The sequence below is a fragment of the Oryctolagus cuniculus genome, chromosome 12 (genome assembly GCF_964237555.1).
Source record: "Oryctolagus cuniculus chromosome 12, mOryCun1.1, whole genome shotgun sequence".
Taxonomy (NCBI): domain Eukaryota; kingdom Metazoa; phylum Chordata; class Mammalia; order Lagomorpha; family Leporidae; genus Oryctolagus; species Oryctolagus cuniculus.
Window position 1 is genome coordinate 21,675,798 of NC_091443.1, and position 265,686 is coordinate 21,941,483.

General features: G+C 48.5%; 1 protein-coding gene and 1 long non-coding RNA gene across 5 annotated transcripts; one reads left to right on the forward strand and one right to left on the reverse strand.

Annotated features, from left to right (window-relative positions):
- Positions 1-8,016: 8,016 nt before the first annotated feature.
- SAMD4A (sterile alpha motif domain containing 4A) lies at positions 8,017-236,681 on the reverse strand. 4 transcript variants are annotated; one of them, XM_008269681.4, is made up of 13 exons: positions 236,541-236,681; positions 234,724-235,374; positions 93,870-94,388; positions 56,513-56,776; positions 45,172-45,281; positions 42,848-42,934; positions 36,844-37,177; positions 33,653-33,738; positions 29,247-29,365; positions 24,980-25,181; positions 23,230-23,356; positions 16,050-16,133; positions 8,017-11,809 (listed from the first exon to the last, which is right to left on the reverse strand). In XM_008269681.4, the coding sequence occupies exons 2-13, from the start codon at positions 234,917-234,919 to the stop codon at positions 11,781-11,783; spliced, it is 2,157 nt and encodes a 718-aa protein (XP_008267903.2). In that variant the 5' UTR covers positions 234,920-235,374; positions 236,541-236,681; the 3' UTR covers positions 8,017-11,780. The 4 variants fall into 4 exon arrangements, with proteins under 4 accessions (XP_008267903.2, XP_051678832.1, XP_051678833.1 ...); XM_051822872.2 differs by lacking the exon at positions 56,513-56,776; XM_051822873.2 differs by lacking the exons at positions 234,724-235,374; positions 236,541-236,681 and adding an exon at positions 110,158-110,296.
- Positions 123,049-124,418, forward strand: LOC138844612 (uncharacterized). Its single transcript, XR_011380702.1, has 4 exons — positions 123,049-123,312; positions 123,478-123,609; positions 123,744-123,954; positions 124,192-124,418. It is a non-coding gene; the product is annotated as an uncharacterized lncRNA (long non-coding RNA).
- Positions 236,682-265,686: the final 29,005 nt, after the last annotated feature.

The following is a 265,686-nucleotide window of genomic DNA, read 5'->3' on the forward strand; positions in this document are numbered from 1 at the left end:
TGGGGGAGGATACCGGCTTTCCCGGCCTGGTACAATCATCTCTGCATGCTGCTAGCTATTTATTCATCGCCGGTGACTTGTGCGGAGAATGAGGTGGGGTCACGTAACCTAACAAGTTCCAGCCTGCGCCTCCCCCAGCCCCGTGGTCTTCCCCCGCTGAACCGGGCCCCAGCTCCTCAGCTGCCCAAGCCAGAGCCTTCGGGAGGCATTTTGGCCGCTTCAGTCTCTTACCACCCACGTCTGCCCCGTCATCAGTCTTGGTGATGCTACTCCCAGGACCTCACGGCTCTGTCCCACCCTCCCTGTCCCTCGGCCACGCCCTTGAGCTGGGGGCTTGTCTCCACCCTTCCACTTGGACCGTTCTCAACTCCACTTCCCAAAGTGTAACCAGAGTGATCTCTTTGTAAGATAGAAATCTCCATGTCTGATATTGAACGAATGGTAAAGTTACAGTAATTAACATGGTGAGGGTACTGGTGCCTGAGCAGACAAATGTGTGGATGGGAAGAAATAGAAAGTTGAAAAATTGTTCTAAATACAGAGAGGAAGTTTGTAGATTACAAAGGTGGCTTAGTGGCTGGCACCGCGGCTCAATAGGCTAATCCTCTGCCTGTGGCGCCGGCACACCGGGTTCTAGTCCCGGTCGGGGCGCCGGATTCTGTCCCAGTTGCCCCTCTTCCAGGCCAGCTCTCTTCTGTGGCCTGGGAGTGCAGTGGAGGATGGCCCAAGTGCTTGGGCCCTGCACCCCATGGGAGACCAGGAGAAGCACCTGGTTCCTGCCATCAGATCAGCGTGGTGCGCCGGCCGTGGCGGCCATTGGAGGGTGAACCAATAGCAAAGGAAGGCCTTTCTCTCTGTCTCTCTCACTGTCCACTCTGCCTGTCAAAAAAAAAAAAAAAAAAAGTGGCTTAGCATGAAAAACTGGTGATTGAACCGACAGTGCTGAGTGGGCGTCTTGACGTAGAAGTGTGGTGGGGTCGGTGACCCAGTTATGCCCAGGACGGTTCAGAGATGTAAATGCAGATAAGTGGATCCGGGCAGGGGCCAGAGGAAAACATACGTTAAAGTGAAGAATGCCTATGAAAATGGGATTCAAAGTCCAGGGAAGACTAAGAAATTCAACTACATAGAACTTTTAGAAAACTTACCATGGCAAAAATTACCATGATCTAAATCAAAAGACAAACTGAGAAAAATATGTATAAATCCTATCATGACAGTTACCTGCTATCATACACAAAGAATCTACAAAGACTGGGCCGGTGCTGTGGTGTAGTGGGCTAAGACTTCACCTGCAGTGCTGGCATCCCATATGGGCGCTGGTTCATGTCCTGGCTGCTCCACTTCCAATCCAGCTCTCTGCTTTGGCCTGGGAAAGCGGTGGAGGATGGCCCAAGTGCTTGGGCCCTGCACCCATGTGGGAGACCCGGAAGAAGCTCCAGGCTTTGGCCTGGCTCAGCTCCAGCTGTTGTGGCCATTTGGGAAGTGAACCAGCAGATGGAAGAACTTTCTCGCTCCCTCTCTTTGTCTGTAACTCTACCTCTCAAATAGGAAAATCTTTTTTTTTTTTTTTTTTTAAAGATGACGACGACCAACAATCCAATGGCAAAATGGGCCAATGCAGGGACAGTTAAAAGGAAAAAACAAATGGTTCTTAAATAAAAAATGCTCAACCACACTCAAGAGAAATGCAAAGAAAAGGGGGTGCTGATAGTATTTTTCAATTTTTATGTTAGCAAATATAAAACAGTTTTTGGTGACAAAGGAGTTATAGCACAAGGACCAGGGCACTGTCATCCCTCGCCACTGGAAGTGTGCATCTGTAGAAAATAATTCGGCAATGGTCAGCAAAACCAGCCTGCGGTGGTAAGCGCCCTGTGTCACCCTGACGAGGCCTCGGTCCTGGTTGATTCCGCAGATCTAGGGGCTACTCTGAAGCTGTTTGCTCGATGTACCTGACATCTGTGATCACGTGACATGAAGGAGCTTGTTGGCTTGGGGGGACCTCATTCCAGCAGTTGGTTTTGGGGAGAAGGGAAGATTCTGCCTCGAGACCACAGCGTCACCTCTTGTCCTGGGTAAGAGTTCCCTGGCCTGCCACACAGACCTCCCGGACTCCCTTAAAAATAGAGGCAGGTGGGGGTGCATCCCACTAGTTCTCCCCTGGGGATCCCTGCCGGACAGGATTCCCTGTAAGCCGGCAGTGCCTCTCCCTGGGGCGGTGGGGGACCCCTGCACATGCGTGAATCGAGCCTGTGCTGCTTCATCGGCGTGTTGCCTGCAGCCCAGGGAAGGCCTGAGTGCCTGCCAAGAGGTGACTGCTGAAGTTGTGTTAACCCACAGCAGAGCCCTCGGGGCTCATCTCGGACATGAGGCCATGGGGGAGCCACGTGGGCCCCTGTGTCTGCCTGTGGGGGCTGGTGCTGGAGGGTCCTGGTAGGTGCACAGCACACCCGTCCCTGATGCCCCAGGGAGGGGAACTGAGTGCCCGCAGCATGAGACAGGAGGGAGACGCCGCACACCTGCCCTTCTGTCTTGCAAAACCAAAATGTTTGCAGCTTCTGTTGGGAGTCCCGTCGCGGTTTTCACCTGGCTTGTGAGGTGCTACCTGACCCGGTCCCACCCCGCCCCAAGCTTCATTCACATCCGGGTCCAGCTCCTCTCACTCCCAGGCTTCCTCTTGCCACCCTCCCCGCCCCCCACATCTCCAGGGCCCCAGGGCGCTCTCCCAGAATTCCAGCGTTTCAGCCCTGCTGGGGCGCCTGGGCCGATTCCCTCTGGGGTGAGCGGTGAGACTTTTCCAGGGAACGGCCAGGCGGAACGCTGTCTGTGGGCTTCCTCCGGGTGAGGGGGGAGGCCCTGCAGTCCTAATTCTCCTGCACCGGGACACACTCCGTGGGCCTGTGGGCCTCGCGCCGAGGGACCCAAAGGGCGGCCCATGCCTTCTCGGGTGGGCAGGGGCCTCGCGGTGACTCTGGCCCTCTTCACGTCGCAGCTCCTGGATAGGTCTCCTGTGTGGCCCCAGCAAGCCTGGTGCCTGCCCCTGTCTGGCCCTTGAGGCCTGGTTAGATGTGAACCCGCCAGGAGCACCCCTGGGTAAGCCCTGTGAACCGCGGGCAAATGAGGGAGGGCTTGCCTTCGGGGTCTTGGGCCTGCCAAATGTGGTGGGGTTAGGAGCTGAGCTGCCAGACCCGAGCACACGGGAACAGGATGAGGTGGGCACACGCGGCCGTGGATGGGGCCCTGGGTTGCTCCTGTGTGTGTTTTGGTTCTGTCCTGCACAGCTGGCTGTCATGTACATGTCCCATCTCGGGTGAGGGACAGTGCTCGAACAGACGTGGGCCCAGAACAGAACTCGTGTTGGCGATGGCTCTGGCATTAACAGGACAGAGGGCAGAGTGCGGCTGTCCGGCAGAATACAGTATAGGGTCTCGGAGGTCCGTGTGCTCGCTGAATTCCATCAGGAGTCTTATGGCATAGAAAGCTGGAGCTGGCTTTGGAGGACCCTGGAGAAAACAGAGGGACCCCGAGGGCTGCCTGGGTTCCCACACGAGGGCTTGGCCGGAGCCCTCGGCTGCGCCAGGGCCTGGCAGCTCTGCTGGGGCGGCTCCGCTCACTATAGCTCTGATTTTGTTTCTCTTGGATCAGCCTTGAAAGACAAAACGTCAGAAAACTGTGCAAAAACACTCCTTAAAAACATGTCCTCTGAGGCAGACGCAAACACAAAGTGGTCTTTTTAGAAAGTACGAGCTTTATGAGGTTGCCAAGATGTTTCTCTATTGGTTTGAAAAAATTGCAGTTGAAACCACTTAAGAGTGAAAAATATTCCCCTGAAGACCCTGGACGCCTGGGTTTCCATCCCGGAGCGTGGGGATCGCGGGGCCAGGGAGGGCGGAGCCCAGTGCCCCAGGCAGCCCTTCCCGTGGGCTCCTCCGGGATAGTCACCTCACCGCATTGCGTCCAAGTTCCCCCAAAGTGCTTCCGGTCCCCAGTCACGGGGCACCCTGTGTCCTAAATGTGTAGCCAGACACACACCTAGGAGATGTCCTCTGTTCTCAGTGCATCTGGGCCAGACGAAGAGAGGGTTGCTCTGCAAACAGCGCCCTGTTGACCCAAAGCCAAAGACTTCCGGGTCAGGCTCCTATCTCCCCCAGCAGCCCCAGTGCCCATTGGATGAGCCCCTTCGTACCTTGCCACCCCTTTCCCATTTACTTTGTTTTCAGCTCTTGTAAGTGGCTGGGGAACAGATGACACACCATTCTTTAAGGTTTATTTATTTGAAAGGCAGAGGTGGGGGTGGGAGACAGAGGAGAGAGAGAGAGAGGAAGAGATAGAGATTTTCCATCTGCTGGTTCACTCCCCAAATGGCCACAATGGCTGGGGCCGGGCCAGGCCAAAGCCAAGAGCTTCATCTGGGTCTCCCACATGGGTGCAGGGGCCCAAGCAGTCAGGCCATCTTCTGCTGCTTTCCCAGGCCATTAGCAGGGAGTTGGGTGGGAAGTGGAGTGGCTGGGACTCAAACCAGCACCCATATGGGATACTAGTACCACAGGTGGCGACTTTACCTGCCGCCACAGCTGGCATCTTGCAGACCCAAGGGTCACGTCTCTATCCTGCTGAGAGCCTTGTTGGCCTGGGCTGGGGGAGGTGGGCATCCGGTCCCATCAGCACATCCTGAGGGTGAGCGTGCATACTGCTGACACAGGCTGACCCCAGAGCTCAGGGAGGCAGAACAGGGCAACTGGATAGGTCTTTGATGCGTAATCTTGTCTATTGAATATAGCAAAGTATTGCAGGGCTGTATGTCCTTGTCATTTTATTGTGCTTTATTGAAGAACTGATAAACAGCAAGCAGCAACCCTCCTGGAATTCACAGATGGCTTGAGCCACCCTGAGGGAGGGAGGGGATTCCAGAGGTGGAAGTGCCTGGGGAAGGCACAGCTTTCAAGTGCTGAGAATGGAGACTGGGGGCGCTCGTGGGAGACCACGGGACGTCCGTGAGATGCTGCGGGGTATGATGTGGATGTGCTAGCGTTGCCCCCTGGGAGAGGGGGCTGCATGTTTCCCCAGAGAAGGAATTATGCTCTGGTCATGGATGAGATTTTTGGCTGATAAAGTGCTGCTCCCCAACCTTAACCTCTGGGGACAGTGGCTCGGGCTGATGGGGAGTTGGGGCCAGTGATGTCCAAGTGAACAGACCCTGGCGCTCCCACCAGTCTGGATTCTCCACTTCTGTCTCCATGTTGAGTACACGATGAGTTGATTAGAAGCTTCCGGGCCAGGGCTGGTGTTGTGGCACAGCAGGGGTAAGCAGATGCCTGTGATACGCACATCCCATGTCAGAGCGCCTGTTTGAGACCCAGCTGCTCTGCTTCCAATCCAGCTCCCTGCTAATGGTCTGGGAAGGCAGTGGACAATGGCCCCAGTGCTTGGGCCCCTGCCACCCATGTGGGAGACCTCATTGGAGTTCCTGGCTCCTGGCCCAGCCCTGGCTATTGTGGCCATTTGGGGGAGTGAAGCAGCGGATGCAAGATAAGTCAATCAGTCCTAAAGGATCTTCCGGGCCCCTCGGGATTCTGGCTGAAGCCCCTGCTGCCTCTTCCAGGCTGTTCTATGGTGTAGACAGTAATCATTGTCCTTTCATAGATGGGATCAAATCGCTTTCTGGGAGGGAGCTGTTGGGGCAAGAGTCGAGAGCGTCAGGGCGTGGGCCACTTTTCTCCAGGACTGGCCCTTTCGTCGCACAGGCTGCCGGCTCTGTTTTTGCCGACGGCAGTGGCTAACCAGCCACGGCAGGCACCACGCCGAGCCCTTCGTGCTGCCTCTTGCTCAGAGCGCTCTGCCCTCATTCAGACATTTCAAAGCAAGGCTCGGATTTGATCACTTCTCTCTCTCTCCCTTTACGGCACCCGTCATCCCGAGACACAGCTCATTTGGGTTTTAGGAATTCTGCTTTCTGAGAAATGGCATCTCATGTCTCCGCAGATGGTGCAGTTCTTTGTGTCACCATGGACCAATGTGGACTGTGCTTCTCCGGAGTAGCTGAGCGTAGCGAGAAGGAAAATATATGTGTGTTGACTTGAAAGGCAGAGAGAGGGAGGATGAGAGAGAGAGACTTCCATCCACTGGATCACTCCCCAGCCAGGGCTGGGCCAGGCTAAAGCAAGGAGCCAGGAACTCCATCAATTCAGGTCTCCCAAGTGAGGAGCAGGGACACAAGCACTTAGGCAGACACCTGCTGGTCCCAGGTGCATTAGCAGGAAGCTGGCTCAGAAGGCAGGTGGCCAGGACTCACACCAGGGACTCTGATATGGGATGTGGGATCCCAAGCATAATCCGCAGGGCCACAATGCCACCCCCGCTGCGAGCTCATTGTCACACAGCTGTGGTCATCTTAGAGGACTCTCAGGTTGCTAAGTTATGGTAGTGATAACCCTCTGTACCTTATATATTTTATTTTATTTTCACTGTTTTGGATTAGAGGTTTAATTACATAAACTTTGACCGAAAAACAAACAGGCCAAAAAGCAAAACAAAAACCATTCAAGGCTCAGATAGGTTAAGTAACTTGTCTATGACCACACAGCCAGAAAATGCTGGAGTCAGAATTCAAATCCAAATCGCTCTCTCCAACCTTATGCTTAACTGACACGATGTTTATATGAATGTATGTATTGTACTGGAATCAGAGTTGTTAAGATGAGAGTCAAGCTCCAAGCTTTCAGGAGGCTGCTGTCTATTTTTCTGCTGTGATTAAAGGCCAGGAGGGTGGAGAGAAAGCAATGAAGCAGTCTGCAGGTTGCGATTTATTTAGCAACTGCAATGGCTCCAATGCCATTGCCACGTTTATTGGATATTCTGGGCACAAAGCAAACTGCATACGTTTCCACACCCCTCTTCCCACCATTTTGTTCAAAAAGCAGCTTGTAGTTGATTTTTAAAATATTTGGGGGCCAGCACTGTGGTGCACGTGTTAAAGCCCCAGCTGCTCCACTTCTGATCCAGCTCCCTGCTAATGTGCTTGGGAAAGCAGCAGAGGACGGCCCAAGTCCTTGGGCCCTGCCACCCATGTGGAAGACCCAGAAAATGCTCCTGGTTCCAAATTGGCTCAGCTCTGGCCATTAAGACCATTTGGGAGAGGAAGACCTCTCTCTCTCTGAGTCTACCTCTCTCTGTAACTATCTTTCAAATAAATAATCTTAAAAAATAAATTGAAAGGAAGTGATGGGGGTAGGAAGAGAAGGAGATCTTCCATCTGTTGGTTCACTCCCAGGCTGAAGCCAGGAGCCTGGAGCTCCATCTGGGTCTCCCACATGGGTGCAGGGGCCCAAGGCCTTGGACCATCTCTGCCTTTCCAGGAGCATTAGCAGGGAGCTGGGTTGGAAGTGGAACGGCCAGGACAGGGAGTGGCACTCTGACACAGGTGCCGATGTTGCAGGCGGGGGCTTTACCTGCCGTGTCACAGCACGGGAAGATGTGTGTTGTGTAGCAGGGCCAAGCGGAGAGACCTAGCAGGACTCTCTTGCTGCTGTTCCTCCCTTGCTAGCTGACTTCTTTTTTTTTTTTTTTTTTTTTTTTTTTTTTTTTTTTGACAGGCAGAGTGGACAGTGAGAGAGAGAGACAGAGAGAAAGGTCTTCCTTTGCCGCTGGTTCACCCTCCAATGGCCGCCGCTGCAGCCGGCGCACCGTGCTGATCCGATGGCAGGAGCCAGGAGCCAGGTGCTTTTCCTGGTCTCCCATGGGGTGCAGGGCCCAAGCACCTGGGCCATCCTCCACTGCACTCCCTGGCCATAGCAGAGAGCTGGCCTGGAAGAGGGGCAACCGGGACAGAATCCGGCGCCCTGACCGGGACTAGAACCCGGTGTGCCGGCGCCGCAAGGTGGAGGATTAGCCTATTGAGCCACGGCGCCGGCTCCTAGCTGACTTCTAAGACTCTGGTCTTAGTTTCTAATTGATCGTGTTCAGAAGGAAAAAAAAAAAAAAAAAAAAAACAAAACAAACCACCACACACACCAGTGTTACAAAACCTTGTATTAATCATTTCCCTTCACTTTCAGTATAACATTGATATGAAATATAGCCATGATTCTCTGTAGTTACATGGGAGGAAATGAGTAATAAATACATTGTAGCAAGTTTCAACCACAAGGGTGTTTCACTGGTAACAACATTTGAAAACTGTACACTTGCAAAGAACAGCGTCTTCACACATGAGTATATCTGTATATCAGTAAAGCTTTGACATGTAACAAACATGCTCTTTCCATATATGACAAATTTAAAAAATATGCATTGCTTGGCAACATGAACTAGGCAAAAATATTTCTTTGTTCACTAACTTTATACAGGAGAACAGGACAAAAGGCATGCATGTACAATACGGATGCCTGCACAGGGCATGCAACAAAAGGAAGCTTTGAAAAGGCAGCTTATACGGGGCATAAATACATGGGGGCTATATATTAATAAGGGAGGAAGTCTTCTGTTGGACATTATTAACATTCCCGTTTTTCTTCCTATTCCTCCCAGAGGAATACGCATTCACCTTTAAGTAAAGATAAAGGAATTACAAAAAGAAAACAAAAAACTTGCTTTGCAACATCTCTGATGACTGTTAAAAAAAAAATCAACATTAGTGTTATCACAGCTCCAATGTGCAGGTGATCCCTCCTGCAGGCTCTCCTGGCGAGGGGTGGTGTGGGTCAGGCTGACGGCCACCGCCACCTCTGGGGGTGGGGGCCAGGCTCTGGGGACTCCACGTTTCCAAACCTTGCACTGGTTGTGTAGCTACAAGGGGTGTGGGAGGACAGGTGACCCAGAGAGGGCTCCCATCCAGAGAAGGCAGCCCAAGACCCCTCAAAAGAAAACTTTGTTTCCCTCAGAGTCTTTCCAGGTGGATGGGAGTGGGGGCCCAGCTGTAGCTCCCATCCTGGGTACTCACCCATCCCCCGAAATTAAGAATATACAACACACGGAACTCGAGAGCTGGGTGCAAACAGCCGCGCTCAACTGGCGGGCCCGTGGGTGTCCAGGTTTTGCTTGCTGGCTCTCGCTGACAAAGTGAAACTCAAAAGCGTGTGGAAAAAAACTGTAGCAGCAGCAACGTTTGATGTCTTGTACACAGTTCGTGTGTTTCTAACCCTACTGTTACTGGTAAGAAACCACTAATGAATAGAAAGCACCAATAAAACCTCATACATGATACCCATCTCGCAGACGACCGCCGCCGCTGGGACAGCGCGGAGATGCCGAGGACGCACTGTTGAGATCGGGACGAGGGGCATGAAACACAGAGCGAAATAGATTTTAACTCTGAGATTTTGAAAGCATTGACTATGTACTTAATATAAAACAGTTGCATCTGAGGGTTAATGGATCAATACAAAAAAAGGCACTGCCGCTTTCTCGCCGAGTCTCTGACTTCACAGCCTGATGCATGCAACTGTTTGATTCTTTTATATATAAATAAAATTCTTTAGGATTTTAAGATTGAGCTGTATACCTGCAGTCAACACAGGACACACAAGAGGGTGGGGACAGGCTCCTGAAATTGATCAGAACACTCAATGTAAAAAAAGAAAAGGCTAATAGAGCAGAATGCGACTCAGTGGATAAATCTATACACAGTCAATGAAAAATAAGCTTTTCTGTTTTTTAAAAAAGAATCGTTATTAATAACAGGCTTTCTCATGGTTCCCAGCCATCGCAAGTTCATAAGGAACATCTCCAAAATAATCTCTCTGTTAATCAGACAGCCATTGTTTCTCGATGCAGTGAAGGAATAAATAGAAATCCCGATCCGCAGACTCCTGCAGGTCTCCCTGGAAGGACCCCACTCCCGTGCTGCGTTCACGCTGTGTTCTTTGGAGTCTTTCGGCTGCTCACTTGCTTTCTCCTTTCCCCACGAGACCTGCGCTTCCGCTGTTTTTCCTCCTCTCCATCACTTTCTCAGCATCCCCAAACCACATCCTCACACCCTCTCATCTTACCTTGGGCCTTCGACACCACGCGCTCCCCTCGCTGCCGCGCTTGTGCGCGGCCAGCCCCCCGCATCCCCTCTGCAACACGCGCTGCGCTTACAAACGGGATGCGAAGGGTGCGTGTTAATAGCACTTGGTTAAAACAACTAAACAAGTTCTGCCTCTTTCTGCACGTGGGTTTGCGTCTTTAGAACTCGGTCATCCGAGGAGAGATCTGAATCTTTCTTAAAAAATGCACTGCCTGAAACAGTGGGTTCCAGCCATTGCTGGCTCCCTGCAGGTGGCTGGGGCTCGGGCGCTCTCCTCTCCCCAGGATGGGCTGGGCGTCTGTTTTTCATCTTCCCAAAGAACGCTGCTGTGGGGTTTCATTAAGGCCTTCCTTCATCCGTTGTTTCTCAAGAGCCATCAGCCATTAATCAACAGACCCTCCGCACGTCCCTGAGCTGGCCTCCGGTGCAGCAGCCCTGCCATCGTCTACGGGACCCGGCCTCCCGGTGCCAGCCCCAGGCCGCGGCTCCTTCTGATGTGATCACATTCCACGGCGCAGGCTGCCTTGCCCTTCAGAGAACTCTCCCTCCGTGGTATCATGGCTAGCGGATACCTCGCGGCGTCGCGTGCTTCTCGTGCTTCTCCCCTCCTCTGTGTGGACAGGTAAAGCAGCCAGCGCCACAGCCCGTCTCTCACTTAGCCTGTGTAGATGGAACTGCTATTTCAACACGAATGCCCACCTGGGCTGCAGGCTCCCAGCATCTCCGTCTCCATGCACCCTCTCCTCGCTCAGCGACCCGGGGGTGGGACCCAGTGCCACATTCAGGCTGCTACGAGCAGTCCCCCGTGAGGGTTTGGCCGTGGTACACGGGGAAAACCATCCGTGGAGGTCACACCCCACTGTGTTTGCAGAGCAGGGCTGGGGGTCGCAGGTGAGTATGCGTGTGGGGGTGCTGGGAGGGGAGAGGGGTCTCTGGTAAAGCAGCGAGTGTGGCCCAGAGAGAGAGGCTGCCAGGTTGGTCGCTGGGAATCTCTGGGCGCCCGGGAGCTCCCCCTTGACTGGTCGTAGGTGCCGGCAGCCTTGCGCCCTGCTCTTCTGGGCTGTGGCCTTGTCTTCCCATCTGCTCCTTCTGCCAAAGCATCTGCACCCATCTTCACAAGCAGCAGTCGCTGCTCTTACAGAGACAGAGGAGACACCAGCAGCATCCCCCCTAACAGACCCCTGCCCAAAGCCCTGGTGGGAAGAGGCACTCCACCAGACGTGGCGCACCCCAAAGCTTGTCCTGGAAATGATGCTCAAGTCCAAGCTGGAGGGGCACCTTCCTTCCTGCTGCCCTGGCCACGGGCCAGCCTGGTGCAGCTCTGTTTCAGGCAGGGGCCTGGGGGACAGCCAGTCGGGGGAGCTACAAGGGGAGCTGCCATCTTGCAGTGGCCACTGGCACCCATGCCCCTGCCTGGGAGCCAGCCTTGGCAGCAGGCACCTGAGGGCTGTGGCACTACTGGTTCCATCCGGGAAGCCACCTGCGGTCCCTCCACCTCCCTCCCTGCCCCCATGTTTCCCTAGAGAACCCCTCCCCACGGCGCACAGCAAACCATCCCATGACACAAACAAATGACAAAGCAATCGACCCCAGGTCTATGGATATGTTTACAAGGATGACCTACGCTCTCACAAAATCAAAACGGGCGAGGGACCGGGGCGAAAAAGGCTGCGCAGCATCTGGGAGGACTCCGTGCAGCCCTGGAGATGGCTGACTCTGGGCCCGCAGCAGTCGGGGTCACGGCCAGCGCGGTCACTCTCATCTTCGGCTTCTAGATTGTGGAAGTCCGGTCGACCCCGTCTGTGAAAGAAAGCAGCACACGGTGGGCACAGGTGAACAGTACGGTGCCATCCCTGGCACCGATGCCACGCCGGTTGGGCTTCCTGGTGTCTGATGACAGATAAGGACTTCATTCATTCATTCACATTCATTCGTTCGTGCATGCATTCCCATACTGACCTACTGAACCTCTGGGGTCAGTGCCTTTTTTTTTTTTTTTTTTTTTTTGCCAGGAGCCATGTTGAGCTTTGGGCTGAGTTATGATGAAAAGCTGGAGTCCTTGGGAGGATCCAGGTCTGGCAGGATGCGGACATGCAGCAGGCATGCTACGGGGAGAGCTGTCATAAAGCAGTAGCTACCAGACAGCAGGAGCAAGAGGGAGACTTTTTTTTTTTTTTTTTTTAAAGGTTTACTTTATTTGAAAGGCAGAGTTAGGGACAGACAGAAAATGAGAGTTGTCTTCTACCTGCTGGTTCACTCCCTAAATAGCCACAAAGGCTGGGGCTGGGCCAGGCTGAAGCCAGGAGCCTGGGATTCTATTTGGGTCTCCCATGCCAAGCCTGCCTGCCATCTTCTCCCCACAGGGGGCTCCGTGGGCGGGGGACCAGGGCCACCAGAAGCAAGCAGGGGCCCAAGCACTTGAGCCACTTTCCACTGCCTTCCCAGGTGTATTGGCAGGGAACTGGATCAGAAGTGGAGCAGCAGGGACTCGAACCGGTGTCCCTAAGGGATGCCGGTGTCATAGGCGGCGGCTTAACCTGATGCGTCACAGTGGCGGCTCTGGGGGAAATGTGTAAGTTGGTCTCGGAAGTCGAGGGCAACTTCATAGAGACACAAAATGACTTTTGCAGGCAGCAAGAGAGTGTTCTGAGTAAGCAGGGAGAGGAGGAGGGGGAGGGGGGCGTGGAGGGCACATGGCACGTGCACAGGGCGGTGCCCGCACGCGAGGGTGTCTGTGGGGACCTTCTGTGTGTGTGTGGGGGTGCTTGCACAGCTCCCTCCCTTGTCTGCAGAAGCGTGATGCCCATTCTTGCTGATCCTCCCCGCCCCCCCGGCCACTCATGACTGCCAGGCCTTCACGGCCGTCCAGGCAGGGAGCCGGAGACACAGCCTCAACGAGCCCCACCCCTCACCATGAGGTGCCTTTTCACTGAAGTCCAGCCTCGTTACATTCTCCAAGGGGGGCGGTGGCCCTTGGGCAAGTGACCACCCAAAGCCCAGACTCTGCCTTGACACGTGCAGGCTGCGCACTGCACAACTCCAGGGGGAGCCATTCCTGTGCAGCCTTCGTGGTTATTACGGTCAGCACAGCGGCCACGAGGGAGAGCCTTCCCCTAATTTGTACCAAACCTGGGAACTGGCTCAGGGTGGGGCTGGTAAACCCCCAGAAAGTGGGGAGTGGCGGTGGGGAGGAATGGCCAGGCGATCATCCCTGCTGTGAACCCTGAGCTGCTGGCCCTGTTGGGAGGGGCTCGCTTCTGGTGGCCCCCGTCCCCCACCCGTGGAGCCCCCTGTAGGGAGAAGATGGCATGCAGGCTTGGTGTGGCCTCTTCCAACACCCGGGGGCCACTCTGCAGGCGCAGGCCCAACTGAGCTTGACAGAAGCCCCCAAGGGAGGCCCCCAGAGCAAGGTGGCAGAGATGACCTACCCCTGGGCCCCTGGGACAGAAAGGGAGGGAGACGGTGGGCGAGACCTGGGCGGGGACGTATCCTGCTCCGGTCCTGAGTTGCACGCAGAGGCACCTCTTGGACTCCACTTCCCTCGCCTGTGGGGAGACCCTTCCTGCCGGGGAACCGCTTGGTGCGCGGGCATGCTGGCCTGGCTCCCCCATTCTGTGCTAAGCAAACTGCTTCCCCAGCGGTGGGTGGGGGGTGGGGAGGAGAGAAGGCTGAGGAAAAACAGAGCAGTGAACAGCCTGCAGAGACGAACAGGATGGAAAGGGGAGCAGCGAGAGGCTGGTGCAGAGGTTTTCCGCACAAACAGACGGGCTGGCTGCAGTGGTGAAGCCTTGCCCAGGGAAGCCTCCCTTTAGTCAAGGCCATTTGGCGTTCTGGGCGAGTGGCGGTAGCAGCGGTACTTGGTGGTGTGATGAGAGCTGGACGATGCTGGCCATCCGAGGTGGATCAGGCCTGGGTGGTGGGTAGGTGGGGGCTCAGCCTCCCTCCCTGGAGGCCGTGGAAGGGTGTCACCCCCCCCCCCCGTCTGCCGGGTCCGAGGTCCTGGGACGTCACAGCACCCCTGGGGTGCCTCCCACTGCCATCAGGCACTGGGGCCAGGGACACTTGTGACACCTGCAGTGGGCTGGGCTTGCCTGACAACCCGGGGACCGGCAGGCCTTCCCTCCCCGTGTGTTGGGGCTGTGGCAGGTGCCAGGCCTGGGGGCTCCCTCACTAGCTGCTGCCCATATTCTGGCCTCGTGCAGGCCCTCGTTATTTATTTTTTTTTAAAGATTTCTTTCTTTGAAAGGCAGAGTGACAGATGGAGAGGGAGACAGCTTTCATCCACTGGTTTGCTCGACAGCAGCTTGTAATGGACAGGGCTGAAAGCCAGGAACTCCACCCTGGGCTCCCACGTGTCTGCACCATCCTCTGCTGCCTTCCTGGGTGCTTCAGCAGGGAGCTGGATTGCAAGCTGAGCAGCCAGCACTTGTGTTGGCACTCAGATGTGGGATTTCGGTGTTGTAAGCAGAGGCTGAACCTGCTGGGCCATGCCCCCCACCCCCTGGCCCTGTTACTCCTTGAAATACACGTAGATCTGAAATGTCACCCCCTTTAGGAATATAAGTTCAGTGGCTTTTAGTATACCATTTGTACAACTTGTGCCACTAATTCTAGAACATTCTCACCATCCCCAAAAGAGACGTGCTTGCCAGCTGTCACTTGCGACTCCCACCTTGCTCCAGCCCCTGACAACCACCAAGGTGCCTTTTGGCCCTAGCGATGAGCCTACTGTGGACACTGCACACGAGTGGCACCATGTGCCGTATGGCCTTCTGTGTCTGGCTTGGTGTCTTCAGGGTAACACTCAGGTCCCTCCATCCTAGAGCACGTGCCGGGATGTGCTTCCTGTTTAGGGCTAGGTGCTGATGCCCTGTGCGGCCAGACCACGTGGCATAGTGCCGCATTCGTCTTCCTCAGTCTCCCAAGGTAGAGACAGGGAGCTGGTGCACCTGCTGCCAGAGGTGCCAGGGGTGCCCCAGCAATGCTGCAAAGCTAGGAACTGAACGGCCAAGGAAGAGAGCAGTGGTTTGCAAATGGGGGTTCCCTGGAACCCTGGGGGGGCAGGACTGTGCCTTCCCATTGTCTTGTCTGAAGCCCTGTGATGTCGCAGCAGCCCTGGGTGTGTGTGTGGGGGGGGCTTCTGCTCCCTCTGGTGCTGAGGTCGGGCGGCCTCCGGCCTGGCCCTCCACTCTGCTCTATGCAGGACATCGGCTGTTTCACTGTTTGGTTTTGGGCTGAGACTATGTTTGCAGAGACCCAAAGCCTGAACCCACCAGTCTGGAGGACAGCGGCCCTGTGGAGCAATGGCGGACGGCAGCTCTTGCCCCCTGGCCTCCTCTGGGGAGGGCCAGACTGGATCCTGGCACGCTGCTTGGGGCCGCTGTGACTCCGCCGCTAGCACGCTGGCAGGCAGAGGACAGGAGCCATCCACAGGGATCCAGGCCTGTTGGGTCCCCGGGGGTGCAGGCACAGGGCAGGACTTCAGACCCAACAGAGGGAGGAAGCAGTTGTGTCTGTGAGGCCCCACAGGGCTGCAGCCCACACCCCTCACTCGACTCGTCCCTGCCCTACGGTGAAAGACACCTCCGACTGGGGCTCCGGGCATCAGGGAAGCCGTGTGCAACAGGGACACAGAAAAACAAGCAGGGATTTTTGTTTCTAAAATTCTATCTTTAGAACATGTTGGGCTATGCTTGGCCTGCACCAGGGGACCAGTGCCGAGCAGGAAAGCAGCCAGAGCCGGGGCAGACGCTCGTGCTGGAAGCTGTGTCTGTGTCCCTGACTCCTCCGGCTCCTGGCCTGGGACAGATGCGGTGGGGCCGAGCTTTGGGCGAGAGACGGGGCTGGCATCGGTCTCCAGGCCCCTGACTCACCTCCCGGAAACGGGGAGGGGCAGCAGGTCTCAGTGGCTGCTGGGTGGGGTGAGGGCCCGACGGTGCCCCTAGGCCACACTCTGCCCGTGTCCCTCCCTGGACCGCAGGTGGCCAGCCCCCTCCCCGACGTGCGTGGTCACAAGGGCATGCAGGAAGCACACACTCACCTCCCAGGGCGTGCTCGGTCATACTGAGGCACAAGGACTCCAGCCTGTTGTTGATGTCAGGTTCAGTCACGGGAAGCTGGAATTCTGCAGGGGACAAAGAGGGTCGTTGGTGGCGGACTCTAAGGACGGGGCACAGAGTGCCCCCTGACCCCACCTCTCAGGGGACTGCCAGGGCCCATATGGAGTGTGTTGTACTCAGGTTCAGCCAGCTTCCGAGGTCTCTTAGACACAGGAGCCCAGTGCGACCCTGGGTGGCTGGAACAAAACCGGTGATTAAAAATAGCCTGTTGCACTCATAGTCTATGGCTCCTGCTCACAGAGCTGTCCAGCGGCCTCCTGTCAGAGCAAAGGCCAACCTCTGGCTGCACCCTGCAAGGTGCCACATGACCTGGCCCTGCTTCCTCCCTGTCCTGTATAGCTGCTCTTGTCTTTCCCTCCACCACAGCCCTCTTCTGCCCCAGGGCCTTTGCACTGCTAGTCCCTCTGCCTGGAATGCCATCCCCACGCTGGCGTCGGGGCTCGCTCTCTCCCGGCTTTCATGTCTCTGACTCTGCGGTCTCCCTAGAAAGGACTTCTTGGGAGATGGTGAACATTGCCTCACCCCAACCCCCTTCCCTTGCTTTGTTCCTCATAGTCGTCACCAGCCTCCGCGTGCCATGTTTTCATTTTCTGTTGCCCTAGAGTTGAGGTGTCATTGGAGCAGGACTTAGCACTGCTCCCTGTGCCTAGAGCCAGGCCTGGGACGTTTTTGTTTCATTGGGAGGGGGCAGGCAGGGAGAGCCACAGCACGGGTCAGACCGCTTCTGAGCGCAAGGCTGCGCCGTGTGCCCCAACTCTGCCTGCGCCTGCCTCGCCCGGCCTGGCTCCCATGTGGGCTGCAGAGAGGCTGAGCTGCTCCATAAAGGTGGCCAGCACCCACAGAGCTGGGCCGGGCTGCGTGTCCTCTTCCAGGGCTGGGGCTGTCCACACCGTGGGTGGCTTCAGAAGGAAGGGCCTGGTGCCTCCTCCATGGGCAGCAGGGGTCAGCCACCGCCCCTCCAGCATCCGGCCCCTCGCCAGGGCCCCTGGTGGGTGGCAGGCGGCCCCGAGTGCTCACGTCTTTGAGTCTTGTGTTTAGAGTGGAGAAAGAGCAGGCAGGAACGGACAGCTACAAACTGTGTGAGCCCACGGAGGCGGGCAGCAAAATGTCCTGGAGTGGGCGTTGGCTGTGGGGCGGGCGCCAGGCACCCAGGGAGCCTCTCCCTCGCCATGACCTTCCTCGGTGAGCCCTGAAAGCGGTGCCTTCCTGTGGGCCTTCGCTCTTCTCCCTGCCAGGTGGGGGCCCAGAGTCAGGCTGCTTCCCTGCTCCTTAGGCCTTTCCGAGGGTGCACGGGGCCGAGCGAGGTGAGGCTGGTGGTGTGTGTGCACGCATGCGTGGTCCTCCATGAGCCATTGGCCGAGTGCTTCCCAGCGATGCATGCTTCTGATCACCAGCCAGTGCACGGCGGGATGTATGGAGTCACTTAAAATCCTCCAAGACAAAGCTGGTGAGCTGGATGGGTGTGGGAAAGCAGTGGGGTTCTTTGACACAGTTCTGGCAGTGGGGGGGGGGGGTTTGGCAGACACCTGCGCTGACTCCCGGGTGGACGGAGGCCCAGCACAGGGGTCCAGGGAGTTGGGAGTTGGACCCCGCAAGAAAGGCAGGGCGGCTCCTGGCCCCTCTCTCCACAACCAGTTGCTTTTAGAGTAGGGTCAGGACAACTAGCCGATCCCGGAGGGAAGATTTTTAGCATTTTCATCCATTCATGTGAAAGTCATATGCGTGCAAAAATTAGCAGTCTTTGGGGTGTAAAATCTATGACATAGAAACACCATTTTATATATAGCTAGTTAGCAAATACGGGCAAAGAACCCTCCGCAATTATAGCCCTCCATATGCTCATTGTAAGATTTCGTTTACTCTCCAGCCCTCCCCTTTAAACAAACACTGTGGAGAGATTTGGATAAATAAAGATGCTCGGCATTTGGAGAGACGCTTTTCAGCTGCAGGATTCCTTGCCAACACGTGGCAAAATGCCGTCTTCCAAGCGTGGGACCGCGTGCTCCAGGAGCAGGGCTGAGCCGTGCAGGGCTCCTGGCTCCCGAGTCTCCAACGCTTCGTGGCTGCTCTTTTAGGTGCTGTGTGGGTGTGCCGGTGTCTCCTCGCCCGGCTCCACGTTCTGATCGCCGGGGAGCCGTGACCCGCACCGCCCTCGGAGCGGCTCCGAGAAATTCTCAGCCTTGGGAGAAGCCCATATGTTCACACTGCAGAGTTTCCTAATAGTGTGCCTTTTTAATTGTGTATTTGATAAAAACAGATCTGTGGCATCAGATAAGACGGAGGGAGACAGTGGCTTCCATCCCAGGCAAGAAACTCTCAGCCAGGCAGAGTGGTGGGCAGCGTGCTTGTAGAAGCCCGGTAGGGAGGCGTCGGGGTGGCCCCTGCCCCACGACTGGCTCCTGCTGGACCCAAGGCTGCTGCCACAGGCAGGCAGAGTTGCCAGTCCTCAGAAGGGGAGAGCAGAGATCTTCCCCCCACCCCCTCACCATGGGCCCATGGCCTCAGCTCTGTGGTTTGTCTGGGTGCCAGGAAAACTCTTCCTCACCCTCAGGCCAGCCTGGTTCTAGGATTTTGGTTCTAGGATCGTCAGGGTCTAGATTCGCTTGGGACTTTTGTACCCTCTGTGTAGAGTAGTCACATGCTCAGGCCCACAGTGGAGAAGGTTCTAGAAGGAAGCGGCTACCCATCTCTGAGAAGTGCTGCCGCAGGGCCCTCCTGGGAGCCTGCGTGGCTTGTCCTTGGCAGACTGGATGTCACGCCCATGGCACTGCAGGTGTGGATCTGCAGTGCGTTCTCTCCGAGGCCGCTGGGGCTGAGAGGCCAACCTCAGAAGAAGAAACAGGCGGGGGCATTCCAGGGAAGCCCTCAGCATCTCACTCTGCAAATGGCCCCTCGGCTGAAGAGCTGGCAGGGCCCTGGGCCGTTGCTGGAAGGAGAGGGGCTGACCAGGAAGGGGACAGAGGACAGAGGAGGGAGCTGGGCTTCTGTGAGGAAAAGGGGGACCGGGGAAGGTGGAGACAAGCAGGAAAAGCAGCCGAGGGCAGAGTGGCAGGCGGGCTGATGGCCACAGCCATGGTCAAGGTGGGAGGCAGGAAGATGCGCCCAACCAACGGCTCCTCTGATCAGCGGCGGGGAACACATCTCTCTGATGGCATCCTCAGAGTTCTTCACCTGCAGAGGGAAGCCCTGTGGAAGCCTGCGGGGACCCAAACTCACATGCAAAGTGGCGGGAGGACATGGACTAAGCGGATGGGGCACCATTCTGCCCCAAGTTCACGCTCAGAGGCACGGGGGCGCTAGCCCTGCTGGCTTCTTGGCTGTGACAGCACTGAGTTCCCAACCTCTCTGCCTACTGTCAGCCAGTTCTTGGCCCATCAAAGGGCAGGCAGCACGTGTTTAGTAGGCATGGCCGTGCACAGCTTCGTGACGGCAGAGTTCTGAGAAGCGTTGTCTTCAGGGGATTCTGTCACGATGTGAACACCAGAGGGCGGGCGCACTCACGCAAGTAAGGTGCTATGTTGTCAGCAGGCACTGGGGTCCACAGGAGACTGTCGCTGACCCAAATGCTGCTCTGTGGGGCTTGACTGAGTGAGTTCCTCTTCAGGTCTCTGTCTCTCCTTGACACTGCATATATTTATTTACAAGATTTATTTACTTGAAAGTCAAGAGAGAGCAAGATACCTTCCATCCATTGGTTCACTCCCCAAATGGCTGCAAGGGCCAGGGTTGGAGCTTCATCTCTCCCGCGTGGGTGCAGGGGCCCAAGGACTTGGGCCATCGGCTGGTGCTTTCTCAGGCGCAGTAGCAGGGAACTGGATTGGAAGTAGAGCATCTGGGACTCGAACTGGTGTTGATATGAGATGCCAGGGTTACAGGCGGCGGCTTTACCTGCTGTGCCACAGTGTCACCCTCATGCCTCACTCTCGGTAAAGACAGTTCCCCCAAGGAATCAGACTTTTTCCACAAAGGAGGGAAGGCATGGCAGCGGCCTGAGCCCTACAGCCCTTGACGGCAGGAGCGCTCCCATCAGGCTCTGGCGTGAGGGCAGCTGCGCTGTGCTGACCCACGAAATGCTGCCACGGGGGTGCCCCCTCCCCCACCTGGCATCTCGGTGGGTTTGCGTGTGGCTTTGCGCACGAGGAGGAGGCGATTCCTGGAAGGCAGTGTGGTGGGTGCCCAGCCTGCCCTTCTAGTAGCTTTTTTTCGAAGTCTGTTCTGCACCTCTCGGCCCTTTCCCGCCAGGTGGTGAGCAGCCCCTGTGGCCTCCCAGCGTTGGATGAGAGCCACAGCAAGATCCTCGCTGACCGGTGCCCCAGGGCGACTGAGCCTGGCTGGGTCAGCAGGAACGGAGCTGCTTCCCAATGAAGGCTCGCGTTCCCCGAGCAGTTTTCCGGGCGGGTTTTCCACCAGGACAGGAGCTGCCCTGGTGAGGGACGTGAGCATTCTCATCGGTGCCATACGTGCTTGGGCTCACTTCCCTTCTTGTCCCTCATGCTCTGGGAGGACCAGATGAGTGATTCTTCGTCATCCAGAGGCCACCCAGCGCTCCCCGGAGACATCCAAAGCCTGTCTGTGTGAGAAGGAAGCGACCCCTCCACCCCCCGGGGAGAGCCTCAGATGGGGAGTGGATGACTCGGATCCAGGAGAGGGGAGCATCTTGCAGACTCGAACACTGGACAGCTGGCTCTACTCCCCGATCTCTGGGTGCTTCGCAGACAAATGAAGGCTTCCGTTGTCTTGAGCGAATTACTTTTATGCGTATGGACCCAACTTCCGTAGAACGCATGGTCTTCTGGGTTTGCCCCTGTGTTTGCACATGGCTGCTATGAAGACCTGTGACAGCCAGGAGCACGAGGCATCGTGTTGCACGTGGGTTCTCCGAGTATCTAACGCTGCAGAGGGCACGCATCGCCATCGTCACTGCTGTTTGTGTCAATCTGACGGCTGCTTCTGGCTTTTCCGACTTCTGCCCTCCCGATCTGCTACTTGGTGTCCAGTGCCCCCAGCAGTCTCCACGGCTGGCCAGGCGGGGCAGCTGTGTGTGCAAGGGCCTGTCTGTGAGACCCTCGTCTCTGGTGGACCAGCCTTGTCTGGGCCGGGCCAGCGGCTCAGAGGTGCTGTCCCTGTGAAGGGGGAAAAGTCCCCCCGTGACCCCTCATCTGGCCAGCTGGCCTCTGACTGGCAGGGGATGCGCTTGGGGCCAACCCTTTCTGCAGCCCCCCTTTGCCTTCAGTGAGGGCTCCTGGGGCCCAGCACTGCCCAGGAGGAGCCTTCAGCCTGGCAGTGGACACGACGGGCAGGCCCTGGGCCACTCCTGCCACCTGCTCATGGAGTAGCCTCGTTCCCAAGCACTGGCCGCTATTAGAAACATCATCCGGGAAGTCTTCCTGGAGGTGGGCCTGCGAGGCTTGGGCGAGCGACACGGTACTCAGTTCGTGATTTTAGACGCTCTAGGGGACTCCTTTGTGAGAAAACCCAAACCTGTTCTAAGCAGAAAGGGACGGGGAGGGACGGTCACTCGGGCTCACAAGCCCCTCTCCATCATTTGATTCTCTAACCCTGGGAAGCAGAAGATTCCTATGAAGTGAGAGAGAAGCCTGTTAGGCTCACAGATGTCCTGAGCACGCGCCAGCCAGTGCGGAGGGCAACAGGCGTGGGCCGAGGACCCGCGTCGTCACCAGAGCCTTGGAGAGTGGCCTGGCTGGCTGCTCCTCCCACCACGGCCGGGGACGACGTGATCACCAACGGGGAGGACGAGGACCTGGGGAAAGGGCCACACGTGTGTGAGGACGAAGGGGAGGGGGGCCAGCGGCGCTAGGGCTCCTGGGAGGGTGCGAGGTGGCTCGGTGGCAGTGCGGGGACTGGGGTCAGGGTGAAATCGTCACTCAGAGTGCAGGATCTCCTCATGCCCACGGCGTCTCCACATCTTGTCCAGGTGCCCTGCTGCTGGGAATGGTCCACCCGTGACTCCGCACGGCGACAGGGTGGGACTGTGTGACCCGGGGCGAAGCCCTTAGCAACCTCTACGTTTTACGGCATTTGTTCCCAGGAAGAAGAAGAGCTGCCCAGTGTCGCCACAGAGAAAAGGAATTTTACAACCGGAGCGAGCAGGTGTGGGTTTTAGACGTCAAGCAGCGATCCCCACGCGATCCCCACGCGATCTCCACGCGGCACCTGCCCTGGCCTCACCACCGCCCCTCACTCCTGCTTGCCTCCCACCTCAGGGTCTCCCACAGATCCCAAGGGGCCAGGGTGGAGCTCCTTGGCTTTGGATCAAAGTGCCCCACCCTGGGTCCACTCTCCCCTACACTGGAGGGATCTGTCAGCCCAGCCATGGCCTCCAGGAGGCGCCATGACACGGCACCTGCGTGGGCAGCTGCCTGGGGCTCTGCTCCCTCCTTCCACCTCCGCACCCTCGACCCTGCCACTGGGCTCCAACCCTGTTGCTGTCCTGAACTCCAGGGCACTTAGCCGACGGCCTTCCTACCGCCTAGGGTGGCTGTTTTCCTGCAGGCAATCACACGCCTCTGGTTTGCCTGTCTGCAGGGTGGGAGGGGCATTCAGATAGATCAGTGTAGCGACTGATTGCGGAGCTTAGTAGGAGGGCAACCCCAACAGCTGATGGCAATTGGAATTTGATAGTTTCTAGGTGCACAAAAATTGAAACCCATGCGTCATTTTTTGATATTACGCATTTTCCATAGTTTTTGAAGACCATCCGCATGCAGGGGTCTGAACATTTTTATGTCGCCAAATACACTTTTAATTCCCTTTGCTACTAACTTCCTGAAGTATCCTGGCATTGCTCATGGCGTCGGAGTGTAATTCCCAGTACTGCCTCTTGGGAGGCGTGGCGAAGCACCAAATGGACCTGAAGCACGGTGGGCTCCTCTGTAACCAAGTGCAGCGAGGATGGCTGTGCCACGCCCGGCACTTTGCCAGGCAAGCCCACACCAGGGACATCTCTGGCTAAGTCTATCTAGAAAGATGGCCGCCATCGAAAACACCGCTCCAGGTGCTGGCTCCCAGGAAGGCCTGGGGAGGGCGAAGGCTGAGGGCTTCCTGGCGGGGGTGGGGCCCCCGTGTGCCGGAGGGGCCTACCTGGTGGCTGGAACATGAGCAGATTCTGCGGGGAGGTGTGCACGGGCAGCGAGCGGGTCCTCTGCACGGAGCTGTGGGTGCGGCTGGGCATGCTGTTGCTGCCCCCCGGGTTGGCGAACCACAGGTTCTGGTGAGAAGCACAGAAGGGGGACCCCGTGAGTGCAGACGCCCTGTGGCGGGGGAGCAGAGCCACCAGCCAGGATTCGGGAGGCAAGGATCCCGGGAGAACGCCCTTCTGTAGTGCACTGTGGGTGCTGAGAGGGGGGGTTTCAGTCCCAGCCTCCTCAGCCCCACGCGATGCCTCAGCTTGATGTAGACCCCCCCCTCTCTCTCTCGCCGGCCCCCACTCTCTTCAGGAAATGGAGGAGGTTCTAGAAATGTTTGCAGCAAAGGGCACGCAAGAGTACTCAGTTTCTTTCTGAGGTTCTTAAAATTTACTCCAGGGGCCAGCGCTGTGGCAGAGGTTAATCCTGCACCGGAAGCGCTGGCATCCCATAGGGGCACCGGTTCAAGTCCCGGCTGCTCCACTTCCGATCCAGCTCTCTGTTACAGCCTAGGAAAGCAGTAGATATGGCCCAAGTCCTTGGGCCCCTGCACCTGTGTGGGAGACCCAGAAGAAGCTCCTGGCTTCAGACTGGTGCAGCTACAGCTGTTGTGGCCATCTGGGGAGTGAACCAGTGGATGGAAGACCTTTCTGTCTCCCTCTCACTGTCTGTAACTCTACCACTCAAATAAATAAATCTTTTTTTTTTTTTTTTGAAAAAAGTTTACTCCAAAGCCAGAGAGAAAAAGAACTGGTGGTTCGAGTCGGCTCGTGTGTCCCAACAGTGACTGTCTCAAGTCGATCTGGGGGCTGGGGACCATGGGCAGAAAGTCTGGGGCATGAATCCTGCCTCCCTCTCCTGTAGCAATTTTCTTTCTTTCTTTTTTTGACAGGCAGAGTGGACAGTGAGAGAGAGAGAGAGAAAGGTCTTCCTTTTGCCGTTGGTTCACCCTCCAATGGCCGCTGCGGCCAGCGCACTGCGCTGATCCAATGGCAGGAGCCAGGTGCTTCTCCTGGTCTCCCATGGGGTGCAGGGCCCAAGTACTCGGGCCATCCTCCACTGCACTCCCTGGCCACAGCAGAGAGCTGGTCTGGAAGAGGGGCAACCGGGACAGAATCCGGCACCCCGACTGGGAGTAGAACCCGGTGTGCCAGCGCCACAAGGCGGAGGATTAGCCTAGTGAGCCGCGGCGCCGGCCCGCGATTTTCTTTTTTAATTAAAATTTTTATTTGAAAGGCAGAGAGATGGATCTTCCACCCACGGTTCACTCCTCAAATGCCTGTGGCAACCAGAGCTGGGCCAAGGCCATTGCAGCAGATCCATCTGGGTCTCCCATGTGGGTGGCAGCAACCCAAGGGCTCAGCCATCACCTGCCGCCTTCCCAGGGTGCATATCAGCAGGAAGCTGGATCAGGAGCGGAGCTAAGATTTCCTCCGATGCAGAGTGCAGGGGTCTCACACAGCCACGGGCGCCCCTGCATTTCCGGTTTTTAAGGCCCTCTGTCACCGAATCTCAAACCCACTTGGAGCCCAGCCTGCAGAGCAGGTGGAGAGGCAGGGACAGGTCATACAGCCGGGACCGAGACATCTCCAGGACTGGGAAGGGCTCACCTCTGCCAGCCTCTCTCTGACCCCAAGGTTAAAGCTCTCCCGGGGCAGCCCGAGCACAGCCCTGCGGTCCCCTCCGCCGGCCTGGGCCCAACCTACCTGCCGGCCCTGCTTCATGATGGTGGGGTTGGCTGCCGTGCTGCGCTGGCTGGAGCTCACGAATCCGCTGGTGCCCAGCAGGCCGAGGCGGGCGGAAGGGACGTTCCGGGAGGGGATCTGGTACTGGCGCGGGTTCCGCCTGCCCACGCCGCCGCCCACAGGGCCGGCCGTCGGGAGGGAATTGGACTGCCCAAAGCCACGGCTGCAAGAGGGCACAGGGAACCAGAGGCCGCTGGTCACCACGAGGACAACGCTGTGGAGCGGGCGTCCCACCCCCATCCACAGCCCGCCCTGCAGAGAGGAGGCACCCCGTGGAGCCGCGTGCTTCTCCTGGGTGCGCGTGGGGAGGCGGCGGCCTCGGGTCGGGTGACCTCAGCGCTGAGGAACTCGCCGTCTGCAACGCGCCTCAGGTTCTGGGAGGTTCCACGGCAGCCAGCAGGGTTTCAGGAACCAGCACATTCTTTCCAGCAAGAGTCAGCTTTAGTTACCGCCTGCGCCTCAGCCCGGGGGGTGGTGTTCCCCCGGGCGGCCACGAGGTGGCGCAGCCTCGCTTCCCCGGCCGCACGGGCAGGGTTTGCACCGAGCCTGCCAGGAGACTCCGGCAGACAGGGCTGACGTAGTTGAACCAGCGCAGGATGAGGGCGGCCTGCAAAACAGTCGTTTCCCGAGAAAAGCAGGGCCGTGCGTGTGCGCGGGGGCGGGGACGCCGCGCTGGCCGCGCCGCAGACCGCAGGAGCCGCGTCTCTCCTCCCCAGAATTCCGCACTGTCCGAGGGAGGGGAGAGCAGTCGAGGCTCGCGGTTTTTTTTTTTTTTTTTTTTTTTTTTCTCCCTACTTTTGGGCTTTTTTGGTCATGGACAGTTCTAGATTCCAGGGTCAGAAATGTGGTGACAGGGGACCACGCCCTGGTTCTTGGTCTCTTTATCTTGTCCTTTAAATGGGGTTGTTACATCGAGATACATGACAAGTCTGTTTACAAGAAATTAACATGGATCAATGAATCTTTAGCTTTTCCCCTTCTTTTTGCTAAAGCCTAGGATTCTTGGGTTTGAAAGAAGAAGTCGCATCGTGATCAGAGGACGACATGGTATGTGACAGGTGGACCCAAGGGTGAAGCGCTGTTTTTAAATTCTGGAAACCGGTCTTTAGGGTTCCTCGGTTGGACTGTTGGCCACCTGGGAGACGATTCAGTATTTGGCTAAGACTTTTCCTTATTTAGCGTGGATAGCTTTTTCTCGCCATGTTGGTTGGGTTTTTTAGAAAGTTACTTCATGTGCAAAATGCCAGCAGTCCATGAGACATGCTAAAGCGGGTTGTGCTTCCAGGAAGGCAAGCTGTGTGCTTCCGCACTGTCGCGTGGGTGGAGGGCTCTGCCTTGGGACACTGAGTCAGTGGACAAGCGAGCGGGATGGGAGGGGGCGGCTGGTGAGGCTGGCTGTCTCCTGGGGTGGGGGTCCCTGCTGGCGCTGTCCTTGGCTGGTCACTAGGAAGCCAGCATGGCTGAGGGCTGCTGCTGCCTCTGGCCCTGTGCCTAAAGGCGTGGGTGGCTTAGGGGTGCCTGACTTAAGGAACCCATCCTGCCTCTGGGCAGAGACCACAGCCCCACCAGTGAGCCTCCAGTCCTCATTCTCTCGCTCCGCCTGCCCCCCCTGCACCTCTCCTTCTCTGCTTTCTCAGTCCGACAGGGCTCAATACATGGAAACACATGAAAAGTCTTTGATAACACAGCATTATAAGGACCAATTAACCTGAGTTTTGTGATCATTCAACAAGAGGCCGGGCTACAGTTACCCCTGAATTATTGGAGATACAAGATTTCAAAGCAAACCCATAGCATCAAGAGATCCCAGAGGACATACCCAGGAGAACAAAATGTTCTCTGGTACTTCAGCGATTCTCAGTTAAACATCTACAACTGACGACTGAATTCATTCTCATAGAAATCAGTTAAAAAAAAAGTTGTGGCTAACGTCATGGTGTAGCAGGGTAAGCCACCGCCAGCAATGCTGGCATCTATACTGGTGCTGGTTCAAGTCCTGGCTGCCCCACTTCCCATCCAGCTCCCTTCTAATGTGCTTGGGAACGCAGTGAATGATGGTCCAAGTCCTAGGGCCTCTGCACCTACGTGGGAGACCTGGAGGAAGCTCCTGGCTTTGGCCTGGCCTAGCCCTGACTAGTGCGGCTATTTGTAGAGTGAACCAGCAAATGGAGGATCTCTCGCTCGCTCTCTTTCTCTCACTCTGCCTTTCAAATGAATAAATCTTTTTTTAAAGTCCATTCAGGATGCCAACCTGGGAAACCTTGGGTTAGCCCAACCCAAGCTTTCCTCAGACCTGGAGAAAGGGGTCTGTGACTGCCCTCTGCTCTGGGCCGAGCAGGGCTCTCTGATGTGCAGCAAGGACACAGCAGGCTGACAGGCCCTGAGCCACAGAAGCCTTCAGGGTGCACAGGTGGGGGCCCACCCACCAACGCTGGCATTCCCAGAGAGCTTGGGGCCAGGGAGCTGGCAAGAAAGAGTGCTGCTGTGCCTGACCGCACTGTCTTTAAAAAATATTTTGGCAGAGAGACACAGAGATCCTTCATCCACTGGTTCACTCCCCAGAATGCCTGCAGCAGCCAGGGCTGGGTCAGGGGCTTAAGCCAGAAGCGTGGAGCTCAGTACAGTTCTCCCATGTTGGTAGCAGGTATCCAAGTAGCTGTGCCTTCCACCCACTGCCGCCCAGAATTCACATCAGCAGTAAAGGTGGGATCGGAGTGGAGCCAGGACTTGAACCCGGCACTCTGATATGGGAGTGGGTATCCCAAGCAGCAGCTTAACCTCTGTGCCACATGTCTGTCCCTGGACCATCTCTTGCCAACATCAGCCTGAGGCTGTGAGAGGTGCCTGGCTCTCTGGAGCTGGCCTGCTCGGTCGAAGTCCTGGTGTCACTGCTGACCAACTCATCTCTAAACTCAGGCTAATGTAAGGGAACTTCAAAAGTTCATGGAAATGGCATTGAAAGATTCATTTATTTTGGTTCAAAAAAGTTTTGAAATACATACATAGTTTTTCACAATACATAGTTTTACTGGGCTTTTCAAAGACCCCTTGTATGCACAGATTTCCAGAATTTTTCACACCAAAATAAAACTGATCTTCTCATTCCATTTTTCCATGAACTTTTTCAACTACTCCCATAACAGCAGCCCTCCCTGGTAAGGATACTGCAAGGATTAAATGTATAAATGGTCTGAAAGGGCTTGGCTGCCACTGGGCACGCAGTAAGTGCTAAATAAATGTTTGTTTAATAAATAACAGTGCTATATATGCTGGGAAGGGACCAACACGTCAGTTTTAAAATTAATCTTTCATGAATACTCTTCACAAACTCCAACAGGCCTTATCTTCCTTAAATAATACAAAACAGTGGTGTTTTAAGGCATACTTATGCAAATAAATGCCAAAAATTTTTCACAACACAGACAGAGCTTCTATATATGCGCTGGGAAATGAAATGAATTCAGAGCCTTTTAGGTGCAAGCGAAGAAATGATTATCTGCCCATGTTTTAAAATGTAAAATAGAATGTTGCCTTCTCTCCCCTGGGATGTTTGCATTATCATTCTCTTATTTCCAAACAACTCCCTATCATTCAAGGCTTAACTCAACCCTTGCCCCAGCCTTAATTTTTCCCTCAAAGTTCCCTCACAATTCACCTTTCCCATGCCATGCAATCGGATTCCTCCATTGGAATCCGTATCAAGGGAAGAGTTTCAGAGTCCAGGCTGATTTTTAGCTGTGTCCAGCCGGCTACAGCACTAAGATCGATCAAGAACGGTGTTGTTCCACTATTCCACGCAGCGCAGACCAAAATAGACCAGCGCTGGGTGCTTCACCCTGCCACCCACTATAATTAGCTTGTCTGCAGCTTGGGAGGAGAAGCGTATACTACTCCTGGAGGCGCCCAGAGAGCAGCCAGCACTGTCCTTTCGAGCCCCGCTTGCGGGTAAACCGCCAGCGTTTGCCTGGCATTTATTCGGTCCCCCCTCACTCTGCCCTTGGCTGCCCATCCAGACCAATACATCATTTGACAACGTAAATTGAGTTAACAAAGCTCCTCTGGGAACGCTCACTCTCTTACAGCCTTTTTCCAGCCCCACCTGTTTAGGGAATGGGCTTGTCAACAATGCCTGACGCCTTGCCCCTGGCCTGATTCCAGCCCCAAGAACCCAAGCAGGCAACGGGGTACCCAGGCACCCACTGTGCAATACCAAGAGACCCCAACGTACTTTCTTTGCTGTCGATATCCTGATATGTCTAGAAGGGTTTTCCGAGGGAAAGACCGAAAGAGCTTCTGCACCTGCTGTTTCCATGACAACAATCTTTTTTTCTGTGTCTCCGTGAATGCCTGCAAAAACAAACAGGACTTTTAAATGGGTGGTGCAGCCTGGCATGAGGAGGAGGAATGTGCAATTAATAGGGGGAACACGTCAAAGTCTTGGAAATTGCCTTCTGTCACCTGTTTCCAACCTGGTCCAAACAGCAGTCTGTCTAATTCAGAAGCCACGTGGACTGAAAATTCAAGTTATTGGACACGGGAGGTGCCTGGTAAGGTACGTGCAGTAAGCTGCGACAAGCCTCGTTTCTGGGTGCACGTCTGGCAGATCCAGACCTCCCCCCACCCCCTCCAGGACTCTGGACTCAAAAATGGGTTGTAAAACAGATTGTTGAACACGCTGGCGTTTGCAGGCACCCCTGAATTTGCATAATCAATTGAAATTCAAAACCACTCCAAAAATCAATGCGTTTGATGGCATGTGGTCACCCGGGAGAGGTGAGCGTGGCTTTGGAGAATGGAGTCCATTCTCTGAGCCTCAGGGCTTTGCTGAGAAAGCTCCAGGAAAGAGGCCCTGTGCGCCGCCCCCCCCCCCGCCCCCCCCAAACCTCCGTGCACCAGTCTGGACTTCAACCTAAAGTTTAGGAAAATAAGAGACCCAATGTATTTACTTTCAAGTATAGCTTAATAAAGTTGGAGCATGGGACATTTTGCCTGAGCGAGCAGGCCAGGGAAGAACCAGACAGGGCTATGGGTCCCCAGTGTGGGCAATTCTCAAGTTCATGCTACGTGACAATCACCCCAAGGGACCAGTCCAGTGCAGCTCCCCAGGCCCCTCCCTCCGGCCCGGAGCCTGACAGAGAACTAGAGGGGAGTCCGGGGAGCCTGTGTCTGACCCAGGGCTTCTCCCTGGTGATTCTGCCACAGGCTGAGCACAGACATGCGGTGTTCTAGATGGCGAGGACCCCAGGAAATGCATGAACCCCTGCAGAGTGCCCAGAACACACTGTGGGGAATCCATTGGTTTGGCTGATCAGCAGTAAAAAGGACAAGAAAATATTCCCAGGACTTTTGTCAACCAGGCCTGGAATCTGTTAAGGAGTAATAAAATATTTCTTAGAGGAACATACTAAATGGCTAATTTCCTTAAGTGTGTGTGTGGGGTGACAGCTTAGTTTCCTCCTCACGATACTTCATCTCAAAGGACCTACATGCAGGAGAGCGCTCTGTTGTCAAAAGCCAAGACAATGCGCATGATGGATTCCCATGTTGACCACTGGGAGACCCCTTGCTCCTGGGTGACTCGGCTTCCAGCTGCCACCAAGGTGGGTAAGCAGGCTGAGTGGCCAGCAGAGACGAGGTCAGAGTGCCTGCAACGCAAGGCGGCAGGGTCCCGTGGCTGCAAAGTGAGGATGTGGTTCTCCCATTGTCCCTCTCACCGTGGGTGACGGCTACCAGTGTCCACCCACACGGGCCAAGGCGAGAGCTTCTTCCAGATCAGTAAACGGGGGGAAGGAACTCTGCTTTTGATTGGCTTACACAGCCAAATGTGGAGTGAGGACACACGATGTGATCATGACGGATGGGAGAAGAGAGTCCAGCCCAGTGGGTGGGATGAAGGTTCTGGAGGAGACAGGCAGGGCTCAGCTCCCTGCACACCCTTAAATAACTTTTTCCACCCAAGACTCGGCCCCTTCTGGAGACAGGTGAGTAACTTCTCTCTCAAAGCGATGTTGTGAGGACAACACCCGAAAGGCACGCAGACTGCGTAGAACGTGCTGCCTCGTCGGAAGCGGCTGACCCCTGTAAGAGTTCCTGGTTGCACAGAGCAGCCGTCCTCTCCCACAGTGGCAGACAGCAAACAGTGAGGTCAGCTCCCTCACTCAGCACCTGCGGCAGCAGCTCCTGCCATCCGGGGTCGTGGACAGGAGCCAGCCCCTCGGCAGAGCTGAGCCAGGGCTGCGAGCGAGCAAGCCGGAGCTAGGTCGTGGCTGGCTCCAGGGATCTGGAAACTGGTTCCTGTGCCTGCAGAGCAGCCCTCTGTGGCAGGGGATCCACTAGGGGCTCGGCGCCTGGTGCCTCGCTGCAGCACCATGGCGGGCTTGGGGGACTGGCGAGAAAGGGAAGATTCCAGCCAATAGATGGCCCCGTCCGGCCCACACCCACGCCCTCCCCCGGGCCCTGCTGCAGCTGAGACAGCAAGGGGCTGGAGCCTGGCTCCCAGCACCAGCCCGAGACAACGAGGAGCCGGGCGGCCTGCGCCTGTGGCTCAGGAGGTGCAGGAGAGCCCAGAGCTCCGCTGCCCTGCCTCTCACCGCCTGGACAGGAAGGGCAGCGGCTCAGCTTAGTCAACACCTTACCGGCTCAAGCCGGCTGCAGAGCAGCACGCGCAGGTGCTCAAAGGGAGGCCTGTTCGGCCCAGGCCAGGCTAACCTCAGCCAGGACGGAGCCGCTGCCTCACGCTGGCCTCCCAGGGCAGGCGTGTTCTGCCCACACACAGCAACCCCAGGCTGTGGAAAATTATTCAGACGCCTTTCCTCTTTCTCCAACTACAATAATAAGAGGAGGCCTTGAGCAACATTTTCCCTTGCATCCTGACGGGGAATCAACCTAGCAGATGCGTCACGAGCTCTTTCCTGCCCATAACCACCCTGGCCAGAGCCCCCTCCATGGATGCCAGCAGGAGACGAGACCACATGGTGCCATCTTGGCCCTGGACTGCTAAGGAGCTGAGCTAAGGAACAGGCCTGAGTCTCACGGTGCCTGGGGTGGGGAGGGGTGGGGTGGGGAGGCACAGGTTGAGTGTAGGGGCTGGTGTAGGTCGAGAAGCTTGTGCAGTGTCCCACAGAGACAGCTGGAGAGCCTAAACAGTTGGTTTAGTCTGAGGCTCAGCAGAACCAAGGCCAAGTGGAAAGTCCCTTGTTCTCCATTTCAAAGCTTCCATGCCGAGAGCAGGACAGGGAGGAAGCAGGGTTCTGGGTCGCTTTTTTGGGAGGTCATCCCCTGACCTGCCCATCTCAGGACCCGCTATAAGTGTCCTCCATGCAACCGAACACGAAGCCCACACTCTGGGTCCTGGGCTGCCCTCGCTGACCAAGTCTTTCCTTCCCCAGCCCTTAGCTGGCCTCCCGGGCGCCGGCCTGCAGCAAAGGCCCTGCTCTGGCTCTGGCTTAAGGCCCCGTGGCCCCTGCTCTGAGCCCTCGCCCTCACGGACAAGTGGCCTGTGTTTTCTGTCTCGGCCACTGTCCTCACCCCGGGAGCTGTGCAGCAGGACCCATGGCATGAATGAGCTGAAACCCACTTCCACGCCTTCATTCTGCCGCTCCTTGCTGCTCAGGCATGTGCAGAGTCAGGCTTGGAAATAAAAAAAGCGGGCCTCGTGCCTTCCAGAAACCACACACACACCAGCCCTCAAGACAGTGCCTGCTTGCTCTGGGAGCGCCGACGTGGAACGTGGGTTCCATGAAAAGCCAGTACTATGCAGAGCTGGAAACTGCAGAGATGGGCCGTCTGCCTGAGTACCCAGCTACAACAGAGAGCCTGGGCACACAAGAACTCACTGAGAAGCAACTAAACATGGAGGATTGGGGGTGGCAGGGATGGCGTCCCACAGGGAGACTGCAGCCTGTGTGTGAGGAGTGGGCAGCGACATACGTCGCCCCTAAACCACAAGGGACCATCAGCTGCGTGGCGGCCGAGGCAGTGGCTGCACTGCTGCTCAGGGCGTCTCCTTCCCTGGGGTCCCCGCTCACATTAAAACCCTGCAGAAGGACTTCCTGACCCTCAGGGTCTCCGAGCTCCTTGTGGGGGTGCTGTGTGCTCAGGGAGCCACTGGAATCCTGGGCCTGAGGCGCAAGCCTTTCTCCCTACAGGTCCCTCAGGGGCAGCCACCAGGGCAGATGCCGCTCAGCTGGGCCCAGGGGACAGCCTGGCCCTATGCGTGAAGGCTGTGCCTGCGAGTTGTGCACCAGCCAACCTCAGAGCAGTGCAGCCGTCCGTCCACCCACATGCTTGTTCTCCCTAACGCACTGTCCCTCCTTTTTGTTCAGCCTCCAGTGTCCCTGCACTAGAAGGCAAAAGGTTTCAACACTCCCTCACCCACCTTCTCCACGCCCTGGTCCCAGGCTGGGCCACTCAGGGCTCCTGGAGTCAGGAGTTCACCCTCTCCTGCTCCGGCCCAGCCTGGGTGACCTTGGGATGCTGTGTGGGAGGTGGGAGGCTGCTGTAGCTGTTCAACTCAACAACCGTCCACTCCCCAACAACAAGGTGTTGGCCACCACAAGGATCGCATCCCAGAAACTTCGAGAAGCATTTCTCAGCCCCGAGGAAGACAGTGTCGTGAGAGCCGCCCGCACTCACCTCGTGAATCAGACACTTGTCTATGAGTTGTAAGTAGGAACTTATGTTTTCCTCATCAGGCCTGCAGACCAGGAGCTGGGTGCACACTGCGAATCAGAGAGAGAGAATCAGAACAACGCACACCGCCGCCACCCCGCGAGATCTGCCTCTGATTGATTTCCTTTCGGGACCAACGTTTTGAGAGGTATGTGTGCCCGTGGCTTGCCATCAGGTTCACGAACAAGGCCAAGAGGCTCCTCATTCCCCTGGAGTCACAGGCCCCGCGAAGCCCCTTGGGTTGCGTCCAGGCATGCCGTTCTATATTAAGTCTGCTGCGGCCGAGTGGCGTCGGAGAGAACAGCCGTGAGCACTGCTTCCCCCAGCCCTGGCCCTGGAAGAGGCACCGTGAGAGGGGCCTCCGAGCCTCCCAGGGGGCAGGGCTGTGTGTGTGTGGGCGTGCACAGGAGTGGGAAGTCTATTCTCAAAGTGAGGCTCCCGGCTACACGCACACAGCTTCCGACACACCCAGCCAGTGTATAGGAAGACGGAGAGGGTCAGTCTGGGGGCAGAGCGGAGACACTGGATTCCTCCCGGCCACAGGAGGGCAGCCGTTCTGCTCGCGTCAGAGGCCATTGGCTGCAATTTGGTGGTGGTCTTTACAAGGCCATAAGCGTGTAGGGGGAGAGATGACGGGACACAGAAGGGAACCAGAGCGAGGACGCTGGCCCCTCCAGCTGGACACCTGGCATCACCCTTGACTTCTTCCTTCCTCTCCCTGGCCCCACCTGACCAGTGCCTCACAGGATCCCATTGATTCTGTGCCTTGGCATATAGATTTTCAGTACCGCAGTGTTTGCAATCACACCCACTTGTCCATTTACGGGGACCCTGGTAACCAATTATGGTTCATGCATACAGTGGTGGTAGAAATATTCAAAGTATATAGTGTTTAAAAAAAATTAAAAAAACCAAGCTGCAGACAAGAATGAAAAGACCACCAGTGTGTGTAAAAATGGACATTCGCGCACTCATAAGCGATGATGAAGTCCTGCAGGAGACGGCCCCAAACATCACAGGGCCACCTCTGGAAGAAACAGTGCAGGGATCACCAGGGGTGGGGGGAGGGGGCTGTCGTTCCCTGGGCACTGTTTTGTTTAACGTGGAGTGGGAACTGGTTTGTAATTTGTTGTAAACCAGCTACAGTTTAAACAGAAGCAGTAGCAGAGGGTTGGCAAGGGGCCAGGGCCCCTCTGTCACACTACTGCCTCAAGACGGGCTTGGCAGAGCTGTGTCAGGCCTGGTCCCATACAGCCCAGGGGTGGGTGGGGCGGCAAGCAGGGGACAGCAAGGAGCCCCCCGGCCATCAAGCCGGAAGGGAAGCTAGGAGTTATCTCCTGGTGCACCAGATTTTCATGAATTAAAGTCTTTTTTAGGAGACCCATGGAGGGTGGGGGCTGTGCACCTATTGCAACTCTAAAGGTCAGATGTCCATTTCTTTTGGTGAAAAATTTGGCTCTGAAAGAGTGACAACACAGGGGAAAAACTGGCTTCCCCTGCTGTAAGAGAAAGGGGCAGCATTCGCCGCATTTTTTTTTTTTCCAAGTCAAGACACATCCATCAGGCACAAGTTATTTTAACACTGGACATTTCCAAGGATGTGGACATAAGGGTCAGGACCACGGGGAAGGACCCCGCTGTGGATTCCCGCCTGCCCTACAGACAGCCGCCCAGTGCGGCCGCGGTGTGCTTGGCTAGCCCAGGGTCGAGGCTAACTTTAGGTACTGGTGTCACCCTTCGGCCTGTGCCCACTACTTGGCCGGCACCTAGCACAAGCAAGGTGCTGTGCTACAGGCAGGGTGTCCTGCGCCTATTAAAAGTAGTCTGAGAGTGCTGCCGCCGAATGGAGAGGGTGAAGCAGACAATGGCAATCCAATGTAAACCGGGTACAGACAAGGAGAGGACAGGGGCTGGGGGCCTGGGAGAGGGGCACCCTACCCCACCCAGGGGATCAGGCTTTGTTACTCCCTTACTTAGACCTGGAGGATGAGGAGGCATGGCGTGAGTGAAGAGAATGGGGCGAGAGAACTGTCTGCTAGGCAAGGCAGTCCAGTATGGATGTGTAGGCTGTGCACTGCACACAGTCCCAGGTGAGGGCCTGCAGTGCTGCATTCGCCCAGAGGGTGGGAATTAAGAAATGGTACCCTGGGCCGGCGCCGCGGCTCACTAGGCTAATCCTCCGCCTAGCGGCGCCGGCACACCGGGTTCTAGTCCCGGTCGGGGTGCCGGATTCTGTCCCGGTTGCCCCTCTTCCAGGCCAGCTCTCTGCTGTGGCCAGGGAGTGCAGTGGAGGATGGCCCAGGTGCTTGGGCCCTGCACCCCATGGGAGACCAGGAGAAGCACCTGGCTCCTGCCATCGGATCAGCGCAGTGCGCCGGCCGCAGCGGTCATTGGAGGGTGAACCAACGGCAAAAGGAAAACCTTTCTCTCTGTCTCTCTCTCTCTCACTGTCCACTCTGCCTGTCCAAAAAAAAAAAAAAAAGAAAGAAAGAAATGGTACCCTAAGATTTCACGTGGAACAGTGGGGACCCTTGCTCCATCGTGAGCTTATAAGAAAGCACAGATGGTAGACTTCAGGGTTGAAATCCCAGCCATCTACTGTATAAGCTGAGGTGGGCTACTCAGCCCGTGTGCCCCAGTCTCCTCTTCTGTAGAATAGAGGCATCTGGGTGACTGGCACGGAGACCCGTGCCTGGCACACACAAACCCGAGTAATCCCATGCTAGGAGTCCTAAGCGCTTCTGGTGGTGCAGCCACCCTGGAGAGTATGAACATGACGGCTCTGTGCAGAGAATCCTCACCGTGGGGCACCTGGCAGAAGACTTGAAGCGGTGAGGGTCAGAGGCCTCTGTCATGGGCCTGGCCCCTCCCACACAGGGGGCTCTTGGGCTCTGGGCCAAAGGACCAACCCCCCATTTGGCTGCCCACCTGCTTCTGCCATTCCGGCTTTGGGGAGCGGCAGCACGGAGCCAATGGCTTGTTTGTGAAATCACGGTTGTCAGCCTCCCCCAAGGACTACTGGGAGGGCTCCATCTCCTTTAAGGCCGAGGGGGTCAGAGAGACGGGGTTGGGGAGGCGGAGCCCAGGGCCTGGACGTCAGTCCAGGTGCCTCCACCCTGAGCTGCTCATCCTTCTGGGGCTAAGGAGGACAATACCTTTTCCCATGACGCGTGTGAACTGCCCAGGGAGGTCCCCCTCCGGCAGGGGGGCGACGGCCAGCTCCCCGTCACAGCTGCTCAGCTGGTGTGGCTGCAGCCCGCCGCTGGCCCCGGCCGAGGCACTGGCCGAAGCGCTGCTGGCCGTGGCGCTGTCCTTGCAGTCAGCGCTCTGACTCTCGGGGCCCATGAGCGAGGGCTGCTGCGAGGCCGGGGGCTCCCGGCGGCGAGCTTCCGGGGTGGCACTCGGGGAGCTGTAGGCCTTGATGGGAGTCAGGATCATCTGGTGCAGCTCCTGGAGGGGGACGCGCAGGCTGCCCCCCTCAATGATGTCCTGCATGGACAGAGGGAGAGGCCTCGACATCAGGCTCAGGAACAGGGTGTCCCCCTGCCACGCCTGCCCCTCCCCGACCCCGGCTGCTCCCACCCAGGAGTCCCGGCTGCCTGTTCATCGGAACGCTCTCAGGGAAAGCAGCCGCTGCCACTGTCCCACTGCCATCAGCCCCGGAGAAGGCCTGGCGGATACAGGTGTGTGCAGGGAGGAAGACACCCGGCCCCAGGCCACGAGTGGCACATTCTTCCCTGGCTTCCTCCAAGACGCGTTCCTCGACTTCACCCCACGCTCTTTAGAGGCTGGGTCATGGGCTGGCCTTGCAGCCCAAGTGCGACTCCTTACGCGTGAAGGAAGCCATCCACGCCCCATCTCTCAGCCCATGCCACCAGCAGCCCAGGGTGGCGACTCAAAGTATAGACTCTGGGTCAGATTCTGGCACCATTTCGTGACTGTGGGCCAAGCTCTCGGCAGCTTGGTGTGTGCCTTAGCTCCTGCTGCAGCAGGTGGCTATGGAGACGCCAGTCCTGTACAGCTGCAGGTCAGTGTCATGATGCTCTGTGTGTCTTTGATACCCGAGTCAATGGGTGCCTAGTGCTCCAGGTTTTTGGGGCTGTGTACTAGGCCAGGGGGTCTGTATCCCACTGCGAGATGAAGAGACCATGCCAGGGGCTGGGAGCCGGCCAGGGCTGCTGTGCAGGGCAGCTGTTGGCAGGGATGGCATGGGAGCAAGGACCCAAAGGCGCATGGGCACAAGGCTTCTGGGACAGAGTGGCCCAGGTTGAGGGTACGCTTGGAGGTGGGAGCATGGGGAACTTCGAGGAGGCCTGTAGTGGAGCGGGGTGGGTGCAGGCAGAAGGGTGGGGCCGAGGGTCCCGGGGTTCACCATGGAGGTTGTGGGCTGGGTTGGGGTGAGAAGGGAAACCAGGGAAGGTTATGAGTGGGGAGGGATGTGTTTTGGGAGGCTCATTCTGGAGGGAAGTGTGTAAGGAACAGGCATGCTCAAATACGCATGTGCATGTAATATATCCAGGTCTTCGCTGCAAAAGACTGGAACATTGTGCGTGTACGGCTTGATATACTGACATTACTAATTAGGAAAAGGGAAGCTGATACAGTGCTGTCTATTCCAGAGGGTCACAGGGCCTGGCTGCTTGTAGGTGGGGGCCAGGGGCTTTTCCCTGGCATGGGGGAGGGGTGGGCACTGCCCCACTGCTTGTGCAGATGGAACTATTGCTCCGACAAAGAGGAAGGACACGGATCCTCCAGGCCCTGCCTGCTAATGAAGTATTTAACTTTCTGGACGCCAGTGCCCTTCCCGGGACCCCCTCTGACCAGCAAAAATGCCTCGATGACGTCGGGGAACGCAAGCACACGGAACACGATCGTTCCCGCCCCACACGTTTCCAGCCGGCCTGTCGGGGGCTGGACGCTCCACAGGGCAGCCTTGGAGGAGGACACCAGCAGCCCTGCCCTGGCACTGCTGCATCTGGGGGTGGAGGGGGTGGAAGCAGAGCCTGGATGGGGCCTTAGCCCAGCTGGCACGAGGGATTTCTGAAGGAGGTGAAATTCTAATTAGCCACTGGGATCGTTGCAGCCCTGGCCAGAGCCACTGGGCAACCTGTTTCAGGGAAGAGACAGTCCCTTTCTTTCAAAGAGATGGGCGTCCAGGGACCCACGCTGCCTCTGCAGCAGCAGCAGTGCCTCAGCGGGAGCAGCCACACCGGTGCTGGCAGCCCAGGGTGAGAGCTGGGCCGGGCCCTCCTCGTGCCTGGGTTTCCTGTACCTTTTTCCAGTGTCTGGCCATCAGCATGCAACTGGCTTGCCTTGACTTTGGACCTGGGGATTTGACCAGGACAGGGCACTTGGAGGCAACCTAGCAGGCCCCATGCCAGGAGAGTAGTCACAGCCTCTCCTGACACAACTGGGTGTCAACCCGAGAACCCTGGCCCCTACCGTGAGTTCCTGCCAACTGTCTACCTGGCACCGGCATTGCTAGGATACTGACCTCCTGGCCCAGCCTATGACTGGAGGAGGGGATTGAAAAGGGAGAAAAGGCATGGGGCTCCCCCATGAAGGAGCCTGGGCAAGCAGAGTTGGGGGGTTGCTGTCCCCATGCATGGCTGAGATACTGTCACCTGCCACTGAACCTCTGCCTGAATTCTGTAGCTCAGGCAAGGGAAGGAGAATTTGGATCTGCTAAGAGCTGAACTCTTGAGAACAGGAAACACACATGCCCTGAGTTCAAATCTTACGTATCCTTCTGTTGGGGGCAACCACACTAAGCACCGTGAGGAGTGTTGGCCACTTTCTGTACTCTGCAACCTCCCAGGACTCCTCAAGACAACACCTGACTTACTGCCCATCTGCCAATCCCCTGCCTGTGTCCACACTGGGAGTGGCACTGTGGTCCTCTCCCAACTCAATAAAGTGGATTCCTGAACTCGGCACCCGGTATCCACATGGAGAATGAGGCAGGCAAACAAGCTGAACAGAATTCAAGGTAGCGTCCTCGACCGCTGTGGAGCTAATTTCTCCATGGTGACAGACAGGGAATGCACCCGAGTCTCCACTGATCCCACACAGCCCGAGTCTAACACAGCCCCACACACGCTGGGAGCGTTCTCACACCGCCAGCAATGCCAAGCTCCCAATCGCTTTGAAAGCCATCTGTTGGGGGCACAGCGGCACTTGTCAGACCAACAGGAAGCCAAGTCCTTTCCGACTAACACAGTCCTGGCCAGTCTTTGGGTCTCTGGGGAGGCCAGGTCTGCCCTTCCTGGGCCTGCAGACACCTGGAAAAGGGCTTCAGGCAGCTCCAGGAGGTGACTCGGGCCCCACCCTTCCTATAGCACCCACTTAAACCCATTCTCTTTTTCTTCCTTGCATTCGTCAGTCAGTGGCGAGGCTCTGCCACTGGCCAGGCCACGCCAATTTGGGGACGTGGAAACAAGCTGAAATCCTTGTGCTAAAGAGGATCTGTGTGTTCCGACACACATGCCAAGCTCCCCATGGTCAGGGCCTGGATTACTCACGCTTAACCTCCAGTGGACAGGGCAATCGAGCCCAAGCTAGCTGCTTGGTCAGTGTCCAGTAGCTGAATGGAGGAGCTCACCTGCAGCCACACCTGATTATGAACTAGCTCGGGTGGGGTCCGAGCGATCTCCTTAGAGATCTCTGGGTTCTGTGTGACGTAAGAATGCTGCAGGCTGGCAAGGGCATGACGACAGCACTTCCACCTGCACCATGGGGCCAGGGTGGTCTCAGGTGCCGGAGACGTGGCTGCTCTGGGTCTGCCTCTGTGGTGCCCAGTGATCACAGGTCACAAACAGCCCCTCCCTTGAAGGGCAGGAGAGGCAGGGGTCCCAGAGGCTGAGAGCCTCACCCCCACTCCATCAGCTCCCGCAGGGACAGCATGCAGGGGTTCTGACCACAGACGGATAAATGCAGCACGGCTTCCCTCTTGGCCATTAGCCGCCATCACACCACATATTAGGTTTAGGCACCTTTTTTAACCTCCCCATTCCCGCGAACCCGGGATAAAGCACTTTTTTGTGAGTCTGTATTATTCTCAGTGTGAAATCAGACACAGACAACGTTACTGATGCACAGAAGGCTAGACAGTAAGGCAGAGCAGGGCCACTGCGCTCCCTCGCTGGCCTGGTGCTCCTCATGCAATTTTAGCTCAGGGCTCCGGGGAGTAAAACAGCAGCTCCAACCCTTTGCCTCCCAGGGGTGTGCCTTTCCGCAGTGACAGAGGATGTGAGTTGGGGAGAGATGCCCTGGGAATATGGGGTGGGGAGCTACTCTGTCACCATAATGCTTAGCAACCTAATCCTCAGACACATTGGGGTGCAGAAATACCTCCTAGAGGATAAGGAGAACACTGGCATTTTGAATGTTCCCCTAAAGAGAATGTTTTTTATATTAAAAATGGCAATAATCACTCTGTTACACAAGCTGTTTGGTAAGGGAGTTGGCATAGAACTAAGACTAACAATAGTAACCTCAAGTTCAAGTTGGATCTTTCACTTGCAATTTGTAATTCACTTGAGTTAGGAAAAGGCCTTTAACCATGACTGTGCATGTGTATAGCTTCTACTTGTCTAGCCACCAGAGGGGTGGGGGTTTGCAAAAGCAAGTTTCCTCCCTGGGGCAGGCATTTGGCCTAGCAGCTAAGATGCCCGTGTTCTACACCAGGGGACCTGGGTTCAATCCCCAGCTCTGGCTCTTGACTCTACCCTCCTGCTAACCCAGACATTGGGAGGCAGTAGCAATGGCTCAAGTAGTTGGGTCCCTGCTGCCCCATGGGAGACCAGCACTGAGCTCCCAGCTCCCGGCTATTGTGGGCATTTGAGGAGTGAACGAGCAGAGCTGGGAGTTCTCTGCCAGATTTCATGTAAATAAATAAAAATTCAAGAGAAACTTATTTTATCAATTTACATATGTTATGAGGGTACTTCAAAATGTTTGTCCAAACATGGAATGAAAAGGATTTTATTTTGGTGCAAATATTTTTGAAATCCATGTGTATGAAGGATCTTCAAAAAGTTCATGGAAAATGCATATTATTTAAAAAATAAACTAGGCATGGCTATTTTTTTTACACCAAAATAAACTTACCTTTTCATTTTGCTTTTCCATGAATGTTTTGAAGCACCCTTGTATATCATATATATATGACATACAGAATATACATTAAATATAACTATATAGTGTATTTAAATTTATACTCACATATCTCTGTGAATAGTTAAAAATATTTCCACTCCACTAAAAAGTCTATGTGCTAATAAACCTGCTGTGGACCTCCTCCCTTACTACTCTGCAGTCACCTTCTAGAGGTTTCCTGAGTCTCCAGAAGAGATACAACAGAGCTCTGCAGGCTGCAGATGCCCCAGCCCCCAGCATCCATGTGCATGGGAGCCCAGCCCCAGGGTGGGATAGCCCTGGGTCGCCTGTGTGTGGGACAGGCCTTCTGCCTTTTGCACCTTAGGGGAAGTCATACTGTCACCGAGTCCTAAAAATGACACCATTACCAAAGTGACATCTAGAGCCAAAGGTGAGATGGGATCCGGTGCAGGCAGCATATGAAATGGGATAACGAGCACACTGAACTCTTTTCCTGGCATTTAGCATTTTGGAGACAGTTCCTATCCACGTCATGGGAACCCATTCTGCCCAGGTAAGGCCTCAAGTCATTCTCTCAGGAGCCCACTGCTGCACCTGGCTGCCACTTGCCTGCGGGCCCTGGAGTGCCCCTGTTGGTGAGGGCTACAGATCCTCCCATGGGAGAGCCCTGGGAGGAAGCACACAGGCCTGTCCCCTCCACGGCTGGGTCAAGAGTCCCACCTCTGACTCAAGTGAACACCTCACTAATTTCTACAAAGATGCACAAGACAGAGGCAGATATAAAGGTAAAGGGTGCGGATGGCACCGGAGTGCTGGGTGGCGGTCACTGGCAGCCGGGGGCCAGGGAATACCTACCTATCAGCGACAGGGTACAGACGGGAACCTCACTTCTGAATCATTCTATTTTTTTTTTTCTGACTTGGGTAAGGAAGAGGCAAAATGCACCCTGTAAAGCCTGCCCATGACATTCAACTGAGAATTTTCCTTGGTGTCTTTGCACCTGCTGAAGGCCAGAACGTTCCTCACCTGGTGGTCACTTACCCTTTCCAATGACTTGAGGAGATTCTGTCTCTCTTTGAGCTTCTGAATGCTGATGACAATTTTGTGTCTCGCGCCTTTGGTGACGTTCTGTAATGACAAGTGGTTACAGTTCTGAAGATCATTTCTGAGAGCAGCTGGCGACCCTCAGAGGCTACTTAGAGCTTTGTTGGCCTTTCTTCCTACGCACTCTCCGACGCCTCCACACGCACCAAGGCTTCTCCTTGGTCTCCTCTGTACTGGACCTCTTCTCCCGGGACAAGCTGACTCCACATTTGCCTTCTGGCCATGACCTTCAGGCAGCAGCAAGCCAGCACAGACAATTATCCCCCTTAAGAGATAACTTTTAGGTCACACGTGGCTCTCACTTCAGTCCCCCAGTTTCCCTGATGGCACCACACCCATCGAGACACCGGCTGCTTTCTCAACACCTCCGTGGGTTTATCCCTCACGGGGCGGTGGGAAGCCCAGGCATTCATTCCACCTGTGGCGTCCTAGGAAGGTTGCAGGGGACAACCTGTGCCCACAATGCAGTCGTCCCTGCAGGCAAATGTGGACGAGCCTGTCGTGGAGAGCCAAAGGCTCCCAGTCCAGCACTTGATGACAGAGACAGTGAACTTCCCAGGAGGCTCTTTTTCAAACCAAGTCTCTTATGTGAAGTCTGGTGACCGTTTGTCACTACTGCGTGGAATTCAATGGGTATACCAGCAACGTCTCCCTTCCTTAGGCCAGCGATGCTGACATCTCACGTGGGTGTGTGTCCCAGCTGCTCCGCTGCAGCCCCCTGCGAATGCGCCTGGGAAAGCAGAAGATGGCCCGAGCGCTTGGGTCCCTGCCACCCACATGGGAGACCCGAATTCTGACTTTGGCCTGGTCCAGCCCCAGCCATTGTGGCCATCTGGGGAGTGAACCAGCAGATGGACAATCTCTCCTTATGTGTCTCTCTCTGTAATGCTGCCTTTCAAATAAGTGAATAAATCTTAAAAAAAAAAAAAAAAAAAAAAAAAAAAACAAGATTCAAATGACTACTGAATCCACTCAGATGAAATGCTGGGGTTGTATTTCTGTTTAGCCTTTACTTTGGGTGTCAGTAAATTAAATTCCTCTGAGAAGTCTGTGCCGGACTCTGGCTTTAGCCTCTGGGTCAATTTTTTTTTTTTTTTCTCAAGTTGAACAACTGATGACACAGATCTTTTTTTTTTCCTCCCCCAACTCTGACCCAAAAGCACAAAAATGCTCTTAGAAACGGTATTCATCAATTTCTGGGATCACAAGCAGCAAACGAGATCCAAAGAGCGGTGGGAGAATGTTAGGAAGTTGAAATTAGTGCCTTTCACTCGGAGAAGTCGCAGTGACTTCGGGCTTTGTCTTGTCTCAATGCTGGTATTCAGCCCGGCCTGCGGAGGTTAAGTGAGGGTACAGAAAGCGCACTGGGAAGCCAGGGATCCGCAGGGAGCTATGCACACACACCAGCCACGCCCCAAACGCTACAGTCGCCTCTTCCTGTGGGTGAAATATTATTAGCCAGGCCAGACCATCAATTCTTTGAAACCATGGCTCAAAGAAACTAAGGTCAATTTGAAGCATGCAAATAGCATTTTAAACAAGGAAACAAAGACACCGCTCAGATCTGTTTCCTTGGGCACGGCATGGTAGGAAATGGGGCTCCTTTTAGGGGCTCCACTCACTGTCTTAGACGAAAGGCACCCTGTCCTTTCCCAGGCCGCAGAAGCAAGTGACATCTAAGACCTGGGAGACTCTCTTTCTTGATGGTGCCTGGTACTCAAGGTGTTCAGAAGAAACAAAATATTTTGTACAATTTACTGCCATCTCAACGAAGGCCAGCCTGAACCTGATGTTGGAAAAGTGCTGGGGCAGGTTTGAAGCGTGACCCGGTAGCTTCTACTCACCGGTCCAGTTAGAAGTTAGCCAATTTGTAACCAAACTGGACAACAGACAATGGATCTGTCCCTCCTGACACAAGCACCAAAGGGGCACTGGGGAGAGAGGCACGGACTCTGGGAGGCCTTGGGCTGCTGTTTGAGGCCTTGGAGCTGGCACTGACTCCTCCCTGGAACATCGGGGTGCACCCAGGTCCTGCCTTTTCGTAGTGCTATGGAGCTCCCTCTTGTTCCTCTCTGATTATCTGCTTGTCTTCGTCTCATGGGCTCTGCAGGCAGGAGCCCAGCCTTACTCATCTGGCAGTTGCTGGAACAAGGCAAGCTACCGGGTGGGACAGGCTTGGGTTCAGACAAGGTCTGACCAGGACTCGAGCCTCAGCTCCGGCTGGGGCAGCCTCTCCCCGAGCAGTCCCCTCGGGCACGTACCTGGGCCTCCAGCTGGCACTCGGTGAGGGCCATCATTTCCTCGTAGGTCATCTGGGAGAAAAGCGCAGCGTACTTGTGCAGGCGGAGGCTTTTCAACCAGGCTGGAACATCTGCAGGGCAAAGACGTGCGAGAGATGGGGACAGGAGTGACCGGGAACGAGAAGAGATGACGAGATGTGGGGAGAGACAGAGGAAAAGCAGGTGATGGTCAGAGGAAAAAAAAAAGAGAGAGAAAGCTTTATGTTACTTCTTATTCAATTCTGGCAGCCAACGTGGGGCTCAGCTATCTCAGGCTAACTGTAATGGTCCCGCTGGTGAGCTCCTTTAGTCCACTTTCCACTAGGGGCTGCTAACCTGCGGGTCCCTGGGCTTCAGCACATACAGGAATTCTCTAAAATTGTATCTCAAGTTGTGAATGTATAGTTTTCCAGAAGGAGAGTCACCCATTGCCTCTGTAAGAATCCCAAAGGTAGCAGGGATTTGGGGGTGGGAGGCATTTAGCCTAGTGGTTAGGATACCTGCATCCCCCATGGGAACACTTGCACTGGAGCCCCAGCTCTGCTCCCATCTCCAGCTTTCTGCTAATGCCCATCCTGGGAGGCAGCAGGTGATGGTCTAAGTAGTAGGGAACCTGCCACCTATATAGGAGGTCTGGATTGAGTTTCCAGCTCCTGACCTCAGCTTGGCCCAGCCACAGCAGTTGAAGGCACTTGGGGAGTAAACCAGCCGATGGGAACAAATGCGCTCAGATAAAATCAATTTTAATACATCGCAAAGGACTTTGGGACCAAAAACCAACAAAATAGCAAGGAATCTCTGCCTTAGACCTCTTAACTGTTGATTTGGAATGAAATCAACAATTAGGATGATGCCTCTCTGGCCTCAAGACCATCTGTAGGGTAAACGCAGACCTGCACATGCCACTTGCAGAGTGACAGGAAAAGCAGGCAATAGTTGCACACTAAGGGTGGAGTCACTGTCATTCCTAACCTGGACTTTCTTCTGTCTCTCTGTAGCCCAGTGGGAAAAAGGCACCCTGGACCCCCAAACTCACTCTCATGGGAGTAGGTCTCCCAACCATTTCTCCAATCTATGGGATGTATCTGGATGTACCTTTAGACTTTTTCTCAAAAGTCAACGAAAATTATATCAGGACATGAAAGGATCAGGTTTTGGCTACATCATAGGTTAGCAGAAATTCCAAACACATCCAGGATAAGCCCCAAGTTTGGGATTCTACAGTCGAGAGTTAAATAGCAACTGTATTAAAACTCCACAAGAGAATTATCTTGCAAAGCACAACCCAAATACCTGCCTGTATTCTTTTAGGTCAGAGTTTTTGGGCTGGGAGAATGTTGAAGAAATTTCTAGAATCATCTTCCTGTACCCCTGGCTCATTCTACAGAGGGCTAAATTAAGTCATTAAACCTAGAATCATAGAGCAAGTGTGTAGTGAAATCGGAACTAGATCCCAGGCCTCCAGATCCCTAAATCTTTCCTCCTCTGTATCATTTCCTGTAAAATAAAGAGCAAACAGCCCATCCGTGGTAGGGCTGAATAAACAGTGCTGGCAAAGTTTCTGAAATGCTAAAGTACTGAAGAAATGATATTCCTGCTTTCTGTGATACACTAATCCATTACTAATGGATCCAAGATCCTCTGGAATCAGGCCCTGCCTCCTGGATGAACCAAGCCTAGGTTTAGGGAACACAGGTAGGGGATGGGCTTCTGAAACTCAGAGGCAGAGGAAGGGGTGGTGGGCCTGCTGAGGTTACTTCTTGACTGATGGTGAGGGATTTCTAGAGACTGAGACTTGGACATCTGATGGCATTTTAAGAATATAGTTACCTCCGGCTAGAATCTATTCCATCCTGTGCTTAGAAGCCCTTCGTTCTCCTGTGACAGGCACAGGGTCCCTCTGGGAGCATCATGGGACCATCATGAACCACAGTCAGACAAGGCTTTCCCAGACACATGGCATTAACCCCACACAGCCTCCTCAGCTCCAACTGCCACTGGACCAGGAATCCAGGGCGGGCCAGCTCAGAAGTCTGGTATGTTCCCACGAGCGACACGCTGGAATATTTCAGATTTTAGTCTGTACCATGTTTCTATTTTTGTTGAAACAATGCTAAGGCTTCTGCAGAGTGAGCGGCAGTGACCTTAAGGACAGTCCTGGCTTTCAGGCCCACTCCATGCTCCCACTTTGTTGCCATTTCGTGTTTGCTATTTGGAAAGCCTCAAGCTGTTGCTCAGAAAACTCAGTGACCATGACTGAGAGAAGTCTAGGTCAGTCAATGCCACACGAGGGCACAATTCATCACAACAGTGTGTAGTGACCTCCCAGACCACTCATTGGGTGACCCACAGCTTGGTCACCAGGTCTACTGATGATTGACAGAATCCTGAGCTACTGAATCATGTTGCAAACTGGTGCTTTGCAAGCCACCGTGAACAGTCAGCAAGTATGGGGTGCAAGTCTCAGATTAGAGAGCCTCAATTAGTGTTCACTCCTTTCTTTATAAAACTAGCGTGACAAGTAGAATTCCCCTGTTAGAGACATGAGAGTCTGCCTTGCTCTTTGAGTCTGAATGAAGGTCTTGGGAGTAGTTCTCCTGGGAAAGGCTCTTATCCAACTTGAGAACTCGATGAGCTAGGCCTTCCTGAAGAGTTATTTCTGGATGCATTCCTAGGAACTGGAAGCTCCAGTTGACCATCCATCCTTTGATGTATCTGAGTGCCTAGCTCAGTGCCATGTGCCTTAAGAGCTCTCCTCCCTGCAATGTGAGTTGATGAACAAAGAAAAGGAAATCCCAGTTCTTAAGAACACCCCCACCCCCCACCCCAGGTTGGCAGCAATGCATCTTGCCTTGCCAGGGATTAAAACAAAACTCCATTACAAAGGAAACAAACCAGAGAACTGAGAGCCTTGACCATTTCATTCCCCAAGCCAGGAATTTCAATGACTTGGATGCTAGCTCCTGTAAGATGTTGGCCAGGGATGAACTCCGACTACAAGCTCAAATCCTTTACGTTGGTCCAGATGCCCTCATTGTTGCATGCAATGCCAAGAACCGCAATCATGGAACCTCAGAACTTCCTGTCTCATTCTGTGAAGCTGTGGCTATGGCTGGAAGAGAGAGATGAGCAGGGAAGAAGCAGCGTTGTTTCTGGGAGGAGCGGACACGTAACTGAGCTCACGCGGGCCTCCTGGACTCCCAGCTTTTGTCAGGACAAATCTGTTCAGCCTCATCCGGGCTGCTCTTGACAGACATGCCAATGGGGGCCCCAAGCCAGAAAGTCACTTTGTTATGGAGGATGAGAAAGACAAAGATGCTTTTGCTATAAGGGTGCTTCAAATGGTGGAAAATGCATCCTATGAAAAAATTACGCATGGAATTCCAAATATTGTACACCTAAAAAGCTTCTCTTTTCATTCAGTTTTTCCAAGAAGATCTGGAAATACCTTTATATGTGCTAGAGTGAATTCTTTGCCAAGTGTAGAGATCGTGATATTTGTTCATGCCGCATTTGCTGAACACCTACAATGGGGGACAAGCTCTGTGAAGACATGCCCTGGCCGTGAAAGAACTTTCAACCCAGAGAGACTAATGCACACAGTTATAATAGCTGCATGACAAATGCTGAGTACACTGCAAGTTTTAGGGGAGCGGGGAATAAGCAGCATTTGAGTTTCCTGAGGGAGGAATGGATAGCTTCAAAGTAGCAGCAACTCGGGTTCCACTGGGCAGACCGTATTGAGGAAGCATTTCAGGAAGCAAGAATGGTATGGAATTAAAACACAGAGGCAAAAGAGCATTCAGGGTAGAGCAAATACTGGCTGGTAGAGAACGACTGGACACACGATGGGCAAACAGGCAAGGGTGAGATGATAGAGCCGGGAAATGCAGAACAAGGAGTGGGTATCAGCTTGTGGCTGGAGAGAGGCTGTGGACACTGATCAGTGGAAGTGCCATCAGAGGAGTGTGTTAGAAAGATGGCACTGCCAATGTCAAGGCTGGGCTGCAGGATGTGTGTAGAAGCCAGAACATGAGCTGAAGATTGCTTAGGTGGGTGGCAGAGGAGAAAGGAACACTATAACCCGACAGTACTTTAAGATCAGGAAAGAGCAGTGAGAGAGAGAGACCAGCTACAGAGTCTCATTTGGTTCAGGTTTTTGATGAGGCAGAAAGCACAGGGGGCAGCAGTATTTGGGCGAGAAGGGAGAGGGGGTGAAGTCCATTTTAGATCACCTCATGTCACTGCCTTTGGGCCATCCCAGGGGAGAAGGTAGCCAGCCATGATCTTGGAAGAGAGGTGTATGCCGAAGAGCAAGTTGCCTCGTCGGGAGGTCACAGTGATGGTTCTGGCTATAGAGGTGATGAGATCACTCAGACTGCGGTCAGAGTAGAAGTGAGCCACAGGCGAGCCCTGGGAGTGGCAGGCTATTGTGGGAAGGTATAGGAAGAGAAAGAGGACAGGTAGGAAGTTTCTGCAAGAAATCAGCACTATCCCTGTGTGTGACAGTGGCCCCATGCCACAATTGCCATCCTTCATGAAGCTTCTTCAGCTGTTGCTGCAGACCACATTGGTTTATCTTCTCTTGGCCATTTTTGATAACAGTGCCACAACCATCTTGCAAATGTTCCATATTTACCTGCTGGTCATTACCATGGCATCCAGTTTTAAATTATGCTGATTTCCATACTCCTCGTAGAGTGTGGGTGTGTCAGCCAGAGAGGCCTCATGGAACGTAAAACAGCTTGCACATACGTTGGGCTCCAATTAGATCTTGGGTCACCAAGGCGTGCAGCACTCAATGTACAAGCAAGGACATTCCAGAAGAGTGGAAGATGGGACCGATAAGGGGAGAAGGCCCAACATGGGAAGCCCTGAGAAGGAAGGAGTAAGGCATCCCTGGAAGAGAGAAACATGAATGAACCTCCCCACAAAGAGGGCTCACAAGGGTTGCTCCTGCCTCCCTTAAGTGGAAGATCAACTCCCACTCACCAGAGAGCCAGGCTGATCTCAAAAAGCCGTCTCCCTCCAAGGCAAACAAGACTGTATGTAGAAGTGAGGAGAACATTCAAGACCAAAGAGTGGAGGTTTAGGGACACCATCAAGACTACAGAAGCCTGTCTATTTCTGGCCAGAGCAGAATGAGCAGTCCCATTCTGTCCCCGCCTCTGAGCAGGAGAAAGAAGGAGCCTTGGTCTTTGGTCTCTTTGGAGTCAGATCCTCTTGAATGAGCTCCTTGACTCTGGGATGAATCCATCATGGGCTCCTTGCTTGTGGGGACCTACGCCAGGGTCTTCAAAATGTTCATGGGAAATGCATATTATGAAAAAACTATGCATGGGTTACAAAACATTTGATATCAAGATAAACCATCTTGAAGTTCTCTCAACTGTGGATTTTGGAAGGTACAAAAACAGCCTAGTTTTGGGGTAAAATACCCACTTTGAAGTGTTAGATGCAAGAGAGAGACTAAATTTCTCCATGCAGTTGTCAGTTGCTGTGACGAGTGCTGTGCTACAGTCAGCCTGCCCTGCATCGAAGCACAGAGGCCATGTCCCTCTCACACACTGCCCACTGTGTGCCAGCACAGTCCTTAAAGCAATCCGCTGAAGAGCCAAGTTTGGTGGAGTGGAGGTTCAACGCCTCAAGACCTTTACAAATGGGGGAATTCCAGAGATTTGCTTTTCAGGGAAATTGGGGCTCTCAGACTATCTAAGAAGAGTTCACTGAACCCCAAGCCCACAAGGACCCATGCATGCATGTCACATGTTGGCTTTTGGGAATCAAGAAAATGAAGCAAATTTGTGAAGTCCCAGCCTGCCCGCTAAACAGATTCAAGACAGCTCCTAAAGTCACCATTTAGAAAACAATGACTAGTTTCGATGACAGCCATGCTGAAAAGTGTCCCAGCCACTCACTGTGCCGCGTCACTCCCACTCCATCACATGTCCCTCTGCAACCCCTGGAGGTGTGTGTTCACAACCTTTCCTACCAAGGTTTCTGACAGGTTCCTTTTTCTTAAGAAAGATCTCACCTCTGAACGATTTTTCTAATCTCATTCTGAGAAAGGCACAGGTTCACAGGTTTGTATTTCAAAAACAACTCCAAACCCCAAATTGGTGATTCCAGAGAAGATAATAGATTTCTTTTGCTACAAAGAAAAAAATTTTTTTTTACCTAGGATTCATCTGTGAAAGATTCCTTACAAAAGACAAAGTGAAGGTATTTCACAGTCAACAGGACCCCTCCACTCTTAACTGCTATGTTTCTATCAAGGTTTTCTGCAGCCAAGGATTTCTTTCTTCCTTTTCCACATCTACATGCAAATCATCACTCGGTTTCAATCACCTCCGTATTTTTGTGCTAACGCCACACATCAGAGGCATGACCAGTAATATTAACTCACAGTGGTGAGGCTGACAGTCATATGGAGAGAAGCAGGTTGCCATCTCCCCCACCACAAAGCAATTACCACATCCCAGGTGCCCACATCTGTGGACTTTTTGGCCAGCTATCTGGAATGGAGCCCCCCAAAGTAACGTTGCTTCAGGTAAGCTGAATGCTGAGTGCAGGTGAGGAGGGGAAGCTGGGAGGGTGGGCCAGGGAGGCACCTGGGCACTGTGGGAATCACTGAAGGGCTTGTACACCTTCACCGGGATGGCCTACAGGTCTCAACACTGTCCTCTTACAGGCTTTTGGCTGTCCTTGATAAGGCAGGCTAGCCGGCTGTCCCAGGCAGAAATTGAGGGCACTGCCCTAAATTCCTCCCAGTCCATCACTGTCTGCATTCAGTTGGTTACCAAGTCCTCTTAATCTCTCACACAGGTCCCATGAACACACTCCTTTGTCCCTGTCTAACTGCCACTTGCCTTGGTCCAACTCAATTGCTGAAACATCCTACACCTTTCTTCTGGCCTCCAAACTGGATCCCCTATTCCCTCCTCACTTTGATGAACCTTCCACACTACTGCTGGAGGCCAACTTTCCATATGCAAATCCAAGCAAGGCATTCTGCTGTGGAAATTCCAACAGCTTCCAGATAAAAGACAAAAACTCCTTCATAAAGACCTCTCTCCCATGTACCCTTAACAGTCAAACCATAGGATCAGCTTGGCTACCCCCTCTCATCATCATGGGTTCATGCATGCATTCCTCTCTGCACAGAAGGCCCCTCCTTTGCATTTTATACTCAGCGGACCTGTGATCACGCTTGGAGACCCAGCTCCAGGCCTCCCTCCTCTAGGAACTTTCCTTGACCTTCTACCACTTTGAATCAGGGCCCTCTCTGGTGCCTGCCCTGACCCAGGTCAAGCCTCTGAAACAACATATTTTCTCATCAGTACACCTGGAGCAGGAACCTGTTTGTTGCTCATAGGCTAGTGATCCCTGGAGGCAGAAATGATATCTCTCATCTCTGTCTCCCTGGAGCCTCCCTCAGCAGGTGCTCAAAAAAGTCCACTGACTTGAACAGGGACAAAAGTGGGCCTGTGAGTCAGTCATTCTTCCTTTCTCTTTCCTCCCATGCAACAGAGCTACATCATTCATCAACAGCCTTGGCATTTTGACAAGTCTTTAGGTGTTGGGTTTGAATACCTCCTGTGAGGACAGGATGCTAACATGTGGGGCCTGAAGGCTTTGTACAAGGGAAGAGGTTTCAGAGTATACTTCATTCACAAGTCAATCAGGGAGAGATAGAATCAAGAATTTTACCCCCAGGACAAGTCACAGCAAAGTTTCTGAAAAGAACAAGGACAACTGACTTTAGAAACCACAGCCATCATATTTAGTCCAAACATATATAACCAGTAGCCTCTACAGAAAACAGTCAAGGTGGAAAATTTCACATTTCAGCTCAGTTGCCATCTCTATGGGTTAGTTTGGAGTTGAGCAGCTAGTCTCGTTTTTTCTTTAGTTTGAGTTAACAGCCCAATACCCCTAACCCAAGGGACATTCAACCTGTACTTTGGACCCGTCTTAAACCATCATGGTGGTATTCACCATACACAAGGAGGAATTAATTAACATAGGCAGATGATGTTGATCCTCTGAGAGCAGGCATTGGTCTAGCTGGGAAAACACTAGCTGGTTAATGCCAACATAAATCATACACAGGAAAAAACAAAGAACAAGACAGGTTCTGTCTGCATTTGTTACCCAAGAGGTACATTCCTAAGGGAAAATTAGCAGTCAAGTCTGGCTCATCCATTTAGATGGAAAGGAAGGAAAGGGTAAACAAGTGTTTTGGCAAGGTATGCACATTGAGGCCAGATGGATGAATCCACGTGAAATCAAGTTCAGTTATGGTGACTTTCTATTCCTTTCCCAGGGTACAAGGTGAGGGGGACACACATGCCCCCAAAATTTGGGAACTCATTCAAATTCTGTAACAGCATTCTAGTTCTCATGAGTTGAATGTTTGCAAATTAAAGGGGCCGGCGCTGTGGCATAGTGGTTAAAGCCACCACCTGCAGTGCTGGCATCCCATAAGGGAGCCGGTTCAAGTCCTGGATGCTCCACGCCCGATCCAGCTTTCTCCTATGGCCTGGGAAAGCAGTAGAAGATGGCCCAAGTGTTTGGGCCTCTGCACCCATGTGGGAGACCTGGAAGAAGCTCCTGGCTTCAGATGGACTCAGCTCCAGCCATTGAAGAGTGGAGCCAGTAGAGAGTGAACTTACAGATGGAAGAGCCCCCCCCCTCCCCCGCACTGATTCTCTGTAACTCTGCCTTTCAAATAAATCTTTAAAAAAATTAGAAAAAGAGCAGCTACACAATGACACCCTGGACAAGGAAGTAGCTAAAAATGACTGATGCATCTGCCCATGGGCATGGGTCACCAAGAAGGAAATGAGTCCAGAAGAAGGAGCAATTCACTTGATTTCACATTTCTTTTCTCCAAACATATGACTTAATTTGAAATTTAAACCCAGCATCTACTCTTAGACAGAAGGTCAGGTGATAACCCCTGGGGATGGGCTATCTAAGGGCTGCTTCTTGGCTGCTCTCCTAGGAGGTCACTTGGAAGGACTCTCGATGGCAGAAGAGAAGAGTCCTTTGACAGTGGCTGCCTTGCAGCAAGGCTAAGGGTGGGGGCGTCTGTGTTGAGCAAATGCTGGTCTGTGACACTGGGAATGTCAGTGTGGTCACACGGGGACATTTCTGCCATCTGACCTGGCAGCTGAACTGTATCTGCTCCATAAACAGACCCCTTCTTCATCTATGATGGTCCCTCTTTCAGATAGTTTTGCTGTTAATGTTGCTGATACCTTTAGACTTTTCAACCCGACTGAATTCAGTGGGGCAAAGTCCAATAGGTCAGTAGAAGATGGAAATACCCAGAAAGGACCATTTGTCTCCTCCAGCCACCAAGTGGCCCATTTCCTGACCACATCCCCTGGGTCTCTACAGAAAATCTTGGATTGAGGATCATGTCTGTGTCATTTTCTGACTGAATAAGCTTCAGGGGACAATTCTCACCCATTCTAAAGAAAGAAATGGAAAACAAAACATATAGAGGCTCTTCCTTGAACTTTGGAACATTTTGGTTCTTATCCTAATATAGTGATGGGAAAGTTACTCAATATTTCTCACTCATTTCCCTTAAAAAAGTGTCCTTACTCATTTCTCACCTTAAAATGCCAGAATACAAGAACATCTTTACCTATTTTAGAAGAATGTCTAGGTGTGCATAAGACCTCAAAAAACTAAACAAAAAGGAAAGAAAGTACAAGGAAGGAAGAAAACCCATGTCCAAACACCTGACAGTGGAGCCAGCGTTTCTGGAAGGAATCGTATCATGGTGCATGGTCTTTACCCAGGGTCCTCCACGCCCTTAAACACCAAGGCCAATGTTGATTAGAGCTGCAGTTTAGGCTGTCGTGGACGTGTGCCTTTCAAACACTGATCTCCACCTGCCAAGAAGCTGGTCAAAACCAGTGCCTCCCTTGGTCCTTTAGGTCTCTCCATGCTGATGACAGATACTGAGCCAGGCTTACCCAAGCACTGTGGAGCCTCACCAGCAACCTGTCACCTGGAGCCCCCAGCTGCTTGACTACACACATAACTATGTAGCATACACTCAGAAATGCTTTTGCTAGTACTGCAAAATTATGACACACCACTGAAAACTGGGAAAAAGGAAGACGACACACATCCTCTCTACCCCCAAACCCCAAAAATGTGCATCACCAGAGGAGCACAGCAAGACACAAGGCACTTGCTCTGAGCTAGCAGCACAGGTTCCGTCATGGACGGGAAGGACACAGGCCCACCCAAGGAGCCCAAAGGAGGCTTTGGGGGAGAAGACAGAAGTGCCTTCCAGCAAGCTCCATTTCCCCCGCTGACCGGCTCTGCTCTTCAGCCTAGAGCTCTCGCATGACTGGCATGTGGGCAGGCGTGGGCACGCCTTCTGGGCCAGGCTTCCGTTACAGAGCCTCTCACATCACCAGTGATCGTGTTCAAGGGAAATATCAGGAAGAGCCGTGCCTGGGGATGACTGGGTAAAGCCAGCACAGCGCTGCCCCTGACATCCGGGTCCCTAAAGCATGCCTGGTTACTGTCTCACCATCCAACACTGCTACTCAGGCAACTCTGATGAGCATCTGCCCCGAAGGACCTTACAGCCCTGGAACAACTGGAGTCTAAAAATACACAATGCGTGCATCCTCTGTGAGCCTGTTGGGTGTAACCTGGAAACCTCTCTCTTCTGATGAGTATCTTTAGAAGAGGGTAGATTTATGGGGCAGCCTAGGAGCATGTGTGTGCTGCATTATCACCTGTATGCAAATCTGCTATCAGGCTTACACCACTGCCACACTCTCTCATATCCCTTAAACAGATGTGGAGAAAGGCGTTAAAGTTTTCTTCAGATAGCAAAGAGGAAGGGAGCCAGAAAGGATGCATGACTGCAGTTACGCATTACGAGAGCTCACAAAGAAAAAGATCCTGTGGTTTGTTTTTCGGAATTACTGACAGGTATCTGGCCATGGCAGCAAAGTAGAAGGTTGGAGCAGGTTAGTGTCTTTATGAACCAAGGATCCTAACATCATGAGCTCTGATGCATTTGACCATCTGCAGGTCAGTGCCTTGAAAAGAAGACACAAAGAGGGCAATGACTTCTCTTGCTCAGGTTCCTGCTTCCTGGGTTTGGGCAAGAAGCAGAGGGAGGGGGCCGTGAACCCTTCCTGCCGTGGTCAACCCTGGGGTTCTGTTAGGGAGGGCATGGAGCAACACACACAAAAAAGCCCAGGGACAGGGGCTGGCTCCTCAGCGCTTGCTGACTATCTCTTGGTACCAAATCCCAGTGGTTTCTCGCATAGTCACTCACCTTTCATACCACTACCTTCTTCTTGGAATGTGTTACGAGCAGCAGTCTGATCTTCTAAGTGTTCACTCCCACCACTTCCTGAAGAGGCTACACTGCTTTGTGGAGACAGGGGGGCATGATCGGATGGGAGGCACTGGGGGCCTCTAGCTCGTAAGTCCTCATGAGACATCCATCCATGTCCTAGAGGCTGGTTTGGCACATTCATGGGTGGGGTAAGGGACACAGATCGTTTCAAAGGGCTGTGATGTGCCTGGCCTGAGAGAACTGGAAAAAAAAATAAAATGAAATAGGTTATTCCCCACCCCCCTTTAGCCTGGGACGCAGAACCCACAAAAACCTCTTAACCCTGAGACACACCACTGTCTTGTGACTCCATCCGTGGGCACGGCTGGTTGAAGACAGGCCTGGCAGGGCCCTTCCCTTGGGGTGCCTAAAAAGGATGCTGCCTGGATTTCTCGGTGGGTTTGGTTTCTCCAAGGAGGCCAGACTTTGAGTGTTTGCACATCTGACAGTGGCCTTTATGGGTCTGGGTCTATTCTTCATTCCAGCTCCAGAAAGCAGAATTCAGAACAGTGGGCCCGTTAATCAGACAAAGCCTGACAGCTGGGCACGGTGGCCATCAGCCCACAGTGGCAAGAGCATGTGTTGGATGATCCTGGTTTTTTGAAACACGAAATCTGAATTACTCTCTGTGTTTGGGGGGGGGGGTACCTCTCAGAGGCAGGCTGGCCGGCCACCATTTGGGGTCTTTGCAAGCAGACGAAGGAGACGGACTGGTCCTTCCAAACAGGAGTCTGGGGGATTCTCGGCTCTGAAGAGTGGTGCAGGCTCAGTGAGGGGCCCTGTGCTAATATGACCTCAGGCTAGGGGACAGTGGCAGCTAGGGGTGAAAGGGCCGATTCATTCCCTTGGCCTCACGGGTTAATGCCAAACTCGATACTGCAAACACTCTGAGGTAACAAGGCTTCCATTCAGAAGCCACAGGGCGCTTTCCTAAGCTGGGAATGGGTTCTACCAGCATGTCCAGCCCTTCCACACAGTGGGCACCATCTGTGCAGCCCCTATGCTTACTTTCTTTTCCAGAAAACGTAGGAAAAAGCAACAAAACTCACATCCCTAGCCAAATTAAATTGAAGTTGTTTCAAGGGAGGGATTTAACCAAAATGAATGCCGAGAGAGTCCATGTTACCCTTGGTTGGTTTTTCTGGGTGTGCGAAGTGACAACGTCACAAAGTAAGTCTATTCATAATACTCTCTTAGGTACCAGTTGCTGACAGGTTCAGTTTATTTTGACTGCTGCTACACTAACATGAAATTGTGCCACATGCATTTTTAAACATTTTTCAGGGAAGCCATTAAATTCCTTCTCAGGCTCTGTCCCCACCAACGAGGCGTTTGCTCTCCCAAGTTTGGACTAGGACTTCTTTGCTGGCATTCACCTTTCTGTGTGTGCATGTGTGTTGCAGGAGGTAGACCAGACACCCCAGTGGTGGAGGTCCTCTGCTTTTGGTTAACCTGCATTTCTGGTGGGACCACACCTACTTAGAGACCTAAGCAGTAGATGACTGTGCACCCACTTTAAAAGATGAAAGACCAGAGTTAACAGGCTAGGTGTTTCCAAGGGGGCAGTAATGGTGTAGGGAGGCTGCGGATGGTCCCTGGCAGGAACCAAGCCCTGGGAGTGATGCAGCTCATTCCTCTGTGGTCAAAGTTTCCACTTGGCCTCATGTGGCCAGAGCGGCGGGCCTTCCTTGAGTGAGAAGGACTAGAAACTTCTTCATTAACCAAAAGGGAGGCAAACAGGGAGTTTAGTGTTTGTAACCTGAAAATTTCCAATTTGGATAGAGTCTATGCCAGGCAAGGACTTCTGATCTAATATATACATATGCAGAAGGGACATCCTTTGAAAAACACAAGTGACACGAATAGGCTGAAAGAACTCACATGTTCTTTAGATAGACAGATTAGGGAAGAAACTATTTCTAAAATGCTCCCTGGAAAATGCATTGCTACCTGGATGGACCACAATTAGCAAGAGAAAAAGTGGGGGGAAGTGGAGAAGGAAAAAATGTATGAAAGCAGCAGCAGCAGCAGCAGGAACGATGGAGAGAGAAGCCGATAGGAAGGAAAGCCAGACACCCAGAAAATCCATTTCATGCCTGTCTAAGTATTTGTACAAAATCAGGCAGACCCATTGAGAGCTGCCAGAGTGCTGGGACCTCCCAGCTCAGACATCTTTGCTTCCTGGGACCTCTGCATCTACTGCAGAATCTCTGGTGCAGGCTTTGAATGGCAGCAGCCAGGTGTTCCCCCCATGGAAGTGGGGGAGCCTCAGTACCCCTGGGCTTGGACTGCATCTAAGACCTCAGAAACAAGTCTTGCCCAAGAGGGACACACAAGTCAGAGCCTGTGGGACCCTCAGCACCTGCACTGGTTTGGGGTGACCACTGAATGGATAACTGATGACCATGAGAGGTTACCACTAGGTCAGTGCCCATCTCTGGATGTTGGGAACAGTGCAGTGCATAGGTAGGACTTGAATTCCATTACTGGATGGAGCTAATTTCCTTCTATCTTAAAGTTTTCCTAAAGTCCATGCCACACTCCCCTTGCCCCATCACTGAAGGACATTCTTGGGGAGGAGAGATGCTGGTTAGTCTAGGAGGACTCTCCTGGCTGGGTAGAGATTGGAAGTAACTTAATGGATTTATAGGGACTTGTACATAGAAACCTATACTCTTTTCTTCTCATTTTCCTGTGCTGAACTGGAAGTCACAGCGGATATGGCATGAACCCAGCCTCTACCTCTGTCTAATGAAAAAAATCAATTATACTCGAGGTGCCAGGGACTTTTGTACAAAAGGCCCACACCCTCTATATTCCAAAGGGAGCCCCTGGAGTCCCATGGCTACTGTCCAGCTCAGGCCTGTCTTCCTGGGAGTCAGCCCACTGTCTCGACCAAGCATGGTGCCTGGCACCAAGCAAAGAGGGCCATGGGTTTAGAGCCTAAATCAAAGCAAAGTCTGCTGGACAAATGCCTACATTTCTCCAAAGAGAGCCAAGGCTGGCTGGCAGTCCAGGCTCGTGTTCCCATGGGGAGCAGACTGAAGCAGGTGACAGTAACCTGCCAACAGTGCTGCTCTAGGGGGAAGGCATAGCTTCAAGTTTAAACCATGGGGTGGCCACAAAGCCGACTCTGGTGCCATCCACTGTGCTGGGGCCTGAGTGGCAGAGGAAAGCACAGGTGTCATGGGCAGAAGCTCTGCAGTCATATAGGCCACGCTGCTGCAGAATTCACCAGCAGCCAGTGCAGCGTGCAGTGGCCACCCTCATGCTGTTGAGCCAAATAAACTCATCTCAACTGTGGACGTCCAGGCCATCCCCACCTTTCCGCCCCAAATCTCAGACTTTTCCGGAGTAGGGAGGGGAGAACAGTAAAAACAGGCTTTCCCATTGCCTTAGTGCCTCACAATGAGTCCAGCCAGAGGCCTCTGAATGTTTTTGCTGTTGAATATCGTGCAGTGGCCAATGCTTCCTTCGGACTTCCGTCGCCCCGAAGTAATATTCAAACACTGCAGAATGAGATATGCCTTAAAAAATCTTCACGTAGATTAGAAATTGGCACATCCCAGCAGAATTGAAGGCCTAAATTTATACTGCATTTGTGACTTTTAGAATAGCCTAGGTGGAAGGACAGCATATTTCAAGATGGATTTTTTTTCTATTGAAAAATCAGACTAAAAATCACCCAGAGGAGCAAAATTGTGCCTTTTCTGATCTTGAAATACTGAAATGAAAACTTAATATTGTATACCACATTGACTCAATATTGCTTATATTTTTAGGAATCAGACAAGAAATTACAGCTCTATATACTTATATACATATGTTTGCATAATATACACATATGCCATTAGCAAACTATAATTTCTGGATCATTTATAAATGCAAGTGAGCCAAAAATAAATACTAACTATTAAGTAAGTCTGCTCGGAATATGGAGGAAGCAGCTACAAGTAATCTAGTAGTTGAGCCGTGTGATCGAAGTGCAGAGGGTCTTCTAATCCAATCTGGCAATGAGACTCGGCCATACCTTTCAGAGTCATTCAGCTTCTCTGACCTCATCTGACCTTAGGATTTCTTTTTCATCTCCCAGCATCTTTAATGAGGCCCCTTTCAACACCTTTTTAGGGGGATATTTGATGCCTGCTTCTGGATTCTGTTAAGTATTTTCTCGAAAGTCTGGAGTTTAGCTTTCCTTCCCATTTCCTTTGACCAACCTTGATTTCACCTTGATTTTTAATGATTCAAATAAGATTCATACAAAGACTTTTTTTAGGACACTTACTATTCTTTTAAGAAAAATTTCTACCCTCTAATATGAGTATAATAGTGCTTGTGGATAGAGGAAGGTTTGAGATACCGGCTACCTCCTTGGTCCATTGTCAGGTTCAATATTGTACTTCAATGTCGAGTAGAGAAATCACTGGCAGAAGCAGATAGTCCACATATTGAAGCTTGGCGCTCACACCAAAGCTTTATTCTAACAAACTTTGAGATCTTTCAAAGATACATTACATATTTTTCTGCTGTCTTTAAATTTATAAATTACACAAACTTATGCTTAGTATTATTTTTATGAGGTGGCAGCATTGTGGCACAGCAAGTTAAGCAGCTGCCTGCAACACTGGCATCCCACACGAGCACCGACTGGAATCCTGGCTGCTCTGTGTCTAATCCAGCTCCACGTTACTGCACCTGGAATAGCAGCGGCAGATGGCCCAAGTACTTGGGTCCCTTGCCATCCATGGAGGAGACCTGGATGGAGTTTCTGGCTCCTGGTTTCAGTTTTGGCCTAACCTCGGTCATTGTGGTCATTTGAGGAGAGAACCAGCAGATGGAAGATCTTTTTCTCTCTCTTTCTCCTTCTCTGTAACTCTCTTAAAAATAAAAATTAAATAAATTTAAAAAAGTGTTTATGAGTGGAGAGGTTTGAGTTGGAAGCCTTCTGATATATGCTATAATCAATTCCTAAACTGTTAGCTGTGAGCTCCTGGGTAGTGGAAAGATTTTAAATTCCTATGAATACCAATCCTTGTTACTATATGAGATACTGTGTTATAAATGATTTCTATATATACATAAAGAGCATTAGAATTAATACAATATAAATGAATAGAAATAAAGTGGATTTAAAAGATCCATTCTGAGTACACAAGTATTTTTGATCAGTAGATGTGAAATACAACCATAGTTTCAATGGGAATCCCTATTTTTAAAATCTTAGTTATGGAATCTCATGGTTCACATTACTGTTGGTGTAGTGCTCTCCTATTTGATGGCGATGACTTCTGTACTACACTGTCTCTGTTGAGGGAGGCTTCCATGGTTAATATAGGTAGCCTCAGGAACTCACGTTCCTTTCATAGACATAACATCTTCCCAAATTCAAGCTAACCATTACTTCTCTTTGCAATCACTATGTGTTTCTACTTATTTCCAGGCTTAGTGTTGTGTCCTGGACTCTAGGATTCAGATGGCCAAAGCTGTCAGAAATTTGACTTCTTTTGGAATAAGAGCATTAAGTACTCCCACATTCTTCATACCACTCTCTTTAACCAAATACCCTGCATTCTCCACCCGAGGCTGGGTTCCGTATCCTCATCATATCCTCCAAGTCCAGCCACAAAGATCTGATCTGCAAATGTAATCTTTTCCTGAGCCAGTCTCGTCATTTTTCATTTGAGAGCTTGCCCTTTTCACACAGGCAAAAATAGGCTTTGTGAAATTTTTAAATTTCTAGATACTCACATGACCAAATTCAAGCCAAGAGCTAGCACAACGAACTTCATAAAAATAAGTCATCCAAATTTCGGGATGTTAGAAGGTAGAATGAGAAGACTAAGTATTTGCAGGATATTTTAGAAGGTTAACCTAGAGCTTCTTTCCTTAATTAAAAGATTCTGTCCAATTCCCTATGATATTTGCCATGTGTGCACATACCTGTGACAAAGCAGGGCAGTATTTTCTTTACAGGTGGCTAATATTTTCTAGACTCACTTCCAAATGAAATTCAGAAGTGCTATTAGACTCTGGCAATACCAATTTGAGGGTTCGTAATACATACTGCTTATATTTTGTGCAGGAGACGGTTCGATACTTGTCAAGTTTAAAGATAAAAAGGCTCTCATTTCACAAGAATTGGGTGCAGGGGTCCATTCCCTTAGGTTTAGGCCTGCTTATCTGGCATGCTTCAGGCTCCATCCCACAGATGTCTTCTGAGAACTCTGGCTTCCTCTAAGAACTACTACTGGATGCATTTAGTTCTCAAAGAGGGGAGTTGTGTGAATGATTGCAGGCATTTGCTTCAAAACAAAACAAAACCAAACCAGCCAACATTTTAAGGAAGGCACAGTGGTGAAGTGACATTAGACCCTGGATTCCTCTTCTGTAGTTGGTTTTGTGGTACCACAGCCAGTAATCTCAGGCCCTGTGGTGGGAATCTTTGGGGAAGAAAAGATTAACAGTACTCCAAGAATACATTTTGAAGAATACAAAACCACAGTAGTATTTAAGCAGTGACATCATGCAAAAAAACAACACCAGTTGCATTTATGACCGCAAAGAGATCTGTGTAAGTAGGGTGGAGGGGTGGGGTAGAGGGAAAGTATTCATTACTAAGGTTAAAAATTAACATGCTCTGCCATCGCTGCTACAGGGAGCAGATTAAAAGCAAATCCAGAAGGTTAAAAACCTCAACTCCACATGCTTGCTCTCCGCTTCCCGTTCAAAGGTTTGGAAAACCAATGCTCAGGACATCTGGACGCCAGAAGATGGTTTCCCCAAGCTGCTTCCAAACTCCACCTCATTCCAGTGGGAAGAGGAGAGAACTTGCTACAGAGCGAAGACGTGGTTGGTGGACGGGATGTCCCCTACAAACCCAAGGAAGCCCCATACTTTGTGTACATTTGCCTGTGCAAAATGGAACCAAATAAAACAGAAGAGGAGCCTGCGGAGAATATCTCGAGAGCAATAGACGCACACAGCTACATCTCTCATTCACTGAGCCTCTTCACACAGCCTGGAATGGAAGCATTGAGATGCCCGCAGAGCACCGGGAGAGGCCTTTCCGGCAGTGTGAGTCCTTGTCACTGGGGTCAGCGCCTGTCACTCTCAGGACCGAGCAGCCTTTGGGCAGAGCAAAGATGTATGATTCTGCCTTCACAGTATCACTTAAACACTTGGGCTTTTCCGAAATACATTAGAATGTTTCTGGCAGACTTTTATTACTGCATTAATCTTTGGTACATTTCATTTGTCCTCTTTTGTCAGTGTCTATAAAGGCAAAACTGGGTGTCATCCAGTAGAACATCTATTTTAGATAACTGCTGTTTGACTGTATATTGCCATTATTTACAAAATAAGTTCGACGTGCAACCCATGTCTACTTTTTATAGAAATCAGTAGCATCTCATGATTTTAACTCCAGATCAAGCTTTCCTGAAAGGCAACTACCCAAATCCTCTTATTCCCTTCTATCAGAACCAATGACATCAACCATGGAAGTGATTTAATACCCTTGAAGCAGATGTTTAGGCCAATTCAAAGGACTGTGGGATCAACCCAGTCATTTCTAAATCTCCTGCATCTTGGGTTAAATTCTATATTCCTGCACTGTGTGTGTGTGTGTGTCTATAGCCATGCCTATGTGTATTTAACTCATAGGTTTGTCCAAGAACTGCTCTCTACATAGTGAAGAGATGTCCAGAAAATGAGTTTAGATGGATCTACAGAATTTCATTCATTTTGCTTATGACACCAAGTCAAGAAATCAATGAGGTAAGTGACTAGCAGTACAGTAAAGCAGAAATTTCCTCTAGTTTTTCAAGGTAGCTGTAAAAACGACTCTAATCACTATTTAAGAAAGATGGTACAGAAATTCAGAGTTGTTTGATGACAAATCTTTCCTCCTACACCTTTTCACCAAAAACAACTTTGGAACTGGAACTAGAATCGTAATGGTGACGTCAGCTCACAGGCCTCCCAAGGCAGTGCATCTGAGGCTCATTCAATGCAACATGCATCCTATGCTTAACAACTTCCAGACTGTTACTGAATGCGGGGACCAGCAAGGCAGCCCAAGTTCAGACGTGCAAACAGCCAGGATTTCATGACTGAGCAACCAAGACCCTCTCACAGCATCAGTTCCAAGGCCATGGCCAGAACTTCTGTACCCTTCATCAGGGTATCCTTTTACACCTGGTCACCACCAGCAATACTTGTCAAGAGAAGTGGGTCAACAGTTTGACAGGCGCAAACCACTCCACTAATCCCTATCTTGAGCTGAACTGCAGGCAAGGACTTCACTTCTGCTGGAGTTGAAAGGCTTCCAGATAACTGAAAAAGGTGGCTCTGTCCCCAGAGAAGCAGTGTATACATGACTGCTCTCAGCCACCAATCATGGCCCTGAGTAGGCAAGAATGGGCATTATTAGAAGATGCCTAAATGGTACGCCAACAGGGTATCCACATGAAAACCTAAACTTTTACCTTCATCAAACAATTTTTTCCTTTTCTTTCTGGCATTAGGAGAAGGGTTACAAACAATTAGAAATGCATTATGTAGTCTTAATTCTAAACTTAGCTCCTTGTTAAAGAATGGGACTGGGAGTTTCTCAGCATGATGGCCAGAGGGGCAATTTACTGATTATGGAACTGGCTCATCTTTTCATCAAAGCATTCTATCTAAATGTCAAATGTAACAATACACATACATGATCATTCCAAAAAAAAACCCACACAATTTGGGCTTACACTAATTAGATGATTTTTTATTGTTAATTAGAAAAATTGGAAGATGTAGGTTCTCCTGGCTTCTTAATTATGTTTGATTGAATCACCATGTGATTCAAGACAAGATCTTGAGGCTTCACACATCCCAGTTCCCACTTGCACTTCACCTTCAGCCTCTTCCTGAATTCTAGACCATCAGAAGTTGACTCTGTGTGGTGTTGGAGCACGATGAGGTTGGTACTGTGTGTGTACAATTGATTTACTGTGGTCTGTAATTACACATAACGATTTGAATTTTTGACTTGGTACAGCATTTTTCATTTAAACCGTTCCGTTCTTCTGGACTCCAGAGAAATAGTGTTTACATAATTGCTCTCAACTCATCTGTGTGGGCCCTATACATCTGTCCTGCGATAAGAGACTTTCAGGGATGCAGCAAGCTCACGGTTCCTGGCATAACTCAGCCCCAGGACTGTTCCAGTTTAAGGACAGGAATTGAACAGCATTCATTTCCTATTGGAACAAGATAGAGAGGGCTGTCTGGAGCCTCAGACTGTGGCAGCAAACAGGCTATGCAGGCGGTCAGGAGGGCTGGATCAAGCCCAAACACCAGCTGTGACCCAGAGGTTGGGCTTCCTTTGATCCAGGCTCCTGCCAGGCCCCCTCACCTGTCCTGCAAGCTGTGTCTCGTGTCTAGTGTATGTCTCAGACACCCCTTATTTATAGATTACATGTTTCTGAATTCACCTACTTGTGAAAACTTATTTGTAGCCTAACTCAATATTCAGAGTGGTTTTTGGTCACTCAGAGACACAAACATAGTGACAAAAAGTCAAGTTTCTCTCGTACACGCTCCTAGCTGATGTCCGACAAGGCAATGCTCTGGCTTTTCCCATCAACTGTCCTATTGACAAGTGCCCTTTCCTGTGTTCTACTGATTGCAAAGTTACAGAGAGAGGTGAGAGACAGAAAGATCTTCCATCTGCTGGTTCACTCTCCAAATGGCTGCAATAGCCAGGGCTGGGACAGGCTAAAGTCAGGATCCAGGAGCTTCCTCCAGGTCTCCCTTGTGGGTGCAGGGGCCCAAGGACTTGGGCCATCCTCTGCTGCTTTCCCAGGCCATTAGCAGGGAGCTGGATGGGAAGTGAAGCAGCTAGGATTTGAACTAGCACCCTTATGGGATGCTGGCATTGCATGGGCAGCTTAACCCACCAAGCCACCGAATGCCATGCTTTTTGTGTATTTGTACCTTTTGTTGACAACTTCACTGTTAAAACTGTCCCTAAGTGCAGTGTGAAGTGCTGCCTCATTTTTCGAAGTGCAAGAAGAGAGGCCATTTAGCTTATTAGTGCTGGATACGCTTCATTCAGGCATGAGCAGAGTGTTCTTGTTATGATTTAAATGTTAATGAACCAATAATATGTGGGGTTACTGCAAAAAGTTCATGGAAAATGAAACTAAACGTTGTTTTCCGTGTTAAGCTTTAAAATCCATGCATAGTCCCCCCCCCCTTACCCATGAATTTTTTAAAGACCACTGGAAAATGAAACAAAGCATCTTTAAACAGAAACACACAAAACAATGGTACACACTGACTGGGCTGTGACCAGAGGCGCATGGGAACCTAATGCTGTATTTAACTTGGGAGCAATTGTGCAGTATTCGCCAATTCAGCATTCACAGCAACTTTATAGAACTACTGTGAATAGCAAGAACCAGTTATACATCTATATTGATAGAGACGCTTCATTCCACCTGACATCTTGTGACTAACCACATTTTTCTCCTAGCCAGTGGTTCTCAGTCTTGGCTGCACATTTAACCCCTCTCACAGCCTGAAAAATAATCATGTTGCCCAGGTTCCACACCAGATCAAAGAGTTGAGAATCCCGGCAGTTCGATCATAGAATGCCTATTTTTAGACATACTAGGTGTGTGTGTGGGGGGGGGGGGGTTTAATGGATAGTCAAGGCTGAGAACCACTGTGTTAGGTTATCTTCCTTGCCTCAATCACCCCCATCCAAACTTTGCCTCACATCCTGGGCATTCCAAACCAGCCCACATCAGCTGCTGCTTCTGCCTGGTGTTAGTAAGATGCCCCTGAAGAATGAGCTTCTTGTTTATTAAGATGCTTTTAAAGGATAAAATTCCAATCATTGCTTCGCCCACCAATCAGGATCTTGCTTGCCTTGGGTTTGCTTTGGGCTACAAAGGTTGATCCTTGGGCTTCAGCCCAGATCTACTGAATCAAGATCTGCATGTTAGCAAGATCCCAGGGGACACGTGTGCCCATTCAAGATTAAGAAGCACAAACTCCACACCCAGCTCTGCCTTGCTGGTTTGATATTTGCTCCACCAACGTCGAGGTAGGCATCAGCCAAAGCCAAAACACCTGGCAGAAGTGAGAAGCACTGGGGATTTGAGTGGGAATTCCAGCGACACTTCTGTGCTTCAGTTCTCCCATTAGTCCTCAAAATCTACATCAAGAGATTGTTGGGAAAACGTTTAATGAACACTAACGTATTTTTTTTTCCAAACTTTAAGCTGCTATAGAAATCTTAGTTACTAGTTGTCCAAGTAAGAATAGCCCAATATAAACCAATGCTGTTAACAGAAAAACAGCACAAATTACTGGCTAATCTAATGACAGAACTTTTAGTGCATTACATGTGGCAAGAAAAAAATGCCTTCAACTACTTGATGGTGGTTCACAGATGCACCAGAGATGAACTTCCACCATGGGCTCTCATATCGAAGAGAATGTCCACCTTGCCCCTTCAGAATCTTTACCTATGCTGACAAACTTGTCTCCACCTGCTCCAATGTCCCTCTCTCCTGAGCCAGACTCAGCTTGGCCTCTCCCTGCCTCTACACATTCATAGTCTTCACATTTCATGTCTATTTTCTGGAGGGACATGGCCTATAAATCATCTCCTTACACTTCAGTGATCAAAGTGCCTCATGACACTTTCTCTTCATCCTGACAGTGGTAAGCAATACTGATTCACAGAAATCTTTACGAAAGAGTCTGGGTACCTCCATTATGTTGAGAAATTCAGACTGAGGACCTGTTACGTCAGCAAGCACCAATGTGGTCCTCATATGCAAAGCAATGGGTGGGAGTAGGCGGGTTAATTCATTCATCAGATATTTGTTGAGTGGTCCCCATGCACCATGCTCTGAAAGCCCTCCCAGGGCCACTCTACGATGCTATGATTCTCTCTTAACATCCCAGTTTGTTTGGACAAGATACTAATCTCCCCACATCATTTATGCATTTATTTATTCCTCCGTATTTTTTAAAAGTCTTCCTTGCAATACCAACAGAAGAGCCAGTCAGGGTCAAGGAGCCAACCAGCTGCTCCTCCAGGAGCTAGATTCTGGAGAAGGGAGTGCACAGAGTGGTATCACCCCTCGGGGTGCCTGGCGCATCCCCACGTTTTCATTTCTCCTGCATTTTGGGACTCAATGAATTTTCCGGCTATCTGTCCCATTTCCTTCTTACTGGCCTGGACTGGGGATACTGTGCTGTCACTTCCACACATGTAACCTGAAGACCCACTCTTGAGGACCCATTTCCCAGTCCTTTGCCCTCTGAAGAAGGGGCCACGTGGTAGTGACCACAAGGCCAGCATCAGCTACCATCTGCCAGTGCTATATGTCAATTGCAACTACACGTGTACATAGTGTTCCGCATAGTCTTCATTTAATGTCTGTGAGGCAGAATCCATCATTATGTTCCCTGTACGCCCATTTCACAGACAGGAAGCTGGGATGCAGAAGAGATGAGGGGACTTGTCAGAGATCGGATGGCAAGGAAGTGCTAAGAATCAGAGTTCAAAACCCAGGGCCTTGCAAGCTTGTCCTTAAGCCCAGGGCTACACTGTTTCTCATGGCAACAATCCACATCAACCAGTCAATATCTACACCCCTGAGCAAGTGTACTATTTTCTCAGGGCCTTGGTACACTCATCTGGAAAATACCTATTCAACCCACCCCAAGAGTTGCTGTGGGCCCACAAGAGCATGCAGGCGGAAGCCCTGCATGATTCAGCCAGCCAGCATCTGCCTGTGTGTTGGGCATATGCTCAGCACCAGGAAGGATGATGGTGCAGGCCCTCTAAGATAGTATACAGGAAGATGCCTTTAGACATGAAAAAATATTACTGTTACCTTCCTGGGAAATGAGTTTAAGCTAATCTCCTTATTTATGTACTCATTCAACCAACTATGTGCACCTCTCTGCATAGGACACCATGCTAGTCTCTAGGGCGGCAGATTCCAGAGGTGGCGCTACACAGAGGCCAACAGTGCCTTCTATCATGTATTAAGCCATCACCATCCATTACTTGGAAACACACAGCAGCCAGGTGCCTCAAGGCAGCGTTAATATTCCAAGTAACATTTTACATGAAGGTGAAGAATTGCTGAAGGAAGTAAAAATTTTACATGATTTCAATTTCAATTAATTTTCTAGCATATCTTGAGGACTAATAATTATTTTAAAAGATTTATTTATTTATTTATTTGAATGGCAGAGTTAGAGAGGGAGAGTTAGAGGGAAAGGGAGAGGGAGAGAGATCTTCCATCTGCTGGTTCACTCCCCAGTTGGCTGGAGAGGCTGGGACTGGGCCAGGCCAAGGCCAAGGCCAAGAGCCTGGACCTCCATCCAGGTCTCCCACATGGGTACTGCAGCCCAAGTAGGGCCATCTTCTGCTGCCTTCCCAGGCACATTAGCAGGGATCTGGATCAGAAGTGGAGAAGCTGGAACTCGAGTGGGTACCTATATGGGATGCCTGCATTGCAGGTGGGAGCTTAACCTGCTGTGCCATAAAGCCAGCCCCTAATGAGCGTTTTCTGAGGAGGCAGTGAGGCCCTGAACCAGGATACCTCTCTACATCCTGGCCTTTAGAGTGCTGGAATCAGGGGAACTCCATGATAAAGTCTCAGAAGCTGTTCTCCTTTGCTTCTTGTGTACATATTGTGTCCCCTTCTGCAGGGTGGCTGTTCAATGCAGTCATTTAAAATCCACGGCTCTGAGTAGCATCAAGATTCCCTATGACCAAATTAGAAATCACCTGCTGTACCACATGGCAAGCATCTCTATTCCATTTGGGCTTTCCCCAAATGGCTCACTAAGCTTATGGTTTTGGTCTTGCGTGGGCATCCCAAGGGCAGAGTTAAGGAGGCATCTGCACAAAACAACAACAAAGCCAAACCAGCATCTCTGCATTTTAAATTAGATGCTGGTGGCACAGCCGACTAAAGAGAAACAACCTAGAAGATGTTTCTCCCCTCACAATGCTGGGAGAACCATGTCCCCCTAAAGGCAAAGCTGAGCTTAAAGAATGGCTCCCTTGAAATGAACACTCTGACTCACCAGGTACCAGATGGGGTCGGTAGAGAGCTTTTCATGCCTGAGCCGAGCCTTCCAGAACGGTGGTAGGGAGTGACGCCGGCATTTTAGCTGGAAGTGGCTGGGACTGCGGTGACAGTGCCTGGTAGCATCGGCCCTGATGGATCTGAATGACAGCGCTGTGTTTCCCAAGTTCTTCCCCAGGAACATTATTTTCAGAACACCGGCAGGTGTTACTAACCCTGTACTCTGTTCCCCTCACTACTGACTCCTCAATTATCTCAAAATTCCAGAACTTTAAAGCAGGAAGGGATTTCACAAGGGTGATTAGATGAATCCCATTTAATCGACCCCCTCAGCCTCTTATCAGTGAAGGAATCTGAAAAGCGGAGATACAGCTGCCCAGAGTCACTTAACAAAGTTGACACTGAAACCAAGACAGAACCCCAGCGTTTTTGGTCTTCCTTGTTCATATCACATCAATGGTCTTTCAGCTGCCCTCTGTACGTGACTGATAGAAACATAGAAAAGCTGTGATCTAAGACAAGTAATTCCTTGTTTACCGCCAGCAATATGCATTGTGGAACCTAACTGATGTGTCCTATAGATGTGCACACTGCTTATGGGGTGTTGTCACAACACAGCATCAACAAAGACCTCACCCCACCCCAGCGCCCCCAAAACAACAACAACAAACACTGTATTCCATTGAGAAACTTCTGGAACCAAAGCTATCATATCCTCACACTGGGCTGGAATTTTCTAAGCCTAACCACTGTGTGGGCCTCTCCTAGTCATGTGAGCCATCCCAGCTGGTCAGACAGACTGCCACCACTGATGTGAAAGCAGGTGTCATTGTTGGATTGGAATCAACAACGTTTTCTTCAGCCAAAGTTCCCATTTGCAGAAGGGAGGGAGGGGGAGACTGATTTAGAGATTCATAGATATTGATTCATGCCACAAATGCCTACAGAGCTTGGACCAGGATTAAGCCAGGGGACTCAAGCATTTAGGCCATCATCTGCTGCTTTCCCATGCACATTAGCAGGAAGCTGGATCAGAAGTGGAGCACCCAGGGCTTGAACCTGCACTCTGGTGTGGGATATAGACACTACAAGTGGCAGCTTAACCAACTGTGCCACAATACCAGCCCCAGAGATTTTTTAAAAAATTTACTGGCACTTTAAAACTAAACAGAATTGCAGAATCTATTATTTTAGAGCCTGAAAAGAAAAAGAAAAACCCTTCAGGTATTATTTAATCAAACTCTCTGTTATCCACAGCTGAGTTTCCAGACGAGACAAAAGAAACTGAGGGGAGGCAGGTGATGAGCTGAAGGTATGGTTGGGAATAAGAACTGAGCTCTCCCCTTCTAGGTCTGCTTCCACTGGCAATGCGATCTTTAGCGGTCTCTTCCATTCTAAACACAGAGCTGACTCTAACAGTGAGAGACAGCCCACTTCCTATTCATAATGGAGTTGGCCAGGAACAACGAGCACTTGAAGAGGAAGCTATAGGGGAGATGAAGATATTTCAGACACTCCCCATTAAATTTTTTCTGAGACAGATTGAGTCCCAATGAAAATCAGTTAAGTTTCATATTCTATTCCTCAAAGATTAATTATGGGCAGTTATTTATTGGGCTATAGGCACTGTACAAACAGATCTGCATACATGTCACTCATCCACGCATATACTCATTTATCCATTCAACAAGTCATTTATTGAATAGATATGCATGACATGCCAGGCAGTGCTTTGGACAACAGGAGTACTTTGGAGAACAAGACAAGGTTCCTGACCTCTTGGAATTTATATTCTAATGGGGGTAATAGACAATAAACAAGTAAACAAATTAAAATAGCCAATTCCAGCTGTTATCTCTGTTCCTTCTGGAAACACTAAGATGACAGCAAGGGCAGAAAGCAATGAGGACAAAGAATGCAGCAGAGAAGATCTAAGAGATGTTTGAGTTATCAGGCGACCACTGAAGTCAACGAAACATTGGAAATTGGACAACAGAAGTACAAGGGGGACTTGACTCAAAGAAGGGGAACGGATGTCCCCGCAGCAAGGGGAAGCTTGCCAGTTCATGCTGTAGAACACCCAAAGAACTCAGGACTTAGAGACCAGTTATCTCCTGGGGTGGGTGGGACCAGCGGTGTGGGCAAGGGCCAAAAAACAGGCTCAGTAGAAGGTGTGTATGTCTAAGGTACAGGGAGATCCTTTGATTCTATCCCTAACCCCAAACAACCAGATGACTGTCAGCACCTTTTTTTTTTTTTTTTAAACAGGCAGAGTTAGTGAGAGAGAGAGAGAGAGAGAGAGAGAAAGGTCTTCCTTTTTCCGTTGGTTCACACCCCCCCCACCCCAAATGGCTGCCACGGCCAGCACGCTACGCCAATTCGAAACCAGGAGCCAGGTGCTCCTCCTGGTCTTCCACGCAGGTGCAGGGCCCAAGCACTTGGCCCATCCTCCACTGCCTTCCCAGGCCACAGCAGAGAGCTGGCCTGGAAGAGGAGCAACTGAGACAGAATCCGGCGCCCCAACCGGGACTAGAACCCGGGGTGCCGGCGCCACAGGCAGAGGATCAGCCAAGTGAGCCACGGCGCCAGCCAGCACCTTTCTCTTAACAGCCCCTAGAGCCCTGACAGCCAGGCGTGTATCTCCCAGAAGCAGGTTCCAGGATTCCTCTAGTGGAAATGGGCTAGATCAGGAGATAAGAATTATGGGCTGTGATATGTGTGAATGCCTCCAAAACAGCCAGGCCAGGCTCCTCCCTGATCTTCCTGTGATGAAATCTGCACACACAAAGTTCCGGTACCTTCCTCTTAAGTGAAAGGATAAACCAAGGGTCAACAGATAACGGAGGACTGCTTCTCGCTTGAGTCCAAAACAAACAGGAAAGCAACTCCAAGGAAGCACAGGCAATATTGGGAGCATAAAACACCAAAAAAAAAAAAAAAATCAAATGGAAAAATCTCCAGAGATTAGAAAAGATTTTGTACCCATGAAACAAGAACAGGATGAAGTAACAAAAGAAACATTCAAAGAACAAGAAAGCACCTTAGAATTAGAAAATATGACAGTACAGATTTAAAATTATATGATGGGTTTGGAAGACAGCTCTGGGAATCAGAATAAGAAGGTGTTCTTGAGAGAAGAGAGAAAATTATCATTTGGCAAAATTTCCTAGAGCTGAGGCAGCACAAATTTTTTAGATTAGGAGACTCAAAAGGTGACTGGCATGGGCTGCAGTAGAAGACAGAGGTTCCAAGAAGGCGGTCTTAAGAAAAAAGACTACCTATACCCAGAGAAGAGTGGCACTTGAGGAAATCAAGGCAGAGAGGTTAACACATCTCTCCAAGGCCACACAGCTGGTTATCAGGCCCAGGCTGGGCTGACTGCAAAGCATTAACTCTGAAAGGCAACTTACTATTGCCTGCGACTTTTCTGGACTCCGATTCTGCCATCTGGGGTCTTAGTGAGCCTGCCATAGCTGGCCACAGGCACGTGTCCCTGAAGGAACTTTGGCAGAACAATGAAGGGAAGGTCCAGAGGTGTGGGTCACTTGTCCCAGCTCTTCCTTCAGTCCTGGAAACTGGGCCACCTGCATTGCTAGCCTTGGGGACTGTGGATCTGAACGGAAACAATTCTAGCAAGTCAGATTCATCTTGGAACTCACTCCAGGACTGGAGGAAGGCAAACTACACAGCACCAGAAGAAAATCCCAACTGTACTTGGTCACAGGCTTAAGGATATGATCCCCAGTGGGACCCTCATATGGCCATGATGGGCTTGTTTGAGGTAGACATTCTACCAGTGTTCCAACTGGATAGACTTGGCATTGAGACCCTACATTCTTTAAGCTGAAGATAATCTGTGTATTGAGCATCTCCTAGAGTTCTGAGCTCAGCCAAAGGCCCACCCAGACCCTTGCTTCCAAGAGACTCAGTCTGAACTATTTAATCTAACAGAGGGAGGACAGAGGTGAAAGGTATTCCTCTGCGCCATTTTGTCCCCCAAAACCAAGATTCTTAAGTGACTTAAGTAGATGCTTTATTTCTCCCAGTCCACCTTGTTTCAGGAACAGGGTATATGATGGGGTGAACATCCTTTAAAGTAAACAGTTTACCCAAATGATGAAGTAGAGTTAATAATAATAATAATAATAATAATAATAAAAAATCCTGCAGGCAAAAGCAAGCTCCTAAGCCAAAGAATTTCAGCAGCCCTTTGGCTTGGTGTCCCATGGTTGAGAGTTTAACCCCTGAGTGTACGAAGTTTCTTGCTCCTAAGCCATTGTAGGGGCAGCCAAAAATACAGAGCCTTGGTTACAGATAAGGATCTCTCTCTTTTTATTGACATTTTGTGGCTATTTTTCTAGGTGTGAAGACCCAAGAAGTACACGTGAAATCCTTTCTTTGCTATATTCCTTAGCAAAAAGGATTTCTTCCTGTGTTGACCTTTCTAAAAAGTTTGTGCACGCAACTGCAGAAGGATGGAACGCAGCTCACAGGCAGACATGGAGACAGAATGAGGAGATGGCCACGAGCATGACCTGGTACGGAGCGCTCTCAGTCAAGCACTTAAAGAGCTCTTCTCTGGGCAACTGCTTCGGCAGTACCCCTTAATTAGCCTGTGCTCTCAACTGCATACAGATTGAGTGGCTGGGGGAAGAGGAGCAAGAGAAATGCTCTCGAAGCAAAAAATTATGCAGATGTCTGCTAGAGAGACAGAGATCACCACCAGAGAGTCGGGGAAAGAACTGTGACCACACAGAACTTTACATTCTTTTTTATGCATCTCGTAGATTGAAAACAAAGTCTCGAAGCAACACATCCTCTGCTGGCTAGACATTTACTCTTCTCTGAGAACTGACAACGAAGCTTACCTGGAGTTCAGGATCTGCAGCTCAGATCCCTCTTGAGGAACTGGTTGGCCTCACCCACACTGGCAGTCTCCTACCCTAAGTGGACACTCTGTTGGGAATCAAGAGTTCTCATACTGTGAAGGTCAGCACACAGTGCTTTCAGATTCCAGGTGAATTTGGAAAGCATACAGATGTGCAAAAAGTGGTCATTTTTACCCAAAGTCACATCAGTATACCAGTAGTGGGCTCTGACTTTTAGATTAAAACTTGTACATAGCATTCAGTTGGGGTGTTACATTATGCTGCTAAGCCTAGCAGAGCTAAAGACACTTATCACAGGCATGAAAAAATAGCTTCTCAAATAATGATGAACATACGTGAACAGTACCCTTTCTCCCAATCTAGCTCCCTAAGGCCTAATGACTACACTAAAATCCTTCCCACTTCCCAAGCATGCTGCGGAGTTGAGCATCCCCTCGCTACAACCCAGTAGATACAGACCCAGGCAGTATTCTAGCCAAGCCCTCCTGGCCGTCTCTCTCAGCCCTGACTGCATCCAGGAAGACCATGTTCCCCACATCTGGAAACTCAGCTGAGGGGTACTGAAAGTCACCATCGCTCTACCCATCCAACTTCATATAAATGGGACTTGTCAAAGACAGCTGAAGTCACACATGTAATCCCGACACCCAGACAGCAATCAGAGGACTACTACATTCACTGCAAAAAAAAAAAATCACCTGCAGAAAACTTCTCAGTACTTGCTATTTTAAATATTTTATAGATCAACTTTGACACAGGCTCTCAGGAACTGAGGACCTAAACCCCACATCTTAAGACTTCCTGCCAATGAGGATTAATTAGCATCTAAGACAATTCATGCCCCAAATCATAGTTTTAGTCAATTGTAAAATTATTTTAAAAAATGGACATTTCTGGCAACTTTTTAGAACACCCCTGCTGCATAAAATGAGATGTTTCTATGGTGTGCATTTTCTTTTATGTATGTCCATACATACTACAAACAGGTAAGGAATTCACTCTGTTTCCTTATAGTCGGCCCCTCCATATGTGGGTTCTGCATCCAAGGATTCAACCAATGGTGGATCAAAAATACTCAGGATAAAAACTGTACCTGGGGCCGGCACCTCGGCTCACTAGGCTAATCCCCCACCCACGGCGCCGGCACGCCGGGTTCTATTCCCGGTCGGGGCGCTGGATTCTGTCCTGGTTGCCCCTCTTCCAGGCCAGCTCTCTGCTGTGGCCCGGGAGTGCATGGAGGATGGCCCAAGTGCTTGGGGCCTGCACCCCATGGGAGACCAGGAGAAGCACCTGGCTCCTGCCTTTGGATCAGCGCGGTGCGCCGGCCGCGGTGGCCATTGGAGGGTGAGCCAACAGCAAAGAAAGACCTTTCTCTCTGTCTCTCTCTCTCACTGTCCACTCTGCCTGTAAAAACAACAACAACAACAACAACAACAAAACACTTGTACCTGGGGCTGGCAATGTGGTACGGCAGGTTAAGCCACCTTCTGCAGTGCTGGCATCCCATGTGGGCGCTAGTTCGAATCCCAGCTGTTCCACTTCCAATCCAGCTCCCTGCTAATGCAACTGGAAAGTGGCAGAGTATGACCCAAGTCATACTCCCATACCCACATGGGAGACCTGGAAGAAGCTCCTGGCTCCTGGCTTCAGTCTAGCCCAAACCAGAGGATGGCAGATCTCTGTCTCGTCTCTCTGTAACTCTTTCAAATAAATAAGTCTTAAAAAAACAAAACAAAACAAAACAAAACAAAAACAAAAAAAAAATTGGGGGCCGGTGCTATGGCATAGTGGGTGAAGGGGCAGCCTGCAGCAACCCATATGGGCGCCAATTTGAGTCCCGGCTGCTCCACTTCTGATCCAGCTCTCTGCTATGGCCTGGGAAAGCAGTAGGAGATGGCCCAGGGACCGACGCCGTGGCACACTTGGTTGATCCTCTGCCTATGGCATTGGCATCCCATATGGGTGCCTATTGTTCCTCTTCCAGTCCAGCTCTCTGCTGTGGCCTGGGAAAGCAGTAGGAGATGGCCCAAGTGCTTGGGCCCCTGCAACTGCACGGGAGACCGGGAAGAAGCACCTGGCTCCTGGCTTCGGATTGGTGTAGCTCCGGCCATTGCGGCCATTTGGGAATTGAACCAATGGAAGGAAGACCTTTCTCTCTGTCTCTCTCTCTCTCTTTTATTTATTAAAAAAAAGATTTTTTATTTATTTATATTTATTATTTATATTTTTTATTTTTGACAGGCAGAGTGGACAGTGAGAGAAAGAGAGAGACAGAGAGAAAGGTCTTCCTTTGCCGTTGGTTCACCCTCCAATGGCCGCCACAGCCGGCGCACCGCGCTGATCTGATGGCAGGAGCCAGGTGCTTCTCCTGGTCTCCCATGGGGTGCAGGGCCCAAGCACTTGGGCCATCCTCCACTGCACTCCCTGGCCACAGCAGAGAGTTGGCCTGGAAGAGGGGCAACCGGGACAGAATCCAGCGCCCCGACCGGAACTAGAACCCGGTGTGCCGGCGTCGCAAGGCGGAGGATTAGCCTGTTGAGCCACAGCGCCGGCCCCTCTCTCTCTCTCTCTAACTCTACCTATCAAATCAATAAATAAAATCTTAAAAAAAAAAAAAAAAAAAAAAAAAAAGAAGATGGCGGCCCAAGTCCTTGGGCCCTTGCACCTGTAGGGGAGACCCAGAGGAAGCTCCTGGCTCCTGGCTTTGGATTGGCCCAGCTCCAGCCATTGTAGCCAATTTGGGAGTGAACCAGTGGATGCAAGACTTCTCTCTGCCTCTCCTCTTTGTGTAACTCTGACTTTCAAATAAATAGTCTTTTTAAAAAAATTGTACCTATAACTGAACATATGTTAATGAATAGAGAAAGGGGGAAACAGGATATGTATATACGTGCAAAACTATGCCATTTCACACAAGGGACTTGTACATCTACAGATCTGGGGACCTGCAGAGGGCCCTGGAACCAGCACTTAGGGACACTTCATCGAGGCCTAACTGCTCTTCCCTCCAGTCGCCTTTTTCCTTTTAAGGAAATTTAATCTCCAGGCTCTGTCAGATGGTGCTGGGTACCCTAGTTACCCACTGATGCCAGTCAGAGACCGCCTCTTGGGAAACTGTAGCTGAAGGATACACATCTAATTTTGTTTGGACTTGGAAGAAGCCAATGTTTTTTTGATCCAAAAAGGGTAGTAGTTTTTGAGACAGCCCTGAAGTTGCGTGTCCCTGCTCCCCCATGGAAATGTTTGACCTGGTGCACAGGGTGAGGATCAGTGACATGCAGATACTTCTCAGACCTCTGGAAACAGCCTCCACACAGTCCACTTTCCTCCCAAAAGACTCCCATCCCTATCAAGCCACAGCCACAGATCAAGACTGCTATGCAAGTGGCCTGTCCTCCGATTTTTCTCTTTGGTATGTGTGTGGGGTCCACATTTGTAATTGACGCATGCTCTGCAATTTCATAATCACCGAGACTGCAACTGTTATTTTTTGCCAATTTTCTTTTCTTTCTATATGGTAGAGAGTAAGGAGTGAGTCTCATGATTCTGCCTTTGCTATTAATACATTTGAGTATATTTCTAAATTATCAAAATCACTCCTTCATTAGCAGTATTATTCCAGGATAAATCATGCTGTCTTTTGTTTTTTATTTCAGGATATGTTCTTTTTCCCCTTTCTCTATTCATTAACATTTTCCTATCTTTTTCATTTTATATGCATGTGTATTTTAAAGATTGGTTTATTCATTAGAAAGGAAGACAGGGAAGAGGGGAGGGAGGGAGAGAGGAAGGGAAGGAGGGAGGGAGGGAGGGAGGGAGGGAATATCGATCTTCCATCTCTCCTGGGTCATTCCCCAAATGGCCACAATAGCCAGGGCTGGGCCAGGATGAAGCCAGAAACTCCATCAAGTCTCCCACATGGGTGGCAGGAGCTCAAGCACTTGGACTACCACCTGGTTACACTAGCAGGCAGCTGAATTGGGAGCAGAGCAGAGACCCAAGTATTTGAACCATCAACCTTGGCAGGGTGTGCAATAGCAGGAAGCTGGGTGGAAAGCACAGGAATCGAAATTCAAAGCAGGCACTTTGATATGTGAAGCAGGTATCTCAAGCAGTGTCCTAACCTCTGTGCCACACACCCATCATGCCTATTTTTATTTAATAGGTACTTCATGGAACGAACATGGTACGCACTTCAAAAGGTAGACGAAAAGTCTACTAGATTTTCTGTTCACATTCCTGGAAGCAGTTACTGATCTTCACATTCTTTTTTTAAAGTGAGGAAACCAAAATCCTATCAGATTTTCTACTGAATGTGTAGTTAATGCTGAATATAGCGGTTTTGACGTCCCCCACTTCTCTTAGACACATCACCCTCCTTCCCCTACTCTCCCCATGTGGTGACGATAAGCCCCATAGCCTCACCATCAGCACTCTATGGGTTGGAGAGTGCTGCCTTGGAAGCTTAGACTGAAAGTGCTAAGAAAGATCCTCAGGGACTGTGCAGCCCCAGGCCTTCATAAAAAAGTAGGGGCCCCTGAGAGTTCAAGGTCACGCACTGAGTCAGAAGTGGAGGGAATTTGCTAATCCACTGCTTTTTTCACCACGGCATGTTATTTTTCTTCCAAGCACTTTGCACTCTTGGGGCCAACCACACTTCCCTGGCCTATATCTTTATGCATAGCTTTCTTTATCGCTATGTAGACCCATTCTGTTACTTAAGGCCCATTTCTATAAATCTGAATAATATTTCTACACTTACTACTTATTTAAAAGATTGTTCCTGTTAGCAATGGATCTCAAAGAAGCAATACCAAACAAAATTTTACCTTACTCTTCATTCTTTGTGCTTTTAAAATTTGGTCCATTTTAAGGTATTTAATAAGATCTATTACAGAAACAGTCCGTAAAAGGGATCCTGGTATTTGTGGAAAGCTGGCTCTTAATGGAGTTGACTCAAGGTATCTTGATTTCAACTTAGCATATTGGCTTAGCTTTGTCATAGGGCTGTCCTGCCACAGGGATTTCATTCTACTATAGTTGGTGAAAGACAGCACCCCTTACTATCAGTAGTAATAAAAAGGGACATAGTAACAATAAGTGCTATCATTGGTTGAGCATCTCCCTACTGGCAAGTGCTTTCTATACACCTGAATTAAATTTAAATCTCACAAACACCCAATGCAACTGTCCGAACTGGAGTCTTAACCACTAGGCCAAATGCCCACCGTTTTCATGTGTCTTAGCCACCTTGCTGGATCAACCAGCACTCTCCATTCCCTTTAAACTCCTTATTGGTGCTCATGGTTCACAAACTCCTCCAGGACTGTGATTTACTTGTGCTTCTGCTCCAGCTCGCTGACTGGTAGGTGTACCAAGGGTCAAATGAATTTCTTCCCAAACCCGTTTATGACAGTTGTGCTCATTGTAAACATATATTTTTAGAACATATAACAGAAACAATGACCTATGAGTTACAAAAAGTTAACTGCATAAAAACTTGGTTACATGCCTTACAAATACTCATATTCATTAAGTGTTTTTGCTTAAAAATTTGCTGAATTCAGTGAGAGTAAGAAAATAATCTCAATTATTGAGAAAACTCAGAATCTACAAAGATTCAATGCTCTGATTGTTTTTGCAAATGTCTTCAAACTCTTACTGTATTACAGAGCAACCAGAGAAAATAACACACTAAGGATATATTTTATGCAGGCCAAACAGCAACCTGCCAGGGACCCCAGCCTCAAAGAAAGGGCCATCATGTCATATAAGAGGCTGCAAGCAGATGTGAAAACTTATGCTTTAAATTAAAATAATATATTTAAGATCTTGTTCTTAATGATTCTCTTCCTTAAGCAGCTATTACAATGAACTTATGAACTACCCATCCTGATTCAATCAATCAAGAGATCTACTGAAATTTGTTCCCATTGTGTACATGACAAAAGCAAGTTATAGGTCATGTAACTTGTCCATGGCCATGTCCCTAGTTATTAGTGGAGCTGGATTTTTAAAAGCCAAGTTGTCTGACTCTAAAGCCACGTTCTTGACTTTGGTCAAAACCACCTCATTACTGATGCCTCAACCTTGAATATCAAAAACACCACTCACAGCCCTTTATTTCCATTTGTATAGCACTGTCTTACTGTGCAAAGTCAAAGACTAAAGCAGAAAGTCATCTGTTATAACTGTTAGCTCCGTATCAGCTTGGCTTAGCTCCATATCAGCTTGAAAGGATGCATCTCAATGAGGTCGGCTGTGAAACAGATATCTCAGGTACACTCTGTGCTCTCATTGGTTCCACTCTCTGGTTCTAGCCATGGAATTTGTCTATGGAAATAGTCCAACGTTTTGGCAAAGAAGGCTGTCCCAGAATAGTGTGGGAGTTGTAGCCTTTCTCCAACCCATAAAAACCCCTTCTAGCACTGTCCTGATTTGGGAACCACTTGCCTATCTTGCTCTCCCATCTCTACATCCTTCTCTTAATGGACTCACGCTGGAGATCTGCTGGTATCCTGTTCTTGCCTCAACAGAATGCGGAGGGCTGCTGGGGGTGAAGGGATGTAGGAATGGTCCTTAGTGTTTAAGAGGTAGAAAATCTACCCCAAATTGACAGTAATTGCTGGCACTAAGATTTACATGAAATTCAGGCATTTAATTTGCTCGATATTAAGGATCTCTCTTTCTTCTGAATTTTCCCACTGGAAATCTTAAAAGTGAGAAGAGCAAAACCTAAGTCAGTGCAGACTTAGAAGTTTTCCATCTGTTTGTATGCAGCTGTTGTCAGATTCAGATTCTGCATTTTGTAAAATGATAGAAATCCTAAGACCACAGGGTTCAACAAGTCTTTGGAAAACCATTTTGTTAGTCTCCCCCTCTTCTCCTCCCCTCTTCCCAGCTAGGCCTACTTAAGCCATTTATTCCAGCCAGAAGCCATCCTATTTTTAAAGCGTGGTGGAGAATGTGAACACAACTGCCTTCCTCTGCCGCTCATCTGGTGTTTAATAACCCTCACTGTCATTAAAGTCTAAAATAATCCTCCCACATGGGGCCGGATGGCAAAGGCCTCATGACCCAAGGAACATGGAGTCTGCGGTGTCTGCACCATTTCCCAAGCAGTGGGATTTCCACAGCACAAGAAATGCACAAACTTCTTGCCTGCAACACTGCCTTTTCTGATTGTCCCCACCCTCTCAGGCTCCAGAAAACAAACACAAGTCATGGTGAGGAAAACTGTCCCTTTGGGGGGAAAAAAAAAAAGCTCTGGACTCTTGCACAGGGGAGAAGGATTCGTCCGTGGCGACATCAGGCCCTCCGAGGCCTCACCGAGCCATCTTGACAATGCAGTGTGGGCTACGAGGGCCAGTGCCCTACTAAAAAAAGTTCCCCCAAAAGGGGAAGGAAGCTCATGCTAAAAATACATCGTGCCAGCTGTCATACATGCTTCCCAAAGGCGGCAAACCAACTATTTCAACAGATACTTCTCTGGAGAGCAAATAAGGGGTTAAGGAAATAATGGAATTTTTCAGTTATGTGCCAGGTTAGCTAGATTTTTGGGAGGAAGAAATTTTCCACCGAGAAAAGTCTGTTGGTGAAAGACAAAATAATTCCATAAAAATTTAAAAGGAACTCCAAGTCATTCCAGTGACTGCACAGACTGAGGGAGAGATGGCCTGCAGCCTCCAAGACAGAATCAGGTCTGTGGGGCCTTTCTTTTCCTTGTCATTTCTAAGAAGCCATGAGCAAAGGGGTCTTTTCTCAGCAAGCCACTCTCCTTCCCTTAAAAATCCATGTTCTGCTGGTTTCTTGCAGACTGACTGGCATTAGCCTGAAGTGGCTGGAGGCCTGTATGATGATATGAGAGGAAGAGGGACAAGGACGGACGTCAGAGCAAAACAGATTTCTGAGAGAGCTGGCCCCAAACACCCAAACGGGGCCAATGGAAATGGGGGATTTTCTTTTCCAGTTGCAGACTGGGGCTCCCAAAGGAGTGAGCCCTTCCTAAGACTCACTTCTGCCGTTCACCTTGCTGCTCAAGTAGTTTTGCTTGGGATGTTGGCTCTGTAGGATCCGGTAGCTTTCTACCATATATGGAAGGACCCTCCCACCACCCAGGAAGGCTAAGGAGACACGGACCATGCCCCTTACCCTCCCTGCCTCCAATCCACACACTGAATATCCCAGTAATTTCTTAGTTTTAACTCTGAAATAATTCTAGATTTATAAGAAAGTGCAAAAATATTACAGAGATGTCTCAGGTGCTCATCACCCCACTTCCCTCAAAGTAATATTTTACATCATAATAGTACAAGATCAAAATCAGGAAACTGATGTTAAGACAACTAACTAGATTCTAGGCCTCACTCAGATCTTGGCAGTTTTTACACGTCCCACTTTTTTATATGAACTTGTGTATAACTCTCTGGAATTTCATCACATGTAAAACTGCATACAGCTACTGACACCTTTGTAATCAATATCACAGTACGTTTGAAAAGTCTGTTAGAATTGAGACTGACTTGGTAAGATGAGTCACAAAAGCAACAAGAGTAGTAATAAATGTCACTATGATGATTATGACATAAAGCTAAGGGATCAAAATTATCACCAAAGAGTGAATTCCTAGGGACATTTTCTTGTTCAATTTGGAAATGCATTATTTTCATGAACATTCATCCAGCGAGCCCAGGAATTTATTAAGTTCCTACCGCTCAGCAAACACTAATGGAGGGGTGGGCAGGCAGGCTCGGGCTCACATGGCAGCTCTTACTGAATTACAGGAGTTGCCAGGAGAGGCATGTAGGGGAGGCCTGGGAGGCCACACCTGGGTGTAGCAGGAGACAGCCATGACCTAACAGAGATGCTCTGCTCGGAACGTGCAGCTGAGTGCATGCCAGGGCGCTGCCAACTCCAAAACCGCTGTGACTTTTTGAGCCACACAGTGATCCTGGTGCTGGGACACAGGGATAAAGAAGACTCAAGTACCTTCAAGAGTTTATCATCAGGGAGGTGACCAGGCTGATCAAAGTCTGCAACCCAGAATATCAATAGCTGACATGGAAGCATGTGGGAAAGCCAGCACCTGAACGGCTCCTCTGCTTCAGGGAGTCAAGCAGAAGCAGCTATTTGGGCAGGTCTTAATCTGTGGCTTGTGGAGACCATAAGTTCTATAGGGTGGCTTTCCCGTCTGGAGGCAACTGAATCAGAGAAAACCAAGAATCAACTATTCATTGGTCAAGTTCTGAAGACAGGACTAGGAGGCAGAAGCAGCATAACAACCTTGAGTTAAGAGCTAGACACCAAGACTTGACTGCTTGGGTTCAAATCCTAGCTCAACCACGTAGTTGGTCTATGACATTGGTCAAGTTACTTAACCTCTATTTCTGCATCTCAGCTTCCTCATCTACCAAGTGATGAAAACAGCAATGGCCATATCATGGAATTACAAGGATTAAGTGAGCCAATCTCTTTATAAAAGGTTTGCAACTGCATGCGCTATGTAGTAAATAAACACAGTAGGTGTGTGCTACCATTGCTAATTTACTTTGTATGGCATTTATCATCAGAGATTAAATGAATCAACATTAACACAACAAATACTCAAGTTACAGCTGAACCATGAATCTGTTAAAGGGGACACATGAAATAAAACATTTTGGAAGCCAAAGTTTTTGAGTTATTGCCTCATGTTGAGCCACCAAAGGCCAGCAAGTTTTCAAATCCCAATGTAAAGAATTCTAAGATAAATCACCTATTGCAGTTCTCTGAATAGAAACAAGTTCTTTTCAGTTGGGTTGCAGCACAGTCTTCTCCGACATCCAACACACTAGTGAGGAGTAGGAAAGGGTCAGGCAATCTGGGGCAAAGTGGGTGACACTGATCTCCACACAAGGGAATCCTGCAGGCTCTCAAGAAAGCCAGAAAATACTTATTCTTTCCCTGACTGAACAACTTTTTCTATAGTGGACAGGAAGCAGACCTCGAGATGCTAAGTTCTATGCACCTTGTATTTGGAATCACTTGGAATGGCTCAAAGTTGAGCAACTCTTTTGTAGGGTTTGTGACAACTAATACTTTGGTCCCTTCTGGTCCAATGGACTCAGGAGAAAGAACCATCACATTCTCCATCTTGGTCATCAGACCCCTGAATTGCCTCACAAGGAGAATGAGGTATACATTTCAACCTGTCCCAACCCATTCTTTTATCTTATGGAAGAAAACGGCCAGCTTGAAAGTCCTTGAGATCGCATGATTTAACTTCTGCAATCAAGAAAAGATACTCTTCCCTCTGGACAGAAGGAAAGGTTGAGTCTCATTAGATTAGGACTTAGTTTTTGTCCCCTCTCTTAGCCCCTTCCTTCAAAAACTTCTGTGGCTCTATCACCTACATTTAATGCTTCTAAACATTATTTTCTTCCAAACCAATATATTTTTTTTGACAGGCAGAGTGGATAGTGAGAGAGAGAGAGAGAGAGAGAGAGAGAGAGAGAGAGAGAGGTCTTCCTTTTGCCGTTGGTTCACACTCCAATGGCCGTCACGGCTGGCGCGCTGTGGCCGGCGCACCATGCTGATCCAAAGGCAGGAGCCAGGTACTTCTCCTGGTCTCCCATGGGGTGCAGGGCCCAAGCACTTGGGCCATCCTCCACTGCCTTCCCGGGCTACAGTAGAGAGCTGGCCTGGAAGAGGGGCAACCGGGAAAGAATCCGGCGCCCCGACCGGGAGGGACTAGAACCCAGTGTGCCAGCGCCGCTAGGTGAAGGATTAGCCTATTGAGCTGCAGCGCCGGCCCAAACCAATATTCAAACATCTTCTCAAAATCAAAAACATCCAAAAATCAAGCTTGTGGATAGTCTGTTTCCCTATCTTGCTTCTTAATCTCTTTGGAATCATTAACTCTCTTCGTCTCTTAAATGCCTATCACATGCTAAGTGCTCAATTTATCACAATCTCCCTGCTTGATAAGTCCAACAGTCAATTCCTGGCCCTGCTCTTATTAGACCTATCCATAATACTTTCATTGGTTAACTGTACTTTTTTCCTTGACATATGTTCTTCATTTGCCTTGCAGGAAACATGCCTCTGAGTTTTCTCCAACCTTGATGGTTTTTCCTCCACTTCCCTTGCCTTTTTGCCTTCTTTCCACCAGTCTTCAGGCTGAAAAGCCCAGACTCAAGGTATTTAGTCATCTTTATTATTTCTCTTCCTTGGTAATCTCATTTAGTCGTACAGCTTCAAGGACCACACACATGCTGGTAACCCCCTAGTGTCTACCTCAGATCAGGCTTCTCTCCAAGACTGCATTGTCGTATACCCAACTGCCTACTGAAATCTAATTGTCTATCATATCTGCCAAACTCATCCTACATGAACCTGAGCTCCTGATCTTAACCAAAACCTACTGTACTTGATGGACACTTTCCCCAATAATAGTCATACCTCCTTCCATCTGCTCAGACAAAACCAACCAACCCCCAAGATGCTAGAGTCATTTTTTATTTTGTAAGGTGGTATCATCTTTTTAAAGATTTTTATTTATCTATTTGAAGGACAGAGAGAGACAGCAAGTGAGCACGTGGGTACTTCATCTGTTAGTTCACTTCCCAAATAAGAACTCAACCTGGGTCTCCCACATAGGCACAAGTACCCAAATCACTTGAGCCATCACCACCACTCCCATGCATTAGCAGGAGGCTAAATCATGGGCTGGAGCAGGGAACTGAACCCACATATTCTGAAGTGCAATGCAGGCATCTTAACCAGTAGTGATTCCTGAATCCTTTCTCTCATACCCCTTTATATTCTGTCAGGAAATCCTGTTGGCTCTGCTTTCAGAATATATCTAGCCCCTAATTGCCTTTTTTTTTTTTTTTTTTGGACAGGCAGAGTGGACAGTGAGAGAGAGAGACAGAGAGAAAGGTCTTCCTTTTTCCATTGGTTCACCCCACAATGGCCACTGCGGCTGGCGTACCTCGCTGTTCTGAAGCCAGGAGCCAGGTGCTTCTCCTGGTCTCCCATGCGGGTGCAGGGCCCAAGGACCTAAGCCATCCTCCACTGCCTTCCCGGGCCACAGCAGACAGCTAGCCTGGAAGAGGAGCGACCTGGACAGAATCTGGTGCCCCGACCGGGACTAGAACCTGGGGTACTGGCGCCACAGGCAGAGGATTAGTCTATTGAGCCATGGCGCCGGCCTCCCCTAATTGCTTTTCACTCTTCTACTGTTGTCATCTTGGTTTGAGCCATCATTGTCTCTTGCTGAGATCACTGCAAGAGCCATTTATCTGGTCTCCTGTTTCTGTCCTTGCCCTGATATAATCTATTCTTTAAAAAAAAATGTTTAACACATAATACTTGTACATTTTCATGGGGGTACAGTGCAATATTTCAACACCTGTATATTGCATAAACTGATCAAATCAGGCAATTAGCATCTCGATTTCCTTATCTTTCCTTTATGATAGCTGCTTATCAGCTCCTCTTGGTACAGTCTATTTTTAAAATAGCAGCCAAAGAGATTCTTTCAAATGTGAATCAGATCATACAATTCACCAGCCAAAAATCCTCTAACAGTTTTCCTGGTTAAGTGAGAGCAAAGTCCAAGTCCTTGCAATGAGGACAGACATTTAGCCTGGCAGCTAAGATGCCATGAGAAGCTGGTGTCACATCTTGGGGTACCTAAATTTGATTCCTGGCTCCCGCTGCAGTTTCCTCTACTGCACACCATGGAAGGCAGTAGTGATGGTTTAAGGAACTGAGTTCCCGCCACTCACATGTCATTGCTGCATTGAGCTCCCAGCTCCTAGCTTTGGCTATGGTGTAGCCCTGGCCATCTCAGGCATTTGGGGAGTGAACCAGGACATAGAGGTTCTTTCTCTGTCAAACAAATTAATTTCAAAATACTACTAATTAAGAAGTCCTTGTATTGGCAATGGCTTACAATGCCCTATGGAGTCTGTCCCTCCTCTGATCTCTTCACATTCTCCCATCACATTCTGTCTCACTCCCTCCTTTTTAATCATCAGCCTCTTGCCTTTCCACAGACATGAAGGGCACTCTTGTATCTTGGGGTCTTTGCTCTAGCTTTTTCTCTGCCTGGCAGACTTGCCCCCGAGATGACCACTTGGCTAACTCCCATACCTCCACCAAGTTTGCACTCACACGTCACCTCCTCAGTGAGTCTATCCTGCCCAGCCTATTGTACACCACAACCACCTCACCATCCAGGCCCGGTCTTCCCTTCTCTGTGCTTTTCCATATTTCCATGTCACTTATTAACCTTTAAAGAGCCATGTGATTTACTACAACCTATATACACTAGACTGCCAGCGCCACGTGGGAAATCATTTTTGTCTGTCCATTGACGTGCTGCAAGTGCCTTGGCCAGGCTACGCATATGACGTGAATGTAAGTGAATGAATAAATGAGTGACTCAGTAACATCGGTCCACACCAAGTCCTAATCCTGACAATTCCACCCTAGACCATTTCTAGGACCCATCCCTTCTGCTCCGTACCTGCTCCTATCCTCTCGATACTTTTGCTACTTCACACACTTGAGTTTTGGAAACTTGTGGACACTGCATTTGTGCCTTGCCTCCCAGCTGGTTTGCCCCTAGTCGATCTCTCACACAGCATGGCTCACGTCACCCCCATGCTCACAGCATAAATGCTGGGCCTCTTTAGGGGCTCTCAGATCCCTCTCCTTGGTCTACTCTGTCTCCCTCAACTCCCCTGCTTCCCTTCAGGAACCACTCCTTTTCTTTCCTCTCCCCACACCAGTCCTCCATGCCTTTGCTCCCAGTGCCTGTTCTCTCCCCGAGGGCCCTGCCCCAGCCAATTCTCCTTCCCCTTTCCAGCCTTGCTCACTTCCTGTTTGCTCTGCTAAGGCTTTCTTGACCCTTCAGCTCACACAGATTTCTACATTCACAGGATCAGAGTGGAGAGCCTACTATGATTTGAATGTGTCCCTCAAAGTTCATGGGTTAGAAACTTAGCCTCAGAGCAACAGTGCTGGCAGATGAGACCTTGGGGAGGTGATCATGTCATAAGGGCTCTGTCCTCATGACAGACAAACGACATTACAGTGGAAGTGACCACCTGATCGTGACAACGGCTTTGCTGTAAATATGAGCCCAGGCCGGCGCTGTGGGTCACTAGGCTAATCCTCTGCCTGCGGTGCCGGCTTCCTGGGTTCTAGTCCCGGTTGGGGCACCAGTTCTGTCCTGGTTGCTCCTCTTCCTATCCAGCTCTCTGCTGTGGCCTGGGAAGGCAGTGGAGGATGGCCCAGGTCCTTGGGCCCTGCACCCGCATGGGAGACCAGGAGAAGCACCTGGCTCCTGGCTTCGGATCGGCGCAGTGTGCTGGCCATAGCGGCCATTTGGGGAGTGAACCAATGGAAGGAAGACCTTTCTGTCTCTCTCTCACTAACTTTGCCTGTCAAAAAAAAAAAAAAAAAGTGAGCCCAGTCCTCTCCTGTTCTCTCTCATACTCTCTTGCCATATGATACCTTCCTCCATGCATGGCAAAGAAGGCTCTTTGCAAATATGGGCCCTGCATCTTAGACTCACAGCCTCTAGAACTATGAGCCAAATGAATTTCTATCATTGAGAAATTACCCCTCATTTGTGGCATTCTCTTATGACAGCATACAAAGAACCAAGACAGACCCCTACTCAACTATCAGCCCTCCATGCCTCATGGAAGCTTCTAGAGTGAGGGTGGAGAACTTTTTTCCGCCAAGGGCCATTTGGATATTTATAACATCATTTCTGGGCCATACAAAATTATCAACTTAAAAATTAGCCTGCTATAGGTTTATTGAATCTCAAGTCCCATCTGTAGTTGCCTTGGCAGGGCCAGACCAAATGATTTCATGGGCCTTATACAGCCCATGGGCTGGACGTTCCTCATCCATGCCTTAGAGTATGATTCCACTACATATTTATAACTCATGATTTAGTTGCATGAAATTTCTATGGATAAGAAGCCTGGCAAAAAGGAATATTGAATTTTAATTGTGGAATTGATCAATATGTATCTTCTCTCTTCAATTTTAAGTTCCCTGAAAGTAGAAACCATTTCTCAAACCTCCTCGTATGAGAGATCTTCAAAATTTCATGGAAAATCTGCATTATCTTTTAATTCTATTTTTTCATGAGATTTTTGAGGCTCCCTCATATTTCCCACAGATTCACACAGTGTGGGGCACACAACAGTATGGGGCAAGTGTTTCCTGGAATCCCAGACAGGGAGAAAGGCAGGAATGCTAAGGGACTTTGTGGAAGGCACCATAACCAAAGGAATAAACTATCAATGCATTAAACCAAAGTTAAAAAAAACAAAAAACAAAAAGACCATTAACAAGCTGGATTGCTAGTTAACTTTCATTAGCTGTCATTAATGTAGCCAGCAATTTGAAAATAGTACTAATTGACTTCAGTTTTTATAATCATGTATTGTACAGCTATTTCCTTCCACCTTGAAAACAGTGAGAAACGCATCTCCTCAGTACAGCAGAAGCAGCCATAAGTCCAGTGCATTTTCTATTGTGACGGAATGACCCAAAGTCAGAGCATATTCAAGGATCTCTGGACTACAGACGGTCCCTAACTCCTGATGGTTCAGCGTCATGACTCTCCAACTTATGCTGGTGTGGGAGGACACCCATACAATCATTGTTTTTCACTTCCAGTACTGCATCCATTCAGTTACATGAGATATTCATTATTGTATTTATAAGGTAGGGTTTATATTAGATGATGTTGGCCAACTGTAGGCCAACTGCTCTGAGCACACTTAAGGTAGGCTGGACTAAGTTACGATGTTCATTAGGTTAGGTATAGTAAAGACATTTTGACTTGCTATAACCCTGTTGTAAGCTGAGGAGCATCAGTATTCTACATGGCCATGGGCTCAGGGGCAGGTGCATCATCAGGTGGCCATCAGAATTGCAAGTGAGGGCACAGACTCTGTATTTCAGGGTTGTACTTTGCTCCCTGTGGTCCTCATCAGTTTCCTTTATTTACTCATCTAGCAAAGACAGAGAGCTTATTGCTGCTACTCTGGCAAGTGCTGGACATTTTCCATAATCTTATTTATTCTCACCACAACCCTCAAAGGTAGTTAGCACAAATGTTCCCATTTTACAGGTTGGGGACCTTGTTCAGAGAGGTTTAAGAAAATGGCCAGGCTGTGGTGAGCAGATTGTAGCTCTGGGCATTGACGCCAATCACTCTTCTTTCTTTGCTGTCAGCTTGCCTCCCAGGTCCTCAGTATGTGTCTGATAGAGGCATGAGTGGGACAGTGGTCCAAAGACTTAAAAAATGCAATTTGCAAACACAGGTTTTACAAATGCAATTGAGCCACCACAGATGATGCAAAGGAGTAACGAAATGATGCTAATATTTTGGGACAGAGTCATTACTGAAATACAAGTATTGGTGGCCCGAGTGTTTGAATGAAATTTGCTGGAAGGAAATCTGAACTCTTCTTCATGATGCTCTTACAGAGGGCTCTGACTCCTTTCGTCTTGCACGGAAATGGAATCCAGTCAGCTGGCTAAACCTCCAAGGCCTTTCCAGTTCAAGGATACTTGACCTTTGAACCAGGGCTCAGAAGTCAGGAAGGCCGTGACAGCCATCTACAAGTGTCCTTGCTTCGGCTGGGCTGGGAGGTGACAGCAGGGGGTGAGCCTGCTGACTACAATCCGATCACCATGCTCCAGCACTAACCTTGTCAAGGCCAACCCTGAGTCTGTAAACCAGCAGGTGAAAATGGGTGATGACCGGAGACTAACTTCCAGACAAATGAAACACAAAACGCCAAGCTGTGAGGGAAGCTAGCTCAGAGCTCACATCTCTCCCACTTATCAGTTGCTTGGTGACAATTACCAGATCCCGCTGCTGACCGGGCAACCCGGGGCCATGCCACTCCGTCATCTGCCTTCCGGTGTCTGCTGCCACTTCTGGACACATATAGACACATATACTGAAAACTGCCCTTGGCTCAATGACTGGTTTAGGAAAGAGACTGACTGCCATTGGAACCTCTTACATAATCAATGAGTGATGCCATCATTCCCAAAATGTTACCCGTATCTAAATGTAAAAGTAGAAAAAAAAAGAATCACAGAAAAAGCTCATGTTGTAGTGATATCAACAGAGTATCTTCAGTATTTATTTTATTCTACTAAGGTATTATTTCAGTTACTGTACAATACAACCGTCCTATGTATTTCAGGAAGCCATTTAAAGAGGCCCAGTAACCAATGGATCCAGGTGGAGGGAGAGGCCCAGAGGGTATCACTGCTAATTCTTCACTGCCTTATCTTTTAATCGGGGGCATCCGCGTGTTGACAGGCACAGTAGGTCTAACCGCAACAGCTCCCACTCACCCCCTCGGCCCTGCCCCAGGAAGCGATCTCTGTGATGCTGTATCCACCGACACATGCAAACTAGCATCACAGAATACTGTTTGGTGATGGGCCACTCTCCCACATGGCTGCTTTTTATGGGCATCAATGGCATGCTGCTCTCTCACCCCACCTAAGCAGGGAGCCACAGAGGGGGCCTGTGCGCAGTGCGGGTGGGCACGGCACTTTGCTTCAGTGGTGAAGAGAGACAAGGCCTGACCTCTGCTCTCTCACTGCCACCAAGCAGGTCCTGATCAGGCCTCTCCTAAGGGGTTAGAGGGAGGGAGAGGAAGCCCCCAGCCTCACACCAGGCCACAGCAGAGAGCAGCATTCTCAGCCAGCAATCCTGCTTTTCTGGCTCTGGAGCAAAAGTGGCCCCCACCGCTGGGGATACAACCAGGGAATGCAATGGAAGGGGCCATTCCAGGGCAGAATGTTAAAAAAAAAAAAAAGAAAGAAAGAAAACACGCGAAGCCCACAAGGCTGGCTGGTTAAACATGGGTTAGAATCAGGTTTAGAGAACCACACGCTAACTCAGTGTCTCAGCAAATCCAAACCCAGGGTGAAGATGTGAATGAAAGGCATTTCTATCCGTGGAAACAGGCTGGTTCCTTCTTTCCCCATTAATTCTCCCTCTCTTTTTTTCTTTCTTTTTGCTCTGGCTGAAGCCCAAATGTGGACCACCCATCACTTTTACCTGCCCAGAATTTTTATCTTTCCAGGGTCAAAGAGCAACAAATACGGGGTCTAAGGCTCCCTTTCCCGCAGCCAATGCCAATCAGCCTCGTTCTCCCAGGGTGCTCAGAGCAGACACTGTCAGCAGGACATGCCACACACAGCAAGTCGCCAAACCAGACCACGGGAGAGGGCTTCCACGGCACTTACTTGTACTTGTGCTGGTTCCAATCGTATTGATCGTGGTGGGGACGGACGAGGAGGAGTAGAGGGGCACGTGGCCGTTCTCACACCCCAGGTTTTTGTCCTGCCAGTTGGAGGCGCTCATGCAAATCCCAGAATCCCTTGAGTTCTGCCACCCATTGAGCTTGTCATCGGAGTTCTGTCTTTGGTGATAGTAGTGCGTCTGCCCATAATCCACTGAGTCTGAGCGGCTTCGGTTTTGGCCACCAAAGCTGGCCGACGTGCGGTCCTCCAAGTGGTTCAGCCACATGGCCAGAGCACTGCGGTCCTCCAGCGATGTGGCCGGGTGTATCAGAGCATAGGACAGCAGCTGCCTGCTCTCCTCGATGTGCTGACTGTGTTCAATAGAGTGTGCCAGGATTTGGGGCAGCAGTTTCATATACTCTACTTTTGCATCGAGGTTTCCTGGCTTCAGCAAAGGCAGGTGAGTTAACAGGAGGGAAATCACTTTATCCTTGGATTCCTGTTGCCATTGGTTAATGATTCCTGCAAAAGAAAATACGCAGAGCAAATAAGCAAACACACCCACCATGACATGCAACACCAAGCTAAATATAGAGGATTTCTGCGGATTAGAGTCCCAATCTATGTATCCTGGCTACCTTTTCTCAAAATGGCCTTGTCCACCAGACTGGCTAACTGACCTCTGGTTTTCAGGGGCCAAGGACTTCCACTAAACAGAAGACCAAACATTCTTAGATGGCTGGGGGGGTCTCGATGCAACCTTCATGCATATGTCCCAAGAGGCCACAGCTACTATGGTTCAGCCAAATGGAATGCGACGCTGTGTTCCTTAGGAGAATCTAGATCCAACCCCAGAGACACATGGGGCTCAGACCAGAGAGTCTCCTTAGCAGAACAAGTGTAACCAGGGTTCACATTCCCAAACTCCCCAGCTCCCACCAGCCACCACTCTGTCTTCTGTCTGGCTGAGCCTAAGTATTGCAGAGACGTGGAATCAGACACCCTTTGTAATTTGTCAAGCTTCATTCACGTGAACATCTAACTCCGAGGATCCCTCCCACTCAAAATGCAGCCAATGCTGCCTTGATTGGCCTTTGAACAAGTAGCCTGTTCTGGAAGCTGATCGTTATCCACAGGCTCTGGGACAAGCAAGCAAGCTCCCTTCCAGAGAAGTCTCTCCTGAAACCTGGAGACCTCCCCATTCTGGCTCACAAACGACCCCACAAAGGCCAGGGCCAGCAGTCGTGGTTTTCATAGTGTCTTCGGGGTGAGGAGGGGTTTCTGGAATTTAGCAGGACTTCATTCTTGTAGTTAGACACAAACATCACAGAACAAGCCCCAGGGCCAGAAGTTACGAAAGCACCGGCCTGCACTGTGAGGTCCCTCGAGTGCCACGGGAAAGAATTCTGTCAAAGAAAAGCTCCAGCAGATGAAGCAGGGGATCCAATGAGAGAGCGTGGGCTTTGGGGTCAGGCAAATCCGGGCGCAAGTCCCAGATCTGCCACGTAAAGTGTGGTGGAATCTTGGTAAGTCACTTAACTTCTCTGAGCCTCAAGTGCCTCCTTGGGCAAGAGTGGTACAAATAGCATCTGCCCCTCCTCCTGCTGTTGGATTACATGAGGCTAAGGATCAATCACGGACTTGATGGTGGAAGTCACTCCTTTCATCCGTCTCTACATGAGTCAGATCCCCGGTAGAGCCACGAGTGCTTTTAGATCCCAAGTTTTAAAAATTATATAGAGAAACCAGAGCCCACCTGGGGGAAATCGTTAAAAATTACCAATAAGTTGGAAATGAAGTAGAAAGTCAAAAAGTGAAAGGAAATGGGGTTATTGAGCTGACAGCAAAGAGAAGAGAAGCAAGGCTCTCTTTTTTTTTTTAAGATTTATTTATTTGAAAGAGATACAGGAAGAGGGGGAGAGGGGTGGGGAGGGGTGGGGAGAGGGGGGAGAGGGGGGGAGAGGGCGGGAGAGGGGGAGGGGAGGAGGGGAGGGGGGAGGGGGGAGAGGGGGGGAGAGGGGGGGAGAGGGGGAGAGAGGCGATCTTCCATCCACTGGTGTACTCCCCAGTTGGCCACAACAGCCAGAGCTGTACCAATCTAAAGCTAGGAGCTTATTTTGGGTCTCCCATGTGGGTACAGGGGCCCAAGGAGTTGGGCCATCTTCTAGTGCTTTCCCAGGCCAGAGCAGAGAGCTAGATCAGAAGTGGAGCAGCCGGGTCTTGAACTGGCACCACAAGCGGTGGCTTTCCCTGCTATGCCACAGCTCCCCGAGAGGCTCTCTTTACTTAGGGATTTTACAAGGAGATGCTGAAGAGTCAGTATCTGATGCAGAGTTCTTCCAGTTGAAGAGGAGAGCTGTGGAAAAGCACTGGACCACCAAAGGCTCAGACTCAGAGGAGTCACCAAGGCAGGCTCTAGACGCTCCATCTGAAAGTTTGAATAACAGAGCAACATGGTCTGCAGCAGCTCCATCCAGGGGTAACATAATGTGGGCCACACGAGGAGTTTTCAACTTTCTAGTAGTCACATTTAAGAATAAAAAGAACAAGGTGAGGGGCAACACTGTGGCGTAGCAGGTATAAAGCGACTGCCTGTGACACCAGCATCGCATACAGTTGCCAGCTTTTGTCCCAGCTGCTCCACTTCTCATACAGCTCCCTGCTCATGGCCTGGGAAAAGGCCCAGGTGGGAGACCCAGAGGAAGCTCTTGGCTTCAGCCTGTCTCAGCCCTAGCTGTGTGGTCATCTGGGAAGTGAACCAGTAGATAGAATATATCTCTCTCTCTTTCAAATAATAAAATAAAACAAGGTAAAGTTAATTTTAATGTTATTTAATTCGGTATATCAAAACATCATTTCAACATGTAATCAATATAAAATGATTCCAACATGTGATCCATAAAAATTCAATATAAGAAGGGGTCTTCATGGAAAATGGGCATTATGGAACAAAATTGTGTGTGGATTTAAAACTTTTTGCAACCAAACATCTTTTAATTCCATTTTCTACTTTTTTTTTTTTTTTTTTTAATGGAGAGAGCCAGCAAGAGAGAGAGAGAGCAAGCTCCCATCTACTAGTTCACTCCCCAAATGCTCACAACAGCCTGGGTTGGGTCAGGCTAATGCTGGGACCTGGGGACTCAACCCAGGTTCCCCACATGCGCAGCACAGACCCAGATGCTTAGGCCACCCCTGCTGCCTCCCACGGTCTGCATTATCAGGAAGCTGCAGCCACAGCTGGTAGGGAATCCAGGTATTACAACATGGGACATGGGCATCTTAACTGCTGGGTCAAACACTCACTCCTAGGTGAACTTCTAGAAATCCCATGGAAAACTATGAATGAGATAGTGTACCTTTTTATTTATTTATTTAGTATCAAGCATTTGAAACCCAGGGCCTACTTCATCCCTGGGAACAGACCTCAACTTGGCTCAGCCACGGTTATAGGGCTCCAAAGCCATGTGTAACCAGTGGTTACTGAACAGGTTACAACAGGGCTGGAGACACTCTGATGGGACAGGCAGGCAGGCGGCACCGATGACCTCAGCAGGTGCCTCCCAGCTCCCTGGTTCTATATTTAGCTAATTGCCACCCGACACAAGACAACCCTTATGCATTCCACAAGGAATGATTTCCCTTTTAAAGCAACTCCAGTTGGAAGACAACGCCAATCCTAACTTCCTCAGCGATACATTTTCAGCAAACACCAGGCATGTTTTAAAAAGACGGCTATGCTTAGAATGGAGCCAAAAATCAATTCATTGAGCCCAGGAGGCCTTGGAAAGAAGCCAAAGGGGCCATGAGGAAGATGAACCCAGCGCTGTGTGAACGCTGCTCGGAGCTAGTGAGGGTTCGCCTTTGAACAGGTACACTGAAAGATAAAACCCGGGAAGAACATTTAATAAAAGTACACGAGGCTGCAGGACTCCCCAGCTCTCTGCTAGGTCACCTCCCTGTTTGGATACCCTACCCTTCCGCAAAAGGTCAGCCTGAAAACACACAAAACAAAAACACCCAGGAACAAAAACAAAACGTAAACAGGCCTCAGAGTACGAAGTAAACATGTATCTCCAGGTACCACGCTCTGCCAGGGATTACACGGGATTCAGCAGAGGGACAAGAGCGGCAAAGAGGAAGGAAAATGAGAGGCCACAGAGCCTGCCAGGCCCAGACGCCGCTTTCTCCATCCTGACAGAGCACGGGAGGCGGGGCTTTCCCAGAGGAAGCGCTGGCCACGCCTACAGCCACTGCTGCCGTCTGTCTTCAACCTGCCAGGGGCTCCTCTAAGCCCTGTGTGTTTAATTGCTCTTTCAATCCTCCCAAGAAGCCGTGAGGTTCTGGCGTCCACCCTGGGCTACTGTATTTTATACAATGGGTCTTCAAAAAGTTCATGGAAACACGTATCATGAAAAAACCACTTGCGGATTTCAATATTTCTTTAAACCAAATCAAACCCACGTTTTCACTCCATTTTCCCATGAACTTTTTGAAGTCCCCTTGTAGCTGAGGACTGAGGCACAGACTGGCCAAGGAACTTGTCCCAGGTCCCCCAGCCAGCAAGGTGGCAGAAGGGAGGAGCCAATCAGTGTGAAGATACATAATAGTTATCACGCCAGAAGGGCTTGACCACACGCCAAATATATTAATGACATAGAATGTACCAGGATATGTCAAAAAGTTTGTGGAAAACAGCATTGCTAGATAAGTTTATTTTGGTGCAATTACATATAATTAGTATAATTATATATAAAAGGTACCTCAGTGTGTAATGGTCATAAACATAACTAACAGATATTAAAATATAAAAATTGAGACTACCTGGATCAGGAGAGGGGTCGGTCAGACATGGAAATGTTAAAAAATAAAGGAGATGGAGACAACATAGGTGAGACTTATTGTGGTTTTAAAATATGCCCATCGTTCCTTTGACACGCCCCCCTCTGAAAGGTACGGGTTTCTGTCCCTTGCCCTCCGAGAGCAGGCTGGATTTAGTGAGTCACGTCTTGCAAACAGAACGTAGCAGAAAGGACGGTGTGATTTCACGGGCTAGGTTATAAGAGGCAGGCCAGGTTTCCCGTCCTCTCTCTGGGGGTGACTCACTCTCGGGGAAGCCAGCTGCCATGTTGTGAGGTCACTTAAGGAACCCAATGGAGAGGCCCTGGTGGTGAACAGAGGCCTCCAGCCCCCAACAGCACCAGCGGACCAGGTGAGAGGGGAACCAGCTCTGAGCGGATCACCCAGCCCAGGTAAGCCCGGACATTCCAAGGCATGCACCGCGGGTCCTATCCCTCATCTCCCTCATCCACAGAGCCTACGGGCTCACATGCTTCCTAAGTGCTAACTTTTGGGTCATGAGTTATGTGGCTGAAGGTACCCTCTCTAGGCATGCAGACAAAGCAATGGCGGTCATTTGGCTCTGAGGAGTTCAGCCCTTCGGGTCAAGTGATTCCAGTGTTGAGTGTGGAGGTGGACCCAGGAAGCTAACTGGCTGTCACCACCCCTTGCCTCACTTAGCCTCCCCTGCCCTGATCACCCACTCAGCAGACTGTGGGGAGCAACTCGGACTAGACTAAGTTACTGGAATTAAGACTTATTCTATGCATCTGCTCTCCCACAATATGGCGCTGGGAGAGGAGTAAACAGCTTCTACGCAGCTGCCTCTCGCCAACTTGAGTGATGACCTGAAGGAGCTGATCCTGCTCCTGATTGGAGGAGAGCAGCATACTCGGCGTGTGGGTAGCAGAGTTGGGATTGGTGGAAGAGGACTATAAAGGAGGAGACAACATGCACCAGGAACACCTGAGGAACATCTGAGCAGCCCCCGAGAGAGCCGGCCGGCGGTGTGCCGCTCCCCCACGGAAGTGGGGAAAGTGGCAGGGGGAACCGCCCTTCCACGGAGGTGGAAGGACGGCAGCCAACCCGGGAAGAACCAGCAGCAAACCCGGGAAGGGCCGAGCAGGCAAAAGAACAACGCAGGGTCCTGTGTCGTTCCTCAGCGAAGAGGGGGAGCGACAGCAGACCACTGTGGAGTATGACTTAGCTCCCAGGCTCCTTCAGGGAGACAAGGAGCTGATCACAGGGACTCAGGCTATTCCAGATTCGGTGGCATTTTTCTGGGCAGCTTAATAAACGGTTTCTGATTAGGATGTGGCTTCAGGGAGAACATGTGCTGACTGCATGGGCTTTGAGTATGTCTGGGCTCTCTGATGGTGGCTCCTCATGGCAAATGAACAAGTCCACATGGCAGGGTCTACCTCCAAGTTAGTGCCAGTCGGGCCCTGAGGAGGAGCAACCCCGGGGCACACTAGGCATCTCCACCTTCACATAGCAGCCATTTCCTATGGGCAGGGACTGGGGACGCAGTTGGCAGGGTCCTGGCCAGCTGCCCGCTGGCCTCCTTGGTGGCATCCATCACCTTCCAGGGAGCCAGGAATCCTTACCGAGATTTATATTCAGTGGATTCTCTTCCATGGAGAAGACCCAGGAACATTCAACATTCTTACTTAACTGGTCACTTGTGCAGTCTCCACCATTACCCATCCCATTCAGGGAACAATCTGGAAAACTGAAGTCCAAGAACCACAGGGTTTGGCGGTTCCACCTCACCACTATAAAAATATTCTCTGGAGGTGGGCATTTGGCCTAGTGGTTGATGCCTGTGCCCCATATTGGAGGATGTGGGTTAGATACCGGGCTGTGGTTCCTGGCTTGTTTCCCGTCAATTCAGGTCCTGGGAGGCAGTAGGTGATGACCCTAGTAGTTGAGTACCTGCCACCCATGTGAGAGACCTGGACTGAGTTCCTAGCTCCCAATTTTGCCCCACCCTAGTTGTTTCCTGAGTGATGAACGAACAGGTGGATGGGAGCACTCCCCCTGCCCCAAAATAACTGCTTATGAAAAAATTTAAAAATACTCTGACTGTTCTCTATTATTTCTGTGAATAAGGAGCAGAGATGTAAGAGTTTGCTGGATTTTTTATGGGAGCAAAAGTTAATGATTTATAATTTGTAAACCAATGACAGAGGAAAAGTAAGAAAAAATTAAAAGAGCTATGATTAAAGACTACAAGGATTAGGAAACTGTCCCAATGATTCTTGGAGTGACAAAGAGTGTATTTAAATACCAAGTCTGGCATTATCACTACACAATGGTATGTCAATGTTTAAGGGCTCCGGTTGTTAGTAAATTACCCCTAAATTACTATTTTATTATACCCTTGTTTTCAGTTTAATAACATTTACCATAAAAGGCTTTCTCACAAGTGCATTTAGGCAATTTGCTCATGCAAGAAATGGCTGGGAATTAAGAGCACACACAGAAGTAGTACTGGCTAAATAAATGTGTTAAAAGGCAGGAGAACTAGTGGTCTTAAATGGTCAAATACTCCTTATAAGAATTTATATTAACAAACTCATTTCTAGACACACCATGTAGTAAAGGCTTCTGGATTTAATGTAACTCTGCACTATTAAAAATGGGTACCATCACCACACACAGTGCATTTGCAGGGATGTGAGCGGACAAAGGGCACCTGAAACGTCAGGGGGAAATGCAAACACCAGCATGGTAAATGAAAGGATTCCTGTGTTGGCTCCTGCACTTGCTGGAAGCCTCACCCGGTACAACCTAGGGCTAAATGGCATTCAGAGAAGCGTCCCCATAATTTGACAAAGCCCTGAAAGTGAGGCAAATTCGCCCCGTTACGCCAAGAGACCCAGGTGATCTGGGAGCACTAAGCAGATACAAAGGACTAGGCAGACACAAACCCACTGCCTACCTTCAAGGAGGGCATGGCTGGCTTCCAAAATGGCCCCAGCGACCCTGGTCTCTTGGTATTCACAATTGTGCATGCCCCTTCCACACTGATCAGAGCACGACTCCGTGACCAACAGAGTGTGGTGGAGGCCTTCGGATATGAGGTCCTGTGGGCATGGCAGCTTCTACCTTGCTGTCTTGGGGGATGCCCTCGATGGGGGCGGGGAGGGAGCCAGCCGCACCAATTGTGACGTGCAGGAGGAACTCAGGCCTCCTGTCCACAAATTGCCAGCCCTGTGAGCGTGCTACCTTGGGAGTGACTTCTCCAGTTCCAGTCAACATCCTGACTGCAAGCTTGGTGAGAGACTGGGAGCCAGACCAACCCAGCAAGGCGGTTCTGCGTTCCTGACCCTCGGAAGACTAGAAGACAAAGGGCCATCATGTTAAGACTCCAAGTTTTGGGGTCGTTTGTTACACAGTAATACTCCACGAATAAAGGAGCTTCATGCTCCTTGGAAGAATCACTTGCTGATGCCTGCTTCCTTTGAGCTCACCAGAAAAGGGCTCTGCGCAGTGGACCCCATGGCCCAGGGCAACCATTATCACACTTTGATAGTAGGGAGGCCAGTGGGTGCTGGTCATCCATTAGGTACCTGACCATGCTCATAGGGCATGACCTAGGTTCCTCTGGCCCCAGCAGACGCGTACAAGGACCCCTTCCCCATGCCACGGCCATCTGGCCATCTCTTCCATGGGGACCTTCCACCCATAATCATTTTTCTGCCAGTGCTGGCAGAGCTGGGTGCTCTGGGGTGGGGGGTGGGGTCTCCTTTGTCCCTGAAAGGCCCAGGCCAGCCGTGAACTCCTCCCAAGATCTCGGCCAGGGGCTCAAGGTAAAGGTCAGGATTCACCTTCAGGCTTCCAGCCTCTGCCTGGCTAGGACTGACTCTTGCAGGTCACAGGCCAGCTCTCTCAACTGCTTGCCTCAGTCCTGACCTCTGGCCCATTTCCAGCCCAGCTCACTACCCCGAGAGCCAGACACACAGCCCAGCTGTGTCCTGTGCACCTCTAGTGGAATGACCTCAAAGTCATTACAAACCGACGCCTGCTCTCACTCCCACTAGTCCTGCTCCCTGGCTCAGGTCAAACCTTGAAGTATCTTTGACACCTTTTTCTCATGGCCAGTATTTAATCTGTCAGCAAACCTTGTAGGATGAATCTCCAGAATACATTAAAAATTAATAATAATAATAATCGGCCTTTCACCTGGTTTCTGCATTCTACCCCTCTCCCAAGACCTGTGAGTGACCACTGCTTCCATGATAAAAGTGATGTTTTAAAATTGGAAGATGGGCCTTGTTGCTCCCCTGATCAAGTGATCAGAATAAAAGCCACATCCTATAAGGACTTCTGAGACCCTCGGAACCAGCCCCTACCCTACTGTCTCTCTCATCCAGTCCATCCTGGCCTCCTTGCTGTTCTTTAACAGCCAGATACACATTACAGATACAAGTAACAGCCAGATACAGATTCACGCCTGTCTCAGGATCTTTGCACTGGCCATTGCCTTGGCCTAAAATGCTCTTTTCCCAGACCCATATTTGCACCTCTAAGTTCCATCTTTGTGCCAATGCCACCATCCTATCAGGACCTTCTTTGTCCACATGATTTAACAATCTATTTGTTTGGAAGGCAGAGTTACACAGAGATCTTCCACCTGCTGGTTCATTCTGCAAATGGCAGCAACAGCTGGAGCTGGGCCAGGTGGAAGCCAGGGAACCTGGATCTTTATCCAGGTCTCCCGTTTTGGGTACAGGGGGCTCAAGGACTTGGGCCATCTTTCAGCTGCTTTCCCAGGCACATGAGCAGGGAGCTAGATTGGAAGTGGAACAGCTGGGACTCGAACTGGTGCCCATATGGGATGCTGGCATGGCAAATGGAAGCTTAACCCACTACACCACAATACTAGCCCCTGTCCATGTGATTTTTAAAAAAAATGATTTGATGATTTTATATACTCAGTTTACTTCAGTGTGTTCATGTGATTTTAAACTGCCCAGTCAGTGCCTGGGCCTGGCTTCATTTTCTCTATGGCACTTACGCCCATGGGACCTGCTTCACATATAGCTTGTTTTCTGCCACTAGAATGGAAGCTCCACAAGGATGGTGTTGGCGTCTCCATTTTCCAACACTGACCTTGCCTTATTAATCACATTTTAGTGGCTTTATAAAATGATCCCATGGAATTATGTTTGATAATATGTAGCTAGACATTTGATTTCATACTCAAAATATTAGGTAATTCCTAGAAATGTCCTTCCAATGAAGACTGACAGACTGACCTCACAGTACTCACACTAGGTACTGCCTGTCACACAAAAACTGTCTGGTCAACCCTCTTGGTAGGCTCTGTAGTGTTCTAATTACTTTGAGTCTTTTTTTTTTTTTGGACAGGCAGAGTGGACAGTGAGAGAGAGAGACAGAGAGAAAGGTCTTCCTTTGCCGTTGGTTCACCCTCCAATGGCCGCCATGGCCTGCACGCTGCGGCCGGCGCACTGCACTGATCCGAAGGCAGGAGCCAGGTACTTATCCTGGTCTCCCATGGGGTGCAGGGCCCAAGGACTTGGGCCATCCTCCAGTGCACTCCCTGGCCACAGCAGAGAGCTGGCCTGGAAGAGGGGCAACCGGGACAGAATCTGGCACCCCGACCGGGACTGGAACCCTGTGTGCCAGCGCCGCAGGCGGAGGATTAGCCTATTGAGCCACGGTGCCGGCCACTACTTTGAGTCTTATAAATAAAAAAGTAGGAATGTGCAAAAGAGGAAAGTAAAATGATTAGCTCAGTTTTCAAAAGCGTCCCGACCACCATGTTCTCAATATTCTGGGTAACATGGGAAATGGCCCCACGAGCTGGCAAACAGGAAAATGGGTGTTTTCCTGCCTGTAACAGACACCGATTAAAGTAATCTTTACAAAAAAGTCGAGAGGCTGAAGCAGCAAAATGCAGTGTATTTTATACAACTCTTCTTGCAAATATCTGTTGAAGAATGAAAGAAATCCATAGAGTTATACGAAGACTATTGTGTGTCCAAACTTGTTAGGTGCTGAGTGATGTTTTAATAAAACTTCAAACGAATCAGTCTCATGCAAGTCATAAAAATTAGAGGTGAAAAAACACGGTACCTTACTCAACACATGCTTGTAAACCATATTTTGCTATTTCTTTTTTTAATACCAAAAACCTCTCCGAGGAGAGGCTGTAAATGCTCTCAAAGCAGGAAGCTTTCCCACTTTCTACTATTCATCTTCACACTCCCAGACCATCCCCTGCCCCATGCCACACACCGCTAAGCAACTCTCCAAGCGCAGTTTAAACAATGAATTAGTGGGGTCGGTGCTGTGGCATAGCGGGTAAAGCCAGCATCTGCGTCGCTCCCCCTCTTCGTGGAGGAACGACACAGGACCCTGCGCTGTTCTTTCGTCTGCTCGGCCCTCCCTGGGTTTGCTGCTGGTTCTTCCCGGGTTGGCTACTATCCCTTCCACCTCCGTGGAAGGGCGGTTCCCCCTGGCCACATTCCCCACTTCTGCAGGGGAGCGGCACACCGCCGGCCGGCTCTCTCGGGGGCTGCACAGGTGTTCCCCTTAGATGTTCCCCTTAGATGTTCCTGGTGCATGCCGTCTCTCTCCTCCTTTATAGTCCTCCTCCGCCAATCCCAACTCGGCTGCCCACACGCCAAGTACGCTGCTCTCCTCCAATCAGGAGCAAGTCCTACAGTTTATTAGCTGAACTGGAGGCAGCTGTGTAGAAGCTGTTTTCTTCTCTCCCAGCGCCATATTGTGGGAGAGCAGATGCATAGAATAAGTCTTAATTTTCCAGTAACAGTCTAGTCCGAGCTGCTCCCCACAATCTGCAGTGCAGGCATCCCATATGGGCACCATATGGTGCTGGTTCGAGTCCCAGATGCTCCACTTCCAATCCAGCTCTCTGCTATGGCCTGGGAAAGCAATAAAAGATGGCCCAAGTGCTTGGGCCCTGCACCCACGGGAGACCCGGAAGAAGCTCCTGGCTTCAGATCAGCTCAGTTCTGGACGTTGTGGTTATTTGGGGAGTGAACCAGCAGATGGAAGACCTCTCTCTCTCTGGCTCTACCTCTCTCTGTAACTCCGTCTTTCAAATTAATAAGATCTTTGGAAAAAAAAATGAGTTAGGAGCCCTCACATCAGAGGAAGCCTTGCCTTGTGCAACTTCGCTTAGATGCAGGCCTCCTTCCATCAGAACCACTAGAAATGAGAGCCCCAGCAGTCGTACACTGTGGGCCAAGGCCAACATCTTTGGAAACATCCAGACACCGTTACCAGAGGAGTATTTGGGGAGGACTGAAAACACAGGTCCCATCACAAAAAACAGTTCATGTTCCATCCAGTGGGCCCAAATGAACATCAGCCATTTCCCGCAACAGGTTCTTAAACCTCAGGAAGCACGGGAAGAGCCAGAGCGAATAAGCTCCACTCCTGACACGTGGGAGCCATTCTCAGGGTCCCACACTTTCTAAAATCAACGAAGAAGTTGCTCAACAACTTATAGACAAAATTTCCCATTTTGAGAGATGGGAATCCAAAGTATAAGTGTGAATGTGACAGCCTCGTGTGGTATGTTGCATAATTATGTAAATATTGTCACCGAGGAACAGCACAGAGTGAGTCCCAAAATAGACATGTTGGAAATGTTGATAGTAAAACTTATGTATCATGCATTTAGGTATGAAATCAGAAACCCTTTCACGTGTAAGTCTGGAGATGAGAGAATGGAATAATTTTGTTGAAGTGAGATATTTGAATGCAAGAGCACAGATGAACTAGGGACTGTATTTGAGAAGAGGGGGCTGGTTAACTGCACAGGATAGAGTTGGTGACCCTGGATACCCAAGCCTATTCTCTGGCCCTCCTTAGGCACAGCCCTGTAGAGGGAGTTAGAGGCACGCTCCCTTCTACTCAGCTGTTAGCCAACTCTGAAATTTATCTAAGTGGTAAGAGGCAGCTTATTTTCACCTGTTACGTGTACACCAAACTTGTTTTCAGGTTAGCAGGTCTGTTGATGCAATCATACTATGATTTTTTTTTTTTTTTAATTTTGAGAAGGGAGGTTACTTTCTCACTGCTGAATTCCAAATCTGCAACAGTGAGTAACGAGGAGAAAAGGCAAGGACAATGTTGGAGCAGGCAGCTCTCTAACTAGGAATGAGAATGCTTGGGGCCATGTCTCTCTTTCTGGGATCCCACTGTAGACCCAGCGATCAGTGAAGTAGGCCCAGAGATCAATGGCTGGACTAGAACCAGGGGCACTGACCCCCTGAGGACCCTTGGTTTTAGCTGACTTGGTGGGAATTTGCAGGCACAAAGAAAGGGGCTCAGAGGTCTGTGGACACAGGGCTCTGGTCATCCTTCCAGAACCTCAACCATGCTATCCAGATTCTACAACAAAGAAAAACACCTGGGCAGCTCAGGTCGGGGTGGGGGAGGCAGTGGGGAAGGAGACAGCATGCAGAGAAGCCCACGCAGCTGGCCGCTGGGAAGAGTCTGGAGCTTCGTTCTGAAGGGCAGGTGGATCCCCTGCCATTGTGTGACAGCGGGCGAAGCAGTGGAGAAGATTCACCTGGCCGGCCCCTTCTGGAGGCAGACCTGAACTCTACAGAGGAAGGTAGATGCAGGCCAGAGGCCCCTGTGTCCAGGGAGCTTGGGGACTGACCCCTGCCCTCTATCTTTACCCCAGGGTTTTGAGGGCATGGCCCGGTAAGCAGAGACAGAGGGAGCCTCCAGCCATGCTGGTGCAGAGCCAGGGAGTGAAAGCGTGGCCTGCTGTTCTAGTCTAGCTTTATCCCATCAAATTTGGAGATAGATGCATTTGCTAATGCACCAGATATTTCTTTCCAGCCCTTACTCAGGTAGATGGCCTGGTGCTAGGGCCACTCCACCGGGTGTTTGTAGCATCAGAGAAAGCCATGGGGGAAGTTTGTATCCACAGAAATGTCTGCACTACAAAGAATTCAGGGAAAAGCAGACCAGAGGGGTAGAGAAATAGTTTAAGAAGACCAGTTTCTGAAAGGAGTAGACCCTATTTTCCATAATACCCTCAGCCCTTCCAGCCAGGAGCCAACACATTATTTCATGGAAAAAAAAAACCAAACAAACAAAAATCTTAAGCCATTGTCATCAGACCAGTGGAGACTCGGCAGTTACATCTTTTAAGAGATTACTGTTTGGGGCCGGCGCTGTAGCGTAGCGGGTAAAGCTGCCGCCTGCAGTGCTGGCATCCCATATGGGCGCCAGTTCATGTCCTGGCTGCTCCACTTCTGATGCAGCTTTCTGCTATGGCCTGGGAAAGCAGCAGAAGATGGTCCAAGTTCTTGGGCCCCTGCACCCATGTGGGAGACCTGGAAGAAGCTCCTGGCTCCTGGCTTCGGATCAGCACAGCTCTGGCCATTGTAGCCATTTGGGGAGTGAACCAGCAGATGGAAGACCTCTCTCCCTCCACCTCTCCTCTCTCTCTGTGTAACTCTTTCAAATAAATAATAATAATAAAGAGATCACTGTTCATCATGGAACGTTTGCTGCTGTAGAAATACCTTGACACACCCCACCTCCTCCCTCCTGCACACCATCATCCACGATGGAGCTCAAGAGTCCACCCCCTCCCCAAACCCTGTTGCTTTCCTCTGGCCCTCACTGTCTTCTCACCACCACAGCTGCGCAAAATGACGTGGATGTGTGGCACTGCTTCTCTTCTACCAGATCGCTGGCTTCCCGTGGGTCAGGGACAGTGCCTCCCCATCAAGTCTCTCCTGCTCCCTCACCCAGGTCAGCAACTTCCTAGACAAGGCTTCCTAGACAAGACTGGTCAAAAAGAGGCGCTTTTGCATTCCCGCAAAAAAAAAAAAAAAAAAAAAAAAAGAGCATTTCTGTACCTTCTAGCGTGGTCTGCTGCTCTGATGCAGGTGGTCAATACTATTGGCAGTCACCTCCGGACCAAAGCAGTGTGGTGAGGAGCACAAAGGGCCCTCAAAGACCCCTGCCCAAAGGGAGCTTGAGCTCTTGTCAGAGATGGCTGCCCCCAGTGCCTTTACACCAGGCCCCTCCCCTGGCCAGCACGAGGCCACGTGCCCATGATCCTTCTGCACCAGGGATCTGACCGCGCTGCCTCCACCACGTGCAGACACACAGGTGGCGTAGCTGAGTCGCCTGGAGACTCAGAGCCCAAGATGCTGGTGCTAAGGACCCCAGAGGGGCTTGACTGTCGAGGGCAGCCAAGCATAGGATTATCAGGTGCTCTAAGTGACTTGAGGGGGGATAAAAAGGAAGATGATGGAGTGCAGTGAGTCTCAGCAGACTCCAGCCACGCTGTGTGGGTTAGAATCCCAGATCTTACACTGACTCAGCTGTGTACACCTGGGTAGTTCACCTCACTCCTCCACTCTTTGGTGTCCCTGACTGCAAAATGGGAAGCCTCCTAAGATTGCTGTGATGTTTGATTTATCTCATCTTCATAAAGCAAGAGCCTGTGGGCTTTGCCTACAGCACAGGCTACACAATTCTCGGAACTAGGACAATGCTCCACGGCAAGCGCTCTTCCTGGCGGAGGAAAGGTGAGGTGAGGGGGTGGGGGGGTGGGATGGGCAAGAGGCACAGGTCCAGAAAGCATGGAGGAGCACACCTGGAAACCTGTTAGAAATGCAAATTATTGAAGCTCCTCTTAGATCCACTAAGTCGGAAACTCTGTGTTTAGCAAGTCTTCCAGGTGATTCAAATCCAGCCTGATACTTGGGAACTATGGGTAGAGAGAACCCAGAAATCATGGTCTCCAATTTCCAGTGCCAACCGGTGAGGCTGATGTGAAACTGGGTGAAGAAAAATTATTTCTTAGCAGAAGAAGGGCTAGGAAGAACCCATTCCAAGGGTGGCAAGGACCCGTTTTTTAAAAGGAAGTTGTTGGGTTAAAGAAAAACAAACCAACTCTATAAGTATTTCTAGGACAGGGCTGATCTCCTGAGTTGCCTACTCATGGCAATCTGGTCAGTTAAACGGGGTAACAGATCCTCATAGGGGAGCCATGGCTTAGGCCCATTTGGGTTTTAAGAACAATAAAGTTTGGGCCTGGTGTTGTGGTGTAGCGAGTAAAGCCGCTGCCTGCAGTGCCGGCATCCCATATGGGTGCCAGTTCGAGTCCCGGCTGCTCCACTTCGGATCCAGCTCTCTGCTGTGGCCTCTCTCTCTCTCTCTGTCCCTGCCTCTCTGTAACTCTGCCTTTTAAATAAGTAAGTACATAAATAAATAAATAAAATCTTTTAAAAAAAAATCGAGTTCGCCCAAGCTGGGATGGCTAAGGACAAAATGAAGATGAATTTCCGAATCAAAGAGCCTGCACCATAGACTCCCACCCCCACAAACCACCCCTCCACCTTCCCTGGGGCGCTGAGTGGGGGTCGGCAGGAAGCCTGGAGGACCCTGCCCCTCCTGCCCCTCGGAGGAAGGCCATTACCTCTAAACGGGTGCTCCAGAGAGTCGGCCGGTGAAGGAGGAGCAACTCACTGGTCTGACCGTGAACCAGGAGACACGCAGCAACAGGAGTGAAATTCTCTTGATTCGAGGACCATAATATTTTGCTGAGTTTGAGGGAGAGGGCGCAGACGCTATCTAGGTTATATGGAGCTGAACACATTACAGTTGAACCAGATGTTACGTGAAAAACGCGTGCGTGGATGGAATGATCACATAAGGGATTGCTCCATCTCCTCCCTCTCCACGTCACCCTCCTCCTTTTCTCCCCTCCTCTGGTGTCCACTGGGCATGCACATCATTATTGAGTGTCTGGTGGGCATTGTGATGTCAGAGGGAGGTGCCTGAGCAGGGACCAGCAGCCCAGTCCTGTTCAGGGACACACGGCTCATGCTTCCACCTGTACACCTGACAACGTCTTTCATCTCAAACAGCTCCTGTAGCTTTTACTGACCCTCCCCAGAACCATTATGGCACTTAGGGGAAACCAAGGCATGGAGAAACTCATCCAAGGTCACGCAGCAATATCCTGGCACCACCACGCACAGCGCCAGGGCTCCCTGACCACTTGTCCACACCAGCCAAGCTGCCCTTTATAGAAAGTTTCCACACACCTTCTATTCCTAACCGGATCACACGCATCACCCAAGCATGTGCTCCCGCAGCTCCGGCCGACCGTGCCACAGACTTAGTAACATGCCCCATTTAGGGCCATGAGCACAATGTGTTTGCACTGCGAATGAATGAACTCAATTCTAGACATCCTTGTGGGGCTGCTGTTTGGTCGTGATGACAAACTCGGTTCACTGATCAGGGCCTTAGACATCAAGAAAGCCAGTTTTGATTCTTTAAGATACAGCAGCAGCTTGACCTCCCTGGCTTTCCCCAAGATGCCAAGTTTGGGACTAGGAAGGATTCTTTGTTCATAACTACTTCTGATGAGGGGAAAGGAGCCAGCTTATTTTGTTTTTATTTTGCAAGCTGACATTTATAGTGACAGTGCTGAAGAAACGGAAGAGAACCTAAAATATGGCATTCATCCCTCCATACACACAGAATTTTCAGTCATCGGTCTTGACCTTGGGACCTCAAATAGAGATTTGGAGGAAGAGGAAGAAGCCCCTTTGGAATCAGTTGGGAAGGTGAAGGTGAAGAGCGATACATAACCTTTAGCCTGCTCTGCTGATCACGGGCTGGATTCCAGTGCCTAAATAAAGCCCAGAAACACACATATTAGAAGAACGGGTTCGTTTAGGAAGCAACCGATGAGCCAGGACAGGGGACATTCCCGAGCCAATAAGGTGACTTGGTTCCTCATGCGATACAAGCACCTTGCAACTGTGCAGTAAGTAAAATAAAGTTCATTGTAAAAGAGCCCCCAGGTCCCCCCATGGTCTGCCTTTGCTGCCGCCTCATGTGACCGGCCTCCCGATTTAGCGCGTAACCAACTCCCAATGACCTGTAATAACACTATTCCCAAATTAGAGCTCTCAATTTGACTTGGCTTCGGTCCCTCCCTCCAAGCAAAATAAAGCATCCGTTTTCTTCTTTTCACATTCATAATACTCTCCTTTTTCAGTTGCCAACTGAAACCCTGCCCCAGTCAGATGGAGCCCTTCCTCTGTTTTTTTTCCCCCACCCTGGTTAGCCAAAGAGCTTGGTGGAAAAACACCAAGAGACAAAAACAAAAACAAAATCAGCCGAAAATTCCAAGTAAGTGACATTCCGCTGGAGAAGCTATGATTCACATGCAAATAAAAATCTCCCTGAATTCGCTTGTTCTATGACGTAAGCCCCTGGCTTGGACATAAAAAAGGGCAGAATGAAATCACCCACAATTAAATTCACTCCAGAATACTGGAACACTCTGGCTAGACCTTCCCAACTAATGATAAGAAAATCCCCACTGTAACAGAAGGAACCTAATTGGGCAGGAGCCCGGGTATCCCCAGCTTGGCTGAGATTCACTCCCAAACTCCCAGATCCAGTGTTCTCCACCCTCACCAACACCCTCACCTGGACTGGGCATCACCTACAAAGCCGTGCAGCTCAGTCTCCAAGGGACAGACCTCTGCAGCAGTGGGCAGGAGGGAATGCTGCTGAGGTACCTGGCCTCACCACCCCGCCCCCAGGATGCTAGAATGCAAGGAGCCTTCTATGGAGCTCTGGACACACCTCCCCAAGACTACACAGAACTTCCTCCCAGCATCATCTGCCTTGATCTCCAGCCCCTGACTGGTCCATAACCTCCATCCCCTTTCCCCAAGACACAATAGCAGATCTGCCGCTACTTTTTTCTTTGAGCTGCCACCTGCAGAGTGCCTACCGCATCTACCACCAACCACGGAATACCTGAGACAGAAGGCGCCTCAGAGACTTCGTGGGCTTCCCTGTACCTGTTGTGAGCAATCCCCACGACACGATTCCTCCTTGAGCTACTCCCAGCCACAGTGAAAGAGGAAACCCTTCTGCCATCAAGGAGACCACCATCAGCCTCTCTGCAGCTTCCTCCCACTCAGCTAAGGCCAGTTTTTCCTGTAACCACAAAGACGAAATCTACAAATACTCATGGAGCAATAGTCACAGTGGCCACAAGGTGGAGGCAACCCACGTGTCCATCAACAGAGGAACGGATGGATAAACAAGCTGTGGAATGTTACTCAGCCTTCACAAGGCAGGTGACTCTGACACACACAACAACACGGATCCTCAAGAACTTTGCGCTAACCAATTAAGCCAGACACCAAAGGAGAAGTGCTGAATAATCCCACTTCCAGGAGGCACTGGAGTAGTCCAGTTCACACCGACTGTGACTGCCAGGACTGGGCGCATGGAAAAGTGAGAGTTACTATTTAATGGGCACAGAGTTTCTGCTTGGGATCATGAAAAAGTTCCAGAAATGGGTAATGGTGATAATTGTACAATGCTATGATTGGAATTAATGCCACTTAAAAATGGATACAATACATATTTAACCACAATCAAAAAAACACAGAAAAATAAGTCTTCTGTCCCATTCACAAAACAGCCACTCCACTAAATCTTCTTTTTCAGGCCTAAAAATCCCATTCTTTTCTGATCATCTCCATGTGATGTGATTTCTAGGTCCACATAGCCTCCTGGCTAACGCCCTCCAGGGAAACCTGCTCTGCCTATGAAGACCTGGTCCCCAGAACTGAACAGGGGACCATTTCTGGCTGTCTCGCCACAGGATTCAGCTCTAAGCCACCCAGCTGGACCCCCAGGCCAAGAGCAGCATAGAACGTGCCTTCCCATCTACCTGCTTTGGTTACCAGGGCACAGGTCCAGTCAGATAGAAAAAAAAAAAAAAAAAAAAAAAAAAAAAAAAAAAAAAACCTGCCCCTCACCTCCAGCACCCCTGCTGCACTTTCCCCACCCACCTACATTTCCCAGACAGCTGTGGGCAGCTGCAGCTGGAAGCGAAACCAGCAATGGCAACAGTGGGGAAGGGGCGGCCTCTCAGCTGAGGCCACCCTGGCCTTCCCAGAGATTACACCACTTCTCGTGGGTGTCTGGCACATGGCAACAGGCAGCACTCAGGGACTGCTCTTACCAGCAACCCACCACAAGTCTGGAGCCATCTTTCTGTGCTAAATGTGTACAGCTGCCTGGGCTGAGCCAGTCCTGTTGGACTCAATGCCATGCTCACCCATCTTGGTCCATCTGGGAAAGGTTTGGGAGTTTGAGGCAGGATTGCATTTTAACGTCTGTTGAAACCAAGTGGGCCTGGTTGTTGAGCTCATAGCACCCGTGAGTAATCTACTTCCTGAAACTAAGCCACTCACCCTCTGCAAGGGGTCCTTGGGGTGCAGCTGAAGGGTCACTAACTTGGCAAATATTTCTTGGCACAGGCACGAAGCTTTTCTAGGAAAGCCAGTTCGCTGGCCAAATTCATAACCCTTAACGTAGCACCCTTAAAAGAAGTTAAGTCCTCCCTTCTGGTTGTGCGATTTGTGTCTGGGACAGGGACAGGAGGGTGCGCGTGTGTTAGAATAACCACAGGTAAGTGAAAACCAAACCTAGCTTTAAAAATCTCTACCTTCTTCCTTTTCTTAACTCCAGATTTTCTGTTACTATCTGGGCCAATAATAGGTTGACTTTGGAAAACTTTTACTTGCCAATATTTTGCCTGGAATTTAAAATGATAGGGATCTCCCTTTCCTGTGAGTTTTTTGGCTCAGGGAGTCCATACACTTGATCTTGTATGCCCCAAGACTGTGCCCACCTGGCTGTACCTGGAGACAGGTGTGTGTAATGCTTTAGGCTTAAGTGAACTAGAGAAAGCCTTTTGCCTCGAAGAATAAGCGGTTTCTTTATGGCTGAAACAAACCTTTCTTAATCCTTTCAAAAAGACTCCTGTGCTGTCTTCTCCTCTTTCATGAAACAGGCAATATGGCGGTGGGGGGCGGGGGTGGATCTAAATTCTCCTAGTAAACATACGGAGACAGGTGAGTGGGCTCTGAAGCAGGAGTAGAGCAAGCTGAGATGTGATTCGCGGTGAGGAGTCAGGGGAGGCTGTGAATCTGGCATACAGAGTCATGCTCAATTTCCAACCTTGTCATCAGCAGTCTTCCTCTATCTTTCTCAGAACTCGCCTTTTTCGTAAAGACCTTAGAGACCCCATGAGACTGTTGGGCTTCAGGGATCACCACCTCCCAGGGGGATCTTCTGAGACACAGAATCCCATGACTCTCCCTGAACCCAGGCATGGTTCTTGCTGTGGACTCTGGCTTCCCTCACGAGGATCTGTGCTTATGTCGTCAACCATCCCTGCAAGGTCTATCCCAGGATCAGATCAGGCGCCATGCACCTGCTATGCGATCTCCTTCAGGTGTACCAGGGAAAGAAGCTGATTCCTTGACTCTGAGAGATAATAGTGTTGTGTAGACTTGGTGCTGATGGGACCCAGGTTCTGAGGGTCAGAGTGGCAGCACCCGCTCCAGCCCCTCGAGAACTAGGCAGGGTGCTCCGTGGGTCCAGAGCTGCCTGGGAAGGGCCGCTGGCAATGGAAAGAAGCTATGTGCTGGCTGCAAAGGCCCAGGACTGGCCATCCAGGCAGCGGCAACACTGACACCACTGTTTGTCCTTGTTCATTGTTTCCTTTCTTTCCAGCAGGCCTGCCACTCACCAGGCAGCATCGCTTAACCATAAGTCACTGATGGCCTGCAGGAATTTGGTCTCCAATTGTTTCCTTTTTTTTTCTTTAAAAAAAAACTTATTTTTTTGAAAGTCACAGTTACAGAGAGAGAGAGGGACAGACAGAGACAGAGAGAGATCTTCCATCCACTAATTCACTCCCCAAACTGCTGCCAATGGCTAGGGTTGGGCCAGGTCAAAGCCAGGAGCCTCCTTTAGGTCTCCCACATGGATGCAGGGGCCCAAGCACTTGGGCCATCCTCTGCTGCTTTCCCAGGCCATAGCAGAGATCTGGTTTGGAAGTGAAGCTGCCGGGACTGGAATCAGCACCAATTTGGGATGCCAGTGCCACAGGTGGCGGCCTAACTCACTGTGCCACAAGGTTGGTCCCTCCAATTTTTTCCTTTTAAACTTTAATTTGGTGCCTATTTCTCCTCCAGGACATGATCCTTTTTACTTATTTACTGTAAGGAATGCAGCCATAGACGGAGTGCAAATCTGGAGCGGAGCATCTTGGAGACAGGATTATGTGCTCAGAAACCTTCTGAAGTGCTGTTTGGAACACGCTGGGGTGTGAGCAAGAAAACGCTTAAAATACAGCCCATGAGCGCCCCGTAATCCACGTATGTGGCAGGGTTACTGGGAACAGGAAATGCCAGACTGTGTGGAGGAGCGGCTGACCCAGCGTTTGGTACCCAGATGTGGCGTGTGCTTGTCACGTGGCTGCTGGTGGTGCCAGTGTTCCAGAGTCTCAGGAGAAGCCTCTTGGTGTCTGTGACCCCCTCCTATCCAGGCTCAGCCTGGGAAGCTATGAGGCCACACAGGAGAGAGAACAGAATGAAACAGCAGCGACAGGAGGCCCACGTGGGACTGAGTGAGCTTGGCTACTTCGGTGGCTTTTTGAGTCGTGGGAGTAAGTGTGATTTACAAACTTTCCCCCGCGTCAGCTCATGCCTTGGGGCTCTCCCATGCACGTGGCAGACCCCCTCCCCCACATAACGACCAACACATGCACAGGGCCCCGCGCCACTTCTTAGTTTCTGATTCATAAATATTGATCATAAGGGAAGGCAAAATCTCTTCCCATACATGATTGCATCGCATTTTCAAGGCAAGTGCGAGTGGCAGGCAGTGGAGAAATGGATGCTGACGGGGGTGAAGCGCCAAGTCCAGAGTCCCCCTGTGAATCGAGCATAACTTCTGGTCCCCAGCCTGGCGGGGCTGGTGCCCGCCGTGGGGTCGCTGCCCCGGCTGAGCTAACACTCGCCACAGAAAGGGTCCTCACGGCACGGCCTGACGGTTTCATTTATGTTTTCATGGTTCTTCTTTCAAAGGAATCTAAACCTTGACAGACATTAGAAATTTAATAATGGTTGAAGAGCAAATCCCAGCATGTCTCCAAAGCAATACAGAGTCAGATTCTGAAGGCAAATAAGCTCTTGCTTTCTTCTTCTCTCCCTGGCTCTGCTGGCGGGGTGTGCGGGAACTGGGTGTGTCGGGCAAGGGGAGAGGAGACTCCAGAAGATACCATCATGATTATCTAACAGTAACAGCACTCTCACTGGCAATGGCCTCTGAAAAGACCAGACGCATGAGGTTTCTCTTACTCTACATGGCAACAGGCTTCCAAAGTTAAGAAAAAGAAAATAAATGAAAACACAAACTGTTTCCTTAGCTATCGGGGACACTGGTTTCCTTCTTAAAACTTCAATGTTGTAAACTGAAGAATGCGCTCAAACAAAGCTTTGTGTATCTTGTTTCAACTGAGAGTCATTTCCAATTTTCCAGAAAAGGATTTTTAACCAATGTGGCTAAATTTAAGTAACTTAAGCTCAGTTAATTTCCCCTTGAAAAAACCATATCAGAAAGTAAGCACATAGAAAATAAAAGTCCCAATACTGACATTATAACCCTAAACACACTAGCTCTGGGCACAGTCCAGGAACACACAGCCCAGTTCTCCCAGTCACTGCCTCGAAGTTGACAGCACATGGGCATGTGACAATGGCACAGCACGCACATTAAAAGTGTGTGGTAATTGTCACGGCCCCACTCACCATGCCTGGCCATGTTCATTTTTACTTTCTGGGAAGTAGCTTTTCTTTTCAAACAGAAAACCTGGCAGTGCTAGCCCCACCAGTACCGTTCTTATTCTACAACCACAGGAAGCCTAGAGAGACTTCTATGTAAAGAAATACACGGTGGCGCTGGCGCCGCGGCTCACTAGGCTAATCCTCCGCCTTGCAGCGCCGGCACACCGGGTTCTAGTCCCGGTCGGGGCGCCGGATTCTGTCCTGGTTGCCCCTCTTCCAGGCCAGCTTTCTGCTGTGGCCCGGGAGTGCAGTGGAGGATGGCCCAGGTGCTTGGGCCCTGTACCCCATGGGAGAGCAGGAGAAGCACCCGGCTCCTGCCATCGAATCAGCGCGGTGCGCCAGCCGCAGCGGCCATTGGAGGGTGAACCAACGGCAAAGGAAGTCCTTTCTCTCTGTCTCTCTCTCTCACTGTCCACTCTGCCTGTCAAAAAAATAAAAATAAAAATAAAAATAAAAATAAAAATAAAAAAGAAAGAAATACACAGTGGCTTCAGATAAGCCTGGGAGATCTCCCAGTGGACACAGGAAGGAACGGTGGGAGACGGTGTGTGTATGTGTGTGTGCGTGCACGCGCACATGCATGTGTGCAGGGGGGATGGGTTCCTGTAATCTGAAGATAAGAGAGTGTGGTTCCAGGTGGGATTCTGAACAACACGATCCATTTTCTCTGGACAAATGGATCATTTCACTTCCAAAGTCCTCCGAAACACTATCCCATTGCATCCTATCTTTGGCCCACAGGGATCCTCTAGTCAAATCCTGAAGAACAGCATTACTGCTCGTGACACACTCCGAGGTGGTAAGGGGAAGCAAGCGGAAGGGCTACCATGCAGAAATTGGCAATGCCAAAGGGCTGGGTGCACGGTCGCCTCCCGGCTGCAGACAGCACCTCAGGGACCTAACACAGGCTGTGGGACTGGGAACGTAAGCTCTAGAGCTCCATATGCAAAAGTAAACCCAGACCCCTCCATCACCAGTCACGTCCAAAGAAGGGCACAGGGACAGTGGTTTGTGCATCTAAAGACTTGGCCCTGGCTTCAGGACACTCACTTGGACGGTCCTGTCTGAAGATCTTTACATCTAGGAGCTAAACCCTCCACTCTGGCCCAGGCCTTAGGGTGTCCTCTGAGTCCACTCATTGCCCAGCATCCTGCATCAACTGGAAAGGGAAGGAAGTACTTAAACATTCTTGGTTGCAGATTGGTATTTTTAGCACTTTTAGAAAAGATTAGACTGGCTTCCATATAATTCATTTCTCATAATATTAGCACTTGTGTTTTAAGAGCACGTAGCAAAGAACTATTGTTAGAGAAGACAGGATCAGAATAAAGTGGCTGAGTTATAAGGGATATTACTCATTCTCTGCTTTAGCTGAAAATATCTTCTAAATGTCTAACTTTCCAAATAGCAGTTCCAAAATATTCCTCACCCAATGGATTGCAGACAAGAAAGATTCAGCAAAAAAGTAACTTGAAATATTTGACTTTCCACCCCAATCACCAAGAACTATGGGGAACAACCTTATCTATGGGTTCCCCTATGTCCTGTTATATACAAAACACAAACCCAAGTCAATAAAAAAGCAGTATTTGAACGTCTTCCTTGCTTCCTCCACTTCTACCTGCTGTCTATATTTGGCTAGTTGCTATTTTTAAATCTTACCCAGCACAAGAAGTTTGGGAGGGAGCTGGGTTGTGGCACAATGGGGTAAGTTGCTCCCCTTCCAATCCAGCTCCCTGCTAAGGCACCTGGGAAAGCAGTGGTCCTGCCACCCACGTGGGGGACCCGAATGGAATTCCTGGCTCATGGCTTCAGCCTGGTCTTGCCCCCATTGTTGAGGTCATTGGGGAAATGAACCAGTGGATAAAAGATCTCTTTCTCCCTGTCTCTCTCTCTCTCTCCGTCTTGCTCTGTTACTCTGACTTTTAAATAAATAAGTCTTTTTTTTTTTTCTTAAAAAAAAAAAAAAGGAGTTTGTGAACAAGGTTGGACCAGGAAGAAGGTAACAGAAAAGGGAGGATTATCTAGGGTTTTGATTATCCATTCTCTCCCAGCAGATCCTACACTCTCCCCCGCCCCCTATACACACACACACAGAGTGATGGGCAGGGATGGCCCCAGTACAGCATCTCGGCATTGAGAAAAGCAGCAGAAGCAGCAAGGTTGCCCCGCTTTCCCTCCCCCTCTCCCCTGAGGCAGGTGGGAAGTCTTCATCACAGAGGTGCCTACTCCATGCAGGAAAGGGATGGCCGGCTCCAGGCGACACAGAGCTGCCTGGGCAAACAGGGCCACCCATTTAATCACCACGAAATCATACCCTTGGCCCTCTAATCACACTTCTGTACCACTGCCCTCTCTTCCTTCAACACAAACACACGAGTTTGCCTGTTTCTTTGGGTCTTCATTTCTGAAGGCTTCCACGCCCTCCAACACTTGTACTTCAGTAAATGCCCGGACTTGTCTCCCATTAAAACCTAGCTTTTATTATAGCAGCGTCAGCCATGAACCACGTGATGGGAAAGAAAGGTATTTATTTGCCTCTATGATCGATTGAAAGAAAGAAAGAATGAATGAGAATTGGCTGCAGGACAAAAGAGATGATTGGAAAAGCATTCAGATACGAGCATAAAGCCCAGGAGACAAATTCAGTAGACAAAAATGCCCTTTAAGCACAAGAGTTCCAACATGTGAGAGAATTTTCTCCTTTCTCCAAAGCCAAATATTTGACTGTGCTTTTTAAGACTAATTAAAACAATATTGTGGGACTCAGGCATGCGTGGGTTACAGAGAACAACCCACCCCACAAAACACTTCATTTCTTCAAACAGACACCGAAGCCATGGTGAGGGTTCTGCCAGAGCCTCCAGAGACTTTTGCTTTATTTCATTAATATTCACACATCCACTGGGTAAGAACTGCAGCTTGGAACTCCGATTTCCATTATAAAGCCTGTGAAATGCCAGGCATGAGTCATGGCTTGTGCAGCCTGGGCAGTGCAGGCAGTGCGCTGATCTCCTCCATTACTCGGGCGTGCACGCTGACAGCTTGCAGGAGAAAAGCTGAATGAGTCAGCTGCAGGGCTAAACCACACGAGAATACTACGTGCGTGGAGGAGTTAGGAGGACAGACATTGGGTGTTTGTTGTTGTTATCGTTTTGCTCTCTTTAAATAGGAACATTCATAAAATCCGTCTTCAAAGGCAGCGACAGACAGGCCTATCCCCTTATACGTATGCTAACACACTGGTCAAGTTGGTTACCTAAATACCACAAAGTGTACTGTAGCCGCCAGGATCAATAACAGCCCTTTCAAGGACAGTTCCACAGAACACGGCCTCTTCCTAACGCCTGCTCCTGCTCTGGCTGTCTCCCACGCGCTGACTTCCACAGAGACATAGGAAGTCAGGAGACAGCAAATCAGGTTGCAGAACGAAGGAAACACGCAGCAGAGTTTGGGCAGAACACATGTTCCAAGAGGACCAACAGAGCTGGTGGTGACATGCAGGGATCCCTGGCTTCCGCAGGGCTCCACGGTGGGGATCTCTTCTGCTTCCTGTCTGGTCCCTCCCCTTGCAGCTCTGGAAACCTGAGCCCAAACCTCCTGAGCCCTGCGGTTTCTCAAGCGTTGAACGGGGATGCAGGTCTAGGGCATCGACACCCCGGAGCACCCACTAAGGCAGGAGAGAAGCTAGTGCACTCTGAGCAGCCTCGGGACCTGTTGCCCAGTGGGAATCTTGGAAGTGCAACAGCATCAAATGGCTAACACTTCCCTAGAACTTCGGATCGGATCTGAAGATTGAAATCAGGACCCGAAGGGGATTTGAAAACTGAGCGTAACCGTGAGAAATGGAGATGTCGGGTATGTCCAAGACCTTTTTAAAGCCAGAAGTGAGAGGTCACTTCACGAGGCTGAGGACCAGTGGCTGGCCGCTCTCCTTTCCAACAAGGACCTGCGGCGGCTGCAGGCCCTCCTTTGTCCAGGATCATACTCAGTTGTTCGACATCTGTCCCAGGATTGAGCCACGAGCTGGCTTTTTCTTTTTTTGGATTTGGCCTCCGATGTTTAGGCGCGAGTCAGCACACACAGATGAATAGATTAACTGAACTAATTTAAGGGAGCCCTCCCATGGAAGGATTCTGTGTTAGCCATCTATATTTAGGGAAAAGTTTAAGCCTGTGTCAGACACTTAGGAAGGACTGGGTTTTCAAAACCTTGCAAGGGCTCTCTACCACAAGAGCTTCCTCCCAGCCTACTCACTTGTTCCGAGGAGCTCGGATGTCCCATAGCCATGAAGTGTTAAGATGGCCCAGGGAAGGTGACCTCGTTCAGATGAGGGTGACTCTGGCCTTGCTTTCATAAATGCAGGGAGCACTTACTGTGTTGTTTTCCAGGCTGCAAAATATCCCTCCCAGGCGAAACCTGATACAACTTAATTTGATATGACAACTCTATTGAATTGCTACCAGAAGCAATCATTTTGATTAAATCACAGTTTCTAAGTCTCGTGTTTAGTGGCAAACTAAAGACTCCCCACTGCTGAAACATGGCTTCTTGTGTTCTTCCACTATCGCTTAGTCAGACCTCAGGCCTGGCTAAGGAACAAGTTTAAAGTTTTGCCCTTGAGGAAAAATCTCAGAATAACTCTTGTGCCTTCTTGGTCCCTGGGTAAGCGGCTCTCCATGGCCATGAACTCTCTGCCTATCCCCCTTATTTGAGGGTCGCGTGGGGCATGGCTCCACAGATGCCAAGGGATGCCCCCCATGGTTGCAATGGTAAGAGGGTGGATGGATTTTCTTCCTGTGTTGCCAGCATTAAAAGGCATCTGCAGAAACGCCGACTCCAGCTGTGTCTTCCTGCTGGCGGGGACCACACACCTGTAGGGTAGGAACCAAGCCAGGACCTCCCCGCTCCCAGTGCCAGAAGGGCCTTGAGGGAGCAGAATCGATTATCTTTTGCCTTCTCTTTTGGTCTGCTGACTCTTGGGCATGCTGAAGAGGTCACGTGTTAAACAAGCGGCGTTGGCGTTCTGACTTTAGAGAAGTTTCTAGCCAAAAAGAAGCAACTTAAAGCAGCAGCAAACTCTTGCCTTTCCAGCCCTAAAAATGGAACAAACATCGTCAGCAGCCTCTTTGCTGCCACGGAATAGATTTCCTTCTTAAATAAGACAAACCTCTTGCCAGGCTTCTTGCCCACCTGCAGAGGACCCTGGGCCTTCTTTGCATGAATTTTCTTTCCTGTGGAAATTTTCTTTCCTGTCCTAGGTGGGCATGTCTCTTTGGGTTCCAGCTGGATGTGCACACAGGGCTAGGTCCCCGAGGGAAGAAGTGAATGGATTTTCATCACTCCCCTCACTTGACTGTAAGCGCCCCAAGCCTGGCTTCTTAACGATCCGGAGAGAGGCCACTGGCTCAGACAGAGCCATCAAACACTCCAGAAAGGCTGGAAGAAGCTCCTCCAGGGTGAGGGTCTGAAAGAAGGAGCCAGGCCAGATCCTCGGGCTGAGGTTTGAAGTTTGAGACTAATGGCCCTTACTGTTTACACAGACAGAAGACAGAAATTTGAGCTCTGCTTGGCGCAGCCAATATGACAACCGGGAGAAGAGTTATGCTATTTCTTCTCTGCTTGGCTGGCCCAGGGCCCTGTGGGCTGCAGGGCTGCTGGGACTGGTGTCCCCTGCTAAGGGCCTCAGAGTGCCCTCACCCTGGCCCAGGACACAGGGCCGCCACCACTTCCTCTCTGCTGATGCCCGCGCTTCCTGCTAGCAGGTGAGGGCTCCACAGACTTCCAGAGTTCCTTCTAAGCAGCTGAGAGGTTAAAGGAAAGCAGTCCAGACTTCAAGAACTAAAAGCAGCAGGCAGCCTGCTCTGCTGACTGACACACAACCCGCGGTGAGTACAGGACAGCCATTATTTCCGCCCAGGTCCCGAGCTCGCTTTTATTGTGCGTATTGTTTTCCGACTTTGGAAGCACCAAATAAGGATGACTTTTGGTTCAAGGTAGGAGCCATGACTGTTTATATGACCTCACTCCGTCTTACATAATATATTCAACAGGCCCTTTCAGCGCAAGTGTGAAAGAGCCCAATTCTGCCGCCAGACAAACAGGTGCTATTCCCTCTGAAGCTGGGGTGACATGGCCCTCAGACAGCGGGGGGCAAGCTTCACTCTTAGGCAAGGATGTGATGGGTAAGTGATGGTTTCCAAGCCTGGAACGCAGGCTCTGGAAAAGAGCCACTGGAGAAAGATGCAAACAATGTCTCGAAAGTCCAAATCAGCAAATATTTCTCATTGCTTACAAATGTGCTGCTCTACCTCCCAAGCCTACAAGGTAACCTTTGAGAAAGGGCCTCTGCCAACTCCCTGGAGACCATTCCCGATCTCTTCCGGTGAGCTTCTAACGCAGGTGGAATGCAGCACGGGCCAGCAGGCCACACTCTCAACCACCGAGACCACAGTATTTCCTCCCAGTCTCGCCCAGGGAAGGGCCAGTGCTGCTTTCACTATCCCAGCGCTGCAAACTGACATTTAATGGTAACTGATCTTTATTTATGCACTCCCTTGTTCTTTACACGTATGTAGTCTTAGGAATGAGCCCACATGCCCACAACATTTAAAAGTAATGTCATCCTCTCACAATAACTTGGATGGATTTTTATAAAACCTATAACAGGTCTGGTGCTGTGGTGCAGTAGACTAATCCTCCGCCTGTGGCGTTGGCATCCCATATGGGCACCAGTTCTAGCCCCAGCTGCTCCTCTTCCAATCCAGCTCTCTGCTATGGCCTGGGAAAGCGGTAGAAGATGGCCCAAGTGCTTGAGCCCTGAACCCCCGTGGGAGACCCAGAAGAAGCTCCAGGCTCCTGCCTTCGGATCAGCTCAGCTCCAGCCATTGGGATCACTTGGGGAGTGAACCAGTGGATGGAAGACCTTTCTTCTCTCTCTCCCTCTCACTGTCTGTAACTCTATCTTTCAAACAAATAAATCAACTCTTCAAAACACTGGTGACAGCCTTTACACAGCTCAAGTTGAAAAGCAGATTAAACTCAGTGGTCAAACCCTCAGGCAGGCAGGGTGTCCTCTCAGGGGCCCTGGGAACACTGGCCAGCCCTTACTGAAGTCCCACTGCTTCCCAGCTATAGATGCCATGGGGGTGGGGGACCCCAGTGGCAGGCTCCACATCAGGACTAAGCACAATGCCTACAGATGACTGAAAATAGTCTCCTATGGGACTGGTGTTGTGGCCTAGCAGGTAAGGTCTCTGTCTGCAATGCCAATTCCCTTAGGGGCACCAGTTCCTGTCCTGGATGCTCCACTTCCCATCCAGGTCCCTACTAATGGCCTGGGAAAAGCAGTGGAAGATAGTCCAAGTGCTTGGGCCACTGCCACCCATATGGGAGACCCAGAAGATGCTTCTGGTCCCTGGCTTTGGCCTGGTCCAGCACTGGCCGTTGTGGCCATCTATGGAGCAAACCAGCAGACAGAAGATCTCTCTCTCTCTCTCTCTTTCTCTAACTCTTTCAAATAAATAAATCTTTGAAAAAAAATAAGTCTCCTATGTCATCCCTACTCCCCTCTACCCTAGGACTGGGGAATTTCAAAAAGTTCATGGAAAATGGAGCTAAAGAAACATTTATTTGGGGGAAGAAGTTGTGAAAGCCCACGCAGAACAAGGTCTTCAAAAAGTTCATGGAAAATGAGTGTGATGAAAAAACCATGCATGGATTTCAAAGATTTGGGGGCCAAAATCAACTTATCTTTTAATTCCATTTAGTAGCCTTGTATTCCCTCTGCTCTTAGGGGAGTGCCAATATGGCATGGAAGTAATCGACATGCATCCCAAGGCTCAAAGAAATACAACGTAGAAGCAGAATACCTAACTACAGCCTGAAGGAAAATACAAAATCAGAAAAGGAAGCAGCAGATGGTGGTAATGATGTGACATCTCTTCCACTCCACCCCTCCACATCACCTCCCTCCCACCCTCGGCCCCTCCCTGCAGGTATTTCCTGCTCAGGTCTTGCTGGACCTCTTCCCTGAGGTGTCAGCTCAGGCTTGCATGTTGAACCCAGATGATCTAAGCCTCGATTTCATGGCTGCTGGCAGCGGGTCCATAGCCATGTTCACTGGCACTGAGATGTAGAAACCTACCCTGAGACAGGTCAAGGTCCTGACCTCACACATATTATTGACTGTGGAATTTTTTCAGTCAAGTCTAAGATTCCAGGCCCAGCATTTAAGACCTACCACAGTCTTGCCCCGAGATGCCTCTCCCACCTCTCACCTCCTCACCCCATGCCCGAGTCCAGACGCTGCACTGACTCATGCTACCTCTCCATCTGCAAGAACACTGTCCACCTCCGCTTACAAGGTACTCCCATCCCTTCCTGTCCTTTGAAAAAGGCATTCAAGAAACACACAGCGCTCACTGTGGGCCAGGTGCTGTTCTGGGCACGTTGTACCTCACTTAAAGTCACACCAGCCCCACTTGAAAGGTGGAGAAGCAGAGCTGTAACCTAGCTGGCTCAAGAACCACACAGAGAAGTGGCAAAGCCAGGGGTCCCAGCCCAGATTCTGTGTTCTTCGCAAAGATGACGCTAAGTGGGACCTTCCATTAAGACCTGCAGGTCTCACTTGTGGCTGAGACTAATTTCTCCCGCCTCTCAGGCTCCATAGCCCCTTGGCTGGTGGCGTCTCTCTCGTGGCCTCACCACTTTCCATCTAACTTTCAAGGTATTTATGGGTGCTTCATCTTCCCTGGTGGGCGGCAAGCTCCTTGAGGACAGAATCCACGGCTGACTCTGAAGTAGGTCCCCAGGGCTCACTCCCAAGCCCTGCACATGCCCCACCTGCCCCAGGGGTGCCTGTCAATATCTGTCAGGGGAAGCAAAAACTGAGGCCGGAAGGGGGCATCTACTCAGCTAGAGGACTCCTGCTGGAGTGAGGGTGCACTTCATTCTTTGTCGTCTCTCTGCAGTTGTAATTTTTCATGTTTACTTTAGTTGTTGTGGTAGCAATTTCAGGTGCTCTGGGTAAGGAATACAGGTAACCTCCAAGATTAAACCTACACCTTGGGAGCATGAGAGGCAACAGCAGTCAAGCTCCCCTCTGTTCTTCCATGTCCACGGGCCACCTGTGGAGGTAGCGGTTATGATAGTGACAACTAGCATCAATTATAAAACACGAGGCACTTTACATCTGGCAATCCTTTCAACAACCCTGTAAGCTAGGTCTTTTCACCCTTCCTTTACATATAGGAACTGTGAGGCAGGAAAGGGAAGTCCATTGGCCAAGGTCCCAAGCTGTGCAACTCACTGCCACACCCAGGGATGGTCTGGCTCCACCCACTGCCCCAGCACAGCCTTTCACGGCCTTGAAGTCACCTGCATCCATTCATTCTACTTACTGAATTCTCAGTGTGGCTTGGCCTTTTCAGTGAAAAGCTGTGAACAGTAAGCTACTTTCGCACTGCTCAGAGAACCCTGAATGACTAAGGACTGGACGGGGATCACAAGAATGTACCAGAAGTTTACAAGAGGGTGGGGGAGGCGGGATGGGGCCAGACGGACTTATTCGGAGTCCAACAGGCAGAGAGAGAACTCAATGTTCTGTTTAGAAGAACGAGTAAATCACTCTTCATTAATCTGTAGGGTTGTCCTGGATGAGCCACAACAAACATTCAATGCATTCGCGACATGGCCACAAAAGCATTAGTGGTGTGGGTGTAAACGTTTTTTTCTCTACATCGGAAGAGCGTGGCTTTTCACCCCCTGCGGTGGGGGGGAGAAGGGAATCCCTCAAAAAGCAGCACACACTCGCACATGACTCAGCTCTGACTCACTGGGTCTAGAATATTACTCGACTTACTCTAGGGCTCCGGGTGCAAAGTGTTCTCTATATACTAGCTAAATCATCTTCTTTGCTCCCACACAGTATATCATTATTTTTTTGAAAGGCAGAGAAACAGATAGGCAGACAGATAGAGATCACCTCTATGTACTGATTCACTCCCCAAATGCCTGCAACAGCTGGGACTGAACCAAGTTGAAATCAAGAGCCAAGAACTCAATCAAGGTCTCCCATGTGGGTAGCAGGGACCCAAATACTTGAGCCATCACCTGCTGCCTCCCAGGGTGCACATGAGCAGGAAGCTGGCATCAGGAGTGGACCTGGAACTCAAATTCAGGCACTCAGGTATGGGATGTTGATGTTCTAAGCAGCATCTTAACCACCAAACCAAATATCCATCCAGACCATTTCCGATTGCTCTGAAGCTCACTGTCTGGTTAGGGCAGACTCTCTGTGTGCACAGGAGGAATGATGCTATCATAAGCAGACATAGTAATACTGCTTGGAGGTCTACTTTAAAACCAGAACTGGGGAAGGTGATTGCCTGAGTAGTTAGGATGCCTGCCTCCTCTGTTGGAGTACCTGGTTTGGAGGACGGGTTCTGGTTCCAGACTTGAGCTTCCTGAAAACACAGTCCCTAGGAGGCATCAGGTGATGCCTCAAGTAATTGGATCCCTACCACGCATGTGGGAGACCTGAACTGAGTTCCTGGCTCCTGGCTTTGACCTTCACCTAGCCCTGGTCATCGCAGGCATTTGGAGTGTGAACTAATAGATGGGAGCTTTCTCTCTCTCTGCCAGTCAAATAAAAGCAAATGTTTTAAACCAGCATTAACAGTGCACCAAATAGATAAGGGGTGCATCTATAGACAATGCATGCAGTAAGTGTTCTTTGTCAGTTGGTTTCTGCCACCTTGACACACTACCCACTGTGGGAGAATCACGTCTTTGGACTTTGTCCTTAAGAAGGTGTCACATGAAAGAGCACAACCTTCCCCTTCTCGGAGGGACTCTGACTTGGGGCCACGTTAGCTGCAACAGTCCTTGCCTAAGTCCGTTAATGAATAGAAAGCAAGGAAGAAAATATGGACGATATGTTCACAGAGCTTCAAGGTCATGTGCTTGAAACAGTAACCCAGGCGGTGGCCACCCTTTCTGCTACCTTACCATGGCCCCTGCTTTCCCAACAAAGGACTCATACATGGGATTGCTCCTCAGTTCAAAATAAAAGAAGGGGCCGACACTGTGGTGCAGCAGGTTGAGCCACCACTCACAATGCCAGCATCCCATATAGGCAATGGTTCGAGTCCTGGTTGCTCCACTTCCAATCCAGCTCCCTGCTAATGCACCTGGAAAAGCCATGGAAGAAGGCCCAAGAACTTGGGCCCCTGCCACACATGTGAGAGACCCAGATGAAGCTCCTAGTTCCTGGCATAGGCTTGGCCCAGCCCAGGCCATTGTGGCCACTTGAGGAAGAATCAGTGGATGGAAGATTAATTCTCTCTCTCTCTCTCGTTCTCTTTCCTTCTCTCTGAATTTCAAACAAATAAATAAATCTTTTTAAAAAATAAAAGCAGAAAAAGGATGGTAGTCTAATCAAAATGTCTGCTCCATCGCCTTGGCTGCTGGTCTTATTTCTTACCCGTAGGTTTCTCTGTCTCTCATCCCTTCTTGACCTGCACTGGAAACCCTAGACTGGGGAGCCACTGCCTGAGGTTCCATCCGGACTCTGTCACTCACCAGCTTTGTGACTGTGGGCACCTCTCATGCCTCAGTCACCTCACCTGTAAAACGGGATGGAAATGACAGTACTGCCCTTATGAAGATGTCACAGGAATGAACTAGAAGGGAGATTAAATTAAAATAATTCATACATAACCTCTTTCCTTTCTTTCAACAAGGATTTCTTAAAATTCCACTAGCTGCTAACAGATACAGACACAGGCAGGATATATTCCTGGCTCACCAAAGAAAGACAGAGGTTAAAAAAAAAAAAAAAAAAAAAAAAAAAAGCTGGCACCGCGGCTCACTAGGTTAATCCTTCGCCTGCAGTGCCGGCACCCCAGGTTCTAGTCCTGGTTGGGGTGCCGGATTCTGTCCCTGTGGCTCCTCTTCCAGTCCATCTCTCTGATGTGGCCCAGGAAGGCAGTGGAAGATGGCCCAGGTCCCTGGGCCCTGCACCTGCGTGGGAGACCAGGAGGAAGCACCTGGCTCCTGGCTTCAGATCGGCACAGCGTGCTGGCCGTAGCAGCCATTTGGGGGGTGAACCAACGGAAGGAAGACCTTTCTCTCTGTCTCTCTTTCTCACTGTCTAACTCTGCCTGTCAAAAACAAACAAAAACCTTTAGTAGGAAAGAAATCATCAGCCTGAGATTTGGCAAAACTAGACCCTGCTTCCAGCACTGTCACTAAGCTCGTGGCTTTCTCACCTATAAATTCTAAGATCCTTTTAGGGGTCCTGGCAAATAAGAAACAAGTGTACTGCAGGCCTCCCATGCTGTGCCTTCCGAGTGATTCTACAGGCGGTGCCACCAAAGCTCAGGGGAGCACGCAGAGGCCTCCCAGGCTCAGAGCTTGCACTTGGCCCTGAGGGAGGCGCTGGAGCTGAGTGGGTGGAGACGAAGAGAGGCTGCTCAAGTGCAGGAGAGATGACGGAAGGCACCAGAGGCATTTGGGAACAAAATCTGGAAACTGCTTTTGGGAAACCAGGAGGGGAAAACACACAAGACCAGTTTGTGGATGGATGGCTGGGATGCGGTGACACCAAGGGCGGTTGTTAAGGGGGAACTCATAAAACAAACAGCCATCTGGGGCAAGACGAGAGGGTACTTCAAAAGTTTCTGGAAAAAATGGAATTAGATGGTAAGTTCAAATTTCAACATCGACGCATAGCTTTTTCATAACACACATCTTGCATGAACTTCTTGAACAGCCCTTGCACATGAGTGACAGCCTGCAGGAGGGCTGGGTGGAGGCTGAACAGGTGGAAGACAACTGTCATAGTCGGATGAGGGGCCCAGTCCCACCAGGAGGGAGGCCTGCCACTCTCTAAATAGCTGACCCACTGTGCACTCCCAGCACTCCCCTATCGACAGCTTTCTTCTTTAAGAAGAGACGATGGGGCAGGCACGTGGTACAGGGTTCAGATGCTTAGACACCAGCATCTCGTATCAGACCTGGGTTTGAGCCCCAGCTCTGCTCCTGACTTCCTGCCAGTGTGCACCCTAGGAGGCAGCAGGGGACGGTTCAGAAATTTAGACCCTGCCACCTACATGGAAGACCCAGATGGAGTTCCTGTGGCCTGGCCCAGCCAGAAGCTGTTCCTGGCATTTAGGGAGTGAACCAGCTGATGGGGCATCTCCCTGTCTCTGTTTCTTTGTCTCTTCCTTTCAAATAAGTAAAATGGATCAATAGGTAACACAATAGCAGCACGGTGTGTGACACACAGTTAGAACTCAGTAAACATGACCTAGAAAACAAAGTAGCAAATGTGAGAAAAGTTGTGAATGAAGTAGTACGATTCACCTAGCAGTCAGTTACTGGTGAAGCAAATAGCAGGTGACTGCAAGAGACTAGAGTCACGGATCTTCCCACCAAACCACCAGTCCCAGGGAGCCAGGGAGTTGTCAACACAGAGAGCCATGATCACAGGTGAACAGGATGTGGTTCCTCAATCAGGTGGCCTAGGGGGACCTGGACACTGCAGCTGCCCACCCTGGTCTCTGGTTCTAACAAAGGCACTGTCTCCCTGGCACCTTGATCTACAGACTTGGAATCCCCTGAGAAGTCATACCTCCAGACTCTCAGCCCAATGCCACCAATGATACCCATCACAGACACCACTGCATCTCATAAAAAAGGCAGTAAGTAGGCTCACTGCTGTTTTGAAGACTTGGGAATTGAGCCAAGGTCACTTGGTGGGTTGAGAACAGCTGAACCCAGAGCCAAGGACTTGGTCTGGGACTTGAAAACCTGTTCCCCTCCCAGCTGTCTCTCAACTGTTTCTGCCCCCAACAGCCTTCACAAATAGATCTGAAACTGCACTGCAAAATACAAGAGCATGAAATTGGAAATAAAACAAGTGCTTCCATATGTATTTAAATTCCATTTCTTCTTAATAACTACTGAGGTTTGACCTTGCATGAAAGGTGAAAAGGTAGTTTAAATCTTGATTTATCTCTTGGTTGGCTAGTAAAACCCTATCATTCTGCTCGAGTGAAGAAAAGAATCCCTGAAAATGTTACACTTACCTAAATTTCCTCAGAACCAACAATCTGCCTTTTGGATGCTTTCTTCCAGTAGCTTTAAGCTCCTGTGATTTGCCTGCTTTTCGTTTGCTGGTCTGTTCCTTTCCTCCATCGTGGCAGTGGAGGGGCAGGGGCACGCACCTCTCTACTGGCCTAGGGCAACCAAAGGGCTAAGGTCCCCTGTCAACCACACATGAATTCTCATCTTAAGTGGGAATCATTGTCTCCTTAGTTAAGTATCTCTGACATTACATGCTATTTATAAATAGATGGCATATGGCTCAGAATGGGGGACAACGCAATTCAAATAAAAATAATAATACGAACCGGTTAGCAGCAGAGTGTCCAGTAAGAACAAAAACAATTAGGGCACTAAGCCTGTGCTGATAGGGAAGCAAATACCAGTCAACTAATCAGGAAGTCCACATAGACAATATTTTAATTCAATCCAAGAGTGTTGTCATCTCTAGTAGGAGGGCGTCCCAATAAGTTCATGGAGAAATAGACGTAAAAGTTAAGTTTCAGTGGAGAGAGAGAGAGAGAGAGAGATCTTTCATCTGCTGGTTCACTCCCCAAATGCCTGCAACAGCTGGGGTTGGGCCAGGATGAACCCAAAAGCCAAATCTTCATCTGGGTCTCCCACTTAGGTGTCAGGGCCTAAGCACTTGGGCCATCACGCACTGCCCTCCCAGGTGCATTAGTAGGAAGCTGGACCAGAAGCAGAGCAGCTGGGACTTGAGCCAGCACAGAACGAGATCACAAGCAGCCACTTAACCCGCTGATTGCTGACAGAAGTCCTGAAATTCATCCAAAGCTTTTCTCATCATGAGTGGTTTTCCCGAACTATTTGAAAGTCTTTTGTAGGCATGGATTTCAAACTTTTTGCACCAAAATAAACTCATTTTTAATTCCATTTCCATGAACTTTTTGAATCTCCTTATTCTTCCTGTGGGTGCTTCTTTCCATTACCTTGGGGGTCTCCTCTTTACCTCCGTGGCACAGAACACGTCAGTGGGCCTGCACAGTCATCTACTTCTTCCTTCACCCCTCTGCCGCTGGGAGGGCCCCTAACTGCCAGTCTTGCTTAGTCAGGGATAGCTTAGAATTTCTCACCCGATGACCTAAGACCCAAAAGGTCTCTACCTAGGTTTCACCTGAACAACGGGTCTCTTAAACGCCCTGTCTGAGCTCTGGGCTTTGTATGCTGCCTACTTGCATCTCCTATTACCAGAACAATCTATTACTACTAAACATGACGAAATCAGTTGAGACAACTCCTTTCTTTGAAAAGCCTGGAACATCAAGTGAGTTGCTCCTTTGGTCTGTCCTGACTTCAGCCAGCACCTTTGCTTACTCAAGATCAAGGAAATCCTCAGAAATCAGAGTTCATTAGGAAAGGTGAGCAAAGGCGAAGATGGGTCCCCATCAACTGGGAACTGATGGGGAGGCAGCAGATTTAACCAGTTTCACCCGGAGATCTCCGTGGCCAGCCATCTTTTGCGCCATCTGCTTTGAATTTGGAGCTTTTCCCTGAGAAGCAAAAGACAAATCCAGGCATCCTTAAAGTCCACCCAGGGGCCGGCGGTGTGGCATAGCGGGTAAAGCCACTGCCTGCAGTGCTGGCATCCCATATGGGCTCAAGTCTCGGCTGCTCCACTTCTGATCCAGCTCTCTGCTAAGGCCTGGGAGAGCAATAGAAGATGGCCCAAGTCCTTGGGCCCTTGCACCCGCGTGGGAGACCAGGAAGAAGCTCCTGGCCCCTGGCTTCAGATCAGGCCAGCTCCAGATGTAGCAGCCATCTGGGGAGTGAACCAGCGGATGGAAGACCTCTCTCTCTCTCTCTCTGCCTCTCTCTCTCTCTCTCCCTGCCTCTGCCTCTGCCTCTCTGTAACTCTGCTTTTCAAATAAATAAATCTTTAAAGTCCACCCAGGTGAAATGCCATGAAATCGTGGTATTGTCCAGAACTGAAGAGAGGAACATGGCTTTCCAGGCTAAGCTGGCAGCCATCCGTCGTTCCCCATGAACTTGGGAGAAGCATCTGGTTTCTACTCTAGAATGAAACACCTTGAGATGTGTCCAAGTGAAATCCCTATGAGCTATTCCTGAAATGAAGGGCAGGCTCTTGTCTGTCGGAGGTGGGTGGATTCCTGCTTTCCCACAGAGTTCATGTTCTGACACACTTATCCGAGGGATCTGTATTCCCTGGGGGAATAGGAGTCCAATAATCATCCCTGCTCTATGATTCGAAGCATTCCATGTTAGCACAAACTACAGCACATTCATATGGCTTTTATTGTTAAAGATAACAACTGCCTCACTGTAAAATATTATTCTTCCCGCGGGTTCTCAAACACCTCTGTTAACATGTTCCAGGATCTACAGGATCCCACCTGTTTCCCCCTGCGGTCACCTGTGATCTGATACATTGTAGATACAGCAAGGAAATAGAGGAAGATCTTTCCAAAATGTTTTCAGGAAAAGGAGAATAGAAAATGGCTCCCAAAAAACTAGATTTTAGGACGCTTCAAATAAGATGTCTTTGGCTTTGTGAGAAATAAGAATACTCCTGAACTATAGAAAGTCAGTCAGGTTTTCATCAATCAAACCTTATTGTTTTTTGGAATTCAGAGAGATGAGAGAGAGAGCTGACATAACATAATTAAATATATTTTAAAACTTAAAAATTAAATATATTTAAAACTCAGCTCTGGGTCCAGCTGTTACCAAAAATCGCTTCTTTCGTGGACTGCGTACTTTGAAATACACTCTGTTGGGGCAGGCATTTGGCCTAGCAGTTAGGATGCCAGCATTCCATAGCGAAGTGCCTCGGTCTGATTCCTGGCTTCAGCTCCTGAATCCAGCTTCCTGCGGATGCAGACCCTGGGAGGCAGGGATGATGGCTCACGTGTTTGGGTTCATGCGGAAGACCCAGAATGCGGTCCCTGCTCCTGGCCCTGGCTCTGGTCATTGTGGGCATTGGGGGAGAGAACTGATGGATAAGAGTTCCATTTCTCTGTCTGCCTCTTGAATAAATAAATGTTAATATATATATATATGTATATACACACACATATCCTGTGTTGTTCAACTTCAAATGGTTTCTTCCTTATTTATTTCAGAGTCACATCGTAGGATCATTGAAGTTCCTTGAACCCAACTACATTGCAGAGCAAGTAAGAGAGGAAGGAGGCTGAGAAGGGAGGGGCATGTCCTGTCTCCTCAGCCTGGATCAGTTCTCTAGTGACTTGCATAGTGCATGCACCTTGCTCAGTAGACACGTATGTTTTACATCACATGGCCAGGGCCACCACTACAAAAAAACTCTCTAATGTGACATGGTCAAGGATGGGTTGACAGTCAGTCAATCTAAAACTGCATGGACTCAGAAAAGTCCTATTCTACACCTTAAGCATACTTGTGTATATGTTAATGTCAAATACAACTGCACACACACTCATTCACAAACTTGGTAGAGGGCAATACCTTGTCCTTGAAGATGAGCCCTGTCTGGAATCCCCCACTGTCTGCTCCTGTATAAACCAAGAAATCTGTTCTGTTTTCAGACTCAGTTTCTTTAAAGAAGACAGAACTCAAAAGCAGCTGAAAAACCATCTGACTGCAGAATCTCTCCAGATCTTTATGACATTCTGTACAGTCTTTTAGAGTTATCTTGTTTATATTTGAGACTCCTCTTTTTAAACAAATCATCATTAACAAGTTTTTCCAAGGCAACAATGTACTTGTCGCTTTCATAGAAACTTGTTGCTTTCATAGACATGGCTTTCCTTCTTACACTCATAATTCATCTGTTGGAATACTCTCTAGTTACACGTCTTAAACAGAGCAGGTACAACTGGCATAAGCAGATGTAGGGGCACACAACTCTCAGTGGACTCCCAATTGAACTCATGGTACAGTGGGAGGGCTCACTACCATGGAGCTGACTAACTAGAGCAGAGAGAGGTTGGTGCACTCACTGCACAGCACAGGTTAACTGGTACAAGTGGATTACATGAGCTTCTACTCAACCTGAGAAATAGCTAACGATGCTATTCCAATGCTGGAGGGAAAAAAATGACCAAGAGCAGGCATTTACTCTAGCAATTAAGATGGCCACATCCCTTCTCAGAGTGCTTGGGTTCAATTCCCAGCTCTAGCTCCTGACTCCAGCTTCCTGGCAATGCCGATTCTGGGAGGTAGCAGGTGGTGGCTCAGTTAAATGGCACCCACATGGGAGACCTGGATTGTGTTCCCACCTCCTGACTTCAGCCTCCTGGATGGTCTAGGGCATTCGGGGGAGTTAAATAGTGGATGAGAGCACTCTCTGTCCATTCCTCTGTGTTTCAAAATTAAGTGAGTAGGTAGGTAACAGCCAGGTTAAACTACGCAGGGACTGTAGGTTGGTCTCTAACCTGATCCCTTTCTAAGGATCTGAAGAATATTTTGTTTTTTTCCATTTTTATCTTATAGACATTGGATAAACCCTCTCATGAGATGCAGTGGCACTTTTATCAACAGGACAGAAAGGAAAAGCAGCCAGAGAAAAACTAAACGGCAGAATATGCGCGTATCTGATGCCCCTGGCACTTCACAGGGGTGGAGGTTCACATCGTGCCTTAAGATCCTTTGACTAAAATCTTTCATGCCTTGAATTCTGGTTGGGTTCACAGATTAGTTTAGTTGCCTCTGTTCAGCACTTCAGACTTCAGTCATAATTTTACCCATTATTACTATAATTGTACAGGGCTAGAATAAAAATATTTGGACAAAAAGTATTTCAGGCAGGATCCAATCTCAATGTCAAATACACACCTGCTAATTCCACCCTGAAACACTTGCAGCTGTGAGGAATGGTATATTTAAAGGGCCTTTATTTAGCTCTTGAGCTTTATTTATTTATGATTTATTATTTACATCCTGGCTACTTCCATGAAGGATTTGAGGCAGCCTGGCTCTTCACTCCAGCTCTTTCATCATCCGCTCACTCGTCTCTCATCCTGCCATGTCTAACTTCAACGGAGTGGCTGCCCCAGTGTCATCAATTAACTGAGACCCCTGTGGTCTGGGCCCTCAACTGAGCCACACAGACTGTGCCTCTGAAGAGTCTGACCTTTGGTTCTTTGCTTGGTGCAGGGAACAGTGCCTGCAGCGCAGGAATCCCTGGCTCCCAGGGCATCCCCTTTGGTGCCTAAGACCCCTCAGGGGCACGGCATGGGGTGTAAAGTCTGCAAATGACTCAAAAGGGTTGGTAGCAACCTCACACCTTGCACCCAGGGAGCTGAGAGTGGCAAGGATTCTCCTTTGTGAGGGATGTAGAGCCTAGGTAAGTGTTCCATCCAGTAAGGGTCTCCACCAATAGCTTCAATAATTGTACATTTTTTGTAAAACAAAAGAAAGGATCTCAGGCACTTGATGCCCTCCACCTCTGTCACTTCTCTGATAGGGAACACCATATCCACAGGCATCACTTCAATCTGCCATCGAGCTCTCTGGGCTAAACGGGTCACCTAACCTAACCATGCTTAGGTTTCCCCTCTATGACTTGGTGATGAGAACACCAGAGTCGTATAGGACAAACCTCAGGAGACAGCTCCAAGGCCCTGGTATCACTTCTGTTTGCCAAATCTGACCACCTTCTCTGGTTCCCAAGCCTTGGCTCTTGGCTCATCCATGTACGAATGGCAGCTCCCATCCCAATGCCTACTCAACTCAACTTTTCCCAGCTGATGGATCAAGCACTGCATCCAACCATATACTCATGTCCCCTAAGCTGCTTGCCTGCAAAGTTCACTCTCTCAAAACAGAAGCACTTGGTACCTGGTCAATGGCTGTGCCTGAAAGGGCTGTCCTCAAAAAGAGGTGCTTTAGGCCATCTGGAAAGGATTTCCTGTTGGTGGGGACCAGAGTTCAGGAGAGCTGCACACTCTCTAACCAATCTTTTCACTACAGGTAGAAGACATCTAGATTTCCTGGCTGGATTTTTTTGGTGCAACCTGAGGCCATGAATAGTATGAAACCAAACTGCATGCACAAGGAACGAATCCATACCCATGCTAGGAGCTTCAAGGGTTGAGGTCAGTGCATAGACAGAAAACCCAAATGTCGCCACTGTCTAGGACTCGAGCTGTTGCCACAGATCAGGGCTCTCTGGGATGGATTCCTCAGGGCTCTACTTCACTGGTCTGTTTTTATCTGCCAATTTGCACTCTGTTCTAAACAGCTGACTAACCAAGCACAGACTTACAAACATGGCAGACACACCAGGGGCAGAACTTTGAACTCTTCAGTAGTAAAAAGGCATCAAAGACATCTATAGAACTCACACTATGCATCTGAGATATATGAAAAATAATTTTTATTCTATCTTATTTCAATCTAACCTATCATGGTAAACAAATTTATATCCTTGTCCTAGATATAAAAGTGCATGTAGACCAGAAGACTTGAATCACACTTTTCTATTTATAGATCACTTCCAAAATTCTTAAAACTATCGCTGTTGTGACAACCTTGTTTGACAGATAATGAAACTGAGACTCTGAATAAAAGGGATTTGCATCAGGCCTACAATTCTGATGTTTTGGCTCCAAGTTCCCAGTGCCTCTTGATCAGCTATGTTCATGCCATTTGTGAGATACAAATTCACTGGTCAGGTCCATAGAGAAAAAGTCCCCTAGAGAACTAAGAAGATATCTGAATAGTATAATCATTGGCTGGCTTTGCTCAGCGCTCAGGTCTGCCCACAAAACTCAGGTTTTAATAGGCAAAAGATCCTGTGGCTCAAAGGACAGCTGGTATAGGCTTGGGTATCAAGTCCAACACAACCCATTCAAAGTGGCTGGTGGGAATTCACTTGGCGCTCACCATAAAATGGCTTTAGAGACTTGGTTCAAGGAGGCTGTTTTTAAATGACCTAAATGAGATTCTCAACTCTTTTCTTAAAAGATTTATTTTATTTATTATTATATTCACTTCCAATTTCAGCATCCCAATAAAGTGTACCCTGGGAGGCAGCAGTGATGGCCCAAGTACTTGGGTCGCTGCCACCCACATGGGAGACCTGGATTGAGTTCTGGGCTCCTAACTTCAGTCTAACCCAGCCCTGGCTGTTACAGGCATTTGGAGAGTAGACTAGCAGATGGAAAATCTCTCTCTCCTCCTTTCAAATAAAATGAAAACAAATCAAATTTATTTTTAGGTAGGGAAAATAAAAATAATATCCACTTTGCAGGTTCCTCTGAGGAGAAAAGGAAATAAGGCGACTGGTGAGACAACACAGCACCATGCAAGGAATTTAGAAATCAGTGACATCTGAGAAATTAGGTTCACTAAGACTCTGGGACAAGGGAATGAAGAGTGACAAGGAGCTTCCCCAGCTGTCCCTCTCAGCCACCTACCAGCAACACCCTCACCCCACCACAGGGAGGATACCCAGGCACCTGAATTCTGTGTGACCACACCTTTTGTCACATAGGGCACACAGCATGCATGGCCAGTGGCTTCCAAACAGTTTCCAGAAATCAGACACCCTACACTCTACAACTGGGATCCTGGACTTTTTTTTTTTTTCATTTTTAGGTACAGGTTCCACCCCATGACCATCAGCCCCCAAGGCTGGGAAGCAGGAGGTCCCCTAGAGCACCCTGTAGCACAGGATAAGGATTCACCTGCTGGTCACTCATGGTTCAGGTAAAGGAAAGTTATCAAAGGGCAAAACAGAGGTGTGGCGTTGTGGCACCGCGGGTTAAGCTACTGCATGCGGCACTGGCATGCAGTATGAGTGCAGGCTGAGGTCCCAGCTACTTTACTTCTGATCCAGCTCCAAGCATTTGGACCCACGACACCCACATGGGAGACCCAGACGGAATTCCAGGCTCCTGGCTTTGGCCTGGCTTGGGCCTGGCCGTTGTGGCCATTTGGGAAGTGAACCAGTGGATGGAAGACCTCTTTCTCTCTCTCTCCCTCTCTCTGTAACTGACTCTGCCTCTCAAATAAATAAATCTTCATTTAAAAAAGAAAAAAAAATCTCAAAAAAACAAAAACCACCAAAAAAATCCATAATACCAAACAACCACTACAACAAAAAGATAGCCCTGATAAGAGAAAACGGACAGCGCCAGGTGTTGGGGACACAGAGACTGAGCCACTCCCCACCCCCACGCTGCCTCTTGGGTACTTCACGTGCCTGTGCGGACTCTGATCTGGCCCAGGAGCAGAAGGGACTGCCCGGGATGGCTGGGTGACCCCTGCCCGTGGGACAACTGTCAGCCTGTGCCTGGGAGAATGACCAGGGAGACCTGCAAGGGACCAGGGAGCGGCTGCAGGCACACAGAGCTGCGAGCCGATATATCTCCTTTCTGTACTACAGACCATGCAGGATATGAGGGGACATCCACAAGTTCATGGGAAGTGTGTCTTACGAAAACACTATGCATGGAGTTCAATTTTTTTTTTTTTTTTTTGCATCAAAGTAAACATCTTCTAAGGAGTAACGAGCAAGTGAAGCCTCCTTCTTCTTCAGCAGACATGCAGTAGGGATGGATGCTCTACTGGGTACGTTGGGAGAACAACGGTGGGTGGGCATCTGTCTTCCTGCTCCCAGCCTGGGGCGGAGGTGGTGGGGCTGTTAGAATTTAATGGCTGATACCAACTGTGACTTATCACTGTGAATTTGGGGAGAATATTCACAGAAGGTTGCACTGCGGGTGTGAGACCTGTGTGCAGAAGACATGGAACGCATGCATTCCCACAGAGGCATCCTGAGGACCGGTCAGTTTGCCATCAGCCCTCCTACAAAGCAGTGACATTTCTCAAGAGGCGGGAGAATGGAAAGAATCAGCTCATGTGTTGCATTGTCCCATGGGTGTGGTGAAGTATGAGCAAGCACATGAGGAAAGCACTTTGCACAATCGGTTTTACTACTGTTTTTGCTGCGTGCTTTGAAGAGCCCTTGTGTAAGTACCGTAGCATCTCTCGGTACCTAGCAGACCGGTTCGTGCCTGGTGTATAAAGAGCTATTGGGCTGCCTCTATTACCACCAGATGAATCCAAATCCAAAGGCAAGGGGTCAAGTCCAAAGAAGAGGTAACGCGGGAAGACAAGCTGACGGGCCCACACACCATGCACGGAAGCCTCTCGCCAGGTGTGACGGACATGGAGAAGACTGACATCTCAGATAAAGCATCTCTCCGCCTGTCGACAGCAGCAGTCAAGCAAAACCGAATCCATGAAAAACCATCCAGATGGAGAGACAACCTGAAAATCCACTGAGATGATGAAGGCGAACAAATGTCAACCAAAGGGGAGGGGAGAGCTGAATTCTACAATAAGGAAGGGTTAGGGGTGAGAATCCAACCAGTTTTGCCGGTCTGATGGTTAACCGCTTTTCCATGCCTGTCACAAAGCTGGCTTCCTCAATAATATCAGAATATTAAACATGTATTGATCATTTACCGTATGCCTCTTAAACACTTTTTTTTTTTTTTTTTGACAGGCAGAGTGGACAGTGAGAGAGAGAGACAGAGAGAAAGGTCTTCCTTTGCCGTTGGTTCACCCTCCAATGGCAGCCGCGGCCTGCGCGCTGCGGCCGGTGCACCGCGTTGATCCGATGGCAGGAGCCAGGAGCCAGGTGCTTTTCCTGGTCTCCCATGGGGTGCAGGGCCCAAGCACCTGGGCCATCCTCCACTGCACTCCCTGGCCACAGCAGAGAGCTGGCCTGGAAGAGGGGCAACCGGGACAGAATCCGGCGCCCCGACCGGGACTAGAACCCGGTGTGCCAGCGCTGCTAGGCGGAGGATTAGCCTAGTGAGCCGCGGCGCCGGCTGCCTCTTAAACACTTTTTAAGCGCTCTCTTTGTATTAGTTCCTTTCCTCATCAGAACCAACCTATAAGGCAAATGTAATTATTCCCATTTTATAGATGACAAAACGGAGGCATACAGTAGTCCAAAAAATTGCCCAATATCACAAAACTAATATAAGGCAAACCCAATATTTACACTCACGCATTCTGGCTCTTAACTACAATGTGTTACTGCCTCGCAACAAAGAAAAGAGAGAGAAAACACCAGTAAAGTAAAATGGGTTCTTCCTCAACCCCGTGGAATGCACCCAGTCCACCAACCCCCACTGCTTCCAAAGTGGACGCTGTGATCTCCACCCCAGCACCCACACCGCCTCTCCTCTCCCTGGCTGCAGGGAGGGTGTGGGGTTTGGGCAAACTGAGCCATGGGTGCGGTCTCGGAAACAGCAATGTCTTCTCCTTGCAAAGTCCTGAGCTGGTGTTTTTGCTTCAGGATTACCCCTGGGAGCCGGGGAAGTGTTGGTCTTTCCAGGTTACCCCTGCAGTGGCTGAGAAAAGCAAACTTCAGGCCTGTGAGGCTAAACTCCATCCTGGTCTCTGATGAACAGAAACCCAGGAAGAGCGGTGTCCCCTGAAATCCAATGGTCTGGCTCACTCCTCTGATACGCTGCGTGTGCAGACTGACGAGCCACTGCACCTGCTACCTTCTTAGGGACTCACCAGTCACAGAGCGGAGGCCACAACATCCCAAGTGTCACAAATGGATGCTGCTCTATGACAAAAATCTGTGCCGGCCATGGCTGAGCTTGAAGAATCCGGGTAACGCGCCTGGAGTCTACCCTGAGCGCTACCCTCTGTTCTGAGATACAGTCTGACTTTTTTGTTAAAGAATTGTTTATTTATATTTGTTGTTAAAGATTGATGGTTTGAGAGGCAGAGTGATAGAGAGAGCAAAGGAAAGGGAGAGGGAGGGAGGGCAGGAGAGAGAGACAGAGACAGAGACAGAGAGATTTTCCATCTGCTGGTTCACTCCCAAAATGGCCCCAACTGCTGGGGCAGGCCAGGCTGAAGCCAGGTGCCTGGAACTCCATTCGTGTCTCTCACATGGGTGACAGAGGCCCAAGCACTTGGGCCATCTTCTGCTGCTGTCTCAGATACATCAGCAGGAGGCTGGATAGGAAGTGGAGCAGCCAGGATTCAAACCAGTCGGTACTCAGGTATGGGAAGCCAGCGTTGCAGGCAGCACCTCAATCCACTGCTCCCCAATGCTGGCCCCATATTCTTGCTGCTGCTGTTGAAATGTCTTTTATGAAAGAACTGCAATACTATTTGACAAATTTAACATCGGTGTTCTTTCATATCGTTACTTGTTACAATTAAAGCTAACACTATATTGATCCTCTGCTATTAAAAACTTTTTTAAAAATGGCTGTTGGATCATAAAATCCCATAGTGTGGAATAACTGGCCCAGGAGGCTGATATTCCTGGGATCTGCCTGACCTGGAGCAGGAACAGAATCGAGAAGACAAAAGGACGGCTCAGTGAGCTAACGTGTACCCAGCGCTGCTGGCATCCTGCTCACAGGGCTCCGATGTGACCTCTGGTTACTCCTTAAGTCCCCAGCGGCTGCTACCAGTAGGAATTCCCTGTCCTTCCTGGCCAAGCTAACATTCTGGGCAGAGTTCAGAACACAGCTTTACATGTGGTTTCCTGAGTAAAAGGGAGACTCCAGTCAGACAGGAAGGAACTCAAGCCTGAATATTGTGTCACTGTCAAACACCGGTTCTGAGGAATGGAAACATCAACAGAAGTGACCTGGAGCAGAACAGCATTCCTGAGAAAATCCCCAACAACCCGGCGAGACACTTCCCGCCGGACTCCATCTTTGGCGATCAAGAGGCACACTTAGGAGCCCCGCACTCTAAAGGACTTGAACCTGGACAGCATTCGAGAAGACGCGCAGTGGTCAAAGGGTGTGAGCCCTGAGTGGAGCCAGGTGCAGCATCTGTAAGACTTTCTGGCCAAGAAACAGAGTGGTGAGAAGACGGCCCCGAAGCAGGCATGAGGAGAGGGACTCACTGGCACGGTTCTGCCCCTAACCTGCCTTCCAGTCTCGGGGGAAGGTCATTTTCAGGTCTCCCCCTGCCCCCTGCGCAAAATAATCCGGGGGTGGGAGGTGGGGAGGGTGCCAGGAGAGGGAAGCCTCAAAGGCGAAGTGGTGAGGTCGCCCATGGCTGCAGGGCCCACCTAACGCTGGTGAACCCCAGGAACATGTCCCGCCAGGACTCCCCAGGGGGAGCTTCCAACCAGAGACCAAGAACTGGGCCTGTGCAGCACAGAGCGAGAAAGAGAAGGGAGAGAGGAGGGTGAAGGAAGGAAGCAGGAGAGAGGAAACATCGAAAGGCAAAGGCCTAGGGTAAATGGGATCCCAGGAGCATCAAAGAGCCCCTTAGAGCACGGAGGACCCCCGGGACGAGGTGCACAGCACGCGGTGGCGAGGAGGAAAGATGCGAAGGGCCGGAAGAGGGACCGGGCAGGTGAGCAGAGAAAGAAAACAGCGTGGGGAGATGGGGCTGACGCTGTGGCTCAGCCGATCAGCCACCGTGTGGGGTGCCTGCAGGGGCTGGGTTTGAGTGGCCCCTCTGCTTCCTGTCCGGCTTCCTGCTGATGTGTTCCCTAGGAGGCAGCAAATGATGGCTCAAGTGCTCGGTCCCCGCCCCTCCTGTGGGAGACTTGGAAGGAGGGTCTGGCTCCTGGCTTCAGCCTGGCCCAGCTGTGGCTGCTATGGGTATTCGGAAAATGAACCAGCAGGTGGAACATTGTCTGCTTCTCTCTCTCCCTCTCTCTGCCTTCCAATAAATAAGTAAATAAACATTAAACAAAAAAAAAAAAAGGGGGGGTGGGGGAGCCAAGATAGAACAAAAAGAAACAATCAGGACCCCCTCCTCTCATTTGAAACAGAAATAGGATTTCTTCCTTCTCCCACCTTCCATTCACCAAAAGTCACCAGATGTGGGTCCCCTGGCATCCTGCCAGCTCTCGCTGGGAGGAGTCTGAGCTAGAGAAAACCCGCCCTCTGAATGAGAACAAGGCAGCCGCACTTCCCACTGCGCGAACACAGATGCGGCCCATCTGTACGCAGATATGGAAGCAAAGAGCTGCACAAAGCATCCGTAACCTTTCAAAAAAAAAAAAAAAAAAAAAAAAGGCTCCGGGCTAAGCTATCCAGAAATAGAACATTTTGCTTACCAAATAAAAACTAGGTCAATAAGATAATGGACGTGATTTAAATGAAAATCACAGCATTTGTAATGGGCTAAAAATGGTATCAGTGTTACTGCGGAGAAAGAATATAATTAAATATATTTTTAAACAGCAGCTCCCCGCCCCAGTCCTACAAATCCCCGGGCCGGCCACCAGTGCTCCTCCACCTCATCGGAGAGGAATGTGCAGGCAGGCCGCAAGTTAGCCTGAAGAATGCGGCGTTTCCGTACTACTCAGAGGATCCCAAGTGACGCTGGCGCGCTGCATTCTTTCGCTGGTACATCACTGTTATTCATTTATAAAGCAGAGGAATGGAAAGCTTGGAGATCGCCTCACCGGCTCATTCTTTGACCATTTTCACTATGCGGGCAGGGCCAGGGCAAATGCAGCAAGCTCTTGGGACAAGGGACTGGGGGAGAACTCCAGATGCCTGGTGAACAGCAGCCCGCAGGGCCTGAGTGAGGGTAGGAGTTCAGAGAGAAGGCAGAAGTATCCATTTCTGGCTTTCCTTCTACCGCTCGTGGTGGGATGGTGTGGAGATACTCCTAGAGTGTAATTCACCCTCCACACTCGCATTTGGAAAAGGTGGGGCAAGATGAGCCAGATGTGAGGCTTAGACTTCTGGATGGTGAATACAGTTACTGAAGGGGACCATGACATCCCCTAGGTATCTATATAAGACCACATTCAATGAGTCGGTTTCACTATGATGAATCGAAGGCCTTGCCAAATGTGGGAGGCCTTCAGGGGGCAAATAAAAATTAGGATGGGCATTTGGCATGGCAGGAAAGCCATCAGCTAGAACACCCCCATGTCACACCGGGGGGTCTGGATTTGAGTTGCAGCTCTGCTTCCAATTCCAGCTTCCTGCTAATGCACACCCTGGGAGCCACCATGTGATGCTCAAGCACTTGGGTCACAGCACGTGGAAGAAGACACAGTGCGGAAAGACGGGAAGTGGCTACTGTGAGCATCTGGAGCGCGAACCAGTGGCTGCAGATATCTCTGTCTCTAATCTCTGCTTTCTGCCTTTCAAATTAAAAAAAGTCCAATATTACTCCATGATGAATATATTCCAACTGTAGAACATACATGACAGTAAATTTAAAAGTTTGGGGAGAAACTGAATTAAAAGATGTTACTTTGATACAAATGATTCATGAAACTCATGAATAGTTTTTTTCTTAATATACATCTTCCATGAACTTTTTGAAGTACTTTTATAAATACAGTATCCCTTTACTAAAGGAAATTGCATCAATATTCATATTATAGAAATCTAAGAATAAGATATTAGCAAGATACCAATAAATATTAATCATTCAGATGAGGTTATTTTCAAAATCTCTTATGAGTAATACATATTTACTGGTAAGTTATTGAAAAGAATTAACTCTGTAAAATGTTTAAATTCCAATATACCAGACATCAGAAAAAGTAAAGTTACCTCCCGTGAAGCACATCTGTTACATGACAATGGAGACAGCAGAGAAGCAGGGATCTTACTCTTTGAAAGGACTAACGCGAGCTGCTGCACTCCCCCAGTGTGTTACTCTGTGTGGTAGCACTAAGTCAATGCAGACATCACCTCCTCCTGCCTTTGAACATGGCCATGTCAGCGAAGAGCGACAGCAGCATCCCTCATCACAGAGCCTGGGTTCAACTCCCAGCTCTGGCTCCTGACTCCAGCTTCCTGCTAACGCAACCCTGGGAGGCAGCAGTGATGGCTCAAGTGACTGGGTCCCTCCCATCACATGGAAGACCTGGATTGAGTTCCTAGCTCCTAATTTCATCCTGGCCCCATGCCAGCGGTTGTAGGTATTTAGGGATTGAACCAGCAGGTGGGAACTCTCTGCCTCTCAAAAAAAATTGTTTCAATAAGCAGCAAGTTGACAGATACCACAACCACAAGTCCCTTCTGTCAGGGACATAACATTCCGGTGCTTTGAATCAGGTGAGGCAAGTCGCCACAACAGGTCTTGAAGACCTCTACACCAAGAAAAAGGCCTAAAAGTTTAGGCTAATCAGAGCCCCTCCTAACATGCCTGGGCTGTTTGTATGTATCACCAGGGCTGCTAAATCCTAGTAAAAAACAAACAAACAAACAAAAAAACCTGTGTGCCAAGGCTCACTGAAGACTGGGTAACCTCCAGAAAGAGCGAGGTGCCCTATTTCCTGAAAGAGCAGCCCTCAGTTGATTTATGTATTGTTTTAACTCTAACCTCCGGTGACCTCAGTTTAGAGATTCTGATAGGGGTGAAGTAAAAGGTCTAAAAGGGCCGGCGCCGCGGCTCACTAGGCTAATCCTCCGCCTAGCGGCGCCGGCACACTGGGTTCTAGTCCCGGACGGGCACCGGATTCTGTCCCGGTTGCCCCTCTTCCAGGCCAGCTCTCTGCTGTGTCCAGGGAGTGCAGTGGAGGATGGCCCAAGTGCTTGGGCCCTGCACCTGCATGGGAGACCAGGAAAAGCACCTGGCTCCTGGCTCCTGCCATCGGATCAGCGTGGCGGCCATTGGAGGGTGAACCAACGGCAAAGGAAGACCTTTCTCTCTGTCTCTCTCTCTCTCACTGTCCACTCTGCCTGTCAAAAAAAAAAAAAAGGTCTAAAAGGTCAAGCAAGTAAAGAACGTTAAAAGAATGTTCTGAACAAGCACAAGACAGAGGGACAGAGGGCCCGCCTCTGTTCTTGGGGCCAGTGGGGGGAAAATAGATTATTTATAGAGGCAGGGAAGCAAGATGACAAAATAAGCTCTTGACAAAGAGGATAAAAGCTTATGTTGAGGAAAGCTTGGTGGGAGGAAGTGACATCAGAGTCATTCGCACTGTCGTAGGATAAACTTGATCAAGCAGTCACTCTGGCATATTTTGGCTTCCCAGCAAGGAAGAACTGATTGGGGGCTGGGAAAAACTGGTGCTTCTGGGGAAGGAGAAACAGCTGCTTGAGCCTGCATGTGGCAAGGAAGTCCTCTTCCCTACACGGGCCACAGGGCGGAACTAAGTCCTGTGCCAGAAGCTACCATATCATAAGATAGCAACAGGACAGAAGTAAGCCACTACCAATGAATGCCCTGAGACCTCCAACAACGGGACCACGCCAGCAAGTATGAGAAAGGAAAAATCCACTAGCCAATAACATGGCTCAAAGAAGGAATTCTGATTTTCTCTTTTTAAACCACCATCAGTACAGGTTCAAGAGGTACAGGTAAATCAATACATGGTGTAATGGTTATCTGTAAACAACATGTAGACCTATTCCAAGTCTTTATCAGTCACCAACAAGGTGAGTCTGATTGATTTAATTCACCTTCCTTCACTTCTGTTGACTTTGTCAAGTGAGGGTCAGTGAGCTAAAAAGAGGAGATAAATGGGAAGACAAGAAAATTCTCCCTGGCCAGTCATTTGGAAGTAGGAGTTCTTCCTAACCCCTCACTGTATTGTCAATTGGGATATTGTAGTCAGTAGCAGTAAAGGAAAATTTTGGTTTCTCCAAAGTAAGCATTCTTATGGCTGAATGTCTAAATAGAATAGATGAATACAAACATAGCCAAACTGGTCATTTTAATAGAAAAATATTAAATATGACATGTAAATAGAAAGACTACATTCATAAAAGCAAGCATGACAAATTCTTACAGGCAAATGAGAAAAAGTTAAAAAAAAATCCTGCCCTCTAAAATAATCTTTTTTTCAGCATATAATTCTCCTAAATTCTGACATTTATGCTTGCTTGTAAAAACAATTTAAGTCAACACTTTCCACTCCGTTATTCAACCCTGGAGCATGCAGTTTTGATTAAATGGCCCCCAAATGCTTTCTTTTTCTTTTAAAGGTTTATTTATTTATTTGAAAGTCAGAGTTACACACACACACACACACACACACAAAGAGAGAGAGAGAGAGAGAGAGAGGTCTTCCATCTGCTGGTTCACCCCCTAGTTGGCTGCAACAGCTGGAGCTGAGCCAATCTGAAGCCAGAAGCCAGGAGCTTCTTCCTAGTCTCCCACATGGGTGCAGGGGCCCAAGGACTTGGGCCATCTTCTACTGCTTTCCCAGGCCATAGCAGAGAGCTGGATCGGAAGTGGAGCAGCCGGGGCTTGAACCAGCACCCATAAGGGATGCCGGCACTGCAGGCGGCAGCTTTACCTGCTATACCATAGCACTGGCCCCAAATACTTTCATGCACAAGGAACAGGCACCAGTTGACCAAGTCATCATGCAGTGTGACTTTCACCCAGTGACTAATGGCCACCACACTAAGCCTCAAGTTTTCACTCACTCGTCCTTTCCCCATCCTCCTCCCTTCTTTGAGGACTACACCAAAGCCTCCTACTGTGGGCTCTCCCCGGTCATCACTATCTGCCATAGTTTTGGCTACTAGCTTAGTGTTCCCCCAAAGGCCCATGTGTTAAAGGCTTGCCCCCCCACCCTTAGCCGGCCCGCGGCTCAATAGGCTAATCCTCTGCCTGCGGCACCGGCACCCCGGGTTCTAGTCCTGGTTGGGGCACTGGATTCTGTCCCGGTTGCTCCTCTTCCAGTCCAGCTCTCTGCTGTGACCTGGGAGTGCAGTGGAGGATGGCCCAAGTGCTTGGGCCCTGCACCTGCATGGGAGACCAGGAGAAGCACCTGGTCCTGGCCGCAGCGGCCATTGGGGGGTGAACCAATGGAAAAGGAAGACCTCTCTCTCTGTCTCTCTCTCTCGCTGTCCACTCTGCCTGTCAACATAAATAAATAAATAAATAAATAAATAAATAAATAAAAATAAAGGCTTGGCCCCCAAAGTCTTATGTTAATGAGTAGTGTATTAAGGGATTCTTGATCCAGTTATGACTGGCGTCTAGGAGGCAGGCCCAGTAGGAGGTGTTCAGTCACTAGGCAGGCAGTTCTCGTGAGCTTCTCCTTCTCTTCTGGCTCCTCCCTTTTCTTCAAAACCTTAGTAAACCACAACTCACCAAATCACGAAACAACTCCAGGACCATATGTTCAGCTACCTACTTGGCAGCCTCACCAGAATGTCTAACAGGCACACCTGATTTTATACGTTCAAATCTTGGTACACATTCAGTAAACCAATGAATGATACCACTCAATTGCTCAGGCAAAACCTTGCAATCCCCCTCAACTTTCCTCTTTCTCTCAAACCACACATTTCACCCAACAACAAATTCTGTTGATGCTACTTTTAAAATATATTTCCAGAACCCAGCCACTTGTCTCCATACCCACCATTGCTTTCCTGGCCCAAGCCATGGTATCTCCTGCCCTGCTTCCTGGATCAACCTCACTAAGCTCCCAGCTTCTTCTCTTACTCCTTTGGGAGAGTCTACTTTACACTGCACTCAAAGTAATCATTTACAAAGTTAATAAAACTCTTCCATTCTGCTTCTCAAACCTTCCAAGTGTTTCTCCTCACACTTAAAATATAATACGAAGCTTTATGTGGCCTGTACTGAACCTAGTAGCACCATAGCCTATAAGGCTACTTCTGCCACTTGGTTTCCCACCATACTTTACTGGACTCACTCCCTTCTAGTCACATTGATTTTCCTACTATTTTTTAAATAATTAATTAATTTGAGAGTTGGAGACATACAGTGAAGGCAAGCTCCCATCCACTGGTTCACTCCTCAAATGTTCACAATGCCCAGGGCTAGGCTGGGGCCAAGGCCAGGATCCAGGAACGCAATCCAGGTCTCTCACCTGGGAGGCAAGATCCCAGCCACTTGAGCCATCATGGCTGCCTCCCCAGGTAAGCCTTAGAAGGAAACTGGAATCCAAAGCTGGGAAACGAACCCAGGCACTCCCAAGTGGGATGCAAGTGTCTTAACTGCTAGACTAAATGTCTGCTCCCTTATTATATTTTTAAACACATAATTGAATATAATCTGTGCACGTGGATTAAATGCTACCTCTATGCAAATGTTAAATAAATCCATCTAGCAACCTGCTTCTCTGATACAGCCTCAGGACATACAGTCTGTCTACAAGGCATCTCAAGCTAGATGTCCATGTGCCAACACAGATTAGACACTGCCAAAAGGAGCCATTCCCCTAACACCAGGCTGGAAGACTTGAAGTAGCTGCCAACTTCCACTGTACTTCACCCCACAATCAGTCAGCTGCCAGATCATGCCACGCTCCCACAACAGAAGTCTCAATTTGCTCTTTCCTCTTCCTCCCTCTATTTAGAATCACAAACCTCTCCCGGCCATCTCATGTCTGAAATCTCACACTTCCTCCAGCTGCTCCTTGGATTCCTCACGTTGCTGTAACAAATATCCTTCCAGAGATCTGACAAGGGATTCTTTATACATCCAAGTTTGGTTCCATGGTCAACCTTTATTCCTGCCTCCTACTATTTCATCCTCTTATTGCCTCCTTCTGTCTTATGCTGTTGGCACATGTGGCTATTTAGGTTTCAGCTAATTAAAATTAATAAAGTATAACTTTCAGTTCCTCATTGCAGTAACCATATTTCAAGTGCTCAGTGGCTGCATGTGGCCAGTAGATATCCTATTGAATAGCATATTTATGGGACATTTCTATCATCATAGAAAGTTCTACTGCATGGTGCTAGAACCTCTCCACTCTTATTCAACTTCCACAACAAAATCTGCTAGAATAAATCTTAAACCCAACAAACCCTTTCAACCTACCCTTTACTAAGACTTCAATGTGTCAATTTTAAGGAACACCCAGAGACACTCTCAAATTTTAAGAAAAAGGTAGATTTACACTCCCTTTGCCCTACCCCACATGGACATGAACTTCCTTTCAGGAAATTTATTTTCTCTGCCAAGTCAATATTTACATATTCATATTGAATTCATGCCTTTTTCAATGCTTGTTTAGCTGTTATACCTTTACTATGTACTCAATAGGCTGCCTAATTTAGACTGAATGTTTTTGGGGCCAGAGCTGGTATTTAATGGTGCCAAGCACAAAAAGCTCTTCAAAAGTTGTTTTTAGGAGGGTGATGATAACATAGCAGAGAAACATTTAGGCTTCGGAGTTACCCAAGCCCAGGTCTGTTCTACCACTCATTAGCCCAGGCCTTTAGGTAAGCTATTTAACCCTTCATCATCTGCAACTTCAGCATCCATAGAAGAGATAGAAGACCTGCTTATAGAGTAGAGATAATTAAACAAGATCACTCATACCTGTGAATCTTTAGCAATAGTAGCTACATCGAGATGACTCATTAATGCTAACTGAGGATAATGGTGATTACATATAAATTATTTTAAGTAGTTAAACAAGACAAAAACTTAAATAATACAGGAAGAGTTTTAAAGCAAGATGAAAATCCCATATACAACAGCTTGTCTCACAGAGTTAAATGAATGTCTTCAGATACAATGAATAGATATTATTTAAATAGCAAACCTTGGAAAATATGTATCAGAGTGGCATAAATTTGGACATTTCTATTCTGACTCTTGAACAAGAACTGCATAGAGTTTCCAGTCCTTTGGAAAATTTGTCTCAGGGATGGTGGAACCTTGCTTGGCATGTTGAACAAGTTTCCATTAGTAAAATGCAAGAAGGATGATTTCATTTTAAAAGTGAAATGTGGAGAGTGGTTAAATGAGTGGCAGACAACTAGTCATATGGATCTTTCTAAAAATTTGAAAAAGAAAAGCAAAAATAGGGAGAAGTAAGGCTTATAACACAAAGCACGTGCAGACATTATTTTGCATTGTGTGCTTAAAGATGCATAATCCCAGTGGACAAGTGAAATGGGCACATTCATTGCACCCATTGGGAGCAGGGGGTCTCCCTCCATGCCTTCAGTAGCTGCAATTCAAAGGAGGCTGTAGGTACTCAATGGCCAAAAGCCAGTACAAAAGCCAGGCACCCACTCTTCTCTGGCCAGAGCTTCTAAAAGTTCCAGGCCAGTGGTTCTCAAACTGTGCATGCCAGGCCAGCAGCAGCAGTAGCAGTACTTGGAAACTTGCAAATTCTTTGCCCCCAGAATTGCTGTATCGGGAACTCTTGGGGGAGGGGGAGGCAGAGGTGACCTGCTAAAATGTGTGTGAACAAGCCTTCCAGGTGTTTCTGGTGCTAGAACATGTGAGCTACACCCGTGCTACCTGTGCACTCTCTCACTGGGCCAGCGCCAGCAGAGAAGCCATTAGGCCTCCTCTTGGATAAGTAGTATTGAAAAACTCTTCCAGGGGCTCTCATCTGGACTGACACATACTATGTTTCAGTCTCCCTCACTAAGACTTGATTCCCTGTTATGAATATTAATAGACTCATTCTGATAAGTAGATCCTAAAAGTGGGACCTCTGTGACTCCAAGGCACCCTAAAGGTAGTCCATGCAGATAAGACAAACCCCAGAACCATTCATTCTGTGTCTCATGCAGAACAGGGCCAAAGAAAACTTGGCTCAAAATCATACAGTTTAATTTACTTGGCCTTTATAAAAAGAGTTATTGATCCATAATGATAGAGCAATAATATAAAGCATGGAGTATTGTGGTTAATTAAGGAAAGTCCCTAACACTTTCAATCATGATAGAAAGCAGAAGAATCATGGAATTATATAACAAATGTCACCCACTATATGAAAAACAAACACAAAGGAAAGAAATAAGAAACACTCTTCAGATGTTTTTCGAGACACAACATTTCTTAATAGTCAAAACTCAGAGGGAAACAGAGAAGTACTCTGGCCCTCAAAACTTGAATAATCACACAATAGGCCTTATAAATTCCGTAAGTTATTTTGCTGTCATTTTTAAAAGAACCAAAACAAAATGATAGCTTATTTTAATACTTTGGTGCTTCTCTAACATTGACACTCATATTTTCACATTTCAAATATATCTCCCAGCAAAGTTCCTGATTCATTTTTTAGTGGAAGGAAATAAAATTGAATATAAAAATTTAAAATCTCATTCTTTTAAAAAATTGCAAACAACCATTATATAGTCATATTGTTTTTGTAATGAAGATAATTTAAAGAAATGAGCAGAGTTTTCCATCCATTCATGTGAAAGATATATTGTATAGCTGTGGCTCCAACTTCTGAAAAGTGAAAACTTAACAGGAGTTATGTCTGGGTGGCCAGCGGCAGGTAGAGGGAGTGTAGGGAAATAAAACTCTAAGTCCTTAGGATCGTCTTCCTAAATCCAAATACTTGTAAAACTGTACTCTATAGAAATAAGAAAGAAAGTTAACTTAAAAATGGCTTCTCCCTAGGACTGAGACACTAACCTCTGGTATCCATGACATTGAATGTCCTTAACACTGGAGTTAGCCTTGGCTAAACTTTCCTGCAACCCAGATACTCCAGCATTACAAGACAGTAGATTCTCATCTGGGACAACTCAGCCTCACACAAATGAAGGAAAAGTTAAGGCCCAGAGAGGACAATAACATTCCCATTCCATCAAACTCAGGGACCCTAGAGGCAAGGTCCACCCTCAGCATTTTGGCTTCTCAGCTTGTGCTCTTTGTTTGATGCTGTCATGTTGCCTGTCACACGTCCTGCCACACCACTTGTGCTTCATCCAAGCTCTGAATCAGACTCATGAACTTTCTATGCTTTTGCAAAATCCTAACTCCTTGAGAACAAAAGTTGAGCACCGTCATCAAATCCTGCACTCAACAATGGTCCCCACAGAGGCAGGGCTGCGGTCAGGCACTTGGGAGTTTTCTGCCTAAATTTGATTTCGCCAATGACTAATTGTGTGACTAAGTGCATCTAACCTCTTTATGCCTTCTTTGTCTCATCTGTAATATGACAATGAAAAACACCTACCTGCTTGATCAGATTGTGGGGCTTAAATGAAATAATTTATGTTGAGTATGTGGCCAAGGGCCTGGTACCTGGGAAGTGCCCAATACATGTTTGCTCTTATGAATCAACACTGAAATTAATAAAAGAGGCACAATTTAGAACCTTCCCACTAACTCTGGGCTGTTTGGAATCTACTAGAACTATGGTATCCTACTCACAGTGTGATGAGAAATGCTCAATTTACCATGAGTTAGTCTTCCCGGACCAGATTCACCCCCAGCTCTCCTTGTTCCCAGTAGTGAGGGCTAAGATTTAGCAAATATGTGAGTCCTGTGGGATGACAGCTTCCTAAACAAAAGCCAGGCTTTGCTTTGGAGCGTACTCCGAATCACAGGGGGAAAAAGAGGCCCGTCCTGAGGCTTTGCTCTCGGATTGCCAGATGTCCCCAAACACCTATGACAGGTTCACTCAGAACGACCCTTGACTCTGTCCCCTAGCTGCCAGCCCACCAGCCTGCAGTGGGTCTTTGCTCTGATAGGTCCCTCCTGGGCCTGGCCCGCTCCTGGCCAAGTGGGCAGCCCCTTCCTGGACCAAACCCCCACTAGAACACCTCTTTTCTCCCTTCCCCCAGTGGAAAGACATTTCTTCTCTATGCTGAAAGGGCCAAGAGCCCCTGTGACTAATTTCTTTCCAAATCTGAAGAAGGTAATTTTCCACTATTGTCTTCAGGAAAGGAGAAGTAGTCAAACCCCAGTGACCTCCTTAACGAAAACATTCTTTGAAGGCACAAACAGAATAAGCAATAACTGACAATTTAAACATACCTGGAATAGTTTGCCACACATATTTCTCAAGTGCCTTATAAGACCACAAAACTTCAAAGAGCATGCCAACCCCTGCCTACCGGCTTAAACGGAAACCACCATATCCAAGCCCATTGTCGAGGTATTTCAGGGAGGATGAAAAATGCCGACGGGAACCAATAACAACAACCACTTGAGAGCTTGAATATTTGGGTCTAGCGGACTTCATAGCTTGAGGCTGGTATTTCCATGAAAGGACCGCCAAGCGCCAGGGTCTGCATTAGTGAAAAAGAACAGCTTTGGATTTTGAAACCAAGCAAGCAAGGGCGTGCGGCAGGCACTTGCTGCAACCGACAGCTAGGCGAAGAAGGGTCACGGTCAATTTATTTGTACAGACAGTCCTGAAGGGCGTAATCCTTTCTTTTCCTGAAGTTCTTCCTCAACATCAGGGCTGCCCAAGAGAAGTGAGTACGGGATCACTTCTCGGCCTTTTGGCTAAGGACAAGTGAGACGTGAGTGAGGCAGGTGGGGAATGTCTAGCAGCCCAGTTCTAAGTCCCGTGCTCTAGCCTGGTGTCATGAGTTTTAGCAAGTTCCTTGCTGACTCAGCACTTTCTTCTTCTCAAAGAACTGCTTCCCTATCCAGATATTCGAGGAAATAAAGATGCGGCTGAATCAGAAAATCACTCAAGACCTTTGAGCAAAAGGAGTTAGCTTCCTTTACAACCCAGGGCTTTCCAAGCCTCATGGCCCCATATGTTGGGCTCACCCCTGATTTCTCTATGGCTCTTGGGAGCCAGTGACTGTGATGCATCTCTGGTATTTATTAATGCTCATGGCTGATGGCACCAGGTCCAGGTTTTGCGGGTTTGGTGTGAGTGACACGCTCGTCCTCGACCTGGAATGCTTTTCTCTTCGTCTGACTTTCCATTCCCCACCCCATCAGCCCCTGCACCTGGAACCACAGCTAGAGCATGACCCCAGCAGCCCCGTTCATCTCTGTGACCTCAGGGACCAATGCAGTGCTAGGCACACAGCTGAAAATGACCAAATGCCGAATGGATGAATGAACGCAGTGCTCACGCTACTCTATCTGGATAAGAGGGCAAGGATTTGCCTGGAGGTCTGAGGGCACAGTCAGGAATGGGACGTCACAGAGCCAGATGGATCTGAAAGAATTCTTCCTTGGAGAGTCAACATCAGGCCAGGCTGAGGGTAGCGGCTCACGTCAGGTTTGCGACACCAGCTTCCCCTTCATTATCTCCTCTACTCACCTCCGATTCCAGGATCCGCCTGATGTGCCCTTTGCTGAACAGAGTCCCTTTCAACAGTACTTCCCCAGGACAACGTTTGTAGCCCAAAATGTGACATCTGCCCTCAGAGAGATGTGGAAGGAAATCTGGCAAATCAGTCCCGGCCATAATGTTGGTAGAGGACTAGCCATGTGCAGGTTAGAGAGAGAGGTAAAAGTGGTATTGCGGCTGGCATTATGGCATAGCAGGTTAAGCCACCTGTGACCCCAGCATCTCACATGGATGCCAGCTCGTGTCCTGGCTGTTCCACATCTGAACCAGCTCCCTGCTAATGTACCTGGGAAAGCAGCAGAAGATGATGCAAGTGCTTGGGTCTCTGTACCCATGTGGGGGACTTGGATGGAGTTCCAGGTTCCTAGCTTTGGCCTGGCCCAGCTATGGCTGTTGTGGTCATTTGGGGAGTGAACCAGCGGATGGAAGATATCTCTCTCTCTCTGTAACTCTTCCTTTCGAACAAATAAATAAATCTTAAAAAAAAAAAAAAGAAGTGATTCTGACCTTTTAGGCACTTAAAAACTTACTGACTTCTTGATAAATGCCAAGATAGAAAATTAAAGACCATTGGTCTTTCACAGGATGGCTCTACATAGAGAAAACAAAACAAAACTAAACTGGACTTGGAGTCAGAAGTCTTGGGTTTGCCTTCTGCTGGCTGATTTCCTTAAGCAGAACACGTCCTCCCTCTCTGAACCGTGACCTCATGTGAAAGGTGAGTGTCCTGCCCTAGTCTCACAGTGCTGATACAAGGATTAACCACAATAACATTCATAAAACTGCCTGGCAAAATCTAGTCTAGCAAATGAATGGGTGATACAGCACGGAAAAGAAGGGACAAGAAGACTATTCATTGAGAATCTGGAATGTCAGGGAGAGAGGGACACGGATAGCACAGTAAGTGAGTTTCCAAGGGGTCATGATGTGTAGGGCCTAACATGACCAGACGATGACGACGACAGGTGGCCTCTGACGACAGGTAGAGCCAATGTCTTCCTAGAGGCAGCAGCAATGATGGAGATACTGATGACGCTGCCTCCACTGAGTGACAGCCAGAACTGGCATTGTGCTGAGCACTTGATACACGTTAACTTGTTCAACCTGACAGCAGTCCTTTGAGGAGAGGGAAACCATTCTCCCTATTTTACAGGTGAGAAAAAAAACGCAGGCCTCTAGCGGTCAATTGCTCATGCACAGAATTCCCTCTGAGAACATACTTTTCTTTCCGACGCACTGCTGAAGGCGAGGCTGAAAGCATCAGGCAGTGAAAGCCCAGTGTTTCTTCAGCAGGACTGGAAAGGGGGAATCAGAGACAGAGGGGACTCAAATCCAGGGTCCAATGAAGACACTGATGAGAACCCTAGTGGGAAAGACCAGGGGGTAAATCCTTCACCAGGCAAGACAAACAGCAGCCTGTGTGAGGAGGGAAAGCCAGCAGGAAGCAGGGAGATTGGGACTGTGGGAAACCAGCAGAGACTCACGGGGCATTTCCCCCACAGGCCAGCAGTCAGCACGGTTCTCCTGTGTGGACACACGACCTTCTGTTGTGACAATGGAGGACTGGGGCGAGGAGGCTGCTGCCATTGCCCAAGCTTCCTGTACCTCTGAGTATTCAGCACCATTCCTGCAAGCAACGATGGCAGGAGGAAGCAGTGCGAGCAGGCTGTCACCACCCGACTGCTAATGAAAACCAGGCTGCCTGCAAACAAACCCGCAGCTTCTGCGCAGTTACACCCGGAGAGGGGTGAATTCAGTCGGGGAGCCCCGTGCCCTGGGGACAGGTCTCCTCCCGGCCAAGTCACAGAGGGAGCTGTCTCAGCAAGAATCAGCCACCGGGAGATACAGAAATCCTGACCATGCTTGGCGACTGTGTATCCTCCTTCTTCTCAATCAATAAATCATTGATTCCATGGCAGTTGGGACCTCTTACATCCCAAAGGCAGACAACAGAGGTTGGATATTAGCTACAGATCTTGATGATTATGAAAAAATTTACAAAACCACAGTGAAACGGAGATATCCGATGGCACAAAAATATCAGGTACTGGAGAGAGAGAGAGAGAAGACAGAAAGAAATGAGAGCAAGCGTATCTGAGGAACGGATGAAAGCAGTGGCTACAGGTCTGGGAAGGCCAAAGTCAGCCGAAGTCACTTTCTCTTCCTCAACTTACTTGGGGTACCAGGTTTGCAGAGGGTGATTAGAAGGCACATTGCAAACAAAATCCCAAGGTTATTTCTCACCAAACACAAATATTTTGCTTTCATGAGCCAGTCCCTGCAGACTTTTTGGCCAGACAAATCCTATTGGAAATAAGCAGAATTATTATAAGGATTTGGAACTTAAAAGGGGGTTTGTTTGTCAACAGCAGAATGTTAGCCCTCTCCTTTCTATCCATGGCAATGAGCCAGAGTACAGCTAGTAACCAGCAGAGTGTGTGTGTGTGTGTGTGTGTGTGTGTGTGTTTCAGTCAACACTGACTTGATATTCAGAACGTGTAGTTGAGGTAGGCAGGCGGCATCCGGGGAAGTGCAAGCAGAGTGGTGGTATGAGCCACCTGTTTGAAACCCCAAAGCCTACTACAAACACCAGCGTTGAACAAGGGATGGAGGCTTGACAAAGAAGTGCTGAGAGTCTGGGCAGGACGGGGGCATCCTGAACAAAGTTCAGCATCTGGGCTGCCACTGCTACGTGCGGCCCAACTGGTGGTGGCTGTGAGAGCTGGTCCCCTCCTGTGAGGCTGTCACCCTCCCATGCCCCATCTCCCCGACCCTGATGCCTCAGCTCCCAGAGAAAGTTGTCATTATTGAAGAGAAGCCGTTTTAGACAAGGCTGTGGGATACACAAGAGGTGAGGATGCTGCCATATCTTGCCAAGGCTCAAGCACCATGGGGTTACATCTTCCAGTCTGTGAAGAGAGATGGCAACAGCCAACAACAGTAATCGTAATGACAGCTGCCTTGTAGCAGGCCCTGTGCTGAGAACCTCACACGAGACATTTCATCCCCACGTGGCTCTGTGAAACGGGTTATTTTCCCCATCACGGACATGGAGGGATGGCAGCAATTTGCGGGGGTTGGTAAGCACTGGCGGATGTGGTCCTCAGATTTAAACCATGTCCCTCCCTACAGCAAGCCACCCTAGCCTGGCAACTGGTACAACATTCTGTCTCCTAACCAAAGAAACCTAGACCTGGTCAGGTTTTTCCAAACTAATAAATGCCCAAAGCAGAATCAACCTGCTTAATTTAGGGAGCAGCTTTCTTTTCAGTGCCAAATGTCCCCTCTCTCCTGGAACATCCACATATGGGATCCAAATAATAAACTCACTTCTCGATATCTCGCCTGGCTGGAAATTATGGTAAATCGCTTCCATGACGACACAAATTTGGATTCCATTGTAACACAGAATGTCCTTCAATGGGAAACAAAACAATAAATGCTGGTTTGATCTGCTAGAAAAACCTCCCTGTTGCTCAAAGAATAGTTACAGAAACTCTCTTATGTATAGATGAATCTGCCCTTAAACCAAAGAATGTGCTTTCAAATCAGGGAATTGAACAGCCAGCTTCTTCAGTAATTTATCACGACTTCTCTTTTCTCTTTCATGTTTGCTAAGAGCATTTCCATGATGTTCACCGTCTTTAATATCCATCATAAAATAGGCACCCCAGCATACTATTGTCCTGGCTCAAGGTACAATACTAACATGTGCAGGGATTTGTATAGGATTGACAGAGCCAACCCGGCTTGACAGATGGGGGAATTCCGCACACAACATGTATGGGAAACATTGGGATAGTTTGCTCCTAAGACCAGCTGTCCTCTGTGTTCTGGCTCCTGGGTCCAGCCACCCATGAGTCACAAGGATTCACAGTTGCCCCAAGCACCAAGTGGCCTGCCGAAGCAAAGACAGGACTTTTCTTCTGCTCCTGGAGAGTGGAGACGCCATATGTCATTGCCATAATCTCCTTGTAGTAAAAATAGCCTCAGAGATTTGTATCACTTCCAGGAAGGAAGGATGTATGGACGGTGACCATTTGGCAAGCAGTTAGCAAGGCTGGGGCTCTGGGCAAGGACTGACCCATTTGATACTTGGGCTCTTCCTTAAATAAAAGAGCCACATGTTAACAGCAAGGCTGTGGAGTTTGTGCGCTGTTTACTGGTGTATGAGGAATTCTTAATAAAAAGTTCAAGAATTCAAGGGGCCCTGAGTGGCACATGAAACAAAAGGGAAAGAAATCTCATCTGCTAGGGATCCCAGAAGGCCCTGAGAACAGATTGAACAGAACGAGTGTCACGAAAGGGTCACAGGCACATCATTACGTCACGTTCAAAGCCACCTTCCACCCACCCTCTGTTCATTTCTGTTCTTGGAGGAAGACACTTCCGCTTCCTCCTGTGCGAGCCGGTGGCGAGCTCTGAGGCCGGGAGACCTCTTTCTCATATTCCTCTGTGCTGAGCCCAGGCTCCCTGCCGGCCCTTGCACACGGCAGGAAGTGAGTCCTTCCAGCATGACCTCTCTGAGCTTTGGACACAGGTCATCATTTTCTCCTGCTCAGCGTCCCTTCGAGCTCCATGCTCTCCCGGCTTCCCGCCCCCTCACGGGTGGTTCCTCTTCCTCCTCTTCTGCCAGCTCCTACACTTCTTTCGGCCTCTTAATGTTGAAGTGATTCGGTTGTTAGTTCTCATCTCTGCTGTCTGCCCTCAGTCCCCTGGTGAGCGCATGCACTCTCCTGCCATTTCGATGCTACTCAAAGCAAACGACCCTCGAATTTGTCTCCATCCTTGATCATCCACTCTGGAACTCTAGACTTTTTACAACAGAACTTCAAAACGTCTGTAGAAAATAGAATCAAGAGAAGTCGTTTTGGTGCTCCACCAAAAAAACCTGAAATTCGTGTAGTTTTTTATACATACAATTTCCATGAACTTTTGGAATACCCTTCACATGCATGGATTTCAAACTTTTTATACCAAGATGAAGGTCTCCTTTAACTCCACTTTCTGTAAACTCTATTAGTAACTATTAGTATTCAGCGCTGGCACTTGGGAGGTGTAACAGGCATTCCAACCCAACAGGTCCCAACAGAGTTTCTGAGCTTTGCTCCCAAGCCCAGAATCCCTGTTTCAGCTGATGGTTTCTCCATCCTTCCAGCTCCTCAGGCCAAAAACCTTGTGGGTAATTGCCGACTCTTGCCTTCTCTCACGCCCTATACTCAGGAAGTCCTACTGGTTCTACCTTCAAGACACATTCAGAATCCATCCAGAGCATGACTATTTCTCACCAGCCACACTGCTCTCAACCAAGGGTGAACTACATCATCTCTCATATTCTACCCACCTCCTAACAGTTCTCTCTGCCTTCCTAAAGCCAAAGTGCTCCTCTTAAAGTGTAAGTGGGGGCCGGCGCCGCGGCTCACTAGGCTAATCCTCCGCCTAGCGGCGCCGGCACACCGGGTTCTAGTCCCGGTCGGGGCACCGGATTCTGTCCCGGTTGCCCCTCTTCCAGGCCAGCCCTCTGCTGTGGCCAGGGAGTGCAGTGGAGGATGGCCCAGGTGCTTGGGCCCTGCACCCCATGGGAGACCAGGAAAAGCACCTGGCTCCTGGCTCCTGCCATCGGATCAGCGCGGTGTGCCGGCCGCAGCGCGCCGGCTGCGGCGGCCATTGGAGGGTGAACCAACGGCAAAGGAAGACCTTTCTCTCTGTCTCTCTCTCTCACTGTCCACTCTGCCTGTCAAAAAAAAAAAAAAAAAAAAAAAAAAGTGTAAGTGGGGGTGGGGGGTAGAAGGGCAGGTATTTGGTGTGGTGATTAAGAAGCCACTGGAACACTCATGTTCCATACTGGAGTACCTGAGTTCAAGTCCTGATTCAAGCTTCCTGGGATGCAGCAGGTGATGGCTCAAGTGTGTGGCTCCTCGCCACTCACATAGGAGACCAGAATGAGTTTCCAGCTCTTGACTGTGGTCTCACCCAAGCCTGGCCTGCATGGGCATTGGGGGGAAGAGAACCAGCAGAAAGGAGCTCTGTCTTTGTCTCTCTGCCTCTCTCACTTTTTAAAAAAGATTTATTTATTTATTTATTTATTTGAAAATCATAATCAGAGAGAGACAGGCAGACACACAGAGATCTTCCATCTACTGATTCACCTCCCAGATAGCCGCAATGGCCAGTGCTGGACCAGGCTGAAGGTGGGAGCCAAAGACTTCTTTCAGATCTCCCACAAGGGTGACAGGGGACCAAACATTTGGAGCATCTTCTGCTGCTTTTCCTAGGCCATAAGTAGGGAGCTGGATCAGAAGTGGAGCAGCCAGAACACACAAACCAAAATATGGAATGCTGGCACTCTAGGTGGCTTTGTCCAATATGCCATAATGCTGGACCCTAATTATCTACCTCTCAAAAAAACAAAATAAATAAATAAGGTGTGGGTCAGATCATATCACTTCAGAGGTCAAAACTGCAATATCTCCAAAATTCATCCAGAGTGGATGCCAAAGGCCTTAACATTAGCCTACCAGGTCCTACAGGATTCCCAGGGCTCTGCTCTCCTCCACCACCACTCACCTGTTGGGCTTCCCCACCTCCCTCCACCCAACCCCCAGGCTGCACCTTTCCTGCTGACCCCTCTGCCCTAGGTAGACCAGCCTCCTTGTCCACCCCAACCTGGGGGCTTTTGCAGTGGCTGTTCCCAGTGTATGGGGCAAATGGAAACTCCTTTACCTCCTCCACATCTCTGTTCAAATGTCTCCTTCTCAGTGGGGCTCCTGCCCAGCTATTTAAAAGCATAACCCTCTGTATAACTCTAACCACTTGGCTTGCCTGATGTTTTCTTTTATCCTTAGCACTTACCAACCCTAGCATACTCTGTGATAGACTTACTTTATGCTAGGTATTGCTTGCTCTTGTCTGTCTTTCCACATCCCCTATGAGAATGTAAGCGCCACAAGGGTAAGGATCTTTGTTTTGTTAGTTAACACACACCAAGTGCTGTCGCTCCCCCTCTTCGTGGAGGAACGACACAGGACCCTGCGCTGTTCCCTCGTCCGCTCGGCCCTCCCCGGGTTCGCTGCTGGCCCTTCCCGGGTTGGCTACTATCCCTTCCACCTCCGTGGAAGGGCAGTTCCCCCCGGCCACACTCCCCACTTCCGCAGGGGAGCGGCACACCGCCGGCCGGCTCTTCTCGGGGGCTGCACAGGTGTTCCCTTAGATGTTCCCCTTAGATGTTCCTGGTGCATGCCGTCTCCCCCCCCCCTCACAGTCCTCCTCCGCCAATCCCAACTCGGCTGCCCACACGCCGAGCACGCTGCTCTCCTCCAATCAGGAGCAAGTCCTACAGTTTATTAGTTGAACTGGAGGCAGCTGTGCGGAAGCTGTTTACTTCTCTCCCAGCACCATATTGTGGGAGAGCAGATGCACAGAATAAGTCCCAATTCCAGCAACTCAGTCCAGTCCGGATTGCTCCCCACAAAGTGCCTATAACTGTGCCTCGCCTCGCACGTAACAGTTGCTTGACCATTACTTCCAGAATGAATATAGGAATGTTTGGCTATTGTGTGCTAAAATATGAACACTGTGGCTTCGAGTCCTGGTGGTTTAACTTGCAGCTCTGGAGTTATTTTTCTTATTGGTTGGCTAATTCTTCAGATTCTTTTATGTCTCATAGGCACTGCTTTTAATTATAAAATATGTTTGTTAACTATTAAGGAATGGGATTCATTTTTTCTCTGTGAATATTCTTGAATAACAAGTTCACGGATTCAACTGATATGGGCAGAATGCACAGCAGGGCACAGGGGCCAAGTACTTAAGATCCCTAAACCTTAGTTCTTGGCTCTTAGTTCTAGGAACCAGGCCCCAGAGAAAAATTTTAACTCAAGAGTCCTGCTGACAATGCAGCACTGTAGCACTGTATTTTTTAAATTTTATTTTTAATAAATAAATACTATGTGAGCATAGTCACACTGTAAAATAGAGTCAGTACAAATATGTAAAACTGGGGCTGGTGCTATGGCACAGTGGGTTAAGCTGCCGTCTGTAGAACCAGCATCCCACATGGGCACTGGTTCGAGTCACAGCTGTTCCACCTCCAATTCAGCTCCCTGCTACTGTGCCTGGGAAAGCAGTAGAAGATGGCCCAAGTACTTGGGCCCCTGCACCCACGTGGGAGACCTAGAAGAAGCTCCTGGCTTTTGCCTGGCTCAGCCTCAGCCATTGCTAACATCTGGGGAGTGAACCAGAGGCTGGAAGATCTCTCTCCATCTCTGTTTCTCTCTCTGTAATTCTGACTTTCAAATAAGTAAATAAATAAATTTTAAAAAGTGTGAAACGTTGTGTCAACTACTCATTCCCATCTCTTGACCATGAATCCTATTTCTATGTACTGATTTACTTTATTAAAAATAAAATAAAATAATAATACTAGTAAAATAAAATAAAAATACTAGTAAATGACTACATACCAAATACTGCTCCAAATGCAAAGCATATGGCAATAAACAAATCAATAAGATCCCCACCCATTTTCCGCATCTCAGTGCATACTTGCAGAGCATGAGCAAAGCCTTTTACACACAGTCATTCATTTATTTACAACTACCATATAATTACACTGAAAATATAAATACCTTCATAGACAAAGGAGAAAAGGCATACCTCTAGTGAATGACAGAGCCACGAGGGCACCATGATCCTTGATTCTCTCTCCCAATCTGCCCCTCACACCTTCTCCTGGTCCTTGGTATTGAATCCATCAGCAAAGCCAGTTGGTTCTGTCTCCTCCATCTCTACTACCACATCAGGCACCCAAGTGCAATGCTGCCCTGCATGACTGTCTGCTGTAGTTCCTAAATCTCCTCATCCCCCCCGACCTCAGCTATCTGCTCTCTACTCCATGACCACAGTGATCCCACAAACCAACCTTTACATCACCAATGGCTTCCACCACACTTGGAACACCACCCTAAGTAGGGTCTATACCCCTGCCTTCCTATCCTCCTCACAGCCTCACACCTTCCTCCTCACCTGCCAGGCTTCAGCCACAGTGGCCTGCTTTCCAGTTTTTGAAGGGCCATTTCAGCCTTGAGGCCTACCACAGCTGTAGATCTCAGATCTTATGTAGCTGGCTGTGTCTCATTATGTAGGATTTAATCTCAATGTCACCTTGGCATAGGAGCTATCTTTAACCACCTAAACTTAAGTAGTTCCTTGCCTCTACCCCAAACATCTACCCTTACATACTGTTATTAGGACACTGGATTGATATGTCGTCTTTGGACAGCTAGTTGGCAGTACCCATTAAAACCTAATGCACGTATCTCACTAGTTGACCCAGAAATTCTACTTCTAAAGCACAGTAGTATTCTTGGCTGTATTGCATATAATAGCAAAATGAGAGACAGAGAAAGGTCTTCCTTCTGTTGGTTCACCCCCCCCCCCCAAATGGCTGCTCCAGCCAGAGCGCTGTGCCGATCCGAAGCCAGGAGCCAGGTGCTTCCTCCTGGTCTCCCATGTGGGTGCAGGGCCCAAGCACTTGGGCCATCCTCCACTGCCTTCCCGGGCCACAGCAGAGAGCTAGACTGGAAAAGGAGCAACCATGACAGAACCAGCGCCCCAACCAGGCCTAGAACCCAGAGTGCCAGCGCTGCAGGCAGAGGATTAGCCTAGTGAGCCATGGCACCGGCCCCCCTTCAATAAATTCTTTTTTTTTTTTTTTTTAATTTTTTTGACAGGCAGAGTGGACAGTGAGAGAGAGAGACAGAGAGAAAGGTCTTCCTTTTGCCGTTGGTTCACCCTCCAATGGCTGCCGCGGCTGGCGCGCTGCGGCCGGCGCACCGCGCTGATCCGATGGCAGGAGCCAGGAGCCAGGTGCTTTTCCTGGTCTCCCATGGGGTGCAGGGCCCAAGCACCTGGGCCATCCTCCACTGCACTCCCTGGCCACAGCAGAGGGCTGGCCTGGAAGAGGGGCAACCGGGACAGAATCCGGCGCCCCGACCGGGACTAGAACCCGGTGTGCCGGCGCCGCTAGGCGGAGGATTAGCCTAGTGAGCCGCGGCGCCGGCCCCCCTTCAATAAATTCTTGAACACAGCAACCAACAGAATGCATTGGGTGCTTTCTCCATGTCTAACAAACACCTTAGCAGCTATGTAGTATTATAAGCCCTATTTAAGAATGACAAAGCGAAGGCACAGACAGCTTAAGTCATTATGTCAAGAGGCATGGTGAATTAGTGGTAAGTGGGGGGTTCACAGTCCAGGCTCTTGCTCTCTTATGCTATACTGCTTCCCAGTACACATTCCCATGGTATAATGCTATACAACCACCAAAAGGAATGAGGCATTATATGTGTACTGATATGGACTGATTTCTAAGATATGCAGTTAAACGAGGAAAAAAGTGTAAAACAAATGGGTAAAGTTCAACTTCCAGGAGTTGTGAGGTTTTATAAGAAAGCATATATATGTGCTACACATCTGTACAAAAACATACAAGAAACAGAGGAAAACATGTAAGACGGTGGCTACTCTGGAAAGGGAAACCACACATGACTAGGGACAGGGGTGAAAGAAGATTTTCTTTTCCCTGAATATTCTTTCATGCCATCTGATTTTTGCTGTATTTACACAGACACACACACACTGCCTATTCAAAGAACTAAGTAATGAAAAGCAGATTGCTAGGTTGAGATTTTTCTAAAAGAAAAAAGAATATATCTAAATCCCCATCATATACTGTTGTATTTTCTTTCCATATCTAATAGTCCATGGTTTATTTATCCATGTACATTATCTTGTGACTCTACTACAGTCATTATCTAAAATAATTTGCTTTTTTCTTTGCAATAGAGTGTGGAGAAAGAGTGCATGTTTATTGTACTATGAACATAAGCTCAATAGACCCCATCAAATATAAGCTCCATGACAGCAAGGATTGTACTACAGCCTCAACATTTAACACCCCACCTGGGGAATAGTACACTGGATGAATGAATGATAATTATATCCTAGAATCCAGGTCTGAGAAAATCAGAGAGTTAAAACAGTGAGCACTTTCTTTATCAGAAATACACAAAACTTGGTATTCTTTAGACCAACAATTTTCTTAGTATGAAAAATTAAGGTCTTGGCTCCAAGAATGCTACTAAACTCTTAACACAAACCCTCAAAGTGAAGATTCTGAATAACCAATAGTCACAATGAAAAGCCCCAGGTCCCAAGAGATTTCACTTAAGCTCAAACAGAGCCAGGAGGAAATGTTGACCATGGGCAACAAGTGATAAGGAGATGAAAGAAAAGATGACAAGAGCTCAAGCACTGAACAACAGATTTAGAGAAGCTACGTGGACATTTACAAAGTTTTATCCACTGTTTCAGTAAATTTGGGTTATTAAAATTATAATCAACTCAGTAAAGGTAAACTCCCTCTGTGAGGCTGCCAATGTTAAGTGGGACATCTGTCCTATGACTGACCCACTGTGGTCACCCTGGAGTGGCTCTGATGGTCATAGCTTCCAATGTGAAAAGAAGGGTTGCAACAAAACCTACAGGAAATGACAACCCCAAGTATGCTCTTCATTTTTCAAGCTAATTAGCCAAGGCAGAGGAGGAGAACATCATTTACCAGTACTGCATTATCATTAATTTTATGTGTCAACTTTATGGGGCCACAGAGTACCCAGATATTTGGTCAAACATTATTCTGGATGTTTCTATGAGAGTATTTTTGAATGTGATTAACATTTGAATCTTGAGTGAGTAAAGCAGATTGTATTCCCCTAAGGTGGAGGAACTCATCCAAACCAGTTGAGAGCCTGAATAGAACAAAAAGGCTGGTCCTCCATCAAACAAGGGAGAATTCCTCCTGCTTGATTGCCTTGAACTGGGACATTGGCTTCTTCCTGCCTTTGGGTTCAGATTGAAACATCAGCTTTTTTTGTGTCTTGAGTCACTGGGTTATGGACTGCATCTACAGCATCGGTGCTCCTAGGTCTCTGGCTTGCTGACTCACCCTGATTCCTACACCTTCATAATCACAAGGGTCAATGCCTTATAATATACGAGTATATACAAGCAGGGTCTTCAAAAAGTTCATGGAAAACACATATTGCAGAAAAACTATTCATGCACTTTATAATTATTTTGCACCCGAAGAATCTTATCTTTCAATTCTGTTTTCCACAAGCTTTTGGGAACACTCTCATACACACACACACACACACACACACGCCTCTATATATACCACATCCCATTGGGTCTGTTTCTCTGGAGAACCCTAATACTTGCTGCTTCCTGTTAGGAAACTTTCTATAGTAAAACAGCCCTTGCTGCAACCTATGATTAGAAGCCTGAGATGGGAAACCAACGTCCCTTCCTCATCAATATATGCTCAGCTGACAGAAAGAATCAACAATGTGAAAGCTAAGGACGTAGACATATTTTTGGTAAGGGATTAATGTCCATAAAATATAAAGAACTATTAAGGAGAAGAGCTGGTAGGCTCCAAACACAAAGAAAATGATGAAGAAATGGAAAGCCTGGTTGCCTGACTTAATTAGTTCACACTATGTATATGTGTTACAATATGGCACTGAACCCCATAAAATGTACCGATATTGCATGTTCATCAAGAATTTTTAAAACTAATTTTTAAAAAAATAACACCTGTAACTCAGCAACAATAAAATAACAAACAACCCAATTTTAAAAATGGGGAGGGACTTGAATAGACATTTTCCCCAAAGAAGATACACAAATGGTCAGTAGGCACATGAAAAGATGCTCACCATCACTCATCATTAGGGAAACGCAAGTCAAAACCACAAGGAGATCTCATGTCAAATCCATTAGAAGGGCTACTAGAAACAAACAAAACAAGACTCAAAATGTTGGTGAGGACGTGTGGAAGTCAGAATCCCTGCTCACTGCTGTTGGGAAAGTAAAATGACAAAGTCACTATGAATAATCATATGGCAGGTCCTCAAAATATTAAAAAAAAAAAGAATTACCATATGACCTAGCAATTCCACTTCTGGGTATAAACCCAAAAGAACTGAAGGCAGGATCTCTGAGAAATATTCACTTTGTACTCCCATGTTCACAGCAGCAATACAGAGAGCAGCCAAAAGGTAGAAGCAACTCAAGTTCCATCTGTATATGAATGAATCCTATACATACAAAAGTTCTATCAATATGTAAATGAATAAACAAAATGTGGTAAATAATTCAATGAAATACTATTCCATCTGAAAAAGAAAAAAGCCTCTAAAATGTAGAACAACATGGATGAACCTCAAGGATATTATGCCCAATGAAATAAATCAGACACAAAAAGACAAATACTGTATGATTCCACTTACATGAGGTAAACAGAACATCCCAATTTACAGAGGCAGAAAGTAGAGTGGCAGTTACCAGAGAGAGGAATAGTGGGGACTTATTGTTGGATGCAAACACACAGCATTCCATTTTTGCAGGATGAAAAGAGTTCTGGAGATAGATAGCGGTGAGGGTTGTACAATATGTACTTAGTATGTTCATACCACCAAATGGCACACCTAAAAATGGTTAAGACACTAAATATGGGCTGGTGCTGTGGCATAGTGGGTAAAGCTGCTGCCTGCGGCACCGGCATCCCATATGGGTGCTGGTTCGAGTCCCAGCTGCTCCACTTCCGATCCAGCTCTCTGCTATGGCCTGGGAAAGCAGTAGAAGATGGCCCAAGTCCTTGGGACCCTGCATCCCACCCACCCTGTGGGAGACCCGGAAGAAGCTCCTGGCTCCTGGCTTCAGATCCGGCCTGGCAGCTCCGGCCATTACGGCCATCTAGGGAGTGAACCAGAGGATGGAAGACACCCCCCCACCGCCTCTCCTCTCTCTCTGTGTAAATCTGACTTTCAAATAAATAAATAAATCTTTAAAAAACAAAACAAAACTTTCTAAAAAAAAGACACTAAATTTTACATATATATTTTTTAAAAAGACTGAAAGATCCTCAAGGGTCTTAAAGAAAAAAATGCTGCACAGAAATACATTTAATAGGGGGGTTAAGTAAACATTAACACCAGTATATATCACAGAAGGGAGACAACCGCGTTAGCAGTTACCAATACGATGGGAAGCGGAAGACAGAGCAGACTGCTCATGTATGTCTCTGTGGGCCTCAGTATTGATTGAACCTGGTACAACAGGAACATATTTGTATTAGCTTCCTAGTGTGGTGGTAATGAAGTACCACAAATGTGGTGACTTAAAACCACGGCAATTGACTGTCTCACACTTCTGGAAGCAAATCAAGGCGTCCACAATGAAGGCTTGAAATCAAGTCTGAAACCAAGGTGTCAGCAAGGCCATGATCCTCTGACAATGGGTGGAATCTTCCCTTGCCCCTTCCTAGCTTCTGGTGGCAGCTGGAGCCCTGGGCATTCCCTGGCTTGCAGCTGCCATCACGCCAGTCTCTGTCCCTGTGCTCACAGGATTCTCCCTTCATGAGACATTGTCCTCCTCTTATAAGGATACTAGTCGTGCTGGAGTGGACCCTCCCTAATGATCTCATCCTGGTGACTCTGCAAAGACCCTATTTCCAAAGAAGGTCATAGTCACAGCTACTGGGGTTTGGGACTTCGACACCGAGAGGAAGGCACAATTCAACCTCTAACCATATTCACCTTTAAAAAGCCACAAGCTATAAACAGAGAACTGAAGTACTCTACTCAGGAGACGTCAAGAGAATAAGGAAAGATCCACTGGGGACAGTAACTGTGAGAATGAAGAGCCTGGATACAGAAGCCACACGGCAGAAAGTCAAATCCCAGCTCAGCCACAAAGTGACATAACTTTAAAAAAGTTCATCAGCTTCTCTGGGCCTCCATTTCCTTCGCTGTACAATAACAGCACCTAGCTCAAGGGCTGTTGGGAGGATTAAGTGAGTTATAAAGCACTTAGCACAATGCCTGGTACCCAGTAGTACTCAATCAATACGAGCAATCAAGCAATCATTGCTAAGATTATCAGCATTCACAGCATCACAAAGACTCCCCTAGCTGCAGTCTTGGGGCCCGAGCACCTTTCTTTCTGCTGCACCTACTCAACACCATCTCTGTGGGTGCTGGCCCGACCGTCTCACACTTGGCTTTCTGAGCACCAGCAATTTCATTTACGCAGCTGCATTAAGCAGCTTGCATCGGTGTGTTACCCAACCATCCTCCTGGGTGCAGCTCCATCTGTGGCCTAGCACTTGAGCCCTGGTGGCCAGCAGATTCTTAGAGAAGCGCAGCCTAAACCACCAGGGCCAAATGCCTGTCATCTCATAGGCGGCCCTAGGGAGAGGTGCAGGGCAGCCCTCGGCCTTGGGCCTGCCACCTTCTGCGATCCGGGGCCCTATATTTGGATTTTGATCCCGGCCTGACTTGCTGCTAAATCTGTATCCAGTTAATCTTACAGGGTTGTGGAGGAGGAGTCACGTTACCATGGCAACCCAACAACTCTGGGCAGAAGGAGAGGAGAGGAAATGCAATTTCAGGACTGGGGACCACCAACAGACTCAGAAATACCCCATTTCTGTCTTTGTGCCCCAGAAATGAATGTTGATATGCTAAAAGAAACAGTTCTCTCTTCTCTTCTTCACAAATTTCCAACCATTGAGAAAAATAAAAGCCTGCTTATACCAGTGCTCTATTCACATGTCATTTCCTAACAGGACAGAAACCAAAACTCGCACTTCATTCAGCAAGTCAGGAAGTCAGCTGATTTCCTTGAAAACCCTCTCTCTGCATGAAACGAACAATTGTCTAGTCTGGATTTTATACATAATATTACTTTCTGATCTGCAGTGTACAAATAAACTAGTGGAGAGATGCAAATAGAACTTGGGCCCTCTCGGATACCATGGGCCTAAAGGAGTCCCAGGGAGACAAAGAAGGGTGACAGGAAGTGCCTGGTGACGCAGGGACCTGGTTGCACAGTGACTGCTGTCCTGCCCATGCGGCACAGCTCAGCCAGCACCCAGCAGCACTGTGGTACTGCATTTTCATGTTTGTTTTCCTGTCTACACTCTGGTGGAGCTTCTGAGGAACCGACCAGGTAAATCACTGTCAAACAAACACAGAAACCCAACCCAAGGCGAACACTGTGTGCTGGGTACTCAGGAGCCAGGTAATCTAATGAACAGACCCAAGAAAGTTCCGGTAGGCTGGTTCAAGACACGGCCAGCCGGGGAGTAGCATATATAACTCAAAGGCTCTGTCTCTGGAAAAACCCCTCTGGCTTAGCCTTAGAGCTCACCTCTCCGGGTAGCACAGCAGTTGAGACTTATTTTCTTTTAAAAATAAAAGTCAGAAGCACCCTTCCATCTTTTCACCTTTACTTTCAGTCTTTTCTACTTCTTACTCTATGACAGCTTTTCTGAGCTTCGGCTAGGACAGAGTGAATACTAGAATAAAATTTGTTGACTCAGGATCTGAGAGTTAGTTAGGTTATGATTAAGCGATTCTTCTGAGTTTTTAAGGGAACAACAATTGCTTGGAATTACACAGAGTTTATATGGAGAAACAGAGCAGAAAAATGAGATGTAATTAGGAGAACCGATTCTGCAGCAGGAGTCAGAGATTCAAGTCCTTGATTGGCTCTACCCCTTATCTGGTCCAACGATCACAGAAAAGATATTTAATCTCGCAGGACTGCAGCTATTTCTGCTCTAAAATGGGTATAATACTTGCCTCGGCATCAATCGTTACCTAGATGAGATGAGGTCACATATGTGAAAGTCTATCAACTAGTAAGTGCTGTGCACTGAATCTATCACTATCTGCACGAGAATCTGGATTCATTAGGCAGAGACAATGGACGATTCCCACTTTGTATCTCCTGCAGCCTGCGTAGAAGGAGTTCCTTATCTCCAGTAGGGAAAAAACAAAAGCATCTGAAAATAAAAACGTGCCAACCCTGTATGTGGATAGGTTTTTAGACCAAGTTTCCAATTGTAGGCCTAAGGGAGAGCTGTTCAACTTGAAAATCAGAGCACTTGGCCATCACACCAGGCAATCAGCAATGCATCCACAAGGTACGGAACCCCATAGGCAACGCGGCTCTTCCTCCTTAATGGCACCTGCATAATGAGCTCGCTCACTGTTGTGTAAGAGATAAGAAGTTTTAGTTCATAAAACTCCAGTTGGTAGCATGCCATGTCAATTAGCTTCTTACTCCATGTTCATAGCATTAACACTAAATTAGAACTAATTACCATCTCAATTGACAATTCAGAGGCCATTAAAATATAGATTCGCCTGAAAGAAATATTGTATCCTATGCAAAGCGAAATGCTGATGGAGATGAGATAAACTCTCACATGTGACCTTTGGTGTGGAATGACCCTGTAACAGGTGCTAAAATAAGATATACTTAGGGATCGGCACTGTGGCACAGTGGGTTAAGCCACTGTCTGTAGTGCCAGCATCCCATATGAGCACTGGTTCGAGTCCCAGCTGCCTTACTTCCAATCCAGTTCCCTGCTAATGTGCCTGGGAAATCAGCAGAGGATGGTCCAAGTGCTTGGGCCCCTGCACCCATGTGGGAGACCTGGAAGAATATCCTGGCTCCTGGCTTCAGATCAGCCTCGCTCTGGTCATTGAGGCCATTTGGGGAGTGAATCAGTGGACAGGGAAGAAAACAGGAGACGTGAAGCAAGAGTGACCGTCAGTCATGAGCTCAGCCTTCCCAATTAACAAAGCAGCACAGGAGCATTACAGAATTTGATGTTTTAAAAACTACTTCAGGCCGGTGCTGAGGCTCACTAGGCTAATCCTCCGCCTTGCGGCGCCGGCACACCGGGTTCCAGTCCCGGTTGGGTACCGGATTCTGTCCCGGTTGCCCCTCTTCCAGGCCAGCTCTCTGCTGTGGCCAGGGAGTGCAGTGGAGGATGGCCCAGGTGCTTGGGCCCTGCACCCCATGGGAGACCAGGAGAAGCACCTGGCTCCTGCCATCGGATCAGCATGGTGCGCCGGCCGCAGCGTACCGGCCGCAGCGGCCATTGGAGGGTGAACCAACGGCAAAAGGAGGACCTTTCTCTCTGTCTCTCACTGTCCACTCTGCCTGTCAAAAAAGAAAAAAAAAAAGAATATTAAAAAAAAAAAAACTACTTCATATAGAGCTCCGTTCCTTAGACACTTGCTGAGTGCTTCACATTTCGAGCTAACAACCACTTAACTATGAGGGACTTTATCCAAAAAGACATGAAAATATGAGGGCAGCTATTAAAAAAAAAGTGCAAAGAGATTGAACATTTCATTCTGAGAACATTTCTGGGAGATCAGAAGAACCCTTGCTTGTCAATGAACAAGCCCCACTGGGTGCGCAACCAAACTGCACCTTCCCTTGAGTTCTTGCTATATTTTCCTGGCTGAACGTTCTGGCAGCTAATTTAAGAATGGCAATGTTTATATTACTTTCCCTACAACCTCACACCTAGAGGAGGAAAGACTAATGACAGAGTGTGGGGAGGCAGAACCGTGGGAGTAACTGCTCAGCATGTCAGGAGCTGTGCATTGCCACAGCGGGAAAGCCCATTACCCCAATTGCTGAAATTATGCCTCGCCTGAGTCAAGTTTACAGACATATTTATAGAATTAGCAAAACCCTATCTTCAGCAGTTTTAGGGGATGCCTAATCTGAAAACCTTTTTCAGGGTGTGGGAGAGACAGCAGGGAGAGGGGTAGGAACAAAGCAATCCATCCACCAAAAAATACTGTGTTAAAAAAATGATTGGGTTTTGGTTTTTTGTTTTTGCTGCAGTATCACAGTGGTACTTAAAAAGTTCCTGGAGGGGCCAGCACTGTGGTGTGGCAGTTAAGGCTGCCACCTGCATCCCATATGGGCGCTGGTTCGAGTCCCAGCTGCTCCACTTCCGATCCAGCTCTCAGCTATGGCCTGGGAAAGCAGTGGAAGATGGCCCAAGTCCTTGGACCCCTGCACCCATGTGAGAGATTTAGAGGGGGCTCCTGGTTCCTGGTTTTGGGTCGGTGCAGCTCTGGCCATTGCGGCCACTTGGGGAATGAACCAGCGGATGGAAGACCTCTCTCTCTCTTTCTGCCTCGGCCTCTCTCTAACTCTGCCTTTCAAATAAATAAATAAATAAATAAATAATTAAAAAGGAAAAAACAAGTATAAAATTTTTTAAAAGTTCCTGGAAAAATCAAATGTTTTGAGTAGCTTTCTCACATGATGCCTTCTTCATGAACTTTTGGAAGACCCTCCTAGTATCACAAATTTCAAAACTTTTTTGCAACATTGGAACTCATCTCTTAGTTGTAGTTTTCCACAAACTTTTTTTTTTTTTGGACAGGCAGAGTGGACAGTGAGAGAGAGAGACAGAGAGAAAGGTCTTCCTTTGCCGTTGGTTCACCCTCCAATGGCTGCCGTGGCCGGCATGCTGCAGCCGCGCACCACGCTGATCCGATGGCAGGAGCCAGGTGCCCCTCCTGGTCTCCCATGGGGTGCAGGGCCCAAGCACTTGGGCCATCCTCCACTGCACTCCCTGGCCACAGCAGAGAGCTGGCCTGGAAGAGGGGCAACCAGGACAGAATCCGGTGGCCCGACCGGGACTAGAACCCAGTGTGCCAGCGCCGCAAGGCGGAGGATTAGCCTACGGAGCCGTGGCGCCGGCCTCCACAAACTTTTTTAAGTGCCTTTGTATAGTGTTTAGAGAAAGCATGGGAACCCAAACCCACGTCATAGCTCATTCATTCATCATAAACAGCCAACAGGCTGCCTCTCGCCATCAACTCCAGATGTATCCCAAAGACTTCCCTCAATCAACAAAATCCTTTCATTTGTAGAACATCCTGAAATATTCATCTGCCACTTTAAAAAAAATTACTGCATATCTTTGCTGCTTCCTTTTAGCCCTGTGTGGTTACTTTCCCCACAAAAATCCATCTGCTCCCAGGTTGTCTTTCATTTCACCAAAGAATTATGGGGCTCGTCAACTGAACTTGAGGACCACTGTAGGGTCACGTGAGTGAACCCCATTTGCTGTCTTGCCAGATTGGTTGGTTCTCAAAGCCCCAGTGACTGGGAGGGAACACTGCATTTACCTTCTAGTTCCCAACTGTAGGCTTTTTACCAAACCTTGCTGAGCGCATCATTTGTGTTCAGTTAAATTGGTTGTTGCTGCAATTTCCTGCTAGCATTGAAATAGATGTCAAAGCAGGTGGCATCTAACAGATCTTAGGTCAGCAATGCCTGGGCTCCCTGGCACTGCCGGGGTTTGTGTAATAAGGGTCTAGAGATGGGGTTCCACAAGAAAAGTACAGAGGTACACGGGGTGTTTCATATCTTTTTCCTTCTCACATCACACACTAATGGGTAAGTTACCATGTGACTGCAAAGGACGCAACAGAAATTAAACATGAGAGTGGATGGAATCAAGCCAGCTCCTCTCAGACACAATCCGTGGTCTGCTCACATGAAATTCTTGTGAAAACAGAAGCATCTGACTCATTTTCATCCTGGTGGAGTGAGAGGAGAAGGAGCCCTGAGGAGTCACAGCCCATTTCCTCCTAATGTTTCAGGGAGTTTGGAAAGAATGAGAACATTCCAGGTCAAGAGACTCTGAAAGAGAGTTTGCAGTAATAAGCAGGACTTCCATGTTGCTATCCCCCACCCCGCAACAGTGTTCAGAACTTTCCCCACAAGGTGCCCAACGTGGCCTCCAATTCAGCAAGTCCACGTCCAGCTCATCCACATTCTTCCAACAGCCAACCCCACCTTGCTTGCTTTACTTCCACAACAGAATTCTCTGCCATTTTCTGGTGGCCAAGAATTAAGACTTTGGAATAACCTCTTACTTCTTTCCTCCTTTATCACTGATGTCTAAACTATCTCTGTTTTTTTTTTTTTTTTTTTTTTTAAGATTTATTTATTTATTTGAAAGGCAGAGTTACAGAGAGGCAGAGGCAGAGAGAGAGGTCTTCCATCCGCTGGTTTACTCCCCAAATGGCCACAATGGCTGGAGCTGGGCTGATCCAAAACCAGGAGCCTGGAGCTTCTTCCAGGTTTCCCATGTGGGTGCACGGACCCAAGGACTTGGGCCATCTTCCACTGCTTTTCTAGGCCACAGCAGAAAGCTGGATCAGAAGTGGAGCAGCCAATACTTGAACTGGCACCCATATAGGGTGCTGGCACTGCAGGTGGCAGCTTTACCTGCTACACCACAGTGCCAGCCCCAAAAGATTATTTCTACTGTGTTGGGATTTCACCTGGATGACAGAGGGTTAACACTAACAACTATAACAAGCTTTTATATTTTAGTTTCTTAACACAAAAATAGCTGATTGTTCAATCATTGTAGTAATTTCATGTGCTTTTTTTTTTTTTTTAATTGTTGCAGGCATTAGTCTAGGTGCTTTCCATTTGCTTACTCATTTAATCCTCAGAATAACCCTAAGAGTTGGATCCTGATACTAGTCCCTTTCACAGATCAGTTTTGGCTCTGCAGCTGCTAACTTTGAGATTCACGGCAAGTAAAACGCGCAAACCCTCCATTTCAACATCCGAAAAACAAGGATTATAATGTCAATCTCGGGGCTGGCACTGTGGTGTAATGGATAAAGCTGCCGTTTGCAGTGCCGGCATCCCATATGGGTGCCAGTTCTAGACTCAGCTGCTCCTCCTCCAATCCAGCTCTCTGCTATGGCCTGGGAGAGCAGCAGAAGATGACCCAAGTCCTTGGGACCCTGCACCCTCGTGGGAGACCTGGAGGAAGCTCCTGGCTCCCGGCTTCAGATTGGCTCAGCTCTGGCTGTTGCAGCCATTTCGGGAATGAACCAGTGAATGGAAGACCTCACTCCCTGTCTCTCTATCTCTCTCTCTGTCTGTAACCCTTTCAAATAAATAAATAAGTCTTTAAAAACAATAATAATAACGTCAGCCTCATGAGACCATGCAAAGTTCACACAGGCCAGGCATCTGTAGAATGCCTGTCTGAGCATAGCCTTAGGTATTAGCTGGATGCCTGGAGGAAGAGATTTCAGGCCATCCAGATGCAGTTTTCCCGAGATCAATGAAAACTTCCAGGTGTAAAGGGGAAAGGAATTTTCAAAGATTAATTGACTTGTCTTTTTTGTCTTATAATTGATAGGAAAAAGATTATCTTAGCTCAAAGCATGACCCGTTCCCTAATTTCTGAACATGTTCTACGTTAAACGTGTTCCAGCGGTGGTAAAAACAAGAAACATGTTCTAGGTAGCCCCTAGAGTGTTGTTACGTAGGGAAAAAATACTTGCTATGTGAGCTGTACTGAGTGCTGAGATACATCTGATAGACATAGCCAGGAAAGAAAAATGGAAATAAGACAGGATCTCAAGCTTACCCCTTCCTGCTCCTAAGGGACTAATGAATGTTAAATATAATTTAGAATAGAGTGGGTAGAAATTCATTATCATTTTCAAAACTGTTATAAAAACTACTGAAATTTATATTGATTAGTTAATATTTTAACTTCAAGTAATTCCCTATTAATATATCAATAAGTGAATTATCATTCCTAGCAATTTTCCCATTTATAATTTATTCTGTTTTAAATAATTATTAAGAACATATGTGATGGCTGTTGAACCCCCATTAGAAATGATTCTATAAATCTACTCTCAAAACATATTTAAAGTGACATATATTTGACCAATAAAGAGGCTCTTTCTGATCTTCTTATATGAAAACATAGCTTTTCTGCATTTTTTTAAGATATGACATTTTTATATGATGTTAGTTCTATTCTATGGTTAGCCTTAGGAGAAATTACATTGCTTTATAAAGATCAATAAACAGTGAAGCAAAATGAAGTAAAACAGTTTTCTTTCCTGCCAAAGTCATTTTTGAGTAAATAATTTTCCAAAAGACAAACGTAAGCTTAAAAAGAAAACAAACAGGGCAGGCATTGGGAGAGTCATTAAGATGCTGCTTGGGATACCTTCATCCCATACTGCAGTGCCTGGATTTGAGCCCCAGCTCTGTTTCTGATTCTACCTTCCTACTGATGTGCACCCTGGGAGGCAGCAGGTGTTAGCTCAGGCACTCAGATCCTTGACATCATGTGGGAGACCCAGATTGAGGTAAAGGCTCCTGGTTCCAGACTGGCACAGCTCTGACTTTGGCAGGTATCTGGGGGAGTGAACCAGTGGATGGAAGATTTCCTTCTGTCCCTATCTCTCTGCCTTTTAAGTAAATAAAAATAAAATAAAAACAAATAAGAAGGGGAAACATGGAGAAGACTCTTATCCAAGATTAATCAACTCCTGTGAGCACCAAGCAAGAAGAATTCTGAAGAAATGGCCATAATAACTGGGATAACTCTCTCCAAACTGGAGAAACAACTATCTTTAGAGGGATCTATTCAATCAAACAAACATGTAAAAAATAGGAAAGATAAGTTTGATCAATGCTTGGATGGAAATTGTCTGGCTAATCATATGATTTCTCAAAGTCAAAAGCCTTATGTGATATTTCCTTTGGGCTCGATCTTCAGTAGAAATCATTTTATATCAAATCTGCAAATTTATTATCTCTTGGTTTTTAAGCAGTAAGGAGCTGGTAAAAATGTTCCAGCAAGTGGTTCTTGGCAGGCAGAGGGGAGGATCTGGCATGTGCCAATTTGTTTGGCGTAAATATTCCTGGTATGCCTGATCTCAGTCTACCAAGCAAGTGTCATTGAAAATGCTGTGCACATTCGGTGCATGGGAGTGGTGCGAGCTGTCTCCAGCACATCACTGGAAATAAAGTGTGGCAGCAATCCCATATGGCTTGATGCCAGTTTCAATCTGAGTTGTGCCAGAAGCCATCTCACCCAAGTTGAAAGCACTTAATTTTTAAAAAATTCTTACCATGTTTGTCGCCAACAGATTGATAATGTTTGGACACAATCAACTGAAAACCCTGGGGGTGGGGTGGAGGGAGCAGGGAACATGCTAATAAATGGAATGACTTCTTAAAGAACAAATCCTATTACATTAATCTCCACCAACTCAAGGACAGGCCTAAAAGGTATTATCTGTCTTGATGTCAGGAAGGCTTTCAATCTTTCTCACAGTGTAATTATCAATAAACTTGTGAAAACATAGTTTACATCATGGCTAAAATCAGGTACCCAACTCTCAAGAACTGTATATGTGAGGCATGGCTAATGAGTTGCAGAGAAAAGAACTGCCATGGGAATGCTTTTCAGTGGTGATGCAAGTCCAGGTTAAAGCTGTCCTCAGTTGGGCCTATTAATTCTACAGGTGATGTGTGAGCGGCAGCAGTCAAAACTCCAACAGACAAAGAGGCTGGGTGACTTCTTAGCATCAATTATGAAATCGCATGACTCATCAGAATGACTGCATGCAATGTCAGTACGTGGACTACCAGACATTTGTCCATTTTCCCAGTTTCAAAGAAGACAAAAATGTGAAACCATTAGGGAACTGGCCAAACCTAAAATATCTTCCTACAGCACTTTGCTCTGGAAAAATATGAAGGAATTCTTTCTTCCTTTCCCCCTTACGTAATTCTAACAAATCAAGCCTGAACTCACGTCTTTTAAGGAAGAAACAGTTTAGGGCTTTCAATGAAACTACTACCACAGTAATTCATATCTGCATGTCCTTGTAATTGATTGATCTTTCAAGTATTTTCACGCATGGCTGTATCTGCATTTTGTAAAAAGAGCTAGTGTTTTGGGGAACCACAATCTTTTCACATACAGTTGAGGAAGAAAAACCCTATGTGTATACCCTGTGGAATATATTATCTCAAGAAAATGAATGAGCCTTCCATCTTACCACCTTTATTCTCACACCATCGCGAAGAATGTCACCACATTTAAATATCACCACACTAACTAAACAGTTTCCAAACCTTTAAAAATTCCTTGGCTTGTGAATATATATCTGCTATTCATGGGGATCTTGAATACATTGCTTGACCCAGTAACACAAGGATAAATTTTACCCACAAACGTAAACTAGCTAGAAACAAACTGCAGCACTGACTTCTTCAGCTATTACTAGCTCACATTCAAAATCCTCCTTTTGCAATTAACAAACATTATTCTCCACTGCTCCCTTATGAAATAAAATTTTAGAAGTAGGCATTGTGATGCAGAGGATTGAACCGCTACCTGGAACAGCCGCATCCTGTATCGGAGTGCCAGTTCAAGTACAAGCTGCTCTGCTTCCAATCTGCCTTCCTGCTAGTGCATCCCAGGAGGCAGAGGATGACAGCTCAGCTACTTGGGTCCCTGCTACCAACATGGGAGACCTGGATAAAGTTCCAGGCTCCTGGCTTTGGCCTAGTCCAGCTCTACCTGTTGCAAGCATTTAGGGAATGAACCAGTGGATGGAAGATCTCTTTCTCTCTCCCTCCCTCTCTCTTTCTCTGTAGCTTTCCCTTTCAAATGGATGAAAAACAAACATTTTTTTAGAATTGCACTTTTTTTAAAAAGTTTTAACTCCTGAAAATGTGTGTTGTTACTTCAGAAAATTGGAATAAAAATAAGCAGCTACAGGGTTGGTGACAAGATAGGCATTTAAAATCTCTGAAGTGCCAAAACAAAGTAATTACATTAATAAACTGATGATAGTAGGCTCAGTTTGGGAAAAACTTAACGAAAGGAATTCACAACAGTTAGGTTTCCACCTTATTAAGTAATGGAATGAGCCAATAAGGAAAAGAAATAGATCAACTCTTTCTGTTTATTTAGAGTAGAATAATTTTTTTGGATGATCTGGGGTATTATCTTACCAGGAACTTGGGGCCTCAGCCAAGTTGGAAGCTTCCAACAACCAGATCTTAAGCTTTAATGAGCATTCACACAGCCACCATGACATACACGTTTTCATTCAACGACACAGGGCCCTACTGGCCGAATAGGTGTATCACACAATGAGAAAGGCAAGTAAGAGTAATATATTAGCACGTAGTCCTTGTTGTGGATATGCCTGTTCATGAAAGACTTAAGAAGTCCCAAGGATCAACAAGAAATAGCCACTGTCACCCAATTCAGTAGAAAAATTCCCCCTTCCAGCATATCAGAAAAATACGGAGTAACACTCCAAATAGTTTTAGAGAGAACAATAAAAACACATATGAAATGTGCATGAGCAGAAGGACCAGCCAATTTATAATCTTTCCTGTACAAGGGTTTATATTTTCAAACATGAGATGAAACTTAAATAGACGCAGCTAATAGCCTATACTTATCTTTTCTAGAAATAGCACGTGATTTTAACAGTCACATGGGGTAGACCATGAAGTACACAGCCATGCAGAAATACAAGTAAACTGTGCTTAAAGCAGATACAGAACAATGAAATTATATTAATAAGAAATAATAATAAGAGAATTTTTCCCTGACTCACTTCTATTATATAATTAAATCTTCCTTGGATGGAGTAGGGGGAGACAGCTTAGATATAATAAAATGATGGAATAAAGCTTCTTAAAATAGTATTTTTTAGAGCTATCATTTTCACATTAAGTAATTTTTTAAAGATTTTATGTATTTATTTGAGAGGTAGAGTTACAGTTACAGACAGAAAGAGGGACAAAGAAAGAGGTCTTCCATCTGCTGGTTCACTCCCCAAATGGCCGCAACAGCTGGAGCTGGGCCAATCTGACGCCAGGAGCCAGGAGCTTCTTCTGGGTCTCCCATGTAGGAGCAGGAGCCAAAAAAATTGGGCCCTCTTCTACAGCTTTCCCAGGCCATAGCAGAAAGCTGGACTGGAAGAGGAGCCGCCAGGACATGAATCAGCACTCATATGGGATGCCGTCGCCATGGGGGAAGGCTTAACCTACTGTGTCACAGTGCCAGCCCCCATTAAGTAATATTTTAATACTTAAAATATTAGTGACACCATCTGTCTCAAGGAAGTTATAAAATAAATATGCATAGATTAAAGTAGAGCACCAACTCCAAGTACACAACTAGAGAATGCTTTGAGTTCTAAAAGTTCACTTACAAATAGGTTATTGTGTGGAACCTGGAACTCATTCTTCAAGAAACAGGACCATCCTGCTGATGTGCCTGAGAAAGCAGTGGAAGATGGTCCGAGTGCTTGGGCCCCTGCACCCATGTGGGAGACCTGGAAGAAGCTCCTGGCTCCTGGCTCCAGATCGGCCCCGCCCCAGGCATTGCAGCCATTTGGGGAGTCAACCTGTGGACAGAAGATCTTACTCTGTCTCTCTCTGTGTAACTCTGCCTTTCAAATAAATAAATAAATCTTAAAAAAAAAAAAAAAAGAAAAGAAAAGAAAAAAAAGAAAGAAACTAAGCTATCAGGGCCTTGGGAAATCCACAAATATATCTACTTATTCCACAACGTTCCTGAACCATAGCATTCAAAGTTCCACCAGCTCCCAGTAACCACAGTAACATTACTTCTATTTGAAATAATTTTGAAATAATTCAGAGTTCCAACCTGAGGAGACAAACAGCTCTCGGGTGCTTTGAACATGACCAAGAGTACTTCAAAACATTCACAGAAAATGGAATTAAAAGTATGAATTTATTTTCATGCAAAAACAATTTTGAAATCCTTGTGTTTTTATAAAATTTTTTGCACCCAAAGAGACTCATAATTTTAATGCCATTTTTCCCACAAACTTAATGAAGTAACCTTTTTTCTCACAGGCTAAGAGACTGTGGCTCACGTAAACATTTGTTTATTAGGAAAAGGAACAGAATTAAGTGCATGACTCATTAATCATATCATCTGAGGTATTTCCTCAACTATGAAACAGAAGCATGAAATGACATCTGCCCTAGCTACTTCAGAGATTTGCTATGAGAATTAAATGAGATAAGGAGCAAAAAAATACACTGCGAACTATAAACCTACCTCTTCCTTCTTCACATGGATAAATCTTTACTGACAGATGACCCAGGGCACTGGGAGTTTGGGTGACTTATACCAGGTTCAAGGTGACATTGTGAGATGCCATGGGAGGAAGCCAGGAACCAACTTGTGGTCCAGCTCCCTCCACACTAGAGACATGGCACCCAACACACCCTTTGGGTAGCTAACCCTTACCAAACACACACTGGGTAAACTACCAAAGGCAGGCAGCACAGTGAGACCGGGACACTGAAGATGATGGAGCTGATGTCAAGACAACCAAGTCCCTCCTAACTCACCTCTAGGGCTTTATCAGACAATCCCTCAGGCACCGTCCATATCACAAGCTCCCTTTAACTCGGGAGAAATACTGCAGTTTCTCCACTCTTCCTCTCCAGACGCTGATACTTTTAATGGATGAATAACTGAGAATCAATGAAGTCTTGTTGTAAAGCTTTGTGTCCCTTAGGCAAAAAGCGCAACACTGCTAGCTTTTATTAAAGCATCACTGACAACCGGAAACATTTTATGAAAAGCAAATAATGGTCATTAAGTGTTTCCCATGTGTTTCTATGAGACTTGTATCAGCTGTTCAAGTTTGGGAATTCAATCTCTACGTCAGGAGAAGAGGACAGAAATGTTATCAGTACTTGATTTTATGTCATGCATTTATGTCATTAAACAAATTGTATTTCTGCATTACCCAAAAAAATGCTTACTTTAAAGCCAAAGTTCTTAAAACTTTTTAAAAATATTTTATTTATTTATTTGACAGGTAGAGTTACAGGCAGTAAGAGAGAGACAGAGAGAAAGGTCTTCCTTCCGTTGGTTCACTCCCCAAATGGCCGCAAATGGCCGGAGCTGCGCAGATCCGAAGCCAGGAGCCAGGTGCTTCTTCCCATTCTCCTATGCGGGTGCAGGGCCCAAGCACTTGGGCCATCCTCCACTGCTATCCCAGGCCACAGCAGAGAGCTGGACTGGAAGAGGAGCAACTGGGACCGGAACCGGTGCCCGTATGGGATAACAGCGCCGCAGGCAGAGGGTTAACCTAGTGCGCCACGGCGCTGGCCCCCTTAAAACTTTTTAATCGCTAACACTCATAAGACTTATTAAGAGGGGCGGCTCTGTGGCACAGCAGGTTATGTTGCCGCCTGCAGCACCATCATCCCATACTGGCACCAGTCTGAGCTCTGGCTGCTCCACTTCTGATCCAGTTCCCTGCTAATGCACCTGGGAAAGCAGTGGAGATGGCCCAAGTACTTGGGTCCCTGCATCCATGTGGAAGATCTGGATGAGGCTCTTGGCTCGTGGCTTCAGCATGGCCCAGCCCTGGCCATAGTGGTCATTTGGGGAGTGAACCAGCAGATGGGAGAGTCCTCTCTTTCTCGCTCTCTCTCTTCCTTTCAAATAAATAAAATCTTGGGAAAAAAAAAAACTTATGGAGAAAAAGCAGATGGTTAGCTTAGCTGTTAAGATGTCTCCAGCCCACAGTGGAGTGCCTGGGTTTGAGTTTTGGCTCCTGCTCCTCTCTCCAGCTTCCTGCTAATACGAATGCAGAGCCTAGGGGCCAGTAGTGATGGCTCAGCTGGCTGGGCCTTCCACCCACATGAGAGATCTGGACTGTGTCCTCAGCTCCCAGCTTTGGCCCAAACCTAGTCTTAGCCATTGCAGGTATATGGTGAGTGAATCAGCAGATGAGAGCTCTCCTTCTCTCCCCCTCTCTCTCTCTCTCTCATTGCCTTCCTTTCTCATCAATAAGTAAATAATATTTTAAAAGTCATAGAGAAGGCCGGCGCCATGGTTCACTAGGCTAATCCTCCGCCTAGCGGCGCCGGCACACCAGGTTCTAGTCCTGGTCAGGGCACTGGATTCTGTCCCGGTTGCCCCTCTTCCAGGCCAGCTCTCTGCTGTGGCCCGGGAGTGCAGTGGAGGATGGCCCAAGTGCTTGGGCCCTGCACCCCATGGGAGACCAGGAGAAGTACCTGGCTCCTGCCATTGGATCAGCGTGGTGCGCCGGCCGCAGTGCGCCGGCCACAGCAGCCATTGGAGGGTGAACCAACGGCAAAAGGAAGACCTTTCTCTCTGTCTCTCTCTCTCACTGTCCACTCTGCCTGTCAAAAAAATAAAAAAAAATAAAAAAGTCATAGAGAATTCCAAAGAGCCTCTGCTTATGTATACTATGTCTATCCAGAGTAAATATATTACAAGCTAAACTAAAATTTGTATATATTTATTCAATAACTTATATTAACATAGCAACAGCCCATTATGTAGTAACATAAATTACATATTTTCATGAAAAATAACTATATTTTCCAGAAAATTTTCAGTGAGAAGAACCACTCTGATTTTTGCAGAGCTCTTTTGTGCTGTCTTAACTGAAGTTGGCTAGATTCTCATTTCTCCCTCTGCATTCAGTCTGCTGCACTGCACTCCTTTGGTTACAGTATAGGAAGAAAACTCTAGACTCACAGAAACATAGTTGGAAAAGGAAAGAGTATTTTCATAGCTTTTTTGCAAGTTTGGATACTCTTCTTTGATAGATAGAGCCTGAACTCACCATCTGTGATATCACTTGCAACACTGGTTGAAAATCTTATTGTCAAATGTATAGTCTGTATATTCACAAGACGTTGTGAACCAAAAGACAAACAATGTCTTAATATTCTTGTGAAAATGGGTTTGACCTTGTGGAACCTCTGAAAGGGCAATTGGAGGCTCTGAGTTCCCCAGACCACACTTGGAGAACCGCTACTTGAAAGTACGAATGATCTAGCCATCTGTAACTGGTGGGGCAAGCACAACTCTCTGTGAAGCTCAAGGAGCTGGGTGATAGTCTCACAAAGCAGAGTGGAAGAAAGAGCAAGTGCACATGCATCACTCATCGACCACCCTCCACTGGCAACTGGCAAACAGGCACTGCATGGCAGGAGCACAGAGAAATGCCCAAGCTGGAGCAGGAAGTGGCAGCTGCACCATAATGGTCCAGTCGTCTCAGAGAGGGTGACTTCTCACCACCACTGAGAACCGCTGGGTACACTGAGACAGTCAATGCACTATGACTGCTCACCACCATCAGTGCCCTGTAAGCCAGCCTGATGTCACATAGCCCACACCTACTTCCCAGACACAAATCAGAGACACCCAGTTCTGGCTGTGGCAACCCTGCCACTTACCTCATTCCATCCCAACCTGCTCCTACCTCCCTCCAGTTTCCACCCAGCTCATGGCCAGGCCTCCTATCCCTGTGTGCATCTCTGTTCTGGTTGTTAGGATTGGTGAGTTAGTTTGTTTTCCTCAGCTCTTGTGTTTTGTGAGGATTATGGCTCTTTCTCCTAATGTCTCAGGGCATCCCCCCTCACACCCCATCCCATCCTCCATGTCAGTTTTAGCCCCACCCTCCCAAGCACCCAAGTGGACCAGAGTGGGTGTAGCTCCTCTGAATGGGCCATTTGATAAAAATGATGTTTTTCAGTCTTATTATGCACATTTTTCTTTCTGCTTGTTTCTTAGCATAGCATGACAGAGAACGTGAAAATAAGTCACTTTCATAGTATTAGCATATTTAGCGAATAGGCTTGTACAGTAATCAAACTAATGAAGATGACCCTAGACTGAAGAAACAGCAATTAGAGTTGACTGAATACGCATTAGGGGAAATGAAGACATTCACATTCAAAGAAAGATGAGATTTTTTTTTAATAAGGGATAAAATTAATAAAAGCCCAAATTGTATGGAGCAGAAAAGACCTTCCAATGACTCAAAGAAGACTTGGAAACACGCAAATTATTCTGTCTTAGTCAAGTGAATAAAGCAGTAATGGTATCCTATCGTGAAAATACAGACATGAAAGTACAGTCTAAAAGAGATGGAAAAATTAGAAGAAATTGGATAACACATGCAACCTAAGCCAGAATGGAAAGGCTTTTCAACACAAAAAAAATGTTTTCCATGTTAAATTGAGTTGTTATTTCCCAAATATAAATAACCAGCCTATAGAGTAACAATTCATATTCTGTGCTATTCGTAAAGGCAATGTGGAAACCAACAGTGGCATAAGGGACCTGCTCCAGTGGTGTTAGGTACCCATCACTCATCCATGTGGTTCACCTCAGCAAAGGGGCCTACAGGTCTGGGGACGGTCAAGGTGAAGGTGGGATCGGAGGGTTTCTACACACAGATTGAGTAGATCTGTCCATGCTAATCATTAGTGATGACAACAGCTATCGTGGCCTTATTTCCTGGAAGATCAGGATGCTAATACAATCTATATATCAGGTTCTCTTTTCAGCTTCACAGGAACCCAGAGGCCAAACCACAGGGGAGAGCTAGTATAAGGAAGTTTCTTCCAAGGCGTTCCCTGCACTCTGGTGTTTATGGAAAGGTTACCCATGTGGTTTGCTAGAGCCAGGGGATTTCTGCCCCCTCTGGAAGGCCGCTGGTGTGCTCAGGGCTGCTCACTCACCACAACAGAAGCTCTGGGAAGCCTCCAAGGCCACTTTTGGGGAAAAGAAAGAAGATGCTCATTCTTGTAATTATTAATTAATGGGACTTTATGGATAAAAGGCACAAGAGACCTATGACGTTATGAGCATGAATTCTTCATTCATTTATCTTGGAATTTTTAGTTCTTTTCTCTAATACAGACATGCTGAACCAAGATTCAAAGCTTTCCTTTAATAAACTAAAGCACAATATTTCTATGTCATTATTATACATAGCCTTGAGGAATCACAGTGAATATGATTTTTTGAGCACAAATTAAATGTGTGATAAACTAATTATCATCAGGCTTGGTTTTGATCACTATTATTAAGAGAAAACTTAGAAAAAATTGAAATCCATCATGGTTCCTAACAGCTTTATATTTTTATTTTTTTTTCTACAGATTAGAGGGCGGGGTAAAGGGAGAGGGAGAGGGAGAAAGCCGAAGCTTTCTCTTTTTCCATTTAGCTAGGAGTGCTTTTCATAGCTTGTTCTTTCCACACTCACCCCAAAAAATGCACTGGAGTTGAGTGATTGGAAGGCTATGTCAGATTCAAACTATTATGTCACTGATACACCACAGGAGAATTGAACTATCTGGCTATATAAAAAAATCAGAATGGACTTTTATAGTAGCAAGACTTTCTCAACAGTGACTTAGTGTGACGTGCAACTTGGCTCCAAGAAAAAAAAAAAACTGAAAGCTTCAGAATTTAACTTTATCACAGAAAAACATTGAGCTGTAAGCTATATCCAGCTGTAGAGGCACAGAACCAAAGATCAGAGAAATGTGCCAAAAAAAGAAATCCTTTTCAGACCCTGAGCGGCAAGAACACTAGGAGCCAGTGTCAGCCGCTGCGGTGCCAGGCCGGGCTGGCTGGTGAGTTCTCCGGTACAGACAAGCCTTCTGGGATGGCTATAATGGCTGCTCTGTGAGCTCTGGGGCCTGCCATTGCTGTTCCACAGGCGACTTTGTTCCTTCTTGACATTGTAAAGAAGTTCAGTTTATGTTTTTGCGGAAAACATTCTCATCATTTCCAATGAGGACACCGATTTGTCATGGTTTGAAGAAAGGAGCCCTACTTTGGGAGAGAAAATGCTGTAAAAACCCTTGTTTATTTTGGAAACTTGCATTAAATATTCAGAGCAGAATGAATGTGAGCTAATTCTGGACCAGAAGAGTCCTATTTACAAAGAAAAACAAAAAACAGGTTGCAGGGAGATCAAAAGACAAAAGGAATCCACTAACTGGCTGGCAGTTAGAACCACCACACCCAGGGCCTGCTCACCTGAGAGCCTCTCTCTGCCTTAATAGTAAGCAGTGCCGATGAAAGGAGAAATCCAATGGGCCCTCGGCTTTCAGAGAGCAAATAAACACCTTATTTTGAAAAGAAAACCACAAAGAGGTGGTGATTTTACATTTATTTCCAAGACTGACTGAAGTCTTAGAACCTACAAACACCAAGATATCTGGAATGATTTTTGCTAACTTTTGCTGTTGGTGTGACTCATCAAAGACTTAACTTTGAGGGCCAAGAAGGGTGCATTGCATGTGGCAGAGAGAAACGTGCTGTGTGGCCAAGAGGAATCCGCAGTGCCATGCTGATCAGATACAGTAATTTCTTTCAAACCTCAGTCCTGGAAAACTCCCTTCTCCAGGTGTCACACACGAGCCTCCATAAACACATCTGGATGCACAATGTGCGTGACTCTTCACAGGTGTCCATTAGGGGCAGACAGAACCCACTCCTGGGGGCCCTATGGAACTGTGTTAGTTTCCAACTGACTGCTCTCCAAATTAGCACAGACTTAGTGGCTTGAAACAACACACCTGTAATCCTCACAGTCCTGGAGGTCAGAATTCCCAGCATGGGTCTCCTTGGATGAAAATCAGAGTGGGGAGGCCGGCATTGTGGTGCAGCGGGTTAAGCCACGGCCTGTGAAGCTGGCATCCCACACGAGTGCCGATCGTTTCCCGGCTGCTCTGCTTCCAGTCCAGCTTCCTGCTAACGTGCCTGAGAAAGCAGTGGAAGAGGGACTGAGCGCTCAGGCCCTGCCACCCCAGCCTTTTGCAGCCATTTGAGGAGTGAACCAGCAGAAGGAATCTCTCTCCCTCTCTCTGTGTTTCTCCCCCACAAACCCCGTGACTCTGCCTTTCAAATGAATAAATCTTTAAAAAGCAAAATAAAATCAGTGTCCATGGGGCTTCCATCCCTTCAGCGGCTCCAGGAACAACCCACATCCTGGCCTTTTCCAGCGTCTGGGGGCCGCTCCCTCCATCTTCCAGGGGGCAGCAGCGCCAAGCTGTCCTCACACTGCATCTCTGCAATGACTCCTCTTCTGCCTCTCGCTTCCACTTCCTCTGCGCCCACTCGGAAGAGTCCTCCTATATTAAGGTCAAGCGATCACGGATTTTAATTATGTCTGCAACTTTAATTGTCCTTTTCCAGGTAACACAACATTCTCCCAGGTTCCAGGAATTAAGACATGGACATCTCAGAGGCCATTATTCTGCCTACCCAGTTAACAAGAGTAAGATGAACTTATCTTTGCTAACTTTTCAAAAGCTGTTTGAGTGTCACAGGTGCCTTTTTCTTACTCTAAGTGACGTCACCGCTAAAGATCTCAATCCCTCCCCCTCCCCCACTGTTCCTGCCCAGCGTAGTGACCCCACACCCTTGAGTGTAGGCTCCTCGCCTTCAGAACAGAATTAACACTAGGACCACACCCTTGCCCCTGCTGCTGTTGCTTCCTCTAAATCTATTTTTCTTTCCCTGGTTTCCCTTAAGAAAGTCCCACCAACAATGCCAAGCCATGTTACTCTGAGTGTAACCCCCTTTCTCCATGTATAAACAGAAAATTCACCGCTCAAGGAATCTGGCAAGATATTCATTTAAGAAATATTAACTCAGGGCAGGCGCTGTGGCATAGTGGGTAAAGCTGATGCCTGTAGTGCTGGCATGCCATATGGTGGCCAGTTCAAGTCCTGGCTGCTCCACTTCCAATACAATTCTCTGCTATGGCCTGTGAAAGCCGTAGAAGATGGCCCAAGTCTTGGACCCTGAACCTGCATGGCAGACCTGGAAGAAGCTCCTGACTCCTGGCTTCAAATTGGCACAGCTCCGGCTGTTGCTGCCATTTAGGGAGTGCGCCAGCAGATGCAAGACGTCTCTCTCTCTCTCTCTCTTTCTCTCTCTCTCAGTGTCTATAACTTTGCCTTTCAAATAAATAAATACATTTATTTAAAAATAAAAAAAAGAATTGGGGCTTGTGCCATGGCTCACTTGGTTAATCCTCCGCCTATGGCGCCAGGATCTCAAAATGGGTTCCGGGTTCTAGTCCCGGTTGCTCCTCTTCCAGTCCAGCTCTCTGCTGTGGCCCTGGAGGGCAGTAGAGGATGGCCCAAGTGCTTGGGCGCCTGCACCCACATGGGAGACCAGGAAAAAGCACCTGGCTCCTGGCTTTGGATCAGCGCAGCGCCAGTCATGGTGGCCATTTGGGGGGTGAACCAATGGAAGGAAGACCTTTCTCTCTGTCTCTCTCTCACTGTCTGTTTCTCTACCTGTCAAATAAAAATAAAATAAAATCAATAAATAAAATCTTTTTAAAAAAAGAATCAGAAATATTAACTCAGCACCTACTATGTACTGGCACCACACATCCCGTAGTGAACAAAAGTGGCATACTCCTGCCCTCACTGGACTTGGTTTAGCATTTTCCAGAATTTTGGGGGTGGGGAGAGCTACATATGCAAGCAATTTCCTGTTACTTTTTCCCTAGTTCTTTTCAACCATGTCTAAAAGTGTATGATAAAAAGATGTATGCAACAGAATCTTTAGAATGTGGCAGCATGCTACAAAGATTAAGTTATCATGACGCCGAGGCCTGGATGGAGACGGTGAGACTCAGGGCAGAGTTCCTGTGTTTTGCACAGGACCCCGCAGTGTGCTGAGCGCTGTCTGATCATCGTCTCTTTGATTCACACTACAACTGGGTCAGGGATTATAACGATGCTCAGTGTGCAGGTGAGAAAGTCAAGTCCAGGAAGTCTCAGCAAGCTGGCCAAGGCCACACAGTCAGCGGCAAGCCCAGCGCTCAGGTTCATTCTTCTCACTTCCATCACCGTGTTGCTGTGGACTGAGGGCCCTTTCCTTTGCTGGCTTCCAGAAGGACACACTCCTCCTCACTCTGTGCCTCCACTTTCTTCCTTAGACTTCTTACCATCTCCTCACAGAAAGCATTGCCCGGTAGCCACATCTCATTCCTCAACCAGCCTTTCTTCTCACGTGAAAACCACACCAACATGCCGTGACCACACAGGAGCAGCCTCCTTTCTGGAGGACCACGCCCCCTGCCCGCCCCTCTTCCTGCCACCGAGGATCGCCCACCTGCACGACAGGAGCCACGTGCTTCTGCTTGGTGCTCAGATCTCAGCTCTGCCCCTTCCTTCCCTGACACCACCTTTTCACCTGATGACTTTACATCACGAAACGGTATCTCCTGTAGACCATGACCTGTCCAGGCCTCATGTTCCCTGGGGCCCAGTGTTGTCCAGCAGTGGCGAGAGCCACCCCCTTGGGCCCACTAGCAGCTCCCATGGCCAGGCCCAACCCTACTCTCCAAATACCACCCCCAACTTCCCACCAGACAAGGAGGAAGAAAGCTCCTGGAAGAATTTCCTCCCAAACTAAACTTGCTCCTTTCTCTTTTGGGGGGAGCACCAAAGACAGAATTGGCAAGTAAGTGATCTCTATCTTTATCAAGACAGGTGTTGCATTTCATAGAAAACTCTCATGCTGAATGAACAGGCAAACTCCAGCAATGACTTCAGATGCAGAGGACAAACAGGGCATGTGCCCTGCCCCTTTCCAAGGCTACTGTGGCTGCCTCAGGGGAGCTTCCTGCAGCCTCACGCCCAGCCTGATGGTGCGAACAGGTGCCAGCACCCTCCTGGGTCTCAGGGCTGCCTCCACCAAGGCACACGCTGGAACCGGGCACATGCCACAGATCAGGCAGCACCAAGCAACCCTCTGCAAACATCTTGTAAATGTGAGCTTGTCAATCTGGAACAGTCACTACTGGGAGCCAGAGGGAGAAGGTCCAGGGCACAAAAGCAGGTCTGTAAGAATGATGGGAGTCTCTCTCTCTCTGTCTCTCTCTCTGTCCTCTCTCTCTCTCCCTCTCTCTATCACACACACACACACACCTCACAAATGATATGCTTCCTACTTCCTAAAAGGTGATGGCTGCTCTTTCTACAACCTCCTTACTCTCCTTGTACTTAAGCCAGTCCTAGGTCAAAACAGGTACCTGATAAAACACCTGTTGGAATAGGTTTATTATTGTCTTATTCTAACAATATATAGTCTGCCTGGGTTCCTTAAAAAGTCTATAGGGAAAAGTGATAATTCTATAAAATAACTTTTAAGGTAACCATAGATGTGTGTATATGCTTAATGTTCTGATCTGTTTTAAGAAAATATAGTTTTATTCACAAAGATGTTTAAGCCATGGATAATCAAATTCCAAACAATGGAGAAACACAGAAATTACTATGGGAATAAAAATTATATTTATAAAGACTGGCATTTGGTGCACTAGTTAAGACATCATTTGGAACACCCACATCCCATATCAGTGTCTAGGTTTGAGATCCAACTGCACTCTCCATTCCAGCTTCCTGCTAATGTGCACAGTGGGAGGCAGCAGTCAATGGCTCACATAGTTGGACCCCTGTCACCCCTATGGGAGACCTGGATTGAGTTCCTGGCTCCTAGCTTCTGACTGGCACCCCCGCCCCCAGCTGTCATAGGCATTTGGGGAATGAACCAGAAGAGGGAAATCTCTGTCTCTCCATCTGTTTCTCTGTTTTCATGTAAATAAAATAAATAAGTTTTTTTAAAAAAGTATTTATGGGGACCAGTGCTATGCCGTAGCAGGTAATGCCACCTCCTGTGGTGTGGGCATCCCATATGGGTGCCAGTTTGCGTCCCGGCTTCTCCTCTTCCAATCCAACTCCCTACTATGGCCTGGGAGAGCAGGAGAAGATGGCCCGAATGCTTAGGTCTCTTGCATCCGCATGGGAGACCTGGAAGATGCTCTTCACTCCTGGCTTTGGAGATCGGCCCTGCTCCAGCCATTATGGCCATTTGGTGAGTGAACCAGCAGATAGAAGTTTTCTCTCTCCCTCCCTCTGCCTGTCTCTCAAATAAATAAATAAATAAATAAATTTTTTAAATGTACTTATGGGGCAGGTGCTGTGGCATAGTAGGTTAAGCATGCCTGTGGTACTGGCATCCCATATGGGCTCCAGTTTGAGTTCTGGTTGTTCCACTTCTGGTCCAGCTCCCTGCTGATGGCCTGGGGAAGCAGTAGAAGATGGCACAAGTGCTTGGGCCCCTACACCCATGTGGGAGACCCAGAAGAAGCTCCTGGCTCCTGGCTTCAGATTGGCCCAGTCCCAGCTGTTGCAGCCATTTGTTAAGTAAACCAGTGGAGAGAAGACCTCTCTCTCTCTCTCTCTCTCTCTCTCTCCCTCTCTGTGTCTGTAACTCTACCTTTCAAGTAAATAAATAAATCTTTTTTTTTTAATTTTTTAATTTTTTGACAGGCAGAGTGGACAGTGAGAGAGAGAGAGAGAGAGAAAGGTCTTCCTTTGCCGTTGGTTCACCCTCCAATGGCCGCCGCGGCTGGCACGCTGCGGCCAGCGCACTGCGCTGATCCGATGGCAGGAGCCAGGTGCTTTTCCTGGTCTCCCATGGGGTGCAGGGCCCAAACACTTGGGCCATCCTCCACTGCACTCCCTGGCCACAGCAGACAGCTGGCCTGGAAGAGGGGCAACTGGGACAGAATCCGGCGCCCCAACCGGGACTAGAATCCGGTGCGCCGGCGCCGCTAGGTGGAGGATTAGCCTAGTGAGTTGCGGTGCCGGCCAATAAATATTTTTTAAAAAATGTATTTATAAAGCACCAGTGCTTTTGGCCATGCGCCCAAACATCCAGCAAGAAGAGCTAGAGCATGGGGCCTCGTAAGACTTGTCACATCAGGTGGCCCAATCTTTGTGAGGTTTCCTTGCACTTTTCAAAACTACACAGTTCGGTGGCTACTGAATGTCCTTCACCCTTTTCCAGCTATGATTTTCACTAAAGCATGTATATTTTTAAATACAAATATCTAATCTTGGCTTTTCAGAATTTCAGATAGAAACAAATAATCCACATCAGAAATCAAAGAGCAGAACTTTAACGCGCTGATCACGCACCCAGGAAATACTGCCACCTTTTCAGGACTGAATGCTGATGGTTTAAAGACAGTTCCCATTAGTTACGCTCCACTGAGTTTTCACATTCTCCAGGGCACGGGTCCGCGCTCAGCTGTCTTCCTCTACAGCAGAAACCCAAGCTGATGGATACGCCTTCTGTGCTCTGGGAAGTTACCGTGGCCGTAATTGTCAAGTGAAAATGGGAAAATTAAAATCATGAACAACACTATCATTTTAAGCAGGATAATGAGCTCATTAAAGATCAGATTCAAAGTGGTAAAATTTAACCATTTCTAAGTCCAGTATCAGACAGACTGGAAATCTGAAAAGAGTTTGGGTATAAAGTAAACATAGCTGAGATACTTGCACTTGGTATTCACAAATGATCACAAATGAAACACCACAACACACAAATCTAACACATTCCAGCAGTCTTGAGATGCGCTAAAATGGAAATATTGTCAAAGATACTGGTCATGTCCTATTTCTTGGGCTGAGTGGTTGGCACAGGGCATTCATTCATCCTCTTATAATCTTCTTTCATGTGTGTGATGAATTTCATAATGTTAAGAAGACTGTAGGTACAATAGCAACTGCAACAGTGCATACCAGCTAGGACATCAATTTTAGGCAGAGAGCCCTTTTTCTCTTCATCTAGGATTTATACACAACCTCTGTAAGAGTTCATAAAACGTCTAGGAACTGGGGAAGACTGAAGACCATCTAATCTAATGCCTTTCCACATCCCAGAAATAAAATCTCATCCTACACAGCCACACCATCAACTCATTGTTCAGAGCTGTGGTTTTTCCTAGCCCTTGAAGCTCACTGGGTTCATCAGAAGGGTGGTCCCAAATCTCTCCCTACCTAACACAACCCCTAGTAGGTTCTTCCGTTCTTCATTTAAGACCCTTTCTCCTATCTCCTGAATAGCTTCAAAAAAGATACCGATTTAATTTGTGGATCTTTGAGGGATTCAGAGAGAAAGTTACGACATGCATTAAATAGACATATTCTAGGCAAAGGGCCATGTGGAAATCCAGCATTCCTGCTGGGACAGCACTGGGAAACACCAAAAGCTGGAAGTGCCAGGCAAGGAGCAAATGGCTAATTATACCATAAACAACCATGGTTAGCAAGGACAAGCTTAAGGAAAGGAAGTCTTAGAATACAGTAATAGAAGTAAAAAAAAAAATAGTCTTTCTTTAAAAAAAAAAAGCCTTCCAAGTTGCTGAATGTGCTAAATTTAAAAAACTTTATAAGTCCCTGGGAGTAAATGATACCCACACCCAAGTCTTGAATGATCTAACTACTTAATCATAGGAGAGGACTGCAAACTGGACTCACTTGCTCAGGCACTTCATGGGCCATGTGCCAAATGCTTGTACAACTATTAAAAAAAATCAATTTCACAGGCTAATGGGCATGGTGGGAGCCAGAGCTATACACACTGGACTCTAAGCAATGCCGAGTGCCATGCGTTTGGCAAATGCTCACACTGACCGGTTTCTGTGATCTTGAAGCAAGAAGCAGCTATTGTGAAATCACCAAAGAGCTCATTTATAATCGAGCTAAAAATCCATATTAACAAAACTGCCCAAAGCATAAAAATTTTACAGCGTTTTCAGGGTTCATTATCTTTGGGCTAATGAAAAATAAGACATAAACAATGGTATTGTAAAGTAGTAATAATGCTACAACTAGTTTCATTTTGAATAAATCATTAAGTTTTGCAGTCACTGGGAGCCACCTTGGCCATGACAGAGCTGTTATGTGTTAAAGGAAAGTCTCCCAAGTCTTAGACACTGTAACAGAAGCCTTCAAAAATTTTGTAGAAAATGGAATTAAAAAATAAGTGGCCAGCGCCACGGCTCAATAGGCTAATCCTCCACCTAGCGGCGCCGGCACACCGGGTTCTAGTCCTGGTCGGGGCGCCAGATTCTGTCCCGGTTGCCCCTCTTCCAGGCCAGCTCTCTGCTGTGGCCAGGGAGTGCAGTGGAGGATGGCCCAAGTGCTTGGGCCCTGCACCCCATGGGAGACCAGGAGAAGCACCTGGCTCCTGCCTTCGGATCAGCGCGGTACGCCAGCTGCAGCGCGCCAGCCGCGGCGGCCATTGGAGGGTGAACCAACGGCAAAAAGGAAGACCTTTCTCTCTGTCTCTCTCTCTCTCACTGTCCACTCTGCCTGTCAAAAAAAAAAAAAAAGTATATTTTGGTACCCAAAAAATGAAATCTCTACTTGGTTTTTCTTAATATGCACGTTCCATGAATGTTTTGCAGATTCCACACATCAGATGTGCCTGTTGTGGCCTCTTCCTCCCACAGCTCCTCCTGCGCTCATGCCTCACTGGCCCTGCCGCCCTCTCAGCCAGGTTGGTTACACTGGGGTGGGCACCTCAGGAAGGTAGCCAGGTACCCACACCAGTGATCCTCAGACCATAACGTGCACATAAATCATTAGGAAGGTCTTGTTCTAACGCAAGTTCAGATTCAGTAGGTCTGGGGTGGAGTCTGGAGATCCGCGTTTCTAGCATGACCCCGGTGGATGTCCACGCTGTTGGTCCACAGTTTGCACCTGAAGTCACAGGGATCCGGACATTGAGCCTGACAGATGGGATGAACTCAGAGAGAATGCAAGAAAGTGGCTAGCTATCTTGAGTGCCCAAAGTTCCGCAGGTCTAGCTTCCCTGAGGCCAGGACGGTTTCTGTCAATGGGAGACCACTGCTATGCCCCTGCACTCAAGCCCCACCCCCTTAAGCTAGCTTGTGTTGGCCTCTGTCCCTGGCAAACAGCAGACATTTGAGCAGGACAGGCACAAAATGAGGGATCTTCATCCCTAAAAGCCACTGTCCATGCCATTCAGGGGTTTTTCATCTTTGCTTTTTAAGGTAGTCCTCTAGCAGTAAAACACTACTTTGAGTTTATAATCAAGCAGTAGCACACTAATGTGTAGTGTATGATGATTTCCCAGTTGACCCAAGGGGAGGGTCCAGGGCCAGAGAGATGTCCCATGGATCCCCCAGCAGCCTGATCTATGGCCATCCACTCCCACGCCCCCTTCTAAGGAGCCTGACTGCAGTGACAGCTGACCAAGCGACACAAGAGGAGAGAAGTCTCCAATGTCATTTGGCTCCCAGGATCCTGCTGCCTCTGTCTTGCCTTCTCCTTTGTTTCTATGTTGTTTTCCTCAATTTCCTCTCCACCCTTACTGCCAGATGCCTGGGGGATTTTCCTCCTTCTCCTGTGACCTAGCACCATCATCTTACCCCTAGATTTTCAAGTCACTGTAGCCAGACTATGGACCTGCATTGTGGATGGCGACACAAGAGCATCTGAAGAGTCAGTCTTTTCTCCAAGTCATCAGCCTTGGTTTCCGCCCCAGATAGCAACTCCTCACACTGGTACATGAGATTCAATTAAAAAATAATAAAATAAAATAAATGTGTTTTATAAAGTCTAACACTGGAACCCCTAGCAGAGCCTGCAGTCATGAAATACACTATTTAACCTCAAGGCCCACCAGCTAATCCCTGTAAGCCTTGTACCATACTTGCATCAAGTGTTGGACCCTTCATTTGCATGAAAGTATTTGTACAATAACCATCATAATTTTATACCTTAAGATGGTTCTGGGGCCAGCGTTGTGGTGCAACAGGTAAAGCTGCCGCCTGTGACACTGGCATGCCATATGGGCATCAGCTTGTGTCCTGGCCGCTCCACTTCCAATCCAGCTCCCTGCTAATGGCCTGGGAAAAACAGTGCAAGATGGCCCAAGTGCCTGGGCACGTACACCCACACGGGAGACTCAGATGACACTCCTGGTTCCTGGCTTTGACTTGGCTCAGCACTGGCCATTGTGGTCATCTAAGGAGTGAACCAGCAGATGGAAGATCTCTCTCTCTCTCAAAATAAATAAACAAATCTTTAAAAAATGTTTCTGGGTTTCTGTCAAGGTTCATTTTTCTGTTTTTCATTCTTATCCAACTATAACGAATCAAAAAGGATGAAGAAGTTCGAGGGAAGCAGGAGACTAACACCAACAATGCATCAATAATAATGTGACCATGACAACGATACGGGTGATCCCGCTTTATTTATACTCTGAACTCTACCTACTTCCATAACGGATTTAAAACGGCTTAAAATGAACACATGTACAGGACAGTTGAAATAACAAAAAGAAGAGCTAATCCACACGGAAGAGAGGGGAGATAACTACCAGGAAATGGAGATGAGAGTTATTGTAATGAGCCCTAATTTTGGCCCTGAGTTTTAGGAAACCAAAGCTTAAAAAGGAAACATGATAGGTTATGAATTCTCAATTTAATAAACGTGGAATCATATGGATTTGTCAGGAAGGGTCACCTATTTCTACTGCTGAGCTCCAAGGGGGATTTATGGTATAGTCCCCCCAATGAAATGCACTACAGAGCAAGGAACAGTGACTTCCTCCTTCAACTGTGGGTGGAAGCCAAGCCCCATACACTGACACAGCTCAGTGAAGACTTCTGTGCAGAGCTGAGTTACCATAGTTTAAGGATGCTGTTTTCTGGTGCTAATAGGGTAAAATGATAACTCCTGGAAAACCTGGAGTCATTGATACCTAACCTGCCCTATAGATTGTCTTCTAGAGACTTAGGTTGCATCTGAACATTTCAAGTACAGCATGTTGGAATGGTTAACTAATGCTCTGTTAGGAAAATGCAGGATCCTGCCTTGAAATCTCACCAGAATAGCGGCTTTCAACTTCAACCATGGCCTCTATAGATAATAACAAAATTGCTTTTCAATGTCAAGCTCTTTATATGCTTGATATTCCAAACACTTACTTGGGAGATAGCCACTCAGAGCTGTGGACAACAGAGAAAAATAATTTTAGTCTAGAAAATTAAGGGTAGGGGTTATCTGGTGGCTAACTACATCACAAAGACGCCCCAGCCTGGTTCCAGTAGAATAACAAATTCCATGAGAAATTATATCCTGTTGACAGCTCACTGGATTCCAAACAGCTGGGTCAATGGAAACACTGGCCCAACTTCATAAAGCACTTTCAGGAACAAATAGAAAAAGAAAACCAGTGACAACAGAACCTTGGAGAATGCCTTCCAAAGATCCTAATTCCAGGTGTGAAAAATCATTTCTTAAGTGGCCACCTCTCCAGACTGCAGGTTTATAGACAGCCACGTGGGCAGGGACCAGACACCTAACTTGCCCCCAAAAGAGGGACGTTCAGCTATCATTTAAAAAGAAGAAAGGCCAACACACAGCTTTGCTTCCTGAATTCTAAAAGTGAAATTGGATCTGCCAAAATGCTCCCTCCAGTCTGAGAGCAGGAAATGATGCGGCACAAGGTTGGGAGAAGTCAAAGCAGGATTAAGGATCTGGGTGTGTGCAGGATTACAGGCATCTTCTCTCCAGGACCCTAGACCATGAGTCTGTACATCTTCCTGATATTTTAATTTCAGATGGGGAAATCCCAGAGTTCACAGAAAATCACAGTTTAAGAGGATGTCCATCCAACCAATAACCTCTAATATGAAGAGTTAATCTAAGGCTCTCTACCAGAAAACTCTAGGAGGAATGTTACTCTTATTACTAACGACAACAGTGATATTTGTATACTGCTCTGTAGTTTAGAAAGTAATTTATATTTTTATCTATGGTACTTTGTCACTTATAGTCTACAATACTTCTGTGAGTCAATGACGGTGTTTTTCCCACTGAATAGCTGAGAATATTGGGACAAGCCAAGTAGTTTGTCCAAGATGACACAGGCTTGTTTCTCATAATGTAACACAGAGAATAAAAACATCTTTTCATGAAAAATTCGTGGGTCTCAGCTATCCTATCTATTGTTAAAAATGAAAACCAAAAGACTGTAAGATTCTCAGATTATTTATACCGGATGATGACAACAGATTATATATAGATACATAAATACATACATACATACAGTCAGTCAGTCAGTCAGTCAATTTCTATCACAAACACCTGACAGGTTGCCCTTATCCTGAGGGATATATATATATATACACACACACTATATAATATATAGTGTATATAATATATATAAGAATATATATATACATATATTATATATTTCACTTTTTTGAGTTGTGGTTATTTTCCCACATGTATAGGGCAGTTCGACAACAGGGACTGAAGGTCTTAAAAAGCAGGTTTGCTATTTCGGAATGTCTTATCAAAAACTCAAAGGTGAATTTCTCCAGCAACTCTCCTTTTAGGCATCTGTGCTAAAGAAAAAAGGACAACAGCACACAAATGTAAGTAACAAGAGGTTCTTGACAGTGTTGTTTATCCTGACAAATTATAGACTTTCTATTTTCTTCTCTACTTTGTTTTTGGATTTTTTGGTGAGCCTATGTTTCCTTTAAATTAGAAAAATGAAGATTTTTTAAAAGGGGTGAGGAAAATGAAGAATGTTTTTTGACACAGCAAATCTGCTTTTTTCTGGAGTAAAACTCAGATACATGCTTAAAAATACATGTACAAAAGAGTTACCCCAGGGCTGGCACTGTGGCATAGTGGGTAAAGCCACTGCCTGCAGTGCTGGCATCCCATATGGGCATCAGTTCGAGTCCCAGCTGCTCCACTTCTGATCCAGCTCTTTGCTAATGGCCTGGGAAAGCAATGGAAGATGGCCCAAGTGCTTGGGCCCCTGCACCCACATGGGAGGCCCGGAAGAGGCTCCTGGCTCCTGGCTTCAGATTGGCACAGCTCCAACCATTGCAGCCAATTGGGGATTGAACCAGCAGATGGAAGACCTCTCTCTCTCTCTCTGCCTCTCCTTCTCTCTCTTTGTAACTCTGACTTTCAAATAAATAAATCCTAAAACAAAAAAGAGGTACCTCATAGTATTTTACAGTAGCAAAAAAATGGCAAAAAACTAAATTTTTTCTATGGTAACAATATCTAACAATTGTGATATCATCACAGAATTGGCCATTACATAGTAAAAATGATAATGCTTGCTTTTATTATGGAGATGAAGAAAGCTAAGTATAAACAAAGATGTTAATACTACTACCTTGCGGTGTATATGTATGGAACTACAAGTAAATGCCTGCAGAGGATAACAGTTTACACAGCCATGGCACTGTGGGATCAGCTCTGGTGGACAGTGTAACTTCACAGCTATCTTAGGCATGGACAACAGAGCCAGACTGCCTGAGTTCGAATCCTGACTGTGCCAAAGTATCTTAAACATGCTAGTCTTCAGTTTTTTCATTTGTAATGAAGATAACAACAGTGTCCACCTCGTAGGGCCATTAAGCGGAACAAACCCATACAGTGCTTAGCTACCCGCGTGCTAGGCACACGGTGAGTGCCATGCAGAGGCCAGCAGCAGGAGTATCTGTGTTTCCTGTATCTTCCAAGCCTTCTAGCCCTCATGTTTTTAATTTTTTTAAACATGGGTTAATTATGTAATGTTTTAAAACAGCCAAAAGCAAGGACACAGGAGTATTTGCACATCCGTGCTCATAGCAGTAGTACTCATAACAGCCAAAGGGTGGGAACAGCCTGGCTCTCCGTTAACAGAGGAACAAATGCATAAAATTTGGAGGATACATACAATTGATTATTAAGCCTTAAAGAGGAAGGAGATTCTCACAGATGCTACTACATGGATGGACCTTGTAAGCATTTTGCTAAATGAAATAATCCCAACATAGAAGGAGACATACTTATGATTCCATTTGGATAAGGTTCCTAGAGCTGTCAAGGGCAGAGAGACAGAGGTGGAATGGGAGTTGCCAGGCGCTGAGAGGAGGGGAGATGGGGAGTTTCGTGTTTCATGGGGACAGAGTTGCAGTTTGGGAAGACAGAGATTCTGGCGATGGTGGGTGCCAGTGGCTGCACAACACTGTGAATGCGCTTAACGCCAAAGTGCTGGACACCGGAAGAGAGCTCAGATGATGGGTTTCTTGCCACAGACACGTGGAGGGTGCTGCCTCCCTAGAGAAAGGCGCCAGAGAGCACAGGGGCTCATCTCCCCACTCCCAGCTCTCCTCAGTCTCCCCGTGTTGAAGTCCCCTCTGCCCCTCCTCAGCCTTTCCCTGCCTCACACGCGCTTGCTCTGAAGTCAGAAGACGCTTGGCACATGGTCCCCGTGGAACAGCATCAAAACCAAAGAATCAACTTTCTCTCTGCAAAGCCTTCTCCTACTCGGTCCAAAAAACACTGACTGTGCCCTCAGGGCCAGCCCTGGTCTCCTTGCCTCTTCTCCCTTTGTAGAGAAGAGCACCTTCCGAGACAGCTCTCTGTCTTTCCCGATGAAGGCTGGTCCTTCAGGCCTTCCTTCTCCAATGCACGTCACAGAGGCCAGAAGTCACAAACCCGGATGTCTACAGGGACAAGGGTTACGATGCACTAGGGGGTGGTGGGGATTGAGCAGAAGTAGGGTACCCAAAGGGCTAGCCCCTTCTAAGCTTGGCAAACTGCCCCTGTGCCGGTTCAGCGCTGCCCCGTCTTCCATCTTTAAAGAAGTATGAAACTCAGATTCTGATGTGAATCTCCCCAACACCAGTACGCAGTTTGGTTTCCAAAGTTGTTTTCTTTCCTTTTCTTTTTCAAAACAATGCTGTGTGCACCCAACCAAACACTGCTGCTTGGGGCTGCCCCTCCCGACAGCTGAAGCGGAGGTCTGCTGTGGGCCACGAACTGTTCATACGTGAGGCACCGCAGGCAGCCCTGCAGAGGGAGGCAGGGATGCTGGGAACAGCTCCTCTGACCTGCAGACCTCTCCGCTCACCTGCCTCTCCAGCTCCCCGCCCCGCCCTCCTCACCCTGCTCTGTGCCCAGGGACGCTGCTCCTCCCTCAACCTCACTCGGCTCCCTGCTGTCTGGGCTGGCTCACCCAGAGGGCTAGCCAGCGGGAAACTGATGGGGACAGAAGAAAGGTTGGGGGCTTTGCACCTCTACTCCCTCTCTGCCATGTTGCTTTGGCAGTGGCTGCAATCTTCTGCCTATGGTCTCAGCTCCTGGCAAAGGGGACCCTCTCCTACGGCTTTACCTCTGACACAGCTCCAATAGGTTCTTCCCCTTCCCACTCTCATTAGGACTGCAGCGGTAATGGCTTTCTGCGGCACTTCTCTCAGCCTTGCCGACACTTTGTTGGTAGCTGCTTTATGTAACGTCTCCCCTACCCCTTCTGAGGGTACCACCTCTTTCTTGCAGGACCTGACTGATGGGTCTTCCCTGGATCTGGTCACCATACTGAGTAGGTAAGAGCAAGACCCCTCCCCTTCAGATCTGCCAATCATCCACAGAGGCAAGAGACCCCCAGTGAAGCAGCTTTGACCTTAATTCTCTAGGTTTTTAAGACACAGTTTCTTGGGTACTAATTTCTTAAAAAAAAAAAAAAAAAGATTTATTTATTTATTTGACAGAGTTACACACAGAGAGAAGGAGAGGCAGACACAGAGGCAGAGAGGCAGAGAGATAGAGAGATAGAGAGAGAGAGAGAGAGAGAGAGAGAGGTCTTCCATCTACTGGTTCACTCCCCAGATGGCTGCAATGGCTGGAGCTGGAGGTTCCTCCGGGTCTCCCACATGGGTGCAGGGGCCCAAGGACTTGTGCCATCTTCTACTGCTTCCTCAGGCCATAGCAGAGAGCTGGATTGGAACTAGAACAGCCGGGACTTGAACTGGTGCCCATACGGGACTCCAGCACTATATGCAGCAGCTTTACTCACTACACCCAGCACCAGCCCCAGGATGCTAATTTCTAAATCATAGTTCTGAGTTACTAAGGTCCCAAAACCAGCAGTTCCACTCTGGAATAGTTAACATCAAGGGCAAAACACCAGTATTTTCCCACTAAAAATGCAGTTCCTAACTCAGGAATGCTATGTGGACAAAGATCCTTTCTTTCCATTTTCCTAAAATACCCACCTAAGAAAATTAATAAGGTTTTCCAATTTTGAGTGAGATGTGCCATTAAGAAACATTATATTGGGGCTGGCATCATGGTGCAGCAAGTTAAGCCACATCTTGCAGTGCCAACATCCCATATGAGCTCAAGTTCAAGTCCCAGCTGCTCTACTTCCAATCCAGCTCCCTGCTAATGGGCCTGGGAAAGCAGCAGAAGATGGCCCAAGTGCTTGAGCCCCTGCCACCCATTTGGGAGACCCGGATAGAGTTGCTGGCTTCAGCGTGGCTCGGATTGGCTGTTGTAGTCATTTGGGGAGTGAACTGGTAGGCAGAAGATCTCTTTCTCTGTCTCCCCTGCTGTCACTCTGCCTTTCAAAATAAATTGATGCTTTTCCTCCAAGTTAATCCTATTCAACACTTTTAATGCCTTGCTTAATCCAAGTATTACACATTACAAATCTATATCAGCGGGGACCCTGGAGTGACCCTCTTCTCCTCCTAAGGTTACTTTTTGGTTCCTGTCTGACAGTTAAGAATATAGACACTTTAGTCAACCTTACTAGATTTTTTATTTCACTTAATCATTTATTCAGCACACATGTAGTCAACACCAATCCTAGGTCTGCTTTCACTCTGAGGCCAGGAGAGGGAGAGGACTTCCATGGCAAGGAGACTGGTGCCCAAGTGATGGCGCTCATGTGGGACAGGGAGATAATGCTTCAGCAGAGGCTGCTCCAATGCCCAGCGGAACAACCATGAGGAACCTGCTAAGACAGCCTTAGAGTCAGAGGGCTGGATGCTACACATAACCGTCGTGCTGGGACAGGAAAGACGGGAGGGATGTTGTCAGATGGAAAGGAGGAAGGGATTCCAGATGGATGGAAAAGCGTTTGCAAAACACCAAAAAATGGCAGAGGCGAGTTTTAGAATTCTTATTTCTAATACTAGATACCGTGCCTGGCACAGAGTAGGTTTTATTGAAGGAATGAATGAATGAACAAAGTAGGATTTCACATGCAAAAATGATACTGTCTTTACAATCTAAATTCCTATTAGGGTAGCAAAATCATCATTCGTGGTTGGCCCCAAACTGGAAATAAACCTTGTGAAATGCATTACTTGCAGCGTCCCCAAAACTTAAACATCCTAATGTTAGCAATCCGCATTTCTGTCAGTTAAATTCCAATGCAACATTCAAGCTCCAACAAGTTGCTGATATGTTAGTATGGCTGAGACTAGTTTCCCATTTTAAATTCATTCATGATTCAGTCATCTTGTCATAGTGAGTATTTTAATGTATTCCCAAGAGAAAGAGTACAACCACCAATTAGACCTGATTCAGCGATAAAAATTTAACCTCGTGGGCTTCTACTCCTTCCTTTTCATAAGCCTTCCTTTCTGCTACAGTTACCACACCCCATTACTTATACTTCTCATCTTGCTGCTACCCAGGAGAAACCGTATGTGGTCTGAGCGTGCCAAAGGTTTGAACTCTCACTGATCAATTCAGGACAACTAGCAATTCATAAAGCAGCACTTTTGCTCCACACCTTACCCAGATAACATATGCCAATACAAGCCAGAAGAGCAGATGCAGAGCGCACTATTAAGATACTGTTTGAGACTCCCATGTTCCATATCTGAGTGCCTGGTTCAATACCCACCTCTGGCTCCTAACTCTAGCTTCCTGCTAACGCAGACCCTCAGAGGCTACCGTGATAGCTCAAGAGGTCAGCTCCCTGCCACCCTGACAGGAGAGACCTGGATTCTGCCTTCAGCCCCAGCTCCTGCCTAGCCCTGGCTGTTGTGAACACTGGAGAATGAACCAGCAGATGGGAGACTTCTCTGTCCCTTCTTTCTGCCTCTCATATTAATTTATTCACCATAAAAAGTTTAAAGCTTCTAAAAAAATATATGAACAGGTATAGAACCATTAACAGTGGCCATCTAGAGGCCGACACTGTGGCACAGTGGGAAAGCCGCTGCCTGCAATGCTGGCATCCCATGTGGGTGCCAGTTCGAGTCTCAGCTGCCCCACTTCTGTCTGATCCAGCTCCCTGCTAATGCAGTGGGGAAAGCAGTGGAAGATGGCCCAAGTGCTTGAGCTCCTGTAGCCATGTGGGAGACCCAGAAGAAGCTCTTGGCTGTTGTGGCCTTCAGGGGAATGAATTAGTGGATGGAAAATCCCTGTGTGTGTGTGTGTGTGTGTGTGTGTCCCTCTCTGTGTAACTCTGACTTTCAAATAAATTAATTAAAAAAAAATTGCAGTCATCTAGTGGAGAAGGTGGCTGGTTATAGGATACTTACATACTTCTATCATAAATCTCTGAAAATCTACTTTGAAAAATAAAGACATTTTCCTAGAGTAGGCAGGCACATGAGTTATCTTCCTGTACATGATCTGGTCTGAAAATCTGAAGATACTGCACAAGAAGTCCCACCAGGACTAGGGCAGCAGCAATCCTGCCTGCACATCCGCAGTCTTGCCATGGCTCTGACTCTGCCCCTCTTGGCTCTTCCTCCCCCGGCTCACGCAGGACAGATCTACAAAACCATCTCTCTTCACCACCCGGTATATAGCACCTCTTTAAGAGAGAATCCGTATGGATGGCCTGTCCATGGAAAGATGCTGGGGTGTTTTCAATATCAAATATAATTGCTAAAATATACATCAAAATCAGCTAGAGGGAAACTCTTGTTCATACTGGGGTCAGAAGCACTTTAGTCACTGCTCCAGTCTCTAAAAGGAGACCGTTCTAAAAATCACCATTAAGCAGAACTAAGCATTTGTACAATAATGTTCTACCAGGCAAAGATTATAAATTTTTTTTGACAGGCAGAGTTAGACAGTGAGAGAGAGAGAGAGAGAAAGAGAAAGAGAGAGAGAGAGAGAGAGAGAGAGAGAGAGAGAGAGAAGGTCTTCCTTTTCCATTGGTTCGTCCCCCAAATGGCCGCTATGGCCAGCACGCTGCGCCGATCTGAAGCCAGGTGCCCCTCCTGGTCTCCCATGGGGGGTGCAGGGGTCCAAGCACTTGGGCCATCCTCCACTGCCTTCCCAGGCCACAGCAGAGAGCTGGACTGGAAGAGGAGCAACCAGGACAGAACCAGCACCCCAACCGGGACTAGAACCTGAGGTGCCAGAGCCGCAGGCAGAGGATTAGCCAAGTGAGCCGCGGCGCTGGCTAAGATTATAATTTACCAGATGTCATTTCTCCTGAAATTTTCTCTTTTCTTCTTCTGCAAGCTCTTTAAATTATCTAGGAAGTAAACACGACCTCCTTACATTGCCAGTTTGCAGTTTTATCTTCTCTAAAAAAATAGAAAACATAACTTGCTATTATAATTCATTTGAGACCCATTCTGGCTAATGCAAGAAATACATGATGGATGGAGGAAAGAAAAATGGCAATGAAAACAGCCGCAGATATGAAATACAATAAAAAGCCCAGAATATGAAACTAATAATAATCAAGAATTCTTAATCATGGAGAAATTAATTAGGTTCTCCAGGAAGCAAGAATAATAATTATGACCAGAAGGACAAAAACATAAGCATCTGTAATTATAGAAAACTAGAAATCATCTAAATTTTCAATAACAGAGAAACAGTTAAATGAATTATGTATTGTCCAAATAGTGGAATGGTATACATTCATTACAAAGCAGAATGGCAGAATCTGATAATTATTAAAACTGAATGTTAGTATTTAAGGATTTATTATATAAGTCTATTTTTTGTATTTTTATAGAAACATATATTGCAAGACTATGGAGTGACGCAGGAAAAGGCTCACATATAACATTAGCTAAAACGCAGAGGAAAATACAAATGACAGACAATACAGGCTCCCTATTTTGCTGAAAATGCAGATAAACATAGGGAAGACAGCATGAAAAGAAAGGCTCTAAAATGGTAGGCAAGAAGAAGTTACAGAAGAAATTCGTCATCATCAGTGATCTTGCCCCAGGGCCTCTTGTATTTTCCTCTGCATTTAACTTCTCTGCACTTAAAAATACCTTAACAATGACAATCTTTCACTTTGGACATTAACAAAATGACAGACAGAAAAGGATACGGAATTAAGAAAGCAAGGAACCTAGCAGAGGGCTGACTATGAGCATGAGCTTGTGCAAAGCATAAAAAAGTAACACTCGGGTCAGGCATTAGACCTCATGAGCCCACGTCCCACACTGGGGTTCACAGGTTTGATTGACACCTGTGGATCCTGATGCTAGCCTTCTGCTAATGCAGACCCTGGCAGGCAACAGCTATGGTCCAAGAGATTGGGTCCTTGATACCCATGTGGAAGACCTGAATTGAGTTCCTGGCTCCGAACTTCCAGCCCAGCCCAGCCCAAACTTTCATTTGCAACTGAGGAGTGAACCAGTAGATAGGAATGCTCTCTCATGCTCTCGCTCTCACTAATACATAGATACATAGATAGATACCAAGACAAATTTGCCATCTGATAGGCACCTTACAGGCCATGTAAGGAGACAACTTAAATGTAAAAAGATACTAGATGCATGTCCAATGAGTTCTTCCAAGTGTTAGGGTAAGTCCAAAGAAACAGGAGGTCAGAGAGCTGTGGTGGTCAAGGACCAGTGACCAGTGACCTCCTGAGGTTGTCCAGGGACCCGGGCTCTCTGATGGATGAGGGTGACTTGTAGAGGGGGAGATGGAGAGCTGGGAGAAGGAAGGCCAGTTGGAGCTTGAGGCACATAAAGAGGAAAAGAATCAAAAACACACAGAGCGAGTCACTTGGGCTGAAACAGGGATCGTGAGAAGAACAAGGAGAAGAAATGGATGCAAATTTAGGTTAGAGACAAGGTTTTCCACTCTATCAGACTCCATGTCCCCCTTACGATCCTGAAATGGTGATCACAGATAACATGACATAATCTGCATATAATCTTAATAAATCAATGCTATGACCTAGCTACAATATAAAGGAGAAATAAAGATTACACTATATAAATGTTCAGGCACAGGTCTCTTGGTCAGATCCCCTAGGCCACAATCACTGTGAATGTGACACTGCACATGCTGACTGATATGCCAGTTTCCAAACCAGTCATTGATGCCAGTGCGGGGAAGGACTTCTGGTGAACAAAACAAAATCCAGGCATCCCTCCATTTAAATCGTGCACAAATTACCTTTTGTTTATAGAGTTGGTTCGAGGCTCCAATGATAATGAATAGGTTATTCACTTCCCAGCTGCCTGGTGGGCATCTGAAAATACAGGGGGTAGGGCGGTGGCTGCCCTGCGCATTGTAGGACTTCCAACATCCTTGGGCCTGCCCACTAAATACCAGTAGCAAATCACCCTTGATGTTATGAATACGAATATACACCCATTAAGTGTCTAAAGCGCTCCCACTAGAGTCTAGGGCACACTTGCTGAGAACCATTGGAATAGAGCTAGAATCAGCCATTCTCAGAGGGGCACTGCTGACCTGGGCAGGACACTTAATCCTGTACTGCAGGATGGGGGAGGGGGATCCCACTCTCCCTGTGCTGAAAACCAAAACAGTCCCTCATGCATCTGCCTGGGTACCACCTTTGAGAGACACAGCCTGAGACCTTGGAAGGCTTGGATGGCTCACTATTGCAGCAGCTGAGGGACACACAAGGCCTGTGATAAGGAGCTCTGCTTTTGAAAATGTTTCAATTCCTCTCTGATCCATCTCTCAGACAACGTATGTTCAGAATCACACGATTATGAAATCCGAACAAGAAAGCCATGATAAAAGTGTCCTTGAACATTTACTAACAGTTGACCACTCTGCAAACCCTAAGGCAGCCTTGGGCTACTTGTGGAAGGAGCCAGCCGTGGGAAAGCCTTGTTATCCGGGAATCTGGGGACTACAAGGCTCACAAGTTGACCGCATTTGGGTTTTCATGCCATTCACAAGAACGTCATGTCGCTCCTTAAAAGGACTGAGGCCAACTGACAAGTGGCCCTGACCAGCTGGGAGGGGGGGAGGGGAGGGGACTAACAACAGGCAGAGCAGAGCAGGGAGGCAGCCTAGCCAGAATCTTCCACCTTTGGAACCCAAGCCCTCCCTGGACAGACATTGACTGTTAAGAGCCTTCTGTGTCCTTACCCTCTTTAATTCTTCTCGTTACACTTATCACCACCTACTCTGTCAGCCACATTATAAGTATGCAAATACTCGGTGAATAAATTCATCCAACAAATATTTATTGTAAGCATGCTGCTCTCCACAGACAGTTCCTGATGCTGCGGAAACAGTAGTCCACAGACCCACAACACTCCCCTTTCATGGGTCTCTCCTTCTAGTAGGAGCCTCAGATAATGGCCATGTGAGAAGTACAGCATGTCATACATGATGAACACCATGATAAAATAACTCAGGGTAAAGGGTTCAGAGAGAATGGCCAGGAAGCTTTTCTGACAAGGAGGCATATGAGTCGAGGCCAAAGGAGGTGGAGAAGTGAGCCACCTACATGTCCAGGGCGGGAGTGGTGCATCCGAGGGAACTCGTGCCTTACATGGAATTTACAGTCAAGCCGTCATGATGGACAAATCACATAAAACACAACAAAGCAATGGACTTAGCTTTCAAATTAGGAAATGGCTATGTCTTACATACAGCTGGATTCTCAACTTCTTTTTTTTAAGATTCATTTATTTATTTGAAAGGCAAAATTCCAGAAAAAGAGGGAGACACAGAGAGAGATCTTCCATTCTCTGGTTCACTCCCCAAATGGCCACAACCAAAAGGGTTGGGACAGACTGAAGCCAGGAGCCAGGAGCTTCTTCTAGGTCTCCCATGCATGTGCACGAGCCCAAGCACTTGGGCCATCTTCTGCAGTTTTCCCAGGTGCACTCTCAGGGAGCTGGATTGAAGTGGAGCAGCTGGGACTCAAATTGGCACCCAGAAGGAATGCTGGTGTGCAGGTGGTGGCTTTACCTCTAGGCCACAATGCCGACTCCAGATTCTCAGCTTCTAATATGGTATGTGTCCTTTCTTACGAACATCATAGATCTCAGTAGGCCCAAAATAGCGATCAGTGAGTGAATTAAGGAATGGCAAAAGCCACCTTATTCCCTGATAGAAGGATAAATACAACAGCACTTCCAAAAGTTTGTGGAAAATGGAATTAAAAGATAAGTTTCCTCTGGTGCAAAAATGCTGAAATCCATGCTCAGTTTTTCATGGTTTTCCATGAATTTTTGGAGGCCCCTGCATGCCTCCCAGTGATAAGCAGAGAATCACTAGCTCAACTGATATTGATATTGCTTGGCTTCTGAAATCATTTTGCTTCCTAGTTGAGTCTTGCTACCTATATTGGTAACATAAATTTCATGCAGAATGGACCCAAAAAAATCAACTCAGAAAATCCAACCACAGTATTCATATGACCTATGTTTATAAAATTGGGACACTCTGAAGCAAAAACATGAGGCTTTTCCACTCCATGGGTACCTGTGAATCATGGTTTGCAGCTCCATTTCCACCTCTGATAGAGGACAACATAGATTGTGTAGAAAACTCCACTTGGGGTCAGCACTGTGGCATGGAGGGTAAAGCCACTACCCATGACACTAGCATCCTACATTGGTGTGCTGCTGGTTCGTGTTCCAACTGCTCCACTTGCAATCCAGCTCCCTGCTAAAGGCCTGGAAAAGCAGTGGAGGATGGCCCAAGTGCTTGGGCCCCTGCTACCCACATGGGAGACCTGGAAGAAGCCCCTGGCTCCTGGCTCCAGCCTGGCTCAGCCCTGACTGTTGCTGCGATCTGGGGAGTGAACCACAGGATAGACCATCTCTCGCTTTCTTGCCTCTCCCTATCTGTAACTCTGCCTTTCAAATAAATCAACTCCACACACAATCACCCACTCTAACATGTATCCCACTTCTAAGTGCCATAAGTTGGTAGACAATAGACAAAACTCCAAAATGAGACCTTTGCATGATCAAAGTACTAACTCAAGCTCTTAGATACACTGCTCAGAGAACACAATTATCATTTTCAACATATAATCTATATCTCTTTTAATAACTCAACTCTGAGATGATTAAATTAAAATTGAGGAGTGACCTCTCTCTTCCTTATGGAAAATGAAATTATATCAAACAGGAGGAGAAAATAAACTTTTGAAAGAAATATCACTTAGTCTCAAAAATCCTTTTTATGAGGTGGGTCGGGTAGACATTTTGCCTAGCAAGTTGGGATACCCACATCCTTTGTCACAGTGTCTGGGTTCAAATTCCAGCTCTGCTCCTGATTCTGGCTTCCTGCTAATGTGCACCAGGGGAAGCAGAGGTGATGAATCAGGTAGACAGGTTCCTGGCACCACTGAAGGACCCAGACTGAGTTCCTGGCTCCTGGCTCCAGCCCCAACCACTGCCGGCGTATGAACCAGCAGATGGAAGCTCTCTAGCTGTCCGAGTGTATCTCTCTCTGCCTCTCAAATAAATAAATATTTAAGAAATCATTTTCCTATAAAAATTACATTAAAATTTAAAACTTCAGAACCAAATCACAGTACATAAAAATAGAGGGAAAACATAATATGACAGAAAGCTAATAATCCATAAGAAAGAACAAATGTTCTCATGGAAAAGGATAAAAACTAATTGGACTGTAAGTATATGATCCAGTGTCATCAAGGAAATGGCACCCAAAAATAATAAGAATCCTTCAAATCAACAATGGTCTCTTTTGTTTTTAACGATATCCATTGTTGCAAAGAGGCTACAAGAAGCAGCATATTAAACACTTACAGGAACATTCACTGGCCCAATCTTTCAGAAAGATGATAGGGTTAACATATACTATATGTGAAGTTTTCAAGATGTGTGATGCAGAAATTACATGTACAGGCATACAGTCTGAGGCAATAATCACAGTTTAAAGGACATTTATCACAACAGTGTAAAAAACTGTAAATACCCTGTCAACATGTAAGGGTTTAATTTAATAAATTAACACACAGCCATACCATGGGATGCTACTTGGCCCTTTAAAAAGCTGTTTATGATTCATAAAGTATCAATGATATATTAAGTTTAGAAAGTTTATACATATGTATGTATACATATATATATATATATATATTCACCAAACAGCACATACCCACATAAAAAGGGTATTCCAAAGTTTGTGGAAAATGCCTACTATGAGGTAACTTTGCATGCATTTCATAAAAATTTTGCATCAAAATAAATTACTCTTAATTCCATTATTCCACAAGCTATTTTTTAAGATTTATTTATTTGAAAGTCAGAGTTATACAGAGAGATGGAGAGGCACAGAGAGAGAGAGAGAAAGGGGTCTTCCATCTGCTGGTTCACTCCCCAATTGGCTGATCTGAAGCCAAGAGCCAGGAGTTTCTTCTAGGTCTCCCATGTGAGTACAGGGACCCAAGCATTTGGACCATCTTCTACTGCCTTCCCAGGCCATAGCAGAGAGCTGGATTGAAAGTGGAGCAGCCGGGACTCAAACTGGTGCCCATATGGGATAGCAGCACCACAGGCGGCAGCTTTACCCGCTATGCCACAGCACTGGCCAGTCCAAACTTTTTGAAGTAACCTGTATGCCAGTGTACAACATATTGATACAGTCCTAATTTTGTGTATTTTTGTAAATATATTATTCTTGTATTTATAGTACAAAGAAAATTTTAAATGTATTCAACAAAATTAAAAATATGATTACAGATGATAATTACATGATTTTTTCTTTAAAAAATCTTCCTATGATAGAAATATAATTATTCTTATAAGAATATTGTATTAGCTCTTCTAACTAATTTGCTGGGACATGATTTGCAAAATTTGATAAAAGTTTTCAGACACAGGAGAAAGTAGCCTTAATAAAATATATTTCTCAGACATGTCTTAGGTGTCAAATTCCATTTCATCCATTTAGTGCTTCTAATTCTTTATGTTATAATCTTATCTGGTGTAAACTTAGATCAGAACATTTATTTTAATCAGAAAACATGTTCATTGTGTTGCTAAGCAATTAGGTAAAGGGTAGTGACTGAAAGATCTTCTACTTCAAGTAATTAAATCACATTTAAAGTTGAATAATAATCCAGACATAATTATTGAGTCCATTCCATTGAAGAAATTTTACTTTGAGTACCTACTATGTGTAAAGCTCTGTGCTGATAAGTTAATTTGACACGGCCTCTGTCAATGCTTTAGACCTAAGATCAAAGAAAATTCAAGTCCAAAAGCTTCATGCGAGCAGTTGCCCTAAACTTTAAGCCCAGGAGACAGCAGCTCTTTTGACAAGAATTCCTCTGCTGCGTGGAGAAGGCCCTGCGCGTCTCACTCCTCAGCTGTTCTGCTTCACCTGTGAAGCTCTCCACTCCCGCACCCCCGCGACACCCCACGTGAACCCAGATGCCGCTGAAATGCAACTGGCCAAAACTGAAGTCAGTGCAGCACATGGCCACAATGCCTGTGTGAAATAATGCAGTGCTTACTTTGAATCAAATTTCAGTGAAAGCAGGCCAACTGAAGCCACCTGTTACAAGCACAGAACTCCCTTTTAGCAACTCGACAACAAAATACTATAAATATTCATTCCTTCGGAAATTGCTCAAAGGTCATTTTTAATGGGAACGCTATCAATGGGACAGCTGGTAAAGACGCTACCCCACTATTCAGGAGGGCACTGGAAATTGAGAACTCTGTAATGTACTCTTCCTATGTTGGGGAGGGGGTGGAATTAATGGAAAATTTGACAAGATGTATAATTCCTAACAGCATCGCATTTGATCATTTCCCTGTGAAAACCAAAGTCATTTAGATTCTATAAAATACTATTTGCCTGAATGGTGTGCACGCCTTTTCAAAAGGTTCGCCGAATAATACAGGTGTCACAAATAACCTCTTTAACCTCCTGTAACAACAGCCTAGACTTTCAACAGCTGTCAAAATAGATTCCAGTATCCATTCTACTCAAATGTGTTAGCAGAAGATCTTAAAACTGTCAAGGAGTGTCAGGATGTGAGGAACTTGGGATAAAATGCAACTGAGCTGGCTCCACTGACATCAGAGAAATGGCAAAAGCTCAGATCAGCTCAAAGGAAAAAGATGAACCAAAGGCAGACGGACAAGTAGAAGATCACATCCAACCACGGGCAGAGTTCCAGCTCCAGGCTCAGGAACAATGGGCGTCTTCTCGTAGGAGACGCCAGAGCACAGCCCTGCCAAAGCCCATCATTCATTCCACAGGCTGGATAAACCCTTCCTGGGTGCCGTCCACTCTGCTGGGACGGGGGGCGCTGCTGCTGTGGGATGGGATTGCCAAAATAAAAGTACAGTGGTGCCTCCAGTGTAACCTGCACGGCAGACACATGTCAATCATATTTTGTTTTAGTAGATGTAGTGTAACCGTGCCCCTTATTCCTGGTGCATCTGGGAAGTAACTGGGGGTCCTGCCATTTCTGCAGCCACCTGACACAAAGGGGATCGCATACAGGCCCCGTCCTCTGGGAGCCAACGTTTCAGGGCAAAGGTAACTGAGAGGTAAAAAAAAAATTAACTTCGTAATAAAAAATATTTTAAATGACACAAATATCCAATTAACAGCATCATTCACTTTTTTTGAGTGATTCATTCTCTTTCACCTTCCACCTAGGGTCACCGATTGTCACCTGATGTGTAACCATTTGTGAGCAGGTTGCAGACATCAAGTCTCTTAACATCTAATGACCTCAGCATGCAACTCTTAACAAGCAGGACACTTCCTGACATGACCAAAGGACCATTATGACATAAGGACATGCACCACTGATACAATATTCACCCCAATAACGTGAGGATACTTCAAAAAATGTGTGGATAAGTAGAACCAAATGACAAGCTTATTAGGGTGCACACTTTTGTCTGAAATCCACACAGTTTTGTCATTGCTTGCATTTTCCAGAGCTTCTTGCAGATCCTTCTGCATGGATTGTAAAAATGTTCTGCACCAAAATGAATTTCTCTTTTAATTCCATTGCCCACAAACTTCCTGAAGTACCCTCACGTAGCCCACACCCACACTTCACCACCTGTCCCCGCAGTGGCCCTTCTGGGGCCCCATGGGGCACTTCATTGTCCTATCGCTGAGGGTCCCTCTGAGCCAGTGCTCAGCAAGCAGGATCATTTCCATCCAGCGCGCTAAGCATCAAGCTGGTGACGTGCAGAGGCACGTAGGCTCGGGGATGACATGACTCCTAGGCTCTGTCCTCGCAAACACACCCACTCTACTCCAGGATGAGGAGCCGACCATCACTGCTCACCATTTCACCTCCTGTGGAGTTCAACCAAACACTCAAGCATCTCTCATTTTATTTATTTATTTTTTAAAGGTTTATTTGAAAGTCAGAGTTACAGAGAGGCAGAGAGACAGACAGACAGACAGACAGACAGAAAGGTCTTCCATCCGATGGTTCACTCCTCAAATGGCCAGGAGCCAGGAGCTTCCTCTGGGTCTCCCATGTGAGTGCAGGTGCCCAGGGACTTGGGCCATCATCAACTGCTTTCCCAGGCAAGTTAGCAAGGAGCAGGATGGGAAGTGGAGCAGCCAGGTGTTGATCCAGCTCCCATATGGGGTGCTGGCACTGCAGGCAGTGGCTTTACCCGCTTGGATCCCTGTACCCACTGAGAGACCAGGAGGAAAACCTGGCTTCTGGCTTCAGACTAGCCCACCTTCAGCTGTGGCAGCCATTTGAGGAGAGAACCAGTGGATGGAAGATCTTTCTCTCTCTCTCTGCCTTTCCCTCTCTGCAACTCTACCTTTCCAATAAATAAATCTTTTTAAAAAGTAAGAAGAAGAAGGTAGGGGAGTCTTTTTCAAAACACCAGCAGTGGTAACTCTTGCCTAAGTTATTCCTATCTAAAATACTGCAGGTCGTTAAACATAAGAGTGGGAATAAGAGAGGGAAGAGATGTATAATCTGGGGCATGCTCGGGCTGACTTGCCCCAATTGGTAGAGTTGGAAACATACCAGGGGATTCCAATTCAATCCCATCAAGGTGGCATGTGCCAATGCCATCTCACTATTCCAAGTGATCAATTTCAGTTCACAATTGATCATAATGAAAGGACTAAGAGTCAAAGGGAGCACATAAACAAGTCTAGTATCTGCTAACACTAACCGATAGAATAAATAAAGGGGAGAGTGATCCAACATGGGAAGTGAGATACTCAGCAGACTCATAGAATGGCGGATGTCCTAAATAGCACTCTGGCCTCAGAATCAGCCCTAAAGGCACTCGGATCTGGCTGAAAAGCCCATGAGAGTATTTCAGGCATGGAAAGCCAAGACACTCTGGCAAAAAGATCTCTGTGAGTGAGATCCCAGTGGAAAGAACAGGTCTTCAAAGAGGGAGGTGCCTTTCTCTGAAGGGAGGAGAGAACCTCCACTTTGACTATGACCGTGTCTAAACAAGATAAGAGTCGGAGAACTCAAGGGGCTTCCATAGCCTTGGAAACTCATGACTGGTGCATAGGGAGATTACTGATGCCATAAACAGGAGTGTCAATTTGTAAAGTCAACAACAGGAGTCACTGTGCACTTGCTCCTCATGTAGGATCTCTGTCCTTAATGTGCTGTACACTGAGGCTTAATGCTATAACGAGTACTCAAACAGTATATTTCACTTTGTGTTTCTATGGGGGTACAAACGATTGAATTCTTCACTTAATGTACACTAAACTGATCTTCTGTAAAAAAAAAAAAAAAAAAAAAAAAAGAAGAAAAAAGAAATTATCAATTCCCAACTTGACTCTCACTGGGATTAAACATGACAATAGGTCTGATCTGATTTCATCATCATTTAAAAAAAATCATCTATTATTTTTCACTTTATGTTTCTGTGTGGGAGCAAACTGTTGAAATCCTTACTTAAGGTATACTAAGCTGATCTTCTGTATATTAAGATAATCGAAAATGAATCTTGATGTGAATGGAAGGGGAGAGGGAGTGGGAAAGGGGAGGGTTGTGTGTGGGAGGGACGGTATGGGGGGGGAAGCTAAAAATAAAAAAAATAAAAAAAATAAAAAAAAATACTGCCGGTCTAGTGGTTAGGATGCCTGGGTCCCATATCAGAATGCCCGGGTTCAATGTCCAGCTTCAGCTTTTGACTGCAGCTTCCTGCCAGTGCAGACCCAGAGCAGATGATGGCTCAAATGGTTGGGTCCCCGCCACCCACATGGGAAACCTGGATGGTGTTGCCAGCTCCTAGCTTCAGTCTCAGCCCAGTCTTATCCCAACCCCTGCCACTGGAGGGAATTTGGGGCGTGAACCAACAGATGGGAGTACTCTCTCTCCCTATCTCCCAAATCATAAAAGAAAACGCTGCAAACTAAACGTCTATGCACCACAACTATTTCTCTATAACCCACCAGCAGCTCACCATCAGTCACACATGCAGCTCAAGTTTGAGCTTATTGCTCAGGACTTCAGTATTTTAACTGTGCTGATGCCATCTGCAAATACCACAAAAATCTGGAAAATGCACTAACCCAGTTCATTCTGCCCCCTCCTCCACACACACGCAGTAAAAATTGGGAGGTTTTGTTAAAACAATAAAAAAGAACGACAAGAAATCTTTCTCTTTTTCCAGCTACAACTGTTGATTGAAACATAAAGACACAGATAATGCCAAAATATTAAAAGCAAAGTGTAACTACTGTTCAGCTGAGGTATACAAAAATACTCTAAGGTTCTGCAATGAATGGTTTTAAGCCGCCTACTGACTTTAATCAAATGTCCATATCCATCAAGACAACCAAGTGGTTTTTTTTTTTTTTTTTTTTTTTTTTTTTTGACAGGCAAAGTAGACAGTGAGAGAGAGAGACAGAGAGAAAGGTCTTCCTTTTTGCCGTTGGTTCACCCTCCAATGGCCGCCGTGGCTGGCACGCTGCAGCCGGCGCACCCGTGCCGATCCGATGGCAGGAGCCAGGTACTTATCCTGGTCTCCCATGGGGTGCAGGGCTCAAGCACTTGGGCCATCCTCCACTGCACTCCCTGGCCACAGCAGAGAACTGGCCTGGAAGAGGGGCGACCGGGACAGAATCCGGTGCTCCGACTGGGACTAGAACCCGGTGTGCTGGTGCCACAAGGTGGAGGATTAGCCTAGTGAGCCCTGGGGCCGGCTCTGCTTCATCTCTTGCTAATGAAGAGAAAGCTCAGAAAAAGAAACCCTGGTTACCTTTGCTGGACCTTTCAAACACCCACATTCCTGCATTCTTTGTCCCATTGTTGTAAATGGTCCTTTGAGAGTAACACAGTAAAACTCACCTACAGAGTCCTGGTCATAGCCCTGTGGTTTCTATAGCCGTAACACAGTCGAGGGCATCCTTTTCAGAAGGCAACACACCGGTAAGTGATGCTGCCAAGACCCCAACCCAGGTCTGCAGGAAAGGGCTGAAGGGTAACGGCACTGACTGTCGTTCTCGCCTTCAGCACTTGCCTGGTGACAGCGTGAGAAGTCTCTGCTTTTCCTGCTTTATTACTGAATCTTTACGCATGTAGGGGCAGGTGTTTGGTGCAGTGGTTAAACCAACACCTTGGACAACACATCCCATACAGAGTGGCTGGGTTTGACTCCCAGCTCTGCTTCTGAACCAGCTTCTTGCTAACATACACCCTTGGAGGCAGCAAGTGATAGTTTAAGCATTTGGGTCCCTGCCACCCACGTAGGAGACTGGGATTCAGTTCTGCATTCATGGCTTTGGCCTGACCCATCTCTGTCCACTGTAGGCATTTTTAGGAGTGAAACAGCAGATGGAAAATCAATCTCTCTCTCTCTCTCTCTCTCTCTCTCTCTCTCTCTCTCTCTGCCTTTCAAATAAATATAAATAGGTAAATAAATTTTAAAAATCTTTGTCCACTTGATTTTTCTCACAACATGGATGGTAAACCCCTCATGGACTAGGACTATGAGTTAAATTCTTTGCATTCACTCATTCTTCTTTCATCTTCGAGCCAAGCACAGGGTGAGGGGGTGGAGCATAAAGGGGACCAAGACACAGTCTAGCGAGCAATGTCAATGCTGCACGAGCAGTGCCAGTTCAGGTTCCGGCTGTTCCACTTCCGATCCAGCTCTCTGCTATGGCCTGGGAAAGCAGTGGAAGATGGCCCAGGTCCTTGGACCTCTGTACCCACATGGGAGACCCAGAATAAGCCTCTGGCTCCTGGCTTCAGATCAGCACAGCTCTGGCCACTGCAGCCATTTGAGGAGTAAACCAGTGGATGGAAGAGCTCACTCACTCTCTCTCTTTCTCTCTCTCTCCTCCCTCCTTCTCACTCTCCTCCTTCCTTGTCTCTCTGCCTTTCAAACAAATAAATTATTTTTAAAAAAATTTTTAAGCTTTTAATGGAAAAAAGGAGATAGCATATCCTGCTCCATCGTATTAAAACACGATGGAGAAAAAGGCTACCAAAACAGACACACTAACAAGACTTCTCCTGAGACTAAATATATAACATGTTAGGGCGAATAATTAAGATTACTATTAACAATCCTGAACCGGTTTTTCTTTTAAACACCTAAGAAGGGGAAAAGACCCTTGGCTCGGTGGTAAGCATTCAGTGCGGGCTTAGAAGCAGGTAGGTGGCCTGAGACACATTTCTGACTACTGTAAGTTTATCATTCCTCTTCTGTGAAATGGAAATAAGGTCTACTTTGTGGGATTTGTATAACTTAAACACCACTTAAGCACCTTCTGTGCGCTAGACTTCGGGTGATAAGCACACTATTTAGTTATTGCAAAACACTGCATTTAATGATCACAAACAATAGTTCCTGGAGATAGTATTCAGTGTATATGTACCTAGCTGCATGGTGCCCAGCAAACAGAAAGTACAAAGAAGGAAATGGGGGGTTGGCACTGTGGCATGGTAGGCTAAGCCTCTGCCTGCAGTGCCAGCATCCCATATGGGAGCTGGTTCGAGTCCCAGATGCTCCACTTCCAATCCATCTCTCTGCTAATGGCCTGGGAAAGCAGTGGAAGATAGCCCAATGCTTGGGCCCCTGCTCCTGGGCTCAGAAGAAGCTCCTGGCTCCTAGCTTTGGATTGGCCCAGCTCTAGCCATTGTGGCCATTTATGGGATAAAATAGCAGATGGAAGACCTCTCTCACTGTCTCTCCCTTTGCTGTCTGTAACTCTGCCTCTCAAATAAATAAATAAATATTTAAAAAAAAAAAAAAAAAAGAAGGAGAAGAAGAAGAAGGAAATGAGGAAGTGGTAGAGGGAAGGGAATTCTCATCACCAAAGAATATCCTATGGTCATTTTCAGAACTACTTGAAGAGACCAAAAAAGATTTGGAGATTCAGACTGTAATTATGAGTGAACTGTGCTAATAAGTGACTGACATACTTGGCACTTACCATGACTCGTGGTGACCCAAAGGAAACAAGAGTCACTTCAGTTCATTCCAGCTTTTTCTTTTTTTTTTATTTGAGCTTTTCTTAAACATCAATGCAGTGACCCAAGATCCCCTTACTGCCTAGCAAGAAAATAACTGAAACTTTCTCTGTAAGTGGATTTCATAACAAAAAAGTCACAAATCTGCAGCCCAAGTAGGTAAAAAATACAGAAAGGAAACTCTGGAAAGAATTTGAAGATGCTTTTCCAGATCCCCCTTATTCATGCGACCACCCATTCACTCACTCACTCACCCACCCATCTACTGGCTCAGGCTCTCCCCCTCCCTCCTCTGCTCCTGATAGGCCTGTTCTCCCCCTTCTACTCCTGATTCACAAAAGAATCTTAAGGTCAGGAGGGACTTTGTCACCCGTGATGTCATAGCTTCTTTGCTAAACAAACAGATGGAAGTCCCTATCATGGAGAGGCACCTGCAGGGGTTCTTAGGTCCCTGGCAGTTGCCAGCTCATATCCTAGGTTTGCTTGGAAGAAATCAATGAGATAATGTATACAAAGTTAGGTGCCTGGAATACAGTGGGTGCTCAGTATATAAGGGAACTTCACAAAGTTCACGCAGAGAGTGATATGTGGCATCAAAGGTTAAATTGTTGCCTGAAATGCCTGCATCCCATGATCAGAGTGCCTGGGATCGAGTCCTGCCTCCATTTCTTTTTCTGTTTGTTTGTTTTAAAGATTTATTTATTTATTTGAAAGGCAGAGTTACATAGACACAGAGTCAGAGAGAGAGAGAGAGAGAGAGAGGTCTTCCATCCACTGGTTCACTCCCCAAATTGCTACAACGGCCAGAGCTGAGCCGATCTGAAGCCAGGAGCTTCTTCCAGGTCTCCCATGAGGGTACAAGGGCCCAAGGATTTGAGCCATCTTCCACTGCTTTCCCAGGCCATAGCAGAGAGCTGGATCAGAAGTGGAGCAGCCAGGACTCAAACCAGCACCCATATGGGATGCTGGCTCTGAAGGTGGTGGCTTTACCTGCTACGCCACAGTGCCAGCCCCATGCCTCCACTTCTGATCCAGTTTCCTGCTAATGTACGTGGGAGGCAGAAGACGATGACCCAAGAACTTGGGATCCTGCCATTCATGGGGGAGACTCTGCTGGAGTTTCTGGCCCAGCCCAGCTCTGGCTTTTGCAGGCACTTGGGGAGTAAGACAACAAATGGAACATCTCTCTCTCTCTCTCTCTCTCTCTCTTTCTGTCCCTCTCACTGTATCACTCTGCCTTTCAAATAAAGAAACAAACTCTTTTTAAAAATTGATGAAATGGAACTAATAAATGTTTATTTTGGTGCAAATTTGTTGAAACCCATACATAGTTTCTCTTTGATATGCATTTTCCATGAACTTTCTTGAAGATCCACTGACAGCTCCGGCTAAGCCACCGCAGAAATTCCCATGACTGCTTTCCGGGAGTACACTAAGGAAGGAGGAAGAGCTCTCTCCCATCCGGTCTCTGGAATTAACATTCCTGCTTTTTCCAGTTCAACTTTACAGTCCACAGCCTCAGCAAAAATAACCGAATCTTTCCTGGAGCCTCATTTTCCATGGGACACTGACCAGAAGAATGCCGGGAAATTCCGGCAGGGGCACATCCAAAAGGCTGGGGGAGACGCCACGGCAGCGCAGCTCGGCCTGCCTCAGCCCCACACTCCGTTCCTGCTGGGACAGAGAGTGCCAAGAACCTGGCAGTGGATGCCTGCAGACAGTGGCAGTCGAGTTGCTCGAATGAGTGACCGAGCGTCAAAACACAAATAAACCACCTGCCAAGTTCAGTGTTTAACCTGTGTAAGTGAAACTTAAAAAGATTTCGGAGTCAATGAGTCCAGCGCATGAAACACACGGGCATCCCCGGGACCCTCTTTGAGGAAAACAGTCCATGACTGTCCAAAGCAAACCCTGAAAGTACCTGTGGAGTCCGGAGCACAGTACCACCTGGGAGTGACCACAACGTATGTCAGAAACGCCACTCCCTGAACCTCTCCACGCTCCCCACTTCCAAAGAGGTACTGGCCCAGAGCTGAGACAGACTTGCTTTGCTCTGCATGAGAAGCCACCCTGAAACTGTGTAAGGGGTCCCAGAAAAAGGCCTTTCTCCAAGCAGCAAGTTCCAGTGGGTCAAAGGCAAGGGATCCTAGCACCTCCATCTTAGCACCTGAGCTGTCTGCACTGGCTTAACATCTAGCCCCAAATGAGGGCTCCGCCAGGCTAGTGCCATTGGATGGAGCCTGAGCTGGTGGGAGAGCCCTGAACTGAGAAGATTCCAACTCTACCCCAGCTTTCCTGGCCATAGATCTGTCACCGTCTCATCTCAGAGCCTGGGGACACCACTGTGCATGGCCACAGGCGGAGCTCCTGGGTCAGTCAAGGACTGGGACTTGGGGAGGCACCCACTTCCCAGGAGCTGTCACTGAGTTCTCATTTGCAAACAAAGGTCTCCTGGTACACACGCTTGAAGCCTGAAAGCCACTGCCCCAAGGCATGGCACACAGACCTGCAGCACACACAGTCCCCGGAGCTCAGCACAAGGGCGGGAGGCCAGGCCCCGCCACAGGCTCCCTCAGTCACAGTGTTCAGGAGCAATGTCCCCTAGGGATGTGCGTGCACATTAAATTCTGAAAAAAGCTAGACTTTTCCTAGAGGTGTTTTTGATATTATTGCTTAATACTTAGTGCTAATCACAGTATCCTACTGGGAGGAGCCAAGAGAACTCACCAGGTCTTATAATTTTATGGACACTTAAGGTGGATGAAAATATTCGGTGACCAGATATTTGATTTTCCTACCTTTAAATACATGAGAAATTGGGGGCTGGTGTTGAGGCGTAGCAGGTACAGCTGCTGCCTGCAATGCTGACATCCCATGTGGACATCAGGTCATGTCCCAGCTGCTCTACTTCCAACCCAGCTCTCTGCTAATGGCCTGGGAAAAGCAGTAGAAGGTGACCCAAGTACTTGGGCTCCTGCCATCCACCCATGTGGGAGACCTGGATGGAATTCCTGGCTCCCGGCTTTGGCCTGGCCCAACTTTGGCTACTGCAACCATCTGGGGAGTGAACCAACAGATGGAAGCGTGCTCTCATGCATCCTCTTTCTCTTTTTTCTCTCTCTGACTCTGACTTTCAAATAAATAAATAAATACATTAGAATACATGAGGAGCCAGCATAGCAGGTATAGGCACCACCTGCAGTGCCGGCACCCCATATGGGAGCTGGTTCGTGTTCTATCTGCTCCACTTCCGATCTAGCTCTCAGCTATGGCCTGGGAAAGCAGTAGAAGATGGCCCAAGTGTTTGGGCCCCTGCACCCACATGGGAGAACTGGAAGAAGCTCCTGGCTCCTGGCTTCAGATAGGCCCAGCTCTGGCCATTGCGGCCATCTGGGGAGTGAGCCAGCGGATGGAAGACCTCTCTCTCTCTTTTTGCCTCTGCCTCCTTGTAACCCTGCCTTTCAAATAAATAAATAAATCTTTTTTTAAAATCATGAGCATTTGGCCTGCCCCACAGATGCCCCCTCTTCCGTTCACCAAGACATCATTTCTGGCAGGCAGCTGGCCTCATGCTCCTCTCTCTAACCTGCTCAGACCCATCTGAGGCCCAGCAAGCCTGCCCCGTAGCCGGCACATGCAGAGTTCCCCTCTGTGGTTTCCTTCGCGAAGCCAGCAGTAGCAGCACTAACAAGGCAAGAATCGCATGAGCCTCAAGGCACCTGTTTCAAAGGCCACAACATTTCTGCCATTCAGCTCCTTAGACTGCCCCACCACCCTGCTCTCTCCCCTTCGCTCAGCTCAGTGTGGTTCTCTCATCAGAACACAGCATCTAGCAACTACTCCTCGTGCATCAGCTTTACCCCCACAGCTGGACTGTAAGCACCCGGACAGGACTCATGACCCCAGCTTCACCTTGGGCAGAGCACCCAGCTCAGCTGAGGAAACAGGTGCCGTAGCTTCTTGCTGGCTACTCATAGACAGGCACCATTATAATAGTATTATCTACTGTGTAAACAAAATCACTAAATGATTTTATTTTTTCCCCTAGAAAACTAAGACCAGAAAACTGTATTAAAACCTTGATACACAAAATGGGGTGGGAGGGGACCCTCGACCCAGCTTCTGAGTGCCAAGGAATCCCACGCCCGACATATAAGCAGCCAGTTCATGGCAGAGCATTTGGCCTTGAGTTCCAGATGCCAGCTGGGATGTTCCATAACTAAATGACTGGGTTCCAGTCCCAGCCCTGCTCCCAATTCCAACGTCCTGCTCATTTGGACCCTGGGAGGCAGCAGGTGATGGCTCAAGTTCTTGGGTCCCTGCCACCCATGTGAGAGACCCAGACTGAATTCCTGGCTCCCAGCTTCTGCCTGGCCCAGCCCAGGCTACTTCCTCTGAGCTGCAACAGGCTCTTGGCGTAAGCTTGAGAGCAAGGCCCAAGCCCTGAGCAGCTCACCACGAGTGGACTCCCAGCTTCTGCTCTGAAAGGTCTGCTTTCTCCGGGAGACTCCCACCTCAGGCAGCTGCCACGGACATAACAAACAGCTCAGGAGACATTTGACCCCATTCCTTCATCTATGAGGGCTGAATGAGGTTGGAGAGGCCTGGGAAGCAATGAGCAGGAGGGATGGAAGGAAGGAAGAGGCTTAAGACTCAGAGCAGGTTGATGGTTTATCCCGGTTCTATGCACACAGCCCCTTTCCTGGCCCATGAGCTATGTACATAAGGCACTTCACCCATGGCCAGAAGTCCCCACCTTTCTCCCTCTGGCCACAGGGAGGCGCTGTGCTCTCCCTGCTCTGCCGGAGCCAATCCTCTTGAGAATTACCCTTCTGCAGGAAGCACTGGGAAGCTTTCAGCTACTTCTCAGCCCTTCCCACCCTGGTTCCCCCCACCCCGCCTTGCTGGTGTATTGAAAACATACACAAAGCAATCTGACTGCAGTGAAGTTTGCCAGCCTTCTGCGGGCCGGGATGGGGTCAGATCAGAACACGGACTCACTCGCTGAAGCTCTGAGCAACCACGCTAAATGACCACATCCAGGTGCTCATGGCACAGTCTGACCGTGCCTGACCGGCCACAATTCACACTCGCAACAGCCCCATCATCGCAGAATGAGCCCAAGAGACCCACAGCACCCTCAGTGACATACAGCAAATGTCACTCAACTAAGTCATTGCGCCCATTCATCACCAGAAGGGAAAAATGTTGACAAGCAAGTTGGGTACACTGGGTTAGAGCTGCATTTTTAAGGATACAACACGACAGACAGTAGATCGACATGGCAAAACCATAGTAGGAAGGGCACAGTGGGCTCAGATTCTTCTGGGGTTCCAAGTCATCCCCAGTCTCCTTTAGATCCCATTAAGTGAAAAGACATCTGATCACTTAGAAAGATCTCATTTATAGCAACTTCATACCTGAGGAATAGGAGAGACCTTCAGGGCCAGCGCTGTGGCGCAGCAAGTAAAGCTGCCGCCGGTGGCACTGGCATCTCATATGGGCACCAGTTCAAGTCCCGGCTGCTCCACTTCTGATCCAGCTCCCCGCTAATGTGCCTGGGAAAGTGGCAGAGGATGGTCCAAGTACTTGAGTCCCTGCACCCACATGAGGAGACCTGGAAGAAGCTCCTGGCTCTTAGCTTTGGACTGGCCCAGCTCTGACTGTTGTGACGATTTGGGGAGTGAACCAGCAGATGGAAGATCTCTCTATCTCTCTTTCTCCCTCTCTGTTTCTGTAACTCTGCCTTTCAACTAAATAAAAATAAGTAGGTCTGAAATAAAAAATAAAAAAGAAGAGGGCTTCAATGGATCATTAAAATGTTAACTTCTGTACAGTAACACGGTTTTATTATCACCATTTTAGATAGGAAAACAGAGTCTTAGCAATTAGTTGACTATCCCAGTCTAATTTCAAAATCTCTACCCTAACAATCCTCTATAATGTATGCTGTCCCACAGATATAAACAAATGGCCACCTGGGCATTCCTCTGCCTATCAGTCCTTCCTTCTCAGAACATCAACATTGACAGCAACCCAGCTGCTCTAGGATGGTGATGCCACCTAGTGGCCAAAGTGGAAACCATCTAAACCAAATTGCTCCACTTCTCCCATTGCCGTCTCTCAGGACCACGGCACATAACAGATAAACTTTCTCCTGAAAGTGTACAAATGTACACACACACCATACCACACACTCCATACTATTCACGCACCAGACACACACGCATTACCTCATATTACCCAAACAAACACACACACACACACACACACACAACCCTTTTAATTTTCAGCTCCTTTGCTCTTCCCTCCACACCCTCAATATGCCCCTGCCCAGATGTCTACTTGTTCCTACCTCTATCTCTGCAGGATGAGCTCTAAACCCCTTAGCTGGCAAAATCCTGCACCCATCGCTTCTGTTTCTACTTCCCGCTCCTCAGAGCTCGGCATGTGACATCCTTCCAGCCACTCTGAACTCATCATTTCCTGCACACAACCAGCCCCTTTCACAAAGCAATGTGCTTTCTCTTTTTCACCAACACTATTCCTTCTCTCTGAAAATGCCTCTGACCTGCGCTCAACAATCCTTTCTACATATTGAACCAACTCCCAGTCACCCTTCAAGACTGAATTCCAACCCCTCTCCTCAGTGAAGTCTCCCCCAGCTCCGCCAGGCAGTCCACCGCTAGGTCCACGATGTCCCTGGGCCCTTCCCCTCACACGTCCTAGTCCCATGTCCAGGCACCACCACCTGTGACACTCTGTTGGTCACTGACCCACCACGGAGAGCACCTGTCACGCACCAGGTATGAGTTACTATCCATATCATCAGGAAAACCTGACGCCACCCCTGAAATGTAGAAACCCCAAATCCCGAAAATGGTGGGGCCAACACGTTCACCCTCTAAAGACAACACATGCCCACCACTATTTTTGCCTCAAGCACCAGTGTTTCAGATAATCTTTTCTCTTGAATTGAAGTGAGCAACAAACTTTTTTTTGCCATTTATTTACTAAAAACATACGCAATTTTCTCGCAAAATATGCACTATGCGGCAAGTTAAAAGGCTTTGTGGATTAACTTGTGAAATTCCATTTGTTGCACTGTTTCTACTGAGAATTATATTTCAAGTCCAAATAACCCAAGTCATAAATAAATGATTCCACACAACCTAGTTTTCTTGAAGGGGAGCTGCAGATAAAGCCAGGGGATTCATTTTTGGCATTTGCAGGTATCAAATGACCCACACAGTGAGACTGCCCCGAAGTCTCTAGATTAACCCAGGCTGGGAGCTGAGGGGTCCTTATCTATGCTGGAAAAGGTGCTGGAATTGAGCTCCTACTTAGAAAGGTGACCACAGTCAATGCCCCCCGAGGCCGGCGCTGCAGCTCAATAGGCTAATCCTCCACCTAGCGGCACCGGCACACAGGGTTCTAGTCCTGGTCGGGGCGCCGGATTCTTTCCTGGTTGCCCCTCTTCCAGGCCAGCTCTCTGCTGTGGCCCGGGAAGGCAGTGGAGGATGGCCCAAGTGCTTGGGCCCTGCACCCCATGGGAGACCAGGAGAAGCACCTGGCTCCTGCCTTCGGATCAGCGTGTTGGGCCAGCCGCAGCACACACGCCGTGGCGGCCATTGGAGGGTGAACCAACGGCAAAAGGAAGACCTTTCTCTCTGTCCCTCTCTCTCACTTTCCACTCTGCCTGTCAAAAAAAAAAAAAAAAAAATGCCCCCCGACATGAAAGAGAAAAGTGAAAAAAAAAAAAAAAAAACAGAAAAACAGAAATAAATCCATAGGAACTGACAGATACAACCATTTTCTCTGGATCTCAGATGACCATGAACCCGAGACAAAGGATAAACCACGAATCACTGGATTCTCCATAGATTTAAGGGAACAAAAAGTTAGTATCAAAACGTAGGCCACAGATCTCAAATAAGCCATGTTTAAGAACACAGTAAATCTATTCAAAGTCTACCCTGCAGCAGGCAGAGCCAAGTTCACACTATCATTAATTAAATCTCTTTATTATACCAAAATCAAGCCCCAGAGAGCAATCCAGTTCCCGTTCACCAAGTTTTGACATCTCTGGACACTAGAAGAGATGTGTGTGTGTGTGTGTGTGTGCGCACGCACACACTTCGTTGATGATTACAAAATAAACTAAATGATACAAGATGACTTTGGTACAGGAAGTCTCAGCCATCCAACGAATGAGTCATTCCGCACAGCCTGGTTTTCTGAATTGGTAAGAGCTTTACACACCAAAACAGCTTTGGAGGTTAATTATCTTGGGTGTAAATATTTTCAAAGTTTATTGTAACATTTCCCTGCCTTCTTAAAGACTGTGTCCAAAAATGTATCCTTTTCATGTTTCCATGTTATTACTGGTAAGTAGTAATTACTGGTTTCTGTTACCACACAGTGATGTCCACAGGGTCAACCAAGGTTCCTACCAATGTTCCCCAGCCTCCAGTGCTTCTGCCCCCAGTTTTTGTGTCTGAAGTTATAGCTTTCCTGTGTCTGTCCTCGTTTGTGGGCTATCAGGAATCCTGCTTCACTGCTGGTTACAGCAGTCTAAATGTGCTACCCCTAACACACTGTAGATTTCTTTTAATTAAAAATAAATTTAGGGGACTGGCATTTGGTGTAGCAGTGAAGCTACCACTTGAGATGCCCACATCCCATAAAGGAGTGCCTGGGTTCCAGTCCCAGCTCCACTCTTACTTCCGACTTCCTGCTACTGTGTATCCTGGGAGGCAGCAGGTGATGGTTCAAATACTTGGGGCCCTCCACCCACGTGGGAGACTCTGAGTTTCCAGCTACTGACTCTGAGCCAGGCCTTGTCCAGTCCTGGTTGCTGCAGCCATTTGTGGAGTGAACCACTAGTGGACAGGAGATCTGTCTCTGTCTCTGTGTCTGTCTCTCTCTCTCCCCACTCCCCTCCATCTTTCCCTCCCTCTCAAGCAAACAATTTTTTAAGTCAGACTCGTGTCTAAAGTCAGAGTCTGAGAGAGGGCCTGAAGTATTCTCCAGGACTTTGGTGCCGTCCCTTCTGGCTGCCAAGTGGACATTTCCCCACCCCCCTTCCTGGTTCTTGGCTGATTCCTGACTCGGACAAGGAAGGCCACACTACAGACTCAGCTACGTGAAGACAAATCATGATGCTTTTGATGATCCTCATACTTTAAAAGTAAACCCAACCACCACAGGTCCTCCCTGATGAATTTCTGTTTGAGCCATAGCAAACAAGTACAAAGGTTTCCATGCAAGTTGAAAGATCAATCCAGGGGCCAGCACTCTGCCAACATCCCATGTGGATGCCAGCTTAGGTCTCTTCCAATCCAGCTCCCTGCTAGCACGCCTGGAAATACAGCAGAAGTTGGCCCAAGTGTGTGCGCCCTTGCCCCCCTGTGGGAGACCTGAATGGAGTTCCCAGCTCCTGGCTTCACCGAGAGCCAGCTCTGGCCACTAGGGCCATTTGGAGAGTGAGCCAGTGGATGGAAGAACTCTCTTTTTGAGTAAGCCTGCCTTCCAAGTAAATAAACCTTAAGAAAAAACAATCGAGAACATGATCTTACGCAATGGTTCTATATCCTAGACATGTGCATGACATAGCAGCATGGATAAGTAGTGTCATATTCAAAAAAGTACAGAAAACATTTTTTGAGAGAGAAACTTACCCAATGACTTAAAAGTAATTCACAGATATCCAATTTGGGTTACTGGATGACGAGATTTTTAAACGAAACCACTTCTTTCAACACCATACATCCACTGGCGTTACTCCCTAAGCTGACAGCTGCTGTTTGGGGAAAGGCCCTCGCCCTTCCTCCAGGCTCAAAACTGTTGCTGCAACACGGGAATAACCGTCACGTGTGCCAACAGCCCCTAAAGCAGCAAGGCCACGCACACACGGTGAAGAACTGTACAGAATTCCTCCGCATTCTATAACACGCAAAAGTTTATGTAATCCTGTTTGTCAAGCCTGCGAAAGCAAAACCAGGCAGGTGACCCAGGCTAGCGGCGGACACTAAGGAGGAGGCAGCACAGCCAGCAGGTCAGCACTGACTGCAGTTTGCTCCCACCCCCTCAGGAGGAGGCCAGTCCTTCAGCTATTTATAAACGTGGAGCTCAACCAAAGGGGGCCCTGCCACGGACACCCGGGGGTGGCAGCTGGGGGCCCCCAGGCTGGGGCTGAATGAGCTCTCCCTCTGGGTGGCCATCCGTACTTGGCAGTGCGCGGGGCCTTGGGTGCAGTCCTGTCTGGTCAGGAAAAGGCCTGTGAGAATTTCCAGCAGGCACTTCCACCCTGGGATTCTATATATGGAAGCATCCCATTCTAGGGTTTTCAGCATCACACCAGGAGCAGCGCCATGCCGGAGAGGGGGAGGGGAGGGGAGGGGAGGAGGAGGCCGGCTCTCAGCCTGCGCCCGCCCGCCAGGCGCTCTCCCTTTAGTGTCCCGCGGGCCCTGCCGCCCAGGACCAGACCGTATCACCAAATGGCAGCCCAGCGCTCCGCCGAGCCCGCGAGGCTCTCAGCCCTAACACGGAACAGCTGGAAGAGGACCCTGCATTCTCCTCCCTGCACAGACACTGGGGGCTGCCTGCGCCCCCCACCCAGGGCAGCCCTCGCCCCCTCCCCCAGGACAGAGTTTCAGTCTGTCACGAGCCGAGCCGTGCAAGCAAAACGTCAAGCTGTGTGCACTTTCCACACTAGTTGGGATGTCTGCAAATGCCAGCAGGGTAGCAGGAGGTAATTCTGCTCCGGAAAGTTTCCGAAGGAGACCTAAGGAGGAACCCGACCCCTGCCTGCTCTCTCCCCGACCCCCCTTCCATAAGCTCCGCGTGGGGCCCACCAGGACCGGCAGGTGTAACCGCAGCGCAGCCCGCTGCAGGTGCCATCCTAGCCGTGCGTAGTGTCCCCTGCACAGTTCCTGAAGCCGAAGCTCTCAACAAGAATTCCACGGCGGGGTGTTTTGTTTTTTTTTTTTGGGGGGGGGGCGCGTAACAACACTGGATTGTCCTCCCTTCTCCAAGCTCGGCTCCCAGAGGGCAGCCCCCGGCCGGCTTTTTTCACGTGTTGCTGAAATCCAGCGAGCCACGCTGCCCAAAAGAGAGGGGGGAAAAAAGCCCAGAAAATCCAGACTCTACGTGACCTGACTTACTTATTTCTCAGGAAGCTGCATGAGAGAAAAATCAATCATTCATGCTACCGTGGCGACCACACGGAAGGGACCCAGGAGTGCCCGACGCGGCCGCAGGAGGGGGCAGGTGCCGGGGGCTCGCCGCGGGGGGAGGGGGGAGGGTCTCCGCGCGGGCCGCGGCCCGGGAGCGGGGAGGGGAGGGGGGCGGCGGGCGGGACAGCGGCGGCCGCGCACTTACCCGGGCTGTTGGCCTCGCCCTCGAGGACGTGCAGCTCGGCGCAGTCGGCCAGCGAGTGCTCCAGGCAGAGCTGGAGGAAGCGGGCCTGGGTCTGGCTCACGCGCTTGAGCAGCGACAGCAGCGCAACAGTCTGCTCGCACTCGTTCCAGCCCTTAAACCAGCCCGCCAGCACCCCGACCTGGTCGCGAAACATCATGGTTCGGGAGCCGCGCTCGCTCGGCAGAGCCCCCCTGGCGCCCCCGTGCGCGCGGCGCGGCCCGGCCCGGCCCGAAGTTTGGCGGCGCCGCAGCCGCGCGGCCGCGGGAGACGCGTGCCCGTTCCAAGGTGGCTCGGGCGCCGCACGCTGCAGGTACTGCCTCCGCGCCGCCCCTCTCCGCCGGTCTCGGCTGCGTTCCGGTGGGGCTGGCTGGCTGCCCCGGAGACGGCGACGGACGGTGGCGCGGAAATGTTTCTTTTTTTATATATTTTTTTAAAAAATGATTTTCTTGCTTTTTTAAAAAAAATCTCTCTCAAGGCACACAACTGAATGAAGAATGCTCTTTCCCCCTTCTCGCGGCTTCGCGGTGGTGGTTTCCGGCGTCCCGGGGTCTCCTCCCCCGCTGGGCGGCAGCGCGGACCCTTCACGCCCGCATTCCCGAGCGGCGATCACCACTGGAAGGAGAGGGAGAGCTGCAGTGAGACCTCGGCCAGCCCCGGAGCGCGCCGGGGGGCGAGCGCTCGGAGGGGCCGGCGCGGGGGCGCCCGCGGAGGCGGCTCGCCCGGATTCCAGCGTCCCCTCGCGCCCGGATGCGGGCGACGGGCTATTCCCGCCCGGGGGGGTGGCGCGGAGCCTCCTTCCCAGCTGCGGGAGGAGACCCCGCGGCTCCCTGTTGCTGCCGCGGCGAACGGCTGAAGCTGCGCGCACGCCGCGCCCGGGCGGCCTCCGGCTGTGCCTGCGAACGCCGGCACCAGCAACAGATCTTCCCCGCGCACAAAACTTGCACTGCGGCTGAGGAGGGGCGCGGGCGTGGGGGCGAGGGCTAATGCGAAGCAGAGGCGGAGGCAGCGGCAGCCCGGGTTCCTTCCTCCTCCTCCTCCTCCTCCTCCTCCCACTCCTCCTCCTCCTCTTCCCGGAGAAGCAGCCGAGCGGCTGCAGCTCCATCTACAGCAACAGCCAGCATCTCCACCGCCAGGCGCCCCTCTGGATTTAGGCCGTGAGCAGCCGCGGCAGCAGCTCGAGACAAAAATAAACTCTCCCCACCCAGAGCTGCGCGCCCAGCGGGCGGCAGCGCAGCCTGGAGCCCGGGCTCCCCCGCGCCGCGCCGCGCCAGCCCAGCCGGGCGGTCTCCCGGGCCTGCTCGGTCCGGAGCGGCCGGGTGCGTGCGTGCGTGTGCGTGTGTGCACGCGCGTGTGTGCTTCGGGCACTCTGCCCCGCCGTCGCCGACGGGCGGAGCTGTCCGGCCCAGAGCCTAGCCCTCGCGTCCCAGGCCGAAGGCGGCGTGGCCCCAGGCGCACGCCCCGCGCCCACAGCCCGTGCCCGCACTACTGCTTCCCCGGGCGGCCCGGCCGGGAATGTGGAGCACAGCCGTCGGCACACGCCCCCCAACGACAGCAAAAAGTTCGGTTTCGGGGGTTCCCCCAGTCCTCTCTTTGGATCTGGCGGCGGTGGCGCGGGTGGCGGGGAGGAGAGCCCCAGCGGCTGTGCTCTCGAGGGGTGCCCGGCGCCCAGCATCCCGCCTCCCGGCTCCCCCAACTTCTCCAGCGGAAGGGGACCATCCCGCGACTCCCCAGCGACCAGAGGGTCTGCCCGCTGCGGGCGGCAGAGAGAGGGCGCTCACCTTGGCGCGGCTCATCCCGGCGGCTCGGGGTGCCACGCGCGGGTCCGGGGCCGCGGCGGCACTCAGCGGGGCTGGGCGCGCCCGGTGTGCGGGCCGCGGGCCATGCCGTCGGGGCGGGCGGCGCGGGGAGAGTGCGGCGCGGCGGGGCGCGGGCGCGGGCGCTGCCGCGGCCGCTGCTGCTGCCTCCGGCGTCGGCTGGCGGAGGACTGAGCCGCCCGAGCCGGAGCTCCCCACATGCTACTGATTAACATACACCATTACATCATGGGCTTGGCAGGGAGCGCCCGAGCGGGGGGGAGAGGAACCCGGGCGGCGGCGCGGCTCGCGGGGGGAGTCGGGGGAGGATCCCCGGGCCCGGCGGGCGGCGAGGGGGAGGCGGATTCCTGAGGGGGGGGTGACGAGGAAGGGGGAGGGGCGGGTGGGAGGAGTCGGACGGCGCGAGGGGTCGGGCTGCAGGAATCGCCTGGCGCAGCGCTCAAGTTTGGAGAAGGGGGCGGGCGAATTCCTACCCTCTGCCGCCTGCGTGTGCTGGAGGGGTCGGGGCGCTGGAGCCATAGGAGGGGCCTGGAGCCGGGGTGGTGCTGCCCCCCACCCCCACCCCTCACCACCGCTGCTCGTCCTTGGGAACCTGACTGTTCAACCCCCGTGACCCCTCGGCCTTGCTGGGGCTCGGAGGTGGCTCAGCGGCGTGGCCCGCGGGCGGCCGACACACGGGGTCCCTGCCGCTGGGGGCCTGGATGGGTGCCGAGGGTGGCACACGCGAAGGGTGGAGGAGGGCGCGCGGCCGCGGCCGGCCCTGTCCGAGGAGCGCCACAAGTGCCCGTGCCGCACCCTGCCACGGCCCCCTTGGGTGCTAGGGGCCTTTTGCACCATCTGGGCGCCCCCTCCCGGCCTCGTTCTCCTTGGGGAGCCGGCCGGACCTCTGGGACCCGCCCGGGAGCTGTGCCTGGCCCGCGAGCTGCGACTTGGAGCCTGGAGCACAGGCGATCGCCGCCCCGGGCGGCCGCGAGGAAGAGGCCAGGCCACCTGTCGGGGTGGCGGGGCCCGGCTGCCTTGACCTGGATCTGCGGCGTGCGCGGAGCCCAGCCCAGGCCGGGGGCTTCAGGGTCTCCGGCGAGAGCGGAGAGGCGCGCGGGGACGTGAGGGCGGCCGCAACACCCCTCCCGCTGGTCTTGGAAATAGAGCACTGGTTTAGAAGTCCCTAAAACCTGTACGTCGCTGTGCCGTCTAATGGGAGGGGATGATCCGCAAGGAGGACCTTCGGGCCGAATGGTGCTGCCTCGGGGCCGTCTGAGGAGACGCCGGGCTGTGTTTGGCAGGAGTTCCCGCCTCGCGCCGGCGCGGGGTCCCGAACACTGGGTGCGTGACTAGGCTCCTTCCGCCCGGTCCCGCGGCGTCCACCGCCGGCCCGCGCCCGTGGAGGCGCTACGCTGTCTTCCTCCCCTCGTCAGCCCGAGTCTCTGCGGCGAGCGGACGGTGACGGACGCGCCCCCGAGCCCGCCTTTCTGTCAGGGCGTTGACAGGTGCCGCGGAGTTGGCACAACCTGAGGAGCGACCGCTCACTCGGGGCTGTCAACCTGGAAAAAGTTCGGTATTAACCAGCCAGGAGAGGTGTCTACTTCCTCGAATATTTTGCCCTATTTAGGAAACAGAAATTCTGCAGTCCGAATTTTATTTTTGTTTTATTTGTTCCTATTGGATCCATGATCATTTTCCGCAAGACATTGCTGTCAGCCAATCTTTAGTCTTAACTGCGATCAGGAAATGGGGCAGGGGGCTAGCGTAGGATCCACCACCCCGTGCGCCTCGCCGCAGACCCCGACCCGAGCCCGCATTCCGTCTGAGGCTTCTGGAAGCCCACAAGAGCGAAAATTTTAAGATAAAGAAACATCGGTTTCATTAATTTGTTTTTTGTCACCTTCAGCTTCCTAAACGAATAGTAAAACTGAAGCAAAAGCAAACCGAAAAAAACCACCTCTTGAGACAAGCAACTGTTCAAGAACCCTGCGTCTGCGGATGAAAGAAAATGGTGCCATCTACTGGAGGAGTGGCGTCCTACCGCAGCCTTTGACCTGGGAGAAGGTCTTAGCTCCTCGCCGAGTGCCTCCTGTGCAGGACATTCCTGATTGGGAAGAGACCAGAGTCGCAGTCTGGTTGTTCTTGAGGATCAACAGTTGTCTGATGTCCCTGCCCTGGGTCTTTGCCAGGATGCCAAAGGGAGTGCGGAGAAACCCAGCGATGCGGGCTCACTGTTCCCCAGGGTGAAGTCATGGCCCTAAAGGAAGGAAAGGATCGCTAGCAGCTACACACAAGGTTTTGTGTTCAGGGTGGATTTTTCTCCTATGTAATTCTGCGTCTGCTTAGTAGTGATCATGAGAAGGGGCCCGCAGGTCTTAAATATCCACACCACTTGGAAAGGTCTGGAAATATCCATTAACGGATAAAAGAAATATTGCTATATTTTTTGCTATGTTTCTATTTGTTCATTTGAAAATTTTTATTGTGTACCTATTTTGTGCCAGGCTCTGAGACAGGCAGTGGTACACCAAGTACTGTTAGGACATTGAGTACACAATGGTGCGCTAACCCAAAGGCCTTTTGCCTGAACAAAACAGATAGGATTATCAAAGGAATTAACATTCAAAACATTGTTTTTCTTTTCTCCTTGCTGAAATCCAGTAAGGAAAGAAACTAGCGTTTGCTTAGTGAATAATACTTCTAGTCACATAACTCAACTGCTCAGATGTTTCAAAGATTACTAACTCTAGATAATCCAGTTCCGTGTGGATAAATCACAGTTTAAGAGGATATCTACCTATTGTTTGCATCAATAAGGCATCCTGAGGGTCCCAAATCTGTGTGCTTTAAATTCGTGTTTTGTTCTAGCAGTAAGAAGATGAAGAGAAGAGACGCACTGGATTTAGAAGTGTTTGAGTTGTTATCTTTAATGATTTGCGTTATAAAGTAGCAAGAGTATTTAACTCTGCATACAGGTATATGACAATGAATAATTACCATTCATTCAATCATGCACTAAATATACATTGAGCATTGAGGACAGGTGGAATTTTTTAATCTAACATAAAAGCTCATGTGACAAATACATATATTAAATCATTTAATATAGAATGGAAAATATTAGAAGTTCATATATCTGTTATATTTTAATATATGAAATAGAAAAGGTTGAAAATGTTTACACTACAATGGTAAATATTAGTGATTTTCTCTGTATGGTAGAATTACTGTAGATTAGTGTCTTATTTCTCTAAATTTTTTCTACTGTAAGTAAAAAATTTAACACAAAACAAATATTGCATGAGCTCAGGCTTATAGATGCATAATAAATTTAGGAAATGTACTAAAGAAACTATGATGTTGGGGCCAGCGCTGTGGCACAACGGGTTAACACCCTGGCCTGAAGCACCGGCATCCCATATGGGCTCCAGTTCTAGTCCTGGCTGCTCCTCTTCCAATCCCGCTCTCTGCTGTGGTCTGGGATAGCAGTAGAAGATGGCCCAAGTCCTTGGGCCCCTGCATTCACGTGGGAGACCCGGAAGAAGCTCCTGGCTCCTGGCTTCGGATTGGTGCAGCTCTGGCCATTGTAGCCAATTGGGGAGTGAACTAGCAGATGGAAGACCTCTCTCTGCCTCTCCTCTCTCTGTGTTAACTCTGACTTTCAAATAAATCTTTAAAAAAGAAAGAAAGAAAGAAAGAAAGAAAGAAAGAAAGAAAGAAAGAAAGAAAGAAAGAAAGAAAGAAAGAAAGAAAGAAACTATGATGTTAAACTTAGTTCTTTAGTTCCCAAGAATTGCTCGCAAACCTGTTTTGCTTCCTACCTGGGTCTTGTCCTAAACTTATTTCTCGGTCTCCTGCCCAAGCTCTGATCTTCCCACTTCCCACCTCAGACGTTGTCTCTGGTTTGTGAGTAGATACAAATACATCACAGGCTCTTTGGAGTGGAAAATAAAGACTCCAGGATTTGGCCACTATCTGCTCCTCCAGCCTTCTTGTCTACATTTCATTCACTGATCCATTCAACAAAAAAGATTGAGTATGAATCGTTGTGCTAAGCAAAAACAGGAGGCCTGCTCTCCCCAACCTCTAAGTGGGGAGACCAGAGTACGCTTGTGGCATGCATCCACACACATGCACGCACACACAGGTATGCGCACATGCGCACTACGCAAAAAGGTACAATGTGAAGTGGATCTAGAAGAAGGCCACGCGCAGGGTTGAGAGAGACCAGAAGCAGCAGTTCTGCTAGGAAATAAAAGAAGGCACTATGGATTTGTTGCTTGTTGAGCTGGTGTTCGTCGGAGGAATAGTTCCAACAGAGATTGGCAAAATCCTAACAACTGATGACTTCCAGTGAAGCCTGGATGTTGAGATACTGTCTGCATCAATAAAGCATCCTGTATCAACAAAGCACAACCCGTGTGTGTGTGTGTGTGTGTGTGTGTGTGTGTGCGTATGTAGTTCATATTTCTCCTGGCAGTGCTAAGATAAAGTGAAGAGGGGGAAACACAGTTCTCCCCAGACTTTGCTTGGGGTGATATGCTAGAAGAAAAGGATCCTACAGTAGCTACTGGGTTAGGAGTGGCCTCTTTTGGATTACCTAGTAATCCATATTTAGGAATTTACCCTATTGAAGTAAAAACATCATTCTATAAGGTGAAGTCTACTAAAGTGAAAGATTTAAAAAAAAAGTTGCCCAGCATTATTTGTAATAGCCAAACCCTAGAACACTTATCAGTGGAGGAATGGGTGAAAAAATGTCCAAGCCTTACACTATGACTATTTGAAAAATTAAGCAATACTTGAGAAAAATATATAAAAGTATAATAGATTGATGAATGGACAGAAGGGAAGATATGTAAATTAATATGTGATAAAAACAAGCACGGCAAAATGTGAGTTGTAAAATATATCCAGTGAATACAAGTGTATAAATATTCACCACTGAATTCTTCCAACTTTTCTGTATTTTGAAATGTTTACAATAAATTGTTGAGGATAAAAAGGAATTAGTCTAGTTTATACATATTGGCTTAGAAGGATGATAAGTTTTGGAGCCAATATGGCACAGTGGGTTAAGCTACTGCTTGCGAAGCCAGGATCCTATATTAGAGTGCCAGTTGAAGTCCTGGCTGCTCTACTTCCCACCCAGCTCCCTGCTAAAGAGTGCAACTGGGAGAGCAGTGGATGATGGGCCAAGTCTCAGGGCCCCTGCCACCCTTGTGGGAGACCAGGGTGAAGCTGTGAGCACCTGGCTTCAGGTTGGGGCCCTCTGGGGAGTAAAGCAGCAGCTAGAAGATCTCTTTCTCTGTCTCTCCCTCTCTCTGTGTAACTCTTTCAAATAAATAAATCTTACAAAAAAGAAAAACTAAAAATGTTTAAAATGTCTATGGTTATTCTATGTTTATAGTTAAAATAAATAGTTCTAAACAAGAGGCCTGATTCTCAGACGCCAGCCCCATCATGTGCTAGCCCTGTGACCTTGTACAAGTCACTTCCCATGCTGCTTCAGTTTTATGGCTAATAAACCCCCTACCAATTTGTTATAAGAAATAAATAAGCCAATACACTTAAATTTCTTAAAACAGTGCCAGACATATAGTAAGTGTTCCATAAATGTTATTATTGACTAGGATTATTTGAGGAGGAATGTGGAATAGATCAAGCAAACTTGATCTATGTAGATCTAAAAATATAAACATACATAACTATATGTATATGGAACAGAAGGGAGATATATACCGCAGAACACTGTTTCTTGTTTGTTTGTTTTAATGTTTAATGCAACTGCATAAGGAAACAATCAGACAAATCCAGGAAGAGGAACATTCTCCAAGATAACTGGCCTGGAAAAAATGACAGAAGGATTGTTCCAGATTAAAAGAGACAAAAAGCACACAACCACCATATGCAATGTGTGATCCTTGATTGCATCCAGGTTTAAAAAATAGCTATGAAACACATTTTGGGGATAATTGGGGAAAGTTTAAGAATAGGCTAGAGATTGCCTGATATTAGGGAATCATTATTAGTTTTGTTAAACATGATCATGGTATTGTGGATGTGAAGAATATAATTTTTGTTTGCTTATTTAAATAATGTTAATGCAAGGGCGTTTGAGTAAGGAATTAAGGTATTTGCAACTGACTTTGAAACCAATTCCACAAAAAAGTAAAAATGAAAACACACAAATATATAGATAAAGCAAACATGGTGGCCAGCGCCGCGGCTCAATAGGCTAATCCTCCACCTAGCAGCGCCGGCACACCAGGTTCTAGTCCCGGTCGGGGCGCCGGATTCTGTCCCGGTTGCCCCTCTTCCAGGCCAGCTCTCTGCTGTGGCCAGGGAGTGCAGTGGAGGATGGCCCAAGTGCTTGGGCCCTGCACCCCATGGGAGACCGGGAGAAGCACCTGGCTCCTGGCTTTGGATCAGCACGGTGCGCCGGCCGCGGCGCACCAGCCGTGGCAGCCATTGGAGGGTGAACCAACGGCAAAAAGGAAGACCTTTCTCTCTGTCTCTCTCTCTCACTATCCATTCTGCCTGTCAAAAAAAAAAAAAAAAAAAAAAAAAAAAGCAAACATGGTACATGGTACATGCTGACTTCATGTGAGTATACTGATGTTTGTTGAACTGCCCATTCCACTTTTCTATGTTTCAGATTTTTCTTAATATAAAGTTTGGAAACAAAGTTACATGGGGAGAGGGTTGTGAACAGGACCTCCAAAGCCAGGAGATGCTGGAGTTCCTAGTGAATGATGTCAGAGCTTTGTTGTTAAGAACAAAGACATGAACTGTAAATATATCCAAGTCTGATAAAGCGTTTCTCAAAGTGGACCCCACAGGCCTCGGGCATCAGCATCACTCGGGGTCTTACTAAAGGTGCATGAGTGAGTTCCCGAGTTCCTCTGAGGCTGCTGTGAGTCAGAATCTCGAAATGTCCCAGGGGAGTCTCAGTTGCCATGCTCACTACACCTCCCTGTTACAGGATGCATCTGGAGCATTTATTAAATGTTCAGGCTACCAGGTCTTTGCTTGGTAATTCTAATTCATTTGGGTTGGGGCCGGAGACTCTGCATGTGTAGCAAATACCCTAGACTATTTTGCAACTGGGCAAGTTTAGGAAACACTGAGTTAGAGAACTCTGAAGAGTCACTGCCAAGGGGTTAAGCACACTTGTTAAGAATCACCTGGGGGCGGGCGCCGCGGCTCACTAGGCTAATCCTCCGCCTGCAGTGCCAGCACCTCGGGTTCTAGTCCCAGTCGGGGCGCCGGATTCTGTCCCAGTTGCCCCTCTTCCAGGCCAGGGAGTGCAGTGGAGGATGGCCCAAGTGCTTGGGCCCTGCACCCCATGGGAGATGAGGAGAAGCACCTGGCTCCTGCCTTCGGATCAGCGCGGTGTGCCGGCCGCGGCGGCCATTGGAGGGTGAACCAAGGGCAAAGGAAGACCTTTCTCTCTGTCTCTCTCTCACTGTCTACTCTGCCTGTCAAAAAAAATGAATAAAAAAAAAAAAATCACCTGGGGCCGGCGCCGTGGCTCATTTGGCTAATCCTCCGCCTGCAGCGCAGCACCTTGGGTTCTAGTCCCGGTTGCTCCTCTTCCAGTCTAGCTCTCTGCTGTGGCCCAGGAAGGCAGGGGAGGATGGCCCAAGTGCTTGCGTCCTGCACCCCGCATGGGAGACCAGGAGGAAGCGTCTGGCTCCTGGCTTTGGATCAGCGCAGTTTGCGCCAGCCTAGTGGCCATTTGGGGGGTGAACCAACGGAAAAAGGAAGACCTTTCTCTCTCTCTCTCTCTCTCACTGTCTAACTCTGCCTGTCTTAAAAAACAAAACAAAAAAAGTCATCTGGACCGTTGTTGGAAGCCACCCATATTTGCAAACCTTGCTGAAACTTTCCAGAAAAATAGGCATGGGGGTCTCTATGTTTATCAAGAGCCACTGGAGTTTTGTTTTTTGTTTTTTTGTTTTTTGTTTTTTATTTATTTTTTAAGGCAAAAGTACAGAGACAGAAAGAGTGATCTTGCATCCACTGGTTCACTCCCCAAATGCCTGCAACAGCTATGACTGGATCAGGCCAAGGCCAGGAGCTAGAAACTTAAGCTGGGTCTCCCATGTGGGTGACAGGGATCCAACGACTTGAGCCATCACCTGCTGCCTCCCAGGGTCTGCACTGACAGGAAGTTGGAATTGAGGGTAGAGCCGGGACTCGAACCCAGGCAGCATCTTGACTGCGGTGCCAAATGCAGTCCCATTCTCTAGTGATTCTTGCCATCAGACACCTTGGGAAACATCAGAGCGCAGGAATGCAAAGCTACCTGACCAAATGTCCTGGAGAAGCAATGGGGTGGCACAGATAGGGTGAAAGGATGGTGCCCACACAACAAAAGCCAGCACCTCTACTGTCTCGGCGGCCCTCTGGCACATCTCCAAGGTGTCCTATTCCCACACTGTCATCCTGAGAGTCTGATTAGAAGGTGCCCTCCCACATGGAGTGCCTCCAGGAAGAAAATGGGCTAGTGGAAGTGTGAGGTTTGTGTGCCCTTGGTAGCTAGAGCTGTCACTGTAAGTTAATCTTCTGTTGAGCCGGATTCATGCAGAAATCTCACAAACTCAGCTAAGTGCAGGACAACACCCGAAAGATGGCCTAATTTTTTCACTCAGGCACAATATTAGCAGGAAGCTGGATCAGAAGCACATTGTCCAAGACTCCAATAGGCTCTCCCATATAGGATGCGGACATCCCAAGCAGTTGCTTAACACGCTATGTCGCAACATCTGCCCCCAGGCTGCCTTTTCAGTCCACACATTCTAAAAAGTGGCCCTGGGGCAGGCATTTGGATTCCACTCGGGGTGCCTGCATCCTGTATCAGGATGCCTGGGTTTAAATCCCAGCTCACCTGCCCATCCTAGTTTCCTGCTACTGTGCACCTTGGTGAGCAGCAGATGGTACCTCAAGTACCTGGGTCTCTGCCACCCACCTGGGAGACCCTGATGGAGTTCTGGGCTCATAACTTCAGCCTAGCCCAGCCCCACTATCACAGGCATTCAGGGAGTGAACCAGTGGATGGAAGACTTCCCTGTTGCCTTGTGTGAGTGTATGTGTATGCCTTCCAAATAAATAAAAAGTTAATAAAAATTTAAAGCGGGGCTAGCCAGTGTTGTGGCTTAGTGGGTCAAGTTGCTGCCTGCGCCACTGGCATCCCATATGAGTGCCAGTTGCTCTACATCTGATCCAGCTCCCTGCTAACGGCCTGGGAAAAGCAGTGGAAGGTGGCCCAAGTACTTGGGTTCCTGTCACGCATGTGGGAGACCCAGAAGAAACTCCTGGCTCCTGGCTTCAGTCTGGTCCAGCCTTGGCCTTTATGGCCTTTTGGGGAGTGAACCAACAGATGAGAATCTCTCTCTCTCTCTCTCTCTCTTTCTGCAACTCTGCCTTTCAAATAATGTTTTTTTTTTTTTTTAAAAAAAAAACTTTGTAAAAAATGTTACAGTAGGGGTCCTTTCCTATGGTAGCACTTACTCCAAACAGAAAGTTTACTGCTACTCATGCTCCCCTCTTTATTCTCTTGCCCTGCTCACTGGATTTTAAGCTCCACAGCACCTTTTTCATCCTTAGGATCCCCAGTCTCTTCACAAGCCCTGCCAGAGACTTCATGTGAGTATACTGATGTTTGTTGCATGGTGACTGTGTGTGAATGAATGAACAAGACTCCTTGTTGGAAGTTTCCGCAGAAGACATCCAGTGCAAGGTCCCGCCCTGTACTTGTGTATCCTCCCCCCATACTTGGAGACCCTTCTCATGGACTACTGCCCTGCTGGTGAAGGGTTTTTTTTTTTTTTTTAACCTGATCTGCAGTGAAACAAGACTGATAAGACCAGTGCTTTTCCATTGCTCTAAATGCATTTAACTTAAAGGAATTCATTCTGATATGCGCTTCCTGTTTGGGGCGTATTAAAGCATCATGCATTAAATTATGGTGACGTGAGTGGCATTTAGCTCTTTAATGTCCTGGGAAAACAAGAATAAAAACTGGCTACCCTTGGTTGCTTTCCTGGGTCTTCTGGCCTGAGAAATTCGGAAGCCTGGAAGCCCCAGGTCTCACATCCACCCTAAATGGCTCTTCAGATGATGCTGGCGTGGCTGTGGAATCTCTGAGTGGCTTTGTGAAACACACTTTCTCTGTCTTTGTTTTGCTGTGCGGCTGTGGCGGGGCAGGGTGGTTGGTGCTACTGCGCCTTCCTCCCTGGGGGTCTGCTACAGGTGGGAGCTGACCCCAGCTGCTGCCTCTTCAGGTTCACCTTGGGGTTCTTGCGAAGAACATGCCCAATGGCTGAGCACGGCATGGGCGTGGGAGCTGAGCCATTCCTGACCAACACTAGATTCCTTCCACATGGGGCCCTCAGCTCAGGAGTACACCCCCTCCCAACTTCACAGACTTTCTCTGGACTGTGCTGTAGGGTGAGGCTCTTTGGCCCAATTATTCTTTCTCTCTCTCCTTTCAGAGCTGTTGCGCCTGCATCCCACTCCGAAGATCCCCTGCTCTTGCTCCCTTCTCAGTTAACTTCCATGGTATTTCTGCCAATCAGTGGCTTCCCTGTCTTACCTGCTTTTTCAAGGACCCTCCTGAACTGCTACACTTACCCATTGTCTTCAAACGACTCTGGGAGTTGGTTGAGGTCTTCCCTCGTGTGATCCAACCAGCTGCACAACCATGGAGAGGTAACCTCATCTATTTCACCATTTATAAAGTGGGGATCACGCAACTCACCTTGTGAGGTTCTGAAGCTCGAAGTGGACATGGGAAGGGCCTAACAGTGTCTTGTAAAATGCTAAAGGTGTCTCCCCCACCTACAGGCACTGTGAGGAAACGGCGCTGCCCACTCAAATAGTGTTCTGAGCTGCGAAAATGCACTGTATATGTTCAAAGAAAAAGTGGACAGACACATTGATTTTTTTTTTTGGAAAGTTGCAGATTTTAAGGGACCTGGGGGTTTCCTAGAGTTATCAGTGTATGACATTGAACGATCTAATATAACATGAGCTCTAGTGCAACTGCTCACTTCCAAAGGCAGATGACCGGGCTGTAATCTGAGAGGAGCAGGATTTGGGCAAGGTAGACAAGGCTGGCAGGCAGGGAAATGATTTCTTGGTTGGAAGGAGAGCAGCACAGGCGATTCTCTGGACTCGAGAAAGGTACAGAACCACTCCTCTGCAGGCACGCAAGAGCAGGATACTCAGGTCAAGGTGTGGAGAAGGAGTTGAGTAGGAAATTAGACTTGGGTCACTGAACAAAAGCACCAGGGATGGAGGAAATGTGCAAACTGGCTTAAAGCAAGCCACGTTAGTGTCTGCATCAGATAGAACTCTCTCTCTACAAACATCTGCCACTGGGATCTTCAGTCTCTGTTTTACTACTGGTCCACTCAGAATTTTTTGACTTTACAATGGTGCAAAAACAATGTGCATTGAGTAGAAGCCATATTTGAACTTGGCTCTCACCCTGGCTAGCGCTGCATGGTCCAGTCCTCTCTCCTGGCTGGGCAGCAGCAATGGGCACAGCTCCCAGTCAGCCCCAGGCCACGGGGGAACCCTCAACACTTAACAGTGTGCAGAGCTGCTAAGCGAAGGTGCTTGTAGGTTAAGTACATTTAATGACTTTTCAACTTACGATGGTTTCAACTTACGATGGGTTTAATTGGACGAAACTCTACAGTTAAATAGGGGAACTTCTGTCATGTTTTCTGAAGGGTAGCCACAGCTATGAGAAACTTGCTTCTGGATTTAAAAACATTATAAACAAATAATTGCAATGTCTGTTCTCATAAGCTAGTTAGGAGGTCTGAAAATGAATTGGCACATTACAGGGCACAGAGTAAGTTCCTGATCAACATTAATTTCCCTTGCTGTTCTGCACAAATGTACAGCCAGGGTCTGTCTCACACAGAAACAGGTTTTATTGACTTTTCAAAGACAGGGTCTCTTGAAATCAAGCAATAAGGCCTAGGACAAGAATGCCAGGGCTTGAGTCAGGATGTGAGGGGATGAAGAAAGAGAGGAGGAGGGGGGCACTGCAGAATTGGTGACAGATGGGACATGGGGAGGCTACACCAGGAGTCAGCCCTGCTGAGACACTGGAAGCGACAGGCAGGCTGGAGCCAGGCTCCCTAAACTTGAGTTCAGATCTCATGATGAGGCACTCAGGTATCTTGACGCTGCGGGGGCACACATGCTGACACCCAGCCAGGGCAGAGAGATGGCTGTCTGCACAAGCTTCCGGAACCCCCAGTGCTGCCTTACCCCAGGGGGTCATGAATCCAAGTTCACAGGGGAGCCAGGTGCAGGGCAAACGTGGCCAGGGCGAGCCTCGGCTGAAGCGCTGGGACGCGAGGAATCTGTTTGCAGCTTTCACTCCTGTTCTTACCACCCTGAGGACAGTTTTCAAATTTCCTTAGGTTTCTCAGTTTGGAGAATTGCAGAGACTACTCCATAAGGGCAGCTTTAAAAGAACGCCACAACACAGAGGTCGTGAGCAGCTACTCTTCAACAGCCACACCGGAGTGTGGGTTGGATGAGCATGTTAGATCAACACAGAAAAAAACAGACATAAAATTTACCCCTGTAACCATCCTTAGGTGTCAATTTCAGTGGCATTAAGAGCATTAGGGGTCAGCATAAGTGGCATTAGGGGCCGGCACTGTGGCGTAGTGGGTAGGGCCACCACCTGTAGTGCCGGCATCCCAAATGGGTGCCAGTTTGAGTCCCAGCAGCTCCATTTCCGATCCAGCTCTCTTCTGTGGCCTGGGAAAGCAGTAGAAGATGGCCCAAGTCCTTGAGCCCCTGCACCCATGTGGGAGACCTGGAGGAAGCTCCTGACTCCTGGCTTCGGATCAGCGCAGCTCCGGCCATTGTGGCCAACTGGGGAGTGAACCAGTGGATGGAAGACCTCTCTCTCTCTCTCTCTCTCTCTCTCTCTCTGCCTCTCTTTCTCTTTCCTTCTCTCTCTGTGTAACTTTGACTTTTAAATGAATAAATCTTTTTTTTTTTTTTAAAAAGAGCATTCACAATGTTGTGCAACCATCACTACTATCTGTTTTTCCACAATTTTTTCATTTTCCCAAACTGAAACTCTACTCATTCAACAATCACTCTCCATTCCCCTCCTCCCAGCCCCCCGCAACCAACATTCTACTTTGTGCCTCCGTGAATGTGAAGCCCACAAGCTTTGTCCTTGGGGCAAACTTTGCGGTGCATCGGGCTAACCCACCACTGGCAACACCAGCACCCCATAGCGGAGGGCCAGTTCAAGTCACGGCTACTCTGCTTCTGATCCAGCTCCCTGCTGATGCACTGGGAAGGAAGCATCTGATGACCCCAGCACTCGGGCCCCTGACACTCACATGGGAGACCTGGATGGAGTCCCTGGACTTAAGCTTTGGCCTGGCCCAAACTTGGCTATGCAGCCATGTGGGGAGTGAACTAGTGGAAGGAAGATTGATCTCGATCTCTCTCCCCACAAACTGTCACTCTGCTTCAAATAAATACGTACATCATTTAACATTTGTCCTTGTGTGACTTGCTTATTTCACTTAGCATTACATCCTCAAGGTTTACCTATGTTGTAACCTGCATCATTTTTTTTTCTTTTTTGTCTCCAGCACCTGCCTCCATGAGTGGCATTTAGTAGGCACTCAGTGACTGCAGGAGTGAATGAACACACGCCCACGTCGCTGCCTTGATGGGCAAGTGGCTGGCTGCAGCGAGCGGGCTGAACAATATTCCATGAGGAGATCTTCCGAGGCAACTTCCTCTGCAGCAGAATTAGGCTCGAAGGGCTAATTCTGATGTTTTGAACATTCTGTCCGGTACGCTATCTTTCTGAGTGATTTCTATAACATACAATCCAAACCAAGTAACTGGAACAGTCATTCCAAAAATATAAATATAAGCAAATGAACCACAATTTCAAACACAAACGCAGATGGATCACACTATTTAAAAATAAACAAATGTGTGAAGTATTAATTATAGTTTTTTTAAATGATGGAATATCTCAAAAGATGTTGTAAGCTTTAAAATAAATACAGTCAGAAGGGTAACTGCAACCATGGCACAACCACTCCTATGTACAGACTTTGTACAGGTCTGGGTTACAGAAATGGGACTTGAGATCTTGTCAGGGAGATAACTTGCTCACATATCATCGCGAGAAAAACAAAGTAGAAATTACTTCTGCTAGAAGTTATCAAATCCCTCTTCTTTTTTCCTCAAATATTTATTCATTTATTTGAAAGTCAGTGTACAGAGAGAGGAAAGACAGAGAGATCTTCCATCCGCTGGTTCAGTCCCCAAATGGCTTCCACGGCCAGAGCTGGGCCAGCCTGAAGCCAGGAGCCAGGAGCTTCCTCTGGGCCTCTCATGTGGGTGCAGGGGCCCAAGCACTTGGGACATTCTCTGCTGTTTTCCCAAGTGCATTAGCAGGGAGCTGTATCAGAAGTGGAACAGCTGGGAATCAGACCAGCACCCATATGGGATGCCAGCACTGCAGATGGCAGCCTAACCTGCTGTGCCACAGTGCTGGCCTCTATCAAATCCCTCTATCGACTATGTCTTTTTCAACTGCAAATGCAATTGAAATGTATGCACAGGTTGAAATAGTTGAGATGCAAAACAAATCTAGAGTTGTATTTTTTATAACTTAAATGACCAGAATCTCTTCCCAATATGTTTTTTTGAAGATTCATTTTTTATTAATTTGAAAGGCAAAGTGACAGAGAAAGAAAGAGAGAGGGAAAGATCTTCCATCCTCTGGTTCATTCCTGAAATGGTGACAACAGCCAGGGCTGGACCAGGCTGAGGCCAGGAGCCAGGAGCTCCATTCTGGTCTCCCACATGCATGGCAGGGACTCAAGCACTTAGGCCAACATCATTTGCTGCTTTCGTAGGTGCATTAGCAGGTAGCTGGACGGGAAGTGGAGTAGCCAAGACTTGAACCAGCACTTTGATAGGAGATGTTGGCGCTGTAGGAGATGGCTTAACTCACCCTGCCACAAAGCAGTCCCTTCCCCAGTACTTTTTAACAGTAACCCCTGCATGATGAGAACATTGCACAGTTGCTGGCAATGACAACTTCCTCCCAACCAGGCAATGCTGTTGCATGGGATGCCTTAGATGTGGATGAACTCTACACTGTCCACATCTCTGGGAACACTGAAGAGAAGCTGCCTGGTTCTGTATGTTAATTTATGGCAGGTTTTCTCAGAGATTTTGTTATGTTAATATCCCACCATTCTGAAAAGTACAGTGCTACAGCAGTTTCTAGACTTACACTTGAGTCCAGAGCCCTATTTCACAGGTCTTCAAGGAGGACTAGTGCTGCCTGCAATGTATTTTGGGAAACACTGGGTCTGAGAATAAGTTTGAGAAATGCACTAAAAATAATCAATTAAAAAACTTGCATCTAACAGTTCAACGTTTAAAAAAAAACCACGTGTTTTTTGGGCAATGTAGGAAGTAGCTAGTGATTAAAGACCAAGCTTTAGGCAAAACAAAACTGGGCTCAAATCCCAGCTCTAGGAGCTTAGCGATTGAGATGCCTGTGTCCCACAGGAGAGTACTTGGCTTCCATATCCAACTCTGGCTCCAGACTCCAGTTTCCTGCTGATGCGCGCCCTAGGAGGCAGTGGTGATAACTGTTACTGGGTTCCTGCCATCCATGGAGGGGGGCTTGGATTGAGTTCCTGGCTCTCGGGCTTGGACTAGCCCGTCATTGCAGGCATTTGAGGAGTGAACCAGTGAACAGGAGTGCTCTCTTTGTCTCTGTCTCTCTCTTTCTCTGACTCTCAAATGCACACAAACATGCAAAGTTTGGTTAAAAAGGAGAAAAGTCAGAAGAGGAACACAGAAGTATCAGAGGAAGCAGGAAGCAGCTGCCATCCAGAGAGCTGGGAAAACCAAGTGCAGCTGAACTTAGAGAAATGTAGAAGCTTGGAAGCGGGGGATCCCATAGACCCAAAACACCCTGGCCTCTGAGGAGGCTGCACTGTGGGCAGGGCCCGGGGCCTAGAATGGGGGCGAGGAAGCACGTATGACAGATGTCAGAATTGCAGTCTGGGTTCAGTGGCTGCTCCCATGATCAACCACCACCGCCGAGGTAAAGCAGCAGGATGGGCTGATGTTCACAGGAACAGGAGGTGGGCAGGAAGCAGACAGGAGAGGCAGCCCCTTCTTCCTCCTCTCTTCTGGTCTCCCCTGTTGCTCTGATTTGCAAAGCCTCACATGGAGCCAGCTGGCAAAGCACAAATGTGGTCTGCAGAGTCCTAACTCCAGCATCACAAAGCAGAGACCGGAGGCTAAGTCTGGAGCCGAGAGGCGATCACCTAATTGCTGGCGTGGCTACAAAGCGCCTGAAGCAGACAGAACCCTGACGGTTACCCCTCCTTCTAACCTGTCTCATTGACTCAGCCCTCCGCCTGCTAGGTATTTGCAGAATTTCTGTAGGACCTAGCTGTGATAAACACAGATGGGACTAAATGCCTGGCAGTTGAACCAATTAGATGAAATGAATAAAGTGGGCTGAACATCAAACTTAAAACATCAAAAACTGAACTCTTGCTTCTGTCCCTCACCTCCCTCCCTCATCTTTAAAAGTCTAACTCAGAAGAGGCCACTTCCGCTTTAACCCCATTCCTCCCACTGCACAGCAACAACTCCTGCCCTGGCCAACTCAGTCTGTCCTCTCTCCTGCTCCCTCCACATGGCTCATCCTTGTTTATTCAGCTCACTCACACGGCCCTCTTCTCTGTTTCCCCAACACCCCAACCTCTTTTCTTTTTTTAAGGATTTATTGGGGCCGGTGCTGTGGTGTACCAGGTAGGGCCACCGCCAGTAGTATTAGCATCCATATAGGCTCCAGTTCGAGTCCCGGCTGCTCTACTTCCAACCCAGTTCTCTGCTGTGGCCTAGGAAAGCAGTAGAAGATGGCCCAAGTCCTTGGGCCCCTGCACCCACATGAGAGACCTGGAAGAAGCTCCTGGCTCCTGGCCTCAGATCGGCCCAGCTCCGGTTGTTGCAGCCATCTGGGGAGTGAACCAGCAGATGGAAGACCTCTCTCTCTCTCTCTCTCTCTCTCTCTCTGCCTCAGCATCTCTGTAACTCTGCCTTTCAAATAAAATAAATAAATCTTTAAAATAAAAAAAGATTTATTTGAAAGGCAGAGCAACCAAGAGAAAGGGACACACACACACACACACACACACACATCTTCCATGTACTGGTTCACTCTCCATATGGCCACAACAGCCAGGTTTGGGCCAAGCAGAAACTATGGGCCAGAAATTCCATCCAGGTCTCCCATAGGGGTGGCAGAGGCCCAAGTATCTGGGCCATCTCCTGCTGCCTTCCCAGGTACATTGACAAGAAGCTGGCTGGGAAGCAGAGCAGCCAGGACTGGAACCAGCACTCCCAACACGCGATGCTTGCATTGCAAGCAGCAGCGTAACCTGCTGCTCCACCGCTCAGGCCCCACCTGAGCTCTTGTTCATTTTGGGCTCTTGCACCTTCAATTCCTACCACGCAAAATGCGTTCCCCAGGTGCTTGACATAGCTGTTCTCTGTCATCCTGCAGGACTCAATCAAGGCTCTTCAGGGAGGCCTGCCCCAACACCACCCTAACTTGTGTGTCTCCTTCCTGGCATGCAACATGGGCTGCAGTATGGTTTTTTTTAAAATGATTTATTTATTTGAGAGGCAAAGTTAGAGAGAGAGAGAGACAGACAGACAGACAGAGACAGGGAGAGAGGTCTCCATCTGCTGGTTCACTCCCCAGTTGGCCACAATGACCAGAATTGGGTCAATCCAAAGCAGGAGCCAGGAGCTCCTTCCAGGTCTTCCAAGTGGGTTCAGGGGCCTAAACAACTTGGACCATCCTCCATTGCTTTCCTAGGCCAGAAGAAGAGAGCTGGATCAGAAGAGGAGCAGCCAGGACACAAAGCAGCATCCATATGGGATGCCAGCGTTACAGGCAGAGACTTAACCTACTACACCACAGCACTGTCCCCAGTATATTATGTTTTAATTTACTGCTTATTGTTAGTCTCCCCTTGCCTCATACCCACTTGAGGGTGTTCTATTGAGGGCAAGGACCCCTGAGAGTGGGTTCAGCTTGTATCTCTAGCCCCAAGAACAGCAGTGAGTTCAAAGGGGTCTTTTAAGTATTTGCAGAATGAATGAGTTGTGTTGAGGGGTGGGGACCAGGACACATGGGTAAGACAGAGTCTGGCCTCCAGGGAGCAACAATTACTGGAAAAGTGGACTTGTGCTCCAGGCTCACCTGTGGGCATCGCTCACCTTACCCCAGCCAGAGCATGAGTCATCCAAGGCCACTCACCCCCAAGTCCTTGGACCCTTCTTGTCCCTCAGCTGGATTACTGCAGTAACATCTTGATGCCTCCAGCATCCCCACACTATGAAAGCTAAGCCATTCTCCAAACTCGTGTACTTATTTATGTGATCGACATGTTCTACAGCTTAATCCAATACTAATGAATTTTAATTTCTTATGTAGATAAAAATAAACAGGAGTTCAACACTTGGACCACACCCACGCGGTGGACTGAGACATTTCAAACCACTTCCAGTGTTGACGTTTCTAGAATGCAAATCCGATCATATTGCTCCGTTGAAAATTACTGCATGATTCTTTAATGCCCTTCAGATTAATTTATTCATTCAGCAAATATTTGTTCAATGGAAAATGGTGCAAAGCAGTGAGAATACACAGATAAACAAGCCTTAGGCAGTTTCTGGTCTATCAAGAGGCACAGGTAAGGAAACAAGTGGAGAACACGCAATGTGGTAAGTGTCACCATGGGTCTAAGCACGGTGTGTCACGTGTGTGGGTGGAGGAGGAAGCTAGCTTAGACTTGGAGGGGAAGGGAAGGCTTCCCAAGGGAATGAGGGACAATTAGGTGTCAACAAGGCACAGGACAGCACTTACAGGTCCTTGTAAGTTCAGGGGCATGGGAGAGTTCAGAGGACCTTGGGTGTTACCCAGTGTGCTGGAGAAAGCACAGGGAATGAATGGGACAGCAGACAGAGGCAAGGTCAGGATAGCGCTAGGCAGGATTTAAACTTTATCCTGATGGCAAGTGGGAGGCACTGGAGGGTTTTAATAATAGCTTGATTGTGGGTACGTGTGGTATCGGACTGCGCGTGGAGGATTAACAGGTGTTGGGGAGACTGAGGGGTTACCCCAGGAGGCCGAGAGACAGTGAGGACACTGCGGCAAAGCATCAGGTACTGATGGGGGGGAGCCTGGCACAGGGCAGGCAGGGGTGAAGGCGGAAGCAGGACATGATAGCCATGCTTCCGGGCTGTGCAACTGAGTTGTGGATGGTGTCATTCACCAAGATGAGGGACTCAGGAGGCACAATGAGGCAAAGAGGAAGAGGAGCCTGGAGACAAGGAGTAGGGTTATGGGCCTAGGGTTCAGTGGAATGTTTAGGCCTGGGGCTGCACAGGTTAGGGAAGGTGTTCAACACAGGAAGGGATGGATCCAGCTCCAGATGAGAAGCCAGGACCCTGGAGGTCTTGGTCCCGAGGGCACCCACATGTAGAGCCCCATGAGGCTGACGAAGGCCGAGTGGAGACTAGGAGCAGAGAGGAAAGCAAGTTTAGTGAGCAAAGAAAGGAGACAGACAGGACTTAGTACAGGGGTGAAATTCAGACCAGCTAACTGATCAGATGTGGGGAAGGGGCAAAGGGCCCAGAGGAGTGGAATGGGACTGGGGATTTGGGGGGTTGCGAGATAGCCCTGTCACTAGCTAAGGAGAGGGAAATGGGAGACAAACAGGTTTTTGTAGGAAGATGTGTTCTACTTTGGACATGTTGGAGGTACCTCTGGGAAGTACAGATGGAAATAACCACTAGCCAGGGCCAGCGCTGTGGCTCATTTGGTTAATCCTCCGCCTGCGGCGCTGGCATTCTCATATGGGTGCCGGGTTCTGGTCCCGGTTGCTCCTCTTCCAGTCCAGCTCTCTGCTGTGGCCCGGGAGGGCAGTGGAGGACAGCCCAGGTGCTTGGGTCCCTGCACCCACATGGGAGACCAGGAGGAAGCACCTGGTGCCTGGCTTCGGATCGGCGCAGCGCCGCCAGCTGTAGCGGCCATTTGGGGAGTGAACCAATGGAAGGAAGACCTTTCTCTCTGTCTCTCTCACTGTCTATACTCTACCCGTCAAATAAATTTAAAAAAAAAATAAATAAATAACCACTAGCCACAGAAAGATCAGAAATAGAGAAACAGATGTGAGGAGAACTAGCTAGAAGTAAGGATTGTACACAATACAGAAGAGAGAGCATGAGCAGTCACCTTGTGGGAACTGCTGGCCAGTCCACATTTGAGTCCCAGATGCTTCCTTGCACACAGCCAGGCATACCAGGGGAACTAGTACCCAATGACAGGACATTGCTCCACTTTATGACACATGAGGCCACTAGAGAAGAGAAGAATCAAAGGCAATGATATCTGTGGACCACCTGCAGTAGACTCATTGAAGGGCTGGTTAGAACGAAGATTGCAGACCTCCTGAATCAGAATTTTATGAGAATAGACCTAGGAATCTGCATTTTTACTTCTCCCCAAAAGAAATTCCTAAGCATCATTAAAATGTAGTGGAGAATGGAGACCCAGAAATCCTAACTTGGGGCTGGCGCTGTAAGTTAATCCTCTGCCTGCAGTGCTGTATGGGCACAGTTTCTAGTCCCGGCTGCTCCTCTTCCCATCCAGCTCTCTGCTATGGCCTGGGGAAGCAGTGGAAGATGGTCCAGGCACTTGGGCCCTTGTACTCACGTGGAAGACCTGGAGGAAGCTCCTGGCCCCTGGCTTCAGATCAACGCAGCTCTGGCTGTTGCAGCCAATTGGGGAGTGAGCCAGAGGATGGAAGACTTTTCTATCTCTCCCTCTCATTGTCTGTAACTCTACCCCTCAAATAAATAAGATCTTTAAAAAAAAAAGTCATAACCCAAAATAGTTATGTGTAGAATCCTCCAAAAAGTTCACCAAGAATAAGGAATGAGAAAGAATCCCCCAGATGGGGTAACTAGGAATGCACCAGGCATGCTTGGGAATAGAACAGAATAAAAACAGAAATTCAAGTAGAATAACAGGAAGGTAAGAGTAGAGGTAGACAAACAGCGAATGAGAGGCAAGAAATCAAGGACTAGTGCAGGGTTCAGAGGCTCCCAGGCCCACAGTGTAGCTGGGTTACCTGGGGAACTTCGGCCTCAATATGTCGAGGGTCTGTTGTGATTCTGGTATGTCCAACACTGGAGAATCACTGGTACAGGCGTCTTTTTCAAGATGTTCAAAGCTAAGGGAAATAATAATGGGATAGGAACCAAATAGCTGTCATAGGGTTAAATGACGGTTGACGGAGGGGGTCCCATTATTTTTAGTAATGGCTAGCATAATTTGAGGCTGAAGGAAATAGGTCGAAGACACAAGAGAAAAGAGTTAAGCTGGTGTTCCGCTTTCTCAAGGACATCACTGTTCATTTTCTTACTGTCTATGGCATTGCCAGTTTTTCCCTGTCTACTGGATCATTCTTCTAAGTGCTCCAACACGTGGCTATTTCTTCCCAGTGCTTCCAATTAAACACTGGCAGATGCACATCCTACAGTTACCACACCACTTCCCTGCTCCTTGTTACCACAAAACCCTCCAAGGAGTTGTTTCTGTTCGCTGCCTCCAATGCCTCTCCTCCCACCCTCACCAGACACACCACCAACACCATGCTTATCCAGGACACAAATGGCCTCTGCTTGCTAAAGCCAATGGCCAATTCTTGACCTCACACATTTGACACAGGTCACTCCCTCCTCCCTAAAATTCATTCTTCATTTGGTGTCCCAGGAACCAAGTGATGGTGGCTTTAAAACAAGACTAAAAATTCTTGAATATTCCTCCCATCATGAGGTGAAGTCAACATCTGCTCTCCTTGAATCTGGACAGGGTTGTGGCTGTTTGGACTAATCGGGGACAATGCGAATGACTCTAGGTGGCTTCCATGGCTGGGTCATGGAAGACTAAGCAGACTCAGATCAGGAACAAAGCTGCCCACTGTGCCTACTGCAATGTTGTGCAGGAAGTACTAATCAGGGAAATTAGGCAGGAAAAAGAAGGAAAAGCCTCTACATTGGAAAGGAAGAAGTAAAATGTCTGTTTACACACGACATGATCTTATACATAGAAGGGTATAAGGAGTCCACTAAAAAACTACTGGAACTAATAAATAATTTCAGCGAATTTGTAAGATACATCTATACAGAAAAAAGTCAATTGTATTTCTATTTGTATTTTCTGTTGAAAATACATTTTCATTTGAAAATGAAATTTTAAAGAATTCCACTTATAATAGTATCTAAAAGAATAAAACACTTTGAAATAGATTTAATAAAAATAAATGCAAAACTTACGTGCTGAAAACAAACACTGCTGAAAGAAAACAAAGTCCAATCTAAGTCAAAAGACACCAGGAGGAGCAAGATGGCTGCCGAGTAACACTAATCTGAACAGCTATTCTACGAAACCAGATTCAGAAGAGCTAGGGAGACCAGGTGAGAGATCACAGTACCTGGTTTTAGCATTTGGCACAGTGGTTAAGACCTTGCTTGGGATGCCCTATCCTGTACGGGAGTGGCTGGGTTCAAGTGCTGGCTCCTCTTCCAGGTCCAGCTTTCTGCTAGTACACACCCTGGGAGGCAGATGATGATTCAAGTATGTGGGTCCCTACCACCCACATGGATTCCTGGATTCAGCTCTGTCTTCCTGGCTTCAGTCTGGCCCTGGCGCCATCGTTGCAGGCATTTGGGGAGTAAACCAGCAGATGGAAGATCTCTCACTGCCTTTCAAATAAAATGAAACTAATAAAAACATCATACAATATATTTTAAAGAGAGAGAGAAAAGACTCATTGAAGAAGGCAAGAAGGAATGCACTGCCCACATTACTTTGCTCCCAACTCCAAGAATGTAAAGTGGAGAAAGATACCTCCTATTTCGCGAGAAGACCACCTTTTAGCCATCGTCCCAATCCATCTGGAACAAGACACTAGCTACAGATTTGGAATAAACTTGAGCCTGGGGCACCCTCATAGTGACAACATCCCAATCAAGGGCTTGGGGCACACTTGAACTTAGGATGCCATCTAGTGTTGAGACATCAACAGTGACCACAAAGAGAAAATAAGTAGGAATTTCTAGAAGAGCAGGCACAACCAAAGCCAAGACACCAAGACTAGAATGAACGCCTAAAGCATCAATGCACAGACATCGCCACAGGCCAAGAAGCATCTAAAACACTCAGGAAACAAAGAGCTCACCTCAATGCACCAGAAGCCGACCACAGAGCAGCCAAGATGTATGAACCCTTGGACATTAAAGAAACACAATGAACTTCAAGAAAACAATTCAGCAAGCTATCACAGAAATTTAGCTGAGTGATTGAAATACCTTTCTATTTATTTTTTAAAGACATGTTTAGTTGTCTGTTTGAAAGGCAGAGTGACAGGTAAAGAGAAAGGGCAGGGAGAGAGAGAGAGACCTTCCATCCACTGACTCACTCCCCAAATGGCCACAACAACCATAACCAAAAGCCAGGAGGCTGGAACTCCATCCTGGTCTCCCATGTGGGTGCCAGCGGCCCAAGTACTTGGACCCTCTTCTGCCACTTTCCCAGGTGCATTATTAGGGAGCTGGATTGGAAGCAGAGCAGCCAGGACTCAAACTGGTGTTGACATGAGATGTCGGCGATGCGAGTGGTGGCATAACTCACTGTGCTTTACCTGATATAATTTTTTAAGAAATCAACAAACTTTTTAAGCTGAAAAATACCACAAAACAAAATGAAAACTCAAAAGCATCAAATGCAGAACAGCTCCAACAGAAGAAAGACCCCGTAAGCTACAAGACAGGCTAGTTGAAAACACAAAGGAAAAGGAGAAAAAAAGAATGAAAAACGATTACAGGAACTAGGCGACAGCATCAAAAGAGCAAACAGTCAGGCTGTTGGGGTTCAAGGGGGACCTGTGAATGTCAATGGGGTAGGCAGCTTATTCAGAAAGATAATAATAGAAAACGTTTCAAATCTAGAGAAGAGGGGCCTGCGCTATCGTGTGGCAGGTAGGCGCTGGTATCCACTATGGGCGCCAGTTCAAGTCCTGGCTGCTCCACTTCAGATCCAGCTCTCTGCTATGGCCTGGGAAAGCAGCAGAAGATGGCCCAAGTCCTTGGGCCCCTGCATCTGCCTGGGGGACCCGGAAGAGGCTCTTGGCTCCTGACTTCAGATCGGCCCAGCTCTGGCTGTAGAGATCATTTAGGGAATGAACCAGCAGACGGAACCTCTCTCTGTGTCTCTTCCTCTATCTGTTACTCTACCTCTCAAATAAATAATAAATAAATCTTTTTTTAAAATCTAGAGAAGAACACAAATATCTAGTTGCAAGAAGGTTAGAGGCCACCATTATGATTCAACTCAACCAAGAAAATCCCAAAACATACTATAAAATTAAGGAGATTCTAAAAGCAGTACAAGAAAAGAAAGAAATAACACATAAGGGTATTCTAATTCACCTGACAGCAGACTTCTCACCAAAAACCTTACAGGTCAAGAGAGAGTGGAATGAGATATTCACAGTGCTGAAGGAAAAAACCTGCCCAGGACAGGCATTGGGCACAGTGGTTAAGATGCCACTTGGGATCCCTGCATCCCATATCAGATTTCCTGGATTCAAGTTCCAACTCCACTTCCAATTCCGACTTCCTGCTAATGCGTACCCTGGGAGGTAGCAGTACTTAGGTCCCTGTAATGTAGCAGACTAAGCCTCTACCTGCAGCACCAGCATCCCAGGTGCCAGTTTAAGTACCGGCTGCTCCGGTTCCAATCTAGCTCCCTACTAAGGCACCTGGAAAGCAGTGGAAGATGGCCCAAGTGCTAGGTCCCTGTACCCACATGGGAGACCTGGAGAAAGCTCTAGGCTCCTGGCTTCAGCCTAGCCCAGTCCCTGCTATTGCAGCCATTTGAGGAGTGAACCAGCAGGTAGAAGATCTCTCTCTGTCTCTCTTTCTGTATAACTCCTTTAAATAAATAAATAAATATTGTAAAAAAAAAAAAAAGGATCTAAAAGCCTCAAATTCTAACTACTCCTTTGAGGCACATTTCGTTGTGAACTACTATACACTCATGATCATAAACTGTCATTTGTCAGTTTAATTCATAGGCTCTCAATCACTAAACCTAATAGGGTAGAGACAAAGTTTGTGTTTTCCCACACACAGACCCAGGACAGACAAAAACACACTCATAAACCCACATGAAAACTTGCATGGGACTGTTCACAGCAGCGAGTGGGAACATCTAAAAGTCCATCAGTTGATGAATGTATAAACACAACATGGGATACCCACACAATGGAATACTATTCAGCAAAAAAAGAATAAAGCAATGATTCACAGACAAATTTTGAAAACATTATGCTAAGTCAGACACAAAATATCACAAATTGTGTGATTCCATTCAGTGCAAAGTTCAGAAGAGGCGTATCTATAAAGGTGGAAAGTAGATCAATGCTTGCGTAGGGCTGCAGGGAGATGATGGGATTGGGGGTGGGTGTTATTGGGCCCAGGGCTTCTTTTTTGGGGTAATGAAAAAACATTGTAAATTTAATTGCAGGGATGGTTAGACAACCTTGTGAGAATGTTAAAAACCCTGAATGGTGCATTTCGAAGGGTAATTGTATGGTATACGAAGTGTATCTCTGTAGAGTTGTAAAAAGAAAGCCAGCCTTGCAGGTTTTGCTGTGTTCACTGCAGACACTCGCTCTGAGAGCCCTGAGCCCACTTTTAATAAGTCTGACTTCCACTGAGCAAAGCACAAGACGCATGAAGAGGCCACCTGCACTAGCTTGGTCCAGCTTCTGAGTCATCATAGATTAGAAACAAAACACCTGACTGAAGAAGCCTTCAGATGATTCTAGACCTTAAACCTTTGAGTCATCCTCAACCACTGGAATCTTTCCACCTAAGATCCCAGGCAGGGCAGTCTGGGCCCTACCGTGTCCCAATACCTGACCAGAACCTGTGATCATAAAATGCTGATGGTTTTACACTACTCAGTTTGGGGACAGTCTGTTAAGCAGTAATAGATCACTATAAAGACTACTCTTGGCCGGTGCCGCGGCTCACTAGGCTAATCCTCCGCCTTGCGGCGCCGGCACACCGGGTTCTAGTCCCGGTCGGGGCGCCGGATTCTGTCCCGGTTGCCCCTCTTCCAGGCCAGCTCTCTGCTGTGGCCAGGGAGTGCAGTGGAGGATGGTCCAAGTCCTTGGGTCCTGCACCCCATGGGAGACCAGGATAAGTACCTGGCTCCTGCCATCGGATCAGCGTGGTGCGCCAGCCGCAGCGCACCAGCCGCGGCGGCCATTGGGGGTGAATCAACGGCAAAAGGAAGACCTTTCTCTCTGTCTCTTACTGTCCACTCTGTCAAAAAAAAAAAAAGATTTTTTTTTAAAAAGAAAGAGACTACTCTTCCGGCTTTCTTCTTATCTCTATGTACTCCTGCCTAGTCCCCTAGGTCCTTCCTAACCTCCCTGATTCTTGAACCATCCAAAGCCTCAGTTCATGGACCACTTCTACTCCTGTGCTCACTCCCTTGGCCATCTCACACAGTCTCGTGGCTTTAAATACTGTGTTGGTGACCCCCAGGTTGGCACCTTCAGATCTGGACCTCCTGTCTGAACTCCAGAGTAGGGCATCACCTGCTTATTCCACTTCTCTAATTGAATTCTCAACTGGCATCTAAAACTGAACAAAGACAAATGCCTCCAAATGACGCCCTTTTCCCAGGCATCTCTATCTCAGTAAAGTGCAGCTCTCAGCCTATGAGTCACAAGCCTTGTCACCTAGATACTCACATGGCTCACTTCCTGGCCTCCCAAGGTCTTTACTAAAATTCCCAGCGAGGCCTTCTTTCACCATCATACTTCAAGTGGCAACCCCACAACCCATCCATCCCAGCTGTGATTTTCTAAATTAACACTTACCTCCACCTGATCCACAGTAACTTCTACTAACTGGTCTTCTCTTTCCAGTAGAATGTAAGGATTTTTAAACCATTTTGCTCACTACCATATCCCCAGTGACCAAACAATGTACGATGGGACTTCAAAAAGTTCATGGAAAATGGAATGAAAAGACAAGTTTACATGCACAGTTTTTTTATAATATGCATTTTCTGACAAGTTAAATCCATGCACAGTTTTTTCATAATATGCATTTTCTGCGAGCTCCTGGATGACACCTTGTGTATCTCTGACTTTCAATAATTACCTGATTATTGAATAAACAAATGTCTTTAGAGAGCAAGCAGAAATGAGATCAGGAACACAAGTAGGGCATTTACCTCAGAGAGGGAAATAACACATTTCTTCTTTTGGGGAAGAGAGAAAAGAATAACTACTGCCTTTGGACATTTAAGTAATGACAGTACAATCCATCTTACCACGTGATATGCCCAGGTCTAAGCATTTACACATATTAGCTGCTGTAGGGATAATTCTCTCCACAGGCTGCAGGCAGGTTCTATTATCACCACTTTATAGATGAGGAAACTGTGGCGGAGTGAGATTAAGTGACCAGCTGTTTTAGCAGCATGGCTGGAATAAAAACCCGAGATATCTGACTTTGGGGCCCATCATCTTACTCTTCACACCACACTTCTTGAAGGTTCTTTACTGACAGTGACACCGCAGTAGCGGGATAGGGAACTTGAAAAGTTTGAATTAGCTACTGAGAAATAAGGAAGGTGTCCAATAAGAAAAACACAACGGGTTTTGTTGAGCAGTGCCAAGGGCCTGGATCCACTGCACAACCTGGCTTTGTAATGGACTCCATTAACTGGTGATGTCACTCGATTTTCGTGGTAACACCGGAAGAGATGGAGCTGAACTATGTCAAGGTTGTGGGTGGGTGGGGCAGGTGGAGAGGAAAGGATAAGAAAGCAAGCTTAGATGAAAACACATTTGAAACAGTTGAGCAGGGGACTCAGAAGCAAGTCAGTGAATTACCAAAACAGATTCTGGGACCTGGAAATGGGTGAAGGCATGGTGACAAGGATAGAAAGATTCAGCAATGGTGCTGGTGTTTGGCACAGCTGAAGATGCTGCTTGGGACGCCAGCATCCCACACCAAAGCACTTAGGCTCAAGTCTCAGCTCCGCTCCCAGTCTCGAGGTCCTGCTAACATGCACCCTGAGAGGCAGCCAGAGACGGCGCCAGTAGTTGAGTCCCTGCCACATCTGTGGGAAACCTGGATTGAGTTCTTGGTTCCTGGTTTTGGCCCGGCCCAGCCTCAGCTGTTGTGGACATTTGGGGAGTAAACCAGTAGATGACAGCTATCTGTCTTCCAAAGCAAATAAATAAATAAATAAATATATTTTTTTAAAGATTCAGCAGGAACACAATACAGAAGTCATGGAAAGATAAGAGACATGATTATAGAGAGGAGGACTCTGTTCAAGATTTGGGAGGTGGAGTGAGGGAGGGAATTGTCCAGGGGGAAAAGGGACCATCAGAGGCAGGACTAAGTTACTGAGTACAGGAAGCTGAAACCTCCCCTCACCCTTCCCAAACCCCAGTCACCTGTGTTGATCTTCAAATTCCCACAAGCCAATGTAAAGCCCTTCATTCCATAACTAATGGAAAGGTTTAAAAAATAGGATAACTCCATGAAAGATAATTCAATAACTTGTGCACTTTAGTCTTAAGTAACAGGTTGTTGTTGTTTTAAGTTCTTTTCCCAGAGTTGATTTAAACATTAGAACTCTCAGCAGGCATCACGTTGGGAAGGGTTACTGAAGGAGGTGGCAGCTCACCTGTCAAGGTTGCTTGCTTGTAGCCCTGGTAGTAACTAATCTACACAAATCAAATCAAATATTTACTTTTCCAAAAATCCATTCAAATCGAATGCTTTTATAGATTTCTCTCAAAACATCGGTACTCACCACTATGGACAAATTCTAGCAAAAGCCTCTAAGAGTCAGCATATAGGGGCTCCTCAACTTTTGATAGGGTTCTATCAGATA

Excerpts from the sequence above, each read along its gene's own strand:
- SAMD4A (XM_008269681.4), bottom strand. The coding sequence starts at position 234,919 with ATGATGTTTCGCGACCAGGTCGGGGTGCTGGCGGGCTGGTTTAAGGGC. Across the intron at positions 94,389-234,723 it reads GGGCGAGGCCAACAGCCCGG|GAATCATTAACCAATGGCAA; the intron begins GTAAGTGCGCGG and ends TTTCTTTTGCAG. Across the intron at positions 42,935-45,171 it reads AGTGCCAGCTGGAGGCCCAG|AACGTCACCAAAGGCGCGAG; the intron begins GTACGTGCCCGA and ends TTGTCATTACAG.